The 288,358-nt window shown below is 36.9% G+C and overlaps 1 protein-coding gene and 1 pseudogene across 2 annotated transcripts; one reads left to right on the top strand and one right to left on the bottom strand.

The window, feature by feature from the left end:
- Window positions 1-43,615: 43,615 nt before the first annotated feature.
- LOC113626429 (40S ribosomal protein S15 pseudogene) lies at window positions 43,616-50,074 on the top strand (annotated as a pseudogene).
- Window positions 50,075-61,723: 11,649 nt separating this feature from the next.
- On the bottom strand, window positions 61,724-263,495 carry ALCAM (activated leukocyte cell adhesion molecule). 2 transcript variants are annotated; one of them, XM_027104027.1, is made up of 16 exons: window positions 262,756-263,495; window positions 120,733-120,833; window positions 116,645-116,864; window positions 109,749-109,813; window positions 108,432-108,519; window positions 107,793-107,975; window positions 102,792-102,919; window positions 101,160-101,292; window positions 96,879-96,991; window positions 94,663-94,798; window positions 94,422-94,555; window positions 91,785-91,917; window positions 89,630-89,668; window positions 89,222-89,339; window positions 65,736-65,851; window positions 61,737-64,175 (listed from the first exon to the last, which is right to left on the bottom strand). In XM_027104027.1, exons 1-15 carry the CDS (start codon window positions 262,826-262,828, stop codon window positions 65,764-65,766), a joined length of 1,752 nt encoding a protein of 583 aa, XP_026959828.1. In that variant the 5' UTR covers window positions 262,829-263,495; the 3' UTR covers window positions 61,737-64,175; window positions 65,736-65,763. The 2 variants fall into 2 exon arrangements, with proteins under 2 accessions (XP_026959829.1, XP_026959828.1); XM_027104028.1 differs by lacking the exon at window positions 89,630-89,668 and having other exon boundaries at window positions 61,724-64,175.
- Window positions 263,496-288,358: the final 24,863 nt, after the last annotated feature.

Here is a 288,358-nt window from a genome sequence, read left to right as displayed (position 1 = left end):
TGCATAAATTTCTACTTTTTTTGTGAGAACACGTAAGTTGTAATCTCTCTGCAAGGTTAAATTATGCAAAACAGTGTTAACAACTATACTCACCATGTTATACATTAGATCCTCACACTGAATTCATCTTATAACTGAAAGTTTGTACCCTTTTACCAACATCTCCCTGATTCTCCCACCTCCAGCCCTGGCCCCAGCCCCAGAAACCACCATTCACTGTTTCTATGAGTATGACTTTGTTTTTTTGATTCTACATATTAGTGATACCATTCAGTATTTGTCTTTGTCTGGCTTACTTCACTTAGCATAATGCACTACAGATTCATCCATGTTGTCCCAAATGGCAAGATTTCCCTATTTTTTTTAAGGCTAAATAATATTCCATTGTGTGTGTATATGTATACATAATATTCATAACATTGCATGTATATACATATACATATAACATCATGTCTGTGTATATATACTGATATATATACCACTGTGTATATATATATATAACATTGTATACATTTATAACTGTGTATATGTATGTGTCATATATATGTATGTATATATACATACATATACATAACATATGCTTTATCCATTCATCCATCAATGAACAATAAACACCTAAGTTGTTTCCATACCTTGGTTATTGTAATAATGCTGCAATGAACATGGGAGTACAGATATCTCATTGAGATAATGATTTCATTTCCTTTGGATATATTCCTGGAAGTGGGACTGCTGGATCATATAGTAGTTCCATCTTTAATTTCTTGAGGAACCTATATACTATTTTCCATAGTGGCTGTACCAATTTATACTCTAACAGTGCAAAAGATTTCCCTTCTCTCCATGTCAACACTTGCTATCTCGTCTTTTTGATAAGAGCCATCATAACAAATGTGAAGTGCTGTCTTGTGGTTTTGATATGCATTTCCCTGATGATTACTGTTATTGAGTACCTTTGCATGTACCTGTTGGTCATTTGTATGTATTCTTTGTTAAAATGTCTATTCAGGTCCTTTGCACATTTTTTTAAAAAATATTTATTTTTCCTTATTTATTTATTTGACTGCAGCGGGTCTTAGTTGCAGAACATGGGATCTTCATCAAGGCATGTGGGATCTTTCATTACAGCACACAGGCTCTTCATTGTGGTGCTCGGGCTTCTCTCTAGTTGTGGCATGCGGGTTTTCTCTCTCTAGTTGTGGCATGTAAGCTCCAGAGAGCGTGGGCTCTCTCACTGAGGCATGTGAGCTATAGTTGTGGTGTGGGCTTAGTTGCCCTGTGGCATGTGGGATCTTAGTTCCCCGACCAGGAATCAAACCTGCGTCCCCTGCATTGGAAGGCAGATTCTTTACCACTGGACCACCAGGGAAGTCCTCCTTTGCCCATTTTTAAATAGTTTTTTTTTTTTTTTATTGAATTGTATGAGCTCCTTGTTATCTTGGATATTAACTCCTTATTGGATATGTGATTTGCAAATATTTTCTCCCATTTGGTAGGCTGCCTTTTCATTTTGTTGGTGGTTTCCATTGCTGTGCAGAAGCTTTTTATGTTGATTTTTGCTTTACTGTCTTTGCTTTGGTGTCAAATCCAAAAATTCACTGCCAAGACTAATGGCAAGCATCTTACCCCATGTTTTCTTTTAGGAGTTTTATGGTATTGGGTCTTATTCAAGAGTAGATCTATTTTGAGTGTGTGTGTGTGTGTGTGTGTGTGTGTGTGTGTGTGTGTTGTATGAGGTAGGGGTTCAGTTTCACTCTTTTACATGTCTATATTCAGTTTTCTCAGCACCATTTATTGAAGAGACTATACTTTCCCCATTGTATATTCATGGTGCCTTCGTTGGTAACTGACCATATAGGCATGGATTTATTCTGGGTGGTCTGCTCTATTTCAGTGATCTATGTGTCTGTTTTTGTGCCAATATCATACTGTTTTCATTACCAGAGCTTTGTAATATAGTTTGAAATCAGGAAGTGGGATGTCTCCAGCTTTGTTCTTTCTCAAGACTGCTTTGGCTATTTGGGGTCTTTTGTGGTTCCACACAAATGTTAGAAATGTTTGTTTTCTACTTCTGTGGAAAATGCCACTGGAATTTTGATAGGCATTGTATTGAATCTGTAGATCACTTTGGATAATATGGACATTGAAGCAATATAAATTCTTCCAGTCAATGAACACAATAGACACATTTATTTCTGCTTTCTTTCTTTATATATTATTAGTTTCATCAATATAGTTTTCTATGTACAGATATTTCACCTGCTTGGTTAAATTTATTCCTAATTTTTTTTTCCTTTTGGTTGTTTTTGTAAAAGGGATTGTTTTAATTTCTCTTTCTCATAGTTCTTTGTCAGTGTATAGAAATACAACTGATTTTTCTGTATTGATTTTGTAACTTTACTGAATTTTTTTATTAGTTTTTTGGCAGTCTTTAGAATTGTATATGTGTGTGTGTGTGTGTATATATATATATACACACACACACACACACACATATATATATATATATGTATAAAATATCATGTCGCCTGCAAAGAGAAACAATTCTACTTCTTCCTTTCCAATACGGATGCCTTTTATTTCTTTGTCTAGCCCAAATGCTCTGGCTAGGACTATGCTGAATAAACATGGCAAGAGTAGGCATTCTTATCTTTTTCCTAATCTTAGAGGAAAAGCTTTCAGCTTTACACCTTTGAGTACGAAGTTAACTGTGGGCTTGTCACATATGGTCTTTATTATGTTGGGGCACATTCTACCTATACCTAATCTGTTGGGAGTTTTTATCATGAAAGGATACTTCATTATGTCAAATGCTTTCTCTGCATCTATTGGGATGATCATATAACATTTGTTATTTATTTTGTTGATGTCATGTATCACATTTATTGATTTGCTTATGTTGAACCACCCTTGCACCCCAGGAATAAATCTTACTTGACCATGGTGTATGATCCTTTTAATGTACTGTTGAACTTTGGCAATATTTTGTTGACATTTTCATCTATGTTCATCAGGGATATTTATCTGTAATTTTCTTCTCTTTTTAGTGTCTTTGTCTGGCTTTGGTGACATGATAATGCCGGCCTCATAAAATGAATGAGAATGTATTTTCTCCTCTTCTAGTTTTTGGAAGAATTTAAGAAAGATTGGCATTAATTCTTGAAATCTTTGGTAGAATTCAACAGTGAAGCCATCTGGTCCTGGACTTTTGTTGAGAGGTTTTTGATTACTGATTCAATCTCCTTACTAGTAATTGATCTGTTCAGATTTTCTATTTCTTCATGATTCAGTCTTGGTAGATTGTTCATTTCTTGGACTGTACCCATCTCTTCTAGGTCATCTAATTTGTTGGCATATAGTTTATGATTCATAGTAGTTTATGATCCTTAGTATTTCTTGTTATCAATTGTAATGTCTCTTCTTTCATTTCTGATTTTATTTGTCTCTTTTTCTCTTAGTTCATCTAGCTAAACATTTGTCAATTTATTTTCTCCAAAAAAAAAAAAAACAGCTCCTAGTTTCATTGATCTTTTCTATTGTCTTTCTAGGCTCTACTTATTTCTACTCTGATCTTTGCTATTTTCTTCCTTCTACTAACTTTGGGTTGAGTTTGTTCTTCTAGTTCCTTGAGATTTAAAGTTAGGTTGTTTATTTGGTATCTTTTTTTCTTAATTTATTACTATAAACTTCCCTTTTAGAACTGCTTTTGCTGCAACCTGTAAGTTTGGAATGTTTGTTTCCATTTTCATTTATCTCAAGTTATTTTTTGATTTCCCCTTTGATTTCTTCTTTGATTGGTTGGTTGTTCAGGAGCCATTTTGTTTCATATCCACATTTGTGTATTTTCCAGTTTTTCTCTTGTAATTGATTTCTGGTTTCATACTTTTGTGATAGCAGAAGATGCATGACAGGATTTAAATCTTCTTAAATTTGATCTAGTCTGTTATTGAACCCCTTACTTAATTTTTCAGTTCAGTTATTGTATTCGTCAGTTCTATGGTTTCTATTTGGTACTTTTTAATATTTTTTGAAATTATATTTCAAATAATATTTGTTGAAATTCTCACTTTGCTCATGCATTGGTCTCCTTACCTCAGTGGGCATCTTTATGACTATTAATTTGAACTCTTATCTAAATTCTTATTTATTGGGTAAATGATTTACCTGTTTCATTAAGGTTGGTTTTGGGGAGATTTATCTTATTCTTTTGGTTGGAACATATAACCCTGTCTCTTCATTTTCCTTAACTCTGTGTTGGTTTCTACACATTAGATAAAACAGGAACTTCTCTCCATCTTGACAAACTGGCCTTGTGTAGATGAACCTTGTCAATTAGCCAGACCAGAGCTCCTTGTTGCCTCTCAAACCTCTGTGATCATCTAAGGCACCGTCTTGGTAATTAGTGGCTCCCGGAAGTTGAGGATATGCCAAGACCTGTCAGTTTCCCAAAGGCGTGGGAAATGTCCTTATGCCTGTTCAGGCTCCAGGATGACTAATAATTGCTTGGTCCTTCAGCTCCCCAATGCAGACTAACTGGAAGCTCGACTTTCAGGCAGCAGCTGGGAAAGTCAGGATGTTAAATATGCAGTCCAGCCTCTAACAAGGAGAAACTGGAAGGTGGGTATTTTGCCCATTCACTCTGTGCTGAGCCAGAGGGAATAGTCTCTGGAATTGTTTATGTGCCCAAACAGAACTGCTTTTTTGTTTTGTGTAGTCCCCTGGGACTCACGAATGCCAATCCCTGTCAGCTCCTAGTGCTAGATTTGGGAGTCAATAAGAGTTGGGTGACAGCCATAACAGTTGGGGTGCTACATATGTGGATAAGCTCCTTCCAGGGAGAAAATGGACACTTGGTTTTATTGTTGGAGGAAGCTGGGGGGGAATACCAAGGGATGTGCCCACCAGCTCTCTCAGGTTCCTTGGAGGATCCCAGTTAGCACATGCAGTGATTAGAAGCCAGAACCTCAAGCAGCAGCTGGGGAGGTATGCAGTCAAATCCCTTCCAAAGACAAACTGGGAGGTGAATATTTTTGCCTGCTCCCTCTGTGCTTAGCCCTGGGTGGACAGCTGCAGGAAGTGTCTGTTTATCCATTTGAAAATTGCTTTATTTTGTTTAATATGGTCCTGTAGTGCTTGTGAAGGCTGAGCCCTGTTGGCTATCAGAGCTGGTGACTTGCAGGCCTCGGTGGAGTGGCTGCCTCAAAAGTTGGAACATCAAATGTGTGGACAAGCTCCTTCCAGGGAGAAGGTGACGTCTTGGTTTTATGGTTGGAGTGAAACAGAAGGGAGACAGAGGAAGGCAGGGGAAGTGTACACTGACTCCTCTGGGCTCCTGGAAGGATCACAGTCTGCAGCTAGATTAAGTCTGATTAGAAGCTGAACCCTCAGTTACCAGCCTGGTAAGTATGTAATCAAATTCCTTCCAGAAAAACACTGGGAGATGGAAGTTTTTGCCTGCTCTCTCTGCACTGAGCCCTGGGGGGAAAGCCACGGCCAGTGCACCCATGCCTGTTAACAACTGCTTCTTTGATTGCTATGGTCCTACGGGACTCATGAATGCAAGCCCTGTTGGCTTTCAGACTTAGGCGATTTGGGGGCCCATCTCTTGGGTCGAGGAAGCATTAAAAGTTGGGGCTCTAGATGTATGGCCCAAACCCTTCACTCCTCAGGGAAAAGCTGGGAGTTGGGAGTTCCCTCCCAATTTTATGGCACTGTGACTGGGGTGGGGTTTTTGTTGAGAGTGTGTCTCAGACTTTCCTGCTTTGATACTGGTTTTTCTCAGTTGCCTGATGTGTAGGAGACACTTAGCTAGTTTCCAGATTTCTCTCAGAAGGAACTGCTGTGTGAAGCTGTATATTCAATGTGTCCATGGGAGAAGGGAATTCAGGAGCCTCCTATGTCACCATCTTGGTGACATCCAGATTTCCACTTCTGATAAAAATTGAATAAGGGCTCACTCATCCTCTAACCGACCATCCTATTAGGTTGGAAAGGTGTCAACTCTCTTTTCCAGACTCCGTTGCAACTTAGATTCTTTATCTGATTTAGATCCTGTTATATGAACTGGTTTAATATTTGGAAGGCTTAAGAGAGGCAGTGTTAAGAGGCAATGTTTAAGTGTCTATTCTCTTTCTTCCTCCATGTTAAGATAGGGTTTCCATGACAGCTTCTTATTTCCAATTTTACAAAGCCCGAATCAGAACCCCAAGGGTGTTCTTGAACTCTTAGCTCTAGTATTGGCCTCTAGTGAAATAATGCTTTTGTGAGTCAGTCCTGTATATATCTGAAAGTCAGCCTATAGACCAAACCTACAACTTTCTCCTAAAGCCCTTTGAATGTGTTCTAGCCACCTAATTTTCTATATTAAACTTCTTTTTCTGAATATAAGTGGTTTCTTTTTTCAACACGTAAAATATTTGGAGTAAGAAGTTAACACTTAATATGATCATCTGCGATTATTTTACCTGGTTTGGATTAAAGGCAGTAATGGCATGATGTCATTGGAAAATGGGAACGTGCAAAATAAAGTGCATGAATGACCAAGAAAGTTACTGAAATTATTACACAGTGTCACCTGAAATAAAGACTAGACTTTGTTAAAACAATAGATGTCTAAAATGGGCTGTGACAGAGACAAAAAGGCATACAGAGACTGTAATTTGGACTGGCAGTTTGTAATTCCATCAGATATAGATTAAGGAGAAGGGGAAAGAGAAGGAGGAAAATGGGAAGGGAGGGAGGGAGGAAAAGAGAGGCGGGGAGAGACAGAACAAAGGATAGAGGGGAAAAAGGAGGATGCTTTGAAGAAAAAGACAAAAATCAAGATTTTTAAATTTTTTGCTTAAGGTAATGGTATTATCAAGAAGTCTGTGCCTGCCATAAAACGATCTCTTATTAGTATGATACAGCTAAAAATCAAAGGCACAAGCTGACTATGTAGGCTACCAAATTAAAATACATATTGAAGTACAGTGTCATCAACTCTCTTACACAATTTAGCGCAAGTTTTCAGAAAAAAAATTCTCCCACTTGGAATGAACATACTTAGGTGGATTCAAAGGAATCTGAGCTCTCTGGCCCTCCAAACCTACTCATCTTCCTATGTCAGCAGAAACAGCCTCTCCTTCCAGTCTTATAAAGCTGATTCTACTTTGTTTGGAGATCCTGTTAAGTCCTCACATGAGGCAGTTATTGATAATTTGTAAGCAAACACCCACTCTCCTTATGACACAGGTACAAAATCATTGCCTCCTGACTTAGAATAGTCAGACTCTGCATACCCAGGGACCAAAACCAAAACCCAGCATGGGATGAGATAGCTTTACAGCAAACATTTTCTAGATTTTGTTAATTTATTTGGCATCAATATAAAAAAAATTGTTCAAGAATAGATTCCTGAGGTCCTAAATAGGAAAAGAGTTTCAATTTTTTAGGTTAGGTCTAATTTATCAATGTGTGTACATTTTCCAGAGATTTGTAATTCAGTGTGCTTGCTCAAGTATCTGGGAGTGCTTCTGACTCAAGCTTGGCTTATGTAGAATGAAATATACATTCCAGAAAATTCTTAGTATTATAGAAAGAAGAATGTAAAGATTTAAGAAGATAAGAATGATAGAGCAGATTTGTTATCTATAGCTTACTTATTCAAACTGAAATTAACGTCTGTAGGAGAACCCAAAAAGCACACGCTTCACCAAAGCACTGAGAAATGCATAACTGAGAGAAGTACCAGATTATCATAAAGCTCTATAGACACTGTCCCTTACAGGCCAGCATTAATGTGGTAAATGCTGCCATTTACATGGTCTGACTTATTTCACTGAGTGAATTCCCCAAGAGAGAAATGTGGTAGTTATTTTTATGTGTCAGTTTTGATAGGATATAGTGCTCAGTTATTCAATTAAACACTATTCCTGAGTGATTTTGTACATGAAGTTAATGTCTATAATCAGCTGACTTTAAGTGAAGGAGATTAATCCTGATAATCTGGGTGAGCCTCACCCAGTCAGATGAAAGCCTTAAGAGCAAAACTGGAGGACAGCAACATCACCAATACAGTGACATAGGTTGTTCCTGACTTCACTCTACCTCACAAGAAGAGGAACTAATAACTGTTCAAGAGCAAGACATGGGGGGAGCTTCAAGATGGCGGAAGAGTAAGACGCGGAGATCACCTTCCTCCCCACAGATACATCAGAAATACATCTACACGTGGAACACCTCCTACAGAACACCTACTGAACGCTGGCAGAAGACCTCAGACCTCGCAAAAGGCAAGAAACTCCCCACGTACCTGGGTAGGGCAAAAGAAAAAAGAATAAGCAGAGACAAAAGGATAGGGACAGGACCTGCACCAGTGGGAGGGAGCTGTGAAGGAGGAAAGGTTTTCACACGCTAGGAAGCCCCTTCGTGGGTGGAGACAGTTGGTGGCAAGGAGGGGGCGCGGGGTGGGGGGGAAGCTTCAGAGCCGCGTAGGAGAGCAAAGCAACAGGGGTGCGGAGGGCAAAGCGGAGAGATTCCCGCACAGAGGATCAGTGCCGACCGGCACTCACCAGCCCGAGAGGCTTGTCTGCTCACCCACCGGAGCGGGCGGGGCTGCGAGCTGAGGCTCGCGCTTCGGAGGTCGGATCCTAGGGAGAGGACTGGGGGTGTGAACACAGCCTGAAGGAGGCTAGTGCGCCACAGCTAGCTGGGAGGGAGTCCGGGAGAAGGTCTGGAGCTGCCGAAGAGGCAAGAGACTTTTTCTTGCCTCTTTGTTTACTGGTGCGTGAGGAGAGCGGATTAAGAGCGCTGCTTAAAGGAGCTCCAGAGATGGGCGCGAGCCGCGGCTAACAGCGTGGACCCCAGAGACGGGCATGAGACACTAAGGCTGCGGCTGCCGCCACCAAGAAGCCTGTGTGCGAGCACAGGTCACTATCCACACCCCCTTCCGGGAAGCCTGTGCAGCCCGCCACTGCCAGGGTCCCGGGATCCAGGAACAGCTTCTCCAGGATAACACACGGCGCACCTCAGTCTGGTGCAACATCATGCCGGCCTCTGCTGCCGCAGGCTCGCCCCGCACTCTGTACCCATCCCTGCCCCTGGCCTGAGTGAGCTGGAGTCCCCAAATCAGCTGCTCCTTTAACCCCGTCCTGTCTGAGCGAAAAACAGACAAGCTCCAGCGACCTACTCGCAGAGGCGGGGCCAAATCCAAAGCTGAACCCCACGAACTGTGCGAACAAAGAAGAAAAAGGGAAATCTCTCCCAGCAGCCTCAGAAGCAGCTGTTTAAATCTCCACAATCAACTTGATGTATCCTGCATCTGTGGAATACCTGAATAGACAACGAGTCATCCCAAATTGAGGAGGTGGACTTTGGGAGCAAGAATATATATATATATATATATTTTTTTTTCCCCTTTTTCTCTTTTTAAGAGTGTGTATGTGTATGCTTCTGTGTGTGATTTTGTCTGTATAGCTTTGCTTTTACCATTTGTCCTAGGGTTTTTTTTGTTGGTTTGTTTGTTTGTTTTTAAATATACTTTTCAGCATTTTTTATCATTGGTGGATTTGTTTTTTTGGTTTGGTTGCTCCCTTCTTTAATTTTTTTATTACTTAGTAAAAAACATTTAATAATTATTTTATTTAACAACTCTTTTTTTTATTTTATCTTTTTTCCTTTTTTTCCTCTTTCATTCTGAGCTGTGTGGATGACAGGCTCTTGGTGCTCCAGCCAGGCATCAGGGTACTGCCTCTGAGGTGGGAGAGCTAAGTTCAGGACACTGGTCCACAAGAGACCTCCCAGTTCCACGCAATATTAAACAGCGAAGATCTCCCAGAGATCTCCATCTCAACATCAAGACCCAGCTCCACTCAACGACCAGCAAGCTACAGTGCTGGACACCATATGCCAAACAACTAGCAAGACAGGAACACAACTCCATCCATTAGCAGAGAGGCTGCCTAAAAATCTTAAGGACACAGACACCCCAAAACACACCACCACACGTGGACCTGCCCACCAGAAAGACAAGGTCCAGCCTCATCCACCAGAACACAGGCATTACTCCCCTCCACCAAGAAGCCTACACAACCCACTGAACCAACCTTAGCCACTGGGGGCAGACACCAAAATAATGGGAACTATGAACCTGTAGCCTGCAAAAAGGAAACCCCAAATACAGTAAGTTAAGCAAAATGAGAAGACAGAAAAACACACAGCAGATGAAGGAGCAAGATAAAAACGCACCAGACCTAACAAATGAAGAGGAAATAGGCAGTCTACCTGAAAAAGAATTCAGAATAATGATAGTAAAGATGATCCAAAATCTTGGAAATAGAATGGAAAAAATACAAGAAACGTTTAACAAGGACCTAAAAGAAGTAAAGTGTAAACAAACAGTGATGAACACCACAATAAATGAAATTAAAAATTCTCTAGAAGGGATCAATACCAGAATAACTGAGGCAGACCAACGGATAAGTGACCTAGAAGATAAAATAGTGGAAATACCTGCCACAGAGAAGAATAAAGAGAAAAGAATGAAAAGAACTGAGGACAGTCTCAGAGACCTCTGGAACAACATTAAATGCACCAAAATTCGAATTATAGGGTTCCCAGAAGAAGAAGAGAAAAAGAAAGGGACTGAGAAAATATTTGGAGATTATAGTTGAAAACTTCCCAAAACAACAAACTTCTTGTTTTGGAAAAAAAAAAAAACAAGACCCGTATATATGCTGTTTACAAGAGACCCACCTCAGACCTAGGGACACATACAGACTGAAAGTGAGGGATAGAAAAAGATATTCCATGCAAACAGAAATCCAAAGAAAGCTGGAGTAGCAATTCCCATATCAGACAAAATAAACTTTAAAACAAAGACTATTACAAGAGACAAAGAAGGACACTACATAATGATCAAGGAATTAACCTAAGAAGAAGATACAGCAATTGTAAATATATATGCACCCAACATAGGAGCACCTCAATACATAAGGCAAATACTAACATCCATAAAGGGGAAATCGACAGTAACAATCATAGTAGGGGACTTCAACACCCCACTTTCACCAGTGGACAGATCATCCAAAATGAAAATATATAAGGAAACACAAGCTTTAAATGATACATTAAACAAGATGGAATTAATTGATATTTACAGGACATTCCATCCAAAAACAACAGAATACACATTCTTCTCAACTGCTCATGGAACACTCTCCAGGATAGATCATATCTTGGGCCACAAATCAAGCCTGGGTAAATTTAAGAAAATTGAAATTGTATCAATTATCTTTTCAGACAACAACACTAAGAGACTACATATCAGTTACAGAAAAAAATCTGTAAAAAATACAAACACATGGAGTCTAAACAATACACTATTTAATAATCAAGAGATCACTGAAAAAATCAAAGAGGAAAACAAAAAATACCTAGAAACAAATGATAATGAAAACACGATGACCCAAAACCTATGGGATGCAGCAAAAGCAGTTCTAAGAGGCAAGTTTATAGCAATACAATCCTACCTTAAGAAACATCTCAAATAAACAAGCTAAACTTACACCTAAAGCAATTAGAGAAAGAGGAACAAAAATTGCCCAAAGTTACCAGAAGGAAAGAAATCATAAAGATCAGATCAGAAAAAATGAAAAAGAAATTAAGGAAACAATAGCAAAAATCAATAAAACTAAAAGCTGGTTCTTTGAGAAGGTAAACAAAATTGATAAATCATTAGCCAGACTCATCAAGAAAAAAAGGGAGAAGACTCAAATCAATAGAATTAGAAATGAAAAAGGAGAAATAACAACTGACACTGCAGAAACACAAAGGATCAAGAGAGATTACTACAAGCAACTATATGCAATAAAATAGGCAACCTGGAAGAAATGGACAAATCCTTAGAAAAGTATAACCTTCCAAGACTGAACCAGGCAGAAAAAGAAAATATAAACAGACCAATCATAAGCACTGAAATTGAAACTGTGATTAAAAATCTTCCAACAAACAAAAGCCCAGGACCAGATGGCTTCACAGGCGAATTCTATCAAACATTTAGAGAAGAGCTAACACCTATCCTTCTCAAACTCTTCCAAAATATATCAGTGGGAGGAACACTCCCAAACTCATTCTACAAGGCCATCATCACCCTGATGCCAAAACCCGACGAAGATGTCACAAAGAAAGAAAATCACAGGTCAATATCACTGAGGAACATAGATGCAAAAATCCTCAACAAAATACTAGCAAACAGAATCCAACAGCACATTAAAAGGATCATACACCATGATCAAGTGGGGTTTATCCCAGGAATGCAAGGATTCTTCAATATATGCAAATCAATCAATGTGATACACCATATTAACAAATTGAAGGAGAAAAAACCATATGATCATCTCAATAGATGCAGAGAAAGCTTTCCACAAAATTCAACACCCATTTATGACAAAAAAAAAAAAAAAACCCTGCAGAAATTAGGCATAGAGGGAAATTTCCTCAACATAATATATGACATATATGACAAACCCACAGCCAACATCGTCCTCAATGATGAAAAACTGAAAGCATTTCCACAAAGATCAGGGACAAGCCAAGGTTGCCCACTCTCACCACTATTATTCAACATAGTTTTGGAAGTTTTAGCCACAGCTATCAGAGAAGAAAAAGAAATAAAAGGAAACCAAATCGGAAAAGAAGAAGTAAAGTAGCAGGACACAAAATTAATGCACAGAAATCTCTTGCATTCCTATATACTAATTGTGAAAAATCTGAAAGTGAAATTAAGATAACTCTCCCTCCTTCCTTCCTTCCCTCCCTCCTTTCTTTCTTTCTTTCTTTCTACTTCTAATAATTCTCTCTATTTTTTCTCCCTTTTATTCTGAGCCATGTGGATGAAAGGCTTTTGGTGCTGCAGCCAGGAGTCAGTGCTGTGCCTCTGAGGTGGGAGAGCCAACTTCAGGACACTGGTCCACAAGAGACCTCCCAGCTCCACATAATATCAAACGGCAAAAATCTCTCAGAGATCTCCATCTCAACACCAGCACCCAGCTTCACTCAACGACCAGCAAGCTACAGTGCTGGACAGCTGCCAAACAACTAGCAAAACAGGAACACAACCCCACCCATTAGTAGAGAGGCTGCCTAAAATCATAGTAAGTCCACAGACACCCCAAAACACACCACCAGACGTGGACCTGCCCACCAGCGAGACAAGATCCAGCCTCATCCACCAAAACACAGGCACTAGTCCCCTCCACCAGGAAGCCTACACAACCCACTGAACCAACCTTAGCCACTGGGGACAGACATCAAAAACAATGGAAACTACGAACCTGCAGCCTGCAAAAAGGAGACCCCAAACACAGTAAGATAAGCAAAATGAGAAGACAGAAAAACACACAGCAGATAAAGGAACAAGATAAAAACGCACCAGACCTAACAACTGAAGAGGAAATAGGCAGTCTACCTGAAAAAGAATTCAGAATAAAGATAGTAAAGATGATCCAAAATCTTGCAAATAGAAGACAAAATGCAAGAAACATTTAACAAGGACCTAGAAATGAAACAAACAATGATGAACAACACAATAATGAAATGAAAAATACTCTAGATGGGATCAATAGCTGAATAACTCAGGCAGAAGAACGGATAAGTGACCTGGAAGATAAAATAGTGGAAATAACTACTGCAGAGCAGAACAAAGAAAAAAGAATGAAAAGAACTCAGGACAGTCTCAGAGACCTCTGGGACAACATTAAACACACCAACATTCGAATTATAGGGGTTCCAGAAGAAGAAGAGAAAAAGAAAGGGACTGAGAAATATCTGAAGAGATTATAGTTGAAAACTTCCCTAATATGGGAAAGGAAATAGTTAATCAAGTCCAGGAAGCACAGAGAGTCCCATACAGCATAAATCCAAGGAGAAATACGCAAAGACACATATTCATCAAACTGTCAAAAATTAAATACAAAGAAAACATATTAAAAGCAGCAAGGGAAAAACAACAAATAACACACAAGGGAATCCCCAAAAGGTTAACAGCTGATCTCTCAGCAGAAACTCTGCAAGCCAGAAGGGAGTGGCAGGACATACTGAAAGTGATGAAGGAGAAAAACCTGCAACCAAGATTACTCTACCCAGCAAGGAACTCATTCAGATTTGATGGAGAAATTAAAACCTTTACAGACAAGCAAAAGCTGAGAGAGTTCAGCACCACCAAACCACCTTTACAGCAAATGCTAAAGGAACTTCTCTAGGCAGGAAACACAAGAGAAGGAAAAGACCTACAATAACGAACGCAAAACAATTTAGAAAATGGGAATAGGAACATACATATCGATAATTACCTTAAATGTAAATGGACTAAATGCTCCCACCAAAAGACACAGATTGGCTGAATGGATACAAAAACAAGATGCATATATTTTCTGTCTACAAGAGACTCACTTCAGACCTAGAGACACAGAGACTGAAAGTAAGGGGATGGGAAAAGATATTCCATGCAAATGGAAACCAAAAGAAAGCTGGAGTAGCAATTCTCATGTCAGACAAAATAGACTTTAAAATAAAGACTATTATAAGGGACAAAGAAGGACACTACATAATGATCAAGGGATTGATCCAAGAAGATATAACAATTGTAAATATTTATGTACCTAACATAGGAGCACCTCAATACATAAGGCAAATACTAACGCCCATAAAAGGGGAAATCGACAGTAACACATTCATAGTAGGGGACTTTAACACCCCACTTTCACCAATGGACAGATCATCCAAAATGAAAATAAATGAGGAAACACAAGCTTTAAATGCTACATTAAACAAGATGGACTTAATTGATATTTATAAGACACTCCATCCAAAAACAACAGAATACACATTTTTCTCAAGTGCTCATGGAACATTCTCCAAGATAGATCATATCTTGGGTCACAAATCAAGCCTTGGTAAATTTAGGAAAATTGAAATTGTATCAAGTATCTTTTCCGACCACAACATCATAAGACTAGATATCAACTACAGGAAAAGATCTGTAAAAAATACAAACACATGAAGGCTAAACAATACACTACTTAATAACGAAGTGAACACTGAAGAAATCAAAGAGGAAATCAAAAAATACCTAAAAACAAATGACAGTGGAGACACGACGACCCAAAACCTATGGGATGCAGCAAAAGCAGTTCTAAGAGGGAAGTTTATAGCAATACAAGCCCACCTTAAGAAACAGGAAACATCTCGAATATAAACAACCTAATCTTGCACCTAAAGCAATTACAGAAAAAAGAAGGAAAAACCCCCAAAGTTAGCAGAAGGAAAGAAATCATAAAAATCAGATCAGAAATAAATGAAAAAGAAATGAACGAAATGATAGCAAAGATCAATAAAACTAAAACCTGGTTCTTTGAGAAGATAAACAAAATTGATAAATCATTAGCCAGACTCATCAAGAAAAAAAGGGAGAAGACTCAAATCAATAGAATTAGAAATGAAAAAGGAGAAGTAACAACTGACACTGCAGAAATAAAAAAGATCATGAGAGATTACAAGCAACTCTATGCCAATAAAATGGACAACCTGGAAGAAATGGACAAATTCTTAGAAATGCACAACCTGCCAGGACTGAATCAGGAAGAAATAGAAAATATGAACAGACCAATCACAAGAACTGAAACTGAAACTGTGATTAAAAATCTTGCAACAAACAAAAGCCCAGGACCAGATGGCTTCACAGGCGAATTCTATCAAACATTTAGAGAAGAGCTAACACCTATCCTTCTCAAACTCTTCCAAAATATAGCATAGGGAGGAACACTCCCAAATTCATTCTACGAGGCCACCATCACCTTGATACCAAAACCAGACAAGGACGTAACAAAGAAAGAAAACTACAGGCCAATATCACTGATGAACATAGATGCAAAAATCCTCAACAAAATACTAGCAAACAGAATCCAACAGCACATTAAACCAATCATACACCATGATCAAGTAGGGTTTATTCCAGGAATGCAAGGATTCTTCAATATATGCAAATCAATCAATGTGATACACCATATTAACAAATTGAAGGAGAAAAACCATATGATCATCTCAATAGATGCAGAGAAAGCTTTTGACAAAATTCAACACCCATTTATGATAAAAACCCTGCAGAAAATAGGCATAGAGGGAACTTTCCTCAACATAATAAAGGCCATATATGACAAACCCACAGCCAACATCGTCCTCAATGGTGAAAAACTGAAAGCATTTCCACTAAGATCAGGAACAAGACAAGGTTGCCCACTCTCACCACTCTTATTCAACATAGTTTTGCAAGTTTTAGCCACAGCAATCAGAGAAGAAAAGGAAATAAAAGGAATCCAAATTGGAAAAGAAAAAGTAGAGCTGTCATTGTTTGCAAATGACATGACACTATACATAGAGAATCCTAAAGAGGCTACCAGAAAACTACTAGAGCTAATCAATGAATTTGGTAAAGTTGCAGGATACAAAATTAATGCACAGAAATCTCTTGCATTCCTATACACTAATGATGAAAAATCTGAAAGTGTAATCAAGAAAACACTCCCATTTACCACTGTAACAAAAAGAATAAAATATCTAGGAATAAACCTACCTAAAGAGACAAAAGACCTGTATGCAGAAAATTATAAGACAGTGATGAAAGAAATTAAAGATGATACAAATAGATGGAGAGATATACCATGTTCTTGGATTCGAAGAATCAACATTGTGAAAATGACTCTACTACCCAACACAATCCACAGATTTAATGCAATCCCTATCAAACTACCACTGGCATTTTTCACAGAACTAGAACAAAAAATTTCACAATTTGTATGGAAACACCAAAGACCCCGAATAGCCAAAACAATCTTGAGAAAGAAAAACGGAGCTGGAGGAATCAGGCTCCCTGACTTCAGACTATACTACAAAGCTACAGTAATCAAGACAGTATGGTACTCGCACAAAAACAGAAAGATAGATCAGTGGAACAGGATAGAAAGCCCAGAGATAAACCCATGCACATATGGTCACCTTATCTTTGATAAAGGATGCAGGAATGTACAGTGGAGAAAGGACAGCCTCTTCAATAAGTGGTGCTGGGAAAACTGGACAGCTACATATAAAAGAGTGAAATTAGGACACTCCCTAACACCATACACAAAAATAAACTCAAAATGGTTTAAAGACCTAAATGAAGGCCAGACACTACAAAACTCTCAGAGGAAGACATAGGCAGAACACTCTGTGACATAAATCACAGTGAGATCCTTTTTGACCCACCTCCTAGAGTAATGGAAAGAAAAACAAAAATAAACAAATGGGACCTAATGAAACTTAAAAGCTTTTCCACACCAAAGGAACCCATAAACAAGGCCAGAAGACAACCCTGAGAATGGGAGAAAATATTTGCTAATGGAGCAACTGACAAAGGATTCATCTCCAAAATTTATAAGCAGCTCATGCAGCTCAATATCAAAAAAACAAACAACATAATCCAAAAATGGGCAGAAGACCTAATAGACATTTTTCCAAAGAAGTTATACAGATTGCCAACAAACACATGAAAGAATACTCAACACCTTAATCATCAGAGAAATGCATATCAAAACTACAATGAGATATCATCTCACACTGGTCAGAATGGCCATCATCAAAAAATCTACAAACAATAAATGCTGGCAAGGGCGTGGAGAAAAGGGAACCCTCTTGTACTGTTGGTGGGAATGTAAATTGATACAGCCACTATGGAGAACAGTATGGAGGTTCCTTAAAAAACTAAAAATAGAACTACCACATGACCCAGCAATCCCACTACTGGGCATATACCCTGGGAAAACCATAATTCAAAAACAGACATATACCACAATGTTCATTGCAGCACTATTTACAATAGCCAGGACATGGAAGCAACGTAAGTGTCCATCAACAGATGAATGGATAAAGAAGATGTGGCACATATATACAATGGAATATTACTCAGCCATAAAATGAAACAAAATTGAGTTATTTGTAGTGAGGTGGATGGACCTAGAGTCTGTCATACAGAGTGAAGTAAGTCAGAAAGAGAAAAATAAATACCGTATGCTAACACATATATATGGAATCTTAAAAAAAAGGTCATGAAGAATCTAGGGGAAAGACGGGAACAAAGACACAGACTTACTAGAGAATGGACTTGAGGATACGGGGAGGGAGAAGAGTAAAGTGGGACAAAGTGAGAGAGTGGCATGGACATATATACACTACCAAACGTAAAATAGATAGCTAGTGGGAAGCAGCCGCATAGCACAGGGAGATCAGCTCGGTGCTCTGTTACCACCTACAGGAGTGGGATAGGGAGGATGGGCGGGAGGGAGGGAGACGCAAGAGGGAAGAGATATGGTAACGTATGTATATGTATAACTGATTCACTTTGTTATAAAGCAGAAACTAACACACCATTGTAAAGCAATTATACTCCAATAAAGATGTTAAAAAAAAAAAAAAGAATAAGACACCACTGAAAGAATCCTACAACACGGGGGTAGGGCTGAACCCTCCACCGAACCACAGAGTCTAAAACATACTGCATTAGATGGGTAAGAGAAGTGGCTACATGTTGACTGCATTGCCTCTCCCCCGGGCCAGCTCAGCACCATGCAGAAAAGTCTCCCTTGAGCCTCTGGTTCCTCCAGTGAGAAAAGACATCAGCCCCCTCCAGCACTGTGGGTTATCCTGTGGGAGGCCCTACTCTGATCTTTCACCATGGGGATTGCAGGGGCATCTGTGGAGCCCAGCCTCTAGGAATCTCACGGGGATAGAGAAGGAGACTTGCAACAAACCAGCACACAGGGCTCACACTTGCTGTGCCTAAGTAGATCCAAACCAGAGGATTTGCTCATCCACAAAACCAAGTTGGTGGCACACTGTGAGTCAGGGAATTCAGCAGGGTGCAGATCTGCCTGAGTTGGATTCTCAAATAAGGAGTTTTGCTGGCCCTAGAGGCTGGTTTTCCCATGCCTTGGGCAAGGAGCTGAATCACACCTCTAGCTGCTGTGGAGAGTGGCTCCAGGTCACATCTGACTAGAGGGCCTGGCAGGAACATCTGGAAGCTCTGTACTTCAGTAACCCTCATACCAAGAGGTGGGCAGGCAGAGCTGACTGCTCCCAGAGCAAAGTCAATACTGAGCGTGGAGAGTTCCCCTGCTGTGCATAGGTAGGGGAGTTAATTCACAGCCAATTAACCAACATAGCTGAGTTAAGGCTGGCACTCAGCCCCTCCCAACTGGTGAACCTGTTTGGGAAATTGAGAGTTGCCTAGAGCGGACCCTCCCCTTTCCACCCAGGCAAGGGAGCTGAAACACAGCCCCACTCCCTGTGGCTCCTGGCCCCATTTGACCAGAGGGCTGGCAAGAACACCTGGAAGCTGTGCACCCAGGGGGTGCTCAAGCCAAGAAAAGGGAAGACAGAGTCAATGGTTTACAGAGCATAGCCAGTGGTCCTGTTCGGCCAGGGAGCTTAGGGCATGGATCAGCTTAAGACAGCAAAGAGCTTTACCAGCTTTAGAGTTGCTTCTCCCACTGCTCCCATGCAAGGAAACTAATTCACAGCCACATTCATTGCTGAATACACTCTCAGCCCACATGACCAGGGAACCTAACCAGAGCACATGGGAAGCTGCGTAGCCCGTTCAACAATGCTGCTTATAGTAGCACTTCAACAGCACAACCCGTGCCTTTCCCTACCTGCAGAGCAAAACCAGTGGTCTCATCTGACCAGGGAATTAAGTGTACACTGTTGCCTAATTCAGGTTCCCAAACAATGAGACGTACAGGCCCTGAGTCCCATCCTGCTGCCCTGCCAGGGCAGGGAAGCTAATTCATAGCCCCATCTACTGAATATAGTACCCACCCTCAGTTACCTAGTAAGCCTGAGAAGAGAATCCAGGCAACTGTGGAGCCCATCCTATGGCCTCACTTAGGTAGGGGACCAAGTCAGCAGTCCTATCCAACTGCTTTTAGCCAGTGCCCCACCCCTATCCCCAACCTGAGAGCTTAAACAGTTGCCACACCCCCAAAACAGACCATAATAGCAGGTCCCTCCTGCTAAAGGACATTACCAGCAGACACGCCCAGAAACCCACACCAAGCTTCCTGGTGAATATCTGTCTCTGTCAAAGCAAACCTGTAAAGTATGGAAGAGGAACCCAATTGCTCAAATACACAGATACCAACATAAGGAATCAGGATCATGAAAAACCAGGTAAATATAATGCCATCAAAGGAAACTAATAAAGCTCTAATAACTGACCTCAAAGAAACGGAGATCTGTACTGTTAAAGCATTCAGAATAATCCTCTTAAAAATGTTTAGTGAACTACAAGAACACAGACAGACAACTAAAAAAAATTAGGTGAACAATGTATGAACAAAATGAGAAGTTGGACAAAGAATAGAAACCATCCCAAAATACCCAACAGAAATCCTAGCACTGAAAAAAAACGAAATGAAGGTTTTTTTTTTTTTTTTTTTGCGGTACGCAGGCCTCTCACTGTTGTGGCCTCTCCCGTTGTGGAGCACAGGCTCCGGACGCGCAGTCTCAGCGGCCATGGCTCATGGGCCTAGCCGCTCCACGGCATGTGGGATCTTCCCGGACCGGGGCACGAACCCGTGTCCCCTGCGTCGGCAGGCGGACTCTCAACCACTGCACCACCAGGGAAGCCCTGAACTGAAGAATTTAATAGAGAATTTCAAAAGCAGACTCAACCATGCAGAAGAAAGAATTAGCAACCTGGAGAATAGGACATTAGAAATAATCCAGTCAGAGGCGCAAGAAGAAAAAAGAATAAAAAAGAATGAAGAAAACCTATGAGACTTACAGAATACAATGAGAAGAAACAATATTTACATTGGAGAATTCCAAGAGAAGAGAAAAGAACAGAAAGTATGTATAAAGCAATAATGGCTGAAAACCTGGGGAGAAAAATGGACATCCAGATCCATGAGGCCCCAAAAGACCAAAACAGGTTTAACCTGAATAGGTCTATACTGAGACACATTAAAATTAAATTGTCAAAGACAAAGAAAGAATTTTAAAAGCAGCAAAAGAGAAAAATTGCACACAACTGAACCTCTACAAGACTAGAAGCAGAGTTTTCAACAGAAACATTTCAGGCCAGGAGATAATGGGATGACATATTCAAAATATTGAAAGAAAAAAACTGTCAACCAAGAATATTACGCCTGGTGAAGCTGTCCTTTGAAATGAAGGACAGATAAAGACTTTTCTGAACAAACAAAAGCTGAGGGAGTTCATTACCACTAGACCTGCCTTAGAAGAAATGCTAAGGGGAGTTATTTGAGTAAAAGTAAAAGGACACCAATTAACATAATAAAAACAGGAAAAGGTAGTGTAAAATTCACTGGTAATGGTAAATATAGAGTCATTGTGAGACTCTGTAAATTGGTAATGGTGGAGCATAATTAACTTACAACTCTAGTTTAAAAGTTAAGAAAATAAATGTAAAAATAACCATAACAACAGTAATCTTATTACACAACATAAAAATATGAATATTGTAATAACAGAAGTAACCTAAAATATGAGGAGGATGAGAAGAAGTAAAAGTGTAAAGTTTAGGAATTCTATTGAAGTTAAGTTTTTTTCAGCTTAAAATAGTGTTATAATTTTAAGATATTTTATGTAAGTCTCATGGTAACCACAGGGGGAAAATCTGTAGCAACTACACAAGAGAACGTGATAAGTCAAAGCACTCCAGTACCAAAAGACATCAAAAAAAAAAAAAAAAAAAAAAGAACTGCAGGATAAGAAATACGGAATAATGGGAACTTCCCTGGTGGTCCAATGGTTAAGACTCCACGCTCCCAGTGCAGGGGGTCCGGGTTCAATCCCTGGTCAGGGAACTAGATCCTGCATGCTGCAAGTAAAGGAGCCTGCATGCTGCAACTAAAGATCCCACGTGCCACACCTAAGATCTGGCACAAATAAATACATATATAAATATTAAAAAAATAAGGAATAATGGATCTACAAAACAACCAGAAAACAATTAACAAAATGGCAGTAATAAGTCCTTATCCATAAATAATTACTTTAAATATAAACAGGTTAAATTCTCCAATCAAAAGACATAGAATGGCTGAATGGATAAAAAGATCCAATGATATGCTACCTACAAAAGAGATTCACGTTAGCCTTAATGACATAAACACACTGAGAGTGAAGGGATGGAAAAAGTCATTTCAAGCAAATGGTAACCAAAAAAAGCAGGAGTAGCTGTACTTATAATCAGACAAAATAGACTTTAAACTAAAACTAGTAAAAAGAGACGAAGAGGTCATTACATAATGATAAAGGGGTCAATCCATCAAGAAGATTTAACAATGTAAATGTTTATGTGTTCAACATCAAAACACCTAAATATACATAGCAAAAGCTAACAGAGCTAAAAGGAGAAATAAATAGTAATACAGTATTAGTTGGGGAACTTTAATACCCACTCTTAACAATGGACAGATCATCCAGACAGAGAATCAGTAAGGAAACAGTAGATTTGAATAACACTATAGACCAAATGGATCTAATGGACTAAACATAATCAGAACATTCTATCCCACTTCTGAAGTACACATGGAACATTTTCTAGAATAGATCATATTTTAGGCCACAAAACAAGTCTTAACAAATTCAAGAAAATTGAAATCATACCAAGTATCTTCTCTGACCACAGCAGCATGAAACCAAGAATCAGTAACAAGAATAAAGCTGGGAAAACCATGAACACATGGAAATTAACACTCTCCTGTACAACCAATGGATCAAAGGAGAAATTAAAGGGGGAATTCTAAAGTTTCTTGAGACAAACAAAACACACCAGAACTTGTGGGATACAGCCAAAGGCAATACTGAGAGGGAAGTTCAGAGAAATAAACATCTATAGTAAGAAAATTCCCAAATAAACAACCTAACTCTATGCCCTAAGGAACTAGATAAAGAAGAACAAACTGAGCCCAAAGTTAGCAAAATAAAGGAAACACTACAGATTAGAGTAGAAGTAAGTGAAATAGAGAACAGAAGAACAATAAATAAGATTAATTAAGAGTTGGTTATTTGAAGCCAGGACATAGAAGCAACCTAAATGTCCATCAACAGAGGAATGGACAAAGATGTGGCATATATATACAATGGAATATTACTCAGCCATAAGAAGGAAAGAAATTGTGCCATCTGCAGAGACGTGTATGGACTTAGAGACTGTCATACAGAGTGAAGTCAGAAAGAGAAAAATATCGTATAATATCTCTTATATGTGGAATCTAGAAAAATTATACATAAAAACTTATTTGCAAAGCAGAAATAGAGACACAGACATAGAGAAGAAATGTATGGATAACAAGAGGGGAAAGGGGAGGATGAATTGGGAGACTGGGATTGACATATATACACTACTATGTATAAGACAGATAACTTATGACAACCTAATGTACAGCACAGGGAACTCTACTCAATGCTCTGTGGTGACCAAAATGGGAAGGAAATCCCGAAAAGAGAGAATATATGTATACATATAGCTGATTCACTTTGCTGTACAGCAGAAACTAACACAACATTGTAAAGCAACTATACTCCAATAAAAAAATGTTTTAAAAAGAGTTGATTATTCAAAAAGAAATGAAATTGACAAACCCTTAGCTATACTAACCAAGGGAAAAAGAAAACACAAATCAACAAAATTATGGATGAAAAAAGATACAACTGATACCAAAGAAGTGCAAAGAATCACAGGAGGCCATTATGAATGACTATACTACAAAAAACTGGACAACTTAGAATAAATGGAAAAATTCTTAGAAACATACAATTTAGTAAGATTGAATGAAGATGAAATTAAAAACCTGAATATACCAATTACTAGTAAGGAGATTGAATCACTAATCAAAAATCTCCTAACAAAGAAAAGCCCAGGACCAGATGGCTTCACCGGTGAATTTTACCAAACACTTAAAGAGGAACTAACACCAATCCTTCTCAAACTCTTCCAAAATATCTAAGAGGAGGGAATGCTTATTTTATGAGGCCAGCACTGTCCTGATACCAAAACCAAAAAGGACACTACTAGAAAAGAAAACTACAGGCCAATATTCCTGATAATACAGATGCAAAAATCCTCAACAAAATACTAGCAAACCAAATTCAGCAGCACGTTGAAAGAATCATTCACCATGATCAAGTGGGACTTAATCCCTGAAATGCAAAGATGGTTTGATATATGCAAAATCAATTAATATGATACATCACATTAGTAAAATAAAATAATCATATGATCATCTCAACAGATGCAGAAAAACCTTTTGAATTTTTCAAATTCAACATTCATTCATGACAAAAACTCTTCACAAATTAGGCATATATTAGACATATATTTCAACATAATAAAGGCCATAAATGGCAAACCAAGCCCACAGCTAACATCATACTCAATGGTGAAAGGTTGCAAGCTTTTCCTTTAAGATCACAAACAAGACAAGGGTGCCCACTCTCACCACTTCTATTCATCGTGGTACTGGAAGTCCTAGCTGGAGCAATTAGGGAAAAAAACAAAATAAAAAGAATTAAAAAGTTGTAAAAGGCATCAGAATTGCAGAAGGCATAATTTTATATATAGAAAATCCCCAAAACTCAACCAGAAAACTATTAGATCTAATCAATGAATTCACCAAAGTTTCAGGATAAAATTAACATACAAAAATCAGTAGTGTTTCTATACACTACCAACATTTTCTGAAAAATAAAGAAATTGATCCAACTTACAATAGCATCAAAAACAATAAAATAGTTAGGAATAAATTTAACCTAGGAGGTGAAAGATCTCTACTCTGAAAACACAAGACATTGATAAAAGAAACTGAGGATGACAGAAACAAATGAAAAGTTATCCCCTATTCATTGACATTGTTATAATATCAATACTATCAAAAGCTATCTATAGATTCCATGAAATCCCTATCAAGATTCCAATGGCATTTTTTTTTAACAGAAGTAGAAAAAACACTTCAAAAATTTATATGGAACCGAAAAGACCTTGAATAACCAAAGAAATCCCGAAAGAACAAAGCCAGAGGCATCACACTTCCTAATTTCAAGCTATACTATAAAGCTACAGTCATCAAAACAGTAGACCAATGAAACAGATTTGAGGGCCAAAATATAAAACCAAGCATAGAGAGTCAACAGATATTTGACAAAGGAGCAAAGAGTACTCAATGAAGAAAATAGTCTCTTCAATAAATGGTACTGGGATAGTTGGATATTCACATGTAAAAGAATGAAACTGTACCCCTATCTTAACCACACACCACAATTAACTTAAAATGGACTAAAGACTTAAATGTAAGACCTAAAACCATAAAACCCCTGGAAGAAAACATAGGAATAAAGCTCCTCAATATGGGTCTTGGTAATGATTTTTTTGGATATGACACAAAGCACAAACAACAAAATCAAATATAAACAAGTGGGACTACATCAAACTAAAAAGTTTCTGTACAAAAAAGGGAATAATCAACGAAGTGAGAAGACAACCTACAGAATGAGAAAAAAGTATTTGCAAACTATATATCCAATAAGGGGCTAATATTCAAAATATATTTAAAAACTCACATAACTCAATAACAAAAAAAAAACAAACAACCCAACTTAAAAATGGGCAAAGGACCTGAATAGACATTTTTCCAAAGAAGACATACAAATGGCAAACAGGTACATTAAAAGATGCTCAACATCCCTAGTCACTAGGGAAATGCACATTAAAACCACCACACCTGTTAGAATGGCCATCACCAAAAAGACAAAGAGAGCAAATGGTGGCGTGAATGTGGAGAAAAGGGAACCCTGTGTACCACTGGTGGGAATATAAATTGGTACAGCCACTATGGAAAATAATATGAAGGATTCTCAAAAATGCCTGAACATAAATACTGTATAATTTAGCAATTCCACTTCTGGGTATATATCCAAAGAACACAAAAACACTAACGTGAAAATATCTGCACCCCTCTGTTCATAGCAGCATTATATTTACAATAGCCAAGACATGAAAACTACCTAAGTATCCACCAATGGATGAATGGATAAAGTAGTTGTATATATACACAAAGGAATATAAAAATGAGGACATCCTACCATTTGTTACAGTGTGGACAGACCTTGATGACATTATGCTAAGTGCAATAAATCAGAGAAAGAATACAAATAGTGTATGAACTCATATACAGAATCTTAAAAACATAAAAAACAAAACAAACTCATAGAAAATGAGGTCAGACTTGGCATTACCAGAGGCTGAGGGTTGGGGGAGGGGAATTGGAGGAAGGTGGTCAAAAGGTAAACTTCCAGTTATAAGATAAATAAGTACTAAGGATGCAATGTACAACATGATGACTATAGTTAACACTGCTGTATGATATAATACAGGAAGTTGTTAAGAGAGTCATCCTAACAATTATCACAGGAGAATTTTATTTTTCTTTATTCTTTCTCTTCTTTTTATTGTATCTACATGAGATGACAGATGTTAGCTGAATCTATTGTGGTAATCATTTCACAATATACGTAAATCAAACCATGATGCCATGAACCTGGAACTTGTACAGTGGTGTGTGTCAATTAATTCTTAATAAAACTGGGGTAAAAAAGAACAAAACTGAGGTGTCCCTGAGTTAGAAGAAATTCCATCTATGGGCTGCAGTTAGCTCCTGCTTGAGAGTTGCCAGCCTGCTGGCCTGCCCTGCAGATCTCAGACTTTCCAGCCCTCCAATCATGGAAGCCATTTCCTTGATATCTCTCTCTCCCATTGGTTCAGGCAGAAAGAGGGACAAATGACAGCACCAGAATCAGTAAGCATGGCTGCTGTAATAGAAATCAAGTCCAGATTATTAATCAAAATGTTTTGATAATTAGGAATCATCCTCAGTGGCTTAAAATATTTGGGTAGAATATTGTTGCCAAACAGATTTTTGTATGAACCACTGTAAGGCCAGCAGGTCCGGGGAAGGGCCCAGGGAGTCAGACGGAACCCCCGCCAGGGTGGTTGATGCAGCCGAACCCACGAGCATCATCAGCCCGGGACTTTCCACCTGCTCAGGAAACAGACCCGTGACTTTCCCCTCGGCCCTGATCTTCCCTCTCCTCGAGGGGCGGAACCAACGGCTCTGAGGCTGATGCAACCGACACCTGACATTGCCACAACACCTGAAAGATTACCAAAAAAGGGGGCTGCTTCACACAGCAAGTGCCTCCTCTGTGTCCACCCCTATAAATTTTGTTCGTGCCCACACCCGGGCGTGACTTCTCTGGCCCCTTTCTCTCGGACCAGTGAAGCTGGCCCGGGAGCGTTCCCAAATAAAGCTTGTTTAAGCTCTCCTCCGTTTTTGGTGCCGTTCCTTACATTTGGTGCCGAAACCCGGGAGGGGTACCCAGCCCCACAAATTACCGCGGGGCCACCCCTCCCCACCCCCAGGGGACGACTAGGGACCTCTGCTCACCCACCCGATCCGGCAGAAGCAGGGTAAGTTCCTCCTTCGTTCCCCTCGACCCCCGGGGTCCCTACCCACCGGACTCCCTGTCCTTAACCGCGGCCGCGTCAGGGACTCCTCCATCCTCCCTCCGAGCCTTGGGCGATTGTGGAGATGTCCCAACCGCCTGACTGCTCTCCGATCCGCCGTGACCGACCAGAGACATCTCTCTCTTTCTCTGTTCACCCAGGGACAGACCGGAGGTCATGGGGACTTCAGAATCCAAACCAGATCCTAAGGCACCCCTGGGTGTCTCCTGGCCAACTTTACAAAACTCGGCTTTTCTCAAGATCTCCGCCGCAGGCGGCTCATAGTTTATTCCACCGAGGCCTGGCCACAGTACGCTCTAGACAATCAATCTAAATGGCCTCCTGAAGGGACTTTCGATTTCAACATCCTCCGGGATTTAGATAACTATTGCCGCAGGACGGGTGAATGGTCCGAGGTACCCTACGTCCAGGCCTTCTGGTATTTACGCTCCCGCCCTTCCCTCTGCATCGATTGTTCCACTTCCCAGATCCTTCTTGCCAAACAGACATCTCCTATATCCAAGCCCCTAATTTCCTTTGACGATGACCCCTCTTCCACTAGCCGACCCACCCGAATCTCTTGCCTCTCCCCCCTCCAGAGCTCCTCTCCAACCCCCACCCTACCCTGAGGCCCCTCTCCCTCCTGAGCCCACCCCAGCGCCCCCCACCGCTGCCCCGCTTCCCCTGGCAACCTCCCCCTTGGCTTCCCCTTTCCCTGCTTCCTCCCACCTCTCTCTCCTGCCCCTCTCCTCGCCTACCAGCTCACACACCCGATCTCACCACCACGACTCCCAAGACCCAAACCTTCTCTGTCCCTTAAGAGAGGTGGCCGGAGCGGAAGGATTAGTTAGGGTTCATGCTCCCTTTTCCCTCCAAGATCTCTCTCAAATAGAAAAGTGATGAGGCTCCTTTTCTGCCGACTCCTCCCACTACATCAAAGAATTTCGCTACCTCTCTCAAGCTTACGATCTAACCTGGCACGATATCTTTGTGATCCTATCTTCTACTCTGACCCCCGACCAGAGGGAAAGAATTCAAACTGCTGCCCGAAACCACGCAGATCAGGTCCACCTCACTGATAACTCTATGCCCGCCGGAGCCACTGCCGTTCCTGGCACCGATCCGGGCTGCAGTTATCAGGACGGCCAAGACGGTCGCCGCAAACGCGATCTAAGGATCCAAAGCCTCTTGGCTGGTATGCAGGCTGCCTCCCACAAGATTGTCAACTTCGAAAAGCTAAAAGAGATAACCCAAGAGCCCAATGAAAATCCAGCCGTTTTCCTCAACTGCCTTACAGAGGCCCTACCTCTCTACACCCGCTTGGACCCTGACACCCCCGCAGGCGCAACGGTCTTGTCCACCCACTTTATCACCCAATCAGCCCCTGATATCAGAAAAAAACTTAAGCGGGCAGAGGACGGCCCCCAGACTCCCATCCGAGACCTGATAAAAATGGCCTTTAAAGTCTACAATGCCCGTGAAGATTTGGCAGAATCCAGCCGACAGGCTCGGATGCACCAAAAGGTGGCCCTCCAGACCCAAGCCCTCGTAGCCGCCCTGCGGCCGGCCATCTCCCTTGGACAACATCCACGGGACCCGCCAAAGGCAACCCCGCTAGGGGCCTGCTTCAAATGCAGAAAAGAAGGGCACTGGGCTCGCCAATGTCCCAATCCCCGGCCTCCTTCCAAGCCCTGCCCTGGCTGCGGGCTAACAGGCCACTGGAAGAGTGACTGCCCTACGGCCGGCCCTCCCTCAGCGCCTCCACGCGGAGGGCGAACGGACCCGAAGGTTCTACCACTCGAACTCCTGGGATTGGCTGACGACTGACATCACCCGGACTCGAAGACTCCCATCACCCTCGCCGAGCCCAGGGTGACGCTACAGGTAGCGGGTAAGTCCATCTCATTCCTGGTGGACACGGGGGCTACCTATTCGGTCTTGCCTACATATTCCGGGTCAGTTTTTCCTTCCCAGATCTCGGTTATGGGCATCGACAGTAAGCTGTCCTTCCCGCTCCAGACCGGCCCCCTCTCATGTTACATCGAGAGGCTCCCTTTCACTCATTCTTTCTTAGTCATACCATCCTGCCCGGTTCCTCTGCTAGGTTGTGATGTTCTCTTTCAATTAGGGGCCTCTCTCCAACTTGCCAGACTTGATCCTAAGGCCTCCTTCTCTCAACTCCTGCTCCCCCTCCTCGGTCTGGCAGCGGAGCCCTCTCCCTCCTCTCTTCCTCCACCCATCTCCCCCAACCGGATAGACCCCCAGGTCTGGGATACATCAAAACCCATAATTGCGACACACCACCCCCCTGTCCTAATCCGTCTAAAAGACCCCTCCAAGTTTCCATCCAGGCCCCAATTCCCCATCTCTGAGACTCATCTAAGGGGCTTACAGCCTATTATCACCAGACCCTTAGACCAGGGGTTCCTCGTCCCCACGGACTCTCCCTGCAACATCCCCATCCTGCCTGTCCGCAAGGCCTCAGGAGATTACCGCCTGGTCCAGGACCTCCGACTGATCAATGAGGCAATAATTCCCCTCCACCCAGTTGTGCCAAACCCATACACTTTGCTCTCCCATATTCCCCCGTCCACCACCCATTTTATAGTCCTAGATCTCAAAGACGCCTTCTTTTCTATCCCTCTACACCCTGATTCCTACTTCCTTTTTGCTTTCACCTGGACAGATCCGGATACCCAGGCTTCCCGCCAGCTTACCTAGATGGTTCTTCCCCAGGGCTTCCGCGACAGCCCCCACCTCTCTGGCCAGGCTCTGGCGCGGGACCTCGCTTCCTGCCCTCTCACCCCCAGTATAGTCCTCCAATACGTGGATGACCTCCTCCCCTGTAGCCTATCTCTCAGCCTCTCAAAACAACACACTGCTGACCTCCTCAATTATCTCGGCTCTCGTGGCTATCAGGTCTCTCCAACCAAAGCCCAACTGTCTACACACTCAGTAACCTACCTGGGAGTCCACCTTACCCCCACAACAAAGAGCCTGACAGCCGACCGCACCCAGGCCATCCGCGACCTCCAACCTCCAGAGACAGCTGACCAGATTCTCTCCTTTCTGGGCCTAATAGGATTTTTCCGACACTGGATCCCTAACTTTGCTCTTCTTGCTAAGCCCCTATATTTAGCTGCTAAGGAAACCCCCCAAGGACCCCTTACCTCTCCCTCCACTGTTCGACGGGCCTTTCTCACCCTCAGAGACACCCTGATATCCTCCCCTCCCCTTTCTCTGCCTAACCTCGACCGTCCTTTCCACCTCTTTGTAGACGAATGGACTGGAATAGCTACCAGACTCCTTGCCCAACCCGTAGGGCCTTCCTATCGCCCCGTGGCCTACCTCTCCAAACAACTTGACCCAACCATTCGGGGATGGCAACCACGCCTCCGAGCTTCGGCAGCAGCAGCCAAGCTGACCAAACAAACACTCAAACTGACCCTGGCCCGCCCACTGACAGTGTTTTCCTCCCACCGACTGGCCGACCTCTTCGGCCATAAGTCTTTCTCTCTCTTGGGCCCCTCCTGCATCCAGAAATTCCACCTGCTATTCATTGAAAACCCTGCTATCTCCCTCGACCTCTTCCCCCCGCCTAAACCCGGCCTCCCTCTTGCCTATCTCCGATACCGGGACCTCCCCTTCCCACTCCTGCCCCCAAGTTGTAGAGGCCCTCAGCCCGCCGAAGGAGGGACTCTTTGATATGCCACTGTTAAACCCGGACCGCACCCTCTTCGTAGATGGCAGCTCAATACTCGGCGCCGACGGACGCCGCCGGGCGGCCTACGCAATAGTAACCATCTCAACCATTATCGAGGCCAACCGCCTTCCAGAATGGACAACCTCTCAAAGGGCTGAACTGATTGCACTTACATGGGCCCTCGATCTCTCTAAGGGCCAAAGGGTCAATATCTATACAGATTCTAAATATGCCTTCCTGATTGCGCACAGCCATTCAACTTTTTGGAGGGAGGGCGGATTTTTGACCAAGGGTTCCCCGGTGGTCAATGCCTCCCTCATTGCAAAACTCCTGGATGCCCTCCAGCTGCCTGAGGAGGTGGCAGTCATCCACTGCAGGGGCCACCAGTCTCCCTCTAACCCAATAACACAAGGTAACTCAAAGGCCGACTCCGTGGCCCGCGAGCTCACCAAAGAGGCCCCTCCAGCTCCAATCTTGTTCATCACCACCTCAATCCGACCCGCATACGACCCCCATGAAGAGAGCGCCCTACTATCCAAAGGGGGCCACAAGACCAAAAAAGGATGGATTTTTATGGACAACAAAGTTGCCCTCCCTTCAGCCCAAGCGGCCAGCCTCCTATCAGACGTCCACAAGTCCCTAGACATTGGCCCGAAGGCGATGTTCCGTTTCCTAGATCCCCTCTTTTACATGCCTGGACTCAGAGATGCCATCTCAAAAACTCACGCGGCTTGCCAGACTTGCGCGTCCGTCTCTCCACAAGGAGGCCTACGGCCCCGAATCCCTACTCACCAGATGCGCAGACACCAACCTGGCGAGGACTGGCAGGTTGACTTCACCCATATGCCCTGCTGTAAACGCTTCCGATATTTGCTCACTCTTGTTGACACCTTTTCAGGTTGGATCGAGGCCTTCCCAGTGGCCCGAGAAACGGTGGATACGGTCGCCACCATCCTTCTCCAACATATCATCCCCGGATTTGGCCTGCCGATCTCCATCCAGTCGGACAACGGACCCGCCTTCGTCTCTCAGGTGGTTCAACAGGTATCCGAGGCTCTTCAGATCACCTGGAGACTCCACATCCCCTACCACCCCCAGTCATCCGGTAAGATTGAGCGTGCCAATGGAATCTTGAAAGACCACCTCACCAAGCTGTCCCTTGAGGTCCATATCTCGTGGCCCAACCTGCTCCCCCTTGCCCTCACCCGAATCCAAGCCTCACCTCGGACCCCTACTGGTCTCAGTCCATTCGAACTTCTCTACAGCCGCCCTTTTCTCCTCCATAACCTACCAACCCAAAACCCACCCCTAGCTTCCTACCTCCCCTACCTGTCTCTGCTTCGCCACCTTCTCCGTGAACATGCTGACCACAACCTGCCGACGGTCACTGCCTCTGAAACTTCCTCTCTCCCTCTACAACCTGGCGATAGCATCCTCCTCAAAGAATTACACCCCCAATCTCTCAAGCCACGGTGGACAGGCCCCCATACGGTGATCCTCACCACTCCCACGGCAGCTAAACTCTTGGGACACCCCTCCTGGTACCATGTCTCCCGCCTTAAAATGGCCCCAACTTCAGAGACTTGGACGGCCCTACCGCTGGGTCCCACGAGACGACGGCTTGCCCGTCACCCTGTCTCTCCTCCTGCTGCTCCTCCTGCCACCCAGGACTCACCAGATGTCCCTATGGCGCTTCCATGTCCACAGGACATGGCAAGCTAAAGGTCGGACCCACGCCCGAGTCCTGGGCACGGGAGACTGCCAACCAGATGGGTGCCAGGCCCTGGTAACAGTCCAGATCCCCATCTCTAACATAGAAGGTGTTCCCCTGGGATGGTCCACCCCCGCTGTCTGCTTCACTTACGATCAGACCCAAGACTACTGTCAATGGTGGGATGAGACCTATGGGGGGTGCCCCTATCACTCATGTAACATCCATGTGGCAAAACTAGATACCAGGAGCTCGCTCCGACAATCCCACCTGCTCACCACAAATGACAAGGGTCAATTATTCATCAATCTCAAAGATCCCTGGGACACAAGATGGTAAAAGGGGTACAAGGAAAAATCTACCGGTGGGCAACTGATGCCTACCCCGTGGGCTCTATCAGGGTCTTCCGCCCATACGTCAGAGTGATCCCTGAAATTATCCAGCACTTGAACGAGCAGGCCACCATGGTCCAGGAGATGGCACAGGCCCTAGAACGCCAACTACCCCACCCTGACCACAAGACGGACCCGTTTTCTTGGTTGGCCCTCATCTGCCAGGGGGTGCAAATGCTTAATCACACCAGGATAGGCAACATCTCTGACTGCTTTCTATGTTCCTCACTTGGCAGACCACCATTAACTGCTGTCCCACTCGACCAGCCCTTCACCTCTACCCTCCTCAATTCCTCCCAAAACTTACCTTTTCCCCCTTTAAGAGTCCCCATATTTCTTGATTTAGAAAAAAAGAACCTCACAATTTGCTATGGCAGCCGCCCAAACTTAACTAATGATGCACTCCCTTGCAATTCATCCCTCCCTGTAACTATGCCAATGGGGGCCTCACCAGGCTTGTTCTTTTGGTGTAATGGCTCCCTTACAAAAGAGGTCAACTCTTCCTCCCCCTTCCCATGTATCCCCGTCACCCTTGTTCTACAACTCACATTATATGGCCAAGCCGAATTTCTCTCACTTACCACACAACTTTTTGGCCGACAAAAAAGGGCCATCTTTCTCCCTATGGTCGCAGTCATTTCCCTCGCCTCCTCTCCCATTGCTGCGGGCATTGGGGGAGGGGCCCTAACACACAGTGTCTCAACATCCCGCGACCTAGAACAGAAACTCCAGCTAGCCATCGAGGCTTCTGCCGCCTCCATCACCTCCCTCCAGTGCCAGATCACCTCAGTAGCCCGAGTTGCCCTCCAAAATCGACGCGCCCTGGACCTTCTGACAGCCGACAAAGGAGGTACCTGCCTCTTCCTACAGGAAGAGTGCTGCTACTACATCAACGAGACAGGGGTCGTTGAAGACAATGTAGATGCTCTCCGACGCTTAAAAGAACTCCAACGCAGGCAGCGACAATCCACCTCCCCCATCCCCGACTGGTGGCAGTCCACCCTCTACACCTGGCTGACACCAATCCTAGGCCCCTTAATCTTTATCTGCATCCTATTCATGCTTGCCCCGTTTCCTCAAGTTTCTCCACAGTCGCATACAAGAAGTCTCTTGGGTGGCAGTGAATCAGATGCTCCTCCACCCATATACCTTACTACCCACAGAACCCCCCGCTGCCGCCCTCCCCTAACCTCCGGACCGTTGGCCGCCTGACTCCCTTCCGGCGCCCCCGTACAGCAGGAAGTAGCCAGAGACCAAACGTCGCCCCATTACACCAAAGAAGTCAGGATGTAAGGCTAGCAGGTCCGGGGAAGGGCCCAGGGAGTCAGACGGAACCCCCACCAGGGTAGTTGATGCAGCCGAACCCACGAGCATCATCAGCCCGGGACTTTCCACCTGCTCAGGAAACAGACCCGTGACTTTCCACTCGGCCCTGGTCTTCCCTCTCCCCGAGGGGCGGAACCAACGGCTCTGAGGCTGATGCAACCGACACCTGACATTGCCACAACACCTGAAAGATTACCAAAAAAGGGGGCTGCCTCACACAGCAAGTGCCTCCCCTGCGTCCACCCCTATAAATTTTGTTCACGCCCGCACCCGGGCACGACTTCTCTGGCCCCTTTCTCTCGGACCAGTGAACCTCGCCCGGGAGCGTTCCCAAATAAAGCTTGTTTAAGCTCTCCTCCGTTTTTGGTGCTGTTCCTTACAACCATCACCAAAAAACCTATCAAACTATAGGTCTGACCTGTGTACACCTAACTTGAATCACTATCATTATAATGAAGTGTCACTGCCTCTCACCCACTTCCCAGACCTGCTTTATCTAGACTGGCCTATCTAAGGCCTTTGACTCAAGAGATAATGTGTCCCTTTTGACACATACTTATCACAAGGATGTAATATGAGGTTTCTTCGGCCTCCCTCCAAAGGTGCTACACCTCTTTACTAGAGTTACAGTCAACTAGGAAAGGGCACTGGCTCTGGGAGTCTGAACACCAGCATGAGACAAGACAGGCTGAGGGCACGGGATCAGGAGATAAATGGAATTTCATTCTAAGTCCATATCAGAATAGGCTTAGTGAGTTTGCAGATACACTCTGAGGTTATTTTCCTTGTTTCTGAATGCACTGTTGATATATACATAAACTGCAACTACATGCAATCCCACTATTGGCTCCCTGACCAATGGAGTGAAGGCTACTAAAATAGAAAAGGCATATTTTAAACCTCTGAAGTAATCCTTACCCATAAAACACAAGACTGAATCTTTGGAGAAATTTCAGAAATGAGTACCAACATCAAGTCTTGAGAAGATACTGGGGTGCTGTTATGGGTTAAATTGTGTTCCCCTCCAAAAGTTACGTTGGCATCCCGGCCCTCAGTATCTCAGAATGTGACCTTATTTGGGAATAGGGTTGCTGCAGAGGTAATCAGTTAAATTAAGATGAGATCAGACTGGTGTACGGTGGGTCCTTAATCCAATATGACTGGTGTCTTTATAAGAAGAGAAGAGAGACAGAGAAGAGAATGCCATGTTAAGACACAGACACTCACAGAGGGATGATTCCATGTGATGAAGGGGTCAGGGACTGACATGATGTAGCTGCAAGCTAAGGAATGCCAAGGATTGATGGGCACCACCAGAAGCCAGGAAGAGGCAAAAAAGATTCTCCTCTGCAGATATCTGAGGAAGCATTGTCCTCCAACAACTTGATTTTGGACTCCTAGCCACGAAGACTGTGAGACAATAAATTTGCTGTTGTTTTTAGACATGCAGTTTATGGTACTTTGTTACAGCAGCCCTAGGAAACTCATATAGACGTTATCTGTTTCCCATCTTCATTTAACTTCCATTTCATCACTGAAAAAGTTAGATGGGCGTTGAAGAATGACATCGCAATATGTTAAGAGATCAGGTGGTAACCTTAATCAGAACTGACTAATCAGATATGCCTTGACTGAAGAAAATCAACTAAGCCTCTAGTAATTGGTATGAAGTTATTGAGAAGGCAGAAGATTTTTTTGAATAATAATAAACCAAGTCTATCAGAATCAATTTTCTTTCACTTGGCAGAGCCGACAGTATTTTTTACAATCTTAGTTCATCTCTACGTTACCTTTCTAATTCTCTATCATATCTAGGTCCATAGGGATTTTCATCATCTCACATTTCCACAGAACATTACCTGTCCACTACATTAAAGACATCATATCTACTGGACCTGATGAGGATAATTCATATAATATCAGGAAGAAAAATGCATGCAAGGTAATGGGCAATAAACCCCAAGAAAATTCAAGGACATGCCAGTTCAGGGAAATTTCTGGATGTCTGTTTTTCAGGCATGTTACAGCCTTAAAGGAATGACAATTGCTGCACTTTGTCCTAGGAACCACAGAGAAAAAGTTAAACATTTAGTGAGCCTCTTTGATTTTTGGATGCAACATAAATCATATTTGGATGTGCTGCTCTGACCATTTGCCAAGTAACCTGTACACCTTTAAATATAACCTAGAGAAGGCTCCGCAGCTGTCCGAGGTTGCATTACAAGAGCTCTATCACCTGAGCCTTCACACCCAGCTGATCTATTGGTGCTTAAATTTCCCATGGGCTAGTTGAATGTTCAAGGGAGCCTGCCACAAACCTCCATGAGTGTTTCAGAGTTCTGAGCAATAAAATTCTCCCTTCAGCAACTACTCTCCATTTGAGACATAGCTCTGGATTGTTGTGGGTCCTAGTAGAGACTGAAGAAGTCAGTCACCGTAGAGCCAGTAACCAGGAACTTGAACTACCCCTCTTACACTGAGCGTCAGCCACTCCCCTAAGCCGTATCTGGGCATGTGCAGTAGCACTCCGCTAGCCACTGGAAGGGGTATATATGAGACTGGGCTTGAGTAGCTCCTAATGGCCCAAGAAATTTGCATAAGCAGGTGACTGATACAGCACACTTCAACCTAATGCATTGATTTCTCTCCCTCAACCCCCATCTTTGGTTTCATGAGAAAGCTCCCTGTGACAGGTTGACTGAAGAATAAAATGGCACCTGCTTTACTGATGTTCTCTTAAAAGATCTGGAAGATCTGTCCCTTTATTGTGATTTCCCCTGGCAGAGTTGTCCTGGCACGTGAGTTGTTTATGTTTGAAATACAGCAGAATCCCTTCTTTTTTTTTTAAACCTGTATTTTTAAAAAAATCTTTATTGGAGTATAATTGCTTTACAATGGTGTATTAGTTTCTGCTTTATAACAAATTGAATCAGCTATACATATACATATATCCCCATATCTCCTCCCTCTTGCGTCTCCCTCCCACCCTCCCTAGAGCTCTAATTTGAGCCATAAAACATGCGTATTAACTGACTGGTAATTAACTTCTGCTCTAAAGATATTTTGATTTTGTTTTATTTCTTTAATCAAAGATGGGACAGCTGAAGTGGTGGTGCTGGGATTTGACAAATTCACAGGCAACTCTCAAGGCTGAAGGAGTCAGAGCCACATGGGAGAATACCAAGCTAAAAATAAAAGTCTAAAATCAAAATGTGAAATGAAAATCATTAATAGAAAATAGAGAAGGATGCAGAAGTCAAGATAAGTGCCACAGATGTTCTAACACATAAGGGCAGCAGAGCAGATTTGTAGTTGTCTAGAAGGTATAATAAAGGGAGCTTTATGACAAGTAAAGTAGGTAGAGTTAATTGGGGGAGGGAGGGGGATATATGGAAAGAACCTGTCAGGGAGATTTTTCAGAAGAGACCAGGCAGACAAGTATTTGAAATTTGGGGTTAGGTTGGATGTTATTGACTATGTTTTATCTAGTAAAGAGAATACACACACTAAGTATTTAAACCTTCACTAAACAACCAAGCTTTTAAACATTTTCTTTAAAAACTAGGAATTCTTATTTGGAATTCTAATATTTAAAATATATAAAAGCAAAGACACTGATTGGATGGGAGACAGGCTGGAAGCTGACAGTTCCCTCGCCTTGGTCTCCTTCCTACCGTTAAGCTGCCACTGGTTTAAAAACCATCAGTGTTTATGCAAGTTTTTACTGAGAACAAAATCACTGCTGCACTTTTTTAAAAATAGCAATTAATTAAAATGGAAGACAACCTAAGTTTTCCCCCAAAATGTATTTGAAAGTTATAAAAATGGTAGCTATAAATTCTTGTCCTATATCTTTGACAACTTTTACATTTATATAAGTCTCATTTTCTTGCAGTCTTAAAAAAGTCTCAGTGTGATTCTAAAAGCACAGAGTAATGTAAATGCTTGAAATAGGGATAAAATATTTGTTTACCAATTGTGTCTGGGCCCCATGGGGACTTAACAGTCTTATCCTACACCTACCTTGAAGCGGGAATTAACATTTCAGTAAAACCTATAGTAGTTTCTAAGGCTTTGTGAAATCAAATTTGCTTTGGGGGATTCAGTAAAGATTTTGTAGAAAAAAGGAGGAGAGCGTTGTATTTGCATGCCACACAAAAATACTCAATATAATTCCCTTAGACATCTGAGGTCTATCTCCAAAGTTCTAATGCATCTAAAGTCATGTCATTTCCCTCTCACCATTCCAGAACCCAACGTTCGCAGCTCTCTTCACTTCGGTTTTTCCCCACCACTCCTATCCTCAGGTCTTGCTATAATCCTTCCCTTACTTCTTCCCCTAAGTACAGAGCAATTGAACAGCATTCCCAGCCTCACCATTTGCTCAGCAAAGAATACAATCTCCCCATACTCCATTCCTCTGAGAAGTCAGTAAATAGCTGATTATTTTTCTGTCATTTTTTCTTTCATATTTTTAACTCACTTAGCTTCAGATAACTGGTGGAGTAAATCCCCCCTGACAACCAGTTATATATTTTTCCTATCTCCTTCATTAATTCTATATTTCCTAGCCCTACCTCTACCTAGGGCCTCTCCATGGCATATTATGGCAAACTCTCTAATATTGTATAGGCTAGACTGGAAAGGCTAGATTAAGTTGTAGTAACAAAGAAATCCAAAATCTTGGTGACAGAAAAAAAAATCTAAATATATGTCTTGCCTTTCCACCACACTCCAGAACCTAGTCTGATGAAGCAAACACCATCTCAAACATTGCTGGTCACAGTGACAGAGGGAAAGAGAGCTCTGGGGGGGGGGGGGGGGGGGGGGATGATCTCACAGCAATAATTGAATGCATAGGCTAAGATGGGATCTATTTCTTATAACTCATGGCCCATCCAACAAAGGAGCCAAAAAGCACGTTATTCTATACACCCAGAAGGTGGGAAGCCAGAAATAATTGCAGTCGTCACTAATGATTACCACACTGTGTTAATAACATCTCAACCCACCTCTCATTTTTCTACCCCACAAATGCAGAGGTACAGTTCTAAGGTGTTGACACTATTTGTGCCCTGCCCACTTATTTTATTTCTTGCAAAAACAGCTCATTCTACTCTGCCATCTGTATTGCCTCCTTTTTCTCTTTTTAATCTTCACTTTCCTTTTTCTAAGTATTCTCAACAAAATATTTTGTCCATGCTATAGAGAAGCCGGAGGATGAAATGTGGAATTTTGCCAAATTCACTCTAAAATGTGGTTTGAAAGCTTTCCTGTGTGAGAACTGTCAGAAAATAATCAGCAGATCCTCTGTCTCTTCAATTATCCCAAGAAATGATAAAAGCTAGCCATAGATTTGTGGTGGATAGAAACCAAAATTAATTTTTGTCACTTGCATCATTTTAGTCTATATGTGAGGGGGCAGCAGTAATTCACGACTGGGTTATAACTGATTCTGAAAATTTTCTATTTAGATTGGAGGTGATTTGTGGCTGGTATTATAATTTATTCTTTTTCATCAGAATATCCAATACTGATTTGCACATAGTAGGTGGTTCCAAATTGTTACTTATATTGTACAATAAGACCCTGATTCCTGCTTAGGAATGTTTAAATAGGCCAGTAGAAGCAAGGACCACTTTTCTTTCTGCAAAGACCCCTTATTGATTATAATTACTGTTAATACTCTATATAATCCACTTTCATATAAAATTTTACACTTAATTCTCACAACAATTTTACAAGTATCCATTATCTTCCCAAATTTGAAAGTGAAGGAACACGTTCTCAGATTAAATTACTTTCCCAGCTGTAAGTGACAACTTAGTCGTCAGGGAAATCTGCAACAGGAACTTTTCTGAATATAAATCCAGGTTTTTTTCCATTGATTATCTATTATAACTCTTGAAGCCAGATGTATTAGTTAGGATCAGGTTTGGCTGCATATACCAACAACAACAGAACGAGACCGAAGTTCTTTTCCTTTTGCCTCTATGTGGAGGTGGGCAGACTAGAGCCGCTGTGGTGACCCTATGGAATCATCAGGGACCAGGCTTCAGTCTTTCTTCCTCACCGCCTAGCACATGGCTGCCACCCTCAGTATCAGTTTATGTTCCAAGAGGACAGGTGGTTTCCAGGGTTTCCAGCCATCACCTCCCTGTTGAGGGTTATGCAGAGAATTGCAGACAGTGCTAAAAATGAGTGTTTCCCAAACAAGTCAGCTCTTTTTAAGCAATGTTCTCTGAAGTCCCACACAAAACTTCCATCTACGTGTCATTGGACGGGACTTAGCATATGACCACATCTCACTCTAAGGGTGGCTGGGAAATCTGGGGAATATAGTCTTTAGTTCTGAGAGGCAATGAACTCAAGGTAAAACTCAGGGATCTGTCACCAAGGAGAAGGGGAAGAATGGATATTGTATAGGACAATGGCAATCTCAGCCAGTTCGGTACCTGATTTCAATCTGAATTCTCTCTCCAACTCCAACCTCCAGTAAATAATTAACCAAGAGACTTACCATGAAATTGATAGTACTGTATTTTATCATTGTGAGGTGTACTGTTCCACCAACACCTTTTCACATGATGTGACTTACTATAAATAGAATCAATAAAATCAGTGAGAATTTTGATTACCATTACTTGTCACCTGTCCTAACAGCCAGATTCTGTTTGCCTTAGTTTGTCATAGACGCTGCAGAGATGCTGCCTACATGTAGGCTTGCAAGAGTCCCAGGACCTGAGCCTCTCCTGAGGAAGGACAGTGCTCCATGCCCTGCCATGCTTGGACTCAACACATTTATTCATTAAGTTATTATTCTTTCATTTACTCAATAATTCAAAAATATTTCTTGAGTACCTAAAGCCAAGCATTGTACTGGGCCCTGAGGACACAACAAAGAACCATGCCTTTGTTTTAATGGGTATTGCACTCTTCTGGGGACAATGTGACAGAGACAACAAATTATACAAAAATATATATACCAGAAGTGCTAAGTGCAAAGAAAAATAGAACAGGGTGTGGGATAAGGGGTGTGCCTGGGCGGAGTGGGGGACATTTTAGAATTTATAGTCAAAGAAAGTCCATGATAGGTGATATTTGAGTGGCTACTTAATTGAAGCAGAGTGCCGATGTGCATACCCAGAGGAAGGACATGCCAGGCAGTGTGGGATTTAGGATTAAGCTACTCTCTCAGACCCCATATTTGATCCAGTGACCCTGTGATTAAAAAAAAAAAAGAGCTATCAAACCATGAAAATACATGGAAGAAACTTACATGCATATAGCTAAGTAGCCAGTCTGAAAAGGCTATCCAATGTGTGATTTCAATATATGATGTTCTTGAGAAGGTAAAACTAGAGACAGTAAAAGATCAATGGATAGATAACAGGGGTCTGTGAGGAAGGAGGGATGAATGAGTGGAACACAGGGGATTTTTAGGGCAGTGAAACCATTCTGTATGATACTGAAATGGTGAACACATAGTATTATGGATTTATCAAAACCCACAGAATGTACAACAGAATGAACCCTAATGCGAACTATGGACTTCAGGTAATAATAATGTGTTGATATTGGTTCATCAATTGTAACATACCACACTAATGCAAGATGTTAATAATAGGAGTGTGTGTGCATGCAAGATAGAGAGGGAGAGAGAGGCGGGTGGGAGAAAGGGAGTATATGGGGAATCTGTTCTTTCTGCACAGTTTTTCTGTAAATTCAGAATTCTCTAACAAATAGTCTCTTTTTTAAAAAGGGAAGAATACATAACGGGATGAGAAGAATTTGTGACTGCTTTTGCAATCTACCACAGCATCAAAGACCATCTGCCAAACCTTACCCTCCAGATTCACTTCCTAATTCATCTACCCAGCCTCCTGGTCCAATGACCTACCAACCCCCAACCCAGTCCCTGATACAACTGCATTTCTATACCCAGGTGCATTTTCTGATGTTCTTCCCTTAGCTGGGCGGGCTCTGAACTCCTCTTCTCTGTGTTTTAAAGTTCTGTTCATTTCTTAACCAGACTCTCTTACTTTCTCCATGAATCTTGTCAGTATCCTTTAGTCAAAAAGAATCCCTTCTTCCTTTGCATTCCAGCAACACCCTGCAAGTACCCTATTACTGATCCTGGTTGGCCTTATATTATGCTATTTTTTATCTGTTTTCCTTGAAGGCCAGTTCCTTGTCTTAATTTTCTTTGATTCAACTATAATGCTAAACACAGTGCAAGGCACATAACTGGAATGGAGTGAATGTTGACTGGAAACTGTAATTAAATGTAGAAGAGATGTGATAATTTAGTCATGAAGGTCCTGTTTTCTTGGCTTTTTTCTTAGTTTGGATTTCCTGGTCCTCTTTCGCTGTTAATGACCCAAATGCCATTTTATTTGTAAAATATAAAGAATGGTATAGAGAGAAAGTTATTAAATTACACAAATGATAATAATAGCAAATGATTTCATGTAAAGTATGTGGTGGAAAGGGAAATTGGATCTATTGCATATAAAGAATATCACATTTAACTTATGGGCTGTGGTGAAGGAAAATACATATAAATTATTAGCTATTACAGCCAGTAGATTCCTACTGTAATTGACAATGCTAACATTATAAACATAGAGTTTCACAAGAATGAATTTGGTATTCAATACTGTACCATTTGGGGGTACATTTTTCTTTATTACTTTGACAATCAGAAACAACAGGAATTTGAGCTGCTGATTTTAATTGATAAGCAGATTGCCTTTTGCCAACTATTGAGCTCTAATGGCCCAAGGTCTGTTCATTTTTTCAACATCATTTCTGTGCAACTGAAATAAAATGATCAATTAGTCTTTTAAGCACAGCATCTGTGTTTTGAGGGCAAGTTGAGAATGGAAGTAAAAATTGATTTTGTGGACGAGTCTCAGAGGGGTACTGGCTCTTTCCCTTCAGGAAAGTTCCCATCTCTGAGCAGAAGGCAGCTGCTAGAATTAGGGCACAAGTGGCAGATATGGGTAGGTTTAGTACACAACCTATGGAGCAGTTTTAAACTGGTAACAACTGACATAAGTGAGAGCTAATCTAATGCTACATTAGCTGAGAAAAACAAGTGAGCAATACTTACTCAGTGTTACACACCTGGAAGGGAAAGAAGACCATGACCTGAACTATACGTGGGCTCTACCGCTGCCACTATGAGGGACAGATAGGGCTGGGATAGGAACCAAGGAGGGAGAATCTCCATTGATGGGAAACTCTATCTTCTCCAAAACTAGATAATGGCTTCACATAACTCCCTAGGTTTTGTAATATACACTTATGCTTGCATGGATGTGCTTAGTGAGTGTTGTTTATTTAGAAAATGGTGCTCAGAAATGTATGTATTCTAAAGTGTATATGTAGGACTTAGATAACACCAGAAGAAATAATCTGTAGTAGTCAGAAAGAATCTTAGGTTAATGCATGTAGCCCAGAATGTAGGGGAAAAAAGAGCAAGACCATGATATGCATAAACCCAACTGACCATCAACATCCTACATGACAAGCAAGACATGCCTAGTTGGAAAAGCTCCATAGATTCACCGACACCCCAAATTTTGATTAAAAAGATAGCCTCCTGTTGTTTAGTTTTCAGCGATGGAGGCTAGAGTTCATCAGATCCATTCCACTGCTGTGAACACTAGCCTAAGCAGTCATCTCTATCCCTCCCCCTTCCAACACACACACACACACACACACACACACACACACACACACACACCCCTTCAGACTCAAAGGGGAGCAATGACAAAGTTCATTTATCAAATCATAATAAAAAAATATTTAACTCATTTGGATGTTTTGATTATTAAATGAGCCAAACTTTATAAAATGCCTTGCACATGGAAATCTCATAAAAATTGCTACTGCTGTTACTACTGCTGCTGCTACTGTCTGGCTCTGAGGCAACACATAATCTAGGTATTAACAATTATGCATAATGAGTCAGTTGTGATATAATGTAAAGAGCTGATCTTGGAATCACATCAGCCTGGGTTTGAAACCACTTACTAACAACCGAGAGTTTGGCTCATTTACTCAACTTCCCTGAATCTCCACTTCTTCCTCGGTAAATGGAGCAGTAACATTTACCTCAGGATTGTTGTAAGGAATTAATGTATAATACCTAGGAAGTAGGTGGTGATTGATAAGTGTCAACGTCTTCTGAGATTTCCTCCTAAACATTTCCTGTGAGAGTCTCCACTCCAGACATGAGGATGCAGCACGGGAATAAGTGGGTTGTACACCCGATATTCTTTCCAACACTGAGTGATTGATGGAAACCTGTTATCTCTTTCTGAGCAGCAGCTGCTGTTGACTGCCACACAAGTGCCCCCGGAAACATGCTGTTAGCAGATAGTGATGCTTTATTGCCCATAGTCAGCTGATCATTCCTCTGGAGGAGCGAAAATCCCAAATACAGTGTGTGAACCAATGTGGCCAAACTATTCAGAATTTGGTCCCGGATAGATACAAGAGTGATCACATCCTTAACTACCCCATTTCCAGCAACTTTGCATGCTTACAAAGCACTGAAAGCCCATTCATTATAAGTGCCCACCTACAATGCCCCAGTTTATATGTTTATCTTGAAAGCCAATTATATTCCTAAGTTTATTCTGCAACTTTTATCCCAGGAAATTTCTAGCCATTCTCTAGAATTAAGCTGTTGTATGACTTTTTAATCTCCTTCCAGAATCCTTCCCTACTCTATTTGGCACCTAGAAGTTGGCCATGAGATTCGAAGTGAATACTAATGTGACTCCTGTACCAGCCCTTCTGCAAAGAGGCAGAGTAATCTTGGAGGCAAGGGCTTTACAGTATGATACAATCCTTATCATCTCCCTGTATGGGACCTATATTAGTTAAGCCTCACTTCTGTCAATTGTGAAATGGAGAGAATGCATTCTGGTAAAGAATGGTTGATGCTTAAGTGAATGCATGAAAGGAAAATGCCTAGCAGGTAGTTGATACTCAACTTTTTAATGGGTCTTCCATTTTTATACAGATTTGTTCAATCTACCTTCTTAATCCCCCTTGTTAAAAACTTACTCTGAACCTCTTGCCCATTTCAACTCAGCCCTGTCACAACTTGAGAGAAGCAATCTGTGAGCAAGTAGCTGCAGCAATGCCTCAGTGCTTCAATCCCAAAGCTTCAGTGCTTGGTGATGGCTTGGGAAGGATGGTGCCTTCCTTGGAAGAAGTGACACTATGGTTCCACCTTCTGTGAGACCACAGGCAGCCTGACAGACAAGAACATTTCCTGGGCTCCCACTGGGCTCAAAGCCCCTGATTAGGTTCAGTGAGGGATGACAAAGGAAGGAGAAGATGGGCCTCCTGCCTGGGTGCTCCCTCCACTAACTGCTTAGAAGCCTGAGAGAAGCCGGGGAGTCAAGGTTAGCTGGAAGATGTCACACCACAGTGCCCTCTACTCAAGGAGAGCTCATTTTGAGTTGGCAAGTATTCTATCTGTTAGCACAGAAAATATTCATTCCTGGAGTAAGGGAATTGGGAGTTAACCAGATCCAGGGCACCCAGGAGGCCTTGTAAATCACAGAGACGCTGAACAACCTCAAAACTCTGCTGAGAACACTGAGACTATGTATTCCAGTCACAAAGGAGCACAGAAGCCTTTTGTAAACCAAGGGAAGGTAGATGCTGTGGGATTGCTTCGCAGAGAGGACAAAATCTAGGACAGCAGCTACAATAAAGCCACAGCTGAGCCACAGTCCTCCTGGTGTCTTTACTCAGTCCTTCTTAAAATTTCTGATTTGTCTTTTGTGGATATTGCCTGATCAAAAGGAAAATCTCTTGTTTGACCAGAGAAGGGCTGGGAATGGCAGGGGAGGTGTGCAGAGGACAGGCGGGGGCTTGTTTATCTCTATGGTGGATCCGTCCCTCCTTCAGAAGAGCAGGCTGTTCCACCCCGAGATAATGGGGAGCATAATGCCCCGCCGTCTCATTTCTGAAATTCAAACTTGCAAGGGCGGATTCATGTGTTTGCATTTAGGAGAAAACCCAAGGCCTCCCACATAGTCGTGGGCTTTGTTCACACGGTTTTCTTCTGAGAGTTTCACTCTCCCCCGGGATAACTAGATTCTCATAGAAACTAAACTGAAGTGCAAGATTAATCCAGGTTGGTTACATGCCAGCTGTTTTCTACAAACCTTTGAAGGTGGATGTGTGACAGACATTTCTAATTATTTATAATGACACTTTTATTACTATGGCTCTTTTCTCCTAAGGACTTTGTGATTTCAGCATGCTCTAGAAGGCTAGAGTTATTCATCACAGCTTATTTATTTAAAAATTGAGGTGAGGTGAATATGGAAATAAGCAATCTAAAACTTTCTTTTAAAATCATATTTTATACATCTTTCCATTATTAACATTTTTATATTGCCAAGAGTGCTTACTTTCCTGTTCCAATTCAGTTATATATATATATTTTTTCAAGACAAATTTCAAAGTTGTAACTTAAAACAATTTAAAACAATCAAAGTCAATAATGCTTAAAAGCAACTTTAGTATAGGAGAAAAACTCCAGATTTGAGACAAAACACTACATTTAGTTTAGCTGTACCACTTTAGAAAATGTTATTTAACCTTTCCAGCCTCAGTGTCTTTAGGTATAAAACAAGGATGAAGATGTCTACTTGACTGAAGTGTGGTTGAGAGTTGAATGTGATTAATTAAGTGCATGAAAGCTACCAGGTGAGTTTGATAATTAGTGTTTTCCTGGGTAAATACCAATGTTCACAGAACTGAAGCATAGCTTTGAACAGAGGTTCATATTTGAGGATCATGGATAAAGGTTCAAAGATGGGCTTCTTCAGGAAGCCCATGAATACCCTGAAAACAATGTGCAAAACTTCTGGGCATTTGTGTATGTTAGGACTCTGGGTTGTGACAGAAACTGAACCCATACCAGCTTATTCTATCAAGAAAGTACAGGTAGAAGCCTGGGTAGCTTGGGAACAGGTGGAATCAGGGCTTGGAATACAGCCAAGGTGCTCCACCTAGTGGTTCTGTTTCTTCTGCAGATGGGCATTATCTGTAAGCAGATAGGGTGAGGGATCCTGGAGAAAGACAACCAGGCATGACTTTCTCGACACAAGCCATTTTGGCCTAAACTGTTTTGTGATCTAAGCCTGGCCATATGCTTGCCCTAGAACAGGTCTCAGTAACTAATGTTCTTAAGGGAAGTAAGGGAATGCAGGAACGAAAGAAGTAAAAGCAGTCAAGAAACAATAGTTCAGCAATAAAAAAGAGTCCTAGTTCCTCCGTAAGGGATCTACATAACAATCTGATACAAGTCTGAGTTCTGCAGGAACTAAGCCCCCCACCCAGCTGGAGGATGGAATGATGATGTTGACTCTCCTGACTTCAATCAACTAAAGCCAGGACTCTGGCAACCGTTGCCCCAATGTTATGGTGAATTCTTCTCTGCTCAAGCCCCTTCATGAGTATGCATGTTCCTTTAGCTTAGAACTTCCCCAATTTTGCAGTTCGGGGAGACACTGCTTTGGGAAAGACCCCTGGTGTTCTCCTTACTCGCTGCAGGTAATGATAAATCCTTCCTTCTCCCGACCTTTGGCTTGGTTTTGTCTTTCAGCTCAACACCCACCAAGAGGCGAACCTAGTTTTTGTTTAACATATTCACTTTTACACAGGTGACCAGCTTCTTGAAAACACATTGAGGGGCATGGATTCAGACGATTACATCACCCATACTAGAGAGGAATTGGTTCTCTCTCTTCCCAAGTTAAGAAGTCTCAGGAAAGGACCCTGATCCTTCTGTCTTGATCAGAACATCACGGTGGCCAGGAGGCAGGGAATTTAAGATGCTAGTGGGGAACACTTGTATGACAGAGTAGAGAAAAAAACATTTCCTAGGAGAAAAAGGGGCTTGAGTGTGGCTCCAGGGAGACAAAATTCACATAAATGGACTATTTTGTGGGACTTATATATCAGATTTTCAAATGTTTTCATTCACCATAGAAGAACCACACATCTGCAGATTTGAGAATTAAGAGGTTGTTTCCTTTTGTGGAAATATCTTGTGGCAGATATTTCTTAAAGAAACCCAATGTTTCTGTGAATATGTAAAAAGTTTTCACTTAACTGCAGTCCTATGATTAAAAAATTAATGCAAAGTTATTTATTCATAACCTTCACATAAATTAATATTCCAACTGAAGTGCACAGAAGACTCCAATTAAGTTTAATAATTCTCAGTGGGCATCTTAGGTTCCATAAAAATGGCTAATATCTGTAACATGCTGTCAATTTAACTCAACAAATATTTGAATACTTTTTATGCATAAGATTTGAGCTTAGATAATGTTAAAAGAGAGTTGACCACTTGAGGAAAACATCCTTAGTATCTGTGATGATTAATTTTACGTGTCAACTTGTCTAGGCTATGGTGTCCAACTGTTTATCAAACGCCAGTCTTGACGTTGCTGTGAAGGTATTTTTAGATGTGATGAACACTGAAATCAGTAGATGAGTAAAGCAGGTCAGTTTCCATATTGTGCGTGGAGACTAATCAGCTGAAGGCCTTAAAAGCAAAGACAGGTTTCTCAGAGTGGCAATTTGGCCTCAAGACCGCAGCATAAAAACCTTGCCTAAATTTCCAGCCAGCAGACTTCCAGACTGCAGATTTTGGACTGAATAATGTAACAACAGCGCTGCCTGGAATATCCAGCCTGCTCTACAGATTTCAGACTTGCAAGTCCCCACAATCATGTGAACCAATTCCTTAAACTAAGGCAGAGTCTCTCTCTCCTATTGGTTTTGCTTCTCGAGACTCTTGGCTAATACAATATCCCTAAAATATAAAGGGTATCTATAATTTAGAAGAAAAAGCCAACAACCCAAGAATAAAATGAGCAGAAGAAGCAGACCTTCCGCAAGTTCACCTACCTTGGCGTGAACCTCGACCACCTGCTTGGCCAAGTCCTACCAGCAGCTCGGGTCGCGGGACGGCGGGACGGCGGGGCTGCGGAACTAGCCTGCGGAGGAAGCCTACTCCCGTCTAAAGCGGCTGCGCAAGACCAAGACCTAGGCGCCGCCCACGAGAAGCCGGACGTGGTAGAGCTGCACCTGAGGGTCATAATCGTCCTGCCTGAGATGGTGCGTAGCATGGGAGGGGCGTCTACAACCGCAAGAGCTTCAACCAGGTGGAAATCAAGCCTGAGATGATGGGCACCTACCTGAGCCAGTTCTCCACCACCTACAGGCCCGTGAAGTACAGTGGGCCCGGCATCAGGACCACCCACTTCCCGTGCTTCTTCCCCCTCAAGTAGCCTGACAGCCAATAAAGGAACAGCCTTCTCAAAAAAAAAAAAAAAAAAAAAAAAAAGTGTTCTGTGACTGTTTCACATAAAAAGAAATACAAAAGATACTTAATGTTGCTCAAAATGAGGGATGTCACATAACAGTAAGTTAAAATATCTATCTTACATATCAGAATGACAAAACGTCAAATACTTTAATTTCTTATTAAAAAACAAATGAACTCAATTGTTGATTATGTAACCACATAGAGATGAAATTTACTTCAGGTTAAAAAAATAACTTCAAGTGATTACTTTTAGTAGTAAATACATCGTTATTTTAAAACTACAAAAGGTGTGTTTAAGATAAAACTAGGTACTTACATTAAGGTAGTTAAGGGAGGGGTTTTCATCATGAGAAAACGGAGAATGCATACACATGTAAAGTAAAACAAGTTAAATATAAACCTACAGTCTTAAATTTGAAACATTTTTTTTCTCTTAAAAAAACCCCTACATTTCCTGACTCTGTCCACAGAAAAGGCCTAGTAGCAATGAGAAGTTGTGTGGTTTGTAAATAATTTTCCACTAAAATATTCCAGGACTCTTGGTGAAACAACTGTTTATAGCCAGACCTGGGGCAGATAGTGGGAAGATGAACCTGAGACATCTTATTGAAACAGGAAATAAGGAATTTATCTAGACCAATGTACTCATATCGAGAGAAAACAGAAACCAAACGGAAAGGACTCTCTCCCCAATGGTCTGAAATAAGATAATGTGAGCATCAAAAATAATAATAATAATAACACCAACCATAGATTGAAACACACACAATATATAAAAACCCATTAGCTCATTAATAGTCTTAAGAAAAAAATATTCCTTGGTTACCATTTGGAGTTCATAAGACCCAATGTCATTTCTCTAAAAACTGACATCTGTTCTTCCTTTCCTGTACACACTTTATTTTAGGGTAACTAAGTAATTAATGTGTGAAGTTCTTTAATAGAAGAATCTTTTCTAATATATGCTGAAAGAATTAGAAAATCATTATTTGCAACCTCTAGGTTATCAATGGAACTGGGAAAAGATCATTAATGGATATTCAACCATTTGCTAAAGGTTAATAGAGAACTTCATAAGAAGTACCCTGCCTCCCCAACTCTAATCATCATTAAAGTGAGACTAACACTTAAGTGTTGGTGATGATGTGGAAAAGTTACTACCCTTGTGCACTACTGGTTGGCATGTAAAATGATACAACTGTTGTGGAAAACAGTGTGGCAGTTCCTCAAAAATTTAACAATAAAATTACCATATGGTGCAGCAATCCCACTTCTGGATATAAACCCCCCCCAAAATTGAAATCAGGGTCTTGAAGAGATATCTGTACACCCATGTTCATAGCAGCATTATTCACAATAGCTAAAATGTGGAAGCAACTTAAGTGTCCACTGAAGGATGAATGGATGAGCAAATTGCAGTATATACACACAATGGAATACTATTCATGCTTAAAAAGGAAGGAATTCTGCTACAAGATGGATAAAACTTGAGGATATAATGCTAAGTGAAATAATCCAGTCACAAAAAGACAAATATTGTATGATTCCTCTTGTACTTAGGATAGTTGAAATCATAAAGACAGAGAGTATAATGGTGGTAGCCAGGGGCTGGGGAAAGGGAGAGTGGGGAGTTATTTTTCCATAGTTTTAAAGTTTTAGTTTCACAAGATGAAAAAAGTTGTAGGGATGGATAGTGTTGATGGTTGCATAACAATGTGAATGAATAAATACTACTGAACTGTACACTTAAAAATGGTTGTGCTGGTACATTTTATGTTATGGGTATTTACCACAATTTTTTTTTTAAAGTGAGACTACCAGGTGCGTGCGTCCTGATGTGATACAAAAGGAACTACGTATTACAACCTATAAGAGATGTTTGCCTAGATAATTGCAACTAAATCTACTCAAGCATCCACATTTAACCACCTGCTTACAGGGAGTACAGAGTGAAAAATGAATTGAACTTGGAATGGTAAGCAGAACTTTGAAGTTTGACAGGAGGAGGGAGGGCTGAGAGGAAAGCATTAAAAGCAGGGATCAAACCACAGGAACAAAGGAGCAGCAAGCAGTTCCTGTGGGAAATAGGCATTGAGCTGCTTTCTGAAGACCTTGAATGTCTGACTGAGAAGTGAGAAGACACAAACAAACAAAAATAATGGCAGTCACTTGTGAATGCTTTCTAGGGACCAGACACTGGGCTTCTTGTGCTCATTTATTTCTCACCACAATCTTTTATGAGAGGCATTATTTTCATTGTTTTACAAATGAAGAACCTGAGGCTTATGAAAGGCTAAATAACTTGCCCAAGGACACCAAACACTTACAAAGAAGGGTTCAAAAGTTCAACATCATCACTTTCTTGACTGTAGAATAGAAAATTCATTGAAGAAAGTATTGCTTATACCTCTCTAGCTAATGCAAATCACTCTTTGTGATTTGTCCTTGGCTTACTTATTTAGCACATACTATATTTCATTGATTCAAAATGCCATCGATTGCAAGACTCACAATTATTTCATGTACCAAGAAAAATGCCGTCAATTAAAATAAAATACCGTGTTTTATCATTTAGAATTTTTATTTGCTACCTATTGAAGGAATCCCTATGGTATTATTTAAACATTTATTTTGAATCATATATCACTTTTATCATACATAAAATCAACAATATTAGCAAACTATGCTGGCTAAGAATTCCTAAAATTTCTTACCATTCATGACTTTTTCACATTGCTTTTCAATTCAGTCAGCAAGGTCTCTGTTCTTCCACATATTTTCCTTTGTGCCATCAAGACCCAAGATATAATCAAAGTCCACTGGTGTTGGGCTCTTAAGTCAGTTTTGCCATGATATAGAGGTAATCTACTTTTGAGTTCCATTTGGAACTTAACCCATTTTTTCATGTCCTTCCCACCTCCTCCTGCAATTGTTTATATCCTATGGGTTAAAAGAGTGTTTCTGATTTTCCTCCATGTACTGAAATTTAATTTTGCAAGTTTTGAGGCTGAAATTTTCATATTTTCTTATAAAATGACAACTATGTCATGATTGGTGCCAGGCAAAATAAGGCGTTCATTGGGCATAACTTGTATCTTGATTACAGAGGTGTTAAAATGTGACAAAGAAAAATGCAGGCCTTAGGATTGCTAAATATAGTAGTTAAAAATAACATATTTGCTTAAACATTATGAGATGTGGAGACAGAATTAGAGTAGCTAGCTGGGAGACTGCCTGGGTTTAAATTCTCTTCTTCAGTTACTTACTTCCTGTGGGTCCAGGGGCAGTCTCCCTCTCTCCCTACCTTCTCCCCGTCTTCCCTTCCTTCTTTCTTGCTCGTATTTATTGAACGTCTGTCATGAACTAGACATTAGTATAGGTGCTTGGAAGTCATTAGAAAATAAAATAAGGATCACACCCTTATCCATTTTGATTCTAGTCTTAAGGAAGAGAAGTCTTAAGAAAAACATTTTAGATGTGGACTACCACAAGTAAGTCAACAAAGTCAAAATTAAAATGTGTTTTTTCCTACTATCAATTTAGACTCTTAAAAAATTACTTTTCTGATCTTCAAATTCTTTATTTGCATATTACATGAATAAATTGTGTATGTGTGCATATTTGTATGTGTATGTTACTCTTTAAAATCAAAATACAGATGGAGCTATTTCTACAGAATGTCATGTATTCTTCAAGGTGAAGAAGAAAAACTTCTGCCTAAAATGATGATCAGTGAAACACAAAAAAGGTAACAGCATGGAAAATGAAACATAAATGAGGTTTATAAAATTATCTTGGTTATATTTCTCTATGGTGTTGTCTGCAGCCCAGATGACCCTCTCATTTAGCACATGAGTTCTTGGTTAACTAAGTTACCTCTGGAGTTACTTTACTGTTGTTCATGTGTGTTATGAATTTTATTTTTCCTCCCTTAAATCCATGGAGAATATATATCATCCCAAATGCACACTGTCATTTTGAATTTGAAATATTTCCTTGGACTCTTCATATAGGAACAAATCTATTATTTTGTACAGGGAATATTTTTGCCTTTGCTTGACATCACAGGCTAAAGAGCATATCATATTCAGCAATTTAAATTTAAATGAATCAATGGGCTAACATTGATTTGCCTCTGTTCCTCCACAGCCACATACAGTAGTTTGCATTAATTAAATTAGTAATAAAGGAATTAAAATTGCTAGCTTCTAAGGGAGGGACATGTCAGTGGTATTAAATGTTGCACTTGGAATGATTGTCCTTGCATGTTAATTATTAGCTGCCTGAGATGCAGAGGAAGTTCAAGGAAATGATACTCTAACCACGTGTTATCTTAATTTGGGAAAAGTTCCTTTAAAGGATGAATTGCATTGCAATGGGTTTTCTAATCAGACCATGCACTAATTTAGAATCAATGACCTCTAATCCTTTAAACCCACTATCACTGGCAGTAATCGGGAGGCTTCTGTAAGGCTGTTTACAAGTTACCTATCTGGACACAACAAAAGATGGATTTGTTTACAAATTCGAATTTGTAATTGTGTGCGCTAGAAAGCTCATCTCTTTAGTTGCAGTGGTGATCAGGTCATTTGTGGCATCGTGTTATTAGTGTATGCGTAGCCTTGCGAAAGAGGAGAAAGAGGAAGAAAGAATAAGAAAGAAATGACCTCTAATGTGGTTCTTATCAATTGCCTAGTTTCTTTCGGCAGCCTAACTGCTGCCACTTTTGGACTGCACAGTGCAGATGACCATTTTTCCTTTGTTAAGCCTAGGTATACAAGCAATAATGGGGCAAGATTAGCAATTGTTTGGTTGCTGTAGCATCCATTCAATGACTTTTGGTCTAAAGAACAAGACACCTCAGCAGAAAAGTTTTCTTTTTGAGTTCCTTACCCCTGGTTGGAAACTTGGGCAGGACTCATGGCTTTTTGGTTCACTGAGAGATAATAGACAGTTTTGTAATTACTTGAAATCACAAAACACAGTCTCAATTCAATCTTCATTGTGAAGTAAGGCTTTCATTTTCCATTTTGCTCTAACTAAAGCTTGACCACAGAAGTGCAGTGTGAATGCTTTTTTTCCCCACTCTCACCACACCCTTGCTTTGTATCTGTAGCTTCGACTCTGGACCTGGAGTATGGGAAAGGAGGTGGGAAAAGGCTTAGGGAGGTAGGCTTCAAGGTCTCTGGCCTTGGAGGATATTTAAACCTGTGTCTTCTGATTATTTAATTTTTTTCCCTCCAACATATCATAGTGGGTCACAGTTGCAATAGACTAAGAAACAAAGGAAGCAAGTAACTAACCTGATTGAATTGGAAGACTTGATGTCACCCCAAACTTCACTCCATCAATCTTAGCTATACTGGGTCACCTAAGTCCATGTGGCTGTAAACTGCAGTAGACAAGGACAAAGTAAGATGAACACACATACATCCAATATCTCCTATACAGCAGGTGCTCCTTTTGACTATGTCAAACCTTGACATTGCCATCGAGCCTGCTGACAGCGGCACAGACCTGACTTGAAGCTAGAATGAGGACAGTTCTGTACGTGTGGAGACCATTTCCAAGAGTAACTACAAACAGGTAGGCCAGCATTTGCCCAAGAGCTAATCTATTGGACCAGATACCACCAGCAAGTCAGCAGTTCTCAGAGACTTTGTTTTCCCAGTGTGGGAAAAGATACTGCTCGTTGTTTTCATATTTAACAAACATATCTATTTCTTTGCTTACTGCCTCCATCTTTGTAACCTATACTTTGTTGAACTGGGCTTCCCTGCCCTGCAGAAATCTCCAATTTGCACTCAATAGTCCACGCGGAGTCATTTTCTTCTTAACATGTGCATTTTATTCTTTAAAGGACAACAGGCTCCAATGTAATTAGTATTCCTGACATTTTACAAAGGAGGCAACTGAGGCTCAGGGGTTTGGTGTTGTGCTCCAGGCCTTACTGCTAATAAGTTACAGATCCACAGATCCTACATTCATTTAGGAGTCCATTCAAGGTCTGCTTGTTTTTAAAGACTATAATTTTTCCATTAAGCTAATAAGTACATCTGTCCCTCAAGAATGCCCTGTGCCATTTGGGGAACACAAAAAGCAAAGTAACCATCTCTCCCTTCACACCATCGCCACCATAACTTCATCTAGGATGTGGTGGATAGTCAGGTCTGCTGGATCTGTGAAGGATTTGGTGAGGGTACGTACATATGTACATATGTATATGTAGGTCTGTCTAATAACGTCCTCCCAATTATTTGTTATTTATATAGCCCTATCCATATTTTCCTCTCCTTACATTGAACCTTCCTGCTGAGCAGTTTTATGTCTTCAGAACTTGTGCCTGAAATGTGAAAACACAAGGAAAAGGTTAATAAAAGCAGTGATATCGGATATCTTTCAGGATGTTGCCTGTGATCTTTTAGATTCATATTCCGATTTACTGCCTGGATACCTGAGTGCTTACTGATCAGTATGATTGTCCAAATGACCAATGACATGAATTAATGAAAACTTAATTAGGCCTTTTGAGCTAAGAATATTTTTTAAGAGACTCTGACATTTGGCGAGAAATGTGGTGTCAGTGGAATATCTAGCCTGAATATAATTTCTAATTTGGGGAAAAGTATTGGCATGTAATTATGTGAGCATATAGAGAGAGCAATTATATGAACCTGCCTTGAGTGCTGAACTTTGGAACAATGAAAAGGGACAAATGTGGGCCAGAGACAGACAGAACACATAATGTGGCCAGTCTGCCCAGAAACTTGTATACAGGCTTAAAATTTATACGCTTAAGATCTCTAAATAGCTACCTGGCATTACTACAAATAATTCTCATGTGTTGATGCCAAAGGGTATTTAATACCATACAGAGGGATTCAAGGTCCTGGGGGAGGGGTGAATGTTGGTCCCAGAAAGGTCAGAGAAGAGGGAAGCATTTCAGAAGCACAAAAATCTAACCTTGGGGTTTTAATAAAATGTCTCTGATTTTTTGAGGAAGGAATCTTCTTGATATTATCCGGACCTAATAAGCCATCCAGGAACCCAGAGTTGCCTCTGAAGAGGTGTACCAGTTCGTTACTGTCACATAACAACAATCTCAAAGCTCAGTGGCTTAAAACAACCCTCATTTATTACTGTAACGCCTGTGTCTGTGGGTCACAGCTGATGTGGGCTGTGCTCAGGTGATCTTGGCTGGGCTTGCTCATGTGACTGTGGGCTGGGTAGGAGCTCTGCCCTGGCCTGGGCTTGTCTGAGGCACCTTACCTGGTGCAGATCTGCTCCATGGGTCCTCAACCTCCTCCTGGCATTAACGGGCTTGCCTTGGCTCATCCTTCTTATGGTGATGACAAGAGGGCAAGAAGAAACATGGTAGGCCACTTGAGATCTAGACTCAGAGCTAGAGAATGGTCACTGGTCACTTCTACACAATCTTATGGGCCAAAGCAAACCATAGGGCTGAGTCTAGTGTCAAGGGGTGGGAAAATATGCTCTGACCCTTTTCTGGGAAGAGCTACAAAGTCACATGCAAAGGGTATGAAGACAGGGAAGGGTAAATAATCAGGATAATGCATATTATAATATAATTATGCATATATATATAATATATAATGCATATAATGCATATTAGCTACTAATGCAACAGATGGACCATAAAAGAAACAGAAACAGGATGCTTTTTGCAAAAGCATTTAACTTTAGGAAACGTCTTCTGAAACATACAAAGAGGGGAATGGAAGGAAAGGACTTATCCTATCGTATAGCTGTAGTTGCTTCTTCTAAGAAGAAAATATGAACCAAGGACAAGATCAAAGGCTGTACAAACTGTTGTGATATGCTTCATCACACAAAGTCATCTTTTAGCAAAAGATCAGTTAACTGCAATTATAAATACAAATGCTTTAAATCTGGAAACTCGAGCTGATCGGGAAACCAAATCATAACTGAACGCTCCCTGTGCTCATCAAAATTTCCAAACGTCTGCTGCTCTGTTCTTCTCTTCCATGTCTAAATTGGAATAGAAATTATTTTGGTAAAGTCCATTTGACTTTGCTCCCAACCACATGGTTTCCCCATTGGATCAAATGTCCAGAAAAATCATTTTAAAGAAGAAACTGAGAAGTTGATTTCCACCCCAGCCTATACACATACATATCCTACTTCCACTAGTAAGAGTGGGGAATAATGGAGCCGACCCAACAAGAAGTGTCTACTGCCAGTTTCTCTTTGGTGCAATGCAAGAGTCACGGGGCAACGATGCTGAGGGGATCAATGTAAATTTCACTTCACTGATGTTGCAGAAACACCATAAATACTACAGCATTACTATTTTTAAATCTGTACAACCCTTTGAATTGAACACTAATTTCATATATTGCTATTGTCATCAGGACAACAAAAAATATAGTGAGTCCTTGATGATAACTGTAAAGTACATATTTCATATTTTAATGACTTTATTTTATTATATTCAAGAAAAATTAAACTTAAAAAATGAAAGAGTAATCACTACACGCAACTTTTAAATTGCATTTCTCTGAAAACAGATTATCTGTTAGGAATATGGAGGAAGGTCTATTTGTTGTTTTTGTGGTGTTGCCAGTGTGACAAAAACCCATCATCTTTCAAGTAGCTTAATATGCAACTATTATATATGAAGAACAAAGCTCTCTAAATTAAGAAAAGTCACAGACGATTATTCCTGTAAATGAACCTGAAAATGTTTGAAAAAATCATCTTTCCTTTTGGAATCAGACTCAACAATAGGTAATGTCTATTTGTCTGTCAATGCAAACACTATCTTAAAGCTTTTGGTGGCCATTCTAATCAAGGTAAGAAAAAGGAACTTAGTTGTTACTGCCAACAATGTAGAAGCCCAGAATTTCTGGGTAAATTGGGTATTTACTAACAGTTTAGCATTTAAGGAACGACTCTGATGCTTAAACATAAAACTTTTCTTATCAGAACCATTCCATTTCCTTAATAAGCCATCCCAGGGAGAGTCCCATGAATCAATTTTCCAGCAGTAAATACATCTCATTTCACTAATAACATGTTTTTTTCACCGATGAGAATTCAAAGAATTATTCAGGGTTGCCCAAATTTCAACTATTATTTCTGTGGAAGTGAACATCTCAGTATATGAATCGAGCCATCAATTTAAACTTCTAATTGAAGCTCAATTTATGCTGGCCTAGCTGGGAAAACATAATCAGAAAGAAAATATTATAGAAAAAGTTGAGATGACATTTTGATTATTTATCTCACAAATAGTCCAAATTGAGCTGCTGTCAGCTTCTGAAGGCATGTTTTGTCAAATGCTATACCTTCTGGAGACCATAGCCTGTGCTCTCTGATAATACACATTTTCTTAAAGAATATAATAATTTATGTTGAGCCTCTAGATGTTGAGGACCTCACTTATTTCTTGGTAGTATAGAGTTTATGCAATTAGGTTTACTCATACAAATTTCATTGCAACTATTGAGTCTAACATGTGCTATTATACCTTTTGTTACAATTATGAATGCCTCCCATCAAAGTACCATGAATATTTTTACCCCGTAGCTGCTTCCTATTTGACAAATATTTTGTAGCTCTTCAAACAATTCCTTTTCTGATGAGCAAATCCTATATCCTCCCTTACAGGTTTATGGGGTAAAGTAGCCCATAATGTGTGTGTGTGTCTGTGTGTGCGTGTGTATGCATGTGTGCGTGTCAACACCTATAAATGTAATTGAATATCTTTGAATTCACTCAGCTGCTTGGCCATCACAAGGTAAAACCTTTTCCTGAGCTAGCTAATAAAAAGAGACAAGACAGGTTAACTTGAGAATGCCATCTGCCTTTGCAGTCTTATGCTTGTGTGTTCATTTTCCAATGAATATTTGTGCATTTGAGGAGCATTTATAAGAAAAAATGAGAGATGGATATTTGCTGAAGAAAAAGAAATTGGATTGGAACAGGTAAAGAGGGGGAAAAAATGAACTCCAGTATTCTGACTTCATGTTTCTAGTGTTTTTAAAATACTTTTTATTCAGAAGCTTAGATAAGAAATACACATTCTACATTTAACTGAAGTAATTTTTATTGTTAAAGTATGATACTTGTAAAGCCAAATCTACTGCATTTTTTAGAATAGTACACTTAATTCCTTAGACATGTAATAAAAAACTAACATTTATATAATAATTTATTGTTTTCAAAGCAGTTTTCACATATTTCTTATCATATTACTCTGAATATGAATGGCATTAGTTACTAGGGGGAACAAGTAGGTTATTCAATGCAAATCTATCTTTTGGCACTCTCCCCAAGCATAGATTAGATGTATATTCAATACAACAGGGATGATAAACAAGGTAGTATAGAATAGAATAGAACTTAATAGTTCTAGAATAGAATAGAATAGAATAGAACTTAAACTTGGTCATCTTGAGCACGGGTCCTAGGTCAGCCACTCCTGGTGTCTGTGATTGTAGACAAACTTATTTACATTGTCTTCATGTGTAAGATAGGGACAGCACCTCCTGTAGCAGAATGGTGGGTGGATTCAAATGAAGCAGTGTAAATAAAACACCAATATAGTCCAGGTCTTACAATAGGTAACTAGTATCTGAGAGCAGTATGTGTGTTTAATATGTAATGTGGTATATATATATATATATATATATATATATATATAGCGTGTGTGTGTGTGTGTGTGTGTGTGAGATTTATATATATATATATATATATATATATATATGTGGGGGAGGTATTTAAGTGTGATGTGATTGATATATATATGTCACATCACATTTTTAAATACAGAAGTGTTTTAATCATATATATAATGTCTAATACTCCAAATACAGTTAAAATATTATAATATTTGCCTATTAAGTGATTTGAATATCTTGGAATAATCCTTTATAGATGGTATAACCAGTTCATGTATCAATTAATGTTTTTCAATTTTACATATTCTAAAAAGGAAGATTTCTTTATTAAAGAAGTGTGGGAATTATAGTAGACTGGGGTGAGCATGGCCTTTAGAATCAGATCGGTTTGATACCTGACTTATCTTCTTAGAAGCTAAACGTACTTGGGAGTTATGGAATCTCTCTAAACCTTAATTTTCTGCTATGAAACAGAGGATATTTAATACTATTTATAACCGTTCAGGATTAAAAAAGATAACGTATAGATGGCCCAAGCACACAGTATGAGCTCAATAAATATTAATTACTTTCTCTGACGCACATAGCTGGCTCTACCTTACTTGGAGGGGGAAGCATTTCTAGGTTCATGCCTAGGTAACTCCAGATGGTACGCTGAACAGGCAAGGGTCCTCTTAAGTCAGTTCCCAGGACAGCCACGTGGGAGGCCCACAATAAGTGTGACTCTATGGCTGAAAAGGGAGATACACGCATTACAGAAATCACCCCTTGTGAAATCGGGGACTAGCTGAAGTGGCTTACCTGACATCATAGGAGGGCATGGACAATTTTATTTTGCTGAATTACTTCTCCAGGGAGATGGGGAGTCACAATGAGTTTTCCACTCTTTAATAAAGACAACTACTTTCTATGCATGAACATCCTAGTTTAGACAAGAGGCAGACAGCTGTGAGAGATATGTGAAGACATATTTCAGTTTTATTATCTTTTAGGCATAGACGGGTATGTTAATCCATTTCCACATACAAGTCCTGTAGTCACAGATAGGGAGTGAACCTTGAACTGGCAAAACCTGTCTCCTGTTGCCAGAGAGTTAAGTTTGGAAAGATGAAACCTCAAAGGTTGAGGATTGTGCATTATATTCCTTCCCAGCCTTGCTGTGCTTATGGCTGCAGTTGTACACATAAGCTTTCCGTTTTATCCAGGCATTGATTCACTGGTAACAGTGTTGTCTCTTTTTTCCCCAGGCAAACTTTCTGCTTTCAGTCCAAAGCTCAGAGTTTCCCATGTTCTGCTCTCTAGGTTCTGACAGCTGTTTTTGGACTTAGTTAACCATAGACGCCAAGAAATAATTGCAGTAAAAACCTCTCTTTCTATTGTTGCATTGCTTCTTTATGCAAATGTCTCTTAGGAATTAAACTTTGAACCTTTGATCTCTCACACCAAAAGATAAAAAGAAAAAATATTTATATGGAAATAAGTTCATTTTAGTGTTCATGGTTTATTGTGGAAAGCAGGTGTTTAAAAATTTTAGAATTTTTTTAACAAAATTCTAAAGATAAAAGAAAAAAAATCACAGTATTTACAGAGATAACAGAATGGCGTAGCCATGCAAAACAATAACTTTGGTTTTTCCCCTTTCACTTTGGTTTAAATATTGACCAAGATTCAATTTTTTCCTGCCAAATAAAACTTCAATAAATCAAAGTTTAGAGGCAAAATAACATATTTTCTTTTTTCCCATAATATTTTATACAGCATCGAGTCTAATAGGATATTTTATGTATTTAATTCATACCAATACACTATAGGAAGCTTTTATTAAACTGAGTCACTATTGCTCAGACAGCAAATGGTTTACAAATGTACAACAACATGTGTTTCTAAATAATGCAGAAGTGGCAAAGTATTTATTCCTAATCTTCATCTGACTTTAATCTTCAATTTATTTTTCATTGCCTTCCTAATTTTTTATTCCATCAATCTAAAAAACAAACACGAGTCTTCCTTTCCTCCAAAAGAACACAGTTCTATACCTGGAAATCTGATGTTCATTTTTCTTCAATAAAGTTATGTAAATCCGTGACAAAAATGGCCATGCCGTGTTCTCCCAGAAACCAGGCTTCTGCTTGAAAGAGCAAAGTTTAAAAGTCTAGTCCCAAGTAGCTATTGGCCCATATCCAGCCTACTTCAAAAAGTTTCCATTTACACTACCACCCTATAAATTTCCTCCAGCATAAAACATGTTTATAAAGTTACAAATTTGAATGTAATTAAAGGTATATAGACATTTTATTATTATACTTTTTGATGTACTGCTTGATAAATTATGTACCAGTTAAAAACACTAAATGATCTCAAGGTGCATTCAATATCTGTAGCGTAGTTAACAAAAACACACGAAAAAAATATATATTCTATATTCTGTGGAAAATAACACAGCTTTGATAATGATCACTGTTAAAAATCTCCAATTCTGACTGATACCTTTTTTTTTAAAGGAAATAGGTATAATTTTAAGGCAGTGGATAACCCAAAGGATTTAATTCCAATTTTCAATTACAGTGATTTACATAGTGACCTATGAAAATGGGAATGTTATCCATGATATTTTCAAACTATCTCTCATTCATTGATTTGTTTTCTTATTTTGACAGAAAATAATTTACTAGCAGGTGTCTCTAAAGGTAAATGCTACCCAAATTCTACGTGATGTTTTTTTCAGAATAGGCAAAATTGTCAGTTTGGGAGCACCATTATTATGTGTGTGTCCATACATGCGTGTGATTTCCTTGAGAGTCAGCTGGTGGCATGTACACAGAAGTAGTTCATCTGGTGCTTATCAACCTCACTCTTTGCCTCCTCTTCCCTAGTGATAAAAATCAGTTTTTGATTAGGGCAACGTGTGTCCCCAATCGTCACAAGCTGCCACCTTTGGGATTTAGGTGCTTGTGAGAGAGTCTGGGGGCATTACTGATAGCAATCAGAATCAGAAATGTACCTGCTCAGATTATCCATATAAACAATTGAAATAAAAGCGTCACATTATACACCAGATTAACAGCAACTCCCAGAACAAAGCTTACAGTGTATAAAAATAGCTACGTAAAAAATTTACATAAAAGGCAAACCAAAAAGGAATTCTCAGTGCAGACATTTACAGAAAAGAAAATCAAACCAACACAACATATGACCTATTATCATGGCTGCCAAAACTTGTTGTTATTGTTTGTAATTTCATTTCATTGTTTTATTTGAGATAATTCTCTAAAATCCTGTGACAGCTTGGTAGAATGAACTGCTTAACACTTGAACCATGAATTGCTGTCAATGTCTTTGTATATGTCTTAAATACAATCCACGTTCATGCTTCAATTGGTCTATATAGTTTTCTTTTCTCTGAAATGATGAAAAAAACCACAATTCAGATAAGTTACCATAGCAATCACTTTTCACAATCAACATATGCTTTGTACTGAAAGTGATACTTCATAAGAGCTTTTTTTTTTTTTTCATAAGAGCTTTTTATAAAGCTCCACTGTCCCGGAACCTAACTGTAATCCCAGGTATTGCTGCAGCTCTTCAACTAATAATCTTTTTGAATTGTTGAAAGTATTTTTGTGAAAACTGCTTAATTCTTATGAAAATTATAAGGTTTTTCAGGAAAATATTTCATTCTGTTTCTCTTCAGGTTAACAAACTCACTTATCCCTTCAAATCACACTCCATTTTGTGGGTTTTGTCCTCAAGCTCAATTTTCCTTTGAGAATTTACTCTATCTGATTTTGAAGAAAAAAGACGGCAAACTCTCATTTACAGAGGATTGAGGAACGAATCAGAAATAAGAATCAGGTGGGAATGCTGTGTACTTGGTCTCCAGTGGAAGGCAGGATAAGGGAAGGAATTCAGATCTCACTCCTTTCACCCAATCATTTTGAAATTCTGGTTTCCAGATTATAAAAATGTCTTATTTCAATCATTCTTATTTTTCTTTCCTGTGTGCATTCTTCTAATTGCAATTCTTTCCCTTGCTCCCTATCTCCTCTATGGGATTAATTTAGGTGACCTACTCGAATCATAACTTGCGGTTTATTTATAATGAACCAAAGTTTTACTATGGCTGTTGGGGATTTTTATATATTTGAGTAAACTATAGTAACACTATTCTCAAGGACACAAAAAATAATTTGTCCAAATGGCTTCTCTGTTTGACTGGCTTAAGAGAACATAAATAAAAATAAAAAGTTCAAATTGAAAGTGGCAATACCATGGAAACATACCTCTTTTGGAGATTATCTTAAAAATCACACTCATATAGCTATTATATATTGATGTATGCAATATATATGCATGCATATATATTATATTGATATATACATAATACACACATACATATATATGCACATATAGATACATACACACATATATAATATATACACTATTTGGAAAAGTGTGTGTGTACACACACACAAATTTGTTAGTCTGTTCATTAGAATGATTTGAGAGATGGCTGTATAAATATGCTGACACTTTTAAGTATATTAAATCCTTGGATTAAAATTTTTATATTTTAAAATTATTCTCATAATTGCTTTTAAAAATAAAGTATGAGAATTTCTTCTCATCTAATCAAAATATCAATTTATAAAATTAAGATTTTTGCACTCAGCAAAATTTTTGGCATTAGAATAAAAAATGCTCATTGAATGTTAAAATCTCAAAATTGATTTCAATTATTCTGAGGATAATGATTTTTATTCAGAGGATGGGGAATCCATTAAGATTCTATACTTCTGAGAATACCTTTCTGAGTAACCAAAGTTTCCTTTTGAAAAACTCTCTTCCTGTTTGAAAGCTGTAATTATAAGGTATCTTAATGTCAAGGCTTTCCCTTTCATCTCTAGGATGTTTCATACTTTCCTGGGAATTATTTCTGTAAACCTCAAACAGCCTACCCACCTGGACAACAAGTGGAACAGTTTCTCTCTTAGGCTTCTGTTTTGTGATTGTTTTCTTCTAACTTTTTGTTTTCTTCCAGATTACCAAGATCCTTGTTTACATGTTTTGATGCAGTCCTATGAGAGAATTAAACATTATCACATTGACACACACATATTTAACCTTTCTTATTTTTAATTTTAGGGTTCACATTAATGTATCTTTGAAAAGCAAATGTTATACATCTAATACAGGTAAGCCCCTAGGACAAACAATTCCACATCTGTGAGCCTTGACTGGTAACAGAACACATTCCACTGAAATTACCTTCGTTGTAGGGTTGCATTAAATGTATGCTAAGAGAAAAAGAAGTCAGTTATTTTGAACACAGACTATACATACTTAGTTGCATTATGTTTTTGGCTGGGTTGATTTTCTTTCTACTTTCCGGGAAGTAATTATTATCATTTGATAGTCAAAATTTTCATTCTGGGAAAATACATCCTGCAAAAATTTTCTGAAGAAGTTTCATTAGGGGCTTTCAGTTTCTGCATTCCCTATTATGCATCCATGTTGAACCAATGTCCTGTATCCTAGCAGAAGATAAGGCAGCTCCAGTGTGGTGGTTCTCAAACTGTGGCCCCAGACCAGCAGTATCAGCACCCACTGGGAACGTGACAGAAGTGAAAATTCTGAGGCCCCACCATAGAAGCATGTAAAGGAAACTCTGGGGATGGGGCCTGCAATCTATGACAAACAAGACCTCCTAGTGGTCCGGCTGCATGTAGTTTGAGAACCACTGCCCTAGTGGCTTCCAGGGTTACACACGACTACTAGATTCTCTCTTTTAAGAGCTGAAATCAGGTTTTCTTAAACACACAGCTAAATTCCTTGGTTTTGTGACCACTTGAGAGAAATCATAACTGTATTTCCAAGGGTGTACTATTTCCTTACCTCCTTCCTCCCTCCCTCCCCTCTCTCTTCCTTCCTTCCATTCCTCCTTTATTCCCTAACTCTCTCCTTGTTATAAGCACATCAGGGGAATCACAGTGATATGGTACCTCAAATTATTACTGCTATATAATTCCTAGTAATATTTCTACTTTTATATAAAAATTATATAGTACCAGACGTGTCTCTTGGTTAAGGAAGCTAGGGTAGAAAACTCCATTTTTCCCTAAAAGTATTTCTATGCTTTAAATAGAACTCCTTAACTCATTTGCTAAGAATCACAACTTAATAGTGTGATAGTGTTAAGAGTGTCATAGTGTTAATAGTGTGTAACTGTGTATGATTTATGTCCAAGTGAGATAAAGACATATGGCTCATTCATACTGAGACATTCATTATATTTAGCCTAAATTTAATTTAATTTGTGATTTTAAAATTCTTAATTTAGCTTAAACTACAGCCTTCTAAATTGATTCATAAGCAGGAGAGCAACCTCAAACCCTGCCAACATGATTGAGTCCTATAATATGTGACAGTATATATATATATATATGAATTTACATGTATAAAATAAAGGTATATATGCCATCTACATTATATATATCACATTATACATATATATATACACATATATACATATATATATATACACACATATATACATACCACAGATCTTTTGAGGTCTAGTCTCTTTTGCTAATAAGTTACTTAACTAGTAACGAATAAAATCTTAGTAACCTCAATAATATCCACACAAGATAATGTACCTATCATAAGAGTACAGTTCAATGAATTTTCAAAAACTGGGTGCATGAATGTAACTAGTACCTAGTTCAAGAAATAAAATAGTTGCAGATGAAGAAATCCCCAATTATACTCCCTTCCAGTCACTTCTACTTCTCCAAAGGTTACTATAATCCTGATATCTCACAGAATGGTTTTACCTGGTTTTATAATTTGTTATAAATGGAATCATACCACATGTATTCATTTGTCTGCCTTTTATTTAAACTCAACTTTATGTTTGTGACATTCATATATAATGTTGCATGTAGTTGTAGGTTGTTTATTTTCATTGCTGTATAGCTTGTTATTGGGCTTATTTATCTATTTTACTGGTGACAGACATTCTTGCTCTTTATTCTTTCTGGGATTTCACTTATACATAAATTAGACCTTTTGTGTGTGTCCCACATGTCTCTCATTTTCTTGTGTATCTTATCTATTCTTTTTCCTCTCTGTGCTTCAACTTGGATGTTTTCTATTGATCTGTATTCCAGTTTACTTCTCTTATGTTCTGCTGTGGCCAGTCTGCTTTTAAATTTATCCACCAAAGACCTATTTTTTTTTTAAAAGGTCAAGTCTTTTATTTATATATTTATTTATGGCTGCATTGGGTCTTCGTTGCTGTGCACGGGCTTTCTCTAGCTGTGGAAAGCAGGGGCCACTCTTTGCTGCAGTGCACGGGCTCTAGGCATGTGGGCCCCAGCAGCTGTGGCACACGGGGGCTCAGTAGTTGTGGCTCGTGGGCTCTAGAACGCAGGCTCAGAAGCTGTGGCGCATGGGCCCAGTTGCTCCGTGGCATGTGGGATGCTCCCAGACCAGGGCTCCAACCTGGCTCTCCTGCATTGGCAGGCAGATTCCTAACCACTGTGCCACCAGGGAAGTCCCCAAAGACCTATTTTTTAATATTATGTGAAGTCCCCAAAAACTTATTTTTTAATAGTATCTTTTTCAAGTCTAAAATGTCAATTTGATTTTTAAATATTTTAAAGTACATTTCTATTTTCTATTCCATTCATCTCCTTTGGCCATCTTTTCTTCCCCTTTCAATATCTTATTTATAGTTATTTTAATATCCTTGCCTGTTAACTACAATACCCAAATAATGCATAGATCTGCTTGTCTATTTTTCCTCTTGATTATTGATTATATTTTCTTGACTCTTTGCATATCTAGTCCTTTTTTTTTGCATGACACCATATATAAAATAACAGAAGAGACTACATATGATGCTATTTTCCATCACATAAGGTCCCCCCTTTACTGCAGATAGGTGAGGAGATAGGGTCTGAAGCTCAGTTGCAGTTTTAGTAAGACTCAGTCTACCTCTGGTTTGTCCCTACTCCTAAGTCATGGACCTCTCAAGTTTCTGATTGAGACTCTGGCATGTTTTGCTTTCTTCAGATCTTAAACACAGAGAGATCCAGCTCTTCCATTCAGTGAGTCTCTACCCAGACCTCCAGCCATCTGTCCCATGACACTTCAAATGTGGCCAATCTCTTTAGTCTCCCTGAGTTGAGTGTAAGCTCCTTGATAATAAGGACCATGTTTTATTATATCTTACTGTCTGATTATAGTAGGCATCCAAAAGATATTTTTTTCCTGCATTGAACTAACTGACTTTATTACAGTTTATATCTAATCCCTTTTACTGCTCCTGATGATATTAGTGTTCAGCAATATGAAGTCAATACTGACCCAGCTGCTTTTTTACAGATAGGTAAAATAGAGAAAATACTACATTGAAATGACAGAACTTGAGTGACGTCTTACTCCAATGTTTTCAGGTAAAACTGAACAAAATTATATGCATAAACATGTACGTTGATTATTCTAATAGCACCTTGCTATATATTCTAATATATACTAATAATTATAATTTCTATAAATCAGTAAGATATTGTGGCAATCAAGGAAAACTACATGACTCTCGAAACCTTTTTCTTTTATTCTCCTTGCATCCTCTCACCTCCCTGACTTTTCCTTCATTCCTTTTCTCTCTACTTTTCTTTTCACTCCCTCTCTTTCTCTTTTATTCTTTCAAACTCACTTCATTAAATAATATTCTTTCCTCCAAAGTAAAAATTCCAACTTGCAGGGAGCCAGTAGAGACAGAGACAGATAAAAGAGTCAATGTTGTATAAGTATAAAAATAAAATAAAATAAAATAAATTTAGCAATGTAATAAATCAATTTTGCAATTGTGGTTTTTTTCAACCTACTTTGACCAGTATGGGAAGAAGGAAGTTATAATAAATTTGAGGACATAATATTTTCACAACTTAAAAATAAATCATGGACCAGTCCCTCCCATCAGGAAACTTGCACAAGCCTCTTAGATAGCCTCATCCACCAGAGGGCAGACAGCAGAAGCAAGAACTACAATCCTGCAGCCTGTGGAACAAAAACCACATTAACAGAAAGATAGACAAGATGAAAAGGCAGAGGGCTATTTACCAGATGAAGGAACAAGATAAAACCCCAGAAAAACAATTAAATGAAGTGGAGATAGGCAACCTTCCAGAAAAAGAATTCAGAATACTGATAGTGAAGATGATCCAGGACCTTGGAAAAAGAATGGAGGCAAAGATCAGGAAGATGCAAGAAATGCTTAACAAAGACCTAGAAGAATGAAAGAACAAACAAACAGAGATGAACAATACAATAAATGAAATGAAAACTACACTAGAAGGACTCAATAGCAGAATAACTGAGGCAGAAGAACAGATAAGTGACCTGGAAGACAGAATGGTAGAATTCACTACTGTGGAACAGGATAAAGAAAACAGAATGAAAAGAAATAAAGACAGCCTAAGTGACCTCTGACACAACATTAAACGTAACAACATTCGCATTATAGGGGTCCCAGAAGGAGAAGAGAGAGAGAAAGGACCGGAGAAAATATTTGAAGAGATTATAGTCGAAAACTTCCCTAACATGGGAAAGGAAATAGCGACCCAAGTCCAGGAAGCACAGAGAGTCCCATACAGGATAAACCCAAGGAGAAACACACCAAGACACATAGTAATCAAATTGGCAGAAATTAAAGACAAAAGAAATTCTTGAAAGCAGCAAGGGAAAAACAACAAATAACATACAGGGGAACTCCCATAAGGTTAACAGCTGATTTCTCAGCAGAAACTCTACAAGCCAGAAGGGAGTGGCATGATATACTTAAAGTGATGAAAGGGAGGAACCTACAACCATGATTACTCTACCCGGCAAGGATATCATTCAGATTCGATGGAGAAACCAAAAGCTTTACAGACAAGCAAAAGCTAAGAGAATTCAGTACCACCAAAACAGCTCTATAACAAATGCTAAAGGAACTTCTCTAAGTGGGAAACACTAGAGAAGAAAAGGACCAACAAAAACAAACCCAAAACAATTAAGAAAATGGTCATAGGAACATACATATTGATAATTACCTTAAACATGAATGGATTAAATGCTCCAAGCAAAAGACACAGGCTTGCTGCATGGATACAAAAACAAGACCCATATATATGCTGTCTACAAGAGACCCACTTCAGACCTAGGGACACATACAGACTGAAAGTGAGGGGATGGAAAAAGATATTCCATGCAAATGGAAATCAAAAGAAAGCTGGAGTAGCAATACTCATATCAGATAAAATAGACTTTAAAATAAAGAATGTTACAAGAGACAAGGAAGGACACTACATAATGATCAAGGGATCAATCCAACAAAAAGATATAACAATTATAAATATATATGCACCCAACATAGGAGCACCTCAATACATAAGGCAACTGCTAAGAGCTATAAAAGAGGAAATTGACAGTAACACAATAATAGTGGGGGACTTTAACACCTCACTTACACCAATGAACAGACCATCCAAAATGAAAATAAATAAGGAAACAGAAGGTTTAAGTGACACAATAGACCAGATAGATTTAATTGATATTTATAGGACATTCCATCCAAAAACAGCAGATTACATTTCCTTCGCAAGTGCGCACAGAACATTCTCCAGGATAGATCACATCTTGGGTCACAAATCAAGCCTCAGTAAATTTAAGAAAATTAAAATCATATCAAGCATATTTTCTGACCACAATGCTATGAGATTAGAAATGAATTACAGAGAAAACAACATAAAAAACACAAACACATGGAGGCTAAACAATACATTACTAAATAACAAAGAGATCACTGAAGAAATCAAAAAGAAACTCAAAATATACCTAGAGACAAAAGACAATGAAAACACAATGATCCAAATCCTATGGAGTGCAGCAAAAGCAGTTCTAAGAGGAAGTTTATAGCTATAAAAGCGTATCTCAAGAAACAAGAAAAATCTCAAATAAAATATCTAATCTTACACCTAAAGGAAGTAGAGAAAGAAGAACAAACAAAACCCAAAGTTAGCAGAAGGAAAGAAATCATAAAGATCAGAGCAGAAATAAATGAAATAGAAACAAAGAAAGCAATAGGAAAGATCAATAAAACTAAAAGCTGCTTCTTTGAGAGGATAAACAAAAGTGATTAGCCAGATGCATCAAGAAAAAGAGGGAGAGGACTTAAATCAATAAAATTAGAAATGAAAAAGGAGAAATTACAACAGACACTGCAGAAATACAAAGCATCCAAAGAGACTACTACAAGCAACTCTATGCCAATAAAATAGACAACCTGGAAGAAATGCACAAATTCTTAGAAAGGTGTAACCTTCCAGACTGAACCAGGAGGAAATAGAAAATATGAACAGACCAATCACAAGTAATGAAATTGACACTGTGATTAAAAATCTTCCAACAAACAGAAGTCCAGGACCAGATGGCTTCACAGGTGAATTCTATCAAACATTTAGTGAAGAGCTAACACCCCTCGTTCTCAAACTCTTCCAAAAAATTGCAGAGGAAGGAAAATTCTCAAACTCATTCTATGAGGCCACCATCACCCTGATACAAAAACCAGACGAAGGTACTACAAAAAAAGAAAATTACAGACCAATATGACTGATGAATATAGATGGAAAAATTCTCAACAAAATACTAGCAAACAGAATCCAACAACACATTAAAAGGACCATACACCATGATCAAGTGGGATTTATCCCAGGGATGCAAGGATTCTTCAATATATGCAAATCAATCAATGTGATACACCATATTCACAGACTGAAGAATAAAAACCATATGATCACCTCAATAGATGCAGGAAAAGCATTTGACAAAATTCAACACCCATTTGTGATAAACAGTCTCCAGAAAGTGGGCATAGAGGGAACCTACCTCAACATAATAAAGGCCATGTATGACAAACCCACAGCAAACGTCTCTCTCAATGGTGAAAAATTGAAAGCATTTCCTCTAAGATCAGGGACAAGACAAGGATGTCCACTCTCACCACTATTATTCAACACAGTTTTGGAAGTCCTAGCCACAGCAATCAGAGAAGAAAAAGAAATAAAATGAATAGAAATTGGAAAAGAAGAAGTAAAACTGTCAGTGTTCACAGATGACATGATAATATACACAGAGAATCCTAAAGATGCCACCAGAAAACTACTAGAGCCAATCAATGAAATTGGTAAAGTTGCAGGATACAAAATTAATGCAAAGAAATCTCTTGCATTCCTATACTAATGATGAAAAATCTGAAAGAGAAATTAAGGAAAAACTCCCATTTACCACTGCAACTAAAAGAATAAAATATCTAGGAATAAACCTACCCAGGGAGACAAAGACCTGTATGCAGAAAACTATAAGACACTGATGAAAGAAATTAAAGATGATACCAACAGACGGAGAGATATACCATATTCTTGGATTGGAAGAATCAATATTGTGAAAGTGACTATACTACCCAAAGCAATCTACAGATTCAATGCAATCCCTATCAAATTACCAATGGCATTTTTTATGGAACTAGAACAAATAATCTTAAAATTTGTATGGAAACACAAAAGACCCTGAATAGCCAAAGCAGTCTTGAGCGAAAAAAATGGAGCTGGAGAAATCAGACTCCCTGACTTCAGACTATATTACAAAGCTACAGTAATCAAGACAATTTGGTACTGGCACAAAAACAGAAACATAGATCAATGGAACAAGATAGGAAGCCCACAGATAAACCCACACACCTATGGCCAACTAATCTATGACAACGGAGGCATGGATATACAATGGAGAAAAGACAGTCTCTTCAATAAGTGGTGCTGGGAAAACTGGACAGTTACATGTAAGAGAATGAAATTAGAACACTCCCTAACACCGGACATAAAAAGAAACTCAAAATGGATTAGAGACCTAAATGTAAGACCAGACACTATAAAAGTCTTAGAGGAAAACACAGGAAGAACACTCTTTGACATAAATCATGGCAAGATCTTTTTTGATCCACCTCCTAATATAATGGAAATAAAAACAAAAATAAACAAATCGATGTAATGAATCTTCAAAGCTTTTGCACAGCAAAGGAAACCATAAACAAGAAGAAAAGACAACCCTCAGAATGGGAGAACATATTTGCAAATGAATCATCAGACAAAGGATTAATCTCCAAAATATATATATAGCTCATGCAACTCAATATTAAAAAAACAAACAACCCAATCCAAAAACGGGCAAAAGACCTAAATAGATATTTTTCCAAAGAAGACATACAGGTGGCCTAGAAGCACATGAAAAGCTGCTCAATGTCACTAATTATTAGAGAATTGCAAATCAAAACTACAATGAGGTATCACCTCACACCAGTTAGAATGGACATCATCAGAAAATCTACAAACAACAAATGCTGGAGAGGGTGTGGAGAAAAGGGAACCCTCTTGCACTGTTGGTGGGAATGTAAATTGATACAGTCACTAAGGAGAACAGTATGGAGGTTCCTTAATAAACTAGAAATAGAATCACCATATGACCCAGTAATGCCACTACTGGGCATATACCCAGAGAAAACCATAATTCAAAAAGACACATGCACCCCAAATATTCATTGCAGCAGTATTTACAGTAGCCAGGTCATGGAAGCAACCTAAATGCCCACCTACAGACGAATGGATAAAGAAGATGTGGTACCTATATACAATGGAATATTACTCAGCCATAAAAGGAACGAAATTGGGTCATTTGTTGAGACGTGGATGGATCTAGAGACTGTCATACAGAGTGAAGTAAGTCAGAAAGAGAAAAACAAATATCGTATATTAACTCATATATGTGGAACCTAGAGAAATGGTACAGATGAACCAGTTTGCAGGTCAGAAATTGAGACACAGATGTAGAGAACAAACCTATGGACACCAAGGGGGGAAAGTGGCGTGGGGGTGGGGGTGGGGGTGTGATGAATTGGGTGATTGGGATTGTCATGTATACACTGATGTGTATAAAATTGATGACTAATAAGAACCTGCTGTATAAAAATAAATAAAACAAAATTCAAAAATTATAAACAAACAATTAAATAAATAAAATTAAAAAAGCATGGACTATAAGAAGCTCTTGTAATAGTAATGATTAAAAAAGCAACCCACTTCTATTTTGTCAATCCTTACATTTATAACATTATAAACTCTCAGGAAAATACAGAATAAGCTATATGGCTATACTTGAGAGTAACAAGAAGAAATTAGAAACTGAAGGAAAGTTGACCCCTATACTGGGTGAGCTCTACTTTTGCATAAGTTTTCCTCTGAGGGCCTCTCCCATTTGCAGAGGCATAGGCTAACTAGAACTAAACCTTGAAATCAAGGGTAATAAAATCTCAAAAAAGGAGAGAGCCAAAGAGTGGTGAGGAGCCCAGATTTGTGTGTAAACTACACAAATGATCTCTAAACTGCATGTGTGGAAGAAATTTCATGTAGCCCAGAAGAAAGCAACACCTGGAAAGCTTAAAAACCTGACATAGATTTTAGCTGTTACCCATACAGAGGAGACAGAGTTTGTAGTTGAACCTCACCAAGCCAGGAGTTATTGGCAATCATGTCAATCTTTCTATTGAAATCCCAGAAAAACTTAGTAAAGACTATGTGTCAAGATTCAGCATTCACCCTAAGACAGATGTGAAATATAAAATGTAACAGTAACTGTGACATGATCAAGGAAATCAGCCAGTAATCTAATTCTCTGCCAGGAAAAACAATCCATATCCTTTAGCCTATACAGTAGAACCTAGGATCTCTACAACATACCACCAAACAAAGAATAGTTATGAATAAGAAGTTACCACACATAAAAACGAAGAGTAAAATAATGTAACACAAAGTCCAGAGAATGTCCTTGGATAATAGAGACTGGAAATAACAGTTAAGAACTTTAAATCAGTATTACATAACATGTTCAATGACTTAAAGAAAAGTGTGGTAACAATGAGAGAACAGATAGAAATCTCAGTACTGAAAATGTAAACGAAAGTAATTCTACAACTTAAAACCACAATATTGGAAATTAACAATTCACTAAATTATCTTATCACCAGATTGGAGGTGCAGAATAAAGACTCAGTGAACGTAAGGACAAAAAATATAAATTATATATTCTAAAAAATTGAGAGAAAAATAATAGAAATAAAAGAAGCAGATCCTCAGTGACCTGTGGGACAATAGTGAGCAATCTAACAAATGTGTAATTGGAGTCCCAGTAGGAGAAGCAAAAGAGAATTGCGGCATAAAATATATTTGAAGAAACAATGAAAAATATTCCTAGATTTGTTGATGTCCATTAACTTGCATCCAAAATGGTCAGCAGCTCCCAAGGAGGAATGATAAAAAGAAAAACACATCTAATTACATCATACTGAAAGTAACTGAAAGCAAATATAAAGACAATGATTTGAAAGTAGCCATAGAAAATTTGTTCAGGGGAACAATGACATGAAAAGCAGCTGATGTCTCATCAAGAAAACAATGCATAACAAAGTTAATTCAACATCTTTAAAATGCTGGAAAAAAACCCTCAAACTAGAATTTTATATCTAGTAAAAATATATTTTAATCAAAAGCAAAATAAAGACATGTTAAATTGAATAAAAGAAAACTGGGAAAAATTATCACTAGCAGACCTGTGCTAAAAGAAGTATTAAAGAAAGTTCTTTGGTTGAAGGAAAATGATACTAAATGGAAACTCAGATATATAAGAAAGAATGAATATAGATTGTATATGTGCTAAAATATAAAATACTATTAAAATTTTTTCACAAAGACAACCAACTATTTAATGCTATATATATAGCATTATATATGACCTTTGAAAAATTGTATTTTCATTTAACCTCTTCCATCTTTTTTGCTCTTGTTGTCATATCCATTACAACTGCATACATTATAAACCTCACACTACAATTATATGGAGGAGGATAAATGAAGTTATAATGTTTTGGGGTTTTAGACTATTACATAAGTTGACTGTTATAAACTGAGTTCTTATTGAAATTCCTAGAGCAACCACAATAAAAGAATACAAAGACATATAGTTAAAAGGCCAGTAGATAAATTAAAATGTAATACTAAAACTTATTGGAGTGTCTCAAAAGAAGGCAGGAAAAGAGAAACAGAGGACAACTAGAAAACAAATAGGGAGCTGGTGGTCTTAAATGTAAATATATCAATAATTAAGTAAAATGTGGCGTGGCTAAATCCTCCAATTATAAAGTAAAAATTGTCAGACTATAATAAACAATCAAGACTCAACTGCATGCTGTATACAAGGGGTTACGATTTTTTCTGAAAGGTCCAGATAGTAAATATCTTAGTCTTGCAGGCCACATGGATTTGTTTCAACTCTTCTGGCTTTGCAGCATAAAACAACACAGGTAACATGTAAAGAAATGGGCATGGCTGTGCTACCGTAAAACTTTATTTATGAAATTAAGCAGCAGCCTGGGAGTCATAGTTTGATCAGTCTCTCTGTACATGAGATGCACTTTAAATATAAAGAGATAACTGAAAATAAAAGGGTAGAAAAAGATACACATGTACACTGTAAGCATATGAAAACAGTATGGCTATATTAATATCTGGCAATGTAAAATTCAACACAAGGAGTATTACAACCATAATGAGAGACATTTAATAATTATAACAGGTTCAATACATAAGCAGGTCACAGCAATTGTTAGTGTATGTTCCTAATGAAAGCCTAAAGCAAAAAGTGACAGAACTAAAGGGAGAAATAGCCAAATATACAATATTAGAGAATATAACAGATCTTTCTCAGTAGCTGATAGGGTAAATGGACTAAAATTCAGTAAGCATGATCATAATGAAATAACTAGTACTGGGCTAGCTCTAGTACTGGAAATGTATGCTTGTAACCTTCTTATCAATGCATTATATGTGAAGTGATTTCACATAATTTGAAAAAAATCTATAAGAATAAGAGGATTTAAACAAACTATTATCTACTTTAACATAATATACTATAGAACACTCTACCCATCAGCCACCATACAAGTATTTTCAAGTGTTGAGTAGCATCCACCTGGAAATACTGCATGCCTGCATGCTAGGCCAAAAAAAACAAAAACAAGAAAAACCTCAATGCATTCAAAAGACTAAAAGCATACAGACTAGGCTGTCTGAACAAAACGGAATTAGATGAGAAATGTTTTGAAGTTAATAGAGTTCTAGTTACATGGCTCCAAAGTAGAAACCACAAGAGGAATATAAAAATATTTTGAACTGAGTAAATATGAAAATATAACATACTGAAATTTGTGGAATGCAGCTAACCCATTGCTGAGAGGAAGATTAAAATTTTAAAAGCTTAAGTTATAAAAAAAGAAATGCTAACATCAGTGATCTAAATTTTTCATTTACTTCATGAAATTAGAGAAAGAAGAGCAAGTCAAACTCTAACTAGAAGAAAGAAAATAGTAATGACAAGAGCAAAAAAAAATTAAATTGAAAATAAGCAATAGAAACAAAAACAAAGCAAAAAGTTAGTTATTTGAAATCATCAAGAAAATTGAAAGCTCCCTAAAAAGATGATACATGATAATATGATATATGATAAAAGAACAAAACATAAATTAAGAAAATTACAGAACAATATTCCTCATGGATGTAGACAAAAAAATCCTTAATGAAACATTGGCAAATAGTATCCATCAATATATATATAAATTATGATACATCATAATAGAGTGGGATTTTTTCCAGGAATGCAAGATTGGCTTAACATTCAATCATCAATCAATGTAACTTACCATTGTATCAGAATAAAAAATATGAGAAAACAATATGATTATTTTTAGAAATAATGTAGATAGAATATAATATAGATGTAGATATAGAAATGGCATTTGAGAAAATTCAACAATGATTTGTGATAGAAACTCTTAGTAATCTAAGAATATTAAAACATTTCTTCAACCTGTTAAAGGACATTGTGTTGGAAGGAATTTGGCCTTGCCCAAAGAGAGGTCTGGCCTTTGTGCTCAGTTCCTGGGAGATAATCTCTAAATAGTTAGAATTTTCTGAGTGATAGGAGTGACTTTCTTATTTGTGGGGGGCTTCTTGGATCACACCTGATAGTTTATGCTGAGGAGATGTCTCAGGGCAGGGCCATCAACACCCAATCATCTTGGGGTGGAGACTGGCCACACCTGAAAGAACAATCATACAGTTTAGGATGGGGGCTTTGGGCCATTTGATATCAGCCTGACATCTGGGGAAGGGAGAGGCTGGTGATTGAGTTCAACCACATGGATAATTAATCAATCAATCATGCCCATGTAATGAAGTCTCAACAAAAACTTTGGACAGGTGAACTTCTCAGATCAGCAATACTCCATGCTTTTGCCACTCATTGAGGCCAGTAGCGTAACAGGTCCCTGAGGACAAAGGAAACTTCACATTTAGAATCCTCCCAGACTCTGCCCTGCACTTCTCTTCTCTTAGTCAATTTTAATGTATCCTTTACTTGTAATGAATATAACCAAGAGTTCTGTGAGTATTCTAGCAAATTATCAAACCTGAGGGTGGTTTTGCAAAACCCCAAGCTTGAGTTGATAGCAGAAATGAGGGTAGTCTTATGTGAACTCTTCTAACTATGTATTTGGACCCTAACTCCTTGCAGCTGGAGTCAGAAGTCTTGGGCAGACATGACAGTCTGGAGGACACTACCCTTAACTAACTCTGAGTAGGCAAATATGAAAAACGTACAGCTAATATCATACATAACGGCAAATACTGAACAATTCAATCTCTAAGATTGAGAATATGTAAAGATGTCTGCTCTCCACATTTCTATTCAACATTGTATTGAAAGTCTCTATGAGGGCAAAAAAATAAATAAATAAAAAGCATATGAAATGGAAGAAAAGAAGTAACATTATTTCTATTTGCAGATAAAATGATTGTTTACATAGAAATCTTAAGGAATTCACAGAACAACTAACAGAACAAGTGAATTTAGGAAGATGGTTGTATGCATTTCAACAGCAAAAATTAATTATATTTCTATATACTAATATTAAAATGGAAAATAAAACTCACAGAATAATTGCATTTATAATAGCTGCAAAGTACATAAAACATAAGAATGAACTTTATAAGACATATCAAATGTCTACATTAAAATTTATAAAATATTGCTAAGAAAAAAAGGAAAATATTTAAGTAAATGGAGAGATATAGGATGGTCATGGTTTGGAAGACTAAATATTTTTAAGATGTTAAGTATACCCAAACTTATCTAGAAATTCAAAGCAACCATAGTCTCACGAAGCTTTAAAAATTGGGGTGGTGGGGGAGGTAGAAAGTAACAAGTTGCTCAAGTTTATATGGAAACACAAAGATATAAAATTACTAACACAAGCAGAACATCAAAGTTGAAGGACTATTATGATGATGAGGATGAAGATGAGGATGACAAATGTGCCAAGGCCAAAAGGAAGTTTTTTTAACCAATGGTGCTAGAATGACTTGATATGTATATGCTATATATATATATATATAGCATAAAACAAGCAAATAAACTAACTTTATCTTGCACCACACACAAAATAGCAGATATATACTCAAATGTAAAACTATACAATTTCTAGAAAAAGACATAGAAAAATATCTTTTCCACTTTGGAATAAGCAAAGATTTTGTAGAGTGGACACAGAAAGCAGTAAATATATTAGGAAAAAATTGATAAGTTGTTATTCATCAAAATTAAAAACTGCTCATCAAAAGACAGCATTAAGAAAAGAATAATCAAGCCACAGACTTCGACAACATATTTACAATATATAACAAAGGTTTTTGATATAGAATATGTAAAGAACCCTTACAGAGCAATTACATAAGACAAATAACAATAAAATCATAGGCAAAAGATTTGAATAGTCGCTGTACAAAAGAAGCTCACCAATAAGTACATGGAGATTAAAATCATTAGGTCTCAGGGAAATGCAAGTTAAACCCAAAGTTAGATATCATTTCACACCTCCTAGAATGGCTAAAATTAAACAGAACAACACCATCAAATTTATGCAAAGATGTAAAAGAACTGAAACTTTATATATTGCTGGTGGGGCTGCAAATAGGACAACTACTTTGAGAAAGCTGTTCGGCAATTTCTCATGAACAAGTATCTACCCTACAGCCTAGCAGTTCCATTTCTAGGTATTTGCCCAAGAGAATGAAAACATATGCCCACGAAAAATGCTTATATAGAAAGTTGGTTTTAGCCATATTATTCATGACAGCCCATACTGGCTTGAAACTATCCAAGTGTCCATAGATAAGAGAATGGATTAAAATAATGTGATATATTCTAACAACGGACCACTACTCAGCAATTCTAAACAATTAAATCATTAATACATGTATTGATATCTCAGAAACACTGTGTTAAAGGAAAGAAGCCAGATACGAGTACATTCTGTATAGTTCCATTTATATTAGGTTCCAGATTAAGAAAACGTAATCTCTGGTGATAACAATCAGCATAGTGGTTGCCTAAGGGAAAAAGGATGGCAGGGCTGGACAGGAAGGAATTCCAAGGGAACTTTCTGAGGTGATGGGATGCTCTATATCATGACTGGAGTAATGGTTACAAAGGTGTATAAATTTATCAAAACAGATTTAATTGCATATTTAATGTAAGCGAGTTTTACCTTAATATAACAACATTATACAGCGAAAAGCTAAAGCATGATCCTTATGGCCAGGGATTGAAAGAACCAGGCAAAAAGTACAATGAGAATCTGGATACCTTTTCCATTTCCAATACTATTTACTTTCTAGGTGGATTTAGTATTTGTCTAGGGATGAAAAGTGGTTTCTGTGATTTTACCAAATTCTGTCAAATAAAAGAAGGAGGTATTCAGAGGAAAGGAGTGATTAGAATTCCCTCGAAGGAATTCTGTGGTATTCAGGGCAAATCATAATATCTTTCAGCATACCTTTCAGGTAAAATCAGGCTAAGAATCACTGCTCTCAGTCTGGCATTACAAAAAAGCGTTTGTTAAGAGCAACATGAAACATATTTGTAGAATAAGAGCTGAGTAACTTCAAACTGATATTTTTCTTATTTTAAAGTTACAAAACAAAAGTAAAAACAATCTCCCTTCTTTTCTTTTTTTTTTTTTTTCTCCCTTCTTTTCTTAATTTCACTCTCCAAAATCATAACTGCTAATACTCTTATAATGCCTTAATGTGCCAGGCACTGTTCTAAGTGCTGCATAGGTATTAAATTATTTTAGCCTTAGGATATCTCTGTTTTACATTGAGACTAATGAACTTGCTTGTGGTCATAGAGCTAGCAAGTAGCAAAACTAGGATTCAAGCTCCAGCAGTCTGGCTTCCCAGCCCTGTGCCAAGTTATACAAATAAGCTAAGTGTTAACCACTGTGAAATGTACTAAATAGAAATAAAAATAGTGTTGCTGCTGGGGGAAGGGGTATTCACTGAGTCTATGTATATAAGATTTACTTGGAATTTTTAATGAATTTCTCCATTTTTGTTACTGAGAGTCCACTCTCTCTTGCAGGGAAAAGCCTCTAAAAATTATTCTGATTACTTTTGGGCTCAGTTTTGAGATTGATGTGGTAAAAATAATATAATTTTATGGAAGTGTCCTTTTTAATTTGGGGAAATTTCAGAGATTTGAAAGCAGGTTAGATTTCCATCTACTACTGGAAGAGAACAAAAATTTATTTAAACCATTCCCTTTAGCAACATTTTCAGTCAACATTTTTTTTTCAGTCAACTGATTTGAGGGATGAGGTTAAGGCATTAATAAAGAACGAGCACTTGGGTTAAAATAAAAATTGTTACAATTATTTGTCTTAAATGTTCTCAGTCAGCTTTTTTTATAACTTTAAAATGAGATAAAATTTAAATAATAGAATCACAATAAATTAATATTGGAAGACTCTCTAATTAGTGAGGCAGAGAGAAGAGTCTTGACCTTGGGGTCAGTGAGTCTGGGTTCTCATCCTCATGTGTCAAGACTTAGCTGCAAGTCCCTGGACAAGTCCCTCCTCTTAAGATGCTTGCCCTTCTGTAAATAGGGGACAATACGATCTACTCACAGGGCTGGTGTGAGGATAAATGTATAGTGTATGTGAAAGCCCCCAGCAGGTGACAGGGACTCACAAAACTGATGGTGAGTAATGGACAGCTGCCCAGGCCACATAGCTACTGAGTGGCCCAAGGGAGTTCAGTCCTTGCTCTCAACTCCCATTCTGTGTTATTTCTGTAAGTGCAGGGCTATTAAAGCTTCAAGTTGCTTTTAAATAACTTTTTAGAAGATTCTTAAACATTTTTGTGAGATTTTCCCCAGTACCATAAACTTGTTTCTAGATCTCCTTGAAAGGAAGTAGGGAACTAATCTAGTGGTGTCTTCTAAGTGTGCCTTTATTTATTTAATTTTTTCGGTATGCGGGCCTCTCACTGTTGTGGTCTCTCCCGTTGTGGAGCACAGGCTCCTGACGCGCAGGCTCAGCGGCCATGGCTCACGGGCCCAGCCACTCCGCGGCATGTGGGATCTTCCTGGACCGGGGCACGAACCCGTGTCCCCTGCATCGGCAGGTGGACTCTCAACCACTGCGCCACCAGGGAAGCCCAGTGTGCCTTTATTTTAATGCTTCAGAGTTGCTAAGAGACTGGATGGAGGTGTTATTAATGCTACAGTAGAGATCATACTGCAGTATATAAATGTATCAAATCAACATGTGGTACACCTTAGATTTATACATTGTTATACGTCAATTATATCTCAGCTAACAAATAGGTTAGAGGGGGATGAAGGAGATAGGAAAAGTGAAGGAGGATAGGAGTTGCACACATAACCAGTACATCACAATCCTGGAATGCGGTGTCATTTGAAAAGATACATAAAGTGTTATAACAGAAATGTATATTTGGAAAATAAAAACAATACCCCTGTAAAATAATTCACACATGAAAGAGTTCATAAGACTTTAGGTTTCCCAAGTGTAGGCATATGTATAACAAATTTGAAAACTCAGAGGCAACATGAGGAATTATTATCACTTCCTCATTTAGAGGGGCATTTTCTGTGATTTCTCATTTATAGCATGCCTGAGACACAGCACAGAAGGGCACCAGGACTATGAGTATTTAAGACTGGGACCCTGGCGGTGTGGAATTGCCACTTTCAGCAAACCAGCCATTGATACCTGTGCAGGTAATTAGGGTCATACCCATGAGAATAGTTATTTTTCTTTCTTCCCTGGTCACAGCTCTCAGCAAAGTAAGTTTCCTCCTGGGCCAAGCTTAATAAAGAGCTAGAGGAGGAGAGGAGGGCTCTAACCACTGCATCTTAGAAAGACAGTTGTCAGCAATTTCTGGGTTTGAAGAAGGAAACAAAGAAGAATAAATAGTTGGACTTATTACAAGTTTCAATTTGATATCCTTAGCATTTCTAAGACTCTCCAAAGAAACTCTCCATTAAAATAGATTTCCTAATGTCTTCAGTGAAAAATAGAGAATGGCTTTCACTTGGGCAATAGTAAATATGGGAACCACCATTATGTAAAGTATCAGTAGATCAAAATAAATGTAACAGTACTGAATATGCATGAAAGCAGGATGCCACTGGCATGTATTCAGCATCATCGTTCAAAGTGTTTCCTTTAGGTGGGTAATGTGCTAACACAGCCTGGGCAGAGGCAGATGCTTGAGGAACAGGATTTCCCTTCACCTTTGAAACAATAATTAAACCAAACACATGAAATTAAAAAAAAATAAAGTGAAATGCTAGAAGAGATAAAAATTGAAAACATTATGTTTTGATGCTATCTCTTTCCTCTGGAAATGTTTCAGTTCACGTGTAGTAGGAGAGGGCAGGGCCATGAATGGTTCTGCCCTTTGGGTGGCCAATGACCTTGTGATTGACTAAAGGAGGACTCCAGCATTTCCACATTATCTTATTTCCCCTCTAGTCTCCCCTGTTATTTATGCTTTGATAGAATAATGGGACATTTTCTTTTCTTCCTTCTTTTGGCTGCCTGCCAAGCTATGGGTAGGGAAGGAAAAAGAAACGAAAACTTGGATTAGCTTGACGTCTAATACAAGGTGAGAGGCCACATCAGCCCTGCACTTGAGAGCACACCCTTCCACCCCTAGCACTATATTAAATGCTAGTAGGCAATCAAAGTCAGAGACGAAGTTTTAATTCCAAAGAAGTCCTGGTGAGGCAGCAAAATATATTTGAAAGTTTATATGGGATATGGAATAAGATATTGCATGTGTTATCGTAGGCAGATTACACTCACTGAGCCTTAGATACTATGAAATATGGTTACCTTATTAAATTTACCTCATTAAAATTTGAGGATTTGAGTAAAAGTACAAAAAGAGAAGAAGATGCTTACATAGTAATAAATGAGGAAAGTCACTCAAAATGTGCTATAAATGGTCCTTCAGCACTATATTTTCAACTTATTCAGCAGGGAGTCTGAATAAGTTCCCTCATGGGAACATATATTTGATTTTAGACAGAGTATTGATTGGAAATAGAATTCAGTTAAAATCAACTTTCTTGCAAGATCCTGTTCCATATATTAAGAGATACTAATAAGAAGGGTTTTAGAAAGCCTTAATTTAACAGTATTTCTTGAAGTTTGGGGGTTATAGGCAGTCTTCTTTAGTCTTTTGCCAATTTAGGACTGTCTTTTTTTTTTTTTTCTAAGACAGTAGAATAGTAAAGCATTATAAAAGGCAAAACTGACAAAAGATATGTGTGATTTTTAGACTTCCATATTGCCTACATATTGTACAAAAACTTCATGAAAATAGTCATGAGTTCCACAGTTGCAAAAGATAAATCTCTTGGTAAACTTCCAGTATTCACACAATGTGTATTTTGAGATTACAAATGTCTGGTTAATGCTTACTTCCAGTTTAGTGATAAGAAGTATGGTGGTGGTCAAGGGTCTCTTAAATGCAACCAACCTGGAAATTATGGTTTTAATACAGTTCTGAATAAGTTTGTGGCTACATCATGCTACATTTTTCCTTTATCTTTGACTCTTTTAATTTTTCATTAGTTCTTGTAATATAAGATATGCAGGAGAGAATTTCGAACTCAAATAGTAACATTCAACTTCCTAAAGATATAAAAACAATGTTCAGAGAACAGGATGGAGAGAAAGGGAGTAAATAATTTAAAAAGTCATTGAATTATCTCTAGGTCTTTAATGTTTCCTATCTGTTAAACAACTAGATATGAATTGGGTTTAGTCAATTAGTACCTTTTGCCTGGAACTGTCAGTTAATACCCTACATACACAGGAAATGATTGGAGTCATCCATTCTCACTATCAAAATATCTCAAATTAAAAAAAAAAAAATTCCAGTGAGAAGTTATATGAATCAAAACAGCAGAGGAATCATGAGCCCTTATTCTGCAATGAATATACCATATCACAGTGTCAAGCACAACTGCTAAGCATATCCTTTCCATATTTAAAATAGATATAAAAATATGTATCTCATATTAATGGAATGGGGAGTGCATGTTATTTGAGTAGCCACTAGGTAGGTTAACAAATGTATTCTTAAATTCTACTTGGGTATAAAAGATTGTTTCCCTCATTTCTCTCTCCACTGGCTTTTTAGATTGCCAATGCAAAGAACTAATATAATTGTGGCTCAAAGCTGTTTGCAATAATGGGTGACTCACTAAGATTGTTGATGGTATTATTTTACAGGATGGTAGACACAAGGGTATATTTCTTTAGGTATCTGCGGAAAAAGTATGGACCATATCTTTATTAAAAATCTCTCATATCCACATAAAATGGTGATGAATTAAGCTAAGACAGAAATGAAACTCTCATATTGATTTGTAAAGGTGAAGTTATCTAGAAGAAAAAAAAAGAGAGTATAGTAGACCCCAAAATAGACTTAGCAATTCTTACCCTGAAGCACTTACTCTGGACACAGGTGTTAACAATAACTCATATAGCAAAAGTGCTTGCTTATCTCAGAGGGCAGTAGAAAGAATAACTAGTTAGAAATGTGAAGCACTTAGCAAATCTGAAAAGTTCTGCAAATTCTTAATGAAAACATTTTGATGCTTGGGGTAAGAATTGAAATTATTATTTTGATTACCAATAATACTGACACTAGAAAAGCTGGTGCACTTTTCAATTAAATAACAGTTATTTAGACAAATGTTCATGTCAGATGGTAAAATAAGCACTTAATTTAATGAAGTACTTTAAAGGAAATGCATGAAGTCTTAACCCTTAACCTAAAGACACTATGAAGCTAAATGTCCAGCATTTTTTTACCCATGATTTTAATTTTGGGTTACCGTATGGTAATGACAAATGACATAACCAAAAAAACAAAAAACACACACCCAATTTTTTTCTATTCATAGAAGGACAAACAGGGTATGATGAGACATTGGCAATCAGAATAGGATGATTAAGCATGCTGGGGGAGCTCCAAGAACTTAACATTCATTTGAACATAATGTAGAGGACTGCTGTTTATTTTTCAGCTCAATTCCAGGATACAGAGAAATTTTATTTTCATTCTTTTAAGAAATAAAATTACTTTGGAGTGCATCAGAAACCCTAAATAAATAAAACCAAAATACCCTAGAGGCCAAGCTGTTAGATTTGTGAGCACCTCACTGTGGATTATAAAGGTAGGATAAGATTTTGATAGGAAACACACACAGAAGGAGAATTTCTGTAAGATAGATACCACCTCTGGGCAACTGTTTGCACTTCCTTTCTTTTACGTAGTACAGGCAATCTTCTAAATTTTCCGTGGAAATCATGGGCACAAAGCAACATGAAGTGTTTGTAGGTAAAATTTTCACTGAGAAAAAACCCACATTTGTTATCAAGTGATAGTGCAGACTGTTCAAGATTGAGGACTGAAGTGCCAAGATTAGAACTGACTGTGCCCTAGTGTGAGTGGACATGTATATCAACTACAACACACAACAGCAATGTGTTCCTGCCTTATGTGACTGAAAAAGAGAAAAAGGCATAACAAGAGAAAATAAGAACTAGTAATTAAGCACAAAGATTCTAAAATATCACTGCCTTAAATCGAATATAATTATCCCTTACAACTGTGTAATCTCAAGCAAGTCATTTAACCATTCTTTGCCTTAGTTTTTTCCAATGTAAAATATGTATAATAAGAGTACCTACTTCAGAGATGGATTGTGAGAACGAAATATAACTCAGTACATGCTCACATCACGTGACTTTAAAAATTCTGAGCCACTGCCTCCATTTGATGGCAGCTCCATTCAAATATTACTTCACTGACATTTGTATATTCACAGGGTGAGATCATGGATCTGATTGAGTCTGTTTTTTCTTTTGATTTTCCTTTAAGTTAACTTACCTGAGTTGTTGAAAGGGGTTATATCAAGACATCAAGAAAATACAAAATAAAGTCTAAAGTTGCCACTAGCTATACATATCCCCTTGCAAAATTCGATTTCCTCATTTATTAGATACAGGAGTTTGAAACCCATGTTTGAAACCAGGGGTACACCACATAATCACCAATGGAACTTTTAAAAACTGCAATGCTAGAATTGCGTCTCTGACCAGTTGCATCTGAACCTAGGGTCAGAGCTGGGGCAATGAGGAATACTAGGCATGTGTGTATGTTAAGAATCTTCATTGGTCAACCGGATTTTCATTATAAACCACTGTTAGATGATTTGTGAGGTTGATACCATATGTATTATTTCATGACTCTAATAATCTTTAAACATCATCTAAATCATTTTTAAAGTAATCTTGATACTTTGTCTAATCATTGTTTTAAAACTCAAGACAACATAATGATGACTTTTTCCCTGAATTAGATTCTTCTATGGAACAAAGTGACCTGAGTAGAATAGAGAAGTAGTGACAACAAGATGGCTCTACCTCACCAACACTTGCACTGCTGGCCAGACCTGTCACTGCAAAGACACCCAGCTGTCCCTGCAGGATGTACTCACCACTTTTACTTAATCTCCAGGAACCTCAGCCAAACTGTTTAGAATGGCTGACTTCTAGGCACTACCTGCCTTTTAAAAATCTACCTAAGCATTGAAAAACAATCAGATAATTGAATTCAGACCACTGACTGAGAAAAATAAGGGGACACAGGTGAAATCACTCCAGGCCATGTCCCCAGTCTTAGTAATATAGTCACAGTGAGCTGAAGACAAAACATGATCAGCCTGATTTGGGGGATATGTCTTTCCTATTATAGAAATTACATGCCCAGCTGAAATGAGCATAATGAACACACTGTATTTTCTCCCAGTGAAAGTCAATGAACAATGAAGATCTTTTTTCTACAACTTACTTTGATTTCTTCATGTACAGCCAATAGACGACACCAGCAACTAGGGCAGCGAGGAGGAGACCCACAACGATTCCCACAATTAGTTTTGCCTGGTCATTCACCTTTTCTTTGTTTTCATCTACAACAAAAAAGAAAAGCCCATGCAATTACAGACAATGCCAAGCATTTGTGAAAATACGTCAATCTAGTTATTATTTCTTATTAAAAATGACTGAGGCTCATTACTAAGAGTAACATGCAAACTTGTGCTTTTAAAGGATTAAAATTTTAGCATTCTTACTCTCTTGTCTCATTTGCTATTTTAATTCAAGTCAAAATTGTGACAGCTAAGAAAATTACTTATACAATGACACTTCATAAATCTTGAGCGGATAGTCAAGGAAGAAGAGTCGGCAGCATAGTACCTACCACTTATCTCGTCTGCCTCATCGTGTTCTGGAATACTTACTGAAATGAAAAATGTTAATATGAAATTAAAAACAAAATTTGTTGATATATGAAAGTCACCTTTACCATTATAGTATGATGTAAAAATACTCAAAGATAAAATATCTATTCTACAGCTAAGGGTAGAAAAAAATTTACACTTAATAGAGTGTGAACTTCCCTACAAAGAAATTCATCTTGTTTTAAAGAAAGGAGAGTAGTTAAAACTGCAAAGGTATTAATCTACCACAGATAACTTCACAACTGACAAGCTATAGTATTGATCTGAAATCCATATTAATTTCCCCACTATCTACCACCTTTTAATAGGACTTCTTTTTTAAGAGAAACAAGTTGCAGTGTATGAAATCTTCAATGTAGTGTTTCTCAACTTTTTTCTAATTTTCTGACCTCAATGGAGGAGATTTCATTTTCATCCTCTAGTGTCAGGGATTTACCACTAGAGACATTCTCAAAGTGGTAGGGGTGGAGGTTAAAACTGGGGACGTGGGCTTCCCTGGCGGCGCAGTGGTTGAGAGTCTGCCTGCCGATGCAGGGGACACAGGTTCGTGCCCCGGTCTGGGAGGATCCCACATGCCGCGGAGCGGCTGGGCCCGTGAGCCATGGCCGCTGAGCCTGCGCGTCCGGCGTCTGTGCTCCGCAATGGGAGAGGCCACAACAGTGAGAGGCCCGCGTACCGCAAAAAAAAAAAAAAAAAAACACATCAAAACAAAACTGGAGACGTCTCAGAGGTGAAGGGGCAATGTATGTTGATGCTTGTAAAAGCCCTCCAAGTGACTCTGATAGTGCCGTGCACCTGGCCCATGTTAAGGATTGTCACTGTGGTGGATTATCATCTAATATTAGACTAAATAAATATTCTTCTATGCACATGGGCTTGCATCAGAACTTCCAGTGATGTTTGTTAAAATGCAGATTCCTAGACCCCTCCTCATACATACTATATTGGAATTTCTCGGTGCTCAGTGAACTTGAAAATGACGGTATTAGATGTTGATCAAACCACTGCAAGGTCTAGAAAACCACTATTCGATGGGTTAGAATAAAAAGAGAGACTTGTGTTCAGGAAGAAAGGATAAGTTCTCTTTTTAGGTAGGACAAATCAATACTCGCTGAATTGAATTCAGAGAAGTCAGTACTCCTATTTTAGAGTTATGTTCGTTTGGTTCTTTTCTCCTGTCAATCCAAAAGGCTTTTAAATTCCAGTCATATTCTGTTAAGGACCATTATCTTTAGATAATTATTTTCTCCTAGCTCCAGCTAATTCCTATCTAATATATCTTTATCCTGCTAATGTCACATACAGGATTCCAAATGACTGAAGAATGAAGGTTTGGAGGGTCAGTTAGCATCTTGTCCAGAACTGAACCTCATTCTAAGCCAGCCCTGATTTAAGACGGACATGACAAAAAAAAGAATTACAGAATTGAAGATGAGAGATAATTTCAAATTAAATAAAGAAGCTGCTACTGGTATGTTTCCATTACTTGATTTCAACATTGACAGATTTTTTTTGTCACTTTCTCTGAGATAATCTCATTTGTTTGTTTTTGTAACCTATGATTCAAATATGATATTCAAAAGCATCAATTTTTGAAACTAGATTTCAGGAATTCTGGTATCAGTTTTACTACCAACTTGCTGAACGACTTTAAGCATGTGGCATCCCTGTGCAAAATAAGAATAGGATAAATACTACAAAGAATTGAAATGCAAAATAATAGATTAAGGGGAATTAAAAAATTACCAAAATTAAAATTGTTACAGAAATGTTTTCAGATAATCTTTGAATTATCTGTACTCTGAACACAAAACATGGATTAAGTAAGAGCAACTTAGTCCTTATCCTCTGTTGATCTTGGAAATATTCCTGTACAAGATAAAGTCTCTGACCCATAAAACATGAAATGATTTAACTGTCAAGACAAGGATTGTACAAGAATGGATACCAGGAAAAAAGAAAAAAGAAGAACCTTATGATGATGATACCAAATGCAAAATAAATAAATAAAACTTACCATAATGCAGCACAGGAAGATGGAATTGAAGATTTTAAACTAATGAAGAATAACTTCAAATTTTCTTACATTTTTAATGCCAGAAATGAAATACTCACTAGCAGAGACATTCAAGGAGTTTACTGTTCTCTCCAGCTGGTTTTCTGCTGTGCAAGTTAATGTAACATTCTCTTCAGGGGAAATGATAATTTTACTATAATACCTGCCATTGATATAAGGAGATTCCTCTGTCTGGAAAAAGAAAAGGAAAATGGATTTAGAAATGGAAATGAATTAAAAACATGAGAAAGAGTAATATTGAATGAAATGGGATAGGTGTGGTGTTCTGTCGTGTTATCTGGTGTTCAAGGGTACATGTAAGGTCATAGATAAGACCAGTTTAGGTTTATAACCACAGCATGGAGGAAAAAGAGTAGTGAATCCATACCTGGATTTCTGTTTATGCTTCTATTATTAATTCTAATAATTAAATCAATTAAACTCTTCTTTTTCAATAGATGCTCAGGTTAGTCATTATTTTGACATGATAGTACCTGTCTCAAAATAATTAGTTAGAGATTAACTCATCACCAATTTTCTCCTAATAAACATGAATTTAATTCTATTTGTAAACTATGTCATTGTTCTTCACTACAGGGGTGAATCCCTTTATCTTAAGCCATGATATCTAAGTGCATATGTATGTATGGTTTTCTCATGGGAAAAAGACTATTTTTTTCCTCAATTTTCTTGAGCTAAATACAGAGGATAGGTTATTTTTTCAGTGACTGGTAAGTTCATTTGGTTTTTGTGAGGTATTAATGAGGATCATCACTGCCATTTAATTCCTTCAAACATAAGAGAAAATTCACTTTAATCTCTTCCCCAGGACATGACTCCTAAGTCCAACTCCACTAAAGCAAGCATGTACTTGTATTCTTTTCTGAGGCATATTATACACACCACATCCTGTATTGTTCTCAATGTGCTTTCTCCTCAACTACATCTTAAAGGCCTTGAGGACAGGAGAGAGCTTCATGCTTAGAGACATCATGGAGCCCCTGGGGTAGGGGTGGGGCACAAGTAACAGTAGTTGTAAAATAACAGATTCACCATGTGATTGAGGAGGGAACAAATAAAAAATTATGGATGTATCAGCACAAACCTAGGACAAGAAAAATAACATATCACCTAGTGGGCCAGAATCAGTCCTTCTTGACAATGAAGAATGGCATTATTATTTTTATCCTCATAGTAAGTTCACCTGCTTCTTTTCCATTTCTCACTAGTATTTTTCACATAACTTTCTCACTGAGTCTTTGTTTTTATTATGTTTATCTCTACAATACATTTGCTTATTTCTAGGATGGCCTTTTAAATCTTTGTATCTTTTTATTCATCAAATATTTACCAGATGCTTATTTTTCTATTTTCTTTGTTTGCATTACCCAGTACCAAAAGTTATTTTTGCTGTAATTATTACTAAATTGAACTAGAAAGAAAAAAGAATAGAAAAGAAACAGTCATTTTTTATGCCAAAAAATAGATGTGTACATTGTCAGCAATTCAGGTCTTTTTTCTGAAATCAAGAGCCTTTTTGTCCTCCTCAGGCATGTTCTCTTGCTTGTGTGTCCGCATCGCACTTAACCAAATCAGGAGGCATTTGCTTGTGTCCACTCCTTGGGGGACCTTCCATACTTGAGCTATGCAAATTTATATCCATCACCCATAGGTGAAAGAGCCAAAATTCACCTTGCTCTGCAAAACTACATTGCATAAGCTGGACCAGCAGCCCAACTTCCCCAGACAGAGAAAGAATGGACATTTTAACTTTATATTGAAACTCTGGTTTATGCATGCCTTCTCAGATTTCAACTGGGTCTGAAGCTGGGAAGAAGGCAGCACAGAAGATTCAAACAGTCAAATGGCACATCTGGGTATTCCTGAAGAGTCTTTAGGTGGCTGCACTGTGAAGACAGACATGAAGACTGTCTTAGAGAAAATGGAATTAACAAGTATGTCAGTAACTCAAGCTGACTGGCAATTTAATGGAATTACAGCTCTGAACTGTTAGTGATAGACCATATTCTCATCTTTGTGTGTGTGTGTGTGTGTCAAAGAAAATTAATGGTAGTGTTCGTAAGTTCTTAGCCCTTTACTACTACCAACTAAAATGGTGTGACAAAGGTACAAATATTACTGTTTATTTTATGAATACTTTATGAATATTTTTGTTCAGCAGGAACCAACCTAGACACTATATATTTAGCTAGCCTTACTCTGGCCCTGGCACACGCAAATCAGACCATATGTTCACAGTATACTATGTTCTTCACCACAACCCAGAGCTCAGTTTCAAGAAGAAATAACACTTAATGTGCATAAGTAAGCAAAGTATAAGTGAGGCCACTTATACTCAGATGTGGAAGTTCATGATGCAGGAAAGCATATACCTTACTGCTTTAATCACCCAAGTTTCAGGAATTAATGATCATGGAACAACACTTAATTTATTTCCTTTTAAAAACAGATATTGACCACAACAAAATGATTCTTCCATTCTCCATGGCCCTATGATTTTAAATTTCTCTTTGAGTTATGGTCTTCCTTTGGGAAAATTAAGAAGTTAGCAAAAGCTGCTTCTGAAAATATACTGCAAATTTCATGTTGATAACAAGCTAGCCTACAGTTTAGGTACCTAAATAAAACCCCACATTGGACCAAGTTCAGCACATAACAAGAAGACAAATACTTGCTTGGTTTATGACGCTTCCACTGCCAGTAATTGTCCACTGTATAGCTGGCTTCGGAAAACCTTCCACATGGCAGATTATTGTTTTAGACAGTCCACTGGGATCAGTTTTCTTTGTCATTTTGATTTGAGGTTTTCCTAAAATGTCATTACACTTAAAATAAGATGTTGAACTGAGATCATAAAAGCAAGAGATATTAAATTCTCAAAGAAAAATTTAAATTGGTGCTCACGTATTTTATTACCTTCTACAATCAGAGTCAATGACTCTCTTTTCTTTAGTCCTTCAACCTCTTGCAGAGCAGTCTCACAGACATAGTTTCCAGCATCTTGATAATGGAGACTAGAAAATGATGGGCTAGATCGAAGCCTGATGTTATCCTGATTAAATAAAAAGTTAATTATGTTACATGGCACAATTATAACTCTCCATGTATTTATTACATAATAATGAAGCCCAAAATTATACTTCTGGGTCTAATGAAAATGAAAGCTTCTTTTTTTAACTTCAAATTCTTTCAAAAATAGATTTCTTTTTTCCTCTGTACTTTTAGAGTTAGACATATCAGAGTTTTACGTCAGACTCTTCCATTTACTGAATTTATAATTTGGAACAAGTTCATAAACTTCTGAGACTTGGTTTCCTTATTTGTAAAATGGGGTAGTAATCTTACCATATTGAATTGTTATGAGGACTTAATTATATGCATAATACAATGTGTTTACATTCAGGAGAATTCTCAGTTGATAGTAGCTACTCCTTATAGTAAATGTAGATGAATTTGAATTGACAGATATCGGAGACTTGTGCTACATAATCAATGATGGATATAAATACCTGAAAGTCATTTTATAGGAGACAGTTTTCAAGACAGGGGATCCATTACACACCCATGGCAATTATGACAAAAATGATTTTTAAAGAAACCTTTAATAACAGATTACCATCCTAATTCCTATGAACAAAGGAAATGCAACATTTAATTTTGAAAATCATTTTATAGACAGAAAATAATGCTATTTACCAGAAATTGAAATGCTCCTAAGAAGACAACTAAACACAATCTTAAGATTATGTGGTATTTGTTCACTACGAATTTTTTTCCATTTCCATCAACTAACCAATGGCCAGGCAATATTGATCGGCACTACTGACATGAGGTATTTAATCAACAGCAGTGACTGCAGCTGATGTGGAAACTGGTTTAGCCAAGTAAACTTAGTTTCTCCAGTCCTGTAGTAAGACACACTATGAGTGTTCATATGCCTAGAACTTGTCTAGCCCTTTGACCATTAACTACTACAAATACCTCATGTTAAATATGCATTTTAACTATCTGAGTAAATAAGAAGTTGTGATGAGGTTGTGTTTAAAAGAAAGTGAAATAAGAAACTGAGCTTTAAGAGTAAGATAACAAGTAACAGAGGATCCAGCATGAAAAGAGATAAGAAAGCAATAGAAAATAATTAACATTTTCATCAAGAAGAAACTCCAGCAATAAATTTCCCACAATTTTTTTTACAAAGATAATTCTTGCCAACCCCTATTTTAAGTGGTTTGTATGTGTTTTGTCAACACATCACTGGTTAAGTGCTTCTGTTATATGCCATGTTCTAGTAATAAATGGACTGGGTGTTCAGATACACTAGCCAAGGATTCGAGTGGAGGGAACATAGTTACAACCTTTCCCTTTGGTGATAACCTTGTCTCAAATCACCAATTACCAATTCTACTTTCTCACTCTAAAAAGATAATAGCAATGTTTGGGTCCCCAGGTAATGGCCTACATTTCAGACAATTACAAGAATGTAAGTACTCAGGAAATACAGACAAAGATCCTAGTATGTTCCAGGTGTTCTACTATGGCCCAGGGGTGAAAAGAGATCTCTGCCTTCAAGGAGCTACTAATTCATGGAACCCACATTCAGACACTTAAGGTCAGTTTCAGCAGAAAGGCAGAAGGTTATGTGACTAGAGTGCAGTATTTATGCTGGGTAAGGCCTGAGCTCGTCTCCACTCTGTCACCTGTGGCTCTCTGATTTCTCCTGCCTCAACTTCTTTTGAATAATGTGGGGAAATAATCATTTTCCTACATATTTCACATGGTTGTTGTAAACACACTGTTTATAATGTTGTGGATTAAAACACATTGGAAGTTGTTAATCCCTAAAGTATATAACTGTATATGTGTGTGTAACCATGTGCATGTGTGTATGTGTATAATTACTCAGTAGATACACATAATTAAATTAATGCCCCAAACTAAGTTTCAGAGAATCAATTATGGATGCCATAGTGATGCTGAGTACCTCTAAAAAAGTTTATTGTGGTATGATTTGTATTATATAGAGAGAAACAGAGTATGAGTGTGGGTGTATAAACATATTGCATAAATATATAAGAGAAGCCTAAAAAGAAATCAGTTCAAACAGTGGAATATTACCAAGGAATATTACTTACTTTCATCCATACCACAGTTGCGTTCCTACTAGCAGATATTGTGCATGACACAGGCAGAGCATCGCCAATCTGCTTGGTCACTTCCCCACTTGGGTTTAAGGACAAATCCAAATCTGTGAAGCAGAAAATATGCTTGAAATGCAACTCCAGAAAGAGAGTCAAAATATTTTTTGAGAAAAAAATAGATGAAAGAAAAAAAAATCCTTCTAACTGTACTTGAAATTCAGAAGTGATTTATGTGACTGAAATAACTGAACTGTAGCATAATCAGTCTAGCTTTTCAAGCCAGCTTTGAGATCAGTTTGGACAAGTGAATGGTCAATCTAATTGATTATGCATTTATTTGCAGTTAACATGATTGATGTTTTGACTGCATGTAAGTGTTCACCTGGGGCCTATCACCTTTAGAAAAAAATTCTTAAATCACTTCTGGAAGAAAATAAAGAAAGATGATGACTAAGTAAATATTATAAAAAGAGCTGATAAGGCACACCATGGGAAAATCAAGTATATTTAGACAGCAGGTGATAAACTAAAAAACCATTAGGTGTCTACGTGTTTCTTCAGAGAGAATTGACTATAATGGTTAGATATTTTTCAAAAATCCTATCCCGTTTCTCATGCAGTTGAAATTTTAAATAAGATTTATTATTAGGTACACTGTCAGCAGATACCATTTTTTAAAAACAGAGTATAAATACATCTAAGGAAGTAAAATCTTTCAGATGGAAAGTAATTTCTATAAAAATCTTACTGTCATAGTATGATCTGTATGAGGAAAATCCAGTTCAATAGAACATTTATTGTACAACTACGATGATCCAAGCACTGACAGGAGATACTGAGATGAATAATGAGCTTACAATTTACAATTTGAGGTAGAGGTAATATGCACTCAACTCTGTGATGACACTACACGGCAGCATGAAATCAGCACCTAGTGGCAAACGTGCTATAGATTAGGAGCTCAAGAAATATTTGCTGAAAAACTAGAGTAAGGGCTACAGACAGAGGTACAAGCGAAGACTTATGGGAGTGTGGAGAACAGAACCAACTTGGCTTTCAAAGCAGTAATAAAGGCATTGCATGGAGGCAGTATCTGTTTGTGGCCCCTGATGGTTGAGAAGGGCTTTGATAAGCAGAGATGTTGGGAAAACTTCTGCCACATAAGCAAAGGCAAAGAAGTGAGAGAGCTTGGCAGATTTCACAGTGGTGAGTAAACTGGTATGAATGGTTATAACACATGGAAGGTAAACCTATACAAGTAATTAAGGCCAGACTAAGGACTGTGCTTGCCATGCTAAGAGTTGGGACTTTATCCTATGGCAGTGGGATTTGCTATTGCATCCTGTGCTTCTCCTTGGTTTTACATGTTATAATTGTAATTTATTGACTGTTTACAGCATTATTTTTAACACTTGTTTCGCCTGCTAGGCTGTAAGCATCTTTGGGATAGGGACCATGACTTGAGTTGTCACTGTGTATCTACAGTGTCTGCCACATTGTAGGCCCTCAAAAACTATTGTTGAATGAATGAAAGGAAGAAGCATGTTTCTCATTAATATTAAAATAGGCATTATCACATAGAAAAGCGGAGTTTCCTCAGAATATTTGGTTGAATTATATTTAGGTGAAAATTCAATTCAGGGCAAGTTAAAGCTTTTCTTAGCTGGACAGTTAACTTGCCAGTGAGAAGATAAAGAAGTGATTTTAAAGGATGATGATGGACTTTGAAAGCTTAGATGAAGAATCTATATGTGCGTGAATTGGCAGAGGACTAGTAAATGCTTCATCAGCAACTATAGATCTGTGGGCTAAAAGCCTGATGAGAGGTCTGTTCTGCTAATATGTGCAAGTACTGGTTGGTGCTTCTCTATCTGCTCCCTTTAGTCATCTATGGAAAGGAAACAAATCTTTTTTGAAAGCAAACAATTTAGAATAAATGGGCAAAAATAAGATTTTTATGTTTTCATTTCATGTAATTTAGAGTAAAATCTTGATTTACTTGCAATGCTATTTTAGCTTTTTCTTTTTAATAGATTTTATTGGAGTATAATTGCTTCACGATATTGTGCTAGTTTCTGCTGTACAACAACGTGAATCAGCCATATAAATACATATATTCCCATATCCCCTCCCTCCTGTGTCTCCCTCCCACTCTCCCTATCCCACCCCTCTAGGTCGTAGCAAAACACCGAGCTGATCTCCCTGTGCTATGCTGCTGCTTCCCACTAGCTATCTATTTTACACTTGGTAGTGTATATGTGTTGATGCTACTCTCACTTCGCCCCAGCTTCCCATGTCCTACCCCTCCCACATTCCTTGTCCTCAAGTCCATTTTCTATGTCTAAGTCTTTATTCCTGCCCTGCCACTAGGTTCATCAGTACCATTTTTTTTTTTTAGCTTCCATATATATATGTTAGCATATGGTATTTTAGCTTTTCAGAGCAACACAGGCCTTACAGCCCAGTGTTAAAGCCTACCTTTCAAAACCAAAATGTATTTAAATCCAATTAAATGCACTGAAATTCAATTAAACTGTTACATGCTTTTGTTTACTTTCTTTTTAATCGCACCTAATCATTGAGGTATTATGTAGCTGCAGCACAGCCTTTTGCCTAAACCTTCTGCCATCTATCCTTCTCTGCCTGATATACAGGTGATATAAATGAGAGTTCTCTTTCTTTAGCGTCCTGAGTAGCTAGCATCTCTTAAACATAATCAGGGAGCTTCCCGGGTGGCGCAGTGGTTGAGAGTCCACCTGCCGATGCAGCGGGTGCGGGTTCGTGCCCCAGTCGGGGAAGATCCCACGTGCCGCGGAGCGGCTGGGCCCGTGAGCCACGGCCGCTGAGCCTGCGCGTCTGGAGCCTGCGCTCTGTAACGGGAGAGGCCCCAACAGTGAGAGGCCTGCGTACCTCAAAAAAAAGAAAAAAAAAAGGCCAAAAAAAACATAAGCAGATTGTACCATCACTAAGCACTGGAGATTATTGGTTATTAGCCCAAAGATTTCATGAACAATGATATCAGAAAGTTATTCCACAGGCAATTTTATCTGCTGGTTATATTCCCTCACTTCACTTCTTTTCCCCTATGGAACAAACTGGATAAATGTCCTCAGAGAAAAAGTAGCACAGTTGTTATCCTGACAGGTCACTGTTTTCTCTCTAACTAGCCCCTGATGGCAGACACACTCAGATATGTTCAACATGAAAATGGAGCAAACAGAGAAGTAGCTTAGCTGTGAATATTTCTTAACAGTCCACTGTAACCACAGGGCTCCCCAGGGTGTGCTCCCAACATCAGACACTCAAAAACAACCATCTGGTTACTCTATTCCCCGATGTACCTCCTTCAAACTTCTAGCTCCTATCCTACGTGATTTCCAAGCGTTATGGGTAGAGTAATAGATTTAGAACCATTTCCTCAGAACAGTTTCTAATATCTCTTTCAATTTTGAAACAAAGAAACTCTCATATTCAATGGGATTGTAGTGGATCATGTCTAGAGAAACCTTACTGTAATGGATCATGTCTAGAGGTGCTGTTGGGTGCAAAGGACTTATTAGAAAATTTGGCTTATATTTCCAAGCAAGACTGACATTTGCCCAAAGCACTCTGTGTATTGTCACCAGGGAGCAGTTCAAATTAGTTTCCCATTTCTACAATGCATAGGGTACATCAATAATACAGACTGTCAGGAATTACAAAATGAAGAACTCAAGTGAAGTACCTGTTTTCTATGCATATTTATTTTTTTCTATCTACTGGAGTAAATATAACATTTGGAGTATCTGAAGTATAAAAGTGGGTTAAAAGTTCTGGGTGATTTCAAAGTGGTTCTGTTTCTAGAAAATTTCTGTTGCTTGGGCTTGGGTGTTAAGAGTACTCTGTAATTTAAAAAAGATACTTAACCTACACTTGTCTTGGCCAAATGCAAACCTTGTAAGCTTCGAGAATATCCAAATATCTTCTTAAGATATAAAATAATTTATTTCTTTAAGATGCATGTGAATATTTTATTAATACCACAAACTGAAGACATTTAGAAAGAAGATGGAGGTTTATCACTGCCAAAAGTTGCAATTATTAGATCCATTCAAGATTTCAATATTGAAGGGCAAATCTGGACCAAAGTTGGGCTCACGCCGATGCTCTTTAGTAAGTCTATTGAAACCACATTATTTAAGAAAAATATAACTGCAATTTATTCGAAGAGATAGCAAAGTTAGACTATGAGAGGCCTTTAAAGTGAAGCTGGTAATGAAGAATAAGGTGACTTACAGTGAACTGTGATGGCTGTTGAAGCAATCATGCTTTTTTTGTCTATCAGGGAGCATTTATAGTCTCCTGTTGCATTGCGCCTCACATCTGCCAATGTGTAAGTATTTGAACTTCGTATTCCTTCGGGCTGTCCCTTTTGATAGAGGCAAAATGTCAGATGATTACACTTGGTAGCTACAATAAGAACAGTTATATTTCTTGATTAAAATGACATTTTCTCAGATAAGAAAAAAAAAGGAATGTATTTCTTCGATTGGACAAATGAGAGTAGAGTTTGTATTATCTGAATCCTGGAAAAATAATTGGTATTTTGGTTCTAAGGAAATTGAGAAGCTAATTTACATTGTATTGATGACATCTATTTTATTGACAGCATGGCTTGTGTTTGTTAAGGCAGATTTTAAAAAAATGTCTAATATTTTATTTTTACATTTACCCCTTGCTTAATCTGACAAAAAGATTTGAGGCAGCTTAAAAGAAAATATAACATATAATCCAAATTAGGAAGGAAGGAAGGGAGGGAGGGAGGGAGGGAGGAAGGAAGAAGGGGAGGGAGGAAGAAAGAAAGAGAGGGGGAAAAGAAATTTTAAAAAGAGAAAAGAAAAGAATTAATAACTAAGAATTTTAAAAATATATAGATGAATTAGGAGGATATAGTAACAAAAAAGATAATTGTTGTTAAAACTAAGACACAAATTTGGCTCTGTCATCCCTAAAAAATCAAGGTAGAAACATAATTAGTTTCAATTTTTCATTTGTGCTTTAGACAAAAACAATATGTCAGTTTATTAAGATAAACAGAATTTTCTGTCAACATTTAAGTAGAAAGGAAATCACTTATACTTGTCTTCTGAGTAATATAGTGGATGATACTCTTAAACATTACTGAGCAATGCAGTGGGTGACATTTGTGAACAGATCCCTGCAGTAAATGCAGTACAGAGTTGTATATGGCTTCTCCCAGTGGAAGGTTATGTCAAACGCCAACTTGGGAAGGCTGTGGGAGAGCCAGCAAGTGTCCTCAGACAGAGCTCTCTCCTAGTCTGGCTCCATAGCATCTAGAACACATCCAAATTATCCTCTAGACATCATTTCTTTCAGCTGTGATACTGATAAAAGTTGAGAGAATGGCTGTTTAAGACCACATACAATGGCAAGATACAGCCCATTGCTTTATTCTATCAAGCTAAATATAATGTGCAACAGAAGTGTCCCTATATCAGAAATTCAGGGACGTGTTCATGAATGCACTGTGTATAGATTTAGAATCCACATTAGACCATTTGCTGTCATCATTCTTCATCTTATATTTGTTTGCTTCTGAAGAGCAGATTCTTATAGTTTATTTGGATAATGAGACCTTGAGTTTCTACCATTACAGTTTCCTATGATCAGATTTTTTCCTCTTTGCCCCTGATTTCCCTTAACAGTGAATTAAAAAAAGGCAAGAGCACTGGCAGATGCCAAAAAAACTTTTAAAGGACATTCCACAGGTGTCCCTTGACTCCAAGAATAACATCCTTTCCTCACTCACGCTGCCCAAGAATATACAATACTTAATGTCAGCCAGCTGCCAAACAACAGGACAGAATGATGGTGGTCTCACTCAAGTAATAATTCTGAAGCACTTACTGGTAAGTAAAACAAAAACTCCTCAGGAGGAGGGTTACCATTTCCCAAGCATTTAAGAGTGATGTTGTCCCCTTCTTTGATGGCATTTTTTGATGGAAGCACTTGTATTGTCACCTGCTCTGTAGGATCTGCAAGAGTCACAGACACAAGTTAACCATTTCATCAAGTACTAAATTACTCAGTACATACAATGAAAATGACTAAATTATACACAATTTTCTCAAGAAGCTAGTAATGGTAATTGCTTAAATGTATCTTTTTATAGAAGGATTGAAGTTAATAGCTACTTGACAAGTACTAATCTTGGTTAGAGCAAACTACAAAGAGACCCTGTTACATAAAAATCAATTTCTTCTCAGCAAAATGTCTTTACCTGAGGTAGGAATGACCATAATTATTTTATGTGTAAAAGACCAGTAGGAACAATCTCACTGTATAATCTCATTATAAGGACACATAACTATATTATATGTATCTTACAGTTTGGAAAGACTGGAACAGCTAGCAAAGGAGCTAAAACTATTAGCCCCTCCCCCACACTTATTACACAATAATACCTTATATTAAATAAAAAGGGACATGAGCCAAACAATACCAGCAAGATTTTTGGCATGCCGGAGAGTAGATCTGCTTTCAAAAAGATAAATCCATGAACTGAGGGAGACCCTTAACACAATCAACAGAACTGTGAATGTATTGTAATTTTTTTCTGTTCATTGGAGCCAAGATGCAACTTTCATTCCATTTCGGTCATTTTTATGGTGAAAATAGGGCTAAAGCGTATTCTTTAGTTGAAGCTACTGCTCAACAGTAGAATGCTAAAGAAATTAAAAGCTGAATACACAGTGGACCATATCCAGCTAATAGGAAAGAAAAGGAGGTGGTGTTGGCAGTTATAAATGACCCACTTTCTAATGTATCCACTTGTTATGTAGCTGATGATACAATGAACAATGAATTTTGAAATCATATAATGCAAAGGTTTATTTTAGAGAACCTCTTCCACAAGGCTTAATAACTACTGAGGCACGTGTCTATATTTCCAAACCGGCAGCACCAGAAATTATCTATGAAGACTTATTTTGCTATTAGCTAATAAAGTGAGACGAATAAGTGGTAGACTTTGAGGCTTTTTTCTATCTCTTGCAGTCATTTACTTACCTTTCTAAGATTAAAGTGCAGGAAAAACAACCTAGAAGGATTGTTATGGATTGCTTCTCTGACTTTTTCCCATGCTTGGGCATCTCTGAATATTTGCCCAGAATGTTCTGAGACTAATCAAAGATTGGTTTAATATACTTGTTCATTTTTCTGAATTTGCCTGAGGTAGTTCCCTGACCAGCAGTTCTCAGTTAAGTCAGAAAGTAAATAAAGTTTGTCCTCCATTGGCCTTCCATTTCTAGGCCTCCCTCACTCATTTTCATGGCCCTTCTCTGACTAGCTTGGTCTGTAGCACGTCACTGCAGCCCATCTCTGACCAAAGCTGATGCCAGAACAGCTAGGAATCATAATCGGTCTGACTTCACGCTTTATTTTAAAACCCCCCTTCTCTGTATCCCCTTTGCAATAGGCTCTGCTCTGTACTAGAGAGTTGAAGAACTACACTGAGATCAGAGGTTAATGTAACACATTTGAGTTTTAACAGTAGCCTTCTGGTTGCCCACTATTTTTGTTGCGTCCAACAAAATTAAAGATCTCTTGCTCTCCCTTTGACTTTCAGTTTGACTCTATTAGTGAATCATCAGTCTGCCAGTTACTCTGGCTTTCTCCTTTGCCCTCTCTTATCCACTCAATCACCCATTCTTAATGATTAATCCTTATATTTTGCATCTGAGTCTCCCCTTCTATTCCCACACTTCTCTAGCACAGGCTCTAACTAATCTACACCTGAAACATTGCCTCCAAACTTCATTTGGTCCTTCACTGTGAGCCTTTCTCTTTTCTACATCTTTATATATGTATTTTTTCTCTAAATAAGTTTTTGAAGTAGTGCTTTGAATATTACAATGATATTTAAAATTCTTCACGCATTCCCAATATGTAAAAATTGAAATAAAAATGTCTTAAACTGGTATCCACAATTGCCTTGAACTTAGTTCAGGTAAGACTCTTATATCTCACTACTCCATAAATACCCCTACGTAATGATCAAAAGAGTCTACTCAATTTTTCTTTCTCCCTTCTCCCCATTTATCCTCTGTCCACTCATTTATTCACTCATTTGGGTAATATTTGTTTTGTGCAGGCACTAAGTGCAAGAGTTACAAAGTCAAAAACAGCAATTCCCTGCCCTCAGTGAACTTTCAGTTTATTTATGATGACACCAAACTTATCAATTAAGACTGTAACAACACAAAAACTGCCTAAGATGCATAAGCATAGTAATCACTGGTAGCTTACAGATCCGCCAGACTGGGAAGCTTCCTGTAGGAATTGACCCTGGAGCTGGGTTTTGAAGAATAAGGAGGTGTTTGCTGGATAACAAAGGTAAGATAGTGACAGCATATGGATAGGAATGTACATAGTATTCTACAGGAGGAATCCTGAAAATAGAACAGACTACAGAAAGTAGTTAAATGATGAAGGTTGAGACATGTCAGGACCATGGCTATAGGGGACTCAAGGCATTTTGAAATTGGGAGTTTAAAGATTAACCTGAGAGATCTGGGGAGTCACTGAAGAGTTTTAACCACAGTAGTGACATGTTCACATTTGTGTTTTAGAAAGATATTTCTGGCAGGAGCTTGCAGGGCAGTTTGGCGTGAACAGACAGGAATACTATTTTAGAAGTTGTTACAAAAATACCAGCAATGAGGAATAGTGGCATAATCTTAGGCAGTGTCAGAAGGCAGAATCAGACACATACAAAGATGAAAGAGCTAGATTCTATAAAACTTCTGACTGGATTCTATAAAAATTACTGACTGGATAGGGTAAAGGAGTGGACCAGCGCGTCTTTCTCAGGCTTCCTCAAGATGAACTGATCAAATTTCTTTTTCTTGAATGTACTCTTCTGTACTTTCCATTTAGCTCCTCCTTCACTTCTCTAAAGTCACCCTAGAGCAGTGGCTCTCCAGCTGTGGTCCTCAGATGATTAGCATTAGCATCACCAAGGAACTTGTTAGAAATGCACAGTATTGGGCCCCTCTCCACAACTACTGGATGAGAAGCTATAAAGCCAGGTCCTGTAACTTGTTTACTAACAAGTCCTCCAGGTGATTCTGATGCATATCCTGAAGTTTTGGAATCACTGTCCTTGGGCACCTGAGCTTTCAGGACTGTCCACTAAGTCCCTGTGGCACTTACCACTTGCAACTTTGCATTGACAATTTCCTTCTGATGTACAGGTCTTACTTACCTATTGGAATAGTAAACCCCTTGAATGTCAGCACTATATATTAAACACTTTTGGGTCTTTGCCATGAAGCCCAGCACTGCATACATTGTGCCTTCTCAAAAGCTGTGCCCAGTGCTCCCCACACAGTCAGCCACAGTAAAATCATTTCCTTCTTTCTCATCCAAGGACTTTTCTGCCCATCTATCTGCCCATGCCTGACACTCACATACATTTCTGTTCGTTCTTAAGCCAATTTCCCAATCCTTTTCACTCATCTTGCTGTTCTTTCCTATCTTGTACTCCTGTACTTACACCAAGATAGTTTATTTCCAACTGAATATCTTTGAACAGAGTTCTGCTTCCACATACAGAAATAATAGGTTGATTTTAGATAAGCTGTACATGATGAAATCCTTTCAATCCTTGCTTTTAAATCAAGTTGAAATTTATTTACAAAGTTTAAGGCAAAACAACCCATTACGGTTAGGGCATGTGGAACTTCAGTTGTGTTCTTCTATAAGGTTCTGCATTTCATGGAGCCAAAATAAAAATGTAGCTGAGATAAAACTCTTTGAAGGTTCAGTGGGCATTTCTACCCTTTCTCTCAAATAGACGTAGAAGTACTAGGTTATTCTACAACAGAAGGCAGTATTATGAGAATTTCTGATTCACTAATAAGTAATAATAAAGTTTTCTTGCATCTTTCCCCAAAATATATCTCTAGCCTATGCTTATGAGGTAATAATGATTATATAGTAATAATGATGATAGTATTTAATAATGAGCATTTAATGTGCTATATATTGTGCTATTTTAGATTTTTGATTTTACTTAATCTCCATAATAACACCATGAGTTAAGTATTACATTAATATTTTTCCTATTTCAAAATAGGAAAACTGAGACCTAGAGTAGTTAAGCTTCTTTTCTAGAAATGCAAACTAACAGCACTGGGACTGGATTGCTAGCATCTTTGCCCTTAATCATATTATCTTGGCTCCTGTCTTACAGGAAAGAGCACAGCATTGGAGAAAAGGATTCTAATCCACTTGCCACAGCTAAGTTAGGGCAAGTCTCTAGGTCTCACTTTACTGCTAGCTAAAATAATGGACTTAGATCAGATGATCAAGAAAGTTCCTTTGTAGTCTAATATTCAAATCTACTGTTAACCAAAACATGTTGGAATTCAAAATCCTATTTAACTTTTATGCAATTGATCTCATTAGTAAAATAAATTTCTTTATTAAAATGGAAATTCCATATTTAAAAAACCAATCAGCCATAAGCTTCTATTCATCTGTCATTCATTCAGAAAACCATCAGATGGCATTCTGAACTCCTCCAAAATCCAAGGCTGTGCGTCAGGGCTGAGGACTACCAGAAGAAATCAGACTAAGTTAGAGATCTTGTTTAAGGAACTTAGTGTCTAGTGGAATACAGAAGAGATGATTATAAATAACAAAGTAGAGAGTGAAAGATATCATAGATGGGTGAGCATTTATTCTATAGGTCTTGCAAAGAGGAAGAGATTATTTGGGTACCATGCAATGGGGATGGGGGTTTGGAAGTAGATTCCAAAGAGCTTTTGGATTGGGACTTAAAATAGCATTGGAATATTTTTTCTAATACATAAAAATTGCATAATTTTATATTGAGTTACTTACAGTAAATATCAAAGACTGCTTGTTCAGAGTAAACTGTTTTCTGGCCAGATGGTCCATAATATGTCACAGAGCAGGTGAATGGCATTTGAATGTCAGCCTTGGTTGTCTTGTACTCCAGGGATGAAGTCATGATATAGAGCTGAGTCACTGGGTCCATTTGCTTTTTAAAAATTATGACCACCGCTGAAGAAAATAAAGAACACTAATGGTAGGATCTTTCATCGGAAAATCACAGTCCTTAATTAACTGTCACAGCAACTTTGAGAAGTGGTTTTGTCCTTCTTACTGTATTTAACAGGAGGGAAAATTGACATGTAGTGAGGTAGATGTCTTTTCAAAAACATGAATCAGAGACATGGACAGAAATAGAATCCTGGAATTCTATCTCCCACTCACTTTAATTAACTTTTAGAACATGCCATATAGAGAAATAATTTTCTCTGCTCTTGATTCTTCTGCACAAGGCCTAAAATGATGTTTTAAAAATCCCTTCTGATTTAATGGATACTTAAAGTAACAAAGTATAGAGTCATAGATCAAAAGAGGGCAATGCATTTAGACTCAGGATAGTCTAAGGAATGCTTAGACAAGAGAAAGGCAAAACAGGTCATCTGAATTTATTGCCCACTTCTTACCCACCTCCTTCAAGGGGTTGCAGAACTTTTCCATTCCTGTACCACGTGATGTTGCCATCCGGATAACTGTCTTTTGAAATGCACTCACCCAACTGCAAAATAAAGAGGAAATATTACAACCTTGGTTCCATCAGTGGTTGTCCATTTGAAAGCCCCAGACTCCTCAAGGGATGCAGAGTTACTCCAACGATTTCCTGACCCATTCATTTTCCAAGCCTTGACTAAGGGCTGAATGAATACACACTTGTATAAAAACAATGTTTTGTGCTTAAAATTATGGTCTTGCCCATTTTAAAATGTGCAATAGATGCTGCCACCATTAATGAAATCACATTCATTTAAAAGCATTACCCAATTCATTTTGACAGTATTCAGTTTTAACATTAACTAAATAACATAACTATATTAACATTGGCTATTACCATGGTTCATAGATCTGTGTATTCAAGAATCATTAATGGTGTTAAAATGAGGCTGCCTCTCCAGCTTCATGCTACATTTATTTCAGATGACATATACTTACCACGATCTATAATCCCCACCACTTTATTTCACATGTGTTCTTAATATTTAGTGTTGTATTATGCAGTCAAATTCATTCTGATTCAAAGAATTCTGAACTTGTTTTTTCCCCCAGCCAAGGAAAATTTGGCTATTTTAGTTAGTGAAAATGAGATTATGAATCAAGTGATGTGTTCATATATGGAACTCCAGTTTTGTCCCTCCTTCAATACAGACTTCCTTCAAACCTCTGCTACTGTGATTGTTTAAATCTGATCTTATCCCTTAACTTCAACTTTTCAATAGTTTAATTTGTCAATAAGATAGAGACCAAGCACTATACATGACAGAAGCCTTGTCATAATCCAGCTTCTCTTTAACTCTCGAGATTTATCTCTTATTGCACTCTCTTGCCCACTGGCTAAGTGCCCAAAATTCCAGCAACGCAAATAATGTGTTTCCCAAACATGCCATTTTCTTTAACATGGTATTATTTCATATTGTTGGAAAGCCCTTTTTACCTTTGGTCTGGAGAAAATCTACTCATGTGTCATTACTTCATTAAACATCCATTTCGTTCAAACAAGAAAGACTTATGCCTTTTTTAACTCTCATCTCCCTCTCCTCCCTTCAGAAATGACCACGCCTTCCTCTGTGTCTCCTCTCTACCTTGTGCAGATTTTCTGCCTGGCACCTGGAACACTGTCAGCTGTCAGCTCCACTGAGCAAAGTCTATCTTATTTGTCCTGGCATCTGAGGCCAGGAGAAGGCATTCAACACTAGGCTAAGGAAAGACAATTAATCAAAAACAAGTTCTTACCTTTTTAAGCTGCTCTGTTTCAAGAAATGGGGCTTTGCTTACAATTTCGGGTTTAGATGGTTGCTCTAAAGTTAAGTAGAGAAAGGTTTTAAGTGCATGTGGGAGAAGAAAATGAACTTTTGTAGTTTGGTTTATAGAAAAATAATTCATTTACTCAAAGTAGAAAAATAAGCAACAAAATAAAAAATAGATTTCTCATATAATCTATAATTAAGAAATCTGGTTAGTTTACCCCTTCCAAATATTTGCTTTATTATATTAAATATTATTTTAAGTGCTTATTATTCCTGTGAATAAAATACTGGTAATGTTTTCTGGATGCTTTATAAACAGTGAGTACGGTTTAGATTGTAAACAGAGGTTAATATACTAAAGAGGATATGTTGTCTGCAATTGGTTACCATGTGCACTTTCTACTTAATAATTTCCATCTCCTTAGATGAAAACCTGAGTCCACATGAATCTGAATCACAGGGGTGCTTATTTAAAATGCAGATTTCTGGGCTCTACCTGGCCAACTAAATCAGCATATCTGGGGAAAATCCTATAAACCTACTTTTTAAACAAGTTCCATTGGGGATTCTTGGGCACAGTGGAGTTTAAGAATCACTGCTCTAAAATCATGGGAAATGCAAAGTGGCTAAGGGATGTAGAAGCCCAAGTTTCCTGTGTATCTCACACCTTATCTTTTAAATGAAGTTATATTATGAAACTATAAATGTGAGAAAATCTTTCACATTTGGAACCTGAGATAATGGACAGAAGCGTTTTAAATATAGGAAGTTCTGTAAGCATAAATTCTAATAGAGGCTTCGGGAAAAACTGATTACAAATTGCAGCAAGAAGGTATTATTTAAACTTATTTTTTCTTAGCTATCAGTTATCTATCATTGATGGATTTTTAAACTTTTTAATTAGCTCTAACAATTAGTCTATAGAAAATGGATATTGTCTCATTGTCATTGATTTTTGTGAGTCTCATGGAGAACTATTCTATTTTCAAATAAATAGACAAAAACAACCAGCTATTCTCTCTTCTATAGTCTTATTGTCTACCATCTCTATACTTTTAATTTTGACTACCAAACTAAACTAAATTGCTTTTGTATAATTATTACTCAATTTGGAATTCAGTTATCAGACATGTTACCTACCCAGACCATTATAGAAAACAAGGATGAAGACAAAAAGTCTTTGGAACAGCAAGATGGGTATCACCAAGATTGTATGCAAAAATAATGTAGGCTTCTTCAGGTTAACATCCTGAGTTAATTTTCCCTTTGCAATTGTTTTATATTAGAAATTAGAATAATTAATAATAATAGTGAATCTGCCTATCTGTTGAGCTTACACTTTAATTATAAGAGGCCTATTTACTATTAATTCTAGAAGTATAATTCTCTTGATACAATTTTCTGAAGAGCGATTATCTATATTCTAAATGCACAGATTGGAAAGAAAATATAAGAAAGATTAAAAAAATGGAAAAAAGAAACATAGAAAAATAGAGAAGCATAACAGACAATTATATTAACACAAACAAGAAGTGGCACCTGGCTACCTGATTGTTAGGAATGTGACCAAAAATAGAAAAAACTGACAAAATATAAAAAACTGGTCCAGCAATTTCACTCCTGGCATATATTCAAAGAAAAGAAAAACTCTAATTCATAAAGATTCATGTACCCCTATGTTTTTAGCAGCATTATTTACAATACACAAGATACGGGAGAAACCTAAGTGTCCATTACACATAAAGAAGTTGTTACATGTGTGTATACACACACACACACACACACACACACACACACACACACACACACCCCTAATGGAATACTAGTCAGCCATATAAAATACTGAAATTTTGCCATTTGCAATAACATGAATGGACCTGGAGGGTATTTATGTTTAGTGAAATAAGTCTGACAGAAAAAGACAAATACTGTATGTTATCACTAATATGTGGAATATAAAAAAGAAAACAAATGAATGAATATAACAAAACAGAAACACATTCACTGATATATAGAACAAACTAGTGGTTACCAGTAGGGAAAGGAAAAGGGGTAGGGACAAGATATGTGCAGGGGGTTAAGAGGTAAAAATCACCATGTATAAAATTAATAAGTAACAGGTATATATTGTGAAGCACAGGGAAATATAAAAATATTGAATATTGAATCACTATGTTGTACACCTGAAACTAATATAATATTGTAAATCAAGTATACTTCAATTTAAAAAATGTTTTTCAATTAGAAAAAATAAATTATAAAAATCAAAACGACGTAAATAGCAGTTCCTGGGAAACATGTGGTAGGGGATTAAAGCCTTCTCCAATACACATCAGTAAGTCTTGGTTTTACCATTATCTTAATGTAACATCATTAATGTTCATAATTACAACTCTGAGTTATTGAAAAAACCTTAAATTATGTTCAGAATTCAATGTTTTATGGCAAATGTCTAATACCTTTGAGAGAGGGCTACATCCAAAATATTTAAACAGAACAAAAATCTTGGAGCTTGAGTAAATGTAAGTTCTCTGGGAACTAAAATCAGTTATTCAGTGACACCTCTCTGAAAGCTCAAGAGAGGTAAGATATTAAATTAATTTTTGTGGTTGATCAAGTGTCAAGATTAACAAGAAAAAAAGAGCAAATAGTTTTTTGTTTCCTCAGTACTATCTATGCCTGGAATATATAGAGAGATTTGAAAAAATTCTCCAAAAAATTAGGCTCTTAATAGAATATGAGGATGGGCAGTTTTGTTAAGTTGTACTAATTTCTAGCTCACCAAAATCAGATACCATTTCAGTTGGAACATACTTCCTCTAATGTCAAATATATTCCTCTACTTTGACTTATAAACCCCATATAACCATAAATACTGATGTGTTACAATTGTTAGTCTTTTCCACATGGCCATGTGTGCTTTCTTTCCATAAACACTTTCTAAAATTTATTCTTATTTCAATAAAATAAAACTGCAGCAAACCCAGGAAAACCTGATGAAAGTATGCTAAAAATTTAGTCCTCTTTGTACTGTTATTCACTTTTCCATTTAGAAGAGAGAGTCACAGTGGGTACTGAGAAAATAATGGTAATACCTATTGCATTTCTCTGAGTTATTTTCTCAAACTTTTGTTTCAAACCCTCTATATTAAATACATATTTTGTATGTAACTTTCTCTTATATTAGCTTGTAACAATCCATGAGTATTAGTTAGAAGACCATAAAAGAGGATGTGTACTATTTTAGCAAAATTGCATATTGATTCCAAAGTGTTTTAAAAAAACTTTGTGTGAATTATGTCTTAATACGATTCAAGGATTCATAACTAAGTATAGAATTGAAAGGGAAAGTCATACTACAAATTTATTTGCATTAGTAAAATAATTTTGTCAAGAGTTTCACAGCCAGTTGAGGATGGAGTGATGAATGCAAAACTGCTCTATATCACCCAAATGCATGAGTGTTATTCTCAATAACCTCACACAGAGGATGTGGCTCAATTGGATATGGGAGGAGAGCAAGAAAAGGCAGGTGCACTGGTTACATTGAGTCAAGGGTGCTTCTCTCAGTACTTTGTCAGCAATCAACTCTTGATGTACTTTATGTAAATCACTGTGAGCATGAAATCATAGTTTATTTTCCTTATGAGATGGGAAAAGGTATTTTTTATATTTAAAGAATCAAAATGAAATATACAGTGTAGATCTCATTTGTTAAAAGGTATTTTCTGCTTCCTTCATTCTGAAAAAATAAAAATGACTTGCAGTTGAAAGTTGAATAACTTTCACAGGGAGGGTGGGAGGAGGGATGCTCAGTTTTGATAAAACATTGAGAACAGTGTCCCAATGAAAGCTCAAATAACTGTGATGTCAACCATCACTAGAGCTGGTTGGTCCAGGTGGAAGTCACGGAAACAATCTTCCTTTTAATACCACACACACCAGTGCAGAAGATTAGGCTGGATTGTGGTTTTCAAATGCTTTTTAGCACTCAAGCCCTTCTCCCTTTTTTCCCCCTGAACAAAATATCATGAAAAAACTTCGAAATATTGAGTGGGCGAATTATAGCTAATCAAGTAGAAGCAGCTCCTCACCCACCTCAGCCCTATTCATTAGCACGTCAAGAGGATCCTAGGAACAGAGTGGGAAAACTACCGCCTAATCCAAAGTACTTATTTACTGATGATGAGGGAATCGAAGCCCCTGCCCTGACTGGTGAAGTCACTTGCCCAAGGTCAGAAATTAGCAGCACATCTAACAAAGCCAGATCTCCTGATGACCAGTTCAGTGATTTTTCCATTGTACCACCAACAGCCATTTGGCTCTCTGGGCAAGCATTCAACCTCTAAGATCTACTCTTGCTAAGGGATGATTTTATTAACTTCAAATGTGCATTAAATGCAAACAGTTTGATTTTGATGCCATTCAACTACTAACCAACCAACCAAACAAAAATGCCTCATTAGTGGTGACAAAGCATGGGACTTACTTGGATCTGGTCTGCTTTATGGGCATGACTTCTTGCATCTGAGATATAGCTTAAAACTGAATAAACAAACTTACATCAGAAGTAATAAAGTCATCAGTCATGGCCTCTAGTTTGAATAAAAACAGTTTGTGTTCATCAGGAGGACACCGCAGCAAACTGATCTGGGATTAGCTCACATTAACCACACTCATTGTGTGGTACACAGTGCACGTTGCTAGGTGCTAGGTGACTCGACAGAAGGAAACAGAGGACTGATTGATGAGCCTAGTAACTCTTAAGTGATTGCAATATATACATGTGTAGAATGAAAGCCTCCATGTCACAGCTGCTATTTGCTTCACAAATAATGATCCAGTGTAAATTCATTATTTTTAAAAAAGCAAAGCCCTTATATGCTCTTGCAAACTCTTTCTTTATCACGAGCTGTGCTGTTTATTTAATTGGACTTGGAGGGTCCCACAGTTTCTAGTATAAAACCCCATTTTCAAAAGTGTGTAACTTGTCTATTTAAATTCTCTCTGGCCCAGAGCCTGGAATGCAAATTCTGTTTCTGAGAATCACTTTGTTTTCAACAACATTCAAAAGAGAAGCGGGTAGGGGGAGCTGATGGTATGCAGGGTGTAAGTTTGTTTTTATAGCCATAGAAATCCTCTGTATTCCAAAACAGCTTACAAATTTTATCAAATTAGGCCAAATGAACTTTTATGGCATTAAAAAAATTATATTCTGAAAATTGTCACAAATGTTTCTTCGAAATGGAACAACCTGAATTTTCTCAACTTTCTTGTAGACTGTCTTGATATTTGGTAATTTTAACATAATAACAAAGAAACATGTCAATGACAAATCAATACACATAACTTTAAAATGCTGTGACTTAATCTCTGTACCTACTGCAGTACATTCTTGTGTACTTATATTTACGATGTCATGGCCTAATAAAAAGATTTTGGTTGCTCTCTTTAGAAAAAGTGTTTTTAGCAGCACACCATCCATCTTCCTAATAACATCAAAGTGAAATAAAAGACAAGAAAGAAAAAATACATGGGACTTTGGCAAATACAGGATGGAGATTATCCGGGGTGTTTAATGGAAGGGGGCATAACTGGGAAACGCTTGGTACTTCGTTTGATCCATAAAATGATTGAGTTGAGTGGATGGTTTCTGGAAAGTACCTTCTAAGCTGAAAGGTAATAAACTGAAACGTGTACCATGCTTTTACAAGGTTCTTCGGGAGAACAAAGGTCTCCTTGATAGTATAAGCACTCTTTGAATCCTTGTCATGAGTCCATAGGAGCACTGAAGTCCATATAAATGCTTAAGGGACAGTCCTACTTAGTTGTATAGGCTATTACGAGAGAAACAGGAAAAATCCACGGTTAATTGCTGTAGTAGCAAGGCCCTCTGGGTTTCTTTCTTCCCTGTTTATTTTCATAATTTCTAGGTGCTGTCAAGTTATCAGAAAGCAGAGGAAAAAACTGAAAAGTGAGACCTTCTTCCCTAATTAAAAAAGACTGGCATTCTGAAACTTTTGAGACCTATTTTTCTCCCTGTAATTTCTAAGATATTAAGATGTAATGAAGGTGGGATATTTTATTAGAATATTAAAAGATAAAAAGTTTTAATTAGAACTTCTCAAGTCATTCATTTGCATAGCTAGTTGTACACACACATTAACTATATATCATCATGAAGCAAAGTAACCTCCAGTAATTATTCCAAGTTTCTTCTACAACCTTTTCTTGTTCCAACCCTCCTCTACTTTTTCCCCTTGGTGGATTCCATGTACACATTTAGAGTGGGGTGAACTTCTTTATTTTAGGGCAATTTTCTAAACCGCTTGAACAGTCTCAAGAAGTAAATCAACAAGCATTAAGCATTAAAGGTCAAAATGTGTGTGTGTACACACACATGTATATACATATATAGAAAACTTAGGTCTCCTGTTTGTATTTTATTGTTTTTACATATCAAATGGCAACTTTTATATGGTTTAGCCAAATGCACATATATGTAAGCATGATATGCATGAATATGTGCAGGTATTATATATCTATGTATCAATATTTATCACAGAACATTGATTTGTACGTCAGTGAAAGTAAAGGATCACATGTCAGTTTTCATTTAGCAGTACTTCATATCACAGGAAATTTTACCCAACGAAACAACAGAATATTCTTTTATTTCCTCATTGTAAAGCTCCTATTTGCATTTCAGGTTTTTTGTTTTCCTCACTGACAGCATGCACGAGCAGAATGAAGATCTCTAGAAGTCCTCTTACATAGATGCCTACTGTGGAGACACTACAGAGAGTTCAGTCTTCTTTCCAAAGAACATTTTCTAGTACCAGCCATCAATCCCACTTAGCAGTTACACTGCAGACTACTTACTGAACACCTTGACTACTGTAGGTGCCTCAAACACGTTGTCCTCAGTTACGAGCATGCACACAAATCTCTTTTCATCACTGATCTTTGCGTTACTGATAGAGAGAGTGTAGTTTTCTGAGAGGTTCAGTCTGTCTTTGTATTCTGGTACATCGTCGTACTGCACACTTTTCTTTGTAGAGGACCTGAAGGCAATAAATACTGGGGAGCCATCAGGCTTTTCCTAAAAATTGAAATAACAATACATTTTTTAAAAACAGGCATATTTAGATGTTTCAGGATTACAGCCAGAACGACAAAATTTTCTTGGCCGTATTATTCCATCAAAATTTGTAGTTTGGTCCAAGAAGAATAATTTTAGATAAGTGCCTCATATAAATCTTTGGTTATAGAAAATTACTCTTCATAAGAAGAGAAGCTGTTAAGTTCTTTTACAGGTATCAATTTAAATATACAAAAATGAAAGGACAGAACTTTAGGAATCCAAGCTTTTCTTGCATCTGGAGGACAGAATTAGTAACTGTTTTGAAAATGACAAGGGTTGGCCTTATGTCTAATGTAAAAGAAAAAATATAGATGAAAACAAACATATAAGTATTATGTTACAAAAGGATTTTCAGCTAACTATCAGAGCAAGCATACACTTGAGCTTCAAACACTCATTTAGAAATCCTGGGCAATTATCTTTAGCATGTTCATTACTTTAATCCACATACTTTATGTGTCCACACTTTTCAGTTTCAGCCAGAACTGGCATAGCTGACCTTTACACCTAACATAGCTTAATGAGTCTTCATAGAGGAACAGTATTTGCCCTTGTGAAATGATCATGTCCATTAAGCAACAGAATTAGATTAATCACTAAAACCCATAGTTTTGCTATCTGAATCTTAAAACTTAGCTCGAAGGGTTTTCATATAAAATCTGGCATATACAATTATGCCAAGAGCACTGAGACATAATTCATTTCTTTCTCTGCTCCCACAAACATTCTCTTAAATACTAACAATAATCTAAAATAAGGGCCAATCCCTCTTCTACTTACCTCACAAGGCCTTTGAGAAAATAAAATATGATAAAACATTCTAAAATGCATGAAAAATTTCAAGGTGCTATAAGGAGTAACATTTTAAAAATTATTAATATTTATTAATGTTATGGACTAAATTTATATGCCTAAGCCCTAACCCCCAATGTGGGATTAGTGGAGGTGGGCCCCTGAGAGGTGTTGAAGTTTAGATGAGGTCATGGGGATGGTACCCTCATGATAGGATTAGTGCCCTTATAAGAAGAGGAAGAAACGTGAGAGCTCTCTCTCTCAATGAGAACACAAAGAAGAGGTTTTGTGAGCACATAGCAAGTGGCAGCTGTCAGCAAATCAGGAAGAGGGCCCTCCGCAAGAGGTGAATCAGCTGGCACCTTGATTTTGGACTGCCCAGCCTCCAGAACTGTGAGAAATAAAAGACTGTTGTTTAAACTATCCAGTCTGTGGTATTTTGTTATAACAGCCCAAGCTGACTAAGACAATTACTAAGCTAATCTTGGAGTCCAAAAGGTTTAGCTGGTTGAATATCTGAATACATCAGTAATATTCTCCTTAAATCTTTTAATTTTGCCACAGGTTTACAATGCAAATCCTTGTATTAAATCATTCCTTCATTAAGAAAAATACGTTAGACCAGTATCTTAAATTTCTATAATACATTTGTTCACTTATGCAAGAAATAATAGTTATTAAATTTCGAGCACTTAACTGTATGCCAGTGTACTTTCTTTGGGCTTTCTATGCATTAATGGATTTAATATTCATAACAACCCTGTAAATTACACATAATATTGTCTTCATTTTTAGACAATGGAGACAGAGATTGGTTAAATAACTGGTCCATTGCCCCAGCCAGTGTATCTGAGCAGGGCCAAGACTGGAGCTCCACAGCCTGGCTCCATTATAACTACACTATATCATTCTCGACAGCCATAGATGCCTCTTCTGTACAAGGCACAGAGGCAGATGCTGGTGAAGAGGTGGTGGGAATGAGGTAGGGCGGGGTGCACAGGGAGTTATGATCTCCATTCACAGGGAGATTACGGTGCAGTAAGAGAGAAACTAATCCATCTTTCCTCTGTGTTTGCTCCCTTTCACTCTTTCCAAATCTGCTCTTTGTCTTTTAGGTTACATTAAATTAGAGGTTGTAGAGTATGTCTGCGAATCAGGACTGCTTTTAGAGCATATGGTACTTCAAATGTATCTCATCAGTTTATTACTGAAGGTTTTTATTTCATTAACAATTAGAAAATTGTCATTATTATTTGTTTTCATTGCCATTGTGCCAGTTACATTTAGGTGAAAATTATTTCCTGGGCATCAGTAATGTCTATAATCACAGAAGTTTTCACCACTGTATTCCATTTATTTTAGCATTAAGTTTGACTCAATGGTGAATGAGGTGGTAGTCTCCCAGACCCTTGGAATTTTAGGGGTGCTAATAGACTTTGTCCTCATAGGCCTTAACTTCATATTTCCATTTTTATAGGGAGCCAGAAATAGTTAAAAATTACCCAGTGTGAGCTGGATAACAGGAGGAGGGATCAGGGAAGTGCTATGCTACCTCACCTCCTTCTTTTGCCTTCACCTGACCTTCACACAGTGTGTTTAGAGCTTAGTAGCCCCACACTCATAACAACTTACACTTTTCGTGCAATTACCATGTGCCAAGTACTAGGTAAGTATTCTGATATGAGTTACTTCATGTAACCTTCACAACACTATAAGGAAGATTATTATTATTTCATTTTTTTTCTATGAGAAAATGGGGATTAATTCACTCATCCAGAATCCCACAGCCAACACATGGTAGAACATGTCAGTCTGACTTCACAACCAGATTTTAAAAGATTGTGTTATACTACCCCTGGAGTGCAACTTACGTACATTTCTATTCTGCACAACGTTTGTTCTTGCAGATATCTGAGAGGAAAAGTTGTGTGGTTCAATAAACTTAAGAAATGAATGAACTCAGACAATTCATCATGTATCTTAATATAGGAAAGGCTCTGAGAAGTACTGCAGTAAAAAAACTTTTCAAAAATTATTGGACCATCACAAGAACTAAAGTAATATAGAAGTGTGATTGGATTTGAAGTAATTCAGAAGTGTAAGATGCTTTCAGGAATATATCAACCAATTAATTCTGCTTTTTTTTACGTGTGTAAGAATAATACATAATAAAAATCTATGCCCAAAGTCAAAAAAAAATATTGGACCATCAAATCCTTTTCCTATTCAAATACCTTTTAACATTTCATGGACCTAGGGAAAATTTGCCAGTTGTGTTCAATGAAATATATGTCCTCTTTTTAAGCTTGCAAACCATTGTGAGTCTCATGTGATCTAGCACTGGGAAATTGTGCCACACAGACACCTTTTGTTGGTCTTGGTAATGAAATTGAGATATTTTATCAAAGTTACCTAGCCTTTCCACATCACCTACCAGGATATCTACCCTTCATTTCCAGACCCATCGGTACCTTGATACCTGGGAAAATATGATTTTGCTACCTGCAAAAAATGAGTAAAATCAGCAATGTTAAATTTTGAAAGGACCTACCACTTCGACTGAGTTCTAAGACCAAGTACCAGTAACAGGCTTCTAATACTGATGACTAATTTTCAGTGAACATTTGAATGCTCTGGCTTCTGGTGCATCTTGCCTTTGCAGTAACTACACCAAACAAAACATGAGTGTGTAGAGAAAGGCTGCCATCTTCCACTAAGCTCTGTCCTATACTCCACTGATTTTACCCTGGAACTCTGCCTTTTCTTCTGCCTCAAACACTTCAGGGTGAATCTTTCAGACTAATTTGAGCTAAGAATTACCTGTTTACTGGCTTTATTTTAAAATAGCATTTGTTATGTAAGACTTAGGGATTATTCTTTTGAAATATTCGACACATTAATTTCACCTTTTTACATTTATATCCACAGTTGAATATTGTCATTACGTTAACTTGAAATTCACATCTACTCACAGAAGGAATTTTCTTTCAAAAACTAGAGGCAATTAACCAAGTCCAAGGTAGGTCACACTTACATATTTCCATTTGCCAAACATGAGATTCTGAGGTACACTGAGTCGGCAAGGCATGACAATGGTATCTCCATATGCTGAGTTTACAGTATACCATCCAAGACCTTTAGAAAAAAAGGAACACAAGAGAGAGAAGAGTTTAAATGTTTTCTTGAAATAAAGTAAATAACTTCAGTTCAAGATGCATTTCTTTTTTTTTTTTTTTTTTTTTGCGGTACGCGGGCCTCTCTCTGTTGAAAGGTCTCTTCCGTTGCGGAGCATGGTCTCCGGACGCGCAGGCTCAGCGGCCATGGCTCATGGGCCCAGCTGCTCCGCGGCATGTGGGATCTTCCCGGACCGGGGCACGAACTCGTGTCCCCTGCATCGGCAGGCGGACTCTCAACCACTGCGCCACCAGGGAAGCCTCAAGATGCATTTCTTAATGAAGGTTATGTATTATAATTTTATCTTAAATGACATAAAACAAAGTATGTAGTTAGAACATATTTCCTATAAATATCAACAGCTCTTATTTAGCTACTAAGGCTTCAAATGTTACATAATTCAAATCTATAAACCTCTCAGTTTAGCGAGGAATAGATAAGTAGTATATGCCAAAGGAACAGTGTGGAATCTGAGGGTTTATTTTCACCTTCACTATATTTCATAAGAAAAAACTTCACTATATTTCATAGAAATGTGGGACTATACAAAGAGATTAACATGCTTAAAATTCTCAAAACTAGCTTTAAATATGTTTGTTTTTTTCATTTGAAAATATTGTTAAGCTTAAATTTGGAAAAATTTAAAAACTGAGAACTAATACATATAAGACCACAACTGAATCTTAAATATAAGTGGCAAAATGAGCATGAAAATGTCCTGCTTTACAGTATTAATGGTTAAAATACTAGTTTTCATTTTAATTATACATAAAATATTAACAGGAAAAGAATTTGTAAGGAATTCCCTGGCACTCCAGTGGTTAGGACTCCACGCTTTCACTACTGAGGGCGCGGGTTCAATCCCTGGTCGGGGAACTAAGAACCTGCAAACTGGGGATCCCCTGGTGGCGCAGTGGTTGAGAGTCCGCCTGCCGAGGCAGGGGACACGGGTTCGTGCCCCGGTCCGGGAAGATCCCACATGCCACGGAGTGGCTAGGCCAGTGAGCCATGGCCACTGAGCCTGCGCTCTGGAGCCTGTGCTCCGCAACAGGAGAGGCCACAACAGTGAGAGGCCTGCGTACTGCAAAAGAAAAAGAAAAAAAGAACCTGCAAACTGCGTGGCAGCCAAAAAAAAAGAAAAGTATTTGTAGTATGAAATTTCTTCATGAAGTGATTACACTGTTTTTTGGGTAGACAATCCAACTTAAGCAATAGTTTGCTACTAAGGTAAAGAAAACTTCCTGGTCTTATTTAATTCTTTATTGAAAAGAATGTGATGATCAATAATTAAATTATCAACAATACCCACATTTTTGCATATGTATGTAACATACTATTCAAATCTGTATATATTTATGAAGTTTAAAGAAACATAGACATTTAACTTGGCAATTGTATAGTACTTAGGAAATATATCAGATCTTTTTACCTTATTTTGTTTACAACTATCTTCAAAGTTAGATACATTTACAATTAAATACCTGTTAAGATATGTCACAGTTGGACATAGAGTGTTAAGGGGCTAACTTTATTTTAAACTGAAAAGAAAAAGAAATGATATTTTGTCCACCAGGTGGTGCTAAAGTGCAAAGCTAAGGCAATTTACAACACATGAATAAGACCATCTTATGACTTTCTGAAGAAACAAGATACGGTGGATACTATCTCTCTCTGTTACCCATCAACCACAACATATAAAAATTTCATATAGGGATAAAAATCATTAACCTTAGTAAAGAAAGAAAAGGTAATAAAATTCCTATTTTAAAATTCTGTCAATTGAGGAATCTATTTTCCTCTAAATCAATTTTGCTCCAGTGAACAAAAGCATTACAAAGAACACAAATTTCATGTAAATATACTGCACAACTACTTTCCAGAATTTTTAACATTGTTAAAATAAAGAATACAAAGTATAAGCCATGAGAATGTGTTTTTAACTTGCTATTAGAGACAAAATTTTACTAAAATTTTTATTACATTCTGTTTTATAATGAAAAATTACTGGGTGGGAGGGACGGAGACGCAAGAGGGAAGAGATATGGGATATGTGTATATGTATAACTGATTCACTTCGTTATAAAGCAGAAACTGACACACCATTGTAAAGTAATTATACTCCAATAAAGATGTTAAAAAATTACAATTTTCCATCAATAATGTTTAATTGTTTAGTGTCCACCATACTTTAAATTCCTTTTTACTATAAATCATTGAAGAGCATAAGACTATAAGGTCTCTTCAGCTTTGTTAAAATAAAACTTGTGAGGATTTAGATATGTGGTGGCAGACAGGCAAAGTGATGACAGTTAAGAAATTGTTTTATTTCACAATATAGTACTTGTTTTCTACAATACTTTGGATATTAAATATGAAACTCGTATCATGTATTTTAGGATCTGTTCATGCAGGTTTGTCAAACCATGGAAACCATTTTGTGATTTAATATTTTGTTTTTTTCATCAATATATACCAAGACACTTGAATATGTAATAACTCTAAGATAATGTGAATCTCTTCTTAAATTATGGTAAGACATGCACCTCTAATTATCTACTATAATTATAAAAACATATCTTCTTTTGACAACTGACACTGCTCCCATGAACTCCATGGTTCAAGGAGTGAAAACATGGTTCAAGGAGTGAAAACAGTTTACACAGCTTACACACCAATGAGGTGAATCCTTCGCTAGGCACAGGGAAATAAAAAATTCCTTTTCCAAAAAATGTAATGCTTTGCTCTTTCTTACAGACCATTTTTCTTTCCTCTTCTCTAAAGAACTTTAATATACACCAAATTTTATAATTTTATATTTTACAATTGATTTAAAAATTTAAAAATTTTATAATTTTTATAATTGATTTTAAAGCTGTATGACTTTTAAGTACATAATGTATTAGCATGATGAAAGCACAATCACAGCAGGAAGAGGACCATATATATATATATTTTAACATTTTTATTGGAGTATAATTGCTTTACAATGGTGTGTTAATTTCAAGTTATACATATGTTCCCATATCTCTTCCCTCTAGCGTCTCCCTCCCTTCCACTCTCCCTATCCCACCCCTCTAGGTGGTCACAAAGCACCGAGCTGATCTCCCTGTGCTATGTGGCTGCTTCCCACTAGCTATCTATTTTACGTTTAGTAGTGTATATAAGTCCATGTCACTCTCTCACTTTGTCACAACTTACCCTTCCCCCTCCCCATATCCTCAAGTCCATTCTCTAGTAGGTCTGCATCTTTATTCCTGTCTTGCCTCTAGGTTCTTCATGACCATTTTTTTTTCTTAGATTCCATATATATCTGTTAGCATATGGTATTTGTTTTTCTCTTTCTGACTTACTTCACTCTGTATGACAGACTCTAGGTCCATCCACCTCACTACAAATAACTCAATTTCGTTTCTTTTTATGGCTGAGTAATATTCCATTGTATATATGTGCCACATCTTCTTTATCCATTCATCTGTTGATGGACACTTAGGTTGCTTCCATGTCCGGGCTATTGTAAATAGAGCCGCAATGAACATTTTGGTACATGACTCTTTGAATTATGGTTTTCTCTGGGTATATGCCCAGTAGTGGGATTGCTGGGTCGTATGGTAGTTCTATTTGTAGTTTCTTAAGGAACCTCCATACTGTTCTCCATAGTGGCTGTACCAATTCACATTCCCACCAACAGTGCAAGAGGGTTCCCTTTTCTCCACACCCTCTCCAGCATTTACTGTTTGTAGATTTTTTGATGATGACCGTTCTGACTGGTGTGAGATGATATCTCATTGTAGTTTTGATTTGCATTTCTCTAATGATGTTGAGCATTCTTTCATGTGTTTGTTGGCAATCTGTATATCTTCTTTGGAGAAATGTCTATTTAGGCCCATTTTTGGGTGGGTTGTTTGTTTTTTTTGATATTGAGCTGCTTGTAAATTTTGGAAATTAATCCTTTGTCAGTTGCTTCATTTACAAATATTTTCTCTCATTCTGAGGGTTGTCTTTTCATCTTGTTTATGGTTTCCTTTGCTGTGCAAAAGCTTTCAAGCTTCATTAGGTCCCATTTGTTTATTTTTGTTTTTATTTCCATTACTCTAGGAGGTGAATCAAAAAAGATATTGCTGTGATTTATGTCAAAGAGTGTTCTTCTTATGTTTTCCTCTAAGAGTTTTATACTGTCTGGTCTTACATTTAGGTCTCTAATCCAGTTTTAGTTTATTTTTTGTGTATGGTGTTCAGAAGTGTTCTAATTTCATACATTTACATGTAGCTGTCCAGTTTTCCCAGCACCACTTATTGAAGTGGCTCTCTTTTCTCCACTGTATATTCTTGCTTCCTTTATCAAAGATAAGGTGACCATATGTGCGTGGGCTTATCTCTGGGATTTCTATTCTGTTCCATTGATCTATATTTCTGTTTTTGTGCCAGTACCAGACTGTCTTGATTACTGTAGCTTTGTAGTATAGTCTGAAGTCAGGGAGCCTGATTCCTCCAGCTCCGTTTTTCTTTCTCAAGATTGCTTTGGCTATTTGGTGTCTTTTGTGTTTCCATACAAATTGTGAAATTTTTTGCTCTAGTTCTGTGAAAAATGCTGGTTGTAGTTTGATAGGGATTGCATTGAATCTGTAGATTGCTTTGGGTAGTAGAGTCATTTTCACAACGTTGATTCTTCTAATCCAAGAGCATGGTATATCTCTCCATCTATTTGTATCATCTTTAATTTCTCTCATCAGTGTCTTATAATTTTCTGCATACAGGTCTTCTGTTTCCTTAGGTAGGTTTATTCCTAGATATTTTATTCTTTTTGGTGCAGTGTTAAATCGGAGTGTTTTCTTAATTTTACTTTCAGATTTTTCATCATTAGAGTATAGGAATGCAAGAGATTGCTGTGCATTAATTTTGTATCAGGCTACTTTACCAAATTCATTAATTAGCTCTAGTAGTTTTCTGGTAGCATCTTTAGCATTCTCTATGTATAGTATCATGTCATCTGCAAACAGTGACAGCTTTACTTCTTCTTTTCTGATTTGGAATCCTTTTATTTCTTTTTCTTCTCTGATTGCTGTTGCTAAAACTTCCAAAACTATGCTGAATAATAGTGGTGAGAGTGGGCAACCTTGTCTTTTTCCTGATCTTAGTGGAAATGATTTCAGTTTTTCACCATTTAGGATGATGTTGGCTGTGGGTTTGTCATATATGGCCTTTATTATGTTGAGGTAAGTTCCCTCTATGCCTACTTTCTGCAGGGGTTTTATCATAAATGGGTGTTGAATTTTGTCAAAAGTTTTCTCTGCATCGATTGAGATGATTGTATGGTTTTTCTCCTTCAACTTGTTAATATGGTGTATCACATTGATTGATTTGCGTATATTGAAGAATCCTTGCATCCCTGGGATAAACCCCACTTGATCATGGTGTATGATCCTTTTAATGTGCTGTTGGATTCTGTCTGCTAGTATTTTGTTGAGGATTTTTGCATCTATGTTCATCAGTGATATTGGCCTGTAGTTTTCTTTCTTTGTGACATCTTTGTCTGGTTTTGGTATCAGGGTGATGGTGGCCTCGTAGAATGAGTTTGGGAGTGTTCCTCCCTCTGGTATATTTTGGAAGAGTTTGAGAAGGATAGGTGTTAGCTCTTCTCTAAATGTTTGATAGAATTCGCCTGTGAAGCCATCTGGTCCTGGGCTTTTGTTTGTTGGAAGATTTTTAATCACAGTTTCATTTCAGTGCTTGTGATTGGTCTGTTTATATTTTCTATTTCTTCCTGGGTCAGTCTCAGAAGGCTGTGCATTTCTAAAAATTTAGAACCATATATTTTTAATCATTGTATCCCAGAGACAATGTCTGGCATTTACTGGGCATCTAATAAGATGATTTTTCATTTGAATCTTGTGCCATCCTTTCCATTTTGGTTATCAAATTAGCATCTTTAAAAACCAGGGAGGAGTTGACCACACTGGAACTTTGAGAATTCTTTTTCCTACCAAATACTGCAAAGTCTGTCATACACTGTCTTCGATGTGTAAGGAAAATGGATTTGGGCTTGGATGGCCCTCTCTTACTTGAAGAGAAACAAACACAAAGCCAACATTCTTACGAGTTTATGGATTAAACTACAGGAGAGGACATTTCTCCCTTCCATTTCAAGAGAAATTAAGGATTGTTTGTGCTATGTGATCTGCAAATGACACTAAGAAGTGACTTTTTCCTTACTTGTGATGAGCACAAAGCAAAGAGTTGTTTTTAAAAGTATTTGAAAATTCATGGATTGAGTCTTGTAGTGACTGCTCGATATCCAAAATTATCCAGGACAGGACTCTTCAGAGCACAGCAAATGCAAGGGAAATAAGACATCTGACAAGAATGAGGGCAGTAGGTAAAAAGGCAATAGTTACAGATAGAAGCCCTGGTCCACAGACTTAAGGCAGAATACCTGATAATCATTTGCATTATCACTTGTGGCATTAGGAGCCACAGTCATGATGATTTTAGAAATAATTTTCAAGTTTGTTATAATCATCAACTTTCCTCTTCAGGTAAGAGTATAAGGGCTCCAGGTTCATCTGATAGAAAAACTAAGGCTTACACATGTGGGAGGGCTAATATCTCTAACCCCCTAGGGATACAGTAGCTACAAAGACTACTGTGATTTGGTGGTGAATTAGCATCCTGATTTCTAGAGACGTCTCAGTCTTTGAGATGAAGTGCCAGGGAGACCCAAAGCACCTGTCAACACAAATAATCCTGTTTATACTTTTCATAGAAGCAAGAGATTTTTATCTTTGAATTGCCAAGTCTGAATCAAATTTAGCCTACTAGAATTCCCCTGCAATTCTCTCCCTGTAATATCAGTTGGTTAATTTATTCATGGTTTTGTAGCATAGAGATTATTGGATACAATTGCAAATACAGAATGCCTATGCTGTCCTTCCTCAAAGAGGCAAAATATAAAATATAGAAGGAAATGTGTGTGTGCACAAGGGTGTGAATTTCTGTGCTATACGTGTTATGTCTACTTGTATATTGTATGTCATAAGATACTTTAACCTGGGCTAAATCACCTTTTGTATTAAATGTTTTAAAATTTTAACATAGTGTTATGAATTATTATCACTGTTGCTATCAAAATGTCCTGACATAAAGTAAAACATAAATATGTTTGGTAGTGTATATATGTCAATGCTACTCTCTCATTTTGTCCCAGCTTCCCCTTCCCTGTCCTCTGTAAAATAGATAGCTAGTGGGAAGCAGCCGCATAGCACAGAGATATCAGCTCCGTGCTTTGTGATCACCTAGAGGGGTGGGATGGGGAGTGGGGGAGGGAGATGCAAGAGGAAGGGCACATGGGGATATATGTATACATATACCTGATTCACTTTGTTACACATCAGAAACTAACACAACATTGTAAAGCAACTATACTCCAATAAAGATGTTTAAAAAAAATACGTGTTATATTTGAGAAGCAGTGTGTAATAATTTAATGATTCTTATGAAGAGTTATTCGCTAAAGGTAAAGAACAATAGAACCTAGAAAGGCTATATAGGAGAATTCAGTGGGAATAAAATGAGATAAACACAGCATAAGAATAATCTCTTGACCAAATAATTCTCACACGTAGAATTCTCAGGCAAGTGATCATAAAGTACAAGATAATTATAGTTATGCATTTTATATAGCAAATAATTTAAAGAGGCACTGAAACAGACTGGCAACCTTTTGAAGTTAGGTGAACACTTTATATTTCTAAGTAAAATAATAAAACTGTAATAATTTTGGCAATATTGATGAGAATTTCTTTTTCTGTATAAAGTAATTCTTAAGGACTATCAAGGTCAGAGTAATCATTCTCTTTGCATTGCTGACAACTAGACATTTGAGTTGAGGTCACTTAAACATCAGAATCTGCTACCACGTTTCAAGCAGAAGTACAGCAAATAATATAGAATAATATAGGACCAGAATTCATCAGGGTCTACTTTACATGCTGTAATTTAGCATGGTTAATTATTTTTTATTGCACTGATACTTTAAAAGCATCATCATCCTTGAAAGCTTTTTTCTCTTTTTAGCTCTGTATCCCTGTTAGGTGCCATAGAAGGGTTAATCACATTATAATTGGCTCAGAGCTTACAACATAAAAACTAAATTCCAGTTCTACAGAAATTTTAGAGATATATTTGTGCAAATGAATTGTTGGGGAGGAAGTGGGTAAAAATGAGAGTTATCCTTAGAAATTACGTTCATATTTATTTGACTGATTTTGACAGATAAACATGCTAGTGTCCTTATTTGCTTTATTAATGAATTAAGATATGTACAACTCTAATTAAAACATGTAGTGTTTCTCAGTCTCATTACTATTGACATTTTGGGCTGAATAAATCTCGATTGTGGGGCACGGTCCTATGTACGTTTAGCAATATCCCTGTCTCTGCCCATTGGATGCCAGTAGCACCTTCTCCTCATTATGACAACAAGAAAATCCTCAGACATGACAAATATCCCCTGGGAGGCAAAACTGCCCCCTGAAATCCCATCTAGTTGAGAACTACTGATTTAGACCTTCACTCATTTGATAAAACTGTGGTTTCCAATAAAGGGATCATTGTTGTAAAACAGAATCTTAGTGTAGGACTAAATAATCACTGAATATGAATGAAGGGATGGAGGAAGCAATGGCACATAGTAACATTGGTTATTATGAAATTTGTTTTCCTCACAGAAACATATTATATTAAACTATAATAGGAGGATTGATTTCTAACTTTGAAATATTGGGATCCAATCCAATCCAAGAAATTACAAAAAATATACTGTTTTAGCAAATCTACTTCATATACTACAATCAAGCACAAATTATACCTACTATATATGCTTTCTAAACTGTACATATCATATATATTTTATCTGATATGATAAAATATCATAGTTCTACTGATAGAGAATAAAGCTGATGCCTTTAAAGAGTCTTCCAAACCTGATTTTATGATTCAATGACACAAAGTTATCTTATCTCGTAATTCCTCCCATAAATTTATTATATGAAACAAGAGTTTAATATTTTTGTCAAGGTCGTGTAATATATAACAAGTAAAATTTGTTTGTGTGTGTCTGTGTGCGTGTGTGTGGTACAAGGGCCTATAATTCCCAAGTAACTTGGACTGCATGGCAGGTGGGAGAAGACATCTGAGGGAATCGAATGTCATTTTGAGAAATACTGAAAACAGTTATTCTATTCCCCCTTTTTTTTTTTTTTTTTTTTTTTGGTACGCGGGCCTCTCACTGTTGTGGCCTCTCCCGTTGCGGAGCACAGGCTCCGGACGCACAGGCTCAGCGGCCATGGCTCATGGGCCCAGCTGCTCCGTGGCATGTGGGACCTTCCCAGACTGGGGCACAAACCCGTGTCCCCTGCATCGGCAGGCGGACTCTCAACCACTGCGCCACCAGGAAAGCCCCTCTATCCCCTTTTTCATTTTCTCTTTATAAACTTGGGTACTTGGGGGTCAAGTTGGGTTTTTGCTTAATCAGAGGTAGGAATACATTTGTTCAAACTTTACTTTCTACCTTGCCTTTCACAAGTGTTATATATTATAATGTAGGTATAATTGGGTAATGCCTACATATAAGAAAAAGAGTAATTCTTCTTTTCTCTTTCTCTCATCAGTTCCTATAATTTTATAAATGCATTATATTATACCTTTTAGATAAGTGTTATTCCACTGTGGAATAACATTTCGATGGGAAAAAAACATCTTACCAAATTATTATTGCTAGTACTCAGGAATATGTTTTAATATATGTGTTCTTTATATTACTTCCAAGTTCGGCATGTCACTTGGAAGTGCTCAAAATATTTATCTTTTTAGTGATGTATAGGTCAATGTAATAATCCATATTATGCCATAGAAGGGAGAACTATAAAAACAATACAATTTAAAAAATACAGTACCAGTATTTGCTGTGCTGAAAATTATCTTCTCAATTTACCACATGCCGCATTATACTCTAAGCACAGAATGATCTATGAGGCTGGATAAGTTACAATTCTTCTCAATTAGTTTAGGCTTTACCCCATCTCTGCTTCATTTTTTATCATTGTTCCTTGGGACCATCTGCTCTGGCTCAATTCCTACATATCCTTCAAGGCCTATCTCAAAAATCATCTATTCATACATTCAAACATGCATCAAGTATTTACTGAACACCTATTATAGGCAGAGTGCTAGATGTTCTTTGTGGGGGAAATATATAAATAAGATACTGAGGCCTACTCCTGAAGGAACATGATGGAATTTGTATGAGCTGCTTATTAGGTAGAGAAAGTGGTATGGCAAAGCAGAGAAGGGAATCACAGCAAAAAGCTTGAGGGTATTGGTTTAGGATTCTTGGAGGAAATTTCATCTGATCTGAACACTGAATTTCTATAAATGGGAAGATGAGAACTACTTCACCAGTCTGTCATAGCCAGGGACCGACCAGGCAGAGGCACTGAGTGATACTTGGTTTTCTCTCTTATGGCAAACTCCATTTTTTTTTTTAACATCTTTATTGGGGTATAATTGCTTTATAATGGTGTGTTAGTTTCTGCTTTTTAACAAAGTGAATTAGCTATACATACACATATATCCCCATATCTCCTCCCTCTTGCATCCCCCTCCCACCCTCCCTATCCCACACCTCCAGGTGGTCACAAAGCACTGAGCTGATCTCTCCGTGCTATGTGGCTGCTTCCCACTAGCTACCTATTTTACATTTGGTAATGTATATATGTCCATGCCACTCTCTCACTTCGTCCCAGCTTTCCCTTCCCCTTCCCCATGTCAAATCCATTCTCTATGTCTGCATCTTTATTCCTGTCCTGCCCCTAGGTTCTTTAGAACCATTTTTTAGATTCCATATATACGTGTTAGCATATGGTATTTGTTTTCCTCTTTCTGACTTACTTTACTCTGTATGACAGACTCTAGGTCTATCCACTTCACTACAAGTAACTCAATTTCGTTTCTTTTTATGGCTGAGTAATATTCCATTGTATATATGTGCCACATCTTCTTTATCCATTCATCTGTCAATATAGACATTTAGGTTGCATGTCCAGGCTATTGTAAATAGAGCTGCAATAAACATTGTGGTACATGACTCTTTTTGAATTATGGTTTTCTCAGGGTATATGCCCAGTAGTGGGATTGCTGGGTCGTATGGTAGTTCTATTTGTAGTTTCTTAAGGAACCTCCATACTGTTCTCCATAGTGGCTGTATCAATTTACATTCCCACCAACAGTGCAAGAGGCTTCCCTTTTCTCCACACCCTCTCCAGCATTTATTGTTTCTAGATTTTTTGATGATGGCCATTCTGACTCGTGTGAGGTGATACCTCATTGTGGTTTTGATTTGCATTTCTCTAATGATTAGTGATGTTGAGCATTCTTTCATGTGTTTGTTGGCAATGTGTATATCTTCTTTGGAGAAATGCCTATTTAGGTCTTCTGCCCATTTTTGGATTGAGTGGTTTGTTTTTTTAATATTGAGCTGCATGAGCTGCTTGTATATTTTGGAGACTAATCCTTTGTCAGTTGCTTTGTTTGCAAATATTTTCTCCCATTCTGAGGGTTGTCTTTTCATCTTGTTAATGGTTTCCTTTGCTGTGCAAAAGCTTTTAAGTTTCATTAGGTCCCATTTGTTTATTTTTGTATTTATTTCCATTACTCTAGGAGGTGGGTCAAAAAGGATCTTGCTGTGATTTATGTGAGAGTGTTCTGCCTATGTTTTCTACTAAGAGTTTTATAGTGTCTGGCCTTACATTTAGGTCTCTAATCCATTTTAAGTTTATTTTTGTCTATGGTGTTAGGGAGTGTTCTAATTTCATTCTTTTACATGTAGCTGTCCAGTTTTCCCAGCACCACTTATTGAAGAGGCTGTGTTTTTTCCATTGTATATTCTTGCCTCCTTTATCAAAAATAAGGTGACCCTATGTGCATTGGTTTATCTCTGGGCTTTCTATCCTGTTCCATTGGTCTATATTTCTGTTTTTGTGCCAGTACCAGACTGTCTTGATTACTGTAGCTTTGTAGTATAGTCTGAACTCTGGGAGCCTGATTCCTCCAGCTCCGTTTTTTTTTTTCAAGATTGCTGAGGCTATTCGGGGTCTTTTGTGTTTCCATACAAATAATGAATTTTTTTGTTCTAGTTCTGTGAAAAATGCCATTGGTAGTTTTCCATTTTTTATTATAGAAATTTCTACAGATTAGTTCTTTTTTTTTTTTTTTTTTGCAGTATGCGGGCCTCTCACTGTCGTGGCCTCTCCCGTTGCGGAGCACAGGCTCCGGATACACAGGCTCAGCGGCCATGACTCATGGGCCCAGCTGCTCCGCGGCATATGGGATCTTCCCGGACCGGGGCACAAACCCGTGTCCCCTGCATCGGCAGGCAGACTCTCAATCACTGCGCCACCAGGGAAGCCCCAGATTAGATCTTTTATCTTCATAAGGAACATGTCCTAAGACTGGCAGTTTTCCCAAATTCATAAATGCACATAAAATTTTCCTAATGAAATGCAATAAACTGTAACACCTTTTTACTTTTTCTTTACTTTCATCATCAACACTAGCATTGGATTCCATTTGGGGTCACTTTTAAATTATAAGCAAAAACTTTATTTAGAGATGATTTAAAAGTAACAGAAACGATTTAATTTGTAGACCCTTATTTTTATTTTTTGAGAAATGCCTCGTGAATTTTACATCAGCAAATGTACAGATTTTACTGTGCTTGTTAGAATTTCTTAACTTAGGATCCATGAATGGACATTAGGGCATCTATGAACCCTCTAAGTTATTTTAAAAACTCCCATATTGTTGTACACTGAAACATCTGTTTTTAAAGAAAGAGAATTCAAAGCTTTCATCAGGTTGTCAAAGGTAACCTTGAATTAAAACATAAAATGTTTAAGTTTCATTCTAAATTGAAGAGAAGTTGTGGAAGTACAATTTGATGGTATCTATCAAATTTTAAAATGCTAATACCCTTTGATCCAGTAATTCTACCACTGAGACTCCCTCCTACAATTAGTTTCGGCACAAGTGCAGGACTGTATATAAAGATAACGGCATTAATTTGAATACTAAAAAACTGGAGGAACCTAAATGTTTATTAATGCAAAAATATAAACTAGAGTGTGTATCCACACAATGCTCTACACAAACCCCCTGAAGAGAAATGAGAGCCAAATACATTGTTTCCTTTTTTCTATATATATTTCAGTGTTTATAATTTTTTGTCATTCATTCATTGGCTACTGAGTGCCCACTTTGTGCCTAGTGCTGTTCTAGGGTGGGCTATCCAAATTGATAAAAGGAAAAAACCCTGCTCTCATGGAGCTTAAATTCTAGACATTTATATTTATTCATGTATTTTAAAGTTTAATTTCTTTCCAAAAGAGGGAAATTATCAGTTTAATTTATCCACTATGTTGCAACCTATTTGAAGGAAAAGCCTACATTTCGCTCATTTTGAAATTCACTGCAGCACCATGAAGGTTGCAGGTGCTCAATAATAATGCATAAAATAAAGTCCCACTGCAGTACACTGAAAGGAACTCTATCAGATCATATTCTCACGGCCCATATTCTTTAGTCTGCATTTAATATTCCAGAAAACCATATACTATTCTTTGAAATTCTAGGGAATCCAGGATGGTGGGGAGGGGTGGCACTGTGGTGATTAAAAATCAATACCTTAACATTGTTCCCTGCCAAAAAGTTATTTTTGCTTTAAAAATATTTTTAATGGAATATAACATAAATGCAAAATAGTGCACTGATCTAGATTTACATTTGAAATGTCACTAAAAGCATCAGGATTTAGGGTTTCTTCGGCAACTCTCCTCACATTCTTTGTTCTGAGGATGAGACTGGGATTTCCAAAAATTTGTCCCACAGGGGAGCTCTGTGTCACCAAGTCCTCATTCCTCAGTGATGAGTTTTTGACTGGGCTATGGGGTCTCTGTCAACAAGCCAAGACACTGGTCTTTTCTTAGGGATAAACTCAAATAAAAACACTTTGTGCTCTGTGTGTGTGGGTGGCAGGGGGCGGGGCAGGGAGACTACACTGAACCAGAAATTTCAAATTTGTATATGAAAAGAACAGTATTCTACATTTTATTTTAAAATAGATTTTCATAGTGAAGGAGACTAAACAAAAGAATGTTTAAACATATTTTCCTTTATATTCTACAGTTTACTCATTGTAAAAATTAAAAACATTTATGTATTAATAATTTATGTAACTTGAAGTGCACAAAGTTGACTATTTTCTACTATCATGCTTCTCTCCTAATTACCTAGGACTTGATGCTGTGTCTTTAAGGAGAGTCCAGTCAGACAATTGATACAATGAAAAGAACCAGTAAAATATTATTTTCCTTTTGTTTCTCTCCCCCAATTCAATTTCTTGATTAGTTCTTGCATTGTCTCTAACCAGATCCTGAGGAACCTGGATCATTCGGAACCAGCTTAACCAAAGAGGTAGGTAGAAGGAACCCATATTTGAATACTCCCCCAGGTTAAAATACTGCAAAGGAAAGATGAATACATTTATGCTCCACGTTTAATTAAGAGTATCAGTTCTATTTGAATGGTGAAAAATTACATTTTCCTCTGCATTTTGCCACAGAAGTTGTACTGAAATTGTGAATATGATTTAATTATTTTAGCAAAGACAATAGCTGTACTGTATTCATGAAAACACTATCAACAGGAAAGCAGGCACAACGCTTCACAAATGACTTTTAACTGCATCATCTGAACTAATGGAAACTTTTTGGAATTTAGCTAGAGCCTGTCTTCAGAAAGAGTTCAGTTATTGTGACATTATTAAATTTGTTTTCTGCAAATAATTGAATGCCATGACAACGAAAAGACCTCTTGATTTGAGATAATCAAAGCTGTCCTTGAAAACACTCCCCAACACCCAAACAACAAATTCCTAATAGCTTTGATATTCCTCAAAATGCCTTAGAAAAAATATATCACAAAGATTTTTAGCCAATAAGATCATCATTGTTTTCACAGAGAGCTTCTGTTAATAACAGCTTGTGCTAAATTGTATTGCTTTAGCATTTAAAGTAATCAGCAGCATTAGCGAATTTTATCTTATAATTGAGGTAGTGAATTACCGGGGATAGCAAATAAATTGTCAGGGCTCCTCAATGAGCAGAGTAGTAAACTCTTGCTTCTGAATAGGTTGAGTGATCTTGTCCAGTATGCCTGCTTCCGGAATATTCCCCATTAAGTATTTAACTAGGTACCAAAAAATGTTTACATGGGTTGAAATAGCTTTTTGCTCTTTTCTTCACATGAATCCCAATTAGCATTGCCTATGTCTCCTGAGGATATAGATTTGTACAATAAAACATAGTAAGTAATAAAGGTTAGAAAGCTATTTAGCAGGTTTTCCCACATATTTGGTGCAGACTGCTGGCTGATTTCCAAGACTTAGATTTGTGAAATTCCAGGCTTTTAATTGACAACTCCCCACAGGGGTTGTAATATAAGTTAAGGTCATAGGAAGAAAATGATGGCTTTCTATGGCATTTTCTCTTTTTTAAGAACTAAACTCAGCTTACTATGAAATCTAGTTTTCTAGTTCTGAGGGGGAAGGAGAAATAGAAACATTCATCCAATATAATTTTTGAAAGAGATTAAGAACACAGGAAAGATAAACTTTTCCTTAAAAAATTTAAAAGTAAAACAAATAGTTGCATAACAGGAAACAGAATAACCTCTTATATGAAAATGAAATAATCTTCCAGCCTTAAGAGATTTTGTGTTGCCTCAAGGACCAGGTAAGCATAGAAACCGGTACCCATTGTAGCTTGTCCACAGTGGGAACTCAATGGTGTTGCTCTGAAATGCATGAACTTAGACAATACTGTCATCTATTAATATTAACTTTTCATAGATGCCACTTTCCCTGGCAGTCATTATTTTTAATTGATGAGTGGGAGGAAAAGTGGGAAGGAGAACAAGATAATTTAGGAAGGCAGTGAGTAGGAATAAGAAATATAGGAAGCTGTATTGAAAGGTAGTTTTATCATTTCTAAGGATGTCAGAATGGAGGAATGCTTTTAAAGATCTTTTAAGATCTGGACCTGACTATGCCTCTAGCTTTGAAACTCTCCCTTACTCCCAAAGATTTTAACTTGCTGAACACTTTGTCTTACACCCTCAGAGGCCCATCGTAACTTTAAAATGTGCCATATCTTTGCTCTGATTTAGGAAATGGTTTAATAATCTGCAGGATTTCTGGAAGACTAGCCATCATGGACAAAGTGGCAAAAAATAAAAACCAAAAAGCAACAACAACAAAAAAAAACATCTAGAAAGGGAGAACAAGTTCTTACAGCAGGAAAATGGCTCTTCTGCATTCAGTTGGTTTTCTGTGCTTGTTAAGGTTTGCATCATATCTCACCTGCCTGTTTCACATCTTCATATTCTTATATAAGCATCAACTAAATAAATGCTTTCTCTTTATTATTCAAGCGAAAAAATGTTTGTGAAGTGTGATGGACATTAAAATGTACCTCACAGACCCCCCAAATGCTGGGAATGTAACTTAACAAGGACCCCAACTGCTGCACTCTAATCCATCACCAAGTTTGTTTTGAGGCCACACTTCCCAGGAGTTGTTCCCAGCTCAGGACTGAGCACAGCAGGGATACTAAGGCAGACAAGGTTCTTCCCTGAGGGCTGCCTATGGCTCAAGGACTCCCTGCCAAACCTTCTTTAGGCTGCAGAACAGTCTAGGACGTGTCCATCCAACCTTCCATCCCTTTCTCTTTTCCTTTGACCATTTTTTTGGGGGGCTGCACCATGCAATATGCAGGATCTTAGTTCCTCGACCAGGGATCGAACACGCGCTCCCTGCAGTACAAGAGCAGAGTCTTAAACATTGGACCGCCAGGGAAGTCCCTCTTTTCCTTTGAAAAGATTTATAATGCCATCTGACATTTCTTCCAGCCCACTAGCTCCTCCTCCATTGTTTTCTCACATTGATGTTTCCCCTAATACAATCCTGGCATGTTAATCCATTCTGGTATAATATCTGCTTCTCAGAAGATCCTAACACATGACTGAAATTAGAATATAACTATATTGACCCTCCAGCATCAGTAGACTATTGGAGTCCAGAAAATTCAGATCGCAATAGAGATGTAGTGAAAAAAAGAAAAACCCTACAGCTTGATTTAGTAAGGGGTTAGCCAAATTAAAAGTAAAAATACACTAGAACAATAATAGTAATAATAATGGACATTTTATGGTGCTTATAGTTTGCAATACTCTTTTATGTACATTGTACATTTTTGCATCTGAGTCTCACAAAAGCCCTGTATGATGAGCAAATAAATGTGTGTGGTGAACAGATATTATGATGCTTCCTTTGACTGATAGGACACTGTTTGCCCTGCAAAGCCAAGAGACTAAACTAACATCACCAAGCCAATACGTAGTGGAGCCAGAGCTCAAAATTAATTCTCAACTCAAGTCCAATACTCATCAAAATGATGACATGTTCTTATTTCATTTTAAATTGTGGTTAAGTTAGGAATATTGTTTGAAAAGTATTAAAATGTTTTCCATATTTAGTATTAAATAAAATTTCCATATTTAACATTAAAAAACCTATAGATCAGGAGGACTAGAAAGAAAATAAACTATTAAGTTTGATCACCTCTTTCTCAGTGGGATGTCATGTAGCAACTGAGCATTTATTGCCAGGAAATATACAAAGTCCTGTCCACGATAGCTCATTTGATTCTCAAAACACAGTAGAAAACTGCAAATAGCTGAGGAGGTAGGCATCTTTCAGATAAGGAATCAGAGGTATAATAAGGCTCTTTAATATAGACAAGGCACACAGTTGACAGGCAGAGTAGCACTTTATGCATTTCAAACACCCAGCACTGTAGAGATAATACAGTAGACTACCAAGAAAAGTTTATTGGATGAATAAAATGAAGGTTAGGATTCAAATCAAGTCCTTCTAACTTCAAAACCTATAACTTTCCTCTCCATCAAAAATACTTTTCACAATTACAATTTTTAGGTGAGTTGAAAATGTAAGTTTGCAAGAAAACCTGAACATGAATGTTTATAGTAGCTTTATTCATAATTGTCAAAATTTGGAAGCAACCAAGATGTCCTTCAGTATGTGAATGGATAAACCAACTGTGGTACAACCATACAATGGAATATTCAGCAATAACAAGAAATGAGCTATCAAGCCATGAAAAGATAAAGGAAACTTAAATGCACACTGCTAAGTGAAAGAAGCCAATCTGATTAATATTCTGTATCAATCTGTATGACTCCAACTATAGGATAATATAGAAAAGGCAAAGCTCTGGAGACAGTCAAAAGAGGGGTTGCCAGGGGTTTGATGGGAGGAAGGATGGGACAGATAGGCAGAGCACAAAGAATGTTTTGGGTAGTGAAATTATTCTGATACGATAATGGTGGATACAAATCATTATACATTTGTCAAAACCCATAAAATATATAACACAAAGAGAAAAACCTATATAACTTATAGATTTTACTTAATAACGTAGCAATATTGACTCCTCAATTGTAACAAATGTGCAACACTTATGCAAGATGTTAATAATAGGGAAACAGGGATGGCGAATGTTGAAGGACTATATGGGAACTCTCTACTTTCCATTCAACTTTCTTATAAACCTAAAACAGATAAAACATATTCTATTAATTAAAAAAACTGATACACATAGTTTCTTCAGCCTATGGAATGCATTCTCTATTTAGACAATCTAATCTAAATTCTCTTGGTTAAGATGGAAGGAAGGACATAAAATCTTCAAGGGCAAATCTTTGCATTTACCAGCAAAGGTAATCTCCCCAGGCAGATCTCTGCAGGTGCTGACAATTCCAAGACCTCTGCTGAACGGTGTCCTGGGTGGCCGTGCTGCAGCCCAGCAATTGCTATTTTATGATTATGTTTCCCACATATTCCCAATCCTACTGAGGTGCTAATACATTGGTTCATCTTTCCATTTAAAAGAGACAATGTCTTTGACAATTTGTTCATGGTTACTGCTCAGGAAGATAATGACACTCAAAATTTCCCTAAACTGCATATTATAATATTACCTCTTTGGCTCTGCTATTTTTAACAGCTTTTAAAGACAATAGTGTCGTTAAGGTTAGAAAAAGTTCACCATTCCTACACATTAAAAGAATTCCAGGTTACAGAGATGAGCTGTAAGAGGGTTAGCAAGGCTTCAGATTGTATTATGCCTTTTGTTTATGAATCTCATTTAAGTTCTATAACTGAAAAAAGTCCTAAAGCTTCCCCCCACAGGAAGAAATTACTTAAAAAACAAACAAACCGAATAGAAAAGATTGAGATGCTTAGACTGTGTCCCTGTCTGAAAATCTAATGGCAAGTTTCAAGTTAACTCCCCCTTAAGAGTTCTGCCAAAACATGCTGTACGTGTGCATTCTTCAGCCACAATTCTATCACTCTGTGTATATACAATAGATGATAAAGAAGTCTCTGGAATCAACTTTAAAACGTTTTCTTCTTTATCATTTTTGAATTTCCAGCAGCCTCAACATACAAATATGATTATTGGTGCATGTTCAATCTTTCTGTATATATTAAATACTTTCCAGGTAATCAGTATGATTTTAGAGTGTGTTATTCAGAAATCCATTGATTCTTAAACCTCTAATTTTAAAAACTGGAAGCTATACTACAAAGTAAATTTCCAACCCAACATCTTACTTAACAGTCACCTGGAAGTGTGCTATTTATTCTAAAACCTTTATAGCTAAGACAATTTATAATGATGTACATGGGAAAGCCAGTGCAATCTACTGAAAATGTAAAATTGCACGTGCCTGAAGAATAGTCGATGGTAAATATGGGTTAAACATTTATCCAATATTGTTGATGTAATTGAGAAACTGTAAAAGATATATGCTAAACTCCAAGAGCCATAGGATGTATCTCAGTATAAGTTTTTAATTACTGATCTGTGCTGTATTTTCCTTAATTTTTCTAGGAGTTTTTTCTATAAGCTTTTGAAAATAAAATTTCCCTTAACCCAAAAGATTCTATTTCATAATAATTTAAATACATTGTGCCATAAAGCAATCGGTTGGCTACAGTATGTCAGATACTATATTCCTGTTTGGCACACAAACATAAATAAGTTATCTACTCAAAGGAGATTAAAATCTAGAAGAGGCAACAGACGAGACTGCATGGGTATGATTCCAGCCCTGCTACTAATAAGGTAAGTGACCTCCAGAGTTACTTGACCTTTACGTGCTCATGTTTCCCAACCATTAAATGGAAGATAACAACAGTATCAACCTCAAAGGGCTATTGTGAATATTAAATACATTAATATGTATAAGCTGCTTAAAAGAATACTTTTCATACAACAAATGCTCAATAAATGTTAGCTATTATGAAAAGATGCTCAACATCATTAATCGTTCGGGAAATACAAAGCAAAACCACAAGATAGGGCTTCCCTGGTGGCGCAGTTGTTGAGAGTCCGCCTGCCGATGCAGGGGACACTGGTTCGTGCCCTGGTCTGGGAAGATCCCACATGCCGCGGAGCGACTAGGCCCGTGAGCCATGGCTGCTGAGCCTGCGCGTCTGGAGCCTGTGCTCCGCAACGGGAGAGGCCACGGCAGTGAGAGGCCCGCGTACCGCAAAAAAAAACAACCAAAAAAACCCCACACAAGGTATCACCTCACGCCTGTTAGGATGGCTCTTACTAAAACAGTCAAAAGGTAAGTGTTGGTGAGGATGTGGAGAAAAGGGAGTCCTTCCTTCTACACTGTTGAGGGGAATGTAAATTGGTACAGCCATCATGGTACAGTACAGATAAAAATAGAACTACCATATGATCCAGCAATCCCATTTCTGTGTATATATCCAAGGAAACAAAATCACTATATCTAAGTTATATTACACTCTCATGGTCACTGCAGCATGATTCACAGTAGCCAAGATATGCAAACAACTTAAAGGTCCATCAACAAAGAAAATGTGATATAGGCACATGAACACACACACATACACACACACACACACACACACACACACTGGAATGTTATTCAACCTTAAAAAAGAAGAAAATAAGGAAATTCTGCCATTTGTGACAACATGGATGAACCTAGACATTACACTGAGTGAAATGACAGACGCAGAGAGACAAGTACTGCATAATCTCATTTATATGTGGAATATATATATATATATATATATATATATTTTTTTTTTTTTTTAAAGCCCAACACATAGAAATGGAGAGTAGAATGTGGTTGTCAGGGCTTGGGGAAGGGGAGATGGGGAGATATTGGTCAAAGGGTACAAACTTTCAGTTATAAGATGAGTAAGTTCTGGCAACCTAATGTACAGGTGATTATAATTAATAGTAATGTATTGTACACCTGAAATTTGCTCAGAGTAGATCTCAAAGTTCTCATCATCCCCCCCCCCACCAACACACAAAGAGAAACTATGTGAAGTGGTGGATACACTGATTAGCTTGAACGTGGTCATCACAATGCATATGTATATCAAAGCATCACGTCACACACTTTGAATATATACAATTTTTATCTGTCAATAGTATCTCAGTAAAACTCAAAAAATGTTAGCTATTATATCTCTGTCTTTTATTTAGTGGAATTAAAGAGATTATGTGCCAAATGTTGCAGGAGCAGAGGAGAGATTAATGGATAGACTGAAGAAGGCTTTACTCCAAAAGGACATTCATAATGACCTCCACAGACAGGGATTTCAAGTGAAAAGGAGAATGAAGGAAAGTCCATGCAGATGAAAGGCTAGGAGCAAGAGGCATGATCTCGTTCAGCCAGTGTGGCTGAGACTTAGGGCATGTGAGAAGCAATGGAAGGAAACATAGCTGGGAAGGTAGCTTTGGGAGTGGTACTTGGAAAGCCCTTAAATAACCGCTTAAAGAATTTGGGGTTTTATCCTGTAAGGAACGTGGAAGCAATAAAAGGTTTTTGGTGTATTTTAAGGATGGCAGTGAACTGGTCAGATTTCTGCTGTTGAAAATTATCTTTAGCAGTAGTGTGGAGGATGACCAACTGGATAAGGGACTAGGGGAGAATAACCTTGTTAGAAAGTTAAAATGTTAGAAGGTCATGTAATCATAGCAAAATAGGGCCAGGGAATGAAGAAGAGAAAGCACAGTGAAGAGGAGACATTTCCAAAGTGGAGTCTACGTGAGCTTCAGTAAGTGTGACACATCATGAGACTACAAAGTTCACATTTCCCAACCTAGCTGAGTACACTGTTCACGGGAAGAAAAGCTAATACTTCGTCTCTGTAGAAGCACATCATGCACTGTGTGTGAAATCACACACTCACTAGGCAAATAGGAAAGCAGCCTTTTAGTGTTAGCTCTTTGGAAACAACTTGAGACTAAATAAGCAGAACAGTCCAAAGCAAATATTAACTCTGGTGGTGTTAGGTACCTGGATTTCTAAACGCAAATTATTAATGTAACATGCATTTTGGTTTTAACACATGCAAGCCCTTTTTGGTTATCACTGCAAAATACAGAAAGAAAAAAGCCCAAGGTGCTGGAACTTAAATAGTCCTAAAGAAATCTTGCTGCTTTTTAAAGACTTTGTGCTTACCAGTTAGCGCTTTGATGAAAAAAGCACAAAAATGGAACGTAAAAGAAAAAGACCTACACTATTGTGCTTTTTAGACACCACTAATTTTTCTCTTTTAGAGCAGTTTCTGAATTCATTTGGGACTCCAGAAGTGTTTCTGCAAGCACAGATGAGTGGATCAAGGACCTCATAAAGCTCTGATATAAAGTACAAAGCATCGTACTATTATTGTTTAAACATTCCAATTCAAGTGATAGTGTGACCAAAGATGGTTACCAAAGGCTATTCTTGCTAACTTTAGTTAACAGTAAATTTCAGTCTTGACTTGATGTACAATGTCCCTCCCACAAAGGGAAAGGGTGGAAAATATTACTTATCTGTCTTTCAAAGAGCTCTTTCCAAAGTCGCTGGTAGCTGGGAGTTAGCAGCCTCTGCTGTTGTCTTTCTTTCCCTGCTGTACAAAAGGGTAATTGAGCAATCTGTGCTCTGGTCTGCCGGGAAGTCAATCCATCCAACTAACCTGCACCTGCCTGGCTAATGTCCTTTCTCTTATTCACGATTCAGTTGCTTTTGTGTGCTCTCCTTAAATGCCCTGACTTTAGGAAATGATTTCCAAAATTATGGCCTCAAGACCCCAGGATCATGGACTGTCAAGTCCATCCAGTTTTTCATTCTTAAAATGTCTGCCATTGATGTTATGTAGATGATAAGAAAACTTTATTAAAAATTCAGTATAAAATATCAGTTCTGCAACTCATAGCTGAAAGAACTCTGGTGTAGGAGTCTAGGAACGTGAGTTCTTGTCTCATACTTACCTCGAAATCATTGAGAACTTGCTTTCCTGGGCCTCCATTTATTCATGTATAATATGATATAAAACAAGGCTTAAATATTCTAGGATTAACATTCCCCTATATGGGAAAAGCATGCAGTTAATTTTCAGCTGGGATTTGAAGCCATATTACTTTTGTGTCTGGACTGGCAAAATCTTAAAGAAAAAAGAGAACATGTCAGATTTCTTATTTTTGCTGTATAACTTAATTTGCTGTTGGAGTTTCCAATGAATATTTTGGAAACTTGACACTGAACAAAGTTTGGTTTTGGTTTCTAACTCTGTATGAATTGATGGGTGTTTTTAGATGTAGCTTGAGTTTGCTTTAGATTGGTTACCACTATCACTTAAGAATTATTAAAAACTTTTATTACACTGCCTCAGCACGTAATATGTTTTAAGTATTGACATATACCATGTTTTGTATCTCTCTAATAGTATGATCATAATAAGCTCATGAGGTTAGAAAGTGTTTCAGAAAATTCTGAACCAAGCATAGAATAATTTTGTTTAAATATGGAGCGAAATGAATTAATATTATTTTATCTTAATTACTTCCATTATGGATAATAAAAAAATTAATTGCCTTCAAAATTAGAGTAGTACTTCACAGATTCAGTATTATTTAGATATAATTTTCTAGGTAATTGAAATCTAACATCTTATCGACCATATAGCTTTTAAATTTTTAATTCTTTTAGACGGATAACATTTGTACAACATTGCATATTGTCTTGACTTCAAATCAAATTATATGATAATACCTAACATTTATACAGTGCTTAAAAATGCACTTTCCAAGAACATCATCTCTTAAACCAAGTATCATTCAGAATATAAATGAACTTTCTTGTGATAATTCAGTTATTTCTACAAGCATATACTGTGCTATAATTCAGAGAGGATCTTGGGAACTACTGAAATGACTAAACCTATTTGCCAGTATACTAAAGAGCACAGCCCAACAGGATTTGGACATCATGATGTTTGTCTGAAATTATTTATCTTTTCTCTCACTATTCCTGTCAGTTGTCACTCTTGCTGATGATAACAGCTCACATTTGCACGGTACTTGAGAGCCTACAAAGCACTTTCCCATACATTGCTCCATTCTGTGATTGCCTCCTAGTCCCCTTCCAATTTGCCACCAAAGTGCCAGGCCTTTGAAAACAAGATAATCAGACTTAAAAAGAGATTCTATTTAAAAAGTAAACAACCTCTGAGTGAGGGTCCCAAGGAGTTTCCTAAAAAATAAGGTTTAGATCATGGACAACAGCATTTATTTTGGCTGCTCAGAACCTATGTGTTTCCCACAGATTCTTGGCTGGGCTCTGAATGGTTGAGGTTGGCGGATAAGAAGCCTCTGGCTCTACAAAATATTTCTGTTATTGCACTTTACAATGAATTGTCTAGTGATTTAAAGACACTGCATATTGGAATAAGAAATAACCTTGGAGATTACTTACTGCAGGTTACTCATCATATAACTAAGGAGGTTGAAGACCAGAGAATTTTTAGTGCTAAAGGCAGAACTGACTTAAGGAAACAATCCTTCTGACTCTCAATCAATGTCCTCTCTATTAACACGACACCATGCATTTGTTCTAAATGACCTTGGTATTTTTAAGATACTGAGTTTTTGGAAGTTTGGCACAAGTGATATGATGAAGATAATATATTTTCAAGTGTATGTACTATGACATGCACTGAAGCATGTAATAGAACGACTGCCTTTCCCGCTATTAAACTGTAAATATTTTATCAGTATTTTCTCCATAGTTTCAAAAGTTGAAGAGAAAACATTTTAAAAGAGATACTGATTTTTTAAAAATGTTATCTGACTACTCCCCCAACATACAAACCCTGTATCTTGAAAATACAAAATCCTAAAAAGAAAAGAAAAAAAAAGGAAGGAGAGAGGGAAGGAAGGAAAAAAAGAAAGAAGGAAAGGAGGGAGGAAGGAGGAAAGGAAGGAGAAGAGCTGGGGGAAATTAAATCATTCTTTGCATATTAATATTAAGGAAGCTTAGCAATTTTTGTGTTTCAATAATTTTCTCCTATCCTAATATTAACTATATTAGTTTGTGGTTAAATCAGCATAGGTATTTCAATTACCTTTCTGGCAGCAGGGCTAAATTGGTCACTTCTAAGTGATGGTGTGTGAAAAAACTTACTACTATTCCCCCTAAATTCTTCACTTTCAACTAACCAACACAATTAATACCAAACATTTTGGTGTTCAAGTGAATGACAGCTTTGACTTAATATGTAATTCTTCTTAGGGGCTGAGAGTAGGAAGAAAACAGTTGCCTAATACAAGCTAGTTCATTCTCTTGTTTGTCAAATGACCACACTGGAATAGAAGAGAAATGGAGCAAGGGCTTTTAAGATTATCGTATTTCATCTCAACAAAAAAATGCATAATGAAATAAAAGTAGTCTATATATCTCACTGTAGAAAAGCCAGATTTTCAGGTTTTTATTACCTAACAACTTTGCACCATGTTTATACTTAACGACAACAGAAAATGAAGTACACTTTTCCCCTTAGTTAGGAGAAATTGGCTTTGAATATTTGCAGATTTATTCTCATGACAAATTTATGATGATTCACATATTTAGCTTTGGGAGTAGAATTCTAGGGAAGAAATTCTACTATCAATTAATGTGGAAACTGTGCTGATAAATCAAGTATAACATCTAAGAAATAAATTGGAGGCTTTTAATTGGTCGATATGTGTCCTCAACAAAACCTATAATGAGGACCCTGAGTAGACTGTGTGAGTGAAGCCAATCCACAGCACCCTGACCTTCTTCAAAGAGGCTCTGAAAACAAAGTGGTTGTTAGGTAACGTAATCTGAAATAAAAAACAGGAGATACCATATTAATTTAAAGAACCAGTATTCATCAGTACAGCAATTCTAAAATTCCTATTTTAAAAAGCAGCTCTCCTGGGGATTCCTAGAGTTAAGTGGAGATGCAGCAGTGAAGAATGTAGCCATATTTGAACTGAGATGATTTGGGTATGCTGTTCTCTCTAGAAATCACAGCAGCTTTCCACCAGAGGATCCTGAGGATATGTGTTTGCTTCTGCCTGCCATCCCTGCCAAAGTTTACCCTATTTAATCATGTGTTTACAGATGTAGAGAAGAAACATATGGACACCAAGGGGGGAAAGCGGGGGCGGGGGGTTGTGGTGGGATGAATTGGGAATGACATATATACACTAATATGTATAAAATAGATAACTAATAAGAACCTGCTGTATATGTGTATATATATATATATATATATATATATATATATATATAAAGGTGCATTGTGAAAAAAAAATCATGTGTTTAAACATGATAGGCTAATTACATCAAAAAACCACTCCCAGCAGATTTTAACCAATGAATAGAAATTAATTGGTATGTAGAAGGATAGACATGAACTAATTTATAGAATACATATTTAAGGCAAAAAATATTTCTTTTCTCTAGAAAGATAGGATTAAAGAGCTTTTCTATGCATGGTTGGAAATCAAAACCATGTTAATGTTATATGAGTTTTTTTGGCTGGGAAAGAATTAATAAAACATATCTTATCACTGGGCCTATTGACTAAACTGGTAACATTATAGTATGAAGAAAAAACTGCATAACTTCTACATTCTTTTTTTATCTATAATTTAACATTCTAGTCTGATCTTTTGTCTTAACTGGTAACTCACTTATCAATTTTTGGTTTCCTCTTACCTAAGGTCTTTTACTCTTAGAAGGTATGAAATACAAGCACATTTTTAATTATTTTCTAGCTCTTAGGTATTAAAGATATGAGATCTCCACTCTAAATGGCTGTGAAAATTCTACTTTGCTTGGATTTTTACAGTGATTTAAACATCATTTCTATTCAGCTGGTACATTTTAACCACTTTCATGAACTCAGAAATAATTTTGTGACAATATACTATTGTAATTTATTGCCATTCATTTGCTTTTAAAAAAGGTGCCCTTAGGTTGTGCCCTTCCTATTGCTAAACATATACATTATTTTGAATATATATCAATAAAATTTTAAAAACTCCAAAAAACATTAGTATTTATATAACATATTGAAGAAATTGTTTCACTTTATTTTAGAGCAGTTTGTGATGAACCACATCTTCACAAATGGAACAAAGTTACCATCTAATGTCACATTGACCAGATGACAGCAAGACAGATAAACACATACTATATATTATACTAATAAACAGATAGATAGTTAAGGCACCACACACACACACACACACACACACAGACACACAGAGCAGGCTGACAAACATAACATGCTGGTAAAAAGGTTACCAAACTTAAGACAAACTACATTGTGATTCTTCTCTATTTAGTATGGAGACCTAAGACCAGAGCACACTATTCACACATTTAATTATTTAGAAAACTTCTCAGTAATGCTGATGTTTCACATTTAGTTTGCCTGGCCAGAAAGTACAGAATAGTGAAGCAGAATATTGCAGAGCATGGGGGAAAAGCCCAGAGTTTTGCTATTCAAATGTTCTGGTTTGAACCCTAGCACCATGACTTCCTAGATGTATAGTCTTGAATATATTGTTTATCCTCTATGCCTCTCTACTTCACAAACTGTAAAATGGGAATAATTGTACCTGTCTTCCAGCATTAAGTAGATAATGAATGTAAGACATCAATCACTCCACACATGGTGGGTGCTTCACAAAGGATAGCCCAATTTTTACTTTCAAACAATAAGAGCCAAGGAAATCCTGTTTGGCAACATATGAGTTCAGTGACCACATCTTCCAAATGAAAAATTGAGACACAGTCTGCCAAGAATAAGTGCATTTTTGGTGACAGGAGGAAAGAATATTTGAAACTGGAAATGTCACTGCAAAACCTTGATGGGTATTTATCATGCTATGAGAAATGTAGCCATCAGGAGAGCATCCAAGAACATTCATTTTTAAAGGAATTTTATTTAACAAACTTTGGTGTTTTCACTTTAAAAAGAAAGGAGACTTACTAGAGCACAACACCCCAAAAGTCATTATCTCTGAAAAAAGATACCTGCATTATACTTTTCATGTTATTATAAATTGTAGTGGTGTCCAATCCTGATATATTACATATAGGTTCAAATACAAAGACAAAGAGAACTTAAAGGAAGTTCCTTATCATTTAGGATGGCTGGGGAATGCTCTTCCTCTTTCTCTACCTCCTCTTTCTATTTAGTGTCTAGAGAGAAATCACTTCTTATCTTCAATACATTCTGTGACCTTTTAAAAGTCCCCCTTTCCTAGTGAGAATGAATCAGTGTTACTTAAAGATAAATAAAAAGAAAACATTCTCATGGTTTTCTGGGTTTAGGTGGGAAGTACACTTTATTTGAATTTTTTCCTTAAAGGATACCATAAAACTTTCTTTTCTTCATTGACTCAATTCAAAAATAGAGTAGAAGACTTTTCTTCTTTAGCTACTAAGAATAGTTAGAAGGAGGTAATAGGTGAAAGAGGAGATGTAAAAGGCCTATTCATTTCATATTTGAGGGCTAGTCTTTACTGCACTTCTTCACTGCTCCCTCTTGTCTCTTCCTTACACTTCTGCAATAAACACACACACGGACATTTGTTTTTTTTTTACAAAACCACATGGCAAACAAGCCAGAAACTTTATTTTCAATTTACAGAGCAAAGAATTAAATATTTTAATATGTAAGAAGCTCTTACAAATTAATAAGGGAAAGACAAGGGCAAGACCAGGAAATTTACAAAAAAATAAATCCAAAGTCATTCAACATAAAACAAAGAACATAAATTAAAACAAAACACTATTTTTCGCTTATAAGATAGACAGAAATGAAAAATATATACAGAATTGGACTTGGTATAGGGAAATAGCATTCTCAGATCTTTTCTGAAAGGCATTTTTAAATATAGCATTTTCAAAACACCAAAATGAGCACACTTCCTTAACCAAGCAATTCCACAACAGAGAATTTATCTTAAGGAAAAAAATATGACAAGCTTGTAAAATGTTTGTACAATGATGGTCCATGCAGCACTGTTAAAAGCAACAAAATAAATTCATATAATAAATTACATATATATTTTTAAATAGCTACTATTTATGAAGCATATATGAGCTAATTATATATATTACCTCATTTAGTTTTCACAAGAATTCTGAGAACTATTATTCCCATTTTTATCTGCAGATGAGAAAACTGAAGTTCAGAAAAATAATGAGATTTGCTAGCTCAACAACCCAGTAAGTGGCAGATACAGAATTAGAACAAAGTTGGTCAACTCCAAAAGTCAACGTTCTTTAATTTAGATTACATGCCATATGACCCAGCAATCCCACTAGTAGGTACATACCCAGAGGAAACCATAATTCGAAAAACACATGCATCCCAATGTTCATTGCAGCATTATTTACAATAGACAGGTCATGGAGACAATCTAAATGTCCATTGACAGATGAATGGATTAAGAAGATGTATATACAATAGAATATTACTCAGCCATAAAAAGGAACGAAATTGGGACATTTGTAGAGATGTGGATGGACCTAGAGACTGCCATACAGAGTGAAGTAAGTCAGAAAGAGAAAAACAAATATCGTATATTAACACATATATGTAGAATCTAAAAAAAATGGTATAGATGATCTTATTTGCAAAGCAGAAATAGAGACACAGAGAACAAACGTATGAATACCAAGGGGGAAGGAGGGGTGGAATGAATTTGGAGATGACATATATACACTATTGATACACGTATAAAATAGATAACTAATGAGAACCTACTGTAAAGCACAGGGAGCTCTACTCAATGCTCTGCGGTGACCTAAATGGGAAGGAAATCCAAAAAAGAGGGGAATATATGTATACATAGAGCTGATTCAGTTTGCTGTACAGTAGAAACTAACACAACATTGTAAAGCAACTATACTCCAGTAAAAATTTTTTAAAAAATAGAAGACTGATTACAAGAGTAACTGGTTTTGACCTGATTTAATTACAGTGATTCTAGAATCTCATAAGTATAATGCCAGTTATTACTTTTAGATATACTTTATCATGTTGACAATACAGTCATTCAGATCTAATTTGTCATGAAATGTTTAAACAAAGAATGTTTTAAAATATTTTCTTTCACACACACACACATTTTAAAATAATTGGACAACCAGAATATCTAACCTCACTGAGTACGGTGAAAAGTAATCTCTTCAGAAACAACCTCTTGTAGTAATAATAAATTACCCCACAACTTTACCTAAGATTGTCTTATCTACCTCAATCACCCTGTTCTGTTAATGTTCTTAACACCAAGAATGTCAAAAGACCTTGTAGAAAATGGAGAATGAGAGGGGGCATGCAGAATGATGTCTGCAAAGTCTAACAAAACTGAAGACAATCAGGGAGGTAGAAAATATATATTTCCTCTTCAGTGACTGAGGAGGACAGAAAGCTTTATTAAAAACTCTGTTTGGATGATACTGTGTAAAACATTAATTTTTCATCTCCTTTCCCTCCATCCTTAGCCCATATTTCCTGCTTTCTTTGCACACACAAAATAAGAAGCAAAGCTCTTTGTAAATTCTTGGAACAGAATTGACTTTTTCTTAAAGGCTATCAATCCATATTGAATGACATTAAGACAATAATACGAAATGTTGTTAGGTAATGAAGATATACTAGCAGCGTCACGCCTCTCTCTAAACTAAAAGAATTTGCTAAGAAATCATTCACCTGATTTGCAAAATCTAGATGTATCCCTCTATGTGACAAACATTATTTAATGTTAAAAAATGCAATGTATTGTTGCAATTTGTTGTCATGATGTGCAATGTTTCACATGTAGAAAAACTTTTCTGATCATATTTCTCTTTTCACAGGTCCCATAAGTTTTTCTTTTTTGTTTTAAAAATTAATTAATTAATTAACTTTTTGGTTGCATTGGGTCTTCATTGCTGCACGCAGGCTTTCTCTAGCTGCCCTGAGCAGGGGGCTACTCTTCGTTGTGGTGAGCAGGCTTCTCATTGTGGTGGCTTCTCTTGCTGCAGAGCACGAGCTCTAGATGCGTGGCCTTCAGTAGTTGTGGTGCGTAGGCTCAGTAGTTATGGCTTGCGGACTCTAGAGCGCAGGCTCAGTAGTTGTGGCGCACGGGCTTAGTTGCTCCGCGGCATGTGGGGTCTTCCCGGACCAGGGATTGAACCCGTGTCCCCTGCACTGGCAGGCGGATTCTTAACCACTGCGCCACCAGGGAAGTCCCAAGTTTTTCTGATAGAAAAAATAATTGGGTAATTTCAAAATCCACATATTTTAAAGAAAGACGTTGCCATTTCTCATTTTTTACGGAACTAGAACAAAAAATCTTAAAATCTGTATGGAGACACAAAAGAGCCCGAAGAGCCAAAGCAGTCTTGAGGGAAAAAAACGGAGCTGGAAGAATCAGACTCCCTGACTTCAGACTATACTATAAAGCTACAGTAATCAAGACAATATGGTACTGGCACAAAAACAGAAACATAGATCAATGGAACAAGATAGAAAGCCCAGAGATAAACCGATGCACATATGGTCACCTTATTTTTGACAAAGGAGGCAAGAATATACAATGGAAAAAACACAGCCTCTTCAATAAGTGGTGCTGGGAAAACTGGAGAGCTACATGTAAAAGAGTGAAATTAGAATACTCCCTAACACCATACACAAAAGTAAACTCAAAATGGATTAGAGACCTAAATGTAAGACCGGACACTATAAAACTCTTAGAGGAAAACATAGGAAGAACACTCTTTGACATAAATCACACAAGATCTTTTTTGATCCACCTCCTAGAGTAATGGAAATAAAAAACAAAAATAAACAAATGGGACCTAATGAAACTTCAAAGCTTTTGCACAGCAAAGGAAACCATAAACCAGATGAAAAGACAACCCTCAGAATGGGAGAAAATATTTGCAAACAAATCAATGGACAAAGGATTAATCTCCAAAATATATAAACAGCTCATGCAGCTCAATATTAAAAAAACAAACAACCCAATCCAAAAAAGGGCAGAAGACCTAAATAGACATTTCTCCAAAGAAGACATACAGATGGCCAAGAAGCACATGAAAAGCTGCTCAACATCACTAATTATTAGAGAAATGCAAATCAAAATTACAATGAGGTATTACCTCACACCAGTCAGAATGGGCATCATCAGAAAATCTACAAACAACAAATGCTGGAGAGGGTGTGGAGAAAAGGGAACCCTCTTGCATTGTTGGTGGGAATGTAAATTGATACAGCCACTATGGAGAACAGTATGGAGGTTCCTTAAAAAACTAAAAATAGAATTACCATATGACCCATCAATCCCACTACTGGGCATATACCCAGAGAAAACCATAATTCAAAAAGACACATGCACCCCAATGTTCATTGCAGCACTATTTACAATAGCCAGGTCATGCAAGCAACCTATATGCCCATCGACAGAAGAATAGATAAAGAAGAAGTGGTACATATATACAATGGGATATTATTCAGCCATAAAAAGGAACGAAATTGGGTCATTTGTAGAGACGTGGATGTATCTAGAGACTGTCATATGGAGTAAAGTAAGTCAGAAAGAGAAAAACAAATATCGTATATTAACGCATATATGTGGAGCGTAGAAAAATGGTACAGATGAACCAGTTTGCAGGGCAGAAATAGAAACACAGATGTAGAGAACAAACGTACAGACACCAAAGGGGGAAAGCCACGTGGGGGTGGGGATGGTGGTGGGATGAATTGGGCGATTGGGATTGACATGTATACACTGATGTGTATAAAATTGATGACTAATAAGAACATGCTGTATAAAAAAATAAATAAAATAAAATTTAAAAATTAAAAAAAAAGATATTGCCGTTTCTAATAAGCATTTTAAACCTACCACGAATGGAAGTATTTAGGCTTTGAGAACAGTCAGTTGTTGAAAGTTAACAAAAAGCAAGAGCAAGAAAGCAGAAATAGTTTAGTTCTCATTTGTAAAAAGTTTATATGCATTGCTCATAAAACGTACTCTGTAAATCTATGATTTTCCATGCCCTTAACAGTTTCTTTATCTTTAGGTAGAATCATCAACCCATTCTCAGCTAATCATTTATTTGCTGTCAAAGGTAGTCAATGGCACTTTGATCTTGTTTGCTAATTTTAGACATAAACTGATTCTAAGCTCTTGCTACACTGTGTAAAATGTATCCCACCCTGCTTGCATACTTTGACTACAACCTCAGGTTCTACAAAAACAAATTCTTATTCATGTTGCTTTTTTCTTTTTTACAAGTTTGGCACCTCACTCTTCCATTGCCAAAGTTTGAGTCTGTCTTTTTTTTTTTTTTTTTTTTTAACCAGGAGTCTATCTTTCACAGATTCTCTTTCTGTCTACACCCATCATCATGTTTTTCTTTTCCTTTGTAAAACAAAACAAGGTTCATTCTCCCCCTCTTCACACCAAAATGTCCTTCTTGTACTGCAGTTCATATCAAAGGATTCTTCTTACAGAGAGTCTGAGATACTGCCAACCCCTAAGTGGCCTCAAGGACTTGCAGAACCAAAGAAGAAGAAACCAAAGGGCTAAGATACCTTTGGTTCTCCAGCTTCCTGAAGTGGAATGCAGTGGTGCAGTGCCAAAGAGACCTCATACCTCTCAGGAGTTTGAGCTCATCACATCAGATGTCACTCAGACACAGAAGAAGTGGTATTTCGGTGAAGAACATATAGAATGTTCAAAGCCCCCAGGCAAAATAATCTCTCCCAATTTGAAAGAGTAAGGAGGGAGTTTGGAAAGCTTTTGAAAGAAGGGGGAAAGAAGCATTAATGCATCAAAGAGAAGAGAGGCATCTGGGAGTAGCAATAAGAATAAAAGAGAAGATAAATAGATGGGGGGGGGCATCATAAAAGTGAAGAGAAAGTGTTGCTTCCTGGCAAACTGACATTGAACATATTTTTTTAAATAGAGACCTAACCTTTTTTCCTTTTTCTCAGATAAATGAGTTTAGCTGCTTAGGGTGAAAAGGAAAAAAGAAAGAAGGAAAGAAGAAAGGAAAAAGGAAGGAATGAAGGAAGGAAGGCAGGAAGGAAGGAAGGAAGGGAGGGAGGGAGGAGGGAGGGGGAGGGAGGCAGGAGGGAGGAAGGAAGCTCCATCATCAAATACAAAATCCTTTGCTACATTCTAGAATATGTCAGACTAGTGATGATATGCTTTATTCTTCCCTTATAAAATACTATCAAAATCATTCTGATTACAAGAAAAGTAAAGTTAATGACTTTAGAAAGAGAAATGAAACTAATTTTACACAATGAACACAGTGATTTTTTTCCAAAGGACCCCAAATCCTCACAGAGGTATCCTCACTGGCCCATTTTTCCAGCAGGCAACTGGTAAAGAAAAACTGGTTTCATTCCACAGTAGGAGAAATAAAACAGGAAACTATTACTTGGTTTTATATATAAAGGCATTTTAAATACATCATCTTTAGTTGAACAAAACAGTCCTGGGGTCAAATGCTGGCTTCATCATTTATAAGCTTTAAGCTTGAGAAGATATTCAAACACCTTAAACCTCAATTTCCTCATGTATAATCTGAGGATAATGATAGCCTTTATTTCTTAGGGTTGTGAGGCCAGAATGAATTAATTTAAATTACTGTAGCAGAGAGCCTGATACATCAGAATTTTTTTTTATTGCTGCTGTAACAAATTATCACAAACATAGTGGCTAAAAAAATAAGAATTTATTATCTTACAGTTTCTGGAGGTCAGAAGTCTGACCTGGGTCTCACTGGGCTAATATCAAGGTGTCAGCAGGGTTATGTTCCTTTCTGGAGGCTCTGTGGGAGCATCCATTTTCTTGCCTTCTGTTGCCTTGTAGAAGATGTGTGCAATACATTCCTCGTCTTATAGCCCCATTCCTCCATCCTCAAAGCCAGCAACATTGCATGTTTTTCTCACTGCAGCAGCAAAGCTTTTCTGCTTTTAAGAACTCATGTAATTAGGTTGGGATACCTGGACAATCCAGGATAATCTCCTCCTTATCTAAGTGTTCTTAACATTAATTACATCAGCAGTGTCCCTTCTGCTATGTAAAGAAATATATTCATGGCTTCCAGGGAACAGAAGGTGGACATGTTTGGTTGAGGTCAGGTCATTATCCTGCTTACCACAGCCTGGTACTTCAGAATGTGCTCCATAAATGTAATTAATTTATTATTTTTATCATTATCATTACTATTTTATTGGCATTATCATGGTCATACGCCTATAGATTCTCGTAACTTAGGTATCATGAGCGACACTGACCTCCCACACACATCCACACCACTCATTTCTCAGTTGAAGAATTAGAGACCAAGAGACAGGAAATGATTTACCCAAGGCCATCCAGCCAGTTGATGCTGATTTTCCCCAGTTCATAGTCCCTGACTCAACATAGTGCTTCCCCCATATTACCCTGCTGAGAACAGTAATCTAAAATATACACCTAATATTTATGCCTAATTTGAAGTTTATTTGCATAGAATAAAATGTCAAAAATGTCAAATTAAATTCTTAATTTGCATAACCAAGAACATAAGTCAAAACAATAATATTCTACTTTTCATAGAATGCTCTTAAGAAATATTAGGGAGAATGCTTATAATTGCTAAACTTCACTGAAGTCAGGTTAGAATTTAGATTTGGAAAAAGTGACTTTTTAGAGCACATATATTCTATCTCGAAGCCTCTCCTCTTCCTTGTTTGTTTTTTCTTGTATCTTTCTTTCCTTTCCCCTTTTTGTTCCCATAGTTCTGAATGAATATGCTGTTTGTTCAGCGGAAAAAATTAACACCTCAAGAAGACAACAAATTATTTCATTTCTAATTACAGTGACACCTCTTTTATATATCTTTCCCTGGAGAATAAAATGTTCTGGATGAGAAAATTTTCAAGATAACTAAAATATACCCATTTAATTATAAAATTATATTAACAAAACGGGCTTTGACATTTTGGGTGGCAATTTCTCTAAAATGCACTGAACACTCCACTGATTTATCCGTCAAACTTGGTAACAGGCTGAGCATAACTTATCCTATTTTAGATGACATGAGGATCAAAACTATTGTCCTGTATTTAAGAGAATGAATTCCCTGGGAGGTACCATGTAGTCTGAGTGTGTTGAACCATCAACTAAAAATGCCTTCTGGATTGCTGTGTTTTTCTAGATTCTGATTCTTCAATCTCCTTCATCACTGTCAACCATCAATTCTTTAGTGTGTCTGGTTTAAGGATTTTCCCTTCCTTTCCTTGCTTCTTCTAAACTATCTTCCACTAGAATGAACTAAATCATAAGAGGGAATCAGACAACTGAGATAAAATCCAGCAGCCTTAACTATTCACACAAGAACCTACACAGCTGACTCCTAGTTTTTTTCATTAGCTAAGTCCTGGCAGCAATTTCTTCTTCTTGCGTCAGGATAGATACAGAGCTAGTTCTAGATGAATATTACTGTAATAACTGCCAAAATATGACGTATGAATAAATATGGTGTACATGGATTTGCCTTCTTTCACTTCAAACCATCAGAATATAACATGTACTGGGATATGAAAAAAAATGTGCTACTTATTGATATCACATGGGAGTTTGCTAGGAATAAGAAGCTCAGCATCATCCCCACCTTCAAGATATACTGAATCACGGGCTTCCCTGGTGGCGCAGTGGTTGCGAGCCCGCCTGCCGATGCAGGGGACACGGGTTCGTGCCCCTGTCTGGGAAGATCCCACATGCCGCGGAGCGGCTGGGCCCGTGAGCCATAGTCACTGAGCCTGCGAGTCCGGAGCCTGTGCTCTGCAACGGGAGAGGCCACAACAGTGAGAGGCCCGCGTACCGCAAAAAAAAGAAAAAATCTACTGAATCAGAATTTTGACAATATCCCCACAAGATCTTTATGCACATTAAATTTGAGAAGCACTGATTTAGAACATAATACTCTCCAACAATAGGCTCTCCAATGATGGAGTTTCATTACTACCACCTGAGAAATCAGGATTTTCTGTTCTTAGAACTCAATTTTTCCCTTTGATACTCTTCAGTCTACCTTCATGAAGTATTTTCATTATCTAACATACCCTTAGCAAAACGTTATCTTCAAGAAAAAAATCTGAGTTTAAATAAATTTGCTGCAGATAAATAGATACATTATTCAATTCATTTAGAGCCATGAATCTTAGATTTTTAGATCCTTGAGGAACATTATAAATTACCAGGTTCAATCTAATCCCCTCAATTTGCACAAAAGAAAACTGAAGTCCAGAGAGATGAAGTGAGTTGGTTTAACATGTTTTCAAGTATTAACATGCTTTTTACTCTGCTTTTTACTCTATCTTAATCACAGATCCACTCATTCAATTATGTCCACTCAATTCCCTTTTGTTTGTCTGTTTTTTAAATTTGCTTTCTGTTGAAATTCATGTACTCACTCTTTTTCCACACATCAGTGTCAAAGCTGTTTAATGGGTTTATCCTCCCTTAGATTCCTCTCTACATATCTTTATCAAGACTTATAGTAGGAGTCCCATTTATTTATCCCGCACACTTATTATTGCTACTGGGCCTGTGCCTAAATTAAAGCTTTATTCATTTTCTGCTGGAGTTCTCCTGGTCTCCATTTCTGCCTGGATTGACCTTTGCATTCAGGTTGGTGGCACTCTCTGCAAGCTCCTTAAATTTTGCTGGCTCAGCCTAGGAACTCTTCTTAAAGTAGTAATTTAATCTTCCCCTACAACATCATCAGTTCTCAGGAGCAAGTCTTGCTCTCTACCCTGTAAGGTCTTTAGTCTGGGGTTAGGATAAAAAACTCAACTCCATCTCCCTCTCTGACCTCATAACTCTTAACAATAAGCACTAAAGTTAGTCATGGCAAAGGCATGACTGTGGGAGATTATGATCTCTGGTGAAAGAAACTATTCTTTCTGTGTAGCTAATAGGGGAACATGGGACAGGAACACTTCATTTTCTTCTCACAAGCCTATGACATAAACCAGAAAAAAGGGAAGAGGAGTTGACCTCAAAATCAGATTTTAGTCTAGGCCTTACTTAGATATACATTCCATTAGGTAGAAGTTCAGCCCAGCTAGCCAAGAGCACAGATTACATATGGCTTTAAGTTTAGACCCTAATGGGTAATAAAAAGATATAATTTACCTAGAATCTCCCCTCACACATAAATCTCCATAAGGATCTGGGAGATGGATGCAAGGGGAAGAAAAGAATGGGAGGAGACCTTCTGATTAAAAATGTCAATGGGCCCCAGACAATTTTGTATAGTTAGATTTTTTAAAAAATAGTTATTCTACCTCTAAAATGTATGCTCTTGAATCTTAGCTGATTTCCCCAAATGAACGCTTTCCTTTTTACAGGGCTTATAGATAAAACTCTTGAAAAACTAGGCAAAAATCCTCTTCCTTCATTGGTAACCTATTTTGAATCTGAGCCTAGTACAGCAACTAACTAAATAAATACGTTAGTACTCTGCTCAGAGAGATAGCATAAGAATAATTCACTGTTAAAAATAACCTAATTTTTAATGCAGGTGTTTATTTTAAAAATATAATTCATCCATTTTAAAGTTAGACCTCATGCTAACCAATCTGAAAATTAATGTTGAAAGATAAATGAAGCTATTTCCTAAAGTATTTTTCATCTATATTTTTAGGTATGCCTTTGGATTGGTTAACTATCAGAAGCTGACCTTCCTAAATGCCCATATCTAGCAAATTAATTTAACAGTCTGTATATGCATCCTGTTTTGTGGTAAATTACTAGTAAACAACCACTGTAATTATAACAGGTACATACTCACTAAGATGCATAAGATGAGAATTCAAAATGATGTAGAACACATTCTCTCCTTATTAAAAACAAATGCTAATTCCCCATAATATGGACTTTGTCATGCAATTTGCTCTCTTTCTACTGGCCTCTCCCTTAAAGAAGAATTACTTAGTTACAGTTAAGTATAATATAAAGACACAATTGAAGTTTGTTGAATGCCTACTTGGAACATTTAATAACAGACTATTATTAACTGATATAACAGTCTTACTCACAAAATTGCACTTTATGTGAAAATTCAGTAAGTGCCACAACATCTCAAATAACTTGAGTACAGTAAGCATCCTCTATGCATGAAAGCATTTTTAAAGAATCAAGCTGAGCTTTAGAAGTATCTATCACAGTTTTAAGATCTTCATTCAATAAATTGGACTGGTGTCTCTCCTAGTAGGGCTATCGTTGTAATGACACTGCCCAGCAGGATGCTTTTTTCTAATGCATAGGAAGATCAATGCTTTCATCTAAAAACATTAAATTTAGAAAGGTTCAAAGTTGCTACATATAGATTAACTCTTTTAATGCTTTAGCTAAAGGTTATTGAAACAACTGTTTAATGCAAAAAGTATTGTAAGCAGTAACTTTCTAATAAGAAATCTGATCTTGCTATTTTGGTAGCTGGTAAAACATCAAGAGGAACAAGGCCTTGCTTGACACAGATTGTAAGAATTATTCTTTTTAGTAAATTGGTATAGTTTGCGCTAATCTGTCTAACAGAGTCAAAGCTTAAATTTGCATGTCATTATTTGGATTCATATAAATTTGTGCTTTTCTTAAATTGTCTTTACAAGTTGTTAATTAACATTTACCATTAGAATACTCAGTAATAAATCAAATACTAGGTTCAAAATATGAACTAGCCCTTTTTGAGGTTAAAAATGACCACAGGTAGGTAATTTCATATTGTTTAACCTAAAACCAAGGTTGGTAGATACATAATTTCATTAATACCATGATTATTATTCAATAACCCAGATGGTTGGTCTGCACTACATATTTATTGAATGAGTAAATAAATAGTGAATAGTTGACATAACTCCATCTGTCAGTCGTCTTATAGACCTAATACTTAAATCCAACTTTTTGGGTTAAACCATATTGATTTAATGGGTCTTCTGCATTCCAGGAAGCATAGAAGCACGTGAATTTCTTCTATATTTTTTTTGTTACAGGCAATGCTTTTATCTCTACCTCTCTCTTCTCTTTTCTTTCTTCTCCCTCTCCTTCCCTACCTCCCTCTCTCTCTCTCTCTCAAACACACACACACACACACACACACGCACACACGCACACACGCACACACACACACACTGTAGTCCTGCTGTCTGGCATCTCCAAAACAATCCTAGACTATCTACCAGTATTCCTTTCAGGACTTGTAATTGCAATCTTGTAATTGCAAGATTTCTTTCAAACATAAATCAGTGAAGTACTCAAGGCAAAACGCAAGGGCAGTTTTTTGACCAGAAGCAGTCAAAAAATGTGTCAGCATTGATGCCAGCAATTTGGATGGACCATTCACAGGCTTCTTTTCATACTGCATTAGAGATGCAATATTTGATTTTGCAAGAATGTCTACTTTTATTTTTGTCTTCATATGTAAAGCAGAGTTTATTTTTGTAACTCAACATTTGATCATTAAACATTGGATAATGAATAAAATATTGTTATACATTTTAATTTTTGAGCAAATGTTTATGGGACATTTGGTAAATATTGAGCATGCTTTTGAGATTTCTACTATTTTCCAAAGAAATCCTTCCTGATTGTAAGTTTGTTTATGGGCTTAGTGAAAAGTATTTGCTTTCCTAAAGTATGAGCATGTACTGGGTCACTAGCTTCCAAACTGTTTCTCTAGTTGAGTGAAGTTTTCATTTTGGTGGCACATTTCCATGACAGCTGTTTATCCCACATGTTTATATTGAAAGAATATTAATCTGAGCACCTGGGGGTAATTAGCATCAGGTACAAATGTCTTTGGATGTTGATGATTCCTCTTCTCCCCTCTCTCTATTGTCTGAAACCTGATGTTATTAGGTACTAGTATCTTTGGGTCTTTGTGGTACTGATAACACCCTAAAAGTCATCCACATTGACTTTGGTTAAGAAAGCTTGAGTTTTGGTAAAAATTCTTCAGTTAACTGTGTATAACTCAACAAATAGATCTTTCTTTTTTTCCACATGGAGGTATGTATTAATATTGACTTGGTAATAATAATGTGACTCACTGAACTTTGTTCATCTGGAATCATTTAGATTTAACATTTTTTTCCTTGAGACCTGGGTGTGACAATCATATAAGATGTCATTTGGATTAAGCTTGTGAGGGAACACATTGCCGATGCCCTGATTATTGATATTCTTGATTTGGTCTCCCAATTGTTATATAATGAAAGTAATTCATCCAGTAGAGCAAACACAGCAAAAGTTGCTCTTGAACTTTCCTATTTGTACGACTTCATTTTCTTCCATCATTGATCTTCTGATATATGATATGAACTTGACATATGATGGCTCTATTTGTCTACTTTTATCCCCTGGGAAATAGCTTCTGGTCAAGAATGCTTACCTGCTTATTTCCAATACTGAATGTAAAATATTGGCTCCAGAAGGATCATTTTATTGAGTTTCTAAATTTTACAAATAAAGGAAAAAGATATATAGACACATTGAGATTTGTTTAAGAACTCTCAGCTTGTTAAAAAGCACTTGTAACTTAATTGGGTTTCGTAAAACCCCAGACAGCCTAAGCTCTGATGTTCAGAGTAAAGCAAACTATAAATCTGATAAAAATTATTTGTTATCACATGTACTTCATTTCACCCCCTTTCACCCCAATGTAACTTGTGGTCACGTGTGTCCTATAATACATATTCTTTGTTTGGCGTCCATGGTATCTTGCTCTCCTGCTACTCTTCTATCCTCGCTGAGTAATTCTTCGTTCTCTGCCTGCCTGGCTGTTTAAGTTATTTCAACTGCATCCAGTTGCCGGGATCTCCCGGTTTGTATATTCAGCCCTGACCATGCTTCTGTGATCCAGACCCATCTTTGCAATTGCTCACAAGTCTTCTTCACCTGAATGTTTTACATCTTATTAAACTTAATATGGCCCGAACGGAACCAATTATTTTCTTACTCTCCTCACTCTATCATCCAAAGGCAAGAAATTTTTCTCCTGTATTTTCTACTTGGTCACTAATTCAACAATCTATACAGGCAATCAAATTGGGCAGGTGGGTGTCACTCTAGATTTCTCTACCACCCTGAGTTCCCCACACCTAATCAAACACAAAGTCCCCCTAACATCTTATATGGATGTCTGTCATCTGTCTCCTCCTCACTCTCCCATTCTACCACAATTCATTGTAAGGCCTAACACACAGTAGGTGCTCTATAAATTTTTATGGATGAATGAATAGAACAAGAATGAGCAAATGAATGATGACTTGGACATAGTTTCTACCCTCATTTAGCTCACTGTCTAGCAAATGGAGAGAAACAAAGAGACATGCATTGATGCATGCTATGTTCCAAGAAAAGTCATACATAAGAGGTACTTTACTTAAGCTGGGGCTCGAGGAAGTTTTTCTGAAGAATGAAAACCTAGGTAATGAATAAATTTATTTACTCATTTATAATCTACTTAGTTTTCCACTAATCTCTTCAGATTGAGTAGCAGGAGAAATTCGGATGGTGACAAAGGGAAATTCAATAGTTTCCATAAAGACCAGTTTAGCTTTTCTACTCCCCGGTTAGCCATGACTGCTTAGATGTTCTTGGGTACAATTTTTCCTGAAAGACCTCCTATCTCTGTTTTACAAAATTAATGACTCACAGAGAAAGACTTGGCCCCTGATTTTAGTCACAAATCATGAAACATGAGGCTTTGATTAACTAGCAGATTATATTGTTCTGTAAACTTAAATGAATTCAAATGAATTCTTATGTTTTAATATAAAGCATAGGTTAAATAAATATACTGATAAAGCTATAGAATAAGATTCAGTCTCAACCTTCTTGTGAGGTGAGCTCCATGGGTTGGTCTCAGCTATGTGGTGACACTCCAAATGAACAGGTATTTCTAGTGCTCTTTACTAGATTTATTTGCTCTGAGGTGGACAAACTATTAATAATAATATTAATTAATAATTAATAGTATTAATAATAATAATAGTAATAATTCAAATTTTCCTAATATATTCTCTAGAAAAAATTCTCCTTGAAAATTTAGAAAATTTCTTCCTATATAATATGAATTAATATTAGTAGTAAATGGTCAAGTTTCAAGAAGTATTTCCTGGCTCTACTTTAAAACTTGTTTTCCATTAAATTTTCTTTTCAGGGTTAATTAGTCTAGTTATGAAACTTATCAAATAATAGCCTTGTTTACTCTCTAATTACCAGACATGATGCAGTAAATAGTGAAGAGGCCAATAGATTTAATTCTCATTTTGAATTTAAACATACAAATTATCTTCAGTGAATTGGTCAAGCAGCTCAAAGAACACCTTTACAATTTTATAAAGAAAAGACTAAGAATACCTAAACAACAAAGGGAAAACATAGCTTTATTTTTTTCCATCAAGAAAACGTCTCATTCCTAAATTTGTGGAAGTCTATGTCTTAATTCACTTTATGAAATATGTAGAGAAATTTAACAAACAAAATATTCTCCTATTTGGTTCCTTTTGGTAAAGGCACCATTTAAAACCTGTATTTAATGCCACATAGCCAAAAGAATCTTCTGAAAGAACAACACTGGAGGTTATCATGCTCCCTGATTTAAAACTGTAAAATACAAAAGTATAGTAATCAAAACAGTATAGTATTAATAGAAAACAGACACATAGATTAATGGAACAAAATAAAGAGCCCATAAATAAACTCACACCTATATATTGAATTAATTTACAACAAAGGAGGCAAGAACATATAATGGGGAAAGGACAGTCTTTTCAATAAATGATGTTGGGAAAACTAGAAAGATTCATGCAAAAAATAAAAATGGACCACTATCTTATACCATATACAAAAATTAACTCAAAATGGATTAAAGACTTAAATGAAGACCTGAAACCATAAAACTCCTAGAAGAAAACAAAGGTGGTAAGCTCTTTGACGTCAGTCTTAGCAATGTCTTTTGGGATCCAACTCCAAAAGGCAAGGGAAATAAAAACAAAAATAAACAAATGGGACTACATCAAACCAAAAAACTTCTGCATGGTGAGGGAAACCATCAAGAAAATGAAAAGGAGAGCCTACTGAATGGGAGAAGATGTTTGCAAATCATAATCTGATAAGGGGTGAATATCTAAAATATATATAAAACTCATACAACTCAATAACAACAAAAAAAAAAAACCCAAATAATCCAATTAAAAATGAGTAGAGGATCTGAATAGGCATTTTTCCAAAGAAGACAAACAGATGACCAAGAGGTGCATGAAAAACATCACTCATTGCCAGGGAAACGCAAATCAAAACCACAGTGAGATATCACCTCACACCTGTCAGAATGGCTATTATCAAAAAGACAAGCTATAACAAGTGTTGGCAACAATGTAGAGAAAAGGGAACCCTTATACACTGTTGGTAGGATTGTAAATTGGTGCAGTAACTATGGAAAACAGTATAGTGGTTCCTCAAACAATTAAAAATAGAACTACCATATGATCCAGCAATTCCACTTCTGGGTATTTTTCCAAAGAAAACAACAAAAAAAAACAATTTGAAAAGATATAGCATCCCCATATGTTCATTGCAGCATTATTTACAGTAGGCAAGATATGGAAGCAACCTAAATGTCTGTGTATAGACGAATGGATAAAAAAGATGTGGTGTATACATTCAATGGAATACTAGCCATAAAGAAGAATGAAATCTTGCCATCTGTGACAACATGGAAGGACCTTGAGGGTATTATGCTAGGCGAAACAAGTCAGAGAAAGACAAATACTGTATGATTTCACTAATATGTGGAATCTAAAAAACAAAACAAACAAACACAACAAAACAGAAACAGACTCATAGATACAGAGAACAGATTGGTGATTGCCAGAGGGGAAAGGGGTGGAGGAGGCAAAATAGGTGAAGGGGATTAAGAAGTACAAACTTCCAGTTATAAAATAAATAAGTCATGGGCATATAATGTACAGCATGGGAAATATAGTCAATAATATTGTGTTAATTTTGTAAGGTGACATATGGTTACTAGACTTATTGCGGTGACCACTTCACAATGTATACAAATGTTGAATTACTATGCTGTACACCTGAAACTAATTAATATTGCGTGTCAACCATACCTCAAGGGAAGACCAAAGCATTTTACATTAAGTCAACTGAAAAGGGAAAAATAATAAAATAAAATAAAATCTGTATTTAGTCTGGACTACTTGTAGAATTAGCTCTTGAAAAAGATAAGAAAAACTACTGATGCGGAATTACACACCACATTTCACCATCATTTCCCTCACTTTTTCTTTCTTTTAATGCCAAACATTACATTTTAACTTAGTGACTTATATAACCTGTGCTATGAACGTTCTGGCTTTTAGAAAGTAAAGGCATCACTTTCATCAGTGAAAAATGAAATTTGCGTTGTTTCCCAGTATGGGAAGATGAATAGCACTAAGCTATGCATAATGTAAGTTGGCCCTGGTTCCCCTTGCAGTCACTGAATAACATTGAAAAGGTGGATTATGAACTACAGTTATGTGCTCAGTTTTTGGTTTGAGAAAACAAAATATTTTTATATGTCTTACATAAGTGCCAAGTCTGATGGCATTTGCTTTATTAGTCCCATTAAACAACCCGAGCTCACCAATTTTCTCTTAGCTTTCTGGCTAAAAAATACATTCTGCTTTCCACTATCATGACTGCTGATGGTTGTGTTCTTATAAATAGTGTTCGAAAAAAAAATCAAAACTTCTCATCTCCCAAGGTTGTGCTACTTTCAGCCTCTCTGGGGGTCAACGGATAGGGCAGTGAGAGAAGTTATGCACTGTCACAGGCTGAACAAAATCTCATCAATCAGAGAACAGGATTTCACTCTCTGGTGGCTTCTTTTCACTAGAGTGGAAGCAAAGGAAAGAATCCCCAAGCAAGCAATTCTGTTGAATTACTGTGTAAGACTAGGGGAACAAATGACAGCGCTTGTATCTTGAGTAAGCAGTTTCTAACATGAATAAATTGTTGTCAGAAAAGACATTGTATCTGAAATTTTATTTCATAAACACAAGAGGCTCAAAGTAATAGCACATAAAAGTTTAAAAAATCTGAAGTCAAGCTTTATTCTATGTACGGAGAAAAGTTCTCATTCTAACAAGAACCTTTTTTGCTACGTGTTAGCCTAGCATGCCCCTTCCAAAACCTCAGATGTCTGGTCATGCTGAAGCCATGCTTCGGAGGGATTTGGATCTGAGCTCTATGATTTTCTGTTAAGTCAATGGCTCTGAATTCTGCTCCCTTCTCAAACCACCTCTTAGGAACTATTTCAAAAACTTCACAGTACACACACACACACACACACACACACACACACACACACACACACAAACTCCAGCAACACGAGGTTTAAATAACACTAGCTAGACCAGAAATTGGAGGCCAATGAATGAATAAACTTTTAAATTATTCTCACTTCCACTATTTTTCCCAGATATCTTTGTTTGCTAATGGATTATGCCAAAATGTGTATTTCATACTGTTAGGATAGGTAGTAAGGAATACAGAGATGCTACATTCCAGATTGTGCCTGGTATGGGGTAGGAGTAGATTAGCCACAACTGAGTGTAATCTCCATATTATATGATCTGTTCAAAACTTTGCAGATACAGACATTAGGTGTAATTACATTTTATGGGACTGATTCACACTATCTAAATTCATAAAGAATGGCTACTTAATTCAAGTACAAAGAAATAGTTTCAAAACAGATATATGTAAAAAAAAGATTGACCATGCTAATAGTAAACATAAGAAACATATAACATGGGTATTTTATATCAGATAAAATAGACCCAAACAAAGAGTATTACTAATATAAAAGAAGCTTTTCAGAATGATAAAAGAATTAGGAAGATACAGCCATCATAAATGTATATGAACCTAATAACAGAAGTACATGAAAGCAAAAACGTATAGAAGTAAAGGGGAAAATAAATAATTCTACAATCATAGTTGGAGATTTTTAACATCCTCTCAGCAACTGATAGAACAAGTAGTCACAAAAACACAGTACAAATGTAGATAATCTAAACAACATGATCAAGCACCTTTAACCTGTTGATATTTATATAATATAACCCAGTAAATGCAAAGTACACGATCTTTTCAAGTACACATAGTATGTACCCAAGATAGACATATGTTGGGTCATAAAACAGCTCTCTCAAATATGAAAGGATTAAAATCATAAAAATATTTTCTCTGATCATTATGGAATTAAATTAGAATCAACAACAAAATATCTAGAAAAAAATTTGTTACTTAAAGTGCCAAGCTTTTGTTACTTATGAAATATAATTATGAAGACAATAACCTTCCAAAACAATAGATATGATGTATTACTCTAGTATACTCAGTTGTTCATAGAACTGAAGAGCTGAAAAAGTGCTCAGAGGTAAGCAAAAGTCTGGGATCTTACTTCTAAATGTCTTCAAAATATTTAGATACATGTTGTCAGTGAGCTAGTTAGTGAAAGTTTTTCAGAACTTACGTGTTTTTGTTTAAGACCTTAAAAGGAAGGAATATGAATGTAAAAAATAATTATGAAATTGGGTATTTTTTTTTTGCTACACTTCCAAAAGCACTTTAATTTTGCAAAACTCATTAATCAGTCTTTTGTATTCAGTACTTTTCACTGATTGTACCTATTTGTAAATCTATTTGTTATTATACAATTAACCTGGAAAAGAAACTTCTGTTAAATATGTAAAGTATGTTTACAATAAAAGAAGAAAATGTTTGTAAAATATTGATTCCACAGTTTAAAATACAGTAATGGAAAAATCTGCAACCTGAACAAACAACAAGAAAAGTTTTAATTCAATTCTTTGTGAATAACAGAAATCTTAAAAAAATCTTAATAAAGCTCTAAACATTTATTTTTATTTGACTTATATAATCAAACATTTATTTTGTATTGTTTTAGTTTTTAAAGCACTTACATTTTCAAATCTAATTAGAGAAGAAAATTTTCACTCATTATGTATTTATTAACTTGATAATTATTTTAAAAATACCCTCTGTACATGTGAGGCATCATGCCAAAAGTTAGGGATGTAATCATATTCTCTGTTCTAATAAAGTTTATATTCTAGTGGGGAAGTTAGAAAGCAAATAAGAATACAAAAATAGCTAACTATTTAATTATAACTGTGCTATGAAATTAAAGCAAATAGTGATATCAAAGCATGTAGTAGATATCCTCAAGTGACAGAAAATGGAACTGAGCTTTGAAGAATGAACAAAAGTTAATTAATCAATGGAGAGAGTTTTAGATAGAGGGAGGAATAAGTGAGGCTTGAATCAGAAAGGGGAAAATGTGTTTGAAGGACCCTAGGAAAAGCCTGTTAGTGAAGCACAGAGAGAAAGGAAGATGGTCTCCAGGTAAGGCAGGCAAGGTTAGCTGAACCTGGCAGACCAAGTAAATTACTTTTTTCTCATGTTGCAATGGATAGCCATTTAATGCACTTTAGACGGGGGATTTAAAATGGAAAGGGATAGCAGATATTCTGAATTTGGAGAGTCAAAGAGAATAGTAAACAACAGTTCTTAGGTTTCTAGCCTAAGCAACTAAGCAGATGGTGATGCCACTTGCTGAGATGGGAAAGACAGAAAAGGTAGAAATCTGTGGAAGAATTATAGAGTACTTGTTGGGACAGACTGAATTTTAGTGGAGGTGCTGTAAGATATTCAGAGGAAGAATTCCCGTATACAGCTCAATATAGAATGGACATCAGAGAAGTGTTTTGGTTTAGAGGTGTTAATTTGAGGATCATGAGCACAGAGATGACAATGAATGCTATGATTATAAATGAGAACATTTAGAGAAAGAGAAGAGAATTGCTATAGAAATATGCCATCAGACGCTCATGGAACTCCACCATTTAAAGGTTAGGTAGATAAGAATGAGCGAGCAAAGGAAAAAACGAGTTTTGTGTAGTGCGGTGAAGGGCAAGAAAATAGTGTCTGGAGGAAGGAATCATGATTAGCTTGTGGTGTACCAGAGAAGCCATATAAAATAAAGAATCAAAAATCCCATCATTTTAGCAACATGGGCCACTGTTGATCTTACAAGGAATCACTTTTTTGCTAGAGGGCTGAAGCTTGAAGGAAAATTAGACCCTGAGGAGAAAGGCATGCGTTGTTAAAAAGGGAGTTTGGTTGTTAAAAAAGAAGAAAGAGAAAGAAGGTGGTGGTTTGAAGAATGAAGAAAACGGGAGATATAGAAATACATTTTTTAACATGGCAAAATTTTGAGCATGGTAATGATGGCAAGGATCCAGTTCACTGGGAGAGAGTATAGACAAAAGAGAGTGTGAGGGCTTCCCTGGTGGCGCGGTGGTTGAGAGACCGCCTGCCGATGCAGCGGACACGGGTTCGTGCCCGGGTCTGGGAAGATCCCACATGCCGCGGAGCGGCTGGGCCCGTGAGCCATGGCCACTGAGCCTGCGCGTCCGGAGCCTGTGCTCCGCAACGGGAGAGGCCACAACAGTGAGAGGCCCGCGTACCGCAAAAAAAAAATAGAGTGTGAAGTTCCTGAGAAACTGGGAGAAGCTATGACAGATATGAGTTAAGTTTTCAGAGTTAGTCCAATAATCAGAGACAACATTTTAGAAGAGTTTTCTCTTAGACTCATTCAAATAATCTGATCTTTTACTGAGCATAAAATTTATAACATAGTTATATTTGATGCTGAGAAACTTTACTGCCAAATTATGTGTGTGATTGTCTTCTTTATTTAAAACTTATGCCCCAGTTAATGAAAAGTTATAGATATGTCTTATCTACTCAGTAAAGACTATTTTAAAGGGAAATGCTAACTTAACCAGCAAATTAGTTTCAGGAAAGTACACTACTGAAACAGATGAACAGAACACATACTGCAATTTAGTGTTTTATTTCTATAGATTTACCTGAGTGATTTCCCCTCAGAGCAACCAGAGTGTTTTTAAAATCTCATTTAAAATTTTTCTAGCATACAGGCCAACCTCACATGAAAGATGTTATATAGTTATCTGTACCATTTTAAAATGTATTCATTGGGCTTCCCTGGTGGCGCAGTGGTTCAGAGTCTGCCTGCCTGCGTGTCCAGAGCCTGTGTTCCGCAACGGGAGAGGCCACAGCAGTGAGAGGCCCGCGTACCGCAAAAAAAAAAAAAAAAGTATTCATTGAGGAAACTATAAACTTAAAACCTTCTGCGTTAATAGACTTTGCTTGATGGTTTAAATTCAAAATCCAGGCTTCAAAACAAATGCCCTCTGCCTACTGACAATGTAAGCAAACACTATCAAGAGAAAATAGGTTAGAAAGTGCACTGCCAGATTTTTAGCCACAGCAGGGGGATAAGTAGATGAGTTTGGCTGTATCTACAAGAACATGGCAGTTGTTAGATAATCAGATATTATTTGCTCTAATTGAGCTGTTGTGGGGATGATCTTCAATGGGCCAGTTGAATCAATGCACTGGCTGGAACCTGTAAAGCATTTTATATGTGACACAAATAAAAACTGGGAAGGCAAAGGAGACTGAAAAACAATAATTCTTATAAATATATTATAATGGTAAGTGAAACATTATAGTTTATAATTAAAAATTATAGTATGTCTACTGCCAATGATATCAATGTTCTTCATTGTCAAGGTAGCAGATCGGTATCACCTACTCCCAGATATGAAGAGAAAGTGACTAACTTTTGAATATAAATAATAAAGCTCCTTTTATCCCTTTTTTTAAAATAAGGAGAGGCTTAAATCTGAATATTTTTCATTTGTCATTGAAAGCAGAGCTACCTATAAAATTAGACCAATTATGAATGAAGGTACATATGGTTGCTATAAGTCTCTTAGGTATTAATCTTATGTTTTGGGACAACTTAAACTGAACACCCTCTCACAGAACAAGAGAAAATACACTGTTATAAAATTTTCCATATAATACTTCAATCTGGTCTAAGAATTGCAGTATGGAACAAACTGGAGCACATACATAAACACACGAAGCTGCTTCACGAACACCACAGAGAGAAGCTGACATGCAGGTTGCATTCCAACAGTTCTATTTAGTGTCTAATTACATCTTTAATTCAAAAACATGGGAGGGCAAGCAACAGAACAGCATCAAAATTTTGTAACAAGGTCTACATAATTTATTTGACATTGTTGGAAAAATAGCATATGTTTTGGGTAATTGCTAAAACCTCAAAGGATACTTTTCCAACTTCTGACAGTGAAACAGAATGCTACAAACTCTAACCATTACCTGTGGTACTGATAGAATCACAGGTACATAACCACTGCGATGGATTTGATAGTTAAGTAGTCATTGACCCTTAAAAGCATGGTTTCAACCTTGAATGTAACTTTTTGAATAACTGAGTATAATAGACATTTGAAGACAACCACTTTCGCTTTTTAAAGAAAAATTGTCTTGTTCCTCATTGTTATCAGGAACCCACATTGGCTAGTGGCTTTATTAACCTAAATACCTCTCCAGGACTTCAGAGGGAGAGGATGGGGTAGGAGATGGAATGTGCCATGAAACTGTGGGTAGGAGTAATATACATATATTCCTTAGTCATAATGCTTTTTGGTGAGAAAATGTAAGCATATAAGAAAGAAATCTGCTAACCTTTTAACAAGACAGTAATCAAGCTTTTTCAGCCAAGATGTTCTTAGAAAATGACACTGTTTCTTCCCATAAGTTTCTTTTTCATATAACTTTTTTCCTTTTCTCAACAGTTTGGCCAGAGTAAATTTAAATTCTGGCTTCCAAAAGAGAATGATTTAATCATCAAACAAAAAAGAATCTTATTCCCCATGCTATCAAATTTAATCTCTTCCACACTAATAAAATCTTCCAAGCAATACTCAAATTAAATGAAGATAAACCAATAAATTAACCTACATGTATAAGAATAAATGGGCCTCCTATTTCTCCTATTTTCTTCCTTCTCCTTTCCCCAGCCTCATTCTTTTTGGGGAGGTGATACTGAGAAGAAGGACAGGAAATTAGTGTAAAGGTAAATGTAGCATTTCACAGAGCAGCTTGGAGATTTGAAATATTCCTTATACACTAACAGTACAAAGCTCGGAAGATGGGACGTTCTGACTAATTAGATTTTCTCATGAACTTAAAGTAAACTAGGGAGGAAAAACATGTTTTTAAAATTTCAATCCTTCTTTAAAATCTTTTGAAAGTGATTTAATCCCCTTCTTGGCTTATTAAGTATAATCTATGAAGGAGAATGAACATATTTGATGAGTTAGATTGTATGAATCAGAATCATCATTATGAATAATAATTCTCACTGTATATTTCTGGGATGATGTAGGAGTTTGGATAGATTATACAAAATCTTCAAGAAATGCCATAGAAGGTTCTCTTCTGAATAAATCCTGTTTATCACTTTCTCTTTTTTTCTCTTTTCTCTTTCATTCAAATCTGAGTGTTATAAAATTCTGAAAAAGTGACAACTATAGTTAACCCTATTTATAAAAACTTTAACTTTATATGTACAAATAATTTTCAATTGTCAAAATATGAATTATTTTAATTATATTTTAACCCCTATGCACTTGCTTTCTAACTTCCACTGACATGGTTGATTAGCTAATTTTTGACATGAATACATTCATTATTTACTGTGGCAAAGAAGAACCTGGAATAATGGTTCTTTTTAGTTATAAATTAATTGTGTAAGTTCTTTCTCATCCTGGTAAAGATATGAAGAACTTTTAAGGTGGGAGAGATTATATACCTTCTTAATATGGAGTGCACAGAAGATAGAATGTTAATCCAAAGGAGAGGACAGGAAACTGCATAGTAATCCAGGTTTTTTTAAGAATAATTTTCAGTTTATCTATTTATTAAATATTATTATGAACCTACTATGTAAAAAGCACCCTTGAATTTTGCTACCTAGTTCCCACCGTATAAGACTTTAGAGAACAATTGAAAAAAGGATGACTTTCAATTTGGGTAAAAATTGTAAGCAGAAATTAAATCTATAATTTGCTGAGTACTTACCACATTAAAGTGTCAGCCACATTAAAATACTATATATATATATATGTATATATAATGTTATACATAGTATAATATACATATATATAACACAAAACCACACACATACAACATATCATAGTGTCCCTAGGGGTTAAGAGTTATTATTTCTGTGTTTATAGATGTAAAAACCTAGGCTCAGTGAGGTTAAGTAAGCCAGAGAGTTTATGAGTTTATGTTTCAATATGAGATGGAAATCACACTGTCAGCTGGAACAGTAATGGTATATATTTTCTGCACACACCTTATTTATTTGGTCTGCAGGCAAAATCCTATAAAACCAGGAAACTTATCTGAATTTACCCAGTGCCATTCTCTATTTCTAAGTTCAACTGTCAACTACTCTCTGCTTTCTGCTTACTTTTGGTCTCTCTTCAGTGTCTTCAAGTTATATAAATAACAGTAAGACCCATAGTCTCACTGGCTTAACAAAACCAGAGTTTGGAGCTAATAGCATCTGAAGAATGAGGGGGGAAATCTTGGAAAAGAAAGAGCTGGAGAGAGGCAGGGGAAAAATATTGTAGATAAACCCTGCCTAATATCTAGCAGAGTCCTGAACTACATATGAGCAGTGAAGATTCTAAGAAACCCAATTAAGGCTAAAAGATCTGAAAAAAATGTCAGCTACTTCCCCAAGCTTGGAACAAAACTTGGAATTCATTGCCTCACAAAACAAACAAACAAACAATCAAACAAAAATCACTCTTTGGGAGAATATAACAGAACCCAGAGTCTCCACAACATATTATTCACAAGTCCAGTACACAATCCAGAATTATCACACATATAAAGAAATAGAATGTAAATAAAAACAAAACTAAACAAATGGGACCTAATGAAACTTAAAAGCTTTTGCACAGCAAAGGAAACCATAAACAAGATGAAAAGACAACCCTCAGAATGGGAGAAAATATTTGCAAGTGAAGCAACTGACAAAGGATTAATCTCCAAAATTTACAAGCAGCTCATGCAGCTCAATATTAAAAAAAAACAACCCAATCCAAAAATGGGCAGAAGACCTAAATAGATATTCCTCCAAAGAAGAAATACAGATTGCCAACAAACACATGAAAGAATGCTCAACATCATTAATCATTAGAGAAATGCAAATCAAAACTACAATGAGATATCATCTCACACTGGTCAGAATGGCCATCATCAAAAAATCTAGAAACAATAAATGCTGGAGAGGGTGTGGAGAAAAGGGAACCCTCTTGCACTGTTGGTGGGAATGTAAATTGATATAGCCACTATGGAGAACAGTATGGAGGTTCCTTAAGAAACTAAAAATAGAACTACCATACGACCCAGCAATCCCACTACTGGGTATATACCCTGAGAAAACCATAATTCAAAAAGAGTCATGTACCACAATGTTCATTGCAGCTCTATTTACAATAGCCCGGACATGCAACCTAAGTGTCCATTGACAGATGAATGGATAAAGAAGATGTGGCACATATATACAATGGAATATTACTCAGCCATAAGAAGAAACAAAATTGAGTTATTTGTAGTGAAGTGGATGGACCTAGAGTCTGTCATACAGAGTGAAGTAAGTCAGAAAGAGAAAAACAAATACCGTATGCTAACACATATATATGGAATATAAGTAAAAAAAAAAAGGTCATGAAGAATCTAAGGGCAAGACGGGAATAAAGACACAGACCTACTAGAGAATGGACTTGAGGATATGGGGAAGGGTAAGGGTAAGCTGTGACAAAGTGAGAGAGTGGCATGGACATATATACACTACCAAACGTAAAATAGATAGCTAGTGGGAAGCAGCCGCATAGCACAGGGAGATCAGCTTGGTGTTTTGTGACCACCTAGAGGGGTGGGATAGGGAGGGAAGAGATATGGGAACGTATGTATATGTATAACTGATTCACTTTGTTATAAAGCACAAACTAACACACCATTGTAAAGCAATTATATTCCAATAAAGATGTTAAAAAAAAATAGGATAATGTGATTCACATGTACTGAAATGACAGTCAAAGAGAACGGGCCATTGTGTGACCCAGATGCTCAAATTAGCAGGCAAGGACTTTAAAGCAGCTATTATAAGTACACTCAAAGACATTTACTAAAAAAAATAAAATAAAATAAAATTTAAAAAATCAGTAAACAAATAGGAAATGACACCAAGAAATAAAAAGTAACCAGATAAAATTTTAGAACTGAAAAATACAATATCTGAAATAAGAGGTTGGAGTGGACATATAGCATTCATTTAGATAAATACCAATCTTTTCAGACATGCCAGCTTCACATTCTAAGCATGAACTCACAATAAAACTGAACTGAATATTATTTTATGTGCTCTTGGTCACTGTCTATGGCTCTGTTCAGCCCTGTTAGTAAGACATTCTTTTTCAGAAGAGGAATAGAGATGGCAGAGTAAATTATATCAGCAACCTGTCACATGCATTGCCCACCACAGACATGGAACCACAGCCTTCTTCCAGTGGACATGCCTGTTCATGGATTGATTTTCCTGCAATGCTGACAGGATGCAAAAAACATTCATATTTTCTATTACTCTATAAAAAATAACAAAGAAATGGTTTCTGGTCAAGTTTACAGATACAGTCTGTAAAAAATAAAGAGTTCACTATATGATATTGCTTAGGAATGGTATAGAGTAGTCAAAGCTATGTCATTAGATCTCTTAGTATTACTATCTAACTAACCAACAGTTGATCAACGAAACTTCTTACTAACTTGCTTTTATTAAGTGGAAATTAGCAAGGTAGTTTTATTACATATTTTATAGTTATCCTAGTCTGTAGCAGTGTCAGAGAAAGAGAGCAGTAAAGTCAAGAGTTTAGTAAAAGGCTGTCTTACTATTCCTTGGACAAACTTCAGGTACATGTTCAGTTTGAACCAGACACTTTCCTTCTCCTAAAACAAATTTGTTCTCCTATTACACCATATACATGGCTCAATGATGAAATTAGCCCATTCTATTTTAATTGTCCTTTTCTTGCCTACATCTTTATCATAGTCAAACTTCTTGAGAGAGGGTATAAATTACTGCTACTTTCTCATGTGGCAATAGGCAACCACATGGAAAGAGTCACAAAAACTTGATTCCTACTTCCAGACCTCAACAAAACTGAAAGATTTAAAGTGAGAGATGAAAAAATGATTAAAAAAAGTTTTACAAGTTGTCTGAGGCAGTGGTGGACAGATGTATAAGATTACAAGAAGCACAGTGCTATTTTGCAAAATGAGATCCCTCATTTTTATTGTTCATAAGTGTAATTTTTACTGGGTACACTGCAGGCACCAAATAAGTTTTCTCACTTCAAACTCAGGGTTTGAAAATCATCTGATATTTAAGCTGATAAGAACGAACATAAATCTATAGAAATGACAACCTAATCACTCCTGATAAATTTAAGGTATCTCCAAACCTCACTAAAGATCCTGAAGTATTTTCCTAATCAAAAATGCATCATAAAAGATTAGGAGTTAAATTAGCTAAGAAAGTCATCTTCTAGGAAAGACCATACTATTGGAAGTATGCAACTAATAAGGAATATTGAAGAATGAGAGGTTTATAGTAAAATGTTTTCTGTATGTCTCTTATACTCTCTACGGAAGAGGTTTTTTAAGGCTAAAGTCCAATATTAGTTATCTACCCAGAAATATTCCTAGGTTGAAGAAGATCAATTCATTAAGCCTGTACCAGATGAAAATATCACTCTCTGTATAATTCTATGTTTATAAAATAGCTGTTTAATCTGTAGATTGACTTTCTGAAGGAATCTGCCTACTAGTGCACCAAACTTTCATTAGATAAACATTTCTTTACTCAACAGGAATGAAGAAAAATAAAGTAATATTTATTTAGCCCATAATACATTCCAGAGAAGTTCCTACACACTTTTCATGTATAGACTATGTAATTCTCAGCAGAGTCCTGAATAAGTATTATATTCATTTTACAAATAGGAAAATTAAATTCAGAGGGATTAAATTATACATCCAAAGTTACACAGCTGTTAAATGGTGAGGTTGAGAATTAAACCCCATTATACATGGTTCCAAAGTCCATGCTCTTTCTTTTCCACTGTGAATTGATAAAATGCCATTTTGCTCCATAAATCAGTTTCTGATGAGCTTGCTTAGTGCAAATCACTTCTGCACAGCCTACTCACCCTATGCGGTACTGATAAAATCAAAAGTCATATATTCAGCAGAATATTACTCAGCCATAAAAAGAATGAAACTGAGTTATTTGTAGTGAGGTGGATGGACCTAGAGTCTGTCATACAGAGTGAAGTAAGTCAGAGAGGGAAAAACAAATACCGTATGCTAACACATATATATGGAATATAAAAAAAAAAAAAGAAAAAAGAAAAGAAAATGGTCAGAAAAACCTAGGGGAAGGATGGGAATAAAGATGCAGACCTACTAGAGAATGGACTTGAGGATATGGGGAGGGGGAAGGGTAAGCTGGAACAAAGTGAGAGAGTGGCATGGACATATATACACTACCAAACGTAAAATAGATAGCTAGTGGGAAGCAGCCGCATAGCACAGGGAGATCAGCTCAGTGCTTTGTGACCACCTAGAGGGGTGGGATAGGGAGGTTGGGAGGGAGGGAGATGCAAGAGGGAAGAGATATGGGGACATATGTGTATGTATAACTGATTCACTTTGTTATAAAGCAGAAACTAACACACCGTTGTAAAGCAATTATACTCTAATAAAGATGTTAAAAAAATACAAAAAAAAAAAAGTGTAACTCATTTAAACAGTTGAGACTAGACCCTGGGTCTCCTGGTGGAAAAATCCAACAGCCAGGTTGGTAGCATCTGAGACTAGAAGTCAAATACCTGCTTGCTCATTTGACCTGGATCTAGACAGAATCAATTCAGCTCATTTGTCACTAATTAATATGTGCTGAAACAATGTTCCAAACATTCAGAGTTTATAACCTTTCCATTCTGCATGTCTCAGAGATACCAGAGTACAGTAACCTCTTGATTAAGCTGGATGGACAAGTTAACCTTTGAGCTACATCCTGGCACATGAAAAGAAAAAGAATGGCTTTGATAACTAATGAAGCTGGGAAGAGAAGGATTTTTTTAAATAAAAAAAGAACAAATGGATATAAGAAGAGGACTTAAACCTTCATATACAGGAGCAGAATCTTCAGAACATATGCAGCCTTAATAAATGAGTAACCAAACCATAAACAAGATGAAAAGACAACTGTCAGAATGGGAGAAGCTATTTGCAAATGAAACAACTGACAAAGGACTAATCTCCAAAATTTACAAGCAGCTCATGCAGCTCAATATCAAAAAAGCAAACAACCCAATCCAAAAATGGGCAGAAGACCTAAATAGATATTTCTCCAAAGAAGAAATACAGATTGCCAACAAACACATGAAAGAATGCTCAACATCATTAATCATTAGAGAAATGCAAATCAAAACTACAATGAGGTATCACCTCACACCAGTCAGAACGGCCATCACCAAAAAATCTGCAAACAATAAATGCTGGAGAGGGTGTGGAGAAAAGGAACCCTCTTGCACTGTTGGTGGGAATGTAAATTGATATAGCCACTATGGAGAACAGGATGGAGGTTCCTTAAAAAACTAAAAATAGAACTACCATACTACCCAGAAATCCCACTACTGGGTATATACCCTGCGAAAACCATAATTCAAAAAGAGTGATGTACCACAGTGTTCGTTGCGGCTTTACAATAGCCAGGACATGGAAGCAACCTAAGTGTCCATCGACAGATGAATGGATAAAGAAGATGTGGCACATATATACAATGGAATATTACTCAGCCATAAAAAGAAACGAAATTGAGTTATTTGCAGTGAGGTGGATGGACCTAGAGTCTGTCATAGAGAGTGATTTAAGTCAGAAAGAGAAAAACAAATACTGTATTCTAACACATATATATGGAATCAAAAAAAAAAAAAAAGGTTCTGAAGAACCTGGGGGCAGGACAGGAATAATGATACAGATGTAGAGAATGGACTTGAGGACATGGGGAGGGGGAAGGGTAAGCTGGGACGAAGTGAGAGAGTAACATTGACATATATACACTACCAAATGTAAGACAGATAGCTAGTGGGAAGCAGCGCATAGCACAGGGAGATCAGCACCGTGTTTTGTGACCACCTAGAGGGGTGGGATAGGGAGGGTGGGAAGGAGATGCAAGAGGGAGGAGATATGGGGATACACGTATATGTATAGCTGATTCACTTTGTTATAAAGCAGAAACTAACACACCATTGTAAAGCAATTATACTCCAATAAAAATGTTTAAAAAATAAATTAAAATGAATAACCATTAAATAAAAAGGTGAAGATGCTTTAAAGAAACATTAAAGAATGCTTTTGCCTGATCTCTGGCCCCTGATTGCTGAAATGGCTGTGATTTGCACTTAAGAGCATCATCACCCTGGCCTACTCATCCATGCTTTCTTGGAGAACATTCAAGATGACCAGAAAGATACTTATTAGGTGTAGATAGCACTGGAAATTATGGGAATCTGGACCTACAAGGGCATGAGCTCCCTGCCAAATATTGAAGAGTTAAGAAAGTATAATCATATAGCATGGATAGGGGAATTCCCTGGCAGTTCAGTGGTTAGGACTCTGTGCTTCCACTGCAGGCAGCCTGGATTCAATCTCTGGTCCAGGGACTAAATCCCAAAAGCCGTGTGGGGTGGCCAAAAAATTTTTTTTAATTAAATAAATAAATAAAGCAGGGATAATGAAACAGTTATCGTCACATTCTTTGAGTTAGAAATCAAGGACCAAAAAATAAATGGTGGAAGAAATTTTTAAAAAGTAGATATTAGGGACTATTTGACTGTTTTCAATAAAAGATGAATGCAAAATTAATGTTGTGGCATTGCTTTGATTGTTAGTGAAACCATTGTAGAGTTGGGGTTTGAAGGACAACAACTGTCCTTCTTGCGGTATTTTTCCTGGTGTTTAAAGTCAAAACCTATTTACCCCTTTGGTAATAGGCACTGGTCTAATTCTGTAGTCCGGTTTAACCTGAGACACAGATTTTTTATGAAAGATTAAAAGCTACAAAAATTCCATGTTTGGAGGAAGGATTTCATTAATAAATGCGTTTTAATGCTTACCTATAATAACAAAATGAAAAATCTCCTAAATTTGCTAAAGGATTATCAACCATGTTGTGTTTAAATAAACACATTGTCTCTTTAAAGCTAGAAAAAGAAATCAGGTATAAACTGGAGATAGTTACTTTCAGATACTATGCTAAAAGTGGTCACAAGTTCTTCAAACCACAAACCACAAATAACCAGAAGGTGTAAGTGCCTTACTCATAATAACTGCATTCCCTTCATTTTCTTTTTTTTTTTACCAATTTTTTTCTCTATGTATTTTTTACTGCGCTCTAATTATCATTACACTTTTGATCATCTGCTGAACCCATCTTGCCCATAATCAATCTTGGCTAAATTATGTCTTCTGATTCCCCTGAACCTACTCCAGCTTAGAATTTGCTGGAAAAAGTCATGTAACAGTGTTGACTGACATCATTATGAATTTATGTTTACACATCTTGTTACCTCCAGTTCAGAAAAGATGTTTTTACTCTTTCAAAATCACGTCATTACTTATGCCCTCTCTCTTGAATCCTCTAGCTCTTTCTCTGCACAAGTTCTTTCCCTGAGCCCATGAACCATGTAAACAAGTCTCTTCTATCTTGACAAAACCTTCCTTGCCTCTTCTAACTACTAGGTGTTACTATTTTTTTCTCATTTTTTTCATTATCAAAATTTCTAAGTATATATCATATAATTTCATTTATAAGAAACTCAAGAACAGACAAAACTAATCTATGACATAGAAATTGTAACTGATTGTCTCTGGGCAGGGGTAGGGGAGATTGACTGGAAAGGGTCATGAGGGAATTAGCTGGGATAACAGAGATGTTCTATTTTGGTTAGGTTAGCTGAATGCATTGTCAAAACTCACTGAACTGTACAATTAAGATCTAAATTCAAATTACATCTCAAAAACATGTTCAGAAAGTGTAGCATGTATTATATTTCCTCCACCAAACTAGTCACATACTTTCATCTCTTATTAGCTATTTCTATCACAATATTATTTTGTAGCTACTTTTCCAATGACAACCACAGTCAGTCCTCATATTAAAACCCCATTAATCAGCAAATGTAGTCACCTATTCTGGGAAGGATTATTTCTTGATAAGACTATTTTCTTTCTTTTGATGATAAAATACATTTTCCTATAAAACAGAAAATATACTACATTATTCTACATGGGCATCCAATGCAATAAAATTTATTTGTCCCAGTGTGCTTACAGTTAAGAAGGAGAAAATATAGAGAAAAAACTAGGCACCTCACCTGAAGACCCTTGAAATCTCTTTGTAGACTGAGATTTGCCTGTCTTGAATAACCAAAAGTAACAAAAATTTAGAAAAATTTCCTTTCTAAAATGCTCACTACTTTTTTTTTTACTAACTAAAAACTCTGTATACAGAAACTTTATGTTTGGGAACCGGGATTATGAATAATATAAACAATGCAAACTTACTAATTATTTTCAATTATTGTTCTATTACGTTGCATTTCATGAGTCAAATATTGCTCTAAGTAGAAGCTTTCAGTGAAAATTTTGGTGAAAACTTCTGAATTTACCAACACTCTATAATGCACTTGGACAAGAAAATAAACATACTTAACTGTCTAAGACATAACTGTCTGTCTCTGTTCTATGCATTACCTTGCACTGACATGGAGGTTGACAGATTGGCTCTTTGAGAGCAGCAGATATTTTACAGGCACTAACTATGGCAAAAGAAACTGCACATTTTGTTAGCTTATTTTAATCTTGCTTGTGGTGAACAAATATCTGTGCATTATAAAAAACCTTCCTTAGGAAGGATGCAAATTTTATAAATTGCCAATCATCCAGATAAAGTAATCTGTAGTCCCTGGGAAACTGCTATTCCTTCTATTGACTAAGTGACTTCAGGGAAAATACTTCAGTAACAGAACAAAATCTCCCCAATTCCTAAATAGCTTCATCTCTTCTCTGAATCCATGGCCTCAATATTCCACAGTTATATATTATAACACATTCACTATGAAAAATGTAGTCAACAAAGGATTTTTTTAGAGTAATTGCAAATTTTAAAATTTCAAGAGAATTGGTTTAGCCTTGTGATGCAGGTGGTACTCATTGAGTAATCCTCTTTTTCTCAAAACCCTCCAAACTCCCAATTCTTGTAAATAGCAAATCAAAAAACTTAACAAGAAATTTTAATTTTTTTATCAAAATGACTTAAGAAAGTGTGTCAAGTTGTTCATTGTTAGAAAAATCTGTTTTTAAAGTTATGTCACTTAAAGGTTGCTGCACATTTACCTTCTCAGCATATAGACTTACTGGACACAGAAATAGACAAATTAGGAAATATATTTGTGAAGATAAAAATTCCATCAGAGCAGGCAGTAAAAGGTACACAAGAGAGCCATCATTAAAGACACAACAACCCTAATAGCTGCTGCCCGAGATAATGTTGTGCTGACACAGTAGAAACAGGACTGAGGAAGGTGAAATATTACTGAAATTCAAATGCTGGGATGTTCCTTTTGGGTATATAGTTTTTAATCAAAATTATTAAGCGATATTGATTTGTATCCCTTTTCATGATTGAAATATGGTTTTCTGAAAGGTATGCAACAAAATAAGGTTAAACTGCATGTAGTATGTCAGCTATGAAGGAGTAGCTTTTAAAAATAATATCCAAGATACAGATTTAAGATGTCCATGCTGACACTTTATTTTTCTTGTACATATGGATCTGATCTCTCTCAATTTTCAAGTTAAATTTAGAGAGTGCACAGCTAATATTCTGTGTGTCTTGGAAGAGTGCCAGGATAAGAAGACTGTGAGAAACGGATAGAGAGGCTAGGCCAGCAATATAGCATTTTTGAGCTGAATGTCACTATGCAATACAAGCTTTGTAAGTACATATTTTATATTAAACTACCTAGACTTTCATGCTTTTGGAATGGTTTCCAACTGTTTGATCGTGTTTTAAGAGTAATACTGAGTTTGAAACATCAACATAGACTTTTGTTTTAGCTTTATGTTCTGCAATTTATTTTGCTATGGGCAATGAACAATTGAATAAAGCTTTCCCCCGCCCAGTACTTACTCATATTCATTGATTAACCATGTAATTACTCTTTAAACACATTACATTTTACACTGTTAAATATGGGTCTTTTGATATATATGTCAATCTATAAAATTAATATATATGTCAATCTATATTTTAGAAAGTACAAAGGTATTTGCTGAAGCTAGAAAGCCAAGTATCTTTATATTTATACATGTATATTGTTTTTTCATAAAATGAAATGTTATATATAATGAAAGATTTTTGGGGGGACACACCAGTATTGCTCCCACCCCCCAAAATAGTTGTTCTTTCTCTTTTAGGCTCTCTACCTATCTCTCCGCAAATCTATGTGGCACCTTCTCAAAGTGCATGAGAGGTGAGGAAGCAAAGTATAAAAATATTACTTATACTGATTTTAATATTTGTCCTGATGATAAATATTCATTTTGATGGCTGCTGAATGGAATTTATTCATTAACTGACCAAACTGTTGTTTTAGTTTGACTATCCACTTCTAATTTTTTATAAACTTTGATGAACATGAGATTGTTTTATACCCATTTGCTTCTAGAAATATTTGACACGAGTATATTTGACATACTATAGAATCTCATATTCAAAATATTATTTTTGATTATATTTTAACAGGATTATGGAAATTCTCAAATAATTCCACTTTCTTCTAGAATAATTAAAGTGTATCTAGTGTGACTGTCCATGTAATCAATTTGTAATAAGGTTGGTTTGACCAGTGTCCATACATATGGGAGAGCATGTATTAACAGGAACTGTCATCTAGAGCCTGAACTAGTGCTTGGCACAGAGTAGGTATTCAATAAATATTTAGTTTCTTAATGAATACCTCTATTTCATCCTAAGTCAAGATAGGAGGTGACAGAGCATGGAGGAGAAAACAATGGACTAGGGGTTAGAAGAAACGGTTTTAGTCCTTTCTTTGTTCTCACTTAGTATAAGCTATTCACTGTCTTCCCAAATTATCATCTCTAGGCTTCATACTACTTTTGTTTGGAATGCTTGCCTCCCCTGCTTACTGTGACAAATAGCCACTCATTCTTTAAGTTTCAGATAACATCACACTCCTTCACATAATTCTGGTTTAACCACAGCCAACATTGAGCTCTCCCCTTCTACACTTATAAATTTGTCAACTGACGCCTCATTTTATTTAATTTAACATCTAATTATGTAATGGCTTATACTTCTTTTGAATTTCTTAACACGTTGTGAGTCTTACTTCCCCAGTAAGACTCAAATCCAGAGGTCTCAAACTTGTAGCTCAATTGTCCCAAATACGTGTTTTATTTGACCATCACAAAATTTCAATGTTTAGCTAGTTGCAGATATTCATTTGAGAATGCATGACAAAAAAATAGTTTTCTAGTTTCTCTTGGAAAAATACAAAGTATGGTCCCACTGGGGCTGCTTTCTCGTTTGGCAGTGACCAACCAGAGCTGAACAGCTATTGGCCATTTAGTCCAGGCACATATTTCCATTAATCCCGACGTAGCTTGAACCTGTGGGATGTATGAGATTTTAACCCCTGATGATACTTCATCCTAATGTACCCACTCCAACACCCCCACAAACAGCTCCCCCTACCACACTCCAAACTTACTTGAAGTCTCTAAAAAGACCCAAAGTCTCTACCTAGGTATCTCTTAGGCATTTCATATTCAAAATGTTTAAATTTTTAAAAATTATCTAAATTGTCAAGTTATCTTCCTGTTTTCTATGTATCCATACAGCAAGATTCAATTAAAAAATGGTGTTAAACCTACTTCTTATTTCCCATCTTCACTAACGGCACGTTGAGCAACTAGAAATCGAAAAGCCATTTTGACTTCTACATTTCGTTATCCAGTGATTTCCCAAGTTCTGTCAGATTTACTGGCAGAGAGAGCAGTTAGGGTGGTGGAGGGGGACTCATTTTCTTCTCTCCACTCCTATTGCCTCTGCCCTCAGAGTCTGCATTTAGTGAAATGATGCTCCTTGCTCTGTGAGCGTACCTGTCCTTAAACTTAACAGAGCCGCACTAAGAGACTCCATTTAGCTTTGATTTCAGATTCCAGAAACCAAAGTCAATTTATAGTCAATAGTAAGAGTTGTTTCAGAGCTCAAATTTACTTTCATGGAGCTTGCAAAATGGCACTTCAAAACATTTACAATGATCTAAGAGACGATTGGTGAAATGTTTTGGCACCAGCAAGTCTGGCATGCAGCTCTCAAGACAAGTGGCATTTCAACCTATATCCTACTTGACTTTATTAGAAGCACTGTATGTGAGAGAAACAGGAAATCTGCACAGCACTTTTAAAGCAATGCAGTGAATTATAAATTAATGAAGGTTTAGTATGGGAAGGGAATAACATCTGCAGAGGAGCGGATTTCATAAAGACAAAAGGGAAAAACGTTTCCCTTAATAAAACATACCCTTTCTGCATGCACAATCAATTCTCAATTAGTCATACCAGAGAGAGTATCCACCACAGACTGTCAAACTGCCTCACTTTAACTGCTTCCTTCCCCCCACACTGTTTTCTGATTCTGCCTCCTCTCACCCACAATACTCCTTGAACTAATATTTCCAACAATTTTCTTCAATCTGTTTCTGCCATCAAAAAATCCAATTTTCTTTTTATTTTGATGGAGTCTCTACTGCATAATATAGCTTTTCCTCCCACAGTTTCCTGGCCCTTCTCTGCCCAAGCCTAATGCTTAGTCAATCAGAGTGGTAGCAAGCCAGAAGAGAACAGGAATTCAGAGAAGAAATGATTTCCCTAGGAAGTTCTCCAATTCCTTCTTTATACCCCTTTAATGAGCATACAGCAATGAAGTCATCATTTTGGAAGTTCAAACAGACTACAGAGAAATATGTTGGAGTGCTTTCAAAATTCAATTCAACAATTATGGATTGAGTACTTACTTACTATGTGCAAAGGCTTTTACTAGGTACATAGGAGAAAGAACTCACTGCCCTACAGGGCCTTACTGTCTAACTGGAAGGGAAAGTAGAAGATAATTTTACAAATAACCAAGACATACAACAGGGCTTGTATCACAGTAGCACCATCAATGTATTGCCCATCTGAAGCAGGGAGGTGGCCATTCAGTAATTTCTTCAGTAGACATTAAACAAACATTCACTATTTGTTAGATGTCCTGTAAAGCTCTGGGAATACCAAGATGAACAAGATAATACCCGTCTTTACAGTCTATTAGGAAAGTAATGCAAGGAAACAGTTACAAACATCAAGATTAAAATGTTCACTTAAGTGCTAGCTAGAAAAACATGGCTATATGGGCACCAAAGAGAAAGTTTCTATCCCCGTCCAGTAACGGGCAGGAGTGCCAAGAAGGTTTTCACAGAGAAGGAGATGCGTCTTGAAGGGTGAAGAGAGAAAGGAACTTCACACTGAAGCACCAGGATGTGCAGAAGCTTGGAAGTGTGAGAGAACGTTCTGCATGCTAGAAGAGTTCATAGTTCTGAATGGTGAGCGTACTCACAGGATCTGACCAGGGGGTGCTAGGAGATGAATCAAGGAAGAAATACGATCCTGGAAAGCTTTTATATGTAAAGCACCCAGTACAGTGCATAGTGTGTCAAAATTTTGTGTGAATGAATAAGTGAATAAGGAGTTTGGCTTTTATCCTAAGGATGTTGCATATGTATAGAAGGATTTGCATTTGGGAAAAGTCTCCAAAAGGTGAATGTGATGGTTGGAATGGAGGGGCTAAGATGAAAGGTACAGAGACCAGACAGGACATTCCTGCAGTCATCCTTATAAGATGATATGAGCCCCCAATAAAGGGAGAGTTGACAAACTGGAGCAGAGCTATTTCAGAAGTTAAATGGCATAGCTTGTGGAATAACTGGATATGAAGAGGTAAGAGAGAGCTCAAACGTGAAAATGTTTTTCACATTTGTAGTTTGGATAATTGAATAGCCTTTGGTGCCCTTCATATAGATAGGGAATCTGAAAGAAAAGCAGGTTTAGTATCCACCTAAGCTGCCACATGCTTAGCGGAAATTCCTCAGGTACCTATTTGAGGTTCATCTTATTTTATTTAGATAAGTTAAAAATAAGCCTAGGGAATTCCCTGGTGGTCCAGTGGTTAAGACTCACCGCTTCCACTGCAGGGGGGCACGGGCTCAATCCCTGTCAACCCCTGGTCAGGGAAGATGCCGCATGGCGCAGCCAAAAAAAAATTTTAAAAATTAAGCCTACATATCTAGTTTATCAATTCATCTTAAGCTAGAAACTGAAATTTTTGAGTAGGTAGGTTTCAAAGAGCAGTAAGAAGTGATAGCCAAGAGCTTAATTAGAGAAAGAGACAAAAAAACAAAAAACCTTAAAAACAAACAAAAAACCACACCAACTAGAGCAGTCTTTATTTCTGGCATGCTTAATGACATTTAACATTTCTCTACATGCTGAAGTAGAATTCTGCCTTGGCCCACATATGCCTGGGTTTCTGTACAAAAGACAACGGTACACCCAGTTTCACTAACTGGTGAAGCACACAGCTCCTCATTTAAAGGAGCAGCATAGGACCACTGCTTTCAAGGTACTTTCCAGGGAAAGTAACCTTGAACTTAATACTGCTTAATACATAGTAGTCCCGCCTTATCTTCAGTTTTGACTTCCTTGGTTCAGTTACTCTTGGTCAACTGCAGTCCAAAAATCTTAAATGGAAAATTCCAGAAATAATTCATACATTTTTAAAATTGCCGGCTGTTCTGAGTAGCATGATGAAATCTCGTGCCGTCGGCTCCATCCCAAGCGGGACGTGAATCATCTCGTTGTCCAGTGCATCCAGCCTGTTAGTCACTTAGTAGTTGGTCCCTTAGTACTCATCTGAGTTATCAGATCAACTGCTGAGCTATCACAGCGCTTGTGTTCAAGTAACCCTTATTTTACCTAATAATAGCCCTAAAGTATAACAGTAGTAATGCTGGCAATTCAGATATGCCAAAGAGAAGCCATAAGTGCTTCCTTTAAGCAAAAAGGTGAATTGATAGGAAAGAAAAAAATTGTATGCTCTGGTTGCTAAGATCTATGATAAGAAGGAATCTTCTATCCGTGAAATCGTGAAGAATGAAAGAGAAATGCATGCTAGTTTTGCTGTAGCACCTCAGCCTGTAAAAGTTGCAGTCACAGTGCAGGATACGTCCTTAGTTAAGATGGAAAAAGCATTCAATCTGTACAATAAGATATTTTCAGAGAGAGAGAGAGAGACCACATTCACATAACTTTTATTACAGTAAATGGTTATAATTGTTCTATTTTATTATTGTTGTTAATCTCTTACTATGCCTAATTTATACATTAAACTATCATATGAATGTATGTATAGGAAAAAACATAGTATATACAGGGTGCTGTATATTGGCGGTTTCAGGCATCCACTGAGGGACTACTGTATATCAAGCATTTGGGTGAAATAACTTCTTAAGATTGTATAATGATTCTTAATCCAACCATTCCTCTAAAATTTATCTCTGAGGTGAGTCCCCTAATTGCAGATGTTTTGGTTCAGCTATAAAGTTGTTGTTGTTTTTCTGAACTGCATGTACAATAAGGAAGATTAAAAGAAATAGCTCTAAGAAAGTAGCTTTTTATCTTTATAATGAGTATATTGTTTAGGAAGTTCTTTAGTACAATACCAGTACCCTTTCATTCATTCAAGATATAGTTATTGATTATCTGTAATTTTCCAGACACTGCTAGGTTTTGTATAAAATATAATGAATAACACAGAGCCACTGCTATTAAGAAGCTTTCAAAACCATGGTGCAGAAAGATGATTAAAGAAATAATTATAATACACTGTTTTAAGTGCAATGATACTGATATGTCTCAAATGACAGTATTACAAAGGAGGGGCACCTAACAATGCCATTCTAGGAATGCATCACGGATTTCTGAGCAGTGTTTTGAGTAAGTCAGTGAGGAGTGGTAAGACATGCCAGGTAGAATTAGAGAGCATATGGGAACACATGGAAACACCAGAAAGTTTTTCTCAGTACCAGAAATAGTTCTGATTCTTCTGCACATCTGAACATGAGAACTTGCAGTTCATGTGACATATCCCTGTCTTTGTTGGCTGTTACTCACTTGTGCCTTCCTCTAACAAATAAACAGCACTTCCTAACACGCACTTTGTACTAATATCATCCCCAGCCTCATTTTAATAGTTTTACTTAATTCATTTGTGTCTTGATTGCCTCGTTTTCTTAAAATTATTTAAGTCCTTAAAAATGTATTATTTTGTAAGGAACATTAAGCCCTTTAGCATAAGATGGGGTATAGATAAACAAATAACTCTAATGGGGGGTCATGATAATAGTAACGTCATTTAAAACAAAGGCAAATAATCCCAAACACCTGAGTGCATCAGTGTGTAACTGATATTCATGACGTTCACCCATAAATCATTAAGAAAGGTTTAAACTTTATATGCTCTATATAATAAGGCACATTAGTTTCGAATACTCAGATCATTTAAAAATGGTTAATTTTACATATTTGTGTGAATATTTGTGTAAATATTTGTGTGAATACACTTACAAACCTTTAGATTTGTAAACTTACAAACCTTTAGATTTAGAGAGAAAACATGCCTAACTGGAATTGTTTTTCCCTGAAGTCTATATTAAGCAGAAGCTTTCATATGTTTGACTTAGAAAGAAACACTTTTAATATAATGTAGCTAAAAATCTACCTATGGACTCTGCTGTACTCATTTAAGAAGAAGCATGTCACCTTTCTGTACTTGAATGAGTTTGAGCTGACTATATATCCACATGTAAAATACAAACAGGAGTCCAGGGAAAACCCGTTTAGTTGCTTTATAAGTCTCATCCAAGCTTGGATAAACACTTATTACACAAACTGTGAATATGCTTTTGCTGAAAATGCATAGAAAAACAGCAGGTAACGATGCTTTGTACCTACTATAACACTGAAATTGTTTGTAAGGGCTCAATTTAGTGAATAACTTACCAGTACCTATTTGCATTTTGCCATTGGCAATTTATAACTTTTTAAGTCATTCAATTTACACTTACATGTTTTTTATGTGTATCATATCTACATTGCCTTTTCTATACTTTGAACTTATCATCTCTAATACATGTTTTCTCACAGAAATCAAAACTTGGGTAAAATATCACTGTACAGCTAACAAAGCTTATGAATAACATTTTAACTTCAATATCTTAAAAAACAGGGGTCTGCCTTAACCTCTTACAGTAACTGAACAAGTGTTTGTTATTACATGGTGTCATTCATTCAACAAATTTTAATGAGCACCTACTGTGTGCCAGCACCATTCCAGGTGCTATCTAGCAGTAAACAATGAGGAAGAGTGTATTCAGAATTTCTCTTTCTAATGGGATATCACTGGAAATTACTAGTTAATAAATGAAGGAGCCAGGACAGAAATACAAGCTGACTCATGGTCCACCTTCCAAGCCTTTGTGATACTCAGCTTCCCATGTTAAAAAATGAAGTTAATACAGAGGAAAGCATGTAGAGAGATAGGGAGAGACAATATCCTATGACATGTTTTAGTACCTGAATCCAGCCAGACCTAAAGTCATCTGTACCCTGTACTTCCTAGCACTCCAAGCCAATAAATTCTCTTTTTAGCTTAAAATAGTTTGTTTACTGTTAGTTGCCACTAAATGAAACCTAGCTAATAGATAATCTCTTGGATAATTCTGTGATTAGTCTCTATGAATATGAATAAGAAACGTATTATTTGATTATAGAATTAGTTGATAAAAGCAAGACACTTGTCCTGATCCTGCTAGAATTTTCAGAATTACATTAAAAATATTATAAATATAATGTTATCTCCCTTTCAATAGGGCAGGTGTGTGCTCTTGAGCAAGTCATTTAATCTTCCAGTGCCTCAGTTTTCTCATGTGTATAATGGGTAAGATAATAGCACATAGGAATGATTTGAAGATAAGATTAAATGAAATAATACACGTTTTATATAAAAATTAAAATTGTACCTGACAAATGAAAAGTACTGAAGTATAATACAAATATTATTATTACTATTAATCTTCTCAAAGGGGCTTATGGCACCCACACAATTAAAGAATCACTACCCTATACTTTCATGACTATTTTATTTTAGAAGTTATGTGGGATAACCATGATTGATTCAAAGTATTTTAAATCCTTTTTGTAATGCTAAATGGGTCTATGTGAGGTGGTGTTGGGAGATGACAGTTGGCCCTGGGCATTGAGAAGATGAAGAGGAATGATATGAAATCTGCATACCAATTTTGGTAGAACTTCTACCAAAATGCCTCTGCTTCTGCAGGGCAAAAAGGAATGACACTGAGGGGATAATATGGAGTCTCAGTCAATATCAGGAAGGAAAGAATGAAAGAGAAGAGAGATTCCAAGCATGGAAAACAGATAAGGAGATGAAAATACTGTGACCCTGTGATTTAATTGGTGGAGTATCTCAACCACTACTTCGAGTGGCTACTCTATGTTGTACGTGAAGCACCTTCAAACTAGTAAATTTGTTGTAAATATTCATGGTACTGTAATTGGAACTATTAGTAGCATTTGGGAAGCAATAACTAGTGCCCAGAAGGCAGTAAACATGTGGAACACTTTCTTCTTCAAAGACACAAGGACCTATCATGCTTTATTTGTTAATTACAGATGTGGTAGTGTAGCATAATAGACTAGTTTGGGTTCAACCAGCAGCATTTTTAAATTCATCGTTTGGAAAAAAAATGAGAAAACAATCCCTTTGATAAAAGGAGTATACTTCCATCGAGGTATACAAACAATGCCATCATTCTTTTGGTGATTTTCTTCCTCTATTTCTCATTAGTTTCATCCCATTAAAATTTTTGGCAAATGTAAATCTTATAAGGCTGATAGGTTTGATTAACCTAATAAAGAAAAAAAGTCAGCCACTTATCAACCTTCACCTGACGTTGACATAAAGTCTTTACATGGCACAGTTCCTGGGTTTTGTCATTTGAAATGGGGCGAGGGATAGCTAGAAGAATGAATAGAGTTGCAGTGCAACAGATTAATTAAGCAGTTCTCAGGAACGATATTGAGACATAACTGATTAATTGAACACTGAAACCATCTAATCAAATAGCAGACACAATAAATATGTTTCTTCAGAGATAAATTATGCCCTGATTAGCATATTCATTTTTAGAGTTGAATTAACTCTTTATGTGCTTTTTAAGCTTTGCTTAGCTGGAAATAGTCACCTGCTACAGATTCTCTTTCAGGTTACTCTAAAAACGCCTGGTGAACATGCCTGTATTCCTTCAAGATGTGAGCAGTTTATTCATTAAATATTCAGGCTTTCTGTTCACAAAAAAGGTAAAAAAAATCCACTGAGTCATTATTATTATTCCACACAACCTGCAGTCAGACAAAGCATACAATAGTATTGAAGATGAGTCAGTAAGAACCTATTTTATGCTGAACCCAGTGTTTAATAAGGGAGAACACAGTTGTGAAAACATTAAAGCCAAAGATCCACCAAGCCATTTACATATGAAAAAATATCTTTTGAGGTGTGAAAACAGGATTATTATTTTTTTCATATGCACCTATGGAAGACATGGTCACTTGACAGCTATGAAGTTTCAGTAAAATAAAGCATGGATCTTAAATCAGGGCAACTGGGGAAAGATAAATTCACAGAGCATAAAGCAGTTCATTTGTATTTAAACTGTCTTCCCTTTTGCTTATATTGAAGCCCTGCCCCCTATTTTTGACACCCGGGCAGGATCCAGTTGTCACAGCTGTGCAGCTCAATGAATAGCAAGAGTCTGCTTGTGGATGCTCCTCATCAAAGGGGGTCTGTCACCTTCTAGTCCAGAGGCGAGTTCCCTGCCAGCCCGGAGGAACCGAGCTTCATGGGGGAAGGGCAGAAAATCCCAGAGATAAGAAACATGGCCTTGTCAGCGTCTGAGCCCTGGCAGCATCTAGTCCTAAAGCAAAGTCCTGTTTGAATTCCTGTGTCAATGATTTTCTAACAGAAATTCAAGCTCCACCCAAGGGAGAGCTCTCCAGGAAAGAGGTCTTGTGAATGCCTCTGCTGCCACAGATGTCATGTGGAAAATTGGATGGAGCCATGGTTACTCATCTCTCTGAGTTGGAATTGGCTAAGAAGGCAGTATCACGTGTAGAGGCAAGATGTCACAGAGCTGTTGGCTGAAAAGGGATTCAGAAGATTACTGGAATTGTTTATTTTAATGAAACTAAAGAAGTACAAGTGACATTTTTCCTTTAGCTTAAAAGAATTTAATCATATCAGTGGTGAATAATCTTATACTGCCTAATATTTTATGCATATATATGTATTTTATGCATATATGTACAGATGAAGATTGCTTAAAATTGATCAGAAAGAGCAGGTCTCTCTCTGTGTATGTCTCACTTCCTCTCTCTCTATTTTTTATTATTTATTTACCACATTTCTACTGTTTATAAAATCCTAAAGTTCAAAGTTCTGTAAACAGAAAGAAACAATATGTAAACTATACTTTATATATATGATAATTATTTTGAATTGATCAGAAAAAGAAAGTCTCTAAATTGGAACTGAAATGCTTTCAGGAAGTTACTGAAATACAGTTCAGCTTCAGATGACCTTTAAATAACTAACCTCTCCTCTAAAAATAAAGTGTCTCCTATACCATTAGAACTTCACAATCACAACTCCTTTTTGTTAGTGGTAGTGGTGTCTATATATCAAGAGTTCATGTAAAACACATCCAATTGCAGAAATCTAGAAATCTATATGAAAAATAATCAGGACAATCAAACATCTTTCTCATGTTTTTGGTCTTCTCCTTAGAACATTATAAAGAGAAAAAGAAGTACATCTTTTCATTCTATTCATGTGTTTATTGGTAACAATGCTATGAAGGAAGACTGAACCCCATTCCACTGCCAAACACCAGCATTATCTGATAACAAAAGCAGAACACTTGTCGAAAACATGCTAGAGTTTAGAGGATTATATGTTTTAAAATTATAAACATAAACTTGTCTTCCTTTTAATAAGACAGGTTGTGATTTACCTTTAAAAATATATTCAACCTCTTTAAATTCTGAAATTCACTCCTGCACTGAAATTGCAACCCTTTTACATCTTTCTCTCTTAGCTAATCCTTCCAAATTTTATTTTTTAACTTTTTGTAGGATGAAAAATAATTTATTCAATAACTTAGCTGAATAAGCATTAATCCTTCCAAATTTTAAAGGTAAAAAAAATTACCTGTTCATGTATTACTTAACATTTATCGTATTTGAATATGTGGCAATTGTGTGATGAGTGACTTAATTTATATATATCTTCAGTGTTAATTTCTCCAATTATTTTTGTTGTTGTTGCTCTTTAAGTTCATTATAAATATTATTACTGTCTTACAGACTAAGATGAATGACGGTCGCAAAAATAATTTGTTACATATATCATACATCAAATAAACTGTTAGCCGTTTCCTAGATGTACTTGCAATGTTTGAGTTATATATATGTATATATGTATACATACATATATATATATATATATATATATAAAAACTTCTTTCTAGGGTAGCATTCAATATTCTCAAAGGAAAGGTCATTGTTCATATTTGTTAAGATCTGCATCAGTGATTACTTACCTGACTACTTGTCTTTAAAAAAAAAAAAAAGATAAAAGAGCAGAAAGATAAAAAGCATGATGAATACTTTTTAAAAGTATGTGTAAACAAAAATAATATTACCAAGCATTTTGGTTCTAATTATGAAGATGAATACCTTGCACACTGGAGGGACCTGATTTAGATAGTCACTGCATTTTAAATTATTTTTTCATCTTCAGAACAAATTTTAAGATGTGTTTTGTGGCTTTTTGAATTTACTTTATTATATTTGGTCAATATTGTTGTTTACTTAAAGAAAAATCCCAAATAAACAATCTAACATAACTATTAAGGGAAGAAATTGAAATCTGAACAGACCAATCACTAGTAATGAAATTGAATCAGTAATCAATAAACTCCCACCAAACAAAAGTCCAGAACAAGACGGCTTCACAGGTGAATTCTACCAAACATTTAAAGAAGAGATAATACCTATCCTTCTCAAACCATTCCCAAAAAATCGAAAAGGAAGGAATGTTTCCAAACACATTCTATGAGGGCAGATTTACCTTGATACCATAACCAGATAAAGACACTACAAAAAAAGAAAATTACAGTCCAATATCCCTGATGAACATACATGTAAAAATCCTCAACAAAATATTAGCCAATCAAATTCAACAATACATTAAAAGGATTATATAACATTATCAAGTGGGATTTATTCCAGGGATGGTTCAATATTTGCAAATCAATCACATGATATACCACATTAACAAAATGAAGGATTAAAAATCATATGATCATCTCAATAAGTGGAGACAAAGCAGTTGAGAAAATTCAACATCCATTTATGATAAAAACTCAACAAAGTGTGACATACACCACTTTATTATGTTGGACATACACCAACATAATAAAGACCATGTATGATGAACCCTCTAAGATGAGGAACAAGACAAGAATGTCCACTATTACCAGTTTTAATCAAGATAGTACTGGAAATCCTAGCCACAGCAATCAAACACACACGCACACACACAGACACACATACAAAAGAAAGAAAAAAAGAAAGAAAAAAGAAAAATAAAGAGATAAAAGCCATCCAAATTGGAAAGAAAGAACAAAACTGTCACTATTAGCAGATGACATTATGCTATATTTAGAAAACCCTAAAGACTTTACCAAAAACCTATTAGAGCTAATAAATGAATTCAGTAAAGTTGCAGGATAAAAAATCAATATACAGGAATATGCTGCATTCCTCCACATTAATAAGGAACTATCAGACAGAGAAGTTAAGAAAACAATTGCATAAGAAAATAAAATACCCATGAATAAATTTAACCAAGGAGGTGAAAGACCTGTACTCTGAAAAATATAAGACATTGTGGAAAAAATTGAAGCTGACACAAATAAATGGAAAGATATACCATGCTTATGAATCAGAAGAATTAATATCATTAAAATGTCCATACTACCCAAAGAAATCTACAGATTCAATTTAGTCCCTATCAAAATACTCATGACATTTTTACATAGAACTAGAACAAATAATCATAAAATTGTATGAAACTCCAAGATCCCTAAGAGCCAAAGCAATCTTAAGAAAGAAGAACAAACCTGGATGTATTATGCTCCCTGATTTCAAAGTATATTACAAAGCTAAGTAACCAAAACTGTATGGTACTGGCATAAAAACAGGCACATAGACCAATGTAACAGAATAGAGAGCCCAGAAGTAAACCTACACTTATGTATTCAATTAATTTATGACAAAGAAGCAAAGAATATACCATCAGGAAGAAAGCGTCTCTTCAATCAATGGTATTGGGAAAATTGGACAGCTACATGCAAAAGAATGAAATTGGACCACTTTCTCACTCGTAAAATATGTAAAAATAAACTCAAAATGGATTAAAGACTTAAATGTAAGACCTGAGACCATAAAACTCCAAAAAGACATAGACAGTGTACTCTTTGACACTGGCATTACCAATATCTTTTTGGATCTGCCTCCTAAGGCAAGGGCAACAAAAGCAAAAATAAACAAATGGGACCACATCAAATTAAAAAGCTTTTGCACAGCAAAGGAAATCATCAACAAAATGAAAAAGGCAGCCTACTGAATGGGAGAAGATGTTTCAAATCATATATCTGATAAGGGGTTAATGTCCAAAATATATAAGAACTCACACAGCTCAATATCAAAAAAACAAACAATCCAAATAAAAAATGGACAGAAGACCTGAATAGATATTTTTCTAAGGAAGACATAACAACAGCCAACAGACACATGAAAAGATGCTCAACATCAGTAATCAGTAGGGAAATGCAAATCAATACCACAGTGAGATATCACCTCACACCTGTCAGAATGGCTATTACCAAAAAAACAAAAATCAAGTGTTGGCTAGGATATGTGTTGTTGGTAGGATTGAATATTGGTATACCCACTATGGAAAACAGCATGGAGGTTCCTCAAAAAATTAAAAATAACACTACCATATGATCCAGCAATTCCACTTCTGGATATTTTCCCAAAGGAAAAAAACCACTAATTCAAAAAGGTATCTGCACCACTAGTTTCACTACAGCATTATTTACAATACCCAAGATATGAAAACAAAATGGAATATTACTCAGCCATAAAAAAGAATGAAATCTTACCATCTGCAACAACACGGATAGACCTGGAAAATATTACACTGAGTGATATATGTCAGACAGAGAAAGACAAATACTGTATAATTTCACTTATATGTGGAATCTAACAAACAAAACAAAAAATGAGCAAAACATAAGCAGACTCACAGATACAAAGAACAAACTGGTGTTCGCCAGAGGGGAGGGAGGTGGGGAGTTGGGTGAAATAGGTGATGAGGAATTGAGGAACAAATTTCTAGTTATAAAATAAATAAGTCACGAGGATGTAATGTACAGTATTGGGAATACAGTAAATAGTACTGCAATAACTTGTATGGTGACCGATGGTTACTAGACTTGTAGTGATCAATTAATAATGTATATAAATGTTGAATCACTATGTTCTACACCTGAAACTAATATAATGTTGTATGTCAACTATACTTCAATTAAGATAAATTGCAATAACATTGTAAAAGTAAATATAACTACCTTTTATTTTGAATGCATTATAAAAAGCAGCATTCCTTGCTCTGTGATGAACAAATCATGCTGTTCTTACAATCATTTTCTTAAAAGGCCCTTTAAGAAACGAGTAGTGGTTTCATTTTATTTAAAAGGGATAAAATTAGTTCAGAACTTAGACTGTACTATACAATTACCCCAGATTCTTTTTATCATATTGGGAACTTTATTAAAAGTTCAGTCTGTTTTTGGCATCATGACAGCAGTCCTCCAAAACTGGGTATAGATTGAATGAAAGTAGGCATTAAAGAAACATTTGATTTATCTTTCTAATACTGTGAAAGTAGGAGTTTTGAATTCAGTTCAGAGTATGAAAGCTATAACTGGCCTATAACTGGCCTGATTTGAAATTATGTATGTCAGCAAGTTTATATGCAGAACCGTTTGAAACTTGTCTAAGCCTATTTTAATAACAAAGATGTTTCATTCTACATTTGTCCAGTGTTTAAGATCCAAGCCTCTCTCTCTCTCTCTCTCTCTCTCTCTATATATATATATATAAAATAGTTTCAAGGGAAATCATTTTAAATTAGATATATCATATATTTTCTAGTTTAAAAAGCTTATTATTTTTGAAAAACCTCAGCTATGGTTTTAATTAATGAATTATTGAATTTTATTGTATACCTCTTACTATTATTCAATGTGTTTTAGATAGCCATGATTTAATTAATGGTTCTCAACATTTTTTCAGATTTTAGGAAGCTCATTTGCACAATATCCTTACCCAGAAACACTGCAAGTCGACAGAATAGTTTTCATCACAGTAGAAATGGGGGAAACAGGGAGGAGGCATTTCAAATCTAGAGAAAGCTGGGGAGGTAGGGATGCAGTTTGAAAAAAATATCTCTAAGGTTCATGATTTAAACCCCATGAAATTATGTTTGTCCTCATACAAAAATTAATGATTAAATGAATAATCTTTTGATTTCATTTTCCAAATAATACATACTAACATTTTAATAGTATACTTGATATCTTAGAAAGGGTGCATTCAAAAGAGAAATAAGAAAAAAATCTTTGAGTTGAAATAACTCTTTTTATGAAAAAGAAGTATTCTACTTCTTTTAATAATGTTTTGATATATTAAATGCTTCTTCCATCTGAGAACTTGGAATTTACTCATTTACACAAAAGTATCTCTTTATTTAAAAAAAATATTTTTTCCCCTTCAAACATTTGATATTTTTCTTATTTATCCTAAGGAGCAAAGTGAAAAGATATTTTCATTATTCCCTTGCAGTGGAAATAAGTTTCAATTTAAAATAAATTTTAAAAGTTACTTGGCTCACATCATTCAATGTTTTAACACACTTTGAAACCAATAAATATCATTAAGCTCATGGTATCTCTGAGAGTTAGGATGGCCCTATGTGTACCCTGGTACCTTAAACCCAGGAGACAAAAGGAGGTATAAAGGCCAAAGATAGGTTGGTTCTGGTCATAATCTAGTCCTAATTAACAATATAAAATCTCATTCAGTCTCAAATCCAGTATCGACCCATTTTCAATCTTCTATTCTTCCCAGTACTTTCACAAATATATACAGAGAAAAAGAACATACATTGGTGTATATTAAATCCCCCTGGTTACTTTTAAAAGCGGATAATGAAAAATCTTCACTTGTAGTAAATAATGAAAATTGAGGCTTGACTATGAAGTATCGAAGCTTGAAAATACTGAATAGGTTCTAAATGCCATCCCAAAAGAACAACAGCAATAACCTTCATGTAATGGCAACACCCTTGGAATAAAAGTATTGCCACTCAGGGTGACTCCTTAGAAATATGCAGTATTCATTTAGATATTTAAGTAGAGCTGGATTTCTTTAAATACCAATCTTGTTAACTCATTATTTTATAGTCATACCTCAAAATTGAAAAGAAATGCTAAGCCCTTCTTTTATGAAACTTACAATATAATAAGGATTGGAGCCTGTTACAGGGAAAAGAAAGAAGTTTTACAGAAGCTTAGATAATGTGTAGGAAAAACAGATATTTGAAGGTGAGTTGTGAAGGGGCTGGAATACTATGTCATTTATTGATCACAGGATTTATAAGAGGCAACTCCGGAAGGATGCATATTCAAGGTCAGCTGCACCTTTATATATAAGTTCACACATTAACTGATGAGCTACAGCTCCGTATGTTTCCTACTGAAAATCTGTGAAGGCTTTCTCTTTCAATTGATTAAAAGCAACAGAAAGTTGACAGGGGAACTAATGAGCTATACATAATGAATAAGGTGGCAATGTTCTCTTCTAGTCAATCTTTTTATAAAAATGGGAACAGAAACTTGATTCTATGCATTTCCATAGAGGCTGATCTGTGAACTTCGGCCACTGTAGCTACTATTAGTTACCATAATTAAACGATATGTATAAACATGAAAAACAAAACCAATTATCTGGTTCTGGGCTAAAAAATGGTGAGCCCACAAGAAAAGTCAGATTTAGAACTTATATTTTCTTTGTTTGGTCACAAAGTACATTGGGCCATTGGCAAATGGTCAAATGATATTTGGGCTTCTATTCATAATCCAGTGATTATGGTTGATGTACAGAACAAAGTCATAAATTCAGGTCTTATTATTTTACATTAGCTCAGGCCTCAGCAGCGTAGAACAAATGCTCTTGAAAGGATTTTCTAACTCATACAAAGACCCTAAGTGAAATTTTTAAAAAGAGGAAGTTTCTTTTCCATGCCCTCATTCTATTCCTCCAAGCAGATTAGAAACTCACACCTCTCCTCTACTAACTGAAATAATATCCTGGGGCAGAAGATCTAAGATAGCATAAACAGAAAAGCAATTTGTTTGCTTATCTGATGGAGGTAATTTATGTAGAAGTGTGAATCGACTTAAATTTCCTGACTGACTTGCTTTTAAAAAAGGGATTATTAACATAAATGAATCTTGATTACTGACAGGAGGTGGTAGGCTCAGTGCTCTTTGCTAACGTCTTCCCTAGGGCATGTTGGAGATAAGAGGTCAGTAACTTGGCAATCCTTTAAAGACTGCACCAACTTTTATTTTAGTTGAAAGTCTCTTATTTGATGGCCTCTGAACAAAGTACTGAAAGCAAGGACATAAATGAGACACTCCAGTCCCCGACCTTGAGAAGTTCTAACTTGAGGAGGTTGTCTCCCAGCACCATCTCTCCTCCTCTCATTCCATCACAACCACAACAAATTAAGCAAAATAAAATAGGTATGAAAAGACTCTGTGCTACTCCAGAATAGGCAGCAGGATAATCAATAAATATTTTGCTTTTTAGTTTTAGAATTGTTCAACAAATGGTTTATTTATTTTTCCTATCAAAAGTGCTACCTCTTAGAAGGAGCTTCCCTTTCCTGTTTCATGTTCTCTTGACTTTCCTGCCCCAAGGTTGACTTAGGAGTTGATTTAGGTGCTATTCCTTGTGCATCCACAGCTAAACTACTCCAAGGTGTTTTCTCTCATTCTGAATTTGTTTTCTCCTTGATCACTTTAATCTGCATCGATAAGTAGAGTTCCTTGCAAACACTAAATGGCCTTTACATATTTTGAATGAATGATATACAACTAATATTTTTCCCATAGGAAAGAAATAATACTTTGTATCTAAACCATCTTTAGAATGAAAGTTTACCCAATGTGAGACCATAACTTCATATTCTTTTAGATGCAAGATAGTAAGTCAAATGCTGCAGTCTAACAAAGAAATTGTCTTAATTTGTATTAAGTTGGAAGTAGGAAGAATTTAAAATAACCATTAGTGAAAGAAAATTATTCAAGTTTTACTGAAACTTTGACTCAGTAAACTGATGAAAATTGACTCTGAGGCATTAACGTTTGATATTATCTTCACAAAGGCACCACCAGAGGAAAAGTACATCTTCTAAATTTTGTCATTCTTACCTGTTTTTTAAAAAAAAAATTTACAAATGAAACTGAAGGACAGCACTTCAATCAACCATGACAGTATTTTCTGACAGAATTTATTTTAAAAATTTCTCCTATTAAGATTAAATATTCTAGAATGATTTTACATTGTTTACAGTGTCAATGACCAATTATTAAAAAATGACTTATAAATTATTTATAGTTATAAATCATAAGGTAAAAGAAAATTACAGTTTGTCTCACTTGGTAGGTATTTTGAACTTTTAAAGCTAAACAGGGGAAGTAACTACCATCTTTATGATTAATAGTGCTATAGGTTGAGGGCTTTCATTCAAAATATTAATTTATGCCCTGAACTAAATAAGTAATGAAGTGAGAGAAGAGAAATAGCATGCACATTCAGAAATTATTCAATATAATGCACAGTTTTGAAAACAAAACTGCAAAGATGCTGAAATAAAATAAATTTTTTTCTAGAATACAGAATAGTGTCACATAAAAATTTATTTTTAAGTTTTCCAAAAAATCCTTGAATGTTAATGTTAAAAAGTAAAATGAAATTCACTTTTATTCATTTATTTCTTTCCATCATTTAAAAAAAAGAATTAGAAAAAAATGATATTATCTATATAAACTTAATCTAGTTTTTCTTTTATTTATATTACTTTCATCATCATTTAATCCTGGAAACCTTACATTTCTTATTTACTTTTTAGACAGTAATAATTAATATGCATTTTTCTTATGATGATATAGCAGAGCAAGGAAAAGTAAAGAATACAGACAAAAAGAGAGTGGAAATGTTCTACAAATTCTGCTAGGGACTTTCACATGCCTAGTTTTATTTTAAGACAAATTCAAAATCAAGAAGGAGAATTACTGTCATGCACAAAAACAGGACCTATGATTTAAGATAAAATAAAGTTATAATATTAGAATAATTATTTATTAACACTTTAAATTTTATTTTTGATGATATTCACAGACCAGAACTGAACTGTAAAAATATTCCTTTAACCACACTTTTCCTCCTATGTTACAGCCAATAACAACAATGACAACAACAACAAAATGGCAAGGTTTGCAGCCACAGGGATTCTGCTCTCCATGAAGCAACTATAGTTATTACTTTGACCTTCAGCCAGGAAGACTCCTTCAGGAAATATAAAATAGACCACAGAAATTACTCACTCAGCCTTGGGATTTGGATTCATTCTGTGCTCTGAATACTTGTATCCTGATCTTACTGCACCTGACCTTTTAGATTCTAGATCAACCCTTGCTCCAACTTTCCATCTTAAAATACAACAAGCTCAGATTCCGCACTGAACCCAGATTCTTCACATCCCCAATTCCTATCCATTTGTGTTACTTATTTTATGTCTTTCTTTCCAACAGAATCACAAACTCATTTTAGAAAGAGACTGTTTCTTTACCCAGATCATAGTAAGTATAATTTGTTGAGTGCTTACCATGTGGAAGGTGAATTTCATGATTTTCTATATATATAACAAAAAAAAAAACCCAAAAAGATCCCAAACATATAAGGTGTTTTTGTTTAGTTTCATTTTACAGTTGACCCTTGAACAACACGGGTTTGAACTGCATGGATCCACTTACACACAGATATTTTTCAGCAATAAATACTACCATACTATATGGCCCGTGGTTGGTTGAATCCAAGGATGTTGAGGAACCTCGGATATGGAGAGCAGACTATAAATTACAGGCAGATTAACTACTGCATTATCCAAGGGTAAACTGTGTTTTGTTTTGCCATTTTTATCGATAATGAAACTGAGGCACATGTCAATTGCATAAGGCTCTCAGATAATCTAAATGACTGATCTGGGATTCCATTCCAGTCTGCATCATCACCATTACAGGACTTTGCATTCAGTACATGTTTATAATTTAAATAATTAAATAAAATCTCTGAGACCTATTTACTCTGAGCTAATGATTTTACAATTCTTTGACTTCTGACTCTTAGTATAATCCTCTACCTTTTAGCCTAATTCCCTTACTTGTTACCCTAGGTACTAACAACCACAGAGACATAGTTTCTGCTTTCAATCTTTGGTTACTCACTGTCTAGGACCCTCCATTCATCTCACCCTTGCCTGAAGAGCAAACACTTTCACTTATTTTGTAATTGTCGTATAACATCCCAATCCCATATACCTTGGTCAGTAGTATAACATTATTTCTATATATTTTTCTATACAGTATCTTTAACAACATGAATGGTTCATTGTAGGAACAGCAATTTGACATTTTTCTCTTTAATCTACACTTGCCAGATAGTTAAGGATTGATGGAACATCAAAGTACTGAGAATTTCAAGAAAATAATAATGCCTATTATATTTAATGAAATGTTTATGTAATAATTAAAATTTATCGTCATATAATTTTGGTATCTATTCCACAATGAAATTTTTTTTTTTTTTTTGGTACGCGGTCCTCTCACTGTTGTGGCCTCTCCCGTTGTGGAGAACAGGCTCCAGACGCGCAGGCCCAGCGGCCATGGCTCACGGGCCCAGCCACTCCGCGGCATGTGGGATCTTCCCGGACCGGAGCACAAACCCGTGTCCCTTGCATCGGCAGGCGGGCTCTCAACCACTGCGCCACCAGGGAAGCCCCCACAATGAAATATTTTTTAACGTTTATATATTAAATTCTCCCTAGTATATACTGAATAAATGTTATTGAATTATAGATTTTTTTCATGTTTTTCTAAGAAATTCAAAATTTGATTAACATTTTAAAATTACGTGTGCCCATCACATATAAAAATAAAAAAATAAAATGCCAAAGAGTCATAATGTTGAATAAACACACTACGTCAAAAATAAGTAAGAGTTATGTAAAAAGCAAGCATGATAAATTAATCCTAAACTAGTATATAGTCTCCGAAAAATTAGGGATTCTCTATCAGGCCCAAGAGCAAAAGACCATTAACTGGAATATCAAGCTTCATACCATAAGGAGGATCACATTCTCTTTAAAGAATATGACAGGGGCTTCCCTGGTGGCGCAGTGGTTGAGAATCCGCCTGCCGATGCAGGGGACACGGGTTCATGCTCCGGTCCGGGAAGATTCCACATGCTGCAGAGCGGCTGGGCCCGTGAGCCATGGCCTTTGGGCCTGAACGTCCGGAGCCTGTGCTCCACAACGGAAGAGGCCACAATGGTGAGAGGCCCGCCAGAGTAAATATTTAGAAAACATGTTAGGAATGGGCAACAGACGCCAAATTCATGCCTTAAAGATGACTTTGTGTTATATAAGGAGTTGTGCAGAATCATGTATTCACAAATAGGGTTTGAGTTTAGGCTACAACTTTTCTTTTAAAATTGAAATGTGACCTAAATTTAAAATTGATAAAAATATAAATTTTCCAGCTCTGAGAGCTTAGGAATCTCTTCATATGCATGGTTGTAAAAATAGGCTGCTTCCAATTTATACACAATGGTTTAAGTACAGCATTTTATATTCATTTGTAATTTTAAAAGGAATTCATAACATTGTAATGAATTTTGGGGTAGATTTTAAAAGGAAAACTTTTCACGCTAACTTACATCCTTTTTCCTCTTTTGGAGGAAAAAAAGTGTTAAATCAGATTCAGGAAGAGCCTCTTATCCCAGGAAGATGGTTTACTATTAGGACACTAGTTTCTTTAATATTATAGCTAACTAGAGTTTCCTACCAGATACATACCAAAGGTTCATGTAGTAGAGTTGAATTAATTTAAATGTCCTTATGCATTAAACTTTTCTTTCTTATTAACTGTTGTGGATGAATTGTTCTAATATTTTAACACATAAGAACCAGCTAGCACTTCTTTTGCAAAACACCTAGGATTTTTAAAAATCATTTTGCTTTTATTCCTTTAGAAAAGAAAAAAAAGAATCCTTGAAAAGAAAAGAAAAAAAAGAATCCTTCCAGGTAATATCAAGAATGCTAAGGAATAGTCTTTAAAAATTTTCCTTGCCTCAAGATATCTGGGGAGGCTGAGGGGTAGAAGGGATAGGAAAATAAAAACTAATTTTATCTTTGCCATGAAGTCATATATTATCATGGAAACAGGAGTCCAGAAATTGGGAAAAGCTTTCTAAAGGACAGCTAATGAACTCCCCAAAAGGTATATGAAAAAGAATCTTTTTACTAATGAAATTAAGCAAAGATTACTATAATGTATGACATATTGCAGGTTTAAAAATCCTGTTGTTAAGTTTTCAGAGGTTTGTTTCTATTATAGGCAATAATCAACTGTAAGGAGAATAAAACAAAATCCTTAGCATTTGTCCTCAAAATTACAGTGGGTGGAAGTGAGAAGTGAATTAATCATGCAAACCCCGTCTTGAACCAAACATGAATCCAAATAGTTCCCATATCATGAAGTATACTGCACCAGTTACTATGGACTGAATGTTTATGTTCTGAATTTACATGTTGAAGTCCTAACCCCAATATGATGGTATTAGGAGGTGGGGCCTTTGGGAGGTGATTAGGTCATGAGGGTAGAGCACTCATGAATGAGATTAGTGTCCTTATAAAAGAAACCCCAGAGAATTCCCTTGTCCCTTCCACCATGTGAGGACCTGAGAAAATGACCATTTATAAACCAAGAAGTGGGCTCTCATCTGACACTAAACCTGCTGGTGCCTTGATCTAGGACTTCCCAGTCTCCAGAACTATGAGTAATATATTTCTATTGTTTTTAAGCCACCCAGCCTATGTTATTCTGTTATAGGAGCCGGAACAGACCGAAACACAATATTTTGCTAGAGGTCAACACATATTCTGTCTCTCCCACCAGAGTAAATAACATAAGAATAAGGATATTTGTTTGTTTTGTCCATTTCTGTGTTCTAAGTATATGGGACACTTAGCAACACTCAAAATATAGTTGTTGAAAGAGTGGTACTTTACTTTCTGACTTTTCTTCCTTTCTGATTCCTTATTGGAGTGGCTATCTATTGCTTGAGCCTGCCCAGCAGTCATTCTCTCTTCTGAGAACAGCACCCTGATTGCTATTACATCATCACTCCTCCCCAGATCCTAGCCTATGCAATTCAGGCAGGTTGACATTGTTCCCACCTCCACCCCTGGCAGGTTCCAGGTATGAGAACACACTTAATTTGGACAATAGGAAGAGTCCATCCCATTGAGCCAAATGCATGGTTCAGATGGCATGTGACCTCTAGGTGGTGACTCAGGCCAAGGTAACTCAGGTGAAGAACTTTTACTGGGACAATTAAGGAAGAGAAGCTTTTTACACTGAAGTTGCTGAGTGGAAGAATTGTGATATTGGCCATTCTAACCACACACACCATGGCAAGAAGTTGTTCAAATGAAGTCAAGACAAAAGAAAACCATGCCAAGAGATGGTAAGATGTGTATGTTGGCATCATACAAGCTCTGGATTCTAGGCCTGAAGCCAGTACTATCCCACTATTTTGAAGTTATGTGACCCAGTAAATTTCATTTTTATAAATGTAGTTTGAGATAGATTCCTACTTGCTACTGAAAGAGTCATAACCTCCAATACCATTGTATTAATTACTTAAAGCTTTATACATGGAAGAAATGAACAGCACCATGCTGATGCTAGATCATATAATAATCATGGGAGGAAAATAGTGATAGTCATACGGTGTATTCTTAGAAATGTCTAGCAGTGCTTGTGTTGTATTTTTAATTTACTCATATTAAATTTTGGAAGGAGAAAGAATAGCATTTATTTTTCCATCAACAGCTCTAGATGGTGTGTTTTTCCTTGTGTGACTTGCCACTGGTTGCTTCAGCTCTGCTGACTACAGAACTGAAGTAAGATAATTAATCTTTTTTTTTTGTCGATAGCACACAACCATAAGCATGGCTTAAAAACAGAGAAAAAACAGTCCATATTTTAGAAGGAGTTACAATTTACTAAATCATATAGAGGCCTAAAATGGCTTGAGGGATCAACATACATGCCCTCATTTCACAGTTGAAGAAAGGGGTTGGCCTAATGTCGTATCATTGCCTTGTAGCAGAGGCAAAAACTATAACACAGCAAACCATACTAGGATTTTACTTATTTTCACACTGTAATTTCTTTCCAGAGACTTGCTTTTAAATCACAAAACATAAAGAGTTTAAAATATTTAGTTAGGCTTAGAATTCTATTCACATGTAGAAAACTTGTTCACAATTTCTACATACATGTATTATCATTGGGCAGAATTTCATACTGTACACTACTAAATAAGAGCTCATTAAACAGTAATTTCATTAGCACCCTCAAAATTCCAATACAAACTTATATGAGTTAAGAAATAAACAGTTTCATTTCTAGAGAATTAGTTATCTTATAGGTCAATGGATCTTAATTTACCTAATGCTACTTTAGTGTCCTGACAAATTTAATTTATCTCTATTTACCAATAAGAACAGGTCTATGAATTACTTTAGTAATTGCCCAAGAGGATAAAAAGGCCAACGTAGAATATGTTTACATATATTAAGATATGAAATTTTTTCGTGAAAGAAACTTAAAATCTGAGACAAAATATTCTCCATATTATATTTTCAAAATAAGGACAAACCATTTAAAATTAAAATCCAATTTAAAATAAATAGATCCTTCATGTAACATCCTAAATGGGAAAAGAATTTGAAAAAGAATAGATACATGTATATGTACAATTGAATCACTTTGCTGTACACTTGAAACTAACACAACATTGTTAACTATACTCCAGTATAAAATTTTAAAAAATAAACAAATAAAATAAAGTTATTAACAAAGCTAACTTTCCACATTTCAGTCTCATTTACCATGAACTATAGAAAACTAAGACAATTGGTTAAGATAAAATCTTATGCATTTGAAATTTTTCCCAAAATCGTACTGTTTTTCTTATCGTTTTCTCACTTCAATATCAATCATGAAAGCAATTTATAGTCATATAAAATTAACCATAGTATGTGACAAATAAAAAGTGCTTTGAAGTTCCTGGATGAAAGGCTCTGTGTTAATGCAACACATTATTAATCCCATAAATACCAAAGAATTTAAAAGAGAAAGTCATTTCACAGGGAAAATAGATTTTGAAGTTGATATGAATCATAAGGAATTCTTAATATCAACAGCACCTTAGTCTTATATTTTAAGATCAGTTGATTGATAATTATTGAGACCCTCCATATATCCCCGTTGGTGGGACAATGAAGTAAGTGACTATGGGGGAAGGAAATATGAGTACAAAGAAACACCTCTATCGCTCTTAATTAATCACCCAGTCTTCTTCCCAGCAACAGCCCCAGGAGCACTTTTCTGCAGTGGGATAAAGAGTAATTGGTAGATTCACTCTGACCATCTCATCATATGTCTATCACGAAACTTAAAGACACTGTCTATAATCCAGTTACAGGGTGTCAGCTTGTCTGAGAGTGTGCATATATTTCTTACTGTGATGGAAGTAATAAGCTCTGTTTAGAAACCTCCTCAGCACCCTCCAAAGAAGGTAGAGGAGGAATTTGGTAGCTTAGACATAACTTATTCACGGATTCTATGCAAAACAACATTCAGGATCTTGCAGTGAAAAACTGCTTTGCTGGAACATCAGAATGTTTCATTGAACCAGGGGAAGCTCTGATTTGAAAACTGCACATTGAACATCTATTTATTGACTGAACCTGTATCCTTCACTGACACTGGCATTGAGGACCTGGCATCAACTAGGATATCCTATGACAAGCATCTGGCAATAGCAGAAGAATCAAACTAAGAACAGTTCTTAGAAATGTATCTAAAATACTAGCCTGATTATTATAGCTATAAGCAAGAGTTTTCATTGTCTCTGGATGGAGGAAAAAGTGATACTTAAACTGAAGTTTAATATTTACAATCCTGTTTACTTTCCTATATGGCCATTTCTCAAAGCTCAAAGTGTTCTGAACAAAGTTCTCCAGTTTAATTTATGTGTGTGTGTGTGTATTAGTGGGGCCAATTGGTTACATTAAACTGGTTAATGCACATGTTCCTGTTAAGTTTCAGAGAATGTGATTAGAATGAGAGTGTATATATAAAACCTTGTAACATACTGGTTTATACCATTGATTTGTTTTGCTCAGACTCTGCAGGAGGATTTTCTTTCTAGCATGCATTTTCCAATGCCTACTTTTGAACCAGGTTTGGTACATGGCAGATAACCTAAACCTGAGAATAGTAAATGCATGTACCCTGGCAAGTGACTGAAAACTTTTTTTAAAGGTAGTATTGGGAAGTAAGGTATTAAATAAATGTAAGAGTGTATACCAGTGATATCCAAATATTACTAATGATCTTATGTGTAAAGCACTGTACTGTTTGACATTTTATATATCATTAAATTTTCATTGAAAAACATGAGATAGACACTATACTTCCTTTTTACAAATAAGGAAACTGAGGCTCACAGAGGTTAAAAAACCCAGCTAAACCAATTTTTCAAAACAAAAAATCAAGATTTCAATGCAGATCTCCTTGGATCTGAAACTTTTATCTTTTTCACTACAAAGGGCTACCTCAAACATAAGCAGCTTTCTAAGGGAAGTGTAATAGAAACTGCTTCTTTTAGGATTGTCTTTAGCATATAAGATGTAAACATAAAAGTTTATGTTTAATTACATCTCACACATTATTTTCACATGTTCTGAGAAAAAAGATACTTATTTCAGTTTGTTTCAATTTTCCTACAGAAAAAAATAGGATTTGATATGCATGAATTCTTAAAGGCATATTTTATTTCAAACAAACCCTAAAACAACAAATATTCAAGTTATATATTTTGCAGTTGTCAATAACTCTATTTGAAAGAGCATTTCCATGGAGACCTCTTTAGAAGTATGAGTTTATCCTTTCCTGAATATTCACTAAGAATAGATTATTCATATGTCTAATTCTAGCATCAATATATATGGAGGAGATTTATAGGCTTAGCTAATTCTTTCATTTTGCAGACCTGTTCATTATTACACTTCAAATTTTGCCGCATGAACTTCTCATTCATATTGAAAATACACCCCTATTAAAAAGCTTTTGTTCAGTAAGATTTTATTATAATCCAAGATGTGTGCAGAATTGAAAAGTAAATTACTATCTTATACTTTTAAATGATTTGGTCCTCAGTTTGGAAAGAACAACTTTTGAAATATGACAGTTCATGATAATGCTGCACTTCCATTTACTGTCATAATTCATAACAAAAACAGGGTGGAAACTTATTTCAAAAACAATCAACACACAGCCGGGAGAGCTTAGACACTTTCCCTTACATAGTTAGGCATGGTAGATTGATTGCTTTAATGGCCCTATTCTTTACCCCTTCTTGTATATGCCACCTTTGCCATGTGACTGTTTAGTTCCTCTTGCTAAGGAAGCACAACCTCTTTCCCCTCTTCTTAAATTTGGGGTCACCTTGTGTCTTGCTTTGGCCACCATAATGATAGCAGATGTGATGCAAGCAGAGTCTTCAGAAAGGTACTTACACATTTCTGCTCACTCTTGCCCAGAACATGCTCAGGCTGGCCTCCTTCATGAAGAGAGACGATCTTGGACTGGAGCTAATTTGCCCCAGTTATGCAACCTGAGGCATAACTAGCGCCAGCTGATTCCCCCTGACCACTCTCCCACCCTCTGACACCTACAAATACGTGTAACAGAGAACCCAGCCAAAATCAGTCAAACTCAGCCCAGATAGGGTGAACCCCACAGACTCACAAACTATATAAATGTTTATTGTTGTCTGCTGCTAAGTTTTGGTGGTTGTTTATAATGCCACATTACTGCAGCAATATCTAAATTATATACTCTGTCTACTCTCATTTTTTTTTCTTTCTAAGGGTATAAGTGGGTATCTGCAATTAAGGATTAAGTTTACCTTAATAAAGTACATTTTCTATTTCTTAATCAGGAAATAGCCCATGAGCATATTTCTACATTTAGATTTGCATTAAATTACCATTCATTGAGTATCTACTATGTTTCTGGCACTGTGCTAAGAACTCCAAATATAAATAAATAGTTCAAAAGATACGTCTGGAACTGTTAGAGCAACAAAATAAGCAAAGTAGTAAAGGAATATAATTGAAAGCATAAAATAAATATCCATGAGCACATACTGATATAAATGATTAAATAAATAAATAAGGGAGAATAGATAAATATCCCATGCAGAATAATTCCAAGTTATTTAGGTAGATACTTCACCCTTAAGGAGGCAGAGCATAAATACCCACTCCTTAAGTGAGGTCTGCACAGTGACTTTGTTCCAAAAGCAATGGTATAGAAAGACGGAAAAAGAGTAACTTTACTGGGCAGAAACCTGACAAACACCAACTCAGCCAGGTGTTCAAGATTAACGACAGCAGTTGTTAATCACGTTGATAGTATGGACCTCTGATATGATGGGATGAGAATTGCATTTTGCCTCTGTGGTTTCCCTCCTCAGAGACTAATACTCCAATCCCAAAATTATCATAAGAAAAACATCAGACAAATCCCAATAAGGAATATTCTACTAAATACCTGACCAGTACTCCTCAAAACTGTCAAGATGAATCAAAAGGAGGGGGTGGGATCTGAGCAACTGTCATAGTCTAGAGGACCTTAAAGAGGCATGATGACTGAATGGAGGGTGGTATTCTAATAATATTAGGTAAAAACTAAGAAATACTGAATAAAGTATGAATTTTAATTGATAATTATTATTGGTTTAATTGTGACAAATGTACCATACTATTGGTAAGATGTTAAGAATAAGGGAAACTGGGGGCTTCCCTGGTGGCACAGTGGTTGAGAGTCCACCTGCCAATGCAGGGGACACGGGTTCATGCCGCGGTCCGGGAAGATCCCACATGCCGCGGAGAGGCTGGGCCCGTGAGCCATGGCCGCTGAGCCTGCGCGTCCTGAGCCTGTGCTCCACAACGGGAGAGGCCACAACACTGAGAGGCCCGCGTACCGCAAAAAAAAAAAAAAAAAATAGGGGAAACTGGCTATGGAGTATACGGGAACTCTGTGCTATTTTCACAACTTTTCTATAAATCCAAAATAGTCTGAAATTAAACTTTTATTAAAACTATACAGTCCCTGAAAACATGTAACAATTAGTATGTTTTTTATTTTTTATTTCTTTATTTATTTTTGCGGTACGCGGGCCTCTCACTGTCGTGGCCTCTCCTGTTGCGGAGCACAGGCTCCGGACGCACAGGCTCAGCGGCCATGGCTCACAGGCCTAGCCGCTCCGCGGCATGTGGGATCTTCCCGGACCGGGACACGAACCCATGTCCCCTTCATCGGCAGGTGACTCTCAACCACTGCGGCACCAGGGAAGCCCAGTATGTTTTTTATTTTTAATGAATCATTCACTGCTCTACTGTACAGACTGAAAGTTTTGATTGATTATATACAATGTTTTTACTTATGTATTACTGATTTGTTTTCTCTTTTATTACCTAGTTAGGTTCTGTCAAAATTTCAGGCATAGTTTCTTTAAAAAATCTGAAAAATTGTAATTTCCCAAACGGTGCTATAGAGATATGAATTTTAACAGATTGCTAATTTACTATAAATTATTAGTAAACAAATAGTATCTCATTCTGAAAGATAAATTTTGTAAGTTAAAATAATTTTAATTCCAAAATGAATTTAAATGAACAGATTGCACATTATTTTAACACAATTTTGAAAGTTAAATGTAAATTGCATAATCAATTAATTTTCACTATCATTTTCTAAAATTATTGTTAAATATCACTTCTTGTCACAGTCTTTCTGGAGAAGATTAATGGTAGGATCACAGAGATACCAGCTGTTTAAATATTCTTTTTATTTACAGTGCTAGCTTAATAAGTAACCAACCTGCTTAGCAACTATAACCTTTTTTCAACTGGAGAACTTTCATGGAGATCCCCTACATATATGGAACATTATTATTTTTTAATCCTAGGCCATTATCCTTAATAATTTAATGGTATGAGACAAATGTCCGGTGCAGTGACAAAAATAACGACTAGCTCATATCTTTGGTGGCTTTAAAGAAATGAAGGATATCCAATGGGCTTTTGTAAACAGGTCTAAAAGATAAAGGAAGTGTAGAAGACATTTAATAAAACATGCCTCTCATTTTTATTCATTTTCTGTTTGGTTTCTTGGGAATCTCTGTTTGACAGTGAACTGCAGTGTATTTGCTTCAGGCAGATGCTTTTCTTCTTTTCGTCTACTGACATGGCAACCAAGAGAAGGATGGTGGGAAGAATGGTTGACACCTAATATTAAGTTTTAAAGAGCAAAATAGACTTTTTGCAGACAGGATTATAGTGTGAAACAATTTAAGATGTTGGTGTTTTTTTGTTTTTTTTTGGCTATGCCACATGGGGCACCTCAGTTCCCTGACCAGGGATAGAATTCGCACTCCCTGCATTGGAAGCAAGGAGTCTTAACCACTGGACCGCCAGGGAAGTCCCAAGATGTTGGTTTAATGTTTATTATCTGAAGTTGGGCATGAAATGGAAGCATAGATTCAGATTCCAACCAAAGGTTAGAATGCAATCATATTACGTTTGATTTTTTTCTGTAACTAAAAATATCAACATAAATTCATTGAGAATGTTTCGTTTTTGTCCAGTGTGAAGGTTATATTGAGGATAAATGGAGAAATGTAAGTCACTAAGTCATAAAGATTAAAGATTCGTTTCTTCCTTTCTTAAGGGTCTGGTCATGCCGATTCCTTCTGGAGGCCAACTCCAGAGCACTCTGGCACTGGCTTGTTTTTTTGCATGCCCTCACAAACACACTTTCTAGTTTTAATAAATACTTTTGGTTAACTGTTTCAGAAACTAACAGTATTAATCTACCTTTGCTTTGTATAATGGTCCACACAACAACTACCATGTCTCCACGGGAGAGATAAATAGTGGAATTATTAAGAGATATATAAATGCAGTGTTTTATGAATTACCTTTTAAAAGTAGTAATTCTGAAATATTTATTAAAAGTCAGGACTGTAATATCTACTCCTTGTAATTTGCTCAATATCCAATTCCATCATTAATGAGATTAGCAGAAAATTTTAAATGGTGTTTGTATATACATTCCTAGTATTTATAATACATGCATTGTATGTAGTATTCCAAAAATTATGTGTATTCAATCTCTTCCAGTGCCAGAAAACATGAATATCACAATATTTTGGAAAGAAGAACCTTTAGAGAAATTTTTTCCTTTCAAATCAAGAAAAGAAAGTGGCTCAAGAATATAAGGGTGAAAAATTGATAGAAAAATACTCTCTGATATCCCTGGTTTTCTTTTTAGAGTTTATTGTTTCCAGGTTCATTAAACCTTAAGAGAAACATTGTGTGAAAAGGGCCTTTTAGCCCTGGAAATCTTTTGGTCAAAAAAGTTAAGCATCTAATTCTAAGCTTGTCTGATAATATTTATACAGTCATGGGGAGTTTACAAAAGATATGAGTAGAGTGATCCCAAGAGCACATAGCAACCCATGGCCTTTCTAGGCATTCAAATATTTAGTTCAGATGCTTCAAGATTACAAATGAAGGATTTAAAAATATTTTTCTTTCTTTTTCAAACTTCTTTTGTGTATGGGGCAGGGGGATAACATATATCTTACCTCAATCCAGCTTTTGATTTGCCTATCATTTTATTTTAATAAATATTATAGGTTGTCTCTAATCTTAAAATTCTTTGTCTGGAAACTTCCTTTGTTTGTCATTTGTAAACATTTTCCAAAGGAAAGAACTTTGTACACATGGTGGTTAAATTTTCAGGAGAACCCACAGAAGCAACATAAGGGTTGACAAAGAGCTGGAGAGAAGACAAGGAAAAGAGTTAAAAAGCACACGTGAGTTAGGTTACACTGAACCAAATTGAAGTCCAGTCTATATCTAAGAATCTAGTCAATTCTATGCACTCTCTCTGTCCAAACCCTCAAAGACACCCCAAACTAATAATTTCATGGAGTAAAGAACATTGTGAAGCTCATTTAAGGACCCTCCTTCCCAGAAGCTTAGGATTTAAGAGGCTTTGCTCTAAGTAAGGTGTCAGACAAGGCAGGGAAATAGAAGAAGAATGGTGGATACTGAGGGAGACCAGAGTTTTCCTATCTCCAGGTTCCTCTTTCTTTCCTTCACCACTTAAAGGCAATCTTCAGCCTACGATGATGAAACAGTAGGGACAGAGGGCAAGAAGTGGCAGCAATGGAAGTTTTAAGGCAATCTAAATTTGAGTTTGCCCTTCTCCCCGCACACCCTGTTTTTTTTTCTCTGCCTCCCAGCTTTTCCTCTCCCTTCTCCTCTAGCTCTTTATTACAGATGAAAGAAAGACACAATAACAACAAGGGCAGTGGAGGTTTATCAGGAAAAGGAGAAGCATAGCCAATGGAAGTCCTCTGGTAAAAGAGTGAGAAAGATTACCTTGGCCAGCCATTCTGCTCTCCTAGTTACCCTGGCTCCCCTCTCTCCACATATTCTATCCCTCCTGTGTTTGCTTTCTTTCCATTTCCATACTGTATAAGGAACTACTAAGAACTAGAGATGGTTCTTTTGGAAAGTATGGGCAGTGGTGAAGGAAAGAGAATGATTTCCTTTTTTTCTCCTTCCTTTCCCACTCCTTAAGGATTTCTTCTAAGACAGGACAATCCCACCTGGCATTGAGGAAGGCAGCAGAATCTCCATGTCTCTCCAGAAGGAATGATTGTTCAAATGTAAGACAAATATCTCAATAGTATATAAATACAAAACTACCCATATTGCTAAATTGTGATTTGTTTAAATCAATAATGGAAACATTAAAAAAAATAAGTTTACAAAAGTCTTTCTAGTGATTCTTTTTTGTTGTAAATTCTAGCCATGTTTATAATATCCAGGAAGAATACATTTATATGCAAACTTACATTTTGCATTTGAAGCAAGTAGTAATTCTACATTGGCTAGACCTCCTTTAACATATCAAAGGTCAGCTACATTCTTGAGGGAAACCCTTTTCAAAAACAGACAGTGCTATACACTCTTAAACTTTGTTTGCCAAACTATAACTTTGTTATAGTCTTTCCTCCATTTTGTGTTAATCCTAAAAGTAACCAAAAGGATAGAAATCATCATTATCATCCCAGCAGAGATGTCTGGGGATTGAATCTAAGTCTTACTGCATTCTGGGTAGGCTTAAGAATTTTATGGTATTTTGCCCAATGAGATCCAAAGTCTAATTCAGAAGAATCCTAGTTGCTTAAGCAGTAACAATCTGCATAACTGGAAAGCAACTGAACCTTTTTCTTCATGTCAGAATACATGAAGAGGGGTTGCTTTTTAAAAAATACTTTTAAGTATTTTTGACTTCTAAGATAATATTGAAAGAACTTAGGTGCCAAGAACCTTCAACATTAGAATGGATATAGAAATATTATTTTGATTTGACACCAACCCTAAAATGAGGAACAAGTGTGTAACCTAAAATAAGCAAGAAAGCTCCTACAAAAATAGCAAAGTAGAGTTTAGTTTTGCTATGATCCTAAGGCCAACATTCCCTTCTACTGGAGGAATAGGTCTCCTATGAAAATAAATAAGTGAAATCTTCCAAGGATCTCATTTTTGAAAAGAGACTTCTCATTTTCTAAGAAATGAACAAATCGGCAACCACGTAGCAACTAGGTAAAGTCTATTGCTCACGTTCTGAAAGAATATTTTGCCACTCCAATAATCATGTGATGGATACTCCCACTCTACAGAATCCACCCCACTTTACAGTAAAAAGTATCAAAACTATGACGGCAAAAATGCCTACTAGTTGCAGTATTAATCTTTTTACCATGTTACCTACCAGTGGCTATTTAATTTACGCCTAATTATAAGGTACTGAATGGTACATTTAAAACATAAGCTTACAGCTAATCAGAAGCTAATTAAAAACTTTACAGTATAATTTTCTGTGCTTGCTTTCGTCTATAGTTTTACAGGAATAATTTGTGATATTTACAGTGTAATCTATTTAATTTTTATGATAAATTATTCTTTAAATCATTTCTGGAGAACAAAGATCAGTTCTCTAGAATAAAAAGTGTTCAGCAGAAGCCCTAAAAGAACAAGATTCCTCTAAAGGAGGCTCCTCCTTTGACAACTTGAGAGGGTCGCCTCTGGAAGAAGAGAAAATTCCTCAAGCCTAGCTAGATAATTATATACCAGGAAAAAAAAAAAAGGCAAAGCAAATGGAATAATTGTGTCACCAAACATACAGCACAGCCTTTATGCAAGTAGACAGTAATCTTTCCAGAGAGATTAGCACTTACACTGAAAAAATTATAGAAGTATTTAATAATCATGAAGCACAGAACAAGACTGCAAAGGTTCTGAATTTTAGCACTCATTCTTCTATTTATGGTTAAAATAACTTGAGGCATCTTTGAGTCCCATTCTCCCTATCTCTAGAATGAGACTCAAAATAGCTGAACATGGTGCCACCCGCAGGTTGGAGGCAGTACAGTGAAATTAAGAGTAAAGACCATGTGAAACACCCTAGTTCAAGTTCTAGTTCTTCCACTTTACTTCATGGTACTTAACACCATGGAAGATACGTAGCAGGTGCTCAGTTTTGATTTGTTCATCCGAAGTGGATGAAGCCAGACTCCCAGGTTAGAAAGTAAGCTGCTTTTTCCTCTTCTTCACCTATCATGGTCAGTCTATCACAAAGCATTTGTTTCTTTGAAATAACTATAGTGTTCTTAACATGATTTCATTGTTTTGATGTCACTTTAGTCTGGCTGGGACTTCACATCAAGATTCCTGTAAGGTCATCCTCACTTCTCTTGCTAATCTTGTCCTTTTCCAAAGAAATTTGTCTTTTCTGTCACCTATAGATGTTTCCAAATGTTCTCAGTGCCTTTAAATACCTGCCTTTAAAAAAATCCCAAATTACAATGGCTCTCATTTAAGATATTCTCTAAACTGGCCTTACAACTATTTAATATTATTATTTAATATTATTTACCCATAACTCTAAAATAAGCAAAGTTAATTCTTCAGCATAATATAAAAATTCTCATTCCTGTACCAACATGTCCTGCTCTGAAATTCCCTCTCATCCTCAGCATAGTAAAAATAACATGATTTTTGGATTCAAAAAATTCTAAGTGTTAATGTGAATTCTGATACTTAACTAGATGGCTCCTTGTAAAATGGGAATAAGTACTCAATAGGCTTTTGTGAGGATTAAATGAGATAATAATAGCTAATAATAGATATCATTTATTGAGATCATACTGTGGTTCATGCCCCATTCTATACCTTTTACATGTATTTATGCATTTGATACTTGCAATAACCCTATGAAGTAGATAAGACACTATTTCTCATACATAAGGAAATTGTAGTGTGGAAAACCAAAACAATTTTCTAGTAAAGAGTGTGTGGCTTCTGAGCTGGCATGCTTAACTTCTAAAAAACATGTGTATCCAGAGTAGTAGTGTACCTGGTATATGCACCAAAAATGTTAGTAAATGAATAATCTGAAATTTTAGTAAAAATGTATTTCTTTGAAAAATACTAGTTGTATTTCCCCCAAACTATTCAAATAAGGGTAGCTTATTTGACTCAAGATAAAAGATAGTTGCCATGAATCAAAGTTACTGTATATATAATTAGACCCTTATAAGCTCTATTTTTCCTCTATGAAAAGTGCATGAACTCTTACCTATAAGATCAAGGTTTATTAAAGTGTTGATTGCTTTAGACTTAAATACTAAGAGATTTTTCTTTATATTATACAATTAGAACAGTATTAATTTATAGAATAAAATGACGTGTGTATATAATTTTCTAGTTAAATGTGTGAAAATACTACTACCAACTAATTTGGCTAATACAGAACTAATACAAATCTTAGTCATTAGAGAAACAAGCATAGTCGTGGAAAGCATTAGAATTAGTACAGAACTTAAGAATACCTGATTGTATGTTGCTGTTTTTTTTTTCTTCTGAAAGAAAAGATGTAAAAAAATGCCCAGCAAATGTGATTATCACCCACACCTACAAAAATAATTCCATATTGAAATCCTAGGATAACTGATTCAGCTTAATGTCTTTATTAAATCTTTAGTCCTGTTTGTCCTCCCCTGAAAGAATCTGTACACAAGTGAGACTCCACAAACAATGCTAACAGCTACTTGTTGCAATATTTATTTTTTTATAGGCCCTGAAGAAAGTACATCACATATTTTTATTGCATAGTGGGGAGAGGGTAGATTTAGTAAAGAACCAAGGATATTAAAGAACTGAGGATATTACAATGTTTGTAACACATTATTGCAATAAAGTTGTTACTCTAAAGACTTTCTGATTCACTGTCTATAATATAGAAATGAAGGTCTTGTACAAAATTTCCATTTTATCTAGCTTTATCAGAAATGCACTAGTGGCCAGTTGTTTCATTGCTAACAGTACAAACTTACATTGGAAGATTACAGTAAAATTATATGACTTACTTATATCCTATGTTCCAAAATAGGATGGCTACCATATTTTCAAACAAAACTAGTAAAACTGTTAGTTATGAGTCTAATAATTTCTGAAAAGTATGTTCAGTTGTTGAACTATGTCATTCCCTAGAGTCATGACTACACTTGCTCTTTCTATTAGTGCTTTCCGCACTTGAGCATTTTGTTTCCCACTGACTCTTTACGAAGTGGCTAGAGAAAAAAAAAGTTTACCTGGCAAAATTTCATAATTATCAATGACTAACACTGGTTGTTTGAAAAGCTGTTCTATCTTATTATTGTTCAATATACTGCTCTATAATATACCAAAGAAATCCAATACTGTATCATGATGATAACACCCAGCATGTTGCACACATTAAGTGACTGCCGCAGTGTGCAACGATACTGGAAAAAAAGGCACTATTTTCTCCATTTATAACTTGTGGTCTGGAAGAGCACATGTTTTGCCCAATGCTACAAAAATCTCAGAGGCAATGCAAAATTTTAGAAACATTAATTCGTTAATTGGTGTCCATAAAGTGCATTGATTCAAATGAAAGGAGGAACGTCAACAAATTTTCTGCCAGAGTGTATTACAAGTACCACTGAAAAAATCACAGAATTACTAGTTGTCTTAAAGTACTGTCACCTTGGAGAGGCCAAAATTATTCAAAACTAAGTAGAAGTGGAGTAAAATGTTTTTAACTTCATGAAGGTTTTGACTCAAGAGTGAACAAAGATCTCCTAGGAATTTTTTCAACTAGATCACTTCTTTGGAGCTCTAATTAATTGCCACGGATTGGGCAAAGTTGTGAACCTAGGATTTCTATCGATGACAAGTCTTAATCCATGTTTTAGGGTGGCACTTTTCTGTCAGAAACCATCTCCTTCTTGATCCTTCATTAGGATAGAGGAGGCTAAGGAAAAGAACAGATACTATTAAAAGTGATCTATTTGTTTTTCTATTTTAAAAATAGTGAGAAGTAATTCTTCAAGTTACCAATTTGATTGGCTTCTTATGATAAAAGTTTATTATTGAGATCTGATATTTTCAATGTTATACTCAACACAGAGACTTAATTTTTACGGACCTGAAAAAGAAACATAGCACAGATATTATTATTTTTTTCTATCAATTCCACAATTTGTTTCCTCATCATAGATTCTCCTCTTACATTTAATTCAATCAGCTAGAACGTTAGCAGTGATTCGTAACTGTGTAAACAGAGCCATTTGCTCACTCTCTCTGAAGCTATTTCTTCCTCTCTGAAATAAAGCTAACAACTCACCTCAGAGGGTTATTGCTACTATTAAGGGAGATACTATAAGCAGAACACCTCTTATCTAAAAATGTTTTAAATTGAGTCTGAGGATTATAAACAAAGGTTTACTAAATCATTTGCTCACAGGTTGCCAATCCTGAAAAAATTGCTCCAGATTAAAGTTACTACTAATTCATCATTCATTTCCTAGCTTAAAATGCAACCAAATTGTGTATGAAACCCCTGAATCTTTTACTCCATACTCCCACAGAGATGACAAATCTCTGTCCTTTTTCCTTCCTCTCTTCTGCACAGACACCTTCCACACCTCCACCAAAATATATTGCCCACTCATTTATGTTCCCATAGCAATATCTCCAGTACAGTCCCTATCCCAGTGCATTATAGCTAGCTGTGAATATGTTTGTCATTTTGGCTGCACTGTGAGTACATCTAGGGAAAGTACCTGGTACCTGCTGGAACATGATCGCTGAACTGAATGGCCCAGGAGCAGCATTAAGAAATAAATACTCTATGAGCTAAGGAAGATAGTACTAAAATTATTATTTGATGGGACACATAAGTTTTAAAAGTCAAATATATAATTCCAAATACTCTCATCTATCAAATCAATTCATTCAGCTCCCTGAAAGTTCAGTCTCTAGTTAGTTGATTTTGGCTGATGTTTAGCTGCAATATTTCTTCAAAGCAAACATTCTTAGAGCCAAATTTGGATTCTCTTATAGTGGAGAGCAGTGTGTGGAAACTGTCCTTGAATTTTGCTAAGTTAAAATGGTCTTCTCAATGTTTTGCAATATAGAACTCTGAGACTATAATAAAGGGCATCACATGTCTAGGCACTGAACACTTTTGGAGCACCTTTTTTTTTTTTTAAGAAAAGCAAGTTTTGTCTAAGCTGCTGCAAGTGTTCTATATATGGCAAGTTGGAAAGGAGAAAGCTGCTCCTTCTTGAGCAAAAAAAGGGCGGGCTTCTCATTTTTCACATTCGGGTCCTGAGTATCTTCGCTCCTTGTAACTATTTTCTAGGCTGTGTGCTACTTGTGGAATGAAGGAGCTTCAGGGACTCTTACCAAGCACAACCCTGAATCGACTCCTATCCAGTTCTTCCTAAAGTACAATTCAGAGGTCTGGAATTTGGGAGAGGCTACCACAGAGATGTGTGAACTCTCCCTTTCTCTTGGCTTTTTAGGCTTTCTCTCTATTATACTGGTTTTCATCCTTTCAGAGGTAAATGCCTTTTTGAGAAACCAAGAAAAGCAATGAAAATTCTCCTCAGAAGAATGCAAGTGAGCAGATACTGCAGCCTAGTCTGTGGAATCCACATCAAGAACCCCTGTACTTATGTTGAGTCATTATCACCAGAACAACATGTATGCATCATATCAGTTTAGGCGTCCACAAGCATGACTTAAATTGAGTTACATGTCAAGGAATTGTTCTGAACTTTTATTATTGAGAACCAATATAAAAATGACAACTTGAAGATTGTGTGTGTGTGTGTGTGTGTGTGTGTGTGCGTGCGTGTGTGTATGAAGAAGAAGAGAGTAAGAGAGGAGAACATCTAACAGTGACTCTACAATGTTAGGTAAGTCAACTGTCTATGGTAAAATTGGAGCACATACACTTTAGGGAATTTTTTAAAGTAGTTAATATTTGCTAATCTTTCTCACTTTAAAATATGAAGTAATATTTGTGATTCTTCAAAAATTCCAAAAAAATTTTGTATTTGTGCTTATATATGTAAGCCCCATCCACCTTCCATATACATATTCAGATGGCTAAAACAGTAAACCTATAGCTGTGCCAGCCACACAGTAGGCATGCAACAAATGCTCATTTTGGGAAATAAAGTTGAATTCTACCTTCACTATGTGACCATCACAATGTGAACTATGTGATACTACATTTACTTGCATGTCATTATTATTTATTCATTCTGCAGGGAAATTAAATTTTTCATAACCACCTGTTTATGTGGACCACCACATACTGTTAAATCTCTGATCAGCAGCAGATACTTCAACTGGAAAAATAAGACTCCTTTGGGACCACTCATAATTTCTAGTATGCTACATTTTAAGACATTCCCTGTAGGAAATTTTATTACCATCTACTTTAAGGCCTAACAAAATTTGGCACTTTATATTCATTTTCATTCTTTATCTCTGGACTCTCCCTGTCAAAATGACCTTTAAAACATCACAGAGTTACTACATTCACTGTGACGTGGTTTGGGGCACCACTTGTATCATTTCTCAAAGAGAATGTAATATAGCTCTCTTGACTTATTACCTCATTTTTCCATTAGTGCTCTAGAACCATTAGTATTTTCCCTGACTCCTGTTTTTTGTTTTCATTTTTATTAGTTTTGTCTTTAATAGTCCAAACTTAACTGTTTGACACTACTTTCTCAAATGCAGCAATGAAAAGAAGTGGTACCAATCTGAATGTGACTCAGAAATCAAGTCGCCTCCTGAACTTAAACACTTTCCAGATTTCTTCCCTAAGTTAAGTTTCTTTGGCCTCACTAAGGAAGTAAATTTCTTCCCTAAGTTAAGTTTCTTTGGCCTCACTAAGGAAGTAAATGACAATTCAAAATGTGATTTTGTAACGTAATTAATTCTTTTACATTATTGAGAAAAAGGAGGACAATTTACTATTCTGTATGTATAAGAAGTATATAATGATTTTCTACCTTATAGCATCCTCTTTTAGAGGACTATAAAAATCAGAGGTCCTGTAGATGCACTGGAACTGGGGGGAAAGAGAAATGATCTTAAAATAAAGCAGAATGTATCAACTGTTCAAGGAAACACAGAAATGGAAATTGATAAGGAATTTTATTTGTAAGCAGGCAAGAAGATGGTATTAATGAGCAGGTAGACGATGATACATAAGAAAGGAATGGAAATGTTTTAGGATTTGGTATAAAAAAACAGAACTCAGGAAAAATTCCGTTTGTAACAAGTTGCACTTTTTTTCTGGAGTGAATATTTGGGAGACTCAAGAAGCTAAAGATATAATCGAATACCTAAAATATCAAACGCTAGCTTTTGTCCTAAATGCACTTTTTATAACACTGCACTCCTTGTTTGTATTTTGGTTATAGCTTTTTAATGCTAAAACCCTCCAAATTCTGAGGCAGATGAACCTTAATACATCAAATTAACTTAGTAGCAAAACCAGACCAAACCAACCAACCAACCAAACAACAAAAAACACACATATGTCAGAAGAAAAACAATCCAGTTCTCAACCATCACAATCCATGGTTTTAGAAAAGTTTACTCTATGAAGTGAAGCTGAACTGTCATTACTGTTTTAAATCTCATCGTAGTGCAGACTGATTTAATGAAGCACATTTGCTTGACTGCAGAATCAAGGAGAAACGGTGTCATACTCAACCTCTCAGATGTTTCTTAGTGGAGAATTAGCTTCAAAGCTTTTTGAGCATTTAAACTCTGGCTCTAAAGATAACCAACACACACAGTGACCCATGTGAGAAAAGGAAATCTAATTTCTAAATGGACAGCTGGTGAAGATTGTATTTTAATGTTCTTAAAACTGAAGGAGTCACTTCTTCAACCCCTTTATTCTGTTTTACCTTTAAAAACCAAGTAAGAGACATTTTCAAAACACACAAGATTTGCATTAAAGCTTATACTTGAAGAATTTAAAGACCTCCGTAAGAAGAATGAGCCCAGCCATATATCATAGGAGGAAATGAAAATGAAATACATTTATTCACTCAGGGTGAGTCAGCACCAATGCACCACATAATCAGACCACTCAAATTAATCAGCAAAAGGACAATTCCTTTTCTTCTGGTAGTTCTAACCATAGCATCACGTCCTCAACTTACAGCAAAGAAAATAATACTCACTCCTGAAGAAAAAAAGGGGGGAATAATAATTCCTCCATTCCCAAAGACACAAAAATGGCTCATCATCAATCATTTAAAGAATACTGACAAAAAGAAGGAACGAATTTTGCTCTGCATGTCCTAAGAGAATACACAATAAAAGGGCATGAATGCTTCACACTAATCAAAATTACTGCTACTACTTCAAAAAGAAAAGAAAAAGAAAAACCTCTAAACATAAATGGAAAAAAAGAAGTAACATTTATAGAAAATACACTATATTAAGTGCTTTACATATGTTACCTTATTTAACTTTCCTAATCGTCATGAGGAGAGTATAATTATCTCCCAACTTCCTGATTTAAAACAAACAAAAAACCCCACAAAACCTGAGACTAAACAATTTGTTCAAGGTAATAGAGTCAGCAAGTGGTCAAGCTGGGATTTGAGTCCAAGTCTGAATGGTTAGCAAAAGACTATTATCTTCTCACTATAGTTCATTTCTTTCAAGTATTCACTAAATATCTATTCATCTATGTTATGTACTTGGGCCAAAATAGTGAAAAAATGGAATTGTCATGGTCCTCAAGGAGCTTAAGAATCAGCTGGAGAACACCTTGCCTGGAATGAGTAAACACAATGTAATGAATGTAGTGTAAAATCTAGAGGATTTAATAATAGATCAGCAGGGGGTGGAGTGGAGAGGGAGGGAAACATCAGGAAAGCTTTGGGGAAAAGTTCCTAGAACTAAAGGGTAAGCGTTAAGCAGGAGAAGCAGGAGCTTTAGATGCAGAGGAAGTGGTGTGTGTAAAGGCCTTGGGTGGGAGTAAGGCAGGGGGACTGTTGGAGAATAAAAGAAGTTCAGTAAAGCTGAAGCTTGGGGACAGAGGAGATCAATGTCACTAGCCCATTGTGTTGTACTTTTCCCATAGTTCATATCAAGGATTTTGGATCTTTTATAAGAGGTTATAAGGTGCCACTGAAATATTTTAAGCAGGGGATGACACGATCAGATTTGGATTTTCTAAAAATCTCTCCAGCTGTAATATGAGAATAGACTGTAGAGTTTACAAAAGGAATGTGGGGAAATTAGTTAGAAAGCTATTGTAGCTCAAGGAAGAAATGAACTACGAATAAAAAATTTCTTTCTTATAGAAGTGGAGAAAATTTATTGAGACAGATATCTAGAAGTAAAATCAACAGAATTTGTTGATTGACTGTGGCATATGACAGATGGAGAGGTGTCAAAGATAATTCAGAATACTGGTCTAAAAATTGGTTGAATGGTGGTGCCGCTTATCAAGACTGGGAACACAGAACAAGGGGCAATAAGGAGCAATTTCATAAAAATAACATTGTTACTATATCAATAATAGGAATGATGATAACCAATCGTTGAACTTTTAACTGCGCAGCAGAAACTGTGCTAAGTGCTTTATATGTATTTTCTATTTTCTCCAACTCTGCCCCTGAAGTTGTTATTCTTATTATCTCAATTTTATAAGTGAAAAAATTAAGAACTAAAAAGTTTGGTAACTTACCCAGTGAGTATGCAACAATGCCAACTGGATAGGGTGTAAGAAAAAAAGAGGGATTAAATGCTATGTTTGGAAAAAGATAGCTTAAGACATTGTTGAAGTCTCCTCTTAGTTGTCTAAATGTCCTAAGGGGATGTCCTAATGAATTTATTCTCCAATGGAAATCATTGGTCAGAAAAGTCTATACTACATGCTTGAAAGAGAGAGAGCAAGGTCAAGTTGAGAATGACAGATGGAGCAAAGAATCAGGAGCCACATAGAAGCTAACAGAAAGGGCCAAATTTGGAAACAAGCAGGATTGTTGGGAGACTACCCCAAATAGCGTTACCCAGCACATCTGCCTTGTCTGTTGGCAGGAAGATAGTGCATGAGAGTGCCTGGTTGTCACAGAGATGCAATAAAGAATATCAATAGGAGGGCTCTCCTGGTGGCGCAGTGGTTGAGAGTCCGCTTGCCGATGCAGGAGACGCGGGTTCGTGCCCCGGTCCGGGAAGATCCCACATGCCGCAGAGCGGCTGGGCCCGTGAGCCATGGCCGCTGAGCCTGCGCGTCCGGAGCCTGTGCTCCGCAACGGGAGAGGCCACAACAGTGAGAGGCCCGCGTACCACAAAAAAAAAGAAAAAAAAAAAATCAATAGGAAAATATACTAAAAACAAAATAAAATATACTTACTTTAGGCCCCCAAATCTGAGTAATTTTCACTATATTCTAACTATACAACCTACCGAAAAACGGTAAAACCTACGGAATGAATGTTCTCTGATGTTCATTTATGGTGGCATCGAGGAAAAGCCATTGGTAAAAGTATAATGAAGCTACATCTTTTGACATAAAATTGTAGGGATGATTTAAGAAGAAAGAGAGCAAAGACAAAAATGTTGGTGGAAAAAATACAACACATAACCCTATCAGTAATAACTAAAAGGTTTGACATTCAAGTAAAAGTAATTTATATATGGCCACTTTGATTCAACATACTCGCTCATTCACGTGGTTTCCAGAAGAGAACCAATAAATGTTTCCATGGTTGGCATTTATGTGGCCGTGGGGCTGATCGGCAGGCTGTTTTCTGAAGGGACTATCTATAAACTGTCATACGTCGGTGGGCAGAAATGTTCACTTCCTTGCAAAAGCTGGTCTTGGGTGATCACTTATTTGGAGATTTCTACTAATCTTTCGCTTTACAAAATTTCTGCCTTTTAAAAATGAACTTCGAAAGCATAGACCTAGAGACACCTATAAGATTTATTTGTTTCGGGAAAACCATATGTTCCCTAGTTCTTCTTTCTAAAGAACTTTATCTCAACTAATCAGTCCTTAAAACCTCTCTGAGACCAAAGTGATGAAGGCAAGTAATTCATGTTTACTGAGAAATAGCAAATGTAGGCATCTTGCCCAGAGTAAATGGGCATCCATCAACTATTCCGACATACTCTCTAAAGAGGACTCTGCAACATTTTCAGGCTACTAGCCTGACAGTGCATGCAAAACAGTACTCTACAGGGAAGCCAAAACTTTCTAAGCTGGCACGGATCTTGCTTGTGCTTTGTCTAATATATCTCTTGAGTCAGCTATACCAGTTCTGCTCTTACTGCTGTGGATCAGATCCAGTTTGTCTCTTGCTCTTACCTGCATCATAGCTTCCTAAATGCTCTCCCTCTTCAAACTCTCTCTCTCTGCAAACATATCTTAAATGCTATCATCAGACTTGCCCTTCTCAAATACAAATTGGGTCTTTTCATTCCCCCAGTCAAAAAAGCTTTTAATGTGTTTACAAAATAAGCTCCGCAACCCTTAGCTTAGAATTCAAATCCTTCTTCAGTTTAATTACAACTTTAGTTTTTGAACTTTATCTCCCATTACACTCTGACTCTTAGTCCATGTCTTACAAATAAACACACACACACACACACACACACACACATACACACACACACACACACACACACACACACACGCTCACCCTATATTCCCTGAACATGCTCTGAGCTTCCTCAAATTTGAGTTTCTTTGCTCAAGCTGTTTTCAAAAGACTCAGACTTCATAGCAGCCTTCCCCCCACTTTGTAGGTCAGCTACATAAAGAAGATACCCAATTCATCCCAGTTTGAACAAATCTATATTTCTCTTCCAAATTCATAGTACTCTGAAAGTGCATCTCTTCAAACACTTTCACTGCTTATCTTAAACTCTGCATTTTTGTGCATCACTGGATTTTAAATCACTAAATAGCAGAGCTTTATCTAGCTACTTACAGGTATTCCCCGCTATCAGCATCGGGCATGATGTTTTACATATAGTGGGCATTGCATTTGCTAACTGAACTGAATTATGTTTGATAAATGACATCATAGCACGTGTCCATTTTAGGCCTAAGTAAAGAAAACTATGTTCTAAACCATTTTCTTCCATTCAGTGAGTGCAAAACTTCATTCAAAATATTCCACATTCTATTTCTAATTACTTTTCATTTGTGTTTCTTTAATAAAAAGAGATTGTAACTAAAAGGAAGCCTACAATGATCAAACACATGTTGCACTAAAAAGGAGCTGTGGACACATTACTCATCCAGTATTAAGCCTGCTGTATATAAAACATAGAGATTCTTGACATGGTTATATCAATAATTCCAAATAACTTATATCAGTCCTCCATTTTACATATGAGAAGGTCAGAGATGGAATAGGTGACTTATCCTGTGCCTAGGCATTAGGTTCCAGAGCAGGAAATAGAAGTCAGGTATATTTTACTATAGAGTCTAGACATGTTCTAGGCTACAGTACAAATTCCCACGTCTACAAGATTGAAATTATGTGCAAACATGTATAGTGGAGATGGAGAAACTATTTTTCATCCTGGTTTGTACAGCAAATTTATACAGAAATTCAACACCAGAAAGAACTACTAAGCAAATATACCTTTTCTCTAAATGTCCAACCTGTAATACTTAACCTAAAATATATGGTGTTATTATCAGATATATTTTAAATCATATGATAATTTAAAAATATAATCTTCATGGACATATTAAATACCAGTTACTGTACCATGCATTTAATTCACTAATTAATTTAATCTTCACAAGAACACTAAGGTAAATACTATCATTATACACATCTTACAGATGAAGAAACAGAAACTCGGAGATGGTATTAATCTACCCAAGGTCACAGTGCTAGCTAGTGGTAGGACATTGATTTAGAACCAGACCTGCTGGAATAGCAAAATGTATTTCCTAACTATATGCACAAGTTTATATAATCCAGGCAAAACTTAGGCCTCTGAAAATGTTAAATTTAGATAAACTTTTCATTATCGTTTATCATATGATAAGGAGTTTACATGCATGAGATTTATGATCATTTACCTCAAAATGTTTCCTTGGAGAAATTCTAATTAATATCCTAGTCAATACACCCCTTGGTTCTTATTGAGTATTTAAGTGGATCAACATTAACTTATATTTCATATTTTTATTCACATGTTCTTGTAGTATTTTCCAAAATTAGTAGGCCAGGGAAATTTTTTCTTAAACTAGACAAAACCATCATTTGTTTTCTGTTCATGTTGACTTGTGGTGCTATATCTAAGTTATTTTTCTTCTGAAGAACATAGCACTTAGATTGTAAATCATCTCATGTGTAAAAGAAACAGTATGGCAATTAAAAAATATATGATTCTGAATTAAAATTTGAGCATTTCCCAAACACAAAAGTGCAATACAAGATTAATAACTTTCATGAAAAGAAGTGTCTATGGATCACTAATTTTACTGCTTTTAAGTACAAAATCACTCTACTTTGTTTTACCTCTAACAGTGTTACTGTGAGAGGGATATATTTGTTTAAATTTTGTGTACCACATTACAAATTAATTATAACTATACAATCTAAACATCATCTACCATTTCAGTTAACAACGAGAATAAAGCATAATTGTTTCTAATGCTTTTTGACCTTTTTTTTTTTAACCACATTCTTCAAGGTTGTTAAAGTGGAAATGCTGAAGAAAACTGATGTCAATTATTTGGACACATTGATCTCTTTCTCCCCTTATGAGTACTATTCTGACATACCCAAAATTTAAGAATTACTTTATAAAATCAGAGGTCTGAAAAGGACTCTCGAAGTTTATCCCTTCTTTCTCCAGGTTTTATTCATGTCATTCTATACTTATGCTATTAGTCTTGACATTAAATATCTCCAAGGGAAAAGATTTCATTTCCTCCTTCAGCAATTTGCTTCAGGTCATAAAATGCCCTAACCACTAAGAGATTTTTTTCCCCTTTTTCCAATTTACAATATAAATTTTTATATGCGATTAAATCATTTCTTATACTTTTCATCTTTAGGATAAACACATTCTGCTGCTTCACTTTAAGTTATATTTCGCTCCTACGTTCTGAGACCCCAAGCACATAGGACTGTAGAGCTTTCTATATATTCTGCTCTTTAGCATCAGAAGCTGTCCATGTCAGTAGTCACCTGAGGACTTCTGTTGCTTTAAAGGCAGCATTGCTAAGAAGCCCCTGTTCAGCTCTGTTCAGATGATAACCAGCATCTCTAAGCTTTGAACACTGCATACCAATTTGCCCTTAGTCCCTTTGCTGATTTTGATGAATAATGTTCTCATAGATAATATCCTGTAAAATGGGAATAGCTCATGTTTTAAGGGCTATTTTGAGAATTAAATGAGTTAAAACACATGAAGAGCTTAGAACAGTGCTTGGCACATAGTTAATAAATGTCAGTTGTTGCTCCTGATACCATTGATACTGTTTTAATTACTCCTATTACTTACTATTGCTGCTGTTGCTACTACTACTACTGCTACTATTATTATAATTATACTAATAATTATTACTAAGTAATAATACTATTACTCTTTTACTACTACTACTATTGCTACTACTATTACTTCTTTGATACTGCTTCTACTGCTATTATACCCTGACAGATGCGCTTTCTTCTACCATGTGGGGCATCCAGAGTGAGCTTTAGGAGGCTAGACATCACCTCCTCCCAACTCCCAGCTCCTCTTAATTGTACAGTTGAGCTGGGCTCTCCCTGATCACATGGCTTCTAACACAATTATTATCCACAGGTGACAAAGACACTACAGCAAATTTATAGAGATCAGGGCCTCTAGGTTTTCTGGCCCTTCATCCTTCCTGAGAGCTTTCTGAAAGTCTGTCATCTTGTAAGATCTGCATTAATGTTCTTCTATTAACATGAATAACTGAAAGTTTGCCTAACAGAAATATCTTTCAATATTATATGATGTTTATCAACTCCATTAATGGGTTATGACGTTTTGCACGCGAGTATGTAGAAAATTATAAGGATAAACCAAAAATTAAATTTCTTAAAAAGATCTATAATGGGAAATATTACTTCTTCTCATAAGTTGATGTCAAAGGGAATTTTGAAAATCATTAAAAATAATTTTTTCAAAACAATTTGTATTTTCAAAATGCCACACAATCATTAGTATGGCATCATCAAACATATTTTCACAGATGAAGAGTCTAAACTGTGGATATGAAGCCATTTAAGGATGCATCAAAATGTGATTAGATTTCACAATCTCTGAGTTGCTAGCATGCTGTTAAGTCTATTGAAGCACAGCATGCCTCAGAAAGGTAACAGAATAAATGAGTTAGCATTTAGATTTGCAAGTAAACCAACAAAGATCATCAACCAAGTAAATGAAGCCTATTTCCACGGAGTTAAAAATAAGATTGGGGTACACAAACACATACACACCATAAACAACACACAGACACACATACACACACAAAGAAGAAATGGACATTAACTCCTCTGCCCTGATTTGCTTTAAACCCACTCTAATTCTCTGACAGATTTAAGGAAGCCATCACAGCAGACACTACCTCCTTCCCTCCAACGTAAGACAACTTGTCTTTGTGACTTCTAACGCAGCCTGTCCAACCTGACTTTCCCATTGTGCTAATTCTGGGTGACCCAGATTGGTGATCTTGGAGACTGAAACTGCAAATGGATGGTTGTTCAGATGGCCCTGTTATAGCATCAAAGGTGACTGTGAGGATAAAATAAAGCCAGTAGTTTAAAGTTACAAGTAGCAAATTCAAATTCATGTAGGTGTTATTATATTAAATATAGACCAACCTGGCCTATATTCATTGTAATCATATAGCTCCTGTTGGCAAGGTATAGCACAGTAAACCATTTATTTTGGGGACAAGAAATTCCTATTACTATGACAAAGTGTCTAGAATTGGCACATTTCTCAGAAATTTCCACTGAGTATAAATGAAAACACTAGATTATCTAAGAGTAAATTGTTTCACTTGTTTTCTGTATAAGCCATATACTTGAAGTATTATTTAAGTACTTCAGAAATATTAATTTTATTATTCTCTTTGCTTGGTGTTTGTCATTATTCATTATCCCAAAATTACATAGTCGTTGCTGTTTCTCTTCTCTGTTTTTCTCTCGCAAGCAGTGGTTCTCAATCATGGCTGCACATTAGAATCAATTCCAAAGTTTTTTTACTTAATTGCCTGCGGTGAGACTCAGTTATTGGTATTTTTTTAAACTCCCAAGATGATCCTATGGTGCAGTCAGGGTTGAAAACCACCAATCTTGGTGCATTTACTTTGTTTCAGAGCATCGAATCATTATCTAATAATGATTAAAGGCAGGGGTCACTGAAAGTATAATAGTATGGGAATGGCAACTTTACATAATTTCTTCTACATAGTACCCTGTGAAAGAACTGAAATTATTAGTGTTTTAGACACACTTTAAGTTCTATGAAAGCAGGGACTATATCTATCTCGGCTACTACTGTATTTACAGGTGTAGTTCCTTATTAATAACATAATAAACACTTGATAAAAACTTACTGAATAAATGAATGAACAAACAACCATACTGATAAAACCATGAATTTATTGGGAAGGAAAACATATTTCTTATGACAAAATTCTCTGAATATGATCTCTGGAAGATTCTGTCTAGCTCCTCTACTGTGTTGCTCCTGCATCACAGTTCCTTAAGAAGCTTCTCAAGTAGCTGTATATAGAACTCAGCAGGGTTTATATGTCTCAATGGCGCTCCATCAAATACAAGATATAAATTCCAGGGAGACAGCTATTATGCTTTTAACTTCAATTGTTTGAAAACAGAAGTAGTGACAACATATAAAATTTGTATATAAGAATAAAGGTGTTTGTTAATAAGTCAGAGACAGAAAGTAGGCGATGGTAGTGAGGGATGCAGTAAAGGAATTTAAAACAATGTTTGCTACTTTTTAAGAACAGTTTTTATACAAAGAGATGCAGGCTGTCTACTAAACAAGTTAATTTTAGCCAGCGGGTAAAAATACTCTGTATTCTCAGGCCAATGGCAACTCTGCTGAAAGAGAGCCAAAGTTTTCCAAACAGAGTGACCCTTGTTGTCTTTGTGTGAACTGACCAGCTCTTTTGGATTTTCCAGGGAGGGCAGGTGTTCACAGTTTTGGTGGTCAGAAAATTCCAACCTGCAAGACTGGACCGAAAAACACAAAACTATCATGATAGATAGAACCTTAAACAATTATGAGATAGAGACATTAACATTAATAACAATAACTAGGCATAGCCTTTTGCTTATTTCATTCACTGTTTTTCGTTATATTGAAATTTGATAAGGAAATCTAAAGAGTTGCAGACAATAATTCTACTTAGGTCTAATATGTGTATATATGTACAATACTATGTTTATTGAGCTGAATATTTAAAATATAGCTAAATATTTCTTGTTAGATATTCTGAATTGTTTTAACTAGTTATTGGCACATGGATAATAACTAAATTAATATTCTTACACAGTGTTATATATTAGTTATCTTTTCAAATTTATAAAATTTAAAAGGGAAGATGAGTCTTGTAAATGTAGCAGCGACTATCCTAAGCCTCAGAAAAATAACAGGCATGCAATTTCCTCTGAAGTTAAAATGTATAAAACAAAAATAGTCAGTTTAGCAAATATTTACTAAAATGTATTAGGCACTATAATGGATACAGAAATAAGGCGACCAGTATCCACACTTTATCTGAATAATTCCTATAAAATCTGAGGTGCATTTATTTTTGAAATGGAAAAGACCACCAAATTCAAGTAGCATTTTTAAAATATAAAAGTTTATTGCTATCTGTATTTTAAGGTAGTTTCAAATATACCTTATAAGAAATTCACATTTGGGGCTGTGCTTCTATGTACTTTGGGTAAACTGCCCCAAATCACTTAAGATTCCCAAGGGAAAGGGCTGAGACTCAGAACAAAATAAAGGAAGTGTAAAGGTAATCAAAAAAAAAGGCTTATGAGGGCTAGAGGCCCTTTTCTTTTGCTGCTCTTGGCAGAAGGAACAAAGTGAAAGGCAATCTTCAGTGCTAAGAAAAATGCAGACATGAATTAATGGTGATTAAAAATTGGTAAATACTACCAGTTTCTTTATAAATATCTCTCCTAAACATGCTATATTTAATGGTTTAGGATACAAAAGATATGACCAAAGCAAAAGCCATAAAAGAGGCTTTCATACTAGGAAAATAATTTATACAACAAACACAAGTGTAGTCATTCCAGCTGGCATGCTGCTATCCATCTTAATTATTGCAATAAATGAACCGCTGGCCATCACTTTTAAAAGACTATGGAAATCTGGAAGCTTACCAAAAAATCAGACAGAAAAGCTTTATGTTAAAATAAAGTGATGATTAAATTGGAAATCAAGCCATAATGCTGATGATACATTTTTATTGGGATAAACTAGGTAGCTTTGTCTTTGAAAACTGTATCTATCTGACCTTGTAAATTTCTTGATTATTTGATAAGCAACTATACAATCTGTGGGCTATCCAAACACCAGACTGCACTTACAGAAAGCATATTTACTACTGAAAATAACTACAAAGGGGGTCCTGCAGTGGGCGTGGGTCAGCAGAAGGTAGGCTAATTGGAGACTGGGTAGATAGACAACATTCCCTTCCTCTGGCACAGCTGTTCTCAAAATGTGGTTCCAGGACCAGCAGCATCAGCAACATAAGGGAACTTAGAAATGCAAATTCTGGACCCCACATCAGAAGTGCTGAATTGGAAACTCTAGGCACTGGACCCAACAATCTATGTTTTAGCAAGCTAACCAGGTCACTCTGATGCATGTCCAAGTTTGAGAACCACAGTTCCAATGAAATGAAAGCTCCATGGGACCATATTGTGTTTGCTGCTGTATCCCCACTGCCCAATCTAGCACAATGGCTAGCCCATGGCCGGCACTCAAATGTTTGTTGATTGAATTCATTAAAAATAGAAACCTTTTTTCTGAAAGAAAGTAGATTTTAAAAGATATCCCAAACTATCATTTTAGGTATTTCTAGTGCTAGCGAATACATAATTTCATTTATAGAACAGAAGTTAAGCTTTTTTAAAAGCTTCATTAAAATGGACACATTCTTATTCAAATATAGTCAATAGCAGTTGAAAAACAAAATGTTCTTTAAAAAGTTATTGTGACAATCATTACATAAATAGCTTTGAATTTGTGAATGGGTAGTTAGTTGGTTTTTTTGTTGGTGTTGTAGGGGGGAGGATTATTTGAGGAGAGATTGGTCTTGAAAAATAAAATCTATTACCTATTATTCTCCATAACTGGCAAAAATTATTTTTTAAATTTAGTCATCCATTTAAACTTTTAGCTATCACTTCTTGTTACTCAACATAACAATATATTCATTAAATTTTGTGTCACAAAATAACTCTAGCACTTTGGATAGGTTCAATTCATATATACATGTGTAAAATTTGCAAAAATTATCCTTTATTTTTCAAATTAGTGTTTACAGAGAATGAACAAAAATAAAAACTTGAAAATAATAGTAAGGATTGAATCTGTAAACTCTAAACTTATATTGCCAGTTAAATAAGGGAACAGATACCAAGAGGATAATTTATGAGCCTCAAGGGGCAGAATAATGGCCATCATCATTTCACAAAGTACAATTTTAGGAGGCATTTTTATTGTATTTTTGTTTGAATTATAAGCTTTACTAGAAAGTGGGAAATTGGGCAAAGTAATACATTTTAACTCTAGCACACCATTTGATATAGCCTCACAAAAATATGTTACTTCAAAAAATTAATTCAATCCATCTGCAATAGGAAACCTGTCACCATGATCTGAAAACTTGCTGAAAGCCAACAAATAGAAAGTCAACAAACAATTTAATGCCTAAAGATATACATTCCCTTTTTATAAAAATTATTATTTCACATGGTGGTGTATAACAAGAGAACTATAGAACTGCTACGAAATGAATCCAGAGGCCATGACCTTTGGAAAGGAATGATAACCTGTAAGGGAACAACCTCTTCTCCTGAATTTCTTCTGAGGGGTTAGCTATGCCAATAACTGCTGACAACAGGAGCATCCAGGACAGGGGAAAAGAACAAAAGAAACAGAGGACCAGGCAGTGAAGAAAGCAATGGTTCTATCATATTTTAACTCCTAGGGAGTAGATATCACTGTAGAATGTCAAAAACTTTATTAAGTCCACTACAGATCTACTTTTAAAATTCAACTGGTATTAACGCCTTTATCCATATTTTGTTTTCACCTTTGAGGAAGAAGCCCAAGTTCCTAAGCACTCTTCTCCCATTTCTTGGCTTCTCCTCCTCCAACTTTAACAGTTTGCTCAATCAATCCCCATTTGCTTCCCAGTTTAGTTCTGCCCCTTTGGCTTGCTCCTTCTTTTCTGTTGACCCACATACATATTTAGATCTCTTCTTTTCCAAATATTCTCAAGAGGATCAAACCTCTTATCTCCTTGACCTCCTATTTCTCTCCATTCTCTGTCTGCATTGTACTCCAATGATTTGTGTAGCTGCTCTGTCCTATTACATCTTTTGATACAGAAACTGTATCTTATTCATCTTTATTCAACACAATAGCTATATGCAATGGCATGCTCATAATGGATGTCCAATAAACATTAGGTTAGTTAAATTAAATTAAAAGTGTTGTAGTAAGCAAGTATTATTTTGCCTGCCCAGTCCCTTCTGTTACCACATGCCCAGTTTTCACGAAACTGCGCAGAAACCTGTCAACTTCCCCTCCTCCAACCTTAGTTGACTGATCCAAAGTCAGTATCTGATCCAAGCTGAGCCAAAAAGAATCCTTTCCATGCTAATTTGGAACTGAAACTAGGCAAACCATGATGGTTAGTTTATTGAGTGGAGGAGAACTAAATCCAGGAGATAGACTAGCCTTCAGCATTAGAATCAAAACAGGATAGTCTGTAGAAAGAGAGAAGGCACACAAAGATAAACAAGAACTGAGAAATGAAGACCGAGAACTGACAGCGTTCATGCCCTTGATTCTATTTAGTTCCCAAGTTCTAAGTCCTAGTTGTATCATCTCCCTTTGTTATAGAGGTTTTTTTTTTTTGTACCCTCATTGTAAATTCCCTTTTTTTCTTAAGCTAGATCAAGTAGACCACTGTCACTGCCATAAAAGATCCTAAGCAACACAGGTACCAGAATCATGGGTCATATTTAGTTAATTACTTTTGACTTAATAAGAGAAAGCATATTTTCAGGGTAAATAATCTAAAATAGAAATCCAATGTGGAAAAGTCACTTGAAATCAGATAGAATATATAACATGAGTATACAGAGTAAGAAAGTAAGAAAAAACATCTACATGTGAGAAGTAGGAGTCTATTTGTTGTTTTGGATTTCTACATTTCTGTATTTTCTCCAAGGACAAAAAGCTCTAGGTACCTATTTTACTATACAGGATGAAGGTGACAATACGTGGAACATCACTATGAAAAAGTTCCATTGAATATGATTCAACATAAAATGTAAAAGCATACTCTGTTGTGGTCACTAAATATTTCTTTTTAATGGAGAGCTATAAAAGAGTCCAAAGTAATTGTTAAAAAATGTCAATAGCACAAATCCCTTGTCAGTAAGTTGGCAGGAAGGTCACTTGATTAAAATTTAAATCACAGATACTGATTGTTAACTTATGATAAGCTTTAGGTGCAATTCTGTGGCATGAGATGCATGCTTTATTTACCACACTTCCAGTTTATAACCTTATGAAAAACTCTATATGAACCTGGTTATTATTACCGACCCTGCGTTTGTTTCACCAATTATAAAACTACTCCTATTTTCCGTATTAATGGAAAGGATAACAACATAAAGCAAAACCTTATAAGGTCACTATGATGGATTCAGAAAAAGTAAAGGCAATCTCTGTAAGCTACTGAATTATTAAAGAATTTTCCAAAATATAGTTATTGGCCTGCCACACTTTCTGTATGGCTGTAGTTAATCTTAAAATGAAAAAAAAAAATCATTTTCCAGACTAAATAAGTTTGCTCATGACAATAAATTCATGAGACCCATAGGCCATAGAGCTGCGTAGTTCTAAGTGTACACAATGTAACTCTGAAATAAAGAAAATAATAATTTTCTGGAGTACTTTGTGGAATATGCTTCATATCTTGTATTTTCTTAAAAAACAGTGATAACTTAGTAAAAATCCTCTGGGACAAAGGTCTGTTTTACAAAGTCAGCCTAGGTTGAAGGAGTTAATGGAAACCTTTGAGGCCTTAGTAAATGTAAATGGTAGCAACGAAGCAAAGAAATGTTGATTGAGAGGCCATGTGCCTCTTCAAGATGGAAAAGCCCAGGCATCCGGGAGTGAGAGTGGTAGCTGGCTGGCCAGGCCTGTGGTGTCTACAGCAGCCAACTGGAAATGTCTCAAGATGCCTGTGTTTCCCTCCTTGCTCATATGTCCAATTTAGGTACTGTCACCTCAGACAGATGCACACAGGCAGTGAGTCAGGTGTTGGACTACACGGAAAAGGAAAAGAGGAACTAAATACACTCAACCCACTGCCCCAAACTATTCTGTACTTTCTTAGTGGTTCAGTGATCTAAGAATTAATTTTAATTCTTTCAGCTTTAGGTGTTTTACACGCTGTTACCATACTCAGTGAAAGTGCTGTAGGACTCTGGCTACTGATGTGGCATTCTTGAGGAAATGGACTAGAACTATATTTTAAAAACACACAAAGCCTTTTTGTTTGTTCCTGTAGCTATGGGATTACTATGGCAATTTGAGGGGATTCATAATGCCTTTCATATACTATTCATCCCAGCTCATAAATTGAAAGCACTTTTACTTAAATCAGCCTGGCTTCAATACTTGACAAGTGAGCAGTTATAGTAGTCTGGAATTGTTGATTACCTACAGGCAGGTGTTCATTATATTTTTCAATTAAAAAAACAAGAACCTTTTACTACCTGTCTTAATTTTAGTATCTTATTCTTTCAGTTGTTTCTTTTAAAACACGTTTACATGCGTTTTAAAGTCTAATCTCTTTTGAATTAGCTCTTGACTAGCTGTGAAATAAATGTCAGATACAAAGGAGGGCCTAGAAATCAGACCAATTTGGATTTCTAAATACCAGAATACAATCTAAAAGTAAAACACCATTAGACTGCCAGTATGGAAAAGAATCATTTTATGAGTGATGTTTCTGAAAAATGCCAGAGATAACAGCTATAGGGAGATTGTGGCCAAGTGGTGTCTCTTTGATTCAAGTGAGTTATAAACATGTTTTGTATTAATCTATACTTGAAAAGAATCATCCTTTATTGTTGCAAAGATTGCTAGGAGGGTTAACTCTACCTCACAGAATTTAGCCCTGCTAAATTCCTCCAATGAAGAGATAAGATTTAATATTCTTCCATTCCTCTAAGCAGTCCTTAAATTAGAATAACAAAAATGTTTTACTTGCAGATATTTATGCTTCGAAATTTTCTACCATTGATAAAATTAGTTTGGCAATACAAATTTTCTCTATTCTGTGTAGTAAAGTTATATCTTTGATAATCCCTGAGGCCTCTAGCTTCCATTTATGAGATGCTAAGTATTCAGCATACCAGGCAAAAAATAATAAAAAAATACAATTATAATTGGCTACTTCTCCAAATTTAAAATTAGTAATAATTTAAGTAAGCTTAAAATTAAAAACTGGATGATATAAATTCCAAATTATGAAGAAATCTTATATGCAGCTTCAAAGAAATGAACTGTAGGCTTCCTTTGCAGGCTGTTTTGCTCTTCTGTTGTTGCATTTTTATTTTTAATGCAGAAATATAGTTCTAGATGATACCAGAAATCAAATAATCCTAAATTTGGAAAATATGTTTCATTTGCATAATATATTTAATGTAATATATTTTATTTATAAATGTGATTAAAGTAATGTTTCCTAAGCACTGCTTCTTCAAGTGTAAAGTCACACACCAGATTAAACAATGTTAAACAAATTTCTTTACATCAGGCATTAGCTAAGTTTATTCACATTCTGAATTTTAAGAGTGCGTATAAATGTGCACCATTTCACAAATGAATTTAGTCATGGCCTAATTATTGGCATCATAAGAGTCTGAGAAACATTTCTCCAGGACTACGATGCCACAAGCTTCTAAAGTTATCCATTTCATAAAACATGGTTCAACAACTTTGGTGTCAGAAAATTATTACTGATACAAAATTTAAATTCTTCTTGTATGTTTTCTTCTCATGCTTACTTTCTTGTCTACACAGGTGTGAATTCGTTAACTATATGTCTGAACAATCTCTTAGTAGGCATCATTTAGGCTTACATTTGTATTTGCAAATCACTTCAAAATGCCAGTCAACAAGCAAACTCTGCAATCTTGTCTTAAATTGATTTAAACTTAAATGTGGACTACTATTTTGTAAAATGTGAATAAAAATGATGGGTCATTTTAATTCCAATATATTTGTAGGTTTACTGTAATAAATCAGAAACTTTCATGGTCCTAAAGAAGAGAAAGAGAAGCGAGAAACATGCAAAAATGAGTATAACTGTTATTCTAAAATTTTATAATCATGGATAGCACTATATGCAATGAAATGTTCTAATTTCTCAATTCAAAATAAATACATTACTACTTGAGTAGATGTATCTCTTCTACAGTTTTGGTAGTAGCACTATTGTTATAATGATCTTTGTGCTAGTAGTTAATTTAAAAATAATACACAAATTATAAATATTCAAATCACATAAAAGAATATGCACTTTAAAAAAAATGGCTTCCCTTCTATCTCATATCCCCAGCCCTCTCTTTCAGAGACAGTCATTACTAAATGTTCTTGTAAATTTTTCAGAAAAAAATAGCTATGTGTATACAGGCATGTTAAATTTTTGTCTGTTTAAAGACATATTCCACTTTCATGCAAATGAGCATATCATATACATTGTTCTGTCACCACATTTTTCTTACTATCCTTATATTTTTAATAAAAAAGGATAAAGAAAATTATAGTGGGATACTTTTCCACTTTACATGAAAATTTTTTCCTCTTATCTATTATATTTGAATATGTGTCATATTTAAACTTTTTCATGGAAGGTACAGTATATTAAAACATTATTTAAGATGTTGATAATAATGGCAGTATTAACAGTAATAGCTAACATTTCTGAAGCCTGTACTCCTTGACATTCAATTTGCTAATTACTTTACAAAGATTATCTCATTTAGTTCTTTCAACAAAACTCTGATATAATTATTATTATTCCTTTCACTTTACAGATAAGTAAACTGACCTAGAGACATTACATAACTTGCCCACTTAAGTAGCTTGTTTCAGTTATTCATTCTTTCTCTTTTCTTTCACAAAATCCTTAATATAACCATTCAATTTATAGTCTTTATATCTTGATTGTAAAGTGTCAGGATTTTGAGCCTCCAAGAGCTAAAAGATCCACAGGGTGTGGCTAGACTCATTTGGAATCTATTGCAATAATTATTAAGTTCAAAATCTACCCATTTTATCTTTTAAAAGAAAAAGAAAGAAAAGTCTGGTCTTTTAAACTAAGTTTCCTAGAAGGATATTTCTACAATCAAATATTAAGCTAAGGTGTAGATCCAACATCCCAACACTCAAAAATCATAGACAATTTGAACCAGAAGGGATCTTAAATTACAGTTTCTATCACTTTACAGATAAGAAAAATGAAGTATTTATCACCAAATTTATTATCCTTTCATAGTGATGTCTACATTGAAAGAGATATCAGAAACATCTCTGCCTTGAGTATGGGATACATATAAAACATTCCAGACAGACAATTGGCTATAACATTTTCTAACACTGTCAGCGATAGCGGTCTCTCAGTCATTCTCAAAAGCAGCAAATTCAAAGTCAAGGAACTAGCTTTTTCTTTCAGCTGCTGAATCCTGTTTTGTGATTATTGGTGTGGGACAGCTGTCTGTGAAGACAGGAAATCATGGATCAGTGTTTTCACAACAGCTATTAATTCACAGTTTACACCTTCCTTCTCCAGACGTTAACTCTTCCTCACAGAACCTGTATTGTATAAGGTTTAATCAAGTTTATTGTTTTTCTCTGAACCAAATCTAATTTCTCTAAATCTTTATTTAAAATATTGAGACCAAAATGAAATATAATAGTGTATTCTCATGAAGTATGTTCAGTGTTAAACAGGGGAGAAGTTGTATCCCTCCTTGTCTATCATAATTTCACACACTGTTAATGCTTGTCTGTACTGTATTCTTTATTTCTATGACTTATTATTTTATTTATGGTCCACTGTGACTGGGAATCTCAATCTGCAAAATGTTACATGTCTAGCCCTTAATTGAGCATGCTGGTGAGAACAAAAGAAGAACAAATAATACCAAAAGATACAATGCAAAGATCCTTTTTATTTGGCAATGGAATTAAATCACACAACACATAATCACATGGAAGGAAATCCACCCAGTTCTGGCCTAATATCATCATTGAACAAGCAAAGAAATAAAGAACAAATATATGAAGTGACTAAGCAAAATCCCAGGGCTGCTGACAAAGACAGAACCGAAACTTGGGGCTCATATTCCCTCTCCAATCTTCTACATCACTCTGCCATTGACCATCGGCAGTCAAGCCCCACAGAGTAGGAAAGCTCCTGGTCACTGTTATTAAGGCCACAATGATCCTGGTTACTGTTACTGATTCAACAATGATAAACCAACACTCACTATTAAATGTTTTCTAGTTTAATTACTAAATAATAAAGTTAGTGGAGTGTATGAACTGTTTGCATGGGGCCTGTTTTCTTCTTTTTCATTTTATTTTATTATTTGTGAAGCAACTATGTTTAACAGTGTACTTAGGTGGTTAACAAGTACACACTGGTTCTGCTGTGAGAATCAATGTTATTTTTTTTAAACTTAGTAGTACATTCCGTATCCTGCAAACATCTAAAGAGAAAAAGCTAACAGGTTGTGCAATATTTCCAGAGAGCAAAGTAAATAATCAACAAAAAAGTAAAGGATGATCTTATGTTTGAAGCGTTTCTGGGCTTTGTTTGACGGTTTCTTAGGGTTTTTTGCGGGAGGTGGGGAGGATCGTTTATTATTTTTATTTCCTCCTACCATTCCTATAGCAAACTCATTTGGAAGCTCAGCCTGTCTGACTACTAAATACTGCTGTGGAAAATGTAATTACTCCTCAGCTATTCTATTTCTCTTATGGAGAAATCTCTAAATTTCTATCTAGAAAATGATCTGAGGTGAAAAAAGAAGATAAAACTCAAAACTTATCAATTTGAAATATCATTAACACTTAATATGATATTAACCAGAGTGAGATTAAAACTACTGGGAAAATAATGTTTATTAGATAACTTCTTCATACTACCTTTGATATTTGTTTTCATGTTAAAGGATTAAGCTCAGAAGGATAGCATTTTAAATATTGTAGACCGTGCTTGAAAAAGGCATACAGTGATACCAGTTATTTGGTAGTTCCTGAATTGGGCTTTGTGTCCCAACAGGTATGCTTCTCATAAATATGCCTAACTTGATAGGAAATAATAAACACCTTCCACATAATTTTAATTTAAAAAAATCCACAACTCACTAAGAAAGCAACTAAACATATATATTTCCTTTAATAGGATGATAGGCCAAGTTTAGGCTCTCAGGAAGTGGGGTCTGATGTCTAGGGGTAAAGGTCACAGGGAAAAGGGGTAGGAAGGTAGGATGTTGGGAAAGGTCGTGCAAAATCTAAGCATGGGTAATAATGTCCCTAGCCAATGAGAATGGATTTGTTTGGGCTCTCTCTTTATGAATAAACCAAGAGAGGGAAGCCGTAAGCAGAACCAAATTTGCAGTTTATTATGACCTTGAATATTTCTATTCAGTTGGCCCATGCATGAACCATTGCGTAGTTGATTCCAAACAGATGTAGAGGCACCTGTTCTAACCAAACACGTTTCACTGGTTCAGTTTTGTCTTCCTAACTCTGGTTTTCTAAAATCCATTTCTTCTTCCTTCAGATTTGTTCACCCATCAGACTTCCCTGTCCAGAACTTGACTAGTCACCCACTCATCTCTCTGTTATACTCATTTCTCTAATTTTAACTTCCTCTGCACACTTGGGAAGTAAACTCTTTATTCCAGCCCAGCCCCACTCTTTGAAATAAAATCCCAATGCTCAAGTCTTATCTCAGGCCCACTGATCTCTAGGTTTAGAGCAGATCATTCAGTACTATATTAATAGTATACGTTCCATCCATCTCTTGGGGGGAGTAGTTTCAAAAACACTGTCTTACTAGATTCTCACTGGTTCAGGGAACTGAATCTGTACAGATAAGCCTTTAGCACTCACCAAAGATCTGAGTATACACAAATACGCTCAGTTGGAAACTGACAGATGTATTGTATATTTATATAATTTCACTATTAAATGATATGCCTTAGACTGTTCAGAATTACTCAACTTTGATAAAGAACCATGAATTCACATTCTGCTATTGTAGAATTTGATAAGCACTGCTAAATTTTGTCAATAAGTATCTGGATTTCAATAGAGATTTATATCAAAATTTCTCTGTAAGAAGTTTCTTTCCAGCCATTGTTCTCCCCTCTCCAAGATAAAAAAATTAAGTGATTTTTAGTTATTGAGAAGAGAGATTCAAATTTGGAATTATTAGAGTGTATTATCAACTCCATGCAGAGCCGAAAATAAAAATTATTTTATAGTATGATGTTACTGGTCCACATAAGCAATCTGTGGTTATCTCTTTTTAAACAGCAATTTCTCTTTCATGCTAGCATTCAGGTTTTGTCTCTCTTTTCTCTCTGTAGAGAGGTCCACTCATTCCCTCCTGTACCTTCCTCAGTAGTACAAGCTGCCCACTTAAGTATCACATGTCCTCTACAGCATATACAGAACACTCAACGTTTCCTGTAATTACACCCATTATAGTAAAATTTAACTTTTTAAACCTATTCACACAGAATAAAATAAGGCTCGTTGATGAGGAAAATTATTTCATTGTATTAACCTTAGATTCTGCTTCCATGGAAAAGTGAAATCTCTATTATTTTTATATTGTCTGACATGTCTGTGGGAAGATTATTTTGTTGGATCACAATATCATTAATGTGAAATCTATATTAGAACCCAAGAATCCATGCAATATTTGTCATAGAAATGGGTAACATTTTTTCAAGTAGAAGAGATAAAAAATAATAATTTTCATGTAGACTACTTGATTAATCCAGACTCTTAACAGGTCATTGGTATGGCCCAACCAGTTTTATATATTTAAAGAAAGAGAAAGTCTCATTTACTTGGCTTTATTTGATAATAACTTTGCTCTGATTACTTTTTGATACATATGCTGTACTGCATTCAAAGTCTTATATTGTAAAGGCTGAAAGTGAGAGTATTTTGTAATTCAAAAAATAAAATAAAAAGTACAGTTTTTACATTTAAAATTGATTATACAAATATATTGGTCATTCTTTTGTAAAGTACTACTGTGCATGGAGCACAGCAGGTATACAATACATGGGAGCTATCAGTGACAACATGTTGCATTTATATTGGTTTATCTGGACAAGTAACTTTTATAACATATTAGAAAAATATTAGAATTTCTCTGTGGGAATTCAGGACTTGACTATCAGACCATAGAAGTAAAAATTTACTAACAATGTTTTCTATGGGGAATAAAACCATAGGGAAGTTAAAATTCAGAACAACTGGGAAGGATCCAAAGTAAAGTAAAAATAAAATAAAATAAAGGCTTATTAAAAAAAAAAGATTTTAATTAAAAAGATTATAAGGATTTAGATTATTTTGCCCAGAGAAAAGATGTCAGTTTCAAGAGCACAAGGTTTATTTTTCAGTAAAAACAAAATCTTTCAATTTTTATTTAGGTTTGTGTCTGAATTCTTTTAATTCGTCAATAAAAAAATCCTTCTGCAAAAGTAACACTAGATTTTCTCTGAATTATCTCTGATATTTTACTGTTAACGGCATTCAAGGCATGGTCCACAATACACACATATTTTCTGTGGTACAAATATATTCAATATTGCCTGTGTGATTGATCAACTTCTCATGAAATCTTTTCTATACTATTTTTGCCATATTCAGGAAAATGCCCTGATCCAAAGGTTTAATCTAAGAATTAAAAACAGGAGAAATAAAAATATTACCAGTCGTTTACTGCCACTGAGAATGTGTTCCTAGAATTATCCTAGAAAAACTTAGTTAAATAAATCAGTTTAAATAAATTTTTGTATTTCTCCAGATGATCTTACATTTAATGTTCAATGTCTATGAAAACTCAAAGAAGACAGTTATTAAGGTTTTTATTTTATGTTAATCTGGATTGACACCTGGAAGAAAAATTAGTCTAACTTTATTTCATTTCTTTTTATACTTCATTGCATAGCTTGGGTAGAATATGGCAAATACTGTTTTGTTTATTTTTTTAAAGAACCATAATTCAGGATATTAGTCATTCTCTAACTAAATTTTTAAAAGCAATTGAAAAATTGTCTCAATACAGATATTTCTAATTCATATGTGAATATACGTAGGCTTTATTAATAATCGATATTTCTAATTTTGACTAATGTGTTTATTCAATCATCATATATGTACTGGGGATATACTGTATATCAGTAGACACTGAGCAGAAAAAAGACTAAGACATAGGCCCTGCCTCTAGAACACAAAAATATTCTAAAGTAGAGAGAAATGAATAAACAGGCAATAGGCAATAAGTGAAATTAGCTCTGGAACTACGCCGAACGGACACTTTAGGACGATCAACGAAGAATTTCTGGAGAAGATGGAATCTAAACTGTGTTCTGAAGGATGGAGATGCTAGCTATTTTTCAGACAAAGGGAGGGTGATGGGGGAGGGTGCAGAGAGAGTTCTGGAAGAAGACAGTGACATGAATAACAACACAGGAAACAAGAAGGCCATGGCACACTTAGAAGTATGGCTGGAGCATGGACTTCCAAGAAAGACTGTGTTGAGAAATGCATGAAGGACCTTAAATGCTATGCTAATAAGTTTGCAGTTTATCCTTACTGCAACAGGGAGCCATTGAAGTATTTTAAGCAGAGCAGTTACAAGATTCTATTCATATCTTACTCATTTTAATGGCAGAGGGGAGAAGAGATTGGAGGGGAGCTAGACTGAAGTTAGGGAAAACTTTAGACTGTTTATTTTGTTCACTTCCTTAAAACTTCTTATGATCACTACTCTATTTTACTCAGAATCTAGAGTCTACATAAATCTGTTATAAGCACACACACATTTTCTTACTCCTAAGTTACCTCTGGCCAACTTACAGAAATGACCTAAAACAGCAATATGTTCTCAGACATTGTGAACTACAATCTGCAAGGTGTCTCTTTTTTAGCCTTAATTTTACCTCTAAGTTTAGATTTCAACCACAGGATCACAATGCAATGATGATTTATTATCAGATGATAAGAATTGTGTCATCATGAATATGATACTAATAATTAATGGATAAAGTCTAGGCATTTGTGAATGATTTATTTATTTTATATAGTGAATAGATTCAAGGTTATGCCCAATAAATAATATGACATCACTCTCATTAATATTCCACTTCTTGAGTAGGAAAAAAAGGTGGAGTGGGGAGGAGCTACAGCTATCAATTTTATGATTTTGAACAACCTGAGACCTCTCTTCTTTATGTACTCATCGGAGTAAGCTGGGTTTATATTTGTATTTGCGGGAAGGTGGAAAGATTAACTGAAATTAAATATTTCAATAATACTAACAATTTATTGAGAGCGTATTATTTGACAGTCATACGATTGGATGAGTTTGTCCCTACTGCACAAATTAGGACAGAAGACGGGTTAAGCAATTTGTCCAGTGTCACCCGGCTGGGAGGGTGGAGGATGGAGATACAGGTCTCAGAACCACACAGTCTGGCTCCAGAAGCCACATTCTCAAACTCTAATCTATCACAGAAAGAAAACTAAATAAAACCAGCACTTACTTGAAAGAACGCTTAAAACCTTAATGCATAAACTACAGGCCTCAATCCCAGGCTTCCCTACCAGCACCGCCACAAGAGCACATATCTAATTTTAATATGAAATGTTTAAAATCTGTCTCTGTTTTGGAGATTCTTACATGTACCAGACAACTGGGCTGTTTCTTTAACTGATGGCATTTTTGAAATAAATTAGGAGGTCTATGTGTGAGATTATGCAATTTTCTGCAGAACTCAAAAAAATAATTTCCATTTTGAATAAAGAGTAAATGGGGATCGTCATTTAAAACCTTTTTTTCCTTAATTGGACCTCCAGTAAACATTATTGCTTACCATTGATTCGAACCTATATAAAATATTCTAAATCAATGTATAATTTTGAATCTTAGAATTTTTAAGCTGCAAAGATCTTAGAAATCATATGAGACAATACTTCCTTGACAAAAGTGAACCTCATAAAGGGTAAATGAATTGTCAGGGTCACACAGGTGATGGATATCAACTTAGTATTGAAAGTATAGTTGGAGTTATCTAAATCAAGGGGATACTGGGGAAAATAAAAAAGAGGGAAAGATATGAGTATAGGCCATTTCCACATAGAAATCTATAATCACTTGATTAAAAATCTAGGCAGAGTGAGAAAAATACTATTTTTCTTCTCCTATTCTAATATATAACTGTTTTCACTTAATAGATACCACAAAAGTATTATCAAAATATTCATTATTTTACTGGAAATAAACTTTGTTCTCCTTTGATGCTTTCCTATATTAAAGTATGCTTCTCAAGAGTACACCTACTTTAATTTCTTCTAGTGATTTATTATCCAAAGGGTATAGGGAACTAAGAACTAGGGTTTTAAAACAATTATTTGTAGAAGCATTTTTGAATTCCATTAACAAGAGGAAGATATTACTCAATTTCAAAAAAACATTAATATTAAAATTACAGATTTTTAATAATTTCACCATTAAATTAGAGGTCACCAGAAAATCATAATTAATAAAGCACCCTCCAGTGCTCACAAAAAAAAAGTAGTGGAGCTCCCTCTATTGAATTATGGTTGAGAAAATAGGCCTTGTATTTAAAATCACAATTTTATCTTCAAAACAATTCTATTATAATAATTGTAAATTTTTTCTCTTTCTAAGCTCTAGTACCTTTCAAATTTTAGAAGCACATATGCAATATCAATTTCTAAGAATAATATTGTAAATTACATATGTCTTTATAATTTTAGAATGTGTTCTTTCTCTTTCACCGTTTTTGTTTGCAGGAAATTACATTTTAAGGCTGCAATTTTCAATTTGCGTTTTTCTTTTGTTTTCCTTGAGTTGGTAAAACTAAAAAGTTATTTGACAGATACTGGGACTATGATACATCCTAATAAGAATATGGATTCAAATTTTGTTATGGAAACTCAAAAATGTAGTTTAATGGAACTAAATATATCTTCCAACCAGTAAAATGCGGTATTTCACATATTTTTCTGATATGAATAAACTGGCATTTATTATAATATTGTGATTACTTAAAAATGTGATTCATAATGATTATTATTGGTTGAGAGTCCACTGTGTGCCAGGCACTGAGACATGTGCCATACACTCATTATCTTTTTGAATATTCATATCAAATGAACTTCATAGTACTGTAATCCTCATTTTACAAAACAGAAAAAAAGACAAGAGACAGTAATCAAACTAATGCTCTGATACAGAGCCCAAGCTCTTGAGCTCTTGTGCAATGGAATATATGCTATGTATTGACAGTCTGTGAAATCTGTAAGCCTTGACAGTCTATAAAAATTAAGCAATTAGTTTTTAATACCACTGAGGTATAGCCACACTGTACACAAAAACTCACTACTCAGGTAGTTCAAATCCTTTCTAGCTGAACATTTAGGATCAATTCTAAAAAAATGATCACCTCTAAACTATACCTGGAAACTCTATTCTTTTTACTGTTTTATCATTTATTTTAGAAAGAAGACATACTTCTTATCAGCAAAGAGAAAAAAAGCTGAACAGATGCAGGTTTTGTTTTAATAAACAGATACTTATTTGCCATTCTACTATGATAAGAAAAGCAATTTTATCATATGCTAATAAATCATTTCTAAAGGAAAATTTCTATTTGAGAACTAAATTACCATATACTGGGGTTGGGTTGAGTAGGGGATTAATCCAACAGGGTAAATCCAAATATGTATTGCATTTTACTCTTAGATCTGATATCAAAAGCATTATTCATATTTAGAGCCATGCTCATCTCTGCAAAAATATAAAACCTATGCCTTATGACCAACATAAACACTTTTCTTGGGAAGTGTCATACCTATCACCACATAGAGAAAATGCTTGCAGAATGAAGTATAAATGCCACAAGTCTGGACATTTAAAACTAAATGCTAAGCAGAAACTGCTTTAGTTTCATAAAATTACAGTATGTACATACTAATATTAAGTCCATTATGAGTGTTTGTTGCCTTGTTTTAAAAATATATCTTCAGCATATGCTTGTTGAAAACTCTTCATGTACATATTTTATGTTTTTTTTAAATAAAAGTAACTATAAAAATATATTTTACTCCTTTTCACAATAGGTCCAAAAATTACAGGGTGAAACATTTAGTAGCACAGATTTTTAAAATAAATTTACAGAAGATGGTATTTTTATCAGCTCATAAACAATTTTGACAAGTCTGTTAAACTTGTTGGAAGAAATGTTCAAAATATGATTTACTTAAAAATAACTGAAGTCTGTTTAGTAAAACTATTAAACTGGGTTTACAAAATGGCATTAGTTAGACGTATATTGCATCTACAATGAACAAACACGAATATTTGGAAACCATTTGTGTAATGAAAAACATTATCAACTGCTCTTAAGGTTCACATCTTGTTGCCTGTTAATCCACTGCTTCAGTTAATCTCATATCACAGAGTATGAATCTTCTAAAATGGAAGAAAATATGGCTTACAATTACATGGTTTATGTTCTAAAAGTTACCCATCTTATATGGAAAGAGCAATGATAATAATTCATAATAAATGCACTTCTTTCCTGCATTTGTGGTTCCATCTCATGTATAAAAATTTAGGCACAAATCTGTCTATAGTTTTTGCCTTACATATGAGTGTGTGTGCCTATTACTCCTATAATTCTCATTTTTTCCATAAACTTTAAATAAATAAGAACCAACATATCCTGGTTTTTAAGAAGTTATAGTAACAGTACAGAGTTATGGAGGAAGTATGGGGAAGGTACATCCCCATATACTTCAGCTTGGACTAAAGATACTCTTTTTTAAATAGAGATATATTTGACATATATTTGTTTTAGGTGTACAGTATAATGATTTGATAGATGTATATATTGCAAAAATGATCACCACAATAAGTTTAGTTAACATTCATCACCACACATAGTTACAATCATTTCTTGTGATGAGAACTTTTAAGATCTACTTTCTCAGCAACTTTCAAGTATACAATATAGTATATACTCTTTGAACCGTAATTTTAGAATTTCTTTCTAAACAAAAAATACACATATTCTTTGACTCAGCAATTTCACTTCTAAGACATTTTCCTGCCAACATTATTGCTCATACGGACAAGAACAAGTATTAAGATGTCCACTGCCGTATTGTTTGTAACAAATAGATTAGAAACAATCTACATTTCCAAGAGCTGGGGAAATGGTTAATTATGGTGTGTACAATAAACTCCAATACACCATGTTAAAAAATGATGTAGAGCTATATGTGCTGATATTAGATATTCTCTTAATCTCCAACATGTACTGCAAAGTGAAAAAGGAAAGGTACAGTACGTTCTCACTACATATGTTTAAAGGGTGGGAAGTTTATATGCAAATATGTGCTAGTATATAAGCATTTGAATAAAATCAAAGAGATCCTCTTCTGAACCCCGTAACTGGTAAGTAAATTAGGGAAATTAAAAAACAAGTATTTGAACAACTTCAAGGAATTCCTGGTCACCTCCAGGAGTTAGAGCCATGTTCCTCCTTAGTGTCTTCACTCATTCCATTCTCTCAGCCCATATCTTTTGTTTGATTATTTCTCATCTCGTACTTCAGATATCACTTCCTGAAAGAACTTTTCTGAGTTTTTCCTAAACTCCAGACCAAATTTGGCCACACTGATGTAAAATGCTCTTTATGTGCCCTTGCCGTACTTAGCAAAAGTTCTAGCAAATAATTATATAATTAGTTGACTGATGTCTGTTTCCCAGAGAGGACATAATTTCTTGGAGAGACAGTGGACCTTGGCTATTTAGTAACTAGTTCATAGCAGTATCCCCAGCACCAAGCCCAATGCTTTGCACAAATTGAGCACAATAAATATTTATTGAATGCTATTATTAAACGTTGAATGGTTAATTGACAAGAGTTTTAATTTTGGATTGGTTAACAATATGACCTTAGGGAAGTAGCTAAGTAATTTTAAGGCTCTTCATAGCTCCAAAACCTTGAACCTATGGGTCTAAACATACATCAAACTAAGAACATTGTTGTCTCTAAAAATGGCGGTTAATCTTCTACTGAATTTTAGGTAATCTCTTTACCTGTATCTTCATCTAGCTCAGCTGTCAAATAAGAGAACTGAACAAGATAGACATCTAAGGCACCTTCTCATTTTTCCAATGACCCCTCTTCTACATTTTAGCTTCTGATCATGAATTGCATGCCTTTAACCCTTCAATTTCTCTCTCTCTCTCTCTCCCTCCACACACACACACACACATAAACACACACACACACACACACACACACACACACACACACATACACTTTCCATAATTTTATTCCTGAGGAAGATAAAGTTTGAGCAGTAGGAAACAGTACTCTTACTGGACACTGCTCTATAATATATGAGTCTCTATAATATTTCTTGCCCAATAATCTGAAAGAAGAGGGTGTAGACTGTGAATATGGGGCTGAGGATCTGCAGTAAGGATCCCTGCTGTTGCCACACCCCTCACTACTATCTTGAGAGGTAGACTTCCATCAAGAGAACTAGCCTAGGGAAGCCTATTAGAAAATGAAAGACCATGGAGAAGAATTAATTTTTCCTGAACAACAACCAGCCAAATCCCAGAAGCAAAGCTTCATAGGTTGACTCACACAGCAGCCTACAGTAGAATGACATGGAGCTAAAATCCGAAAAGCACCCAACTGTCCAGCTTAAATTGCCAAACTGCAAAATAATGAACTACATAAAATGGTTGCTGTTTTAAACCACTTTATTTTGGAGTACTTTATTATGTGGCATAGTTAACTGATACATTGTGGTTCAAAATTTTAATAAGAGTAGCAAGACTTATTTTTCTGTTTTTTGCTTGATTTGGAGCTAGGCAAATTTTATAGCCAGAAACCTCCCTACTATTAGGGAAAGTACTTGGGAATATGCTGACAAGAGTTTTAGCCACAGTGTCCAATGCCCGCTCCCTTCAATCCGTCTTATTAAGGACAAATCTATGGCATCCTTTACCCGTGTGCTTAGAAAATACCCTCTCACCATTCCTACCTCCATTTGCTTTTGGAGTTTTCTGAATATCTGGGACACTCAGAGATATTTGAACCAAATAACATGTGGGTGATCAATTAGGAATAGTCAGTCTTGGCACCAACTGTTCTGGCTATAATGTTGGCTGTCCCAAGTCAGGTCACCATACCTAACTGATACAACTGTAGTTCACATGTACAAAGAGACTTGAGACCCTCCTTCAATTTTATAGACATCTTTGGTAATTTATTCTTAGATCTAAATTGATAGTGGAGCTACTGAGAAACCTCACAGAAGAACAGAATGGGAATTGTGCAGTTGGCTAAGAAAGGATTTCAGTATCAAATTGAAACAGGCCTTCCCTAGATAACTGCATGGCTAAGTATAGCTCCCAGGTGAATTTCAAACATCCTTATTCTCTTGGCATCTCAGGTCGATTCGGTTTCCACTCCAATCCACGGAATCCTTAATGTTCCACACGTACTACAATATTCTGGGGTTCCAGCCATAACCTTATATCTCTCTTATACTTGACATTAAAGAGGCATATAACCCCTTATTGATACTTCACTATTGCTGATACTTAAATAAAAAAGGTTAGAAATATTCAGTTTGTCAGGTTGAGGAATGTCTTATAGTTAAGTATTCTATGACAGACACATAGTCAAGTCATTAACAATTATTGTGATCATCTAATTTGCCATCCAAACTGCACTTTTGAGAGTAAAAAGGGTACCATTAATAATCGAATAAACCAGGCATAAACCAGGAGTGTCTTGGATATACCAGGATGTATGGATCATGGAGTGATAGAGAACAGAACTTTAGGCGAAAAAAGGCAAGGAAGAAAGCCAGGGAAACTGGACAGCTGTCTAATTTCTGATTAGTCTATTCTCCCACAATTTTGTTTCATTTTATTGCAATGCTAGAAGATCAGACACAGTCATGTTCATTGAAGTACCTCAACTCAAAGTTGAATTATGTAATCCTTTGATTAGAAACTATTTTGGATTTTGCACAACTCTGATTGCCCCTTGAATGGAATGGATAATTGAAAACTGACTGGATAAATAAGAGAGGAAGCAGTCAAAGCTAATTTCATTCTTGGAACATATACTACAATAATGGGCTATGATAATAGGTTACCATAAAACAATTACTGAATATCATAGCACAATTGTAACTAGTCCTAGCTGAAATATATATGTTATTCTGTCTAATAAGGTTGGGGGAAAAGAACATAAATTTTATTATTTAAACAGAGAAATTAGCTGGATGAAAATATCAGTAACTCCAAATATACGATAACATTTTGTACACTATAGGGATACTTGTAATAATTGTAGGATTTAACCTTATCAAAGAGCCTATAATATCCTCTTCTTAAACATAGAAGATATATTTTAGTCTTGGCTTTGTTCTCCACAGGGAAAGGAAACTTCTGCCCTAATAAAAAAAAGCAATGAGAAATATAAATGGACATTTTTCTGGACATTTTATTGAAAATAAAAAGGAGCTGATATCCAAAAGTAATAACCAAATAAATATTAATTCATCACGCAGCACTCCCAAGAAATTTTTCTTTAGTATTCCAGTGAGTTAGCTCATCTTAATATGCCACATACACTCATGTGTGAGAAATAAAATGGGCCTTTTGAAAACCTAACAGTGAAGAATAAAATTAACACTTTGAGAAGAACTAAATTTAAGTTCCCATGTATACACACAGGTACAGAGATACTATTTTATCATATCTGTACCTATGCTGCTCTCCTGCGTATTTGGGATAACATGTTGCATGTGTCAGAGAGCTAGAACTCTTTGATGATGTTTTATGTGAAATAGATGGCCAGAACAAAAAGAGGTGTGTTTGGGAATATAAAACAAGGTGATTATAAAGCATTTAAAATACTATATGACAAAAAGCTGCCATCTTACACTAAGTAATGCTGACAACTTAGTGCTCAGTTTTACAAAGGCCTATATTTAGTGCCATGAAAACTTGAGGGAGAAAAAAAAGAAAAGAAACATTTTTGCCTGCTTTTAATAAAATGGTCAAAGTGATAATTAAGTGGAATAAATTAAAGAGTGTTATTCTATTAAGAATATAATAAAAAGTCTTAATATAGCATGTTTTACTTGAAAAATTCAAAATGCTGAGCAAGGGAGTTAGTAATCTCACCAAAATCAGAACAATGTACTACATAGGGAGATAATTTTACAGATGGGAAATAAAAAGGAGTATAAAAATAACTTCCCCCAAGTTTACAACATTCTTAAGCAGCACAGCTAAAAACTGAACACATGAGTACTGACTCCATTATAAAGAATTTTTTGTTGACACTTAGGAGTCTTAAAGTAGGTTTTTATTGATTTTCTTCTTTTTAATAAGTCCACAGTAGACAAGCATTTTCTTCTAAATTTCTATTTTAAAAGATATGCTAGTTTGAATTTTCTAAAAAGTCAGAAAAAGTTTGGAATCTAGTCATGAAAATATTTTAGATTTCTATAGATTTGAAAACAATGGGAAAGCATTATTATTTTCTATTTCCTTCTATATTGTACTTACAACCATGGAGCAAATCAACTTCCTTGTTTAGGAGCCTTTTTAGGGTGTACATATAAGGCTTTGTCACATAAACATATTAGCATCAACCATCACTTAACATTTTATTCTAGGAACTATATATGAAGTTTAAATAGAGCCAGTCTTCCAGAAGGGATGGGTTGCATATATATATTTCTTTTTATGACCTAAAGCCCTTTCTGACTGTTGGGGTCTCTTTTCCCAGGAGAATGGGAGACTAATTCTCTCCAGTATAAATTTTTTTAATAGCCTTATTCAGGCTTGGAGGAGTAATCACAAGATACGAGTTTATAAAAGTAGGAAAAAAGACAGAAAGCTAGCAATTGGGAGCCACTGACATTTTTCTAGTAATACAACTTATATGAATCGTGTCTGTCCAGGCTGTTTGAAAGCATTAGAAAAATACAGTTGGAAAATGACTCTGCCTTGCCTAAATGGGCTTTTTACCCTAGGTCATTAGAAACAAACGGTTGAGCTGGCAGAGCTCTCAGAGAGCAGAGCCTTAGTCCACCCTTTTCCTTACACATGAGAATACTGAAACCCAAAATGGTGAAATGACTTGCTCAAGTGCCTGAAGGTAAGTGGTCCCAAAACAAACCTAGGAAAGCAGTCTACTGAAAATAGTGCCCCATTAAATCATAAATTGCTATTGGATTAAATAAATCAAAGAAAAAGCAGTATTACTGCCTACTAAGCAGTTTGCAGTTTTGAAATTATAAATTTTAATAGTCCCACATCAGTTAGTCTGAAAGGACATTATTTGAATTGATGCTCTTCCCAAGGCCTACTGAGATAAACGGATACATTCCAAACATGATAACCCACTGAAAAAAAAAGCTTTAAGTGTGCTTACGTCTTGGAATGAACTTTTTATCAGTGAGCAATTAAGAAACATTCCAGAGGGGGTGCACACAGATGACCCAAGAGAAGAAACAGTTCAGGGCCCATCTCCTTGTTGTAAATAATCAAGGAAAGCCTTTTTTTTTTCTTTTTTTTAAAGCAATACAAAATGTTACCACAGGCTGACGCTCTTTCTACGAGAATAATAAAATTCTTGCTCCCTCGGATGCTGAGCTCATACTTCATTGCCTTCATCTCCGAATTCAGTTTCCGTGGTTCATAGATAATTATCCTCCTGCCTTCAAAACAGGTAACATGCCATGCCTAAAATATATCCATGGCTACGTAGCGACTACAGACCGACAGACCTGCAGAGGCAGTTTCACAAACTCTAGTTTTTGTTCTCTAGGTCTGGACACACTATCAAAACCGCTCCGGAAATGAAGGGCTGCAGGCGGGCCAGTCCCTTCATTCAGTCCCTTTGCCTAAGCCAGCTATTGGTGCTGCATCACCCCCGGGCTCAGCGGTGCAGAAGGCTCTGGAGGAGGGGCACCTGCCGTCCAGGACTTGCACCCTGAATCTGGACGTGGCGCTTTTAGTGCCATAATTCTTTCTTTTAAAACACACTGACGCCGCACCGAAAACCTGGCGCATTTGCCAGTCGGGTAATTTCAAGGAAAGCGCTGATCTGAGGGTCTCAGTCTCCTGACCCGCAGATCAGCAGAGGGTAGGCGGCGGTGAGAGAGCCCGCCCCGCTAGCTGAAAGCGCGCAGCTGGGTTCCGGCGAGAAACGCGCGAGCTTGCTGCGTCAGAAGAATCCCCGCGAAGATCATAAAGAGGAACCTCTCCCTTTTTAGCAGTTACATGTGCGGAAAACCTGTCCTCTGAGGTGGCCCAACTGAAAATAAATTCCGGCACGGAAAAGGAAACTGGGCGTGTGCCTGTGGTCCGAGCGTAGTGGTGTAGGTGAGACTACGCTCTCCAAGCGGCGAGGGGGTTAAACCGAAAACCGGCTGTGGGACTGTGGGCGTGTGGATCTTCGCACTGAACAAACTACAGAACCCTCATCCTCCCTCCTCTCTCCCCTCGGCTCCAGAGTGAGTGCCCCTCCTTCCCACACCAGCCACTGGGATCAGGAAAAAGTGAAATCCGTACAGTACCAAAGCCAAGGGGGTCTCTCCTTCCCACCTCCCGGGGGGTTCTCACCCCCCTCCACCTGCTTTTAAATCCTGTTCGACTCTCGATTCACAGTCCCAGCCCCAGAGCCGGCGATCTGTCACAGACGCCTCTTGCTCTAGCCTCAAAACAGCAGGTGAGCTCATTACCTCGACTCGAAATGGAACTTTAAAAATGAGTGCAGAACGGGAGGGGGCACGCACCTCGCGCGTACACCCACCACTAACACACACCGCGGCGGCAGTTCACAAACACTAGGGATCTGCAGACTCTAACCCCGAGCCCCACTCTCCTCTCTTTTCTGGGAGAGCTCCAGAGGCTTTCAAACCCCTTCTTTGACCTCAGCATGCCAACAACTGAAGGGATGTGCAGAAATTAAAGACGCGAAGAGGAAGTGAGTTTTTCTTTGATAAAAACTAAAGAAAGGGGCAAGAGTACAAACAGAAGCCGAAATAACAAGAAGTAGGAGGTTTTTTTGCAATTGTCTACGAGGGGCTAGAGATCAAAACTTCAAAGGGAGAAAAAAAATTCCCCCCAAATCTTCATTTCTAGCGAAAAATTAACCTGCTGCTCTGTCAAGCGACGGCGAGCACACAGAATTTCCTGTTAGGGTCAACTCACTTCAGCCACCCGGCAGGTCTCAGGATGACAGTGCCAGGGGACGTCCCTAAGGGCAAGGAAAGAGATTTCCAGGAGAGATATATTCGTAGTTGGGGCTTTTTCTTTTTCTTTTTCTTTTTTTTTTTTTTTCTTATGAGGCTCAATACAGAACTGAGAACTGAGGTTAGGTCACAGGTCCTGAACAATCCACAACCCCCTCACTAAGGGCTCACAAACCTGGCTGCGAATTCCAGTCCAGGCTGCGTTCTTTGCCCGCCATCACCCCTACTCTCACCACCCACCCAGACAATGGGGGAGACGACGTCCAAACCACGGTCGGAGCTTTAGGAGGTTTTAAAAGGGAGTGATTGAAAGTCCTCCCTTCCTCCTCTACCCCTCCCCCTCCCTTCGCCTCTCACCACGGGAAGTTACCAGGGGATTTATCACGAAAAAGTGCGAGCTATTGCCTCCAAGAGCTAAGCGAAAGGAAAACTGCCCAGAGCGCAGTGACGTGGACTTTGATATCCAGAGACTGGAGGGGTGGTCAGAGGGCGAGAGCTCGCCGCCCAAGCTGGAGCCGCAGGGGGGAAGGGGAGAGAGCCAGATGAATCTTGACCGTGGGCCCCGCGGAGCCCCGGCCCCGGCCGCACCCAAACTTCCTGGAGATTTATCAAGTCCCCCCAGTCGCTGCCCCAACTTCAGCCGACCAGTCGAGCCCAAATATGCGGCACAGGTGAGGGTACCCAGGGCCAGCTCTGTGCCCGCACCGCCGTCCCCTTACCTCCCCCATGCGCCCCGGCGCGCCTCCCCGGGGGTGCGAGGCCCGCGCCGGGCACCTAGAAAACAGCCCCCCCGGCCCAGGTTGGCCTGGGGCTGCTCTGAGGCCCCTGCTCTTACCTGGCCGAAGGACAGCAGCGGAGATCAAGAGGCAGAAGACCAGACGGCAGGAGGAGGCCGCCTTCGATGCCATATTCCTCCTCCTCCTCGGGGACCACCGACAGAGTCCGCGCCGCAGGAGGGGGCGTCCTCCCCGGCTCCGCGCTGCCCGCGCGCTCGCGGGTCCGGACGCAGCGGGCAGCGGCTTGTCCCAGACACACCGCCCCCCGGGCTGTGGCGCTGCACCTTCGGGTGTCCGCTGCTCGCAACTTTCCACCACGCAGTGCCCCAACTCCTCCTGTCTCCCCGTCAACACCCGCCCTTGGCCCCTTCGGCTGCTCCTCCCGGGACCGGCGACCCTCTCTTCCCGGGAGACACTTGAGTAATTCGGAAAGGTATACGTGGTTCTTTTTAGCTGGTCTGTTATTTTCCTTCTCTTGGAATAATAATAATAATGGTAGTGGCAGTGCGCATAAAAAGCCTGGTGCTAGGAAAGAATTGCCGGGAGGGGCAACAGTGGGGCGACAGGTCCAGGCGGTCTCCTCAGGTGGTAGCGGCGGTGGCAGCGATAGCAGCGGCGCCAGCAGCGGTCTCTGGGCTGCTCTGAGTGGAGGGACTGGAAGGCGTGTGTAAGCTGCCGCTTGCCTCCTCCCTTCGCCTCCTCCCTCTCTCCTCTCTCCTCCCAGCTTCGCGGGACGTGGAGCCAAGCGCAGGTGGTAGGAGCTGGATCTGCAGCCTAGAGGCGCTGCAGGACCGAGTCCGAGACGAAGTCCGCCTCAGGAACTCCACTGGGCTGTCATGCTCACCGAGTCCCGGAGACCAAGTGGGCGGGGCTTTCTAGTGGCTCCGCCCCGGGGGCACGCCCGCCAATAGGGAGCCCGCCCAAGAGCTGCGCGCTCCTGGGTGGGCCCCCAGTACTGTCACTTCCCTGTGGCGTTATCTTTGCCATCGTCCTAGGGATTCTCACTTCACGCTGCCCACGCAGCTTCGCCACGGTTCAAATTGCCCTTTTCTTGCCCCCAGGCGCCTATCCACTGGCTCACTCCTCAGGGACTTTTCGGCCGTGATATCTCAGCCTCCTTCTCCTATAAGGAGAGTAGTGGGGCAGGGAGGTGGGGGTCGGGACCTCCCCGGGGACTCGCACTTCGGGTCCAAGGGTGATAGCGAAGGAGGGAGGAAGGGGCTGGAGGAGGTGGCAAATCGGGGAACTTGCCTCCTGGGAGTTAACAGGAACAGCTACTGGTTGGCGGGGCGGGGGGGGGGGTAACTCACTAGGCTGATTCCCCCGCCCTACTCTCGCCACGTGCCCTTCTCGCACGCACCTTGTTTTGCAGGCAGATTACTTGAGTCGACTGCCCACTAGCAAATAGAAAATATTCACTCTTTCCCGGGGGAAATTAAATCAGGAATTTCTAGATCATACTTCGTTACACGGATTTTCCCAATGTCTACAAAAGCCAGAGCAAGTGTCTCTTATTTTGAATGAAGCGGCGATTTTAAGTTGCAAACAGAAATCCTCAAATTACTCAGATTAAAAGCCAAGCTTCTCCTTGTCCGCTCCAGAAAGCCAGTCATCCCAGCAGATGGACAGGCTTCTCTGGCAATTTCTAAAGATTGAACCACCTCCCAGGCGGAACGTCAGGAAGCTGTGTCGCTTTCAGATCAGGCAGAGAGCATGAAGGAATTTTTCCCTCTAGAACACCGGGGTGGAGCTGTCGGAGCCCTAAGTGGCTCTAAATCAGGGATGTGGGATCACAAGTCTCATCCACGAAGCATAATAAAATCTTGGTCCCAGAACCACTTCGCCGGGGCATTAAATAGCCTTCCGTGCATCACAGGGACACCCCTGTGTGAGACTAGTCTCCAGCAGAGAATGCCAACTAGTAATCGTCACATACTGCGCTTTCATCAGAAGACTTGAGTCACCAGCTAGATGGGGATGAGGGAAGTTGGTGGCAGGAGAAATAATAAAACAAGCGGGAGTGCGCGCGCGCGCCCACACACGCCTTTGAATTCTTTCTCTTTTCCTGCTCCAAACTATTAAGCTCCATCTTCCGCTGTGATTTTTATCGAAAGCCTGCCAGTCTTGTCCTCTCGGTTCTCCTTACATTACATTCGCAGTATTCTAGAGTAGAGCTCTTATATTTTTCCTCTCAGAATAAGTAGTTTCTCCCTTTTGGTTTTAACATTAGCATTTAATTTGCATCTTATGAACCTACAAGAAGGCTAATGGTATGAGGCAGATGCCTTTTAATTCAGTATTCCATGAGCTAAGTATGGCTGAATTGCTAGCATTCCCATGGGATCCTGTAGAATTCCTTTAGGGAATTGTTTCCCCTTTAACAGCAGCTCTAAGTAGCTCTTACTCGAAAAAATCATCCTAACTATATACTTAACCTGGATCCCTCCCAACCCACCCTCTGTCTATCTGACCCCCTTTATTTTGGGGTGGGAGTTAATACAGCTTAATTGTTAAAAAGTTGATCTGCAAAGGCAGACTGTCTGATTTGGGCTTTGACATTCCCAGGGGCATGATCTTGGTGAACTCAACCCCTCTAAGCCTCAGTTTCCTTACTTGTAAAAAGTGATAACAATAGTGCTAGCCTTTTGAGATTTTTGTGATGATTAAATGAGATCACACAAATAACTGGCTAGATACAGTAGAAGGAGTGTGGGCTTTGGGGAGCAATCAGAGCCTAGGTAAAGCCCCTGTTCTGCACAAGCGAGTGACCTTGAGCAAAAGTCAGTCTCTTATAATCAAAGTATGATAAGTATGATGACACATCAGAGTACCAACTTCAAAGGTGAGCAGCTAAGTAGGATCAAAATACATTCTATAAATTAAGTATATTATACTTACCCACATTTATGACAAGTATGATTGTATGTAGTACAGTCAGTTGGTCCAGAATTCCTTTTAGAGAGGAATTTGTCCTAGTGTAGGAAAATGCCTTAACAAGCCGCTTGGAGCAGTAACTTCAAAAGCTATTAGTCTTATATAGCTAAGGCCACAAAGTGATGGTGAAACTACTCTATATTAACTAACATAATAAAAATAAAATGAGGAATTACAAAATAATAAAAATAAGAATTTGGCAGGGGAGTGAAGACAGGGATGCTGAGAAAAGAAGAAGGGACAAAGACTAAGCCATACAATTATAAATTGAAATGGTGGAAGACCTTTAAATATATTATAAATAATTAGTTAATGGCAGCTATTGAACACTTACTATATGTTAGGTTATTCTAAGCAATTTATATGAACTAGTGGAATAATTCCCCCTCCAAAAAAATCCTGCGAGGGAGATGTTAATGTTATCTTCATTTTGCTCATGAAGAAACTGAAGCCCAGAGATATGAAGTAACTTTTCCAAGTTCACACAGTGATTCGTGATTCATAGTAATAGTAATGCCACCATTCTACCGAAGGCACTTTGATATTAGAGCTTCATTTCTATCTACTTACTCATCACTATCCACTTCACTTATCAGATATGTGCAAAAATAAATTTATGACGTTCTTTTTGGTTGAGGGGGGCTTGATTGAAACATAAATTCCTAAAACATTAATAAAACCTCCTACTCTCAAATACATTGTCCTTGAGGAAATTAATAAGGCAGTGCACCCTATCTGCATGAGACAGATACAGTGCACATGAGATGACAAGACCATTTCTAGTAATTTAGCATAAGTAAGAGCTCAGAATTGGAAATAAACTTGAGATGTAAGCTCCACAAAATAATGTAGTAGAGAGAGTATTTGTCTGTCAAGATTTGGGGAATGGGGGGTTGGATCCACCTGACCTAGTTCTTAACAGGAAGAGCTTTTCCAGCTGCATCTGGACCACAAGTGCTTTTGTTACAACCAAGAAAACATAGTATTCCAATGATATTTACCAGTTTAATCATGCCTCAGAGCATCATAATGGGGACTGCTTATTGCAAGGAATAAAATGAATAATGTTCAGCCAGAGGAAAACGTACTTCTTGTTACCTGAAACATGAGAAGCATTTTGTATCTCCAGTATAAAAGAATTCATCATCAGTCAGGACAGTATGCTCAAAGCAGTGACAGCACAGTAGGCAGCTTTCCTGCTTAGAATCTGTTGAGGTCAGATCTCAGGATTCCAGGGGCTCAGGCCAGGAACCTTTGCCCCATCTGTACTACTTCATCAGTATGTGACAACATAGCTAGGTAGGGCATGTGAGCATTTGAAGAGTTGAGGTGATTTTTTTCTTCTGATCAACGTAAACAATTTCCCACTGGAGATGAAATTTCCAAAAGATAGCTTTGGAGGCTGGTGACATTTGTTCTTTACCACATTTATCATAGTGTTTTGTGTGCCTTCCTAGTTTTTGAACAAAACATGTATGCAATTCAAGAGCATGCAACAAATCTGACTCACTTTCTCCCCAACCCCACCTCTCCATCAATGATTACACATTTCTAGCCAATACTTTGCAAATACATTGGGTACTCTGTAAGTATTTATGTATGAATGATAAATAGTGAGGAAAATTTTTTATAGAACATAGACCCTGAAACAAATTTAACAGGGAGAATGAATAAGAAGATGAAAGCTGTTTCCACTGAGCCTTCAATGATTGGACTAGTATGATTCTGGTACCAGTTCCAACGTGTGGGGTTTTTTTTTTTTTTGCATACCACCAAAGCAATTCTTGGACACTAGGTTGATGTTCTACAATTCAACTAAATTCTCACAGTATCAGCCTGGTTATAGCGTCAACCAGATAGAAGAGATACCTAGGGCAAGGTGTGTGGGAAGGAGAGCAGAGCATCCACGCTCTCTGAGCATGCCACTCTCCCCAAATAACCACGTGTTTATCAACCGGGAAGCTCTTGCAGCACAGACCTTCCAAGTTTTTATGGAGGCTTCATTACATAGGCACTGTTGATTACATTCTAAGCCATTGGTGATTGAACTCCATCTCCAGCTCCACTGCTTTCCCAGGAGGTCCAGAGTTGGGACTAAAAGTTTCACCCTTTAATCACAGAGTCAGATTGGATCTCCTGGCAACCAGGCCCCGTCCTTAGGTGACCTAGGGACTTTCCAAAGTTACCTCATTAACACAGCAAAACGCACCATTATGTTACCACTCTACTCACTTAGGAAATTACAAGGGTTTTAACAGCTCTTACCAGGGATGGAGTCAAGACCAAATATTAAATTTCTTAGTATAACACACAGTATCACAACTAGGCAGAACTAAGGTTTAGGGAAAGCAAAGAGAATGAGTCAAGACCTAGTCACCATAGTGAAAAACTTTGAAATATAAACTGAGGAAACCTAATCTACAGGAAGAAGAGAGTGAAAAAAAAATCTATTTGCTATCAGTGAGAAGAAAACAGAGCCACAGGAGAATAGAATCCTGACTAGTAAAGGTTTCAAGTGACCAGGAAGGGAATGGGCAAGGGCCTTGCCTAATGCACTGATGAGAAAATGGAAATAGATGGCTAAGTGGCATTTATATTAAGTCTAAGAAGATATAACTATTTAAAGAGGCACAGAGATTACACAGGTATAAGATAAAGCTCTGTTTTATTTCTGGACCCTAAGGTTTTTAAGTCAATGATTCCTAAAATGACTCTATATAAGGCCTGGGGAACAGACGGGTATCTGTCCTCCTAAGAAATATTCCCTTGAACTTTATTTTTTAATTTTGATTAATAGTAATATCAGTCATGGTTTTGAATAAAATTTTGCAACTCACATCTTCAATAACATCAGCTAATAAAGCTGTATCACTGGAGCTCAGGAGCGCAAAAACTTTCAAAGCCTATGGTAAACATTTATTATTTCAGACTGTAGCTCGCTCAATGTCTGGGTACAAAAAGAAATTCATAGCTATTTCAGTCGAAGTAGAAATCCACTTAGTCGTTTTCCTTCCTGTCTTAGACATGAGGAATGGAGAAAGAATCTAGCTAAGCCCTTTGACCGTGAAACATACACCATAACTATAAAATAGATTCCCAAAACTCTTAGTGTATTAAACACTCATAATTCATTAGTGCTTTCGGTAGGTGCATAAAATTTACTCAAAAATTATAACAGTCTAAGTTCCTCCTACAACTTGAGAGTTTCTCCTTAGAGTTCTCTATGTGTTTTCAACTTTTAACTGAAATATACGGTTCTTTCAGTTTGGGGTAAGCAAAAGTGATTCAGAGAATAGTTATTCAAATGTTTGATACCTCAAAAGAAGTTTCAACTTGATTACCCCTCAAAAACTTCTCCAGAGTTATCGCTACTTGCTTTGTCATATATCTGCTAGCCATACTGATCTATGATAATTTCATTCAGGAATTTGAAGTGGACATGCAATGACTATAGAAGTTGAAAATAATATATTTTTGATTTCCTAAAACAGATCACCACGGATTTAATGGACTTCTGGAAAACCAAAATGAAGTATTAACTAAGCCCAGGTTATCTATACTAGTTTTCCTTAAAATAAGCAAGATAGTTGCAAGAGTTTACAGGAAAGTATTAAGAAGAAATTCTTACGTAAATGCATAATCCCTAAGGAGTGATATTAATTAGCAAAAAAAAAGATGAATAACACGGAATGAAGTCTCATTGATTATGTAATATATGACAGAATCTTATAATTTTAATGTTTCTTAGGGCCTTACAATAATTTAGATGAAGAGTTTTCAATCTTTATTTAAATACAAACCTTTTTCTTCTAATGAAGGCTCACTCTGAAGTCAAATTTCCTATTTTCCCGTTTGACCCATTCAAACCATACAGGTCTCCTCATTATTCCTAAATATACCTACCATATTCCCACATCAGGGCCTTTGCACTTGCTGTTTCTAATCCTCGGAATTCTTTAACCCAGTTATTAGTGTAGCTTACTCCATCACCTCTTTCAAGGTACTTGCGCAAATATTACCTTCTCACTGAAGCTTTCCATGAACAACTATTTAAATTTTCAACCCCCATCCCCAGTACTCCTTATCTCCCTTTTGTGCTTCATTTTTTTCTCTGTTGTCTCTATCCCCATAGAGCATAATAGATTGAAAGCTCAATGAGGGCAGAAATGTGTGTCTGTGTTACTCTCTGCTATATGCCTAGAATAGACAGACACATTAGTAGACACATAATACTACTTGACCAATGAGTTCATCAATTCTTGAATACTTGATGAATAATAAATTATAGTGCAGGGTAATTAATAAACTGATACAGGTGGGGCTGCTTTGACTGAGGTTTGATAAATAGCCTGAAGTTTCACTTCCCCCTTTAGATACTTCAAAGCTTTTTAGCATAATTAGGAAACCCACCAGGTCAGTATCATACAACAGATGAGGTCATTGAGGTCCCAGGATCCAGAAGTCTTAACCAAAATTTACACAGGTATGGGTACCACTCTTGCTTAAATGAAAATGGACCACTTTCTGGTAGAGTAAATACACAAGATACTCTGTAAATTTTTAGTCAAATTCTCAGAACAATAAAAAATTTTGGATGCATATAAGACATTATTAATCAATTTTAAATACAGTATATTTGCCCAAACTCTTTTCAGAACAGACATTCTGAATAGTGTTCTGTATAAACTTTCTCTAAGGCATGATTATGGATGCAGTATCAATATTGCAAAGTCTACAGAGGTGGTTCAGTATTCAGGATTTTAAGCCTCAGTGTTCTTTATACTTTGTTCTTTTCTGGTGGATTTGGCAACATTATAATTCAAAGCAATGTATTCCACAAACATAGATGATTCATAACCTATTCAGCTAACAGTGCTATAGGACAAATATTGGATTTAATTTGATGTCCAACATTTTAACGTTACATGGAGGTGTTTAATGTGTTTACTTTTCTTTGTAAGGGCAAGAAATTCACTTAATAATTGTACCTCAAGGTGAAAAACTTATGAGAAAACACAATACATTTAAAAACGGCTATAAAATCCAGTGCACAAAAAGATTTATAAACATGTATATGCTTTCATTGAAATCACCAGAATCTGTGATGTGTCAGAGCCAGCAGGGAAGTAGATTAAATTATTTTTGGCTATTGCTTCCAGTTTTGAAATTCTATTAAAACCAGTTAATTGATACATCTCTTAAGGAAAATGATTTGCCTTTTTATAAAGAATGACATCCAACTTATAGAGTGAAGCATACTGTCCATGTGTTATTAACATATCAAGTTAGAAGAGAATCCCCAAAGAACAGAACTCTCGATTATTTTTCCTAGACTCAAGGACATTTCAAAAGAGGGCAAGGTCCATGGTGATTTCTCAGGTTTTTTTCAGGGCTGAGACAAATCTTGAGTTCCGGATTAAATGAACTCTGAATTCAACCTTTAAAGGCAAAGACACGTCAAAAGGCAGCTTGAGAAGTGTGACTAGAGGGGGAATCATACACATTTAGCCTGACTGAGAAGGTGAGCCTTGGTTACTCAGGTCTTTCTTCCACACCAGCATCATCTATTCTCACTTCACCTTCTGAGATCTTCCCAGAAAGTCTAAGAAAAACTCCCAAGTTACTCTATCTTGAGGTGATTTTTCACCATCTGCTCGAATTCCTGCCATGAAACTTAAGATGTGAAGACCTTTTTTCTAGTGCTGATTTGTCCTTCCAGTTCTAAAATGATCAGCATTTCCTTCTCCTTTCTTTTCCTCTCAACTTAGTACCTTGTCTTTTGCCTATTCAGTGAAAGCTCAGCATTTTGAATCAAATAATAAAGCCGTGATAATTTATGAAAGGAGAAATGAAAGTATTGTGGCCTGTGTGCCAATGAAAGAAAGAGACGTTTAAAGAGAGATGAATCATAGGTCAGGAAAACACAAAATTAAATAAGCATATCTTAGAATATAGACCCAAAAGGGAATTTAGTTCTTGGTATTTCCCCACCCCCTTTACTCTGCTAGTTTTTTTGTTTGTTTGTTTGTTTTTAGCTAGAAAGACATTATTTTCATAATCTCAGTCAGCCAAAAGGAGTTTGTCATCAGGTCAGGAAATTTTTACTGAAGTTTTTTAATGGTCAGGATACTTTCAACTGAAAGTGACAAAAACCCAGTCCAAAGAGTTTAACCAAAAAAAAAAAAAAAAACGAAGAGAAAGAAAGAAAGAAAAGAAAAGAAGAGGGTTTAAATGATTTACTTACTAGTTTAAACTTTGGGGAATCCCCAAAGTATGTATATTTTTAGGCATATCACGATTAAACATTTGAGCAAAGTTGTCAAGGCTCTTTGTCCTTTTTTCCATATTCCAGCTCTACATGCCTTTGCTTGTCTTGGACTGTTTTCTCAGTTTCTCTACTGCAGCCCAACTTCCTTCATACCAAAAAGGTACCTTCAAACCTACTTTTGACCAAAAAGATACTTTCAAACCTAAGCCTATATCCACAGAGATTGAAATCCTAGAGGTAGCCTCTCACTCTTAGAAAAGGTATGATTGGCTTTGTCCATCTCTTGAGATGGACATGACTGGCCAGGCCTGAGTCATATGTCCAGCCCTGAAGCCAGAGGGCAGGTGGGCATCATGCTTGACAGTACCTCAGAATCACAGAGATGGGTGCCATTCCCCAAGGAGCAGACAAAAACAGAAGACAACCATTTCATTTCCTTTATGTCATTTTTTAATTGATTCTTAGGACCAATATGCTTTCTGTCCAGATTGTGTACAACAAGAGCTTTGATTATGGAGGGGAAAAATGGAAATATTCTGCAACATAGGAAACCTAACCTTATTTTCGTCCTTGCTTCTTTTAAAGGGCCAGATTATTGACACAAAGGGAAAACAGGCATTATTTGCAGGTACTTGCTAATGTTTTTTCTCCTCACTGTCCTATGCACTCTCTGATTCTGTGGGGAAGGAAGGAAGCATTAGTGTTGTTCTATGCTTAGAAGGATGTGAAATAAGGTGACAAAATAAATATTCTAAAGTATTTGCAAATATGTTTATTTCCCCTGAATACAGGTCAATATAAAGTACATTCAGAAAGTCTGCCAAACAAGCAAGTATTTCCTCAGGACTTCTTTTGAAAGTGAGCACTGAGTAATTCTTTTCAACTTTATTGTCCATATGTTTGCTAAAGCTCATTTTCCATCGATTTATCACCTTCATCAGTCTGCTGTTGTCCTTACATAAAGAAAGAGAAAAGTAGATAAATAGCCAGACATTCATATTGGCCAATCTTTATAATTCATCTAGCCCCAGTTTCAGTCTTTTAAGTATAGTTTCAGTTTTAGCAGTGATTAAGACAAGTGCCTGTAGAAAGTTTTGGATGAAATAAGTCAACATTTTGGTCTTTTATTTTCAAGCAAATTGCCACCCTTCAGGAATGGTGATTTTAAGCAAGAAGCTGTCCGCAGCCAATCCTCAATCACACTTTCTACTTGATCCAACTACAGTTAGCTCAATCTATCTACCTTCTTTGAATGTAACTAAACTAATTCCCATTCCAGCCTTCATGCATTACTCCTTCTTTCTCCAAGAATTACCCCAAATCTTTCCCACTTCTCCTCTAACACACTGCCTGAGCATCTCCTCCTCTGTGGTACAGTTGTAGGCTGCAGGCTCTCCAGAGCTGCTTGTGCCCATCGCTTCCAAATGCCACCTTCAGTGATGTCACGCTGGTAGCTTGAAGTTGCCATTGTGGAATTATTTACACACTGTGGGAATCGGAAATTGGCAAACACTACAAATCCAGACTGTTTTTGGTTTAGTTTTTGAGACTTGGTTCTTAAACTACTAGCATACCATACTGTCCATGGAACTGACTTCATTCTTCACTAACCACTCTAATAGTGTTTACAAGTCTGAGTTTGGTGTCAGATAAACTGGAGCTTGAGTTCTGGCTCATTGATCTAGTATTTATGTGACACTGAGCAAGTTATTTCACCTGTCTACATCAGTTTTCTTAAGTAAAATAATACATGTGAAGCCCCTGGCACAGGAAAGTGCTGAATAAAAGTAGCTATTTTTTCAATAGCCCTTGATCCTTCATGTGTATTCCATTCATAGTTTTGATTAGCTATGTTTCTGGCTGTACGTTGATGTCATTTGTATTTGCTCTTTCTTTTACCATAAAACCCCCAGTCTTAAAAAGGATCATCAGAGTATCTTGCCTCGTGTGTTTGGTAGATAGTGAGTGCATAATAAATGCTACTTCAGGGCATATTCATACAGAAGACAATCAAACAGTCGAAAATGTGTGGCCAATGATGCCTGAGAGCACTAGATTAAGAGTAAGGATGCCTAATGGCAGAACGCAGCATACAAAACTGTAAGAAATCCTGGATCAAATATCTCTAGTTTTGAATCCCAGTTCTGCCTCTAATTATTTGTGCAGACTTCATCAGGTTACTGACCTCAGCTTCCTTATCTGTTAAATGGACAAAAGAGCAGCTTTGCACTTAGCTTCATAGTTTAGGAGGGTTGCTTGTATTAAAGGATGCGAAATGTGTGGGCAATCTTCTCTTAATAAAAAGTGGCTATTATTCTTCCATTAGTTGATTGTGTGGTTTAATCTTCCAAAGCTTCATAGACTTTATCTATAAAAGTAAGAGGACTAATTTGGTGCTCTCTCAAGAGGCCTTTTTTATTTTGAATAAAATTATTTGTGCCTAAAGCCCTTTATTCTAGAAACAGATAAAGTCCTAATGCCAATTTTCTTTGGTGAACAAAACCTCTCCTTTCCAGTCTCAATACTCTTAGCCCAGGTCCCCATCACCTGTACAGCAAGTTTCCAACCAGTCTCCCATCACCTGGATGGCTCTAAGCTACTTTCTCCAGACTTCCCTGTGGTCATCTTAGACAGACAGACACACACACACACACACACACACACACACACACACACACACACAAAAATTTGATTATGTCACTCCCTTTCTTTAAAATCTCTGCTGGAGTCATTTTACCTAAAAATGAAAGCTAGTCTTCCTAGCAAGATCTCTAAAGTCCTTGACATTCTCATCCCAGTTTCATATTTCCCCATCTTAGTTTCATTTCACAACCCTCCCTCATGAATACTATGCTTCAATCAGGTTGAACTCACTGTTTCCTAAACATACCCTGGCAGTCTTTCTCAACTTGTGTCAGTACATATATGTTTCCCTCAGCCTGAAATGCACCCACTACATCTATCCCTTTGTTTTCCTGGGATACTGCTCCTCATATTTCAATACCCACATCACATGTCAAGTTGTCTTTTAAAAAGCCTTTCCCGATTCCCCTAGGCAGTGTTAGTCATGCTGTCTCTGTATTTCTACAGTGCTAGCACTTACCTCTTTGAATTATATTTATCTGTTTACAAGTCTGCCTCCTCCACTGGAACAGTGACTTACTAGTGATGTGCCACACGTCTGGAGTCAGACTGTCTGGTTTATAAACCCCTGCACCAACACATACTAGATGAATGAGCTTGAGAAAACTACTTAGCTTCTTTAATCGCCAGTCTTCTCACCTATAAAATAGAATGTTCCATCATCAGGGGTCCTTATAATAATTAAAAGAGAAAATGCATGTAGAGCTCCTACCCATATGCCTGGCATAAATTAAGGGCTCAGTAACTCTCAATGTTGATGGGGATGACAGAGGAGATAGGACGGCAGGAGAAGGAGAGAAAGTGATGGGGAAAAAAACACATCATTTATCTTTTCAGTCCCTGGACCAGTTCCCAGAGTCTGGCATCTAGTAAGTACTCAATGCATGTTTGTAGAATGAATGGTTGTGCTACTTTACAGTGCAGCTAAAATGACAGATACCAGCTCTTTTCTCATATCTAAGTCCACGATGTTGAATTAATTTTTGAGATGCCAACAACTGAGGTGATGATAGAGAGGGAGAGGAGTGGAGAACAAGGATGGTAGGAGAGGGAGAAAGGAGGTACTGTGTTGGGCGTGCAGAGAACAGCTCTTCAGAGCCTGTCTAAGCATTTCTATTATTGTTATTATCAAGAACTGAAACAGTTTTGTTTTTTTTTTTCTTTTTTAAGGAGTTAAATGGTGAGGATTCCCAGTCTAGGGAGCAGCCCCACCAGTAGGCACCGCTTGGGTTGTAAGGGCAGTCAAAGCAAACTCCTTTGATGTGCTCTGAGAGCCTGAGGGCAAAACAGCAACGCAGCGAGGGGTTGGAATGCAAGGAGCTTAGAATGAAAATGTGTTCCTGCAAGGAAGTGGGTAGGGAGGGACAGAGCTCACTTCATGATGAAACCCCTGGGCTAGAAAGGACTGGAACATTGAGAGTGGAAGTCGAGCTTAGCGGAATAGTAAACTCTGGAGGCATTTACACGGATTAAAACAAAAACAAAAATCGAAACAAACCCTGATACACAGGACGTAAAAATCGAGACAAGTTCGTTCAATTAGTCCCAAAGACACCTGGTAATTAGACCAGAGATGCTGTGGGAATGGTATACCAGAAAATAAACTGGGGAAGAAAAACCGAGGTGGTGAAGAGAGAAACAGTGCTACTGAATTTATTTCAAAGAAGAAAAAAATGCTCTTGTTTTCATCAAATGTTTGATGCTCCCCAGGCCAGAGAAGCGGCTGATTCCCTTTCGCGCTCGGTAGAGAAAACACACAAGCAAAAACAGAAATAAAAACAGAAAAAAAGAGGCGTGATTTCGTCTTCTCTTCCTCCTCCCTTCTTCCAACCTAGTCCTTCCTTCAGGCCCAGAGCCCGCGCGCGAAGGTTCGCCTTTGCTGTCCACCGCCGCGTCCTGCCGGACCCCCAGCAGCTGGCCGTGGTTTCCATTCTCCAGACCCGAGTTGGGTTTGGTCCTGAGATCTCACAGGCCAGGAAGCAGATCCAGTTCTCCCTCCTTCTCGTTTTCTCTCCTCTCCTCCCGCTTCTTCCCTACGCTTTCCTCTGGTCCCTCCGCTCCTCTGCTCGGCTGTCACCCGCTCCCCTCCCTCCCCACACCTACGTCCCCGAACCCGCGGCTGGGAGGAGGGCCAGCTGACACTCCGGGAGAGTTGGCAGGGTCCCAAGGGGAACCCCCGCTCTTCCTCTTTAGCAAAGCACTGTCTTTCAGAGCAGAAACTGATTTCCATGGCCGAGGACTGTCCTGTCTACATCCCTCGGGACAGACACCGTGCGCGGTTCTTGGCTCCTGACTCGGGACCCGAGAGAGTCCGGCTGGCGGCGCCCTGGCCGCGGAAGTGCTCGTGCTCCGCTGCCCCAACCGGCTGGGGCATCGCCACCCCCCAGGGGCGGATCGCTTGCTTCCAGCCTCGCACAGAAGAGATCACGGTCAAGGTGTGGTCCGCTGCAATCGTCCGGGGATTCTGTTCCTCTAGATGAAGGGCCGCAGCCTGCCTCCTGGGTCAGAAGCCGCTAATCCATCGTTTCTGGGAAGTGGATGGACTGATACATATAGAGGAACAAAGGCCACAAATACGTTAAACAAAATAAGCAAGTGCTTGCCTCTGTCTTGTCATTATCACTGGCCAAAAGAAGTCCAAGATTTTCCCAAGTAAAATCTTAGTAGCTCCACTCCCCCACAAACTTTCATTTTAAATGACTCTATATCCCATAAATTGTTTAGAAATGATGATTGCACTTAAATCAACACCTGACCCTACTCAGATTAAATACAACTACTTTTACTGGAAGGAATTCCTTACCAAGGAAGAATGTGTGACTTCTGGAAGGCTACTACGTGAATTCTCCTCTAGAAGCCCAAGACAGGATTGTGAAATAGCTGACAGTACAGCTGAGTTGGTTGCAGGAAGTGAAAGCCCTGCTCAGGTTTTAGGAGTTCTGGGGGACTGTTTTATATTTAGGTGAGAATGCTGATCTGGGCATAATTAACACATAGGAAGTTATTGAATTGAGGCAGGAAAAAAAATCATAAGAAATCCTTGGGCAATATCTGAAAGAGCATTTAATTCTCTGTCACTCAAGAAAAAGGAACAGTTCAGCTTTCAAAATGTATCTACATTATACAGTCAGCCAATAAAACATAATCCCCACTCAAGCAATTAGAGGAGAGCGGGAGATTGCAGTTGGGATTTTTAGCTTGGTTAAAGCAAATAAAATACTATAGAAGGAATGAAATCAAACTTGTTGAAACTTGGATTTGCAGAAATATAAGGTAGCTTGGAGAAGATGAATTCAGGTGGAAAATGACCTTTCTATTATGTTCAGGAAGGCATTAGAATGTCAGGAGAAATGCTGGAAAGGAGATTTATTACCATAAACACAGTTGACAAGTTCCATTTTGTTGAGTATCTTGAATGGAGGAAGGAAACCAGCTTTTCAGGTGGTGATTTAAAAAGCTCTGAAAAGAGTGTTCAGTAATCCAAGGAGAACTGAGTGGAAGAGGAATGTGATGCTCTTGGTCTGCTGAGAGGCTCCCGGGAGCCTCAGACTCCCCCGGATTTGCTTATTCCTTGTCTGAATATTTGTAGTAGATGAATTACATGCGATACGAGATGGGTTGGATACAACATGTGTGTGTGTATGTGTGTATCCTTCTAATTCTCTACAAAAATTTCTCCCCCCTCCCCTCCCTATGTGTGTATTTGTGTGTACATGTGTACATGTGTGTATTTGTGTGTGTGTGTGAATATATCTATCTCTCTCTATATTCAGAGATGAGGAGGGGATACTCAAAAATAGAAATAATTTTTTTGTAGTATAGTCATACAATATATTGTTTTACATTTTGAAGGCCACATTCATTTGAGACATACACACACCTTATGTAGCATATAGGGCTAATATTAGGATTCCATTTGAACAATGAGGAAATGAGGATAAGTAAAGGGAAGTCATGTATATATTGTTTTACATTGTGAAGCCCACGTTCATTTGAGACATACACATGCCTGCCTCATGTGGCCTAGATGGCTAATGTTAGGAGTCCCATTTTAAAGATGAGGAAATGAAGACAAAAGAAGGGAAATGATTTTCTCAATGTCCTTTTCACCTTGCCATGAAATCTTTCACAGTACTTGTGATTCATAAGCACGAACTTAAAACCCACACTGGACCTCAACACATCCTCTTTTCTTGAGAATTTTCCCTCTCTCCTTTTTAGTTTGAATAAGCAGTTAAAATCTGATCAAAAACTTCCACAGTTCTCCATATGTGCTCACTTCCTATTCTTTTTCCTTGCTTTGTTTTTCTCCTTAGCACTTCTGACTCTTTAACACACCTTACATTTATATATTCATCTTCTTTTTTTGCATGTGGTTTTCTGCTCCAGAGAATGCACTCAGTGGAGACAGGGAATTATTTTGCGGGGTGAGATGGTGACTACTCTTTTTCTGCTGGATCCTCAGTGCCAAGAAAAGTGACTAGCAAATAGGAGGCACTCAAAAAATATCTGTTAAATGAATTCCCACATGCATGAATGAATGAAGGCTTGAAAATAGTCCATGTAAATCTAACTAGCATCTATCTGCCACTGCTTTTTTGTAAGGGAGGGGTGCTAATTAATTATCTACAAGAAGAGTAATGAAAGGAAGTTCGCTGCAGGTCTCTGGACACTTGATGTAAAGATGATATCCCTTATTTGTTTGTCTTAGTTCTTTCTGGCTATCAGCAAAATGCGGTGTTTGGAACCTCACTTCTGATGTCCAGATGATGCCTCTGCTATGGCTGGGAAAGTTTTTTGTATGTCTTATGTCTTTGCTGTCCTAGTCTCCCTTCACCTTTCTCTCACATGTGCACAACACACAGGAAATGCCCCTTGCCTACACTCAGCCAGGAAAATATTTTTCCTGGACCAGTGCCTTTTACTTAGGATCTTTCCAGGCCTTTTCCTCCCTCATTAAATTTTACCTACCCTTCTTCCCATTCCCTCTGGTGTCTACTTTCCATACTGGTTTATGCTTCGTAGTTAATACATTTCTATTTTGTTAGAATCAAGTAGTAGAATTTCAAGACCACATAGTACAGTTTCTCTTCCGATGAACCAAATCTTTCTATAGTATTGACATGTAAGAATCAGTGTGAGTGAAAATTCAGTCTCTGGACATAAGACAGATGTGCTTTCTGCCTTTCATGAATTATGTGACTTTGGGCAAATTACTTAACCTCTCTAAGCTTCAGGCCCTTCATTTAAGAATGATGACAAAAAAGATTTCATCTCCCAGGGCCACTGTATTAAATAGAATATGTGGAACAGTGCATCGAATAAATCCTTGCCAGTAGTAACCACTAATAAATATTAGCTATTCCTAGTAATGTCCTTGATAAATGGCCTTCCAGATTCCATTTCAATGCCAACAGGGTTGGGAAAGAGATCACTACTTTCTTGAGTCAATCAGTTCTTTTTGAAGATCCACTGTCCACCTCCTGTAAAGATCCTTTTCAATCAGCCCAAACCTGCTCCCTAATAGCTTCCACCCATTGGTCCCCAGTGTTTACTTGGAGAAACATGGAGTAGGAATGTGCTGCTATGGTCTGCATGTTTGTATCCCACTCCCCCCAAATTCATATGCTGAAGCCCTAACCCTTAATGTGATGGTATTTGGAGATAAGGCTTTGGGGAGGTAATTAAATGTAGATGAGGTTAGGAGAGTGGTTCTCTCATGATGGATTAGTGCCCTAAAAAGGAGAGCAAGAGACAAGAGAACACTCTCTCCATGAGCATGCACTGAGGAAAGAACATGTGAACATAGAGCAAAATGGCAGTCATTGCAAACCAGGAAGAGAGCCCTCACCAAGAACCAAATCTACTGGCACCTTGGGCTTGGGCTTTCCAGCCTCTGGACTTGTGAAAAATAAACATCTGTTGTTTAAGTCACCCAGTCTATGGTATTTTGTTGTAGTAGTCTGAGATAAGACATGTGACTTCTCTTTCATAAATTTTTTTTAAGTTTCTAAAACAGTTTTTATAGCCTAGCTACATCTTCTCCATTTTAAGCTAAGATTTTCCAATTCCTTCAAGTGCTGTTCATCTGTAGTGATTTCTCACCCCATCACCAACGGACTGCTCACGATGACGTCTAGTTTACCTATGTACCTCTTCAAAAGCTGCACCAGAAAGATACGCAATAGCCTAATTATTGTCTAACTAATACAAATTACAGGGGAGATAATTATCTCGCGTTGTCTGTACATTCTATTCTTGATGATGGCCGAGATCTCATTAGGTTCTTTTGCAACCATGTCACACAGTTGGAGGCATGTCTATCTTGCCAAACACAAGTTAGAAACAGGGTAAGAACTCCAGGTCTTTTTCACATGAAGCACTGATAAACCAGATCTAGCCTGGTCTGTACCTGAGTATCTAGGAGTGTGTCTAACAACAGAGTTTATTATTTGTTCCTATTAAGTCACACTGAAGGAACTTCTGGAAACAATGTCTTCAACCTGCTGTTCCCAACCTTTTTTTTCCCTCTCAGTACACATTAATGATGGTATTCACATGAAATACAAATGCCCATGGGCACACCCATGATTATCTGAAATTTCCACCTGCCAGTTTTAACTCCACCCTTATTCTTCTGTGCAAAAGAGCATATTGGAACTTGAGTGAGTAAACCAAAGAACTAAATGTGAAAAACAATAACCTAAAGCTTTTAGAAGATTACATTGGTTAATATCTTCACGATATTAGGAAAAAAAGAATTTCTTACACAATGTCGTAAAGAAAGAAAGCAAAAATAATAAAGGAAGATGTTGAGACATTTGGTTTTATTAAAACAAACAAACAAACAAAAAAATCACCAATCCCCATAAACAGAATGAAAGTATTCACAACACATATATTTGACAAAGGGCCAGTATGTTCCCTTCAATTATAAAGAATTCTGACAAATTATTAAGAAAAAAGACAATCAATAGAAAAATTGGTAAAAGACTTAAATATGTACTTCACAGAAGAAGATACCTGATTGAACAAAAATCATATGAAAAAAATTAGCAATAGTAATTAGGGAAATATAACTTAAATCTCAGCAAGCTAGCATTTGATTCCTGCTAGAGTTGTAAAAGTTAAAATGATTGACAATACCAGATGTGAGGGAGGAATTACGGTAATGAGAACTCATACTCTACTGGTGGAAGTGTCAATTGATACAACCAGTTTAGAAAAAAACATTTTGGCATAACCTAGTCAAATCAAATATGTGTACATGTTATATATTACACAGGTTAGAGGTCAAGATGCTGTAAAATAAAATCTCAGTGTTATTTGCCTCTCATATAACAGTCCCAAGTGACTTTGGAGGATTCTCCTATCTCATTAGTTTATCCTTTCTTAGGTCACTGTCCATGTTTGCATGGTCTGTAAGCTGGATTGCAGGCACATCAAAGTCCCAGAGTGTGCGTGGGAAGGGGAATGAGAGCATAGAGAAGTACGCATCTATTTTTTAGGCCTAGACTAGGAAGCATCTTACTTTCGTTTCACTTAGACTCCATTGGCAAGGACTTAGCCACATAGCCACAAATGGCTGCAAGAAAGCTGGGAAATGTCTTCTCTAGTTCTCTATTTTTGTGGAGTAAGAATAGGGTGGATAGTAATGAACAATCTCCACCACACCCTATGACACAGAAATTCTACTCCTAGGTATGCACCTAGAGATTTGTTTCTAAATACACACCAGGAGACATTGTACAAGAATATTCAGAGCAATGTTGTTTTAGTGACGAAAATTCTGGAGTTTTTGGATTATCTATCTGGACTATCCATCAACAATACACAGAATAAATGAATTGAGGCGTACAATGGAATACAAACTAAGGCTACACATCAACATAGATGAATGTCAAATCATTGCTAAAAACATAAGCAAGTCATAGAATATACATAGGATGGTGCATGAAGTTAAAAAAAGGGAGAAACTGAAAAATGTAATGTTTGGGGATACCTAACATGGGTGGTAAATTGATGAAAAATAAGAGAATGAAATCTCAAAAGTCAGGATAGTAAGTAGCTGTCTTTCGTGCAAAAGGAAGTTGATGAGTTTGGGAAAAAGCACTCAACAGTACGGGCACTGCTCTATTTCTTAAAGAGGTGGTGATTACAAAAATTGCCCCTTTTCTGTGTGTATATGTTGAGCAACAAAACCTGTCCTGAGAAAGCAAATTTAAAAAGTAAATAATTTTTTAAATTCTGTACTTTAAGTATATAAGTAACTAATTATTTGTGACATGTAGTTTACAACACATGTGTCAAGATGATACAATCATCATTTTACCCAGAGGACGGATTTGGAAAGGGAATTTCAGCCATCCTGGGACCAGACTTTGGGGAAGATACTGTGGGGATGTTGGGGAATGAGAGCTTCTTCTATAGCATAATGCAGGCTCCACGTTTCTCTCTCCTGTCCTCTGGAGGTCAACTAGTTTGGTGCCCACCTGTATGCAAATCATACAACAGAACACAAACTCCATACTAACCACAGTTCTGATTTTAGCAAGTAACAAACCTATGTCAATGTTCTCATCAACTCCTTCAATGCAACATAGTGATGAGAACATGGTTCTAGAATCAGAGTGTCTAGGTTAAAAGTCTGATTTTTCCCAGCAACCATAGACAATCTTCTTAACAGCACAGTCTCTGTTTTTTCATCTATAAAATGCAAACTTTAATAGTACCTACTTTACAGGGTAATTGTGGTGGTTAAATAATATAATGAATAATAATTTTACACATGCTCATTATATAGTAGGTGCTTAAAAATGTTAAGTTAAAAAATACAATGATAAAAACATTTTTTTTCAGTTAGCAATTAGTTAATACCAAGGGATATAGAAATGTAACACACTGCCTGGCCAAGTATAGAGTCTTTTACAATTTGTTACGTATGTGCAAAAACTAGTTCTAACATGTGATAGTACTGGCATGTAATGGGTACTCAATAAATCTTAGATTCCTTTCGTTTTTTGGATATTTGGAAGCTTTGTCCTGTTTCTTTCAATGTGTTATTATCCATGAATCTACTAATCAGAGTCGTGAGCTGTAATTAGGATGTAGAATATCCTACAACCTCTCTGAAGTGTTGAAAATTTTTGTTTCAAAATTTTTGCTTGTGTCTGGAGGTCAGAATCTCAAGGGGTCAATGATGTAAAATATAATACTGTAAAACGAGATAACTATATGTAAGCTTCTAGAACTGTAATGGTGTATAATAGGAACTTAATACACTTGAATTTTCTTTTCCTCACTTGGACTTGCTTTAGATGCTGTATAAAACACTAAAACAAATCCTTAATATATCTTTGTCTTTGGAATTTGAGTCTGATTTTTGAAAATAGCTCAGAGCCACTCAGAGCCAACTGTCATGAATAATAAAAGTGAACAAGTTGTATAATACCATTTTTGGTCAAAAATGAGTTGTGATAAAATTAATGAGACTTTTTTTACTTGTACAAGTTTGTAAACGGGCTCTGAAGGCCATTCCAAAAAGGAGTTCCACACGTGGCTTAGGCAATGACAATATCTTTGGAATACATTTTGACTCCTATTCATCTCATCAAGTCATGTTGACTTCACCCATGCATACTACAGTCATATCAGTTTAAAAAACATTGAAATAATTCTGTAACTACTACTAATAGCCCTTGACCTAAATTCCCTTGAATACAGTTCTCCCCACTTCCCATCAGCCACTGCCCATACACTAGGTTAACTCATGGTATAGCAAGGGGTCTCGAATCCTGCTTAAGCACTACAACTGGTATAAATTCTGATTGGCTGATGCCTGTGCCATTCACTCTGCTAATTATTTTGAATGTCACTACTGCTTGTCATGCTGTCTGACCAGCAATTTCATGGTCCTGGCAATGCTCATTTCGGTGTTAATCTTGGGTAGTTTGTATGACATCAACAACAATATCTTTCTGAGATGACTAGAACAGAAAATTAGTAGTTCTTCTTTGGAATAACTGATCACCTGGAAAATTCTTTCCTTAATAAAGTGCTACAGGCATCAGATTAAGACTTCAGATGTATTTACCTTCAACAAATAAATGCTTTATTGCTTTACTGCAAAAATCTGTTTGCAGTACAGACAGAAAAAGATCCTAAATAGATCTGGTTAATTCCAACGCCCTTACAGATGTTAAGGCATAATTAATTCTGCCAATGATAATTCCATGGAATTCCTGTGTATGATAAAAATAAGAAGAATAAAATCCTAGATGCTTTTAAAGCAAATAGTACAGATCAATCAAATCTGGAGACATGGTAGGAAAAAAATCTTTGAAAATCCATTTAGGTTTTTATGGTCCATTTATTTTCACAATTTTCAGTTGTTCCTCATTGAACTCACCTCATCGATATTGTTACTGGTCACAGAATGGTGATTCTTTCATTTCTGTCATAAATAACCCCACTTTATTGGCAATTTTCTATTACGTTTTAATTTGGCATTAATTGCAATTGCCAACTATTGACATCATGTGATCATACATTCATGTGATCATACTGCTGTGGCTGCAGTTTACATCAACTAATCCCAAAGAAGCTGTATGATAAAGTGAGCTCTGTTTATAAATGTAATAAATAAAATATGTTATAAAAAGTTTATCCCATTTTTTATACTTTTTTGTATATACATTTGAAAGTAATTCTGCTTTCCTTTTCTGTTCCTTGTATTTTACAAGAAAGAGAAAAAAGAAAAAACAAGGAAAAATAAAACTAAAGAATCTGAAGATTGCCAGGATCTCCAGCACCCAACACAGTGCCTGGCACATAGGTGTTCAATCAATGGTGAGTGAATGGAGAACTATCTAAGCATAGAAATCAAGTGTCTTAAGTACTTTCATCAGTTATTGGCTGTAGCCCTGTTGTAGCCAAGAGTGGAGTCTGGAGCAGTCAAGGCCCTTGACCCTCCCCCAGTTAATTTTTAACTTGAGAGAACTTCCTGGTAGATGGTATGTGGGAGGTTTCTGGGCTCTGTTGTCAAAAGCTTTCTCATTTTGAAAAAATGAGACACTTTGCAAGCTATGGAATGAAACAGTATGATAAAGATGTCCAATTCGAGACCAATAGACTGATTTTCCTATAGTGCTGTGTTTGAAATAGCTAGAGTAGGCTAATGAAACAAGAGGAAGATGGAAACTGGAAGATGATTTTATGTTTATTGCCAAAGGGGATAATACCTTGAGTTCTTTGTTACAGAGTGACAAAGTGTAGGGAGTAAATGGTTCTCAACACAGCAGTGTGTTGATATACTATGAAGCATTGTAAAATTTCTTTCATCTCCTCTCTGAGGATACAAACTTAGTGTTTATTTTAATAGTTGGCTATGGTTTTATTACTTGGAAAAAATCAAACTAGAATGGTGTATTAGTTATTTATTGCTATATAACAAATTACCGCAATACTTAGTAAAAGCAAACATTTGTTATCACTGTTTTTGCAGGTCAATAACTGGAGAGTGGATCAGCTCAGCAATTCTGGCTCAGAGTTTCTCATGAGACCAAGTGAAAATGTTGGCTGGGGCTACCATCATGTGAAGGCTTGACTGGGCCTGGAGGATCCACTTCCAGGACGACTCATTCACATAGTTAGCAAGTTGGTGCTTGTTGTTAGGAAGAGGCCTCAGTTCCTCCCCATGTTAGCCTCTCCTCAGTGTTGCTTGAGTGTTCACATGACATGGCTGCTGGCTTTCCTCACACTGAGAGATAGGAGAGTTGGTAGCAGTGATGTCTATAACTCAGCCTCAGAAGTCACATATTGTCACTTCAATATTCTGTCAAGCAGATCAGCCTTAATCACTGTGGGAGGGAACTACATAAGGATGTGAATACCACAAAGAGAACATAATTTGGGGATCATCTTGGAGGCAACCAGAAATGCTAAAAACGTAAATGTAAATACTGTGCACTGGAGGACTAGGAAATGGTTGTATCCTATCCTCAGTTCCCCATCTCTCTAAAAGTTTTTATTAATTTTTTGTCTACTAAGACTATCTCATTTAATTCACACCATAAAATTGTAAATGAGATATATTATTGGTCCCATTTTTAGGTGAGAAAATGGAGGTCTAGAGTGATTAACTAAGTTATACTATGTTATGCAACTAGTACATAATTGAGTTAGCATTTCAATGCTAACTCAGAACCAACAAATAGATGGGAATACTGTAGCTGTTTAACTAATAAAAATAAATAAAAGATTAGATGAGAATTTGCCTGAATTTCTATCAAAACTAGATAACCTCTCTTAATCATTAAGCTAGAATGTCTTTGCATGCTGCAAACGTGATTTCACCTGATTCTTGCACTCGTTATTTAAGTGTAGGAACAATGGATTTATACATTAAAATTCTAGGTATTCACTTATAATATGAAATTTAATTGCCAGAACAATTAGGTGTTTACTTTGATCTGATTGGCATATTCTCCCTCTGCAGAGAGTTAATTAGTTAATTGTATCAGATGTGATAATCTAGATTATGTTGCTGTAACAACCTCACAATTTCAGTGTTCAGTGTTCAACAAAGATTTATTCTGTGCTCAGGCTTGTCCAACCTTTGTCAACAGGGTGATCTCATTGTAGTGCATCAGGGAACTAGACTGATGCAGGCTCTGTGTCACATGCTTCCAGGGCAGATCCAGGATATGTGGGGTCTGAGGCCTATACTGTTTTGGGTGCCCTTCTTAAGAAATATAATACAAAATCACAAATACAGAATTAGATACGGAGCTTTGAAGTGGGCCTATGCAAATGCAGGGCCCTAAAACTTAAGTTTTTTTTGATTAGCTTCACAATAGATCAGCTTCATCCTTCAACAATTTCCAGGGCAGGGAAAAACAATGCAGTGAATCACACAGTGTTCAAGTTTCAATCTGGAAGTGACATAGGCCAAGTTCAAAGTGGGTTGGGAAGCATAATTCTAGCAGGTGTCCCCAAGGAGGAGAGCTGGGAATATTTGGTAAACAGCAGTAATAATTACTACAGTAACCAAGGAACAGAGGCAGGAGAGAGACATGATTTGAATGCATGGTCATATTACTTTTAAACTTGATGCATCTGCTTGTCCACTTGTGCAAAATGTCGTTACCTATCTCTCAAACAGAGTGGAACCACAGGTTAGCTTTCTTGGGTCTCCATCCCAAGGATAGCACAGAGAAGGGTACAGGCAATGTTTGTTTCATACATTTCTTTTTTTTTTCCTTTTCTTTTTCTTTTTTTTTTGTGGTACACGGGCCTCTCACTGTTGTGTCCTCTCCCGTTGCGGAGCACAGGCTCCGGACGCACAGGCTCAGCGACCATGGCTCACGGGCCCAGCCGCTCCGCGGCATGTGGGATCTTCCCGAAGCAGGGCACGAACCTGTGTCCCCTGCATCAGCAGGCGGACTCTCAACCACTGCACCACCAGGGAAGCCCCTCCCTTTTCTTTTAAAAGTGATCAGTTCCTTTTCATATTGATACATTCTTTCTTAAATATAATATTATCTTTTGTCAAGTTAAATGATATGATATCTGTAGATACGTATACAGATATAGTACTATAGATATAATACTACAGTATACTATATATATATGTATATATATAGTAATATATTCTCTCTATATTACAGGCGACCCTTGAACAATGTGGCGATTAGGGGCTCCCATCCTCTGCACAGTTGAAAATCTGGATAACACTTATAGTTAGCCCTCTGTATTCATGGTTCCATACCCATGTGGAACCAACTGTGGATCATGTAGTAATCTAATATTTAGTATTG

Source organism: Aethalodelphis obliquidens, unplaced genomic scaffold (genome assembly GCF_003676395.1).
Source record: "Aethalodelphis obliquidens isolate GAN/ISIS:26980383/991018 unplaced genomic scaffold, ASM367639v1 scaffold1, whole genome shotgun sequence".
NCBI classification, from domain to species: Eukaryota; Metazoa; Chordata; class Mammalia; order Artiodactyla; family Delphinidae; genus Aethalodelphis; species Aethalodelphis obliquidens.
Note: the sequence above shows the minus strand (reverse complement) of the source record. Positions and strands in the feature narration are given on the sequence as shown.

Excerpts from the sequence above, each read along its gene's own strand:
- ALCAM (XM_027104027.1), bottom strand. The coding sequence starts at position 262,828 with ATGGCATCGAAGGCGGCCTCCTCCTGCCGTCTGGTCTTCTGCCTCTTG. Across the intron at positions 120,834-262,755 it reads CGCTGCTGTCCTTCGGCCAG|GTCTTGGATGGTATACTGTA; the intron begins GTAAGAGCAGGG and ends TTTTTTCTAAAG. Across the intron at positions 65,852-89,221 it reads CTGTACATGAAGAAATCAAA|GACTGCATCAAAACATGTAA; the intron begins GTAAGTTGTAGA and ends ATTCTCTCATAG.